The sequence below is a fragment of the Furipterus horrens genome, unplaced genomic scaffold (genome assembly GCF_987537825.1).
Source record: "Furipterus horrens unplaced genomic scaffold, mFurHor1.1.pri manual_scaffold_1, whole genome shotgun sequence".
Lineage (NCBI taxonomy): Eukaryota > Metazoa > Chordata > Mammalia > Chiroptera > Furipteridae > Furipterus > Furipterus horrens.
Genome location: NW_028327171.1, coordinates 194,962,407 through 195,208,263, shown reverse-complemented (window position 1 = coordinate 195,208,263; position 245,857 = coordinate 194,962,407). Strand labels below are relative to the sequence as shown.

The 245,857-nt window shown below is 39.0% G+C and overlaps 2 protein-coding genes and 3 pseudogenes across 2 annotated transcripts; all 5 read right to left on the bottom strand.

The window, feature by feature from the left end:
- Positions 1 to 21,934: 21,934 nt before the first annotated feature.
- Positions 21,935 to 163,026, bottom strand: ADAM23 (ADAM metallopeptidase domain 23). Its single transcript, XM_090282916.1, has 26 exons — positions 162,791 to 163,026; positions 161,408 to 161,625; positions 130,478 to 130,554; positions 83,022 to 83,085; positions 77,255 to 77,337; positions 76,145 to 76,208; positions 72,020 to 72,092; positions 71,159 to 71,235; positions 69,141 to 69,206; positions 64,531 to 64,602; positions 62,283 to 62,446; positions 61,226 to 61,310; positions 60,186 to 60,276; positions 59,364 to 59,412; positions 57,016 to 57,115; positions 53,307 to 53,378; positions 52,652 to 52,741; positions 51,381 to 51,461; positions 46,913 to 46,963; positions 46,276 to 46,339; positions 44,890 to 44,995; positions 43,116 to 43,235; positions 41,452 to 41,620; positions 39,354 to 39,465; positions 29,133 to 29,223; positions 21,935 to 22,277 (listed from the first exon to the last, which is right to left on the bottom strand). Exons 1-26 carry the CDS (start codon positions 163,002 to 163,004, stop codon positions 22,229 to 22,231), a joined length of 2,502 nt encoding a protein of 833 aa, XP_090139042.1. The 5' UTR covers positions 163,005 to 163,026; the 3' UTR covers positions 21,935 to 22,228.
- Positions 163,027 to 163,840: 814 nt separating this feature from the next.
- LOC150022566 (striatin-4-like) lies at positions 163,841 to 197,064 on the bottom strand (annotated as a pseudogene).
- Positions 197,065 to 197,690: 626 nt separating this feature from the next.
- LOC150022565 (mediator of RNA polymerase II transcription subunit 6-like) lies at positions 197,691 to 203,338 on the bottom strand (annotated as a pseudogene).
- Positions 203,339 to 228,544: 25,206 nt separating this feature from the next.
- LOC150022564 (protein SPATA31F1 pseudogene) lies at positions 228,545 to 230,977 on the bottom strand (annotated as a pseudogene).
- Positions 230,978 to 231,675: 698 nt separating this feature from the next.
- Positions 231,676 to 233,753, bottom strand: LOC150022563 (protein SPATA31F1-like). Its single transcript, XM_090288126.1, has 3 exons — positions 233,654 to 233,753; positions 233,120 to 233,180; positions 231,676 to 232,309 (listed from the first exon to the last, which is right to left on the bottom strand). Exons 1-3 carry the CDS (start codon positions 233,751 to 233,753, stop codon positions 231,676 to 231,678), a joined length of 795 nt encoding a protein of 264 aa, XP_090144252.1.
- Between the last annotated feature and the right edge of the window lie 12,104 nt (positions 233,754 to 245,857).

Below are 245,857 nucleotides of genomic sequence, written 5' to 3'. Positions count from 1 at the left end.
CCAGATTCTCAGTGGGGCTCCCTGTTTTCCAAGAAGAGGAGCCGGTTGGGATTGCCTTTGATTCTGAGCTCAGAGCCAGTGAATATCCTAGCCTGGGCTAGAGTCCTGTCATGCCTTTGGGGTTCTGCTGACCATTAGCGTTCACCTTATCTGAAATAATCCCAGCCCAGAGACCTGAAGTAAAAGTCCTACCTTTACAAGTGTTTCCAGGGTTTGCCCCTTGCCTCAAAACCCTCTAAGTGTCCTGAAAACCACTTGTGGTATCCATTTAACTTGAAGGCTTTTATGTCAGCTCAGTAGTATCCATGGTTACCTTCCAGAGAGGGCACAAGGAGGAACCAGACTTATAACAAGGTTTACAAATGACACAGAGACCCCACCCCTACTCAAGTGATTGGAAGACAGCTCTGGAGACAATTCCTTAAGGGTTCTGGGCTTGTTCTCCTGCCCTGAAACTGAAACTGGATGAAGTGTACTTCTGTTTCTTAATCTGTGATTGGGCATCCTAAGGCCTGCTTTTAATTATATACTAAGGATGTGGGAAAAGATCATAGGTGAGGTCTTGGACTTGCTTCCTGAACTTCAAAAAGGTTGTTAGAGAAACACAGTGCATGTGTACAGGAACAGTTTGGCTTGGGAGAACCCCAAGAAAGAGAGAGGGAAAGGAGGGGACAATGAAGGCATCTTTGAGGAGGTGACTGGCACTGGCAAACATCTTGAAGAAGGAGTTATACAGATGTCCCCAGGCCAAAAGGGCAGGGATGGTCTCCAGGCAGAGAACTCAGCATGAGCAAAGGCATATAAGGACCACTCAAAAGAAAGAAGTATAGATAGAGAAGGGAGAAAGAGGTGAAGATGTGGGGATTTAGTTCTGGTTTGGGGCATGTCAAGAGTAACATTACCCTTGAAAACATGGGTCCATATATAAATACTCAGTGTTTATTTTTAAGTGCCTCTGTGTCGAGCACTATTCTAGATGTTGTATATACAGAAGAAATAAAACAACATGCCTGCATTCATGGAGCTCTCACTCTACTGGGGGTGGAGAAAAAAATTTTAATTTTAAAATTATATATGTATAACGATTTGTGTTTCTAGTTTCTATGTTGAACAGTGAGTTTACAGATATGCATCAAAAACAAACACATAACTAGCTAATTATCTAAGTAAATAGTGATGTGCATAAGTCAACATAAAAGTCTATCTATCATCCTGAAACACAAGGGAAAATGGATGTGTAATGTGGGAGGTGTAATAAGAAAAAGCAAGGGATCATCAATGAAAAATAAAGAAGGTTTAGAAAAGGATTATAGAGAAGAGTCACTTTATATGGAATAATGAGAAGCTTTTTCTGATGAGGAGATATTTGAGTAAAGACCTATTAAAGTGAATGAGTCATGCCTATACATGTGAAAAATGCTCCAGGTAGGACTTAAGGGAAGCATGGAACAATCATTTTTTTGTGAGAAGAGTGTTTTATGGGTATAATGATAAAAGATGAGGTCAGAAAGGTGGTAAAGAAAAAGTTCATTCTGGCTGCTCAGTAGAGAACAGGCTGGAGGGAAGCAAGGGCAGAGGCAAGGAGTCCACTTAGGAACTAGTACAATAACCTAGATAAAATATGATCATAAATTAGATAAAAGTGTTAGCATGGAGTCAGTGAAAGTGATCAGATTCTGAATGTATTTTTATGGTAGAAAGGACCGGATTTATTGATGGACTGGATGTGAGGTTCAAGAAAAAGAGAAATTGAAGATGACTCCAAGTTTAGGAGGCTAAGCAACTGAAAGTTTGGAATTACCACCAGCTAAGAGAGGAAAAATGTTTTGAGGAATAGTTTTGGGAAAGACAAATCAAGAATTTGTTTTTGGAGATATTAATTAAGTTTGAGATAACTGACATCCACGTGGAAAGGCTGTATAGACAGAGAAAAGGTGGGAACTAAAGATAAACTCTTGGGATACAGTGTGCAGGAATGAAGTCTAGATTTGGGGGTCAGATTTATCTGTAGGCAATAGTTCAAACCCTCATGGAAAGTATGTAAATTGGGTACAACAGTAGCCTGAGGATAGAAGCTGAGAAATGCCAACATTTACGCAATCAAGAAACAGAGAGTTAAGAGGAACCAGGAGAGCTTGGTGCCTTGGAAACCAATAAAACAGAGAGTTTCACAAAGAGACAAGATATCAACCACATCACACAGATTGAGGAAAGGGGGTCAGTAAAGTGAAGACAAAAGAATTCCCACAGAATCTAAAAGATAGGAGGCCGCCAAGTTGCTTATTAAGATCAATTTTCAACTGAGTGTTGGGAGAGAAATGGAGGACTAAGGCAGAAATGGAAAGTGAGGAAATTCAGACAGCCCCTGTAAAACACTTTCTATGGAGTTTAGAACAGGAAGTTAGTGGTTGAGCCTTTGTCATGTTTACAGGATGAGGGAAAGAAACTCTTAGAGAAGGAGGACTTGAAATTCAGGAGAGAAGGACAACTAACAGTCTTGGGCAAAACAAGAAGTAATAGGGATATGAGGATAAGATGGAGCCAGCATTTAACAGAAAGGGTGTAGTTTTCTCTCTGAAAAAGAAAGAAAGGAGGCCACCTCTGGATATGGATATGCCTGTAGATAGTATGGTGGGTTGGGGAGCAGGGATTCTTGGGGATGGTGAACAATGATCTCAATTTCCTCAAGGAAGTGAGATGCATAGTGATCCACAAAAAGTGAATGAGGCAGAGGTGTTAAGTAAGGAGTTTAAGAATAGTGAAAATGCTTTGAAAAAATCATTGAAGAGAAGAAATGAGAAAAAGAGAGAGGAGAGAGAGACTAAAGAAAGTACTAAAAGCCCAGACAAGGTTTGAGACCATAACTTGGTAACAAACCATTTTCATGCTTGTGTGATTTTTAGGAGGCAGAATAGCATAATGATGAAGACTGCCTGGGTTTGCACCATCTCTCTGTCACTTGTCATATTTCATTTTGTTTTTACACCTAACATCACTGAAATCAGGATGTATCTATCAATGATGGCACCTTGCAATTAGAATTGCAACACTTTCTTTTGCTTTGTTAAAATGGGATGTCTACAATAAATAATGTCTCTGATTTAATATAATGCTTTGAGCAAGTTACTCAGCCTCTGCAAAAGTTCTCTGGCCCATAAAATGGGCAAAAACTTCCCTTATGGCTAGTGAGGATAAAATGAGGTCATGTATATGAAAAATGCTTAGAATAGTGTTGCCTATAGCAAGTACTTGATAAATGCTTGCTGTTATTTTTCTCTTGCAGAGCTCATCTGACCTAATGTAGGAGAAAAGAATGGTCATTATTACATTGATTCAATATTATTGGAACTCTGTTGGGTAAATGTTTGATGAAGAAGAAAGAAGCAAAGGAATGAAGGCTAGATACAGGCTAGAAAAAGATAGGAGACTGGAGGTAGAAAGATGAAAGACTGGGAGGAAATGGAGGAAACTGGAGGTCTCATTAAAGGGAGAAAAATGTATAATAAGAGTAAAGAAAGAGGTACTAACAGGCAGAGATGTTGAAGTCAGGGAGAGATATTTAAGCTTCAGATTTTAGAGGTGGAGCAGCTCTGAATTCTGAGCAGAACCACTGATACAGAATGGAGGTAAAGGCCACTGCAGCTGGGCTCTACCTTTCCTGTGAGTCTGAAGTTAATGAACTGAAAGAGTTTCCCCTGCTTTATAAAAGAAGCTGAAGGTGTGTGATGCTGCTATCCCAACCAGATGGTCTAGAACAGTTCTTGCCAGTGGGAGTAAAGGATTTAAACTTGTTTTCAATATAATTACTCGGGACTAGAAGTTTTGACCTTCAGTAAAACTTCTGTAGTGCCACCCTGGAAAACAAAGCCTGCATTAAACATTTCACATACGTACAATTTACCAACTTGCACTTGAAAATTAAGCAGTCATCTTATTGAATATCTTTATTTGAAAGAAGATTTTAGTCACTATATACTTTATTATAACATATATTTAGTATTCCCTGGTTATTAGAGCAATTGGAGAGTTTCCTGGGAAGAATCGTGCACGTTTTATCTGAATATTACTATCAGCTTAGTAATTGCAAGAGGAAAGTGACCTGCTAATTCCTGCATTTTGATAAAAAGAAAGCTACCAGCAAATTATTTGAATGAAATATTTTATACACTACTAACCATATAAGAATGCTCAGTTTGACAGCCTATCCTATGGTTTTATTTCCACAGACTAGACTCTTTCTAATAATGATAAACATTTGGCCAGCACCTACATTTTATGAAACATCATTTTCATATACACGGTCTCATGTAATCCTAAGGAAAAGCATTTTATCCTCCTCTTTCTTCCATTTTGCTCTTAAAGGGTTTTACTTAGCTGGTAAGAGTTAGAGCATGGGTGTGGTTCCAGAGCTTATTTTTACTCATTGTCATCTATCTGTTCTAAATGGTGCACTTCCACAAACACACTATTCTCTTCACTATATAGTCTATCTTTATTCCCCCAACTTGCTCCTCAATACCAACTCAGAGGGAGCATATGGCAGGTTCACCTTACAGAGAGAATAATTTTACCACGTTACCTCTGGAATCAGTCTATCACATCATCTGACTTGTTTAAAAATATTCAGGACACCATGGGTCATTTAAAGTTGCATAATACTAAATAACTGGTTTGACTGGCATTTGTCATCCAAAGAGTTGTTTCAGTTTTATGCAGTTGCAACCTATGACGAAAGAATGACTAGTTGAGAAGTAAATTGCAATTAGCTGAATGTGACCCATGAATAGCTTTTCTGATTTTTGCCACTTGAAGCAATTCTCAAAGACATTAAAAAGAACTTCCGATTATTTTTAATGAAATTCAAGAGCAGTTATATAGGTAGTTTGCATCTTCAGCAGCGCGTTAATTTGCAAATGGTTGGGACAGCCTTTAAGAATACGATGCTTCTTTAACATTTGGGATCAGATAGCGAAAATAATTACTTTCTCTCATTCTATTATGCTTTTCCATCATTTGAAGATGGCAATAAACAAGGGCAATTTCCTGGAATGCTCATTGGGGTAAGTGGATGAGTCATTAAGTGTGATTAAATTCATAAGGACAAGTTGCAGTGAAGTAGTCAGATGATATTAGACATTGACTTCAAAATGTGCAAAAAAAGTTACTCAGAGATACAGGAATAGTTCATTCATATTTTTTCTGCTTGTATAAGTGAAGATATTGTAGCTGTGATCATAGGAATAGTGACAGTTTCTTTCCAGGGTACTTCTCAAGTTACATCCATCCCTGGCCCATTCTTTCCAGTAGGTTGCAAACCCCTTACAGATTTTTATGTTTTTTTCAGGAGTTGAGTTTATCTCTTGCAATAACCCCAACATTTCAAGAGTGACCATTATAAGTATTGACTTTCAGAACTGTCCTCTTTTGGGCTACTCATTTCCAAAGGAAACTATAATACAGTGGTGTGTTTTCAGTTTAGTCTACCTACCAAGGCAACAATGACAAAGGTCTAAGTTTTTAGCAACAGTAAATTTCTTTTCTTAAAGCTTCAATTATGATGAAGTACCATAAAACAACATAAAATCTCTACTTAACCCATATAAAAAGAGCAGAGGAATTCACAGCTCAGAAAATCAGAGTCCAGTAACAACCATGGACTTTTGCCAAGAAGAAAACATCTGTGAAGGAACAAATAAGGACATAGACTTATACATTGAAGGCACAAAATATCTTAGTGTAAGCACAGCTCCTGGGAAGATAAAGTGTTCCTTGACTTATGTGTGATGAAAGGAGTTAGCTCTGCTGTTCTCTGGACTCCTATATACTTTTCTTCATACTTTCACTGTATACTTACTATATTCTAATTGTTATAGTGCTTATCTGTCTCTCCTCACCTTCCCACTCCTACCCCCACATTCAGCTCTTCAGAGTAGGTATCATGTCTGACTATCCTTGGCTTTTAGAGCCCAATACATGTATAAGTTCTTAATCAATGTTGGTTGGACTATGTATGAGAATAGTCTCATTTTTGAACCTGAATTGGAGTAGTGAGTGCATTAATCAATTTTGCATTAATAAAATTTCTTTCTCATGTCTGGACAAAAAAATTTAAATATAGGTGAACCAATTTAGGTGGGTTTCTTTTTTTCCATTATCCAGTACCCAAACTCTTTATTATGCTTTTGCTAATAGAGATACTACTTTGTTCTGAGTATAAACACACAGTCTTTTGTTGAAAGACTATAATCTAAAAGTAGATGGTAACTATAAGAATATAAAATTATTTTTCCCTGAGGGAAAAAAAATTCCCATTCAATGACAAAATTCTCATTTTCAGTCATTGGAAAATATAAACATTCTAAATCTAGCTTGAGGTCATTTTTGCAAATGATATATTAGCTAGGAATGCATTAAGGTACAAGTTATAGGAAACTTGATCGTATTACCTAATAAAAAGTCAGGAGACAAGTGACTGTTGATGTTAGTTCTGTGGCTCAATGATATCAAGCCCTTAGCTTCTATGATTCCCTTAATCTTACTTTGGGCTCACAAGGTAGCTGCCACAGCTCTAGAATTCACATCTACATACAAAGCTAGAAGTAGATGGAAGGGTTGTTCTAGCCCAGATATACCTTATTTTTTAATCAAGAAAGTAAAAGCATTTCTATAAGCCTCACTAGTGGATTCAGGGGAAAATTCATGATCAGCAAGTAGGTCACATGGTCATCTATAGATACAAGCAAATCTGGAAAAAGTGTTGCAGTGAGAGTCAGTTAAAGTACTTTGTTCCAGAAGTTGGGAATGGTTCTAGAGAAACAATAAAAAAAGTCAATCCAGACTTCCAGCCAAGATGGAGGTGTAGACAGACATGCTGTCTCTCCTTCTGTAAATAAGAAGAAATACAACTACCTCAAAACTAGAGACAACCAGAAGTTCCAGAAAACTGAGCTGCGTGGAAGTCCAACAAAATATAAAGAAGAAGTACTCATCCAGACAGGTAGGAGGGGCGGAGCCAGAACAGACAGGATGCAGCGTGGTGTCAGCAGCAGTGGCAGCAGCAGCAGTGGCAAGCCAGCAGAAAGCACAGTCACATGTTTTAAAAAGTTGGGAGGGATGCCTGAGGAGCGTTCCCAGCACCACACCACACAGCACAGTTCACAGTCCCAGCGCTAAGGACAATAAAGCCTCATTGCTTCTGACTGTGTAAACAAGTGGGGGTTGGGGCGGAGAAATTGCTGGTCCCTACAGTCCTAGAATGTCTGCAGACCCACCCACTCTGAGAACAATGGCCAGGGCAGCAGCTAGAGAGGTGCCAGGCCCATACAGAAGTGGGAGAAGTGCCTAGAAAAAGGGTGAGTACTGAACAAGTGGCATTGTTCCCTCTCAGACCCCCGCCCCCACCAGACAGCACCACATTGTGGTGAAACGGGTCACCCTATATGATGCATACCTAAGACTCCACCCTTACAACATAAGAGGTGCAACAGCTCTACCTAAGACACAGAGGCAAACAAACACAGGAGCCTGTCAAGATGAGGAGACAGAAAGGTATGGCTCAAAAGAGGGAACAGATCAAGGTTCCAGTGGGAGAACTAAGTGATGAGGAGATAGCCAACCTAACAGATGAAGAGTTCAAAACACTGGTGATAAAGATGATCACAGACTTGACAGATATGCTTAAGTATGGCAGATGCATAAGGAAAGACGTGAAGGTTATGCTGAATGAAATGAAGAAAAATCCACACAAAACCGATGGTGAAGAAAAGGAAACTGGAGTTCAAATCAATGATTTGGAATATAAGAAAGATAAAAACAGTCAATCAGTAAAGGAGAAGGAAGCAAGAATTGAAAAAAATGAGGAGAGGCTTAGGAACCTCTGGGACAACTTTGAATTTGCCAACATCGGAATCATAGGGGTGCCAGAAGGAGAAGAGGAAGAGCAAGAAATGGAAAGCTTATGTGAAAAAATAATGAAGGAAAACTATCCAAATTTGGCAAAGGAAATAGACATACAAGTCCAGGAAGTACAGAGTCCCAAACAAGCTAGATCCAAGGAGGACCACACCAAGACACACCATAATTAAAATGGCAAAGGTTCAAGATAAAGAGAGAATCTTAAAAGCAGCAAGAAAAAAGCAGACAGTGGCCTACAGAGGGGTGCCTATAAGACTATCAGCTGATTTCACAAAAGAGACTTTGCAGGCAAGAAGAGACTGGCAAGAAATATTCAAAGTGATGAAACACAAGGACCTACCACCAAGGCTACTCTATCCAGCAAAGCTATCATTTAGAATGGGAGGGCAGATGAAGTGTTTCCCAGACAAGATGAAGCTAAAGGAGTTCATCATCACCAAGCCATTATTATATGAAATATTAAAGGGACTTATTTAAGAAAAAGATCAACACCATGAACATTAAAATGACAATAAACTCACAACTATCAACAACTGAATCTAAAAAATTAAAAACAAAAACAAATTAAGCAAACAACAAGAACAGGAACAGAATCATAGGTATGGGAATCATTTGAAGGGTTATCAGCTGGGAGGGTGAAGGGGGAGAAATGGGAAAATGATGCAGGAACTAAGAAGCATAATTGCTTGATACAAAATACAGGGGGAAGTTAAGAATAATGTAGGAAAGGCTGAAGTCAAAGAAAGAACTTATATGTACAACCCATGCACATGAACTAAGGGGGTGGGATTGCTAGAGAGAATGGGGATACTGGGAAGAGGGGAGCTAAGGGAAAAGAAATTGGGACTACTGTAACAACATAATCAATAAAATATACTTTAAAAAAAGTCAGTCCCACAAGGCAGTGTGAGATAATGGAAAAAACTATGCAATGAATAAATTCAACTTTAATGCTAAACCAGGATAACTCCTTTGCTGCTTGTTCTTTAAAATTTTTCTTAGGTCTTAATGTCTTTATCTTAACAACAAAAGTTTTATTATTATTCACCAAACACTACATATTTGAGAAATAGAAGATGTTACTTGGGGATGCATCTGAAAACCTCTTGTTTCTAGGGCTTTGAGCAAGTCATTTTATTTCTCCTGTGTATCAATGTTCTCTGTAAATTAAAAGGGTTCTATTAGATCATTTTACAACTCTTTTCTGCCTTACAATTTATTATTATATGATTTGTGGCAATAATCTATTAATTAAATAAATTTCTAGAAATGCTGGAGTTAAGCAAACTACTGAAATCAAGAATTAGAAGTGGTTCAATCACTGTAGAAAGGAGTTAAACATTGGTGTACCCCATGAATAAGCAATTACACTCCTCTATATAAACACAAAGAAATCTTGCATTTGTACACTGATAAATATGTACAAGAATGTTTACAGAGAGAGTATACATATAACAAATATCTAGAAACAACTCAAATGCATGGAGCAGGAGATAAATAAATAAATTATAGTAGGTTCACACAACAGAATATTTCACAGCAGTTAAAATGCTGAAATGTCATGGATGGTTTTATAAATATAATATTGAGAAGGAAAACATGAGTCCCAAAAGATTACATACAAAATGTCAATACCTTTTTTATAAAGTTAGAACAACTAAAACCAAATCATGTATTTATTAGGAACATGTAAAAAATAACTATGTATGTTTCCAAATGGCAATGAAATGATTATTATAATAATCCAGGTAGTAATTACATTAGGAGACAGGGTCTCAGCTGACAACCTGTGGAGGGGTTTCACATAGACAATGTCAGTTACCATCAATGTCCTATTTATCACACTGAGTAGAAAATTTATAAATACTATAGGATTTTAAATAAGGAGGTAAGTAAGTAAATATATGAATGCATACAAAAAGCCAGTGGACTGATAATATCAAGAATGATGGATTATGATTAATCCCATTCTGTTTACTTAAACTTTAAGTGAAAAAAGTTAAAAGTCCAACAGCATAGGGAACATCCCAAAAAATATTGCAATAACTATATATGGTACCAAGTGGGCACTGGAAATATCAGGGAGAATACTTTGTGAAGCTCTTGTGATTGTCTAATCACAATGCTGTACACCTGAAACTAATACAAAATAATACTTAAAATAAACAGGCAACAGGAATAAGTGAGAGAATTGTCTAGGAGATCTATTATATACACATTGTAGAGATCTAGTTCAAGACCAATAGATGTCAGGGAACAACCAACTCACTAGAAGCAGAATGTAACCTATTTCTGGTTCACCCCCTTGTTTTATTAGTTAAATGACTAGATGCTCTAATAGAAGACATCTTAAATAATGAAGAAATCCTACTATTTCTGGTGAACGAATTTTTTCTTTCTTTGTTTTACATGAGGAATGAAGAACATTAGCTTAAGAAGGTGGAGGAATTCTCAGGCCCTCATAAAATATGGGGTGGGGGGAGTATTGTTACCAGGGGTTGGAATTATGCTGTTAGGGATGCTTCCAGGGTTAATTTTTAAAATCAAGATGTCAACATTATTTCTACAGGTCATTCCTCACTTTCCTCCTCTCCCCCTTATACACTCTGGGCTGCTCAGCAACGGTTCCAGAGGAGGTTTCTGGGGACGCAAACTCTGAGGCCGAGATGAGTGGGAGTGCTTTCCTGCAGCCATGGAAGGGGAGGGAAGGAGGCAGGAGTGGGAGGAGGGAGATGAGCTTCCAGGCCGCCTCAACAAAGATGGAGCTTGGAGCTAGTCTGGTCCTGAGAGCTATAATGGGGGGGGGGGGGGGGGCACTGGGCTTTGCTAACCCCACATTGATCCAGCATGGGATGTAGGCTACTTTGAGGAGGTCAGTTTTCTTCACTAGGGGCAGTCCCCAAAAGGGCCAATAGCTGACGTTCATCTTCTGACAGCACTCCTAATCAGAGAGAAATAAACCCTTTATAATTCCTTTAATCCTCAAAGTGTATCTAAGCCCGCCTGCCCTCACAATTCCCTATGAGCACTTTATACTAGTTCAGTGGCAGATCGCTGTCTCTAAATGCCCCATCTAACCTTTCTCTTTAGTAATAATATGCTCTAGTCCCCTTTGCAAGTAGGTGTGGCTTTGTGACTAAATTCTAATGAATGCCTGTGCTCCATGATACATGCAATTTCTAGACTGGTATCCAAAGGAACTAGTAGGCCCTCCACATCTTCTCCTTTTGTCCTGTTTCCTTAAAACTGGAGCAGAAAATTCATTCCATGAGATCGAAGCTGTGTGCTAAGGATGGCAGAGCAAAAAGACGGTGGGTATGATGAGCCACCACACCAGCTCTGGATGGCTCATGAAAGAGAGGAAAAGTTTTGACCTTGTTTAAGGCACTGGGATTTTGGACTTTGCTATTTCAGCTGAACTGGTACATCCTACCCAGTTCAAGCTGCAGCACTTTTGTTCCCAGTTTTGTATGTCCATAGTTCACCAATTGTGCAGATGCCAGTTCAAATGCTGCCTCATCCAGAGAACTTTGTTGATCTCCTTCCCACACCCCTAAATCAGGAAGTAGTGTTTTCCTCTGCTGATCTTCCATAGTAGATTATTGTATCTGTATTTTTGTGTGTGTGTGCCTAGTATGATACTTTTATAATAAATGATCATGCTTTCTCTATTTCTCAGTTTCTCAACTAAACTCTAAATAGCCTGTATAGCAGCATCCAGGCCTCATATTCTCTGACCCACCATATCTAAAAAAGACCTTTTATTTAATAGATGTTTGTATTACTTGTTGACTCAATGAAATTCTTTTTAATATGGAATTGAAAATGGCATTTTTGTATTTTTCGCTCATCAGTTTTGTAACAGAAAACTGTTTCACTCGTCAGAGATAACAGGAAAATCCGATTTCTTCTCACACTCAATGTCCTGCAGATACTTCAAATTGGTTGACATGCTCCTAACATACTTCCTCTCAGGAGGAGTGTCGTAGGAATAAATTTCAGTCTTTTCCTCTGGTCTTCCTATCATCTCTCTCACTAGTTCTAACGAAAGCTTAGATATTACATTCAGAGAGTAAAGTAAACTCATTCAGATCCTCGGTCTGTATTATAAACTTGGACACTCCCTTGGTCTCCTGGTGCTGCTGGCCATGAGCAGTGGTCCCAGCAGTGTTCCTAGCAGATGCAGCCCACAAAGGTAAGCTGGCAGCAAGTGGCTCTCTGCAAGGATCTATAGCTTTCACCCTCCTGCTCATCTTTTCATGTCAAATACCCTGTTTCATGTTCTCCTAGCTTCATAAAAGGATCCTGAATTGGACTATCTGAGTCCTAAATCTGGCCCTTGCACTTTAACTAGAGTGGTGATCTCAAGGAAGGTGTAAACTCTTCAAATTTGATTGTTTTCAGCTGGGATATAAGAGGGGCAATAAAGTGGGGAGGTTACAACATGGAATCTAGGGCCCCAAATACCTGGAATTTTTTAAAAGTATATTTTATTGATTATGTTGTTACAGTAGTCCCAATTTTTCCCCCTTTGCTCCCCTCTGCCCATTACCTTCTTTCACCAGGCAATCCCACCCCTCTTAGTTCATGTCCATGGGTCATGCATATAAGTTCTTTGGCTTCACCCTTTCCTATATTATTCTTAACTTCTCTGTTCTATTTTGTACCAACCAATTATGCATCTTAGTCTCTGCACCATTTCCCCATTTCTCCCTCTTTCCCCTCCCAGCTGATAGCCCTCCAAATGATGCCCATATATATGATTCTGTTCCTATTCTGGTTTGCTTAATTTTTTTTTTTTTAGAGTAAGTTATTGATAGTTGTGAGTTTGTTGTCATTTTAGTGTTCATAGTTTTGATCTTCTTTTTTTTAAATAAGTCCCTTTAATATTTCATATAATAATGGCTTGGTGATAATGAACTCTTTTAGCTATACCTTGTCTTGGAGGCACTTCATCTACCCTTCCATTCTAAATGATAGCTTTGCTGGATAGAGTAGTCTTGGTGGTAGGTCCTTGTGTTTCATCACTTTGAATACTTCTTACCAGTCCCTTCTTGCCTGCAAAGTCTCTTTTGTGAAATCAGCTGATAGTCTTATAGACACCCCTTTGTAGTTAACTGTCTGCTTTTTTCTTGCTGCTTTTAAGATTCTCTCTTTATCTTGAACCTTTGCCATTTTAATTATGGTGTGTCTTGGTGTGGTCCTCCTTGGGTCTAGCTTGTTTGGGACTCTCTGTACTTCATGGACTTGTATGTCTATTTCCTTTGCCAAATTTGGATAGTTTTCCTTCATTATTTTTTCACATAAGCTTTCCATTTCTTGCTCTTCCTCTTCTCCTTCTGGCACCCCTATGATTCCAATGTTGGCAAGTTCAAAGTTGTCCCAGAGGTTCCTAAGCCTCTCCTCATTTTTTTCAATTCTTGCTTCCTCCTCCTTTACTGATTGACTGTTTTTATCTTTCTTATATTCCAAATCATTGATTTGAACTCCAGTTTCCTTTTCTTCACCATCGGTTTTGTGTGGATTTTTCTTCACTTCATTTAGCATAACCTTCACATCTTCCTTATGCATCTGCCATACTTAAGCATATCTGTCAAGTCTGTGATCATCTTTATCACCAGTGTTTTGAACTCTTCATCTGTTAGGTTGGCTATCTCCTCATCACTTAGTTCTCCCACTAGAACCTTGATCCGTCCCCTCTTTTGGGCCATACTTCTCTGTCTCCTCATCTTGACAGGCTCCTGTGTTTGTTTGCCTCTTTGTCTTAGGTGGATCCTTAGGTATTCGTCAGTACAGGGCAACACATTTCACCATGTTGTGGTGCTGTATGTGGGGGAGGGGTCAGAGAGAGAACAATGCTGCTTGGTCAGCACTCACCCCTTTTCCAGGCACTTCTCCCACTTCCATATGGGCCTGGTACCTCTCTAGCTGTTGCCCTGGCCATCGTTACCAGAGTGGGTGGGTCTGCAGATGTTCTAGGACCATGGAGGCTCTTTAAGCAAGTGGACTCTGCTGAGAAACCAGCAGTTTCTTCCTCCACCCCTGCCCCCACTGGTTTGTACAGTCAGAAGCAATGAGGCTTGATTTTCCCTGGCACTGGGACCGTGAGCTGCATGATCTGGTCAGGAGCTGGGAGCACTTCCCAGGTGTCCTTCCCCACTTTTTAAAATGTGTGACTGCAGTTTCCCCCAGCCTGTCGCTGCCACTGCTGCTGCCACCACCACATCATGTCCTCTCTGCCCCCTCTTTCCTGTCCAGATGAGTATTTCTTCTTTATATCTTTGTTTGTTGGACTTTGATGCAGTTTGATTTTCTAGAACTTCTGGTTGTTCCTAGTTTTGTGGTAGTTGTATTCCTTCTTAGTTGTGGAGGGAGACCCAGCATGTCTGTCTAGGCCTCTATCTTGGCTGGAAGTCCTGAATACCTGGAATTTCATACCAGTTCCACCACTAATGGAGCTCCCACTCCCTGTCCACATGTAGAAATCCATAGAAGAACCAGGAAAGACTTTGTGAACGGGGTAATAATCTGAGGTGGCAGGTAGGGATGCATAGGAATTTGGGGCACTGGGAAAGGGAAAAAGACTTACCAGCAGAGGAAACAGACTGAGCCAAGACCAAGAGGATAAAAAGTACTTCTTTGCCTTACTGATTTGACTGTCTCTTTCATATCTACATTTCTGGAGCCAGGAGAACATAGAACATGGTACATAGGACACACACACACACGCGCGCGCACGTGCGCATGCGCATGCACACACACACACACACACACACACACACACAAATAAGGAAATGAAAACACAGATCCCCAGAGAGACTCACTTGCTGCCTACCTTTGTGGGCTGATTCTGTGGTGGTGGGAAAAAACAAAATAAAGGTTCAAGAAATTAACAAAGCATTAATGGAAGTTCTATCTTGGTGATTAGATTGCAATAGTTTTAATTTTCCTTAAATTTGTGTTTATTTTCCAAATTTTCTGCAATAAATATGTAAAATTTCATAATTAACCAGAAAAAAAACCAAAAAATTAAAAATTAAGCTGTTTTTTCCTAATGGATTTTTCAGCTTCTGCTTTGCTTTGTTCAAGAATCTTTTTCATATTTCCCCAGATTCATAAAATTACATGGGGACCTCTGGATTAGCTGGATTGGTTGGTTAATCCCTATATACAGTTGGCCTTGAGAATCAAAGACTAAAAGAAAGACCGTGTTAAGACTTGTGCGGTAGTCCAATACCTCTGGTTGCCAGGTAGAGACATCCATAATCAATCATAGCACTCTTTGTAAGTGATGGCAGGCATGGCTTAGGATCCAGGCAGCCACTAAACCAGCTGCCTCAGTGAGCATTGAGGAATGAGCATTGTGATAAAGCCTATTTGCCAATACAGGCTTTGTTCTCTCACAATTGAGCACCTCTGAATAAGTTTAGCACACAAAACACCACCAAAAGGAAATACTCTCATGCAGAGTTCTTCAAGACTGCAGCTTTCAGAGTCTGCTCTGCATCCATGCAAAATAACAGTAAGTCAACATTATAAGTGGCAACTCGCAAGAAGGCCTTTTTACATGGCAACCAGACTGGGAGCAAGTCAATGTCTTTGTACTCATTGGAGCTATCAGATAATTCCGGGGGCTACACATGAAAATGTATCAGTAATTTATGCAGAAGTTAAATATTAGGGGCCAATAGGCTTAATTCTACACACAGACAGGTTCTGTTTGCACCTCCTTGGTCCACACAGTGTTCTTAAAATATGAATTGGCTGCATAATTTTAAAAATAAAAAATTTTATGTACAAATATGGATTTCTGGCTTCTCTAGAAAAATAAATAGAAAGGGCAATGAAGGACCCAATTTTCCACAAGGTGACAATTGACCAGGGCTTAGTAGAGACAGAGTGTGCGCTCTCCTGCTCAGCTCCGTCTCCCTTACCCCTCTGTCTCCTATACTGGACTGTTCTGTTCATTTCAGTAATTGGCTTCCGTAGACTTTAGACTTGGTTTATCATCGTGCTTTATAGCTATTTCACCTACACCTGAAAAGCAGTTTAAGCCTGCTGCATACAATCCATTCACTATTTCCATGGGAGTTACAATGACTCTGCAAAGCTGAGTCTGTTGCTGCAGAACAGAGGCCACCCCTGATCTCACTTACCATCCAAGTTACCTTTTTCTGTCTTCACCCTGAGACCTGATGTAGCCAAGAGCTCTGCTGCAAGCTCATTTACCTCCTGAGGCTGGAAGCTATTTAAAGCTCCAAAGAGTTCTGAAGAACTCTTAATATACTCTGATCATTCAGGAAGGAGACTTTTTTGTTTTGCTTTGTTTTGCCTTGTTTTTGCAGACCAAATCAGTTTACTCAGCTTATCTGGCTTTCAGCGATCATCAAATCAAATCAATGTTCTCACAGGGTGGGCTCGGTGGGGTCCCAAGTGCAGTCTTCGCAGCCCCACCAGGTCAAGTGCAGTGCACACAGGCAATTAGCTGGCAAAGGAGCATTACCAGATCCCAGCAGGACAATCGTTTTCAGGTAATAAGGAATAATGGTATTTCCTTTCTCTCCAGAAGTCATGTACGTGGCCTAGAACTTGTTCTAGTCAAAGAGCCAGACCTTCTGATAGGTTTCTGAAAAGACTGAGAAAGGGTAGATAAACTTCTCTCCAAGGCCTAAGACAGAGAAACACTAACTTCAGTGGACCGGAAGTGCAGCTGCACTTGGAAAGATGATTTTGACCCTTCATTAATTGAAGCACTTACTAAATGATGCTTTAAAAGCATTTATAGTTCTTACCCACCCTCCTCATTCCAGACTGAAATTAGCCAGGGGTTTTTATGTTAAGAAAATATTACAGTTTACAGGTCAGGTCAAAAAGCCCTCTTTGTCATCACTGAGAGCACCAACCATTTAAGACTGATCCACGATGAGCACACAATATCTAAAAATAGAAGCTTCTGATAGACAACCTGGTAATAATTTTCATACAAGCAAAAGGAATCCAGATATCTGAAGTAGAAAGTTAGACTGAATGTCATAGGTTGTTCTTCCTCCAAGGCATCTATGGACTTCCATCAACCAAAATGAGCCCAGTTTAAACAATAAGTGATCATGTCCAATGGCACAGCTTGTTGCTCAAATACCCCCACCTCTGTGAGACCCTCCTTGAGCTCAAGGGCAGGGATAGAGCCTCCCTTCTCTCTTCTCCTTAAGCACCTAATACTTATGTTCTAGGGCACTGATCACATTGTATTTACATGTTGCATCTTGCTCACAAGATTTGAGAGCTCATCACTGTGTCCTTGAGACATGGCACAGCTCTGCAGGATTTTTATAGACCAAGTGTTTGTGAAAGGTAGGAAGGCAAGAAGAAAGGAGGGAGTGTAGGGAGGAGGGTGGAAGGAAATAGAGGCATTACTTACCCCAGAGGTCTGAGCTCCTCTTCCTGGCACTTGGCATATGTTGCTTTCCATGCCTTGAGTGTGTTTCCCACTGTATTAGATTGGTGAACTCTTGTCATCCCTCAAGATTGTTCAAAACTCACTTCTTTCAGAGAGCCTTCCTACATCCCTCTCCCACCTGCCCCTCATAGGTGTTTACTCTCGTTCATGATTTCATTTATCACATGTATCTCCCAGCTAAACTGTGAGCACTTTAGTCCAAGAATTGTCTTTTGTTCCTTTAATTCCCAGTTGTTCCTGGCATACAGGCTATTTTAATAAAGATTGGTTGATTTAATAAATTACTAAATAGCCGTTCTTAACCCATGCACATTAACCTAATGGGTACCTCTCTTAAATTTCAAAAGTTACTTAGGAATTCCATCGTTTGGATATGAATTATCTACTTAATTTTTCACATCAAAGTTTTACTTCTAGGGCTGCTGTTCTATTATCTAGGGAGTTCTGGTTTCTGGGTGACCTTTCTCAGTCAGTTACCAAGGAACCATGGAGTAGAAACTCATTTCAATGTCAAGCTCAAAAGCAGAATGACTTAAAGGAAAACCTATCAAAAACTGGATAACTTTTCAAACTCAAGCATAAAATGACAGTCTAATATGCTTTCTTATTTAAAGTATAATATTCATGTCACTTTAAGTATTTCTATATTTTTTATTACATGAACTGACAAATAGGTTATGGCAAGTAGGCATAAAATTTACCTAAGATTATTCAGACCCAGGTAGAAGAGGCTCTTGGAGGGGAACTTTAAGTAGGGTGATTCTTAGAGAATAAGAGCCAATCAAGGCTGAATACACAAGGCTGAGGTCATAAAAGGCAGGAAGAAGTTTGTCACATTATTAGGTTTGGACTTGATCCTATAGGAAATAAAAAGCCCTGGCAAACATTCATCAGGGGAACAATGTGGTCAGATTAGCCCCTCTCTCTGTCAGGGCAGTAGATATGTATCTGTGGCTCCTGATGCCAGACCAAGACATGGCAGCAGGGGTGGAAAGGAGACAAACTGAAAGACATTCATGAAGAAATATCATATGATGAACAATTCCATGAGAGGTGTGAGGAAATACCCTCCTTACAGTGTTTTTTGATAACACAATTTATATAACCAATGCTTCTATTTTCTTTATAGCCTGATTGTAAATTTGGTACGAAGTCAAAAGTGTGGATGTTATTACTAACCACCCCTTTAAACTGAGCAGAGAGGCACTAAAGAAAAAAAAATTGATCGTGGTATGACTCTGTTTTTTTTTTTTTTTTTTTTTTTTCCTGATTTATAAGAAGCAAAGCATTTCCATTAAATCCAATGAAACTGAGTCCTAAACAGGAATATATTTATCATTAATCAGAGATTTTATTTTGCTCCATTGACTGCTTAAATCTTCAGGGAGTCTTTGATTAAGAGACCTGTGCTAAAACTCTTGATGATATCAGGCACATGGCCATTTATTCAACAATACAAGAGAACACAGAAAAGGAAGGTATGAAAAATGATCAAAGTATAAAGCTACAACATTTATGTTAACAAAAGTTTTAATACAGACTTGACTAAAAGATGCATACAATGAGTACTGAATCTCCACTCATAGGTAGCCAACAAGATTATGAACAAAAGTTCAGGTTATGCACTTAAAAAATTACAAACCATTTAAAAATGAAAATCAACAATGGAAGCAATGATAATCAAATATGATGGGATATGACTTTAAAGAAAGAGTTCAAGTATTGTTTGTAAAGTTCTTCAGACACTAGTCTTCGAAAAGTTTGTGCATTTCCCATCTTTGCATAGTAAAACAAAAACACAAAACACACATACCACTTGGTAAAACTCCACAGCTCTATGTGATTCATGTTTCATGACATGCACCTATGTGTACTGCTCATTTACCTAATAGGAGTAGCTGTAATTCAGTGGGCTCATGCAGTATCCCAGGTGAGCAATGAAGTTAACATACATCTCCTCATCCACGTGTCGTTCATTAATGCAGCAAAAGTGTAGCGGGTGAAATGGGAACCCGTCACTACTTAACACTAACTCTTGTTGGGTAACATTAAACGGTGATGCGCTTGTGCTTTGAGCTCAAATTAATAAAAAGGACAATTCAACCACAAAAATCAGCAAATGAATGGCATGTGCAAGAGAAAATACAGCCAAGATTGAAACTACATAACCTAATACCACCAAAAAGAATTATAACCCATTGCTTACAATTGGTATGGTTGCATAATCTTTCATATTCATACACACACAGCTTAAAGCTTGTGTATTTTACATATACACACAAACAATTTAACATTGGAGCATAGGTTTGGTTACCTATGAAACTGCCAGTGTAACAAAAAGTTACACTGACATTTGCCATATGTACATAATATTTGGGGACCACTGTGGTCTGATTTAAAACATAACATCGCACATTTACAATGTCGTTTGTGAAATGCTCAGAAGTTAATAATAAAGATTTAACTTGTTTTGTAACCAGCATGATTTTGTTTCTGTTAAGTCATCTGGTGTATCTGGAAGAGCAGTGAAATGTACAGGGTACACTCAGCAGTGGCTTAGAATCCACTAGTGAGTAGGATCCAGCAAAAGAGAGACATATATAATGCAGTGATAGGAAGAGATGCCGAGTAATCTGAGTTTCCTCGGAGGTGAAAGAGCCATTGCCACTAGGGAAGGGATACATACAACCTGTGTCCTGTGAAGCCAAGAATAAGGCTGGTACACCTTGCAGAGAACCCTGTTATCACAATATAAACATGTAGCTACTTCTAGAGAAAGACTGCATACCTGTGTAGCACCTAGTACTCAGAAAGCAATTAACAGGATTAAGATGTTAGGTTATGGTCTATTGTAGCCAATAGAAATTAAGGTTTCTGCTCTATGACAGTGATACATCCACAATTAAAAATACGTGGGAAAAAACGTACTGTTTTAAGCAGCACATTTTTAGGACATGATCCTTTCCAAAGTCAAAGCCAGAGTTGTGGGACTAGTGTCATGAATCATGCTGAAAAGGAACTGAAAGCCATCTGATTTGGTTGTCATGAAGTGAACAGTGTAATTGATGTACTTTTCATAAAAAGAGGACATTACAGAACTATGGGTATTGGGGGCATAGGGGGCTTCGGGAAAGCTCGTCTCTAGGACACTCACTGAAGGGATCATGTACAAGGTTTACATTCAAAACAAAGCTGGAACCAAATTTCTTTATCAAATTGATCAAAAGTGATCCTGACCATATTTATGGAAGAGGAAACCTCAGTGAAAGTGACCTAAACCCAGAGGGACTTGGGAACCCAGATTACATCTGCAAATCTGCCTGGAGGGAAAAGAAGGTGAAGGTGTATACAGTACAACCCCACTGTAATCCAGTGCAACAATCCACAGACCAGCGGCACACTGTGGGCATTATAACTGCTCACGAGACGGGAACTGCTATTTCTGTCTCCACTTCCAGTTTTACAGTGGGGTGCTACCATATATATTTCGTATGATGAAGCATGAAAGAAATATTGACAGTAATAGATATAAACAAGATGGAAAGCTTTTTTTCCCCAAGCTTTCAACATTGAAATATATATATATTTTTTAATTTAAGGCTTTAAGTTTATCCTCCTTTCACATTAAAGACAGGGGAAAAAATTGTCAAAACCAAAAACTAAAATCATGAGCTTGGCACTTTTGTGATTAATTTGAGAGGGTGTCTACTTTCTTACATTATATACATATGTTTATAATGACATCAAAAAATTTTAGAGACTTGTCAGTACATATATTTCCATTTACATAATTTTTGTGTTTTTAATATGGGTTATTTTGTTGTTTTGTATCTTCCCACCTTTTTAAAAATGTTTGATTTCAAAGCATTTCATTTCATTCCTAAATTGCACCTGTTTTGTGCCAAAACTCCCTGCATCTGTGACTACATGTCTTTTTTTTAAGCAAGCTCAACAATCACTGTACAACATGTCACAAAAGAGAAGGACAGAGACAAATATATAAAGAAAAGGAACAAAAAAGATGGGGAGCAAACAAGAGACTCAAATTTACAGAGAACCTTTACAAGGAAAATATTTCAATACAGACAAGTGTACACTGATGTGTCAAAATCTCTTATTTCCATATTTACATTTATAAAAGAACTATACAACAGCATCAACGCTCAAATTCCAGCTCCCATTTCGAAAGGCTGCTCAGTCCAGGAGACAAGACAATGGGATAGTGAATCAACAAGAGCAGGGGGGTCTCTGGGGTTCATGGTCTGGTCTAGACTAGGGGCTGGGGGCCAGGCAACTTCCTCACATTCATCTGTCATCTCCACCTTAGGAAGTCAGTTGCAGGTTTTGCTGCGGATTGGCTTGCTAGCTGCTTGTTGTAGATGTGCCATGCAGATTTTACCCTTTCCAAAATTAGATCTTCATGCCACTGGAGTGTGTGATTGGTAGGAAAAGAAAAGAAAATCATGCCAGATCATTTAGAAGATATTAAGTGCCAGCAGGCTGAGGAAGAAAAAAAAAAACATTTGCTATTTTTAATGGTTCTTTTATTGCACTTAATTTTTGTTGTTGTTCCTTCTTCCTTTAGTTAGAAAAAAAAAAAGGATTCTGAAATACTTCTTTTTATAACATTGTCTTTTGCTCCCCTTTTATTGACAGGTGGTGGGAGGAGTTCTTTGAAATGATTTTCAAAAAAGGACAGTTTTCTTTCACCTCATCCTTGTCACCCCAACTTGAGTTCTGTAGTCATGACCAGCCAAAGTTCTTGTTTACAGGCTTAAGAGTTCCGGCAATGTCACTGAAAGTATGTCATACTCAGAATCCAACAGTGCGAGGCACTGTTTGCCCAGCGCAGCTGACTCAGATGGGGCCTTGCTGACTAGGATCGAACCTCCTCTTCTTGACATTTCTTCCCAAGTGCGTCAAAAGAAGATGCAGGCAGAGAGGGGGAAATCCACAATATTAATCAGATCATGATGAGAGAAGGGTGATAATAATGACAATGCTAGCTCCAGAGCAAAGTAATCAACTCACACCAAGGCAGATTTTCCAAAATGACTTGAAATTGAAACACAGAACACCTCACACTTTTGAATGTCTTGACATCTCTACTAGAAGATACCCATCTGCGAAGACCAAAAGAAGCTTCAAGCTGTTTTATGTTAAATCATTGGAAGTCTCAGGAGCCCAATTTGTCTATTTCTGAAGTAATCGATATAGCTAATTGTAACTAGATAAAAATTATTATAAGGAGGGCTCTTCCATTTAGGGGGCTATTAGAATTAAGAAAAATTCTGAAGGTCTTATGGCTGATTCTTTCCAGGACCTGAGAGTCCAGGATCAGTGGATCGGCCTTTGCCAAGATGGCAAAAAGCCTTGTTCTACTCAGTTATCTTGCTGCCTTGGCTGTGTGAGCTCTTACCACATCGTGGAACCAGCATTTCTCATCTCTAGAAAGCTGAAAGTCAGAGTGCACAGGAAGACAGCACACTCAGAGGAGAATGGACACGAGCCGGGTTAGTTAAGCAAATGCGGCAGATTAGCTTAGTTGAAAGAAGCAAGTTGAAATGTCTTGCTCACAGTGTCCAGTCTCCTAAAAAGTGGTCCCTATGTTTCAAAATAGAAAAGAAAGAACCAGCAAGACACTTGTACAAGGCAACAACAAAAGTTGGCTGCAACCTCCCCTTGGTCTGGCTTCATGTGGGGCATCAAGCAAGGGGGCTCATGCATTTAATCTGCGCACTGGGTGGGTGCAACGCTGCTGCCACCGCGGCATCATGCAACACTGGAGACCGAGGAGTCCCCAGGAGCCCTCGCTCCCCTGCCCACTCACTCAGGGCCAGCTGGATGCCCTTCCAGCCCTAAGTACCAAAAGGATTACAGTATATTCCTCTCCCCCCGCTAGGTAATTCAAAATAAAAACAATAGCAAAGCTCAAAATAGGTATTAAGGCATCCTGCAAAGTTCTTAGATTTTTCCCCAAGATGACCACTTTGATGCTTCTCTTAAAATATCAAATACAAAAATCTTCAAAGAAAAATCTCCCTTTTCTTTTTGAACGTTTTATTAAAACATCTTTATTAAAACATCTCTATTAACGGCCTTAAGCACATGGTTCACTGACTGACATAGCATGTATTTCATTGCAGCAAACACTATTTGCAACAGTACGACTTCCCTTTCTTCCCTATCCCCACCACCCCCAGCCCTCTCTTGACTCAATATTCTTGAAAGCAGGCATTGCTGATGCTGCCCCATAAATAGAGCTGAAACCAAAAGGGGCATCTCCCATAATGCATCTGTCACTGAGTGCTTCAGAGCACACGATGTGCATCTGTGACCCATGCTCACAGCCCTTGAAGGCAGATATAGAATGAACCACACTTCCAGTGAGTCAGGAGGGGAAAGCCAGGGACCGCTTGACCTTGTGAAATAACCCTGAAGGACTGCTAGTAAGCTATGCATTACCGGAGCTCAAGAGAAATGTTAAACTAATGTCTCAATTAAAATGAATGTAGAGGAAACGCCAAGCCAGCTAGCACAATGCATGTAAATGACTGTATTGCTCACATCCAAATGCCTTTATTCAAATGCAAGGAATGTCAGGTAAAGAGCCACATCCAAGGTCATAACTGCATTGCCCTTCATTTTTAAATGGAGATATGAAATCCCATTTCAGCCTGGCATACAGGCAACCTCCAGTGTTCAAAAGTTGGTGCTCCTTTTGAAAGTCAGTTATTGAAGTTTAGATTGCATTTTTTTAAAAAATAAATAGAAACAATGTTCAATAGGGTGACTGACTAGTTTCCAAGGCCAAACCATGCTGTAGAACCATGGATTGGTGAGAAAATAGAATCTGAATACCAATGGGGGATTCCAGGACCATACTTCCTTCTCAGGTGAGGATGAGGGGGACAATCTCACAGCAGACTCACTGTGAGGGTCCCCCACATATAACCTGTAACCACTGTGGGCCACTGTATGCTGACAACTGCCTGCCCTGAATTGTCTATATGAACAAAGTCTTTTGGTTCAACTGTAATGTGAAAGCACAGCTATCGTGGGTATGTGCTTGCTGTCGGCCTTCCACGAGAGCCTTCCACAACTGTTTTATCTGAATATTCTCTGTTCACTAGGATAGTGATGGCAATTATCTTCTTCACCATAACCTGGAAGGTATTTATGTATCAAAATAGCACCATAAACCTTACATTGACCCAATTTTCATTAACTTTTACTACTCCTGAAAAAGCTACTTTTCCCCACAGTATATATTACACACACATACATCCACACAAAATTAAAACAATGCTTTTTAGGTAATAACCATCTCAGATTGTAAAGCCTTTAGATCTTTCAAGGATGGATATTTACCCACCGCTACCACCTACTTATCTCTTCACAAGTGCTTGCCTGCCACCAGTAACCCCTCACCCAACCCTTGCTAGGTGACCTTAGCCTGTGCTCCCTCTCCCTGGGATTGAATCGAGGAGCTGAACTGGGTCTTCCTGGTCAGCCTTGTCCCACCACCACCTGCTAGATCTGAATGAGAAAGTGGCAGGCATCTGGGGCATTTGGCACTGGGATATGGTCATGGAGTTCAGATAAGCAGCAGTCTGGTTATCCTCTCATGGAAAGACTAGGTAACACTGATCCTATTTCTTAACTCTATAAAACCCAAAAGCAAAAACAAACAAACAAAAAAAGACATTTTTCTTTTCAAAAAATATCATTAGCAATATTAAATTCCTTTGAAATTTCATCCAACTTGACATTTAAAGAATTCAGGTAACTTTCCTTGTGAGAACCCAGATAGGGTCCTTTAAATGTTCATGTATGTGAGAACCAAAACAGTCTTTCCTGTAGCATGGCCAACGAAGTGGAATGTGGGCCAAACAGAACTGCTTACAAAGTCAGGCTCAGTAAGAATTTGTAACCCAAGTAACTTCTCATAGAGGAGAAATCACATATGATAATGACACTCTTATTACATGAACTCTTTTAATGTCTAGAGCAGCTCTGCCAGGCCAGTATGGCTACCATGGCCACTGAGCCCCATGGAGAGAGCATGCAGTGGGGGAGTGGGACAGAGGGGCGGGGCTCCACAGACCAAGACATTAAAATGTAGCTGGAAGAGCTCAATACCCATCCTAAAGTCTTATGATTTGAATTGCCAACAAACGATGTCACTGTTACCTTCAAGCCATTTTCCTACTATCACTTATCATTTCTCTTTCCTACTACCATCAACTATAATGACGTTCATATACTTCATGTGCATGTGAAAGACCATATTGCTCACATCAATTTTCCTGTATTCAAACTTAGGGAATGTCAAATAAAAAGCTACATCCACGGTAATGACAGCAATTCTGTTCATTTTTAAAAGGAGATATGAAATTCTCTTTTCTTTTTTTTTTTTTTTGTCACCTCCTCTAAGCTTTAGAAAAGGTGCTACTAAAATGACCCTTCATCTACATGATTTTCTCCAAAATCTAGTAAAAGCAACAGCTCTAACAATCTAATCAAGTAATTATCACTCAATAATAGAGGCTATGAGTCTACCAGGACAGAGGTTTGTGATCCTCTGCACATGGCTTTAGTCTGTGCATATCGGTGGGGGGGGGGGGGGGTGAGGGAGAAGCAGAGGTGAGGGTACATAAAAGCAGATATGGAGGGAATGTTGGACAAACTGGTGTGCCAAGAGCTTTCTCAGAGAAAAATTCTAAGACCCTAAAGGCTGGGAATCCCTAGATTAAATCATTCCTTAGAAAACTCAGACTTTTGGAGTACAAAATTACCTGCAGTTACTATGGTATATCTACTACATTACCCAATATATCAGAATATGTTAAATAAAATAACCTACCAAATAAAGCATTTTTTTTCTTTTCAGGAATTCTACAACCTTGCTTGTGAACTTTTTATTAAGCAAAGCTTTCAGACTCTACTATTCTGCTAAGAAGAAATAATCTAAATTTATATTATTTTTGATCACAATAATCTTGACATACTTCATCCTCACCTTATACATCCAGAGGTATACTCATTCACACATGCTTGCACACTCACATATACTCTTGCTTTTTACCACCTATTTCAGAAGAAATACAGTTTAAAAGGAAAAAATTATGAAGAATGGCAGACAGCATCAGGGTCAAAGCAGAGCTGTATTTCTCATTTATACTTGAACAGGCCAGGTATGGTATGACACTCCTTCCACATCTGCATCCCTCACAGTGTTATACCTGAAAAATACGCGACACAAGGAAAGAGCAACCTTTCCCTTGAGCAGTTACTACATTGTCCTTTAATCTGAAAGTTTATGTGCCCTCAAATTCTTCAGGTTTCTTTGTTAACGTCTCTTAAGTCATAAAAACCTGATAGCAGGAGAGATTTCCAATAAAGGTAATTAGAACAATCTTTATCTTCAAAACTAATTTTTCAACTCTGTTATTCTTCTGTTATTTACATTGAGCTCAATTAAAAAAACTCAAAGGCTTTCAGTTCAAATAGCAACTACTTCTCCTTCCAAAGCAGGCCTACACTGATCATCTCCCAGATTGCCCAAGTGGTGAGAAAACCTAAACTTTACCACGCATTACCAAAGTCTTTTATTGCAAAGTTGAAGCAGTTCTTTAATGCTGAACATAAACCACGTAGCTACTATTAAAATTGAAAGCAAATTCAGAGCCTCATTGTAGCAACCAACAGTCAACACAAAAAAGCAGCAGCTTCTCCACATTTAAACTCCTAAAGTTATTTCATTTCTGCACTTCTTTTTTTCAGGATAGAAAAATATTTACTTCACACACTTCTGTCCCTTTCTACAATGTTTTTCTCTATTAGGACCACAGGGCGTGGGAAGGGGCAATGACCTCGCATAGCAGTCCGCGCCTGCACAGCAATCCCACACCTCACTAAGTGTCCACCCCCCCCACCCGCCCTTTTTCTGTTCTTCTGATGATTTAGACATCTGTCTCAGATGTAAATAATCTGGACAGGGCCTAATCCACTTATATACACAGTGATAAAAGGCTTTTCCGGTTTTCCCCAAAGAAACATGCAATTCAAGCTGTGAGCTAGGCCAGGCCGCTGTTTTGAGGTCCTGCTACAGAATAGTGTTATCTCCAAATGTTGAAATGGAAAACTGGGAGTTGTGTGTGGCTGGATGACGAAGATGCACAAAGATGCACAGTAGACTGTTTTTCCAAGCCTTTGAAACTGAGGTTTCCAATGCCAGAGGCATAAGCCTGAGCATGAGCCAAATTTATTTTTCTTGAGGCATATTTATGAAAAAGCTCAAGGGGGCATTATAAAATAACAGATCATGGAACAACTGTAATGTACAGTGACCTGTTTACAGTAATGAGACACTAAGGATATTTTCACTTGAAGTAGGCTAGTCCAAACAAAAATATGTTATTTTGTTATGTGCCACATGAGTGACTCAGTATCTAGGCTATGTCTTGTTAATATTATGATGAGAAATTGAAACATGAGTTGCCCATTTGGAGTGTGCCTTTGAAAACATACTGATGCCAAGACTACTGTTCCATCAAGCAAGTTCAATTTTATAAATATCTCTGTAAAACAGAGGTCCAATTTGATAATAGCTTTCCAAGTTGAAACCACTCAAAAATTTGTAGGCCTGAATTTAATTAAATCATCTTTTGGGCTTTTTTTTTCATAATCAGTTTCTAATAATATTTTAGCTGGTTTAAATATACTGAATTCAGGATTCCAAATATAAAACCAACTAAACTTCCTAATTAAGGCATTTGTTTGGACAATTCAGGTCAAAAACTTCCTATAATGAGTAATCAGATGAAGGCAAGGTGAGTTTTGAATTTGAGTAATGGTCTTCCCACTTAAATTTGTTTCTATAGATCTGGTTGAAATTTAACTTATCACAAGGAATATTTGGCATAGGAAGTCTTATTTACAAATCATAAGTCACCGCAGCATGAAAAGCTATAAAAAGCAATTATCTGATGAACCTAAACTATGGAAACATCCAAACTAAATTTGTATCATAATTAAGGATTACTTGTGATTATCTGGCACATCTATTGAAATAAACTTACTTCCATGATCAATGTACAATCCACACGAAAGGGTACTGTGGAAACACACCAGGCCTATGAGTCATGTCCATATTAGCAGTTAATTAGAAAATATTAAGTATGACAAACCCACAGATTTTAAATTCCAATGTGAAACCAATTCAGCTGGCTAGGGAATTAATGAAAATATTTTTGAAAATCTGTTTTATAAAATACTTAAGCTTTTCAAATCACAAAGCTACATATAATACGTTACATGTAAAAAAGAAGGAACAAATGGTTACTTAGATTGTGAAAAATTTCAAAATGTCAATGGACTATAAACTAGTTTTAAACAGATACAAGGAATTTCTATCCACTGTTTTCAACTACCCAGTTTCCTCAGTTATCTTTGTATAAATAAATGTATCTCAGAATGTTGCTCCTAAAAGCGGGAATGTCTTCTATTAAAGAACTCCTATTTTGTTCTCCTTAAACCAGTGCAAGGGAATTCCTTCTACATTCCATGGTTTCCCACTTCCCTGAAGATGACATCTGAGTTTCCAGGTTTCTTCTTTTCTGATCCACTTGTGAATAAAACATATTTACTTTAATCAATTTTACGGTTAAAACTTGTAGCAGGAACTCAAAACGTGGTTATGTAAGCAGAAAAGAGAAGTGCCAGAGCCACTGAGAAGAAGGCATGCGGCGTTGCTTACTTAAATCCCCATCCTGTGCCCCCAAGGACAATAGCTGCTACCAGGATGGCACCAGCGATGGAGCCTATTATGAGATTGGTGGCACTAGGACCTGTGACAAAGGATCATGGGAAGAAAGTCATATGAGCCAACCACTTTCATGATCACAAGGGAAAGGCAGTTCAGCGGTTTCAGGAAGTCAATACCCTGCATGAAAGATTGCTAAACACATAAACCACCTTTATTTTTACTTAGCTTCGTTTCACTTTCAATGCTATGGATAGCTATTGCTTGGATTTGAATGCCTTTCATCTACAGCTTCTGCACCATTGACAATTAGGTTCCATTAAAGTCACCTTTCACAGAATTTGAAGCAAATATGCCTCCATTGCTGTCATTGCACGTCTTCCTTCAAGATCATGAATCAAGTAAGAGAGCGCATCAAGAACCCGACTGCGTTAGAATTAGCTCAACCTGCTGACAAACGAGGGCATGAAAAGAAGGAAAAATATTCTACCAAAATATTCTTTCAAGCAGCACAAAGAGTTGTCTGAATGCTAAATTTCTTATCCCCCACTGGGAGACAGGTAAAATGCAGAAGTCAGAAGGAGGTAACCAATAAAGACCTGATTCTGAAGCCTTGTTCTCAAAGATATATTTCTTCACGGCACGGATTCGTGCAGTGTTTAAACAGCAACATGGGTTCCAAAGGCAAGACGTAATGGCAGCATGAAACGTGGGTAATTTCAAGGAAATAAAAATAAGGAAGTGGAGTTTCTAGCAATACTCTGATGAAGAGTTGACATATATTACAATGCATCCTCTCCACTGACATGGAAAACACCATGGCTCACTACTTTTAAGTGTAAGCAACATTAACTTTAGTACAAGAATTATTTTAAATAACATGTTACAGGATGTTAATAGGCATGCACTGCACCCCCTAACAGCAAAATACTTCTTTCCTAATTTTAGATCCCTGTTCTCTAAGTCACAAGGCCAGTTTTGGTAGTTCTCCTAAAATCCTCGGGTTTGTGTATACATTCATTGCTGTGTAAAACATTCTCTTTTCTGCTCACATCAGTGCCACTGACTGTGTACATAAATGGATACCACTTTTAGCAGCACTAAAATTGTGTGCGGCATTATGTTTTTACGCAGAGACCACCCAGTGCTCGTGGGCGCAATGGGAAGGTGGGGAACCGTTACAACCGAAGTCTAAGGGATGTGGTCTCTTCAGGCTCCTGGGTTTGGACACACTCATAAGACGAACCACTGAGGTTCTACAGAATAGAAATCTCAGTGGCCTTTAGAGATACTACTGATAATAAACAATAATGAGAGCAGTAAAGGCAGGTTAACTACTGTATACTATTTCCTTACTAAGTGGGTGCTCTGCTAACCACTTGACATTATCTCATTTGAGCCTCCCCAAACCATAAGAGACAGGGACTGTGCCTCTCCCTATGTCATAGATGGAAAAATAGAGGCTTCTAGAAGTCAATACATGATGGAGGCAAGATTTGAACCCAGATTTGTTTGACTCTTAAGTTTATAGTATACACTGAGCATCAGCAAAGTATATCCTGCAGGCCCAATGTGGCCCTGCTGACTGTTTTCTCAGAGACTTTATTGGAACACAGCCATGCTCACTCACGTGGCTTATGACTGCTTTTAGGCTAAGACAGCAGAGCTGCATGGCTGTGACAAACATCCTGCCACCTGCAAAGCCAGAACTATTTACCATCAGGCCTTGTACAGAGAAGTTGCTGACCCCTGCACTAATGAAACATTCTTCCATTTATATGTGTTTTCCCCACAAAGTTTAATGGGGCATCAAATTTTAAAACAAACATTTAAAACTATTTATATCACCATGTGCATAATCTGTGCTTCAGACATGATTTGCACATTCCTAGCTCAGAAAACAGGCTGGAATTAGAATCAATACACAACCCATGAGAAATTATTCCTGATGTACAAACTTAGGAGTAGAAACAAAGTAAAACAAAACAAAACTTCTGTCCATGGAATCTGTAGTAACTAAATGAACATTATACTACCAGTTAAACTAGTACGTGTCAAAACTACATTGTACTGTGTGGATTTTATTTATTTTTTATACTGTAATTACTTTTTTAGGAGTTATAGCAAAATTTAGAAATTGAAGGAAATAAAAACAGTAAACTAATACATAAAAACAGTGTACAAACTAAGAAAAATATCTCTTTTTAGAAAAAATATATACACTTATACAGACTTACCTGTCACAACCAGAAATAGTCACAAACCAACAACACTGGAAGGGTGGGTGACAACGACTAGGCTTCACAACAAAGGTCCTGGGTTTTGCCTAGCTCTAAGACTCAAAGGGACAATTATTAAAATTCATCCCTTCCATTAGTACAGTCAATATATTACATAACAAATGGAATTGGAATGATTTTTTTTTAAAAACTACCTTTCTTTCAAGGAGGAATTTCACATAAATGTATGTGTAGAATTCTCCCGGGAAAAGGAATTACTTTTGTATATAATCCAGTCAACAGACCCAAGGTAAAATTTTACAGGACAAAGTTTGTTTTCTTTACCTGTTTTACTTCTTACATATTTTATTTTTTAACAGGTACAGAGAAACAAACTCCCTTTTCCAGTATTCCTAGCTTCCCCAAGGTTAACTAGCTTCACAGTCCATAGTGATGGGATGTGAGTTAGAAGATACAGGTCGAGTCAAAGCCCTTTGATCTGGGAGAGAAGGCTTAGGTAATCAACACAACGAGTAATCTATGCACCTGCTTCCTCTTAATGCTATTTTGGTCCCTGGGTCTCCCAGACCCAGTACGGAAGTATCTTTTCATTCTTAACGCTGCCTGCTCCCAGATATTTATATAAATTTTGAGTGTGAATTATTAACCTATTTTATAAGGAAAAAAAGTCAATGTCCTGAATATCTTCTTTTCAAAAACAAATGAAGCGGACCCTCCTCTACCACTCTCAATCAATGGAGAAAATATTAGTGGCTACCATTCAGATTATCTTTAAAAAGAGCTACAACTATTGATAACTCCTATTTGACTAGTGATGATTAAATTCGTTATAAGAATCTTAATAAAACACTCATACAAAAATCATTTTTGCTAATAAATAGTAAAAAAGAGAGAAAAGTCTGTGTCTTAAAATTCCTTTTAGAAGTGGAGGAGCAATGGAAGCTTTTGGCCCATTGGCTCCATTGTGAAGACACCCTAAGCACCCCGATATTATCTTATGCCCCACATTGTTCCAGACAGGAGAAGGTTCTCCACTGCACGAGAAACGACACGACACAAACACATCCAAGTCACACCACAGGTAGCACTACCACGGGAAACACATCAACGAGACGACATGGGGGGGGTCAGCTCACACACCAGGAACCAAACGGAAACACTCTGAAACTCATAAAGATGCTTACTCTATTCCCCACCCTGTGCCTCCAAAAATCACCCCCAGGGCCAGAATGGTGCCTGCCACAGCACCTATTAGCCTGCTTGTGGCCATGTTCACTGTGTGGAGGGAAAAACGGAGATTTTTTTAACAAAGGAAATTAATTGCACACTGATTTCACTAACATACAAAATAATCTCTTCAGGGCATGCTTTGAAAGTTCGTTATATATTAAAACCTTGGCTTGACAACTTGACATTAAACTCTACATACACACTGAAAATATCCAAGGATAATTTTGAATTTACCTTCAAACTGCCAGAACCCTAGTTAAAAACATAATCTCTTATACTTTTGGACACACAAATAATCTGATTATGGTTCCTATAAGTAATGAGGTGAAATTAAAATGTAATTGACACTGCATAACAGCAAATCTATATTTTAGTTACAGAGGTTATAAATCATTAGTATATATTTTTTAAAATTCTCAAACTATAAAATATGCCTAAGATGCTCCACCTTTTAAAAATCCAGAATTTATTCAGTTCTGTGAAAATCCTTACAAATTTGAAAACGAGTATTTTTAAAATTAAATAGTTAACCGGAAAATTATTTTACCTGGAAAAGTATATTTCAAATAACCCTGTAATGCTTGTGTTTCTGCCATAGTATTTGACATTTAGTCTTTTGTTTATAGTCTGCAGTGTATAAACTTTGCACTAAGAAAAGTAAGTGTCTCTGGGAAACAGTATTAATTGCTTTGGACCATGGAGTGGTAGGTTACTGAGGAGACACTCAATGCCTGCACATCATGGCTTCTGTGTATGCCTTCCGATGCAAAATGAGACTGGAATGAGCCCAGGTCTCCAAGGCAAGATGCACAGGCAATATAAAGTTTAGTGTCGAAGTAGGAAGGCAAAGTATTTACGGTTGAGTGTGTCTGTGTTTCTGTGCATGTGTGTGCAAATATGCAGACATAGAAGAACTTTGTCTCACATTCCAAATGAATCAAAAGTACTGGCTTCCCATCATGTCACCAATGAAAAGAGATTGGTCTTCACAAGGCTACAGTCAAACAGATTGTGTGCCATGGGACATGGTGAAACAAAACAAAGAACCACAACTGGAAGATGCAGTTTCTTAAGGCTTAATATTGGAATCAGTGACCTTTTTAGCTAAATATTCCCTCAAAGGAGAGTGAACCTTAGATCTCTAACCCAGGCGAGCACCTGTACAATTACCTTATTTTACCACAGGGCAAATCACATGGGTGAGATTCTGGTTTCATCATTAACTAAGCACAACTGGAGCTGTTCTAAAAAACAGAAGATAGATGGGGACACAACAAAAACAGAGAAAGGCTACTAAGAGCGCTGAAGGGAAAGGAAAAAAGACCAGCATGTAAGGCGGTGGTGGTGTTTTCCAAAGATGGCAATACATGATAATACTAAGTAACCTAGACTATAGCTCAGATTTCCAAATTGGAGAGGCAAATACAGAATGAAAGCTATGCTAGATATAATGCTTCCCTTTTTAAAGACCTTAGAAAATCATTGCTTTCAGAATAAATTAATTAGGATATATCATGTTAAAATTTTTTTTTTTTTTTTTTTTTGCTTAAGCTTTAGGCATTGGCTCTCAGAGCCAAAATACACAAGAGTCCTATTACCTCTTCAATTTTTATATAAGCCGCATATGCTAAATTATAGGAAACACATGCTTTCCTGTAAAATGTGATGCTGAATGATATTTGTTAATATGTTTAAAATTATGAATGATGAATAAAAATAACTATTTAATAAGGCTTTTGTATTTGCTGAGGCTGTGATTTATTAGCACAGAATCAAGGGAATTAGGCAGTCTGCCATGTAGGCAGTCTGCCATGTAAGTGTTAGATACCCAACCCGAGGGAATAAGACATCTCTACAGATGCTTCAAATATGTATTCAGAAAAACAGAGACAGTCTGTAATCACTGCTGACAAATAATTATCTCCAAATTCTTAACTGATAAGTAGGTATTTTTAGCAGCAAAGCAAGATAAAAGTGGGAACATAGTTTTTTCAAAAGTATCCTCTCCCTTCCTTGTTCTCCCTCTCCCCGGTGACTTTAAATTCTGGTAGACTGAAAATATATGTGAAATCCATTTGATTTTTTATCAGGATATTTAGCAGGGTTATCTCTTCCACTAGGTAGTTTTTCAATCTGTTTTCAGACATGAATTAACACAGTGGCTCATAGGTGGGTAGATTTTGACAGGGGCCATACTTGGGAACAAAGGTCTCAGCTGTTCTTCACACCTACAAAGAATTTATCATCTCATTGGAAAGAAATTCCTTGGACTTTTGAGGGTCTATGCTCTGGTTTTACTTCTGTACTAATTTATTTATCATGTAACTGTATTTGTTCACTCATTCCCTCACTCATTATCGACTAACTGCCTTTTTCTTCCAGGAACTATGCTAGGCACATGATGGTATACCTTTTTTCTCTTTTCATCCCACCAAAGCTGAAGATGAAATTCTTAAAGATTCTAGCAATAACACAATCATCATATCATGAACTTAACCTTGCTCACTAACTCTTTGATATACTCACCTTTCATTGTGACTTGACGGATTCGTGGAAATAAATTGTCTATTACCTAGCAGTATGTTTTCATTTTTGTTTCCTTATTTATTTCTGTTGCTTGTTGGTTTATTAATATTACTTTTAGTCTTGGCCTCTGCTATCTAGGTTCATATGTGCTAAAAGGTAGAATTTTTGTAAAGTATATGATGTCAAGAATAAAACTATGGATTTTCTCCTTTTAAGAATTTCTGTTTGATATGTACAATTCTACCACAGACATCATGCTTCAGACATTTTGAAATTGTGTTTTAGAAACTGAATGGTTGGTTTGTTTTTTCTTTTCCCTTCTTACTTTTAGAGAGTTTCTGAAACATAAAGGTGCATTATTTAATCCATATAATTACAATGAACCAAAAGGGGCTATGATCCTATATCCCTAAATATTAATACTTCAAAGACAGGAGGCACCAAAGCCATCATTTGTACTCTATGAACCAAAATTCTTTCTGTGGGGATTTATTATTTCTGCTAAAATTTAAGATTAGAAATAAATACTAAATGTACTCTTTATGCTTTAGGGGATCATATTAGCATGATAGATATTTTATCCAGCTCCATATTTCAATATGTCAGACAAACACTCAGATCTCCTCACTCTTTTCCAGAAATAAGTTTTTAAAAGTTCATTTGGGGACATAAAGGGACAAATATCTAAAGAAATGAAAAATAAACAAACTAAAATAATTTATTTCAATGAGATCAGTGGGAGAAGAGAGACCAGAAGAGTCCTTGTAGGAAAAAGAAATGACTATGTGGGAGAAGGGGGTGGGCCGGGTTGGGGGGAGCAATGGGGGAAAAATGGGACAACTGTAATTGAAAAACCGAAAAAATAAAATTTAAATAAATAAATAAAAATAAAAAAGCAAATATAACCAAAAGGATGTAGAATAAAGAAAAAAAAGAGATGACAATGTGAAAAATAAAGTAATATGTAATGGAAAATATATTTTTTAAAATCCTTATATTGTTTTTTGCTTTAAGAGTCTCTTTCTTGCTCTTTAATATTTTTAATTTGAGAAGTAGGAACAAATAATCTAGCATGCTTTAAACAGTGGGTCCAAAGTGGACAAACTTAGCTAGTGCAAAGTGACTACAACAGCAATACTTTCATGTATGTTTTCAGTTTCCACCCAGATGAAGAGGGGGAATTTTTAATTCTTCCAGAAATTTATAATTAAAATGAAAGAAATATCCAAAATACACTGGTTTATTTCTGACATCCTCAAATCAATAGAAACAGAGTTACAGGATTCACCCTTATTTTTACTGATTTGGTCTCGATCCAAAGGTCTATAGAAGGGTATAATCTATCATTCATGATAAAAAAAGGCAATAGTTTCATTTTGCTTCTTGAATTTTTTTCTCTAAAACAAGGAAGTATAATAAAATTAAATGAAACTAAGTATTTTTAAAAATACCTTCTCATTGCATCTATACAGAAAAACCTTCATCTAATGGATAGGACAGGCCAGATTTTTGTGGGTATTGCTAAGTATGGTTAAATATGGCAAGCATCTGGAGAGGGCCCAGACACAGGGTTCAAAAAGGCAAGTGCTGGTCAAACCAATTCAACCATGAGAAAAAATATGCAGCGTTCAGGTATAGAGAAAACCTTAACTCCTCACACAGCTGCTGAAGCCACAGTTAAGAAAGTACAGGTTGGGGGGACCACTCAAGAACTTGGTCCCTAGGATATGTCATTCATTTGGCTAAAATAAACTCTTATTAAAAATCTTTTTTTAAAAAGAAAGTACTGACTGTTTAAATATCTTGAGTTCACTACCTGTTCCTCTTCCTCAAGGCAATACTACAAATGGATACTGCTAAACTGAAAATCAGCACAGTAATATGCAGCATTTCCTTTCCTTTACATATTCCCAAAGGGAAGGAATGTAGTATTTATTGAGTGCCTGCTATGCAATAAGGTTGTGCTGTCTTTTAAATAGTAGACAGTCAACAAATAGTTGCTATCTGGATAAAAATAGAAATATATAATTTCTTTCTCATCATCTTCTCTTAGCCAGAATATCAAACATAAAATCATAAAACCTGAAACAGTGTTATAATTTAGATTTCTGTTATTTCCTATTTTACTAGCAGCATATTAACAGATTTTTCTATAAAGGCTAAAAAGATATAAATAAAAATAAAGCTATTATTTAGTTGAACTCTAATTGCTTGACTTTTCTGGAAATCTAATAATTTATAATAATAATTATTCTTCATGTATATCAATTAATGGCTTTTTTCAGTTTAATCAGGATTATTAGAGATCAAGAGGATTTTAACAATTTTAGAACCAATGGTTACATTACTCTTACTCTAATGACTTCATTGTCTTCATTAAAATGGAAAATAATACAACAGGAACAAATATACCAGAATGCTTATATTGATCCCCTCTGGGCTGTGGAATAAAGGGTGGCTTTTACTTCCTTTTAAATCTTCTCTGTATTTTAAAATTTTTCTAAAATAAACATGTATTATTTGAATGGTCAAAAAGGTTATCTTTAAAGATAATGTAGAATTGCACCATATTAAATAGAGAGAAAACAAAGATGCTGTGAATGTATTCTTCTCTAGAATGTAGCTGTTCACATTATGCCTCGAATTAAGTTTTCTTGGCCTAGGTGGGTGCAGGAATAAGGAATACATATAGTCAGGAGATTAATTACCCCCAACCTAATGAAAAAAAGCAGAGTCTAAGCCAACTGAGCTCTGATCATTTGTTCAGGCATCAGTATGCATTCTTGGGGGAAATAGCTTCTAATCTTTAAGAGAATCACAGACATGCTATGAAGAGAAAATCTGGAAAAAAACGAACTTCTGTATCTCTTGTCAGAGTGTAAATCTTCTCTAAATCTAACTTCTGCTGGTGAATCCAAGAATTTTTTGTTCTAGTTTTAAAGTAACAAAAGACTACCTGTAAAAGTGGAATTTGTTCCTTTTTAGTAATAGAAGAATAAAAACAGGCCATGCAGGCGTGTTTCTGATTCTTACAGAATTTTAATATCACAGACATATCAAGCAAATGTATGAAAAGTGTTTTGAAACACCCACTATCAATGAACGTTAAACGTCTACTTAAATCATCCTAAATCTTCAGCAATTGAGGGCTATCGAGTTTCATATGCTTTCAAAGTCATATTTCTCTGTATAAACAATGCTGAAGTTCAGACAGTTTAAATAAGTTTTTATCCAAAACTAAGCCGAGCAAAATGGCCATTTCTATATGTGTTTTTCCTACCTGCAGGGGAAAAAAGCATGATCATTATTTATAGGATACTGTTAGCAGTACCATGAGAAAGAATCTGATGGCCAATGTCACTGGGATACACCATTCATTCTAGTACCTCCTTGGTTTGTCAGGTATGTTCAGGGCAACTGATGACTTTTCTTGATCTTTGAAAATTGTAGATGGTTTGTGATTAGTGATAATAATGAGAAAGTGATTACCCTATTCAGATGACACAGACTACATTATAGCATTATGTAAGAGAAGAGAATGGGCCTGATTTGGGGCATGTGGGTCCTGGCCCCAGCCCTGCCTCTTGCTACCTGGATAGGTATAGCATGTCACCTGGCCTCAGGGCCTTGGGATCCTCATCTGCAGAATGAGGGTGGTGTAGTTATTTGGTCACTGAGACTCCTTCTAATCTTAAATTTTAAGTTCTCTCCTTTTTTAATGGCTGATTAAAACAAAGGCCCAGATCTTTCAGGTTTTCTTTAAAGAATTCAAGTTCTATAAAAAAATTCCAACTTCTTCCTAAATTAAAAGTGTCTTTAAAACAGAGCACGAAAGACAACAACTTCCATGTTCACTTTTCAAGTATCAAGGACTGTCATCCAAAAAGATTTATCTGTAAGAAAGCTGACCGAGCTGAGACAAACTATGAAATGATCAACATTTGTGACTATGACAAAAGAATGATGTTTAAAGGAAAGAAAGGGGACTGGAAGAAAGGAAATTTTCTTCCTAATCTCAGCTCTAAAATAAGGGATAATTCAAATATTTTTTTCAGTACTAGAATCCTAAATTCTGTAGTAACATGAACTGTACATTTTAATGGCGGAAGAGATATTCTTATGTGCCTCCTTTCCAATCTATTGAATTGTTCTATTGGCACCATTGGAAGAGTACTAATGAATTCAGTATGCTGGGAAATGAAACTGAAATCACACAAACCCTTGGGTCCTTCATCCTTGGGGGGATGAGGGTTCCTAACTGGATCTCGGATACTGCAGTCTGTTCCTGCCCAGGTGAAATCACAGATGCATGTGGCTTCGTTACTACACACCTGTAAAGAAGAAAGAATAGAGATGGAACAATTTCCTGTGCTTTGCAGGATACTGGAGATAAATATAAGAGACATGGGGCCAGGCAGCCACTTTAAAAACCATTTGGAATTTTTAAGTCTCCCACAGTGTTAGATATTAGACAAGGGCAAACCATGTATGGGTCAAATAGCTGAATGGTGGTTTTTCAGTTAATTAACAACAAGATGAAAAGGAAGAAATTTTAAATTAAAGGTTAATTATTCATGTTGATATTATCTCCGTACACAAATGTCTGACAATGCATTGATAGTTTTTTTCATAATTAGTTTTAGAAACATATTTTAGAAACTATATTTTAGAAACATGTATGCTTAATTCAAGGAATTAATAGATACTGGTCTCAAGAGGCACTGCCAGAGATAAAGACCAGGAGACATAAATCACCAATGTATTGCATTACCTCACCACGTTCAACGCCAAATTCATTTGGTGACACTTTCCCAGCCAAATGTGCACTCCTCCCACTTTCCCTGCCTGCCCTTAGTAGCTCTTCTCTCAGTGAGCCAAGCTAAGGTCCTCCCAAAACAATCCTTGTCTCCTCTCTCGTCCTCTAGGGACCAAGCAGCATGCTGGAATGGACTTGGAACTTGGATGAAATAAATAACTGTCTGCAACCTAGAGACAGAGTAGGTAAACCCCTATCTGCCTGGGAAATACATTCAGAAACAGACTATTAGAGATAATAAAAATCAACCTTAAGCCTAATGGTCTAAGAATCATTTTAGTCTGAAATGTTATAACACTGTGATTATGATTAACAAGATCAAATTTGACCTTTCTAATTAACCAGATGAAAAAGTGGGAAGTATAGTTGAGAGTCAAGGGCCCTTTTAATGCATTAAGTTTTATACCGCTTACAAAGCAATAACTGAATAATGAAAGGTTCTGCTCAGTGCTTTGATTTTAATGCAACAAGTACTGAGAATTTACTATGTGCCAGGTACCAGTGCTAGGTGTTTTATGCCCAGCACCTCATTTATCTTCACACTAGCACCATGATGAATGAGGAAGCTCAAGTGACTTGCCAAAAGTCACTAGGATAGCAAGAAGCAGAGCCAGGATTCAAACCCAGGATTCTTTCTAGCCCTCAGTCCATGCTCTTGGTCATTAGGCTATTCAGCCTTCCTTGGGAGCCTATGATTCAGCTATACATAGTTGTTGGGCATATGCTTTTTGGGCCTTTCTACCTTGTTCCATTCTATAGCACCTGCTTGGCTCTCTATATTTTGGGTACTTTTTACCTTCATCCCAGCATCTTCCTTTTATATTACAGCTCTCAGTTTCTTCATGTTTCTTTTATCCATTTCTGAGGTATGCATAAATTTTGAAATATCTTTCTTTTACTAAGCCAAATCTAAATAATTATTAAGATTTGTTTTTAGCTATTAAGCCTAGGTTTGCCAGGTGTATCTGCCCAAGCACTTTGTTCATAGAATTAAAGACATGTGCGGGTAGAGGGAGTATCTCTTTGACTGACAAAGATACAAATATAGCCATAGGACTTTAAAGATGTGAATTATATCAGAGATCCAGCCTTTAGTCTGATGTGACCTTGCACCATAGATACCCAATATCCATGCTAACTAGCTAAAAGGGAACTACTGAGAGGGTTTAACTTATTTTAATGGTATAAGTAATCACATTGGATCTTCACAGTTCCTTTAAAGATTGTATTAATTTACTTCCAACTCCTTAGATGTAGAGCTATATCTAGAGAATGTGTGAATAAAAATAGCCAGTGATAAAAGAAAGCATAAAATACACCATATCAATACATATGTGTGTTATTGTTAGCAGGTAAGGGTACTAAGAAAATAAAATCATAGTCAATGCATAGATACTGACAACAGCCACAGAGGGAGAGCAGCTGAACTGGAAGTCCAGTCACTGTGAACTCTGAGGACGCCAGATTAAAGGTCCGAGGCGAAACAATGATACCTACTTACCCCATGGCCTGAACAGACTTTACCCTTGGAATCGAGTGGGCAGCTACTCATATTTAGGGCCTGAATCTGTAGGCACTTTCGATCTAAACACATCATAGATGGGCCACATGGCGTTCCATCTTCCACATAGCCCACATCTGTATCATCATCTAAAACCACATGAGCACCACTAAAAGGAGAAAGATATTCATACAGTCATTAGCACCACACTTAGAAATATGTCAACATGAACGAGACTTGCTGTTCATGACACTGAAGAGGCTGCCATTGGACATGGGTTTCTCCTAGACTTTCCCCACTTTTCTCTTCCTTCCCCACTTTCCTCACCTCCCCTTAATAAAAGAGCATGATAAAAGAAACTACCTGTCTTTATCATTATTGTACCACCTGTCATCGGGAAACAATATGTAATCCGTACAAGTGTATTCTAAATATTCACTTACAAGGCCACCAGGGGAATAGATAAAAGATAAAAGAACCAATCTCATCATTAGCTTTCCAAGGCTTTCAGATGTGTCATGGTACAAAAAGGCAGATGTTAAGCAAAAATAGCAAATAAAAAATATTTTGAAAATTATTATTAGATGATTGAATTATTTATGATTGAAAAAGTAAAGAGCTTCTTCTCCACTGATACTTACTTCTAAAATTCAAGAAAAAACTTGAATTTGAATAATCAATATGCTATAACTATTGACAGAGTACCTTGCTGATTAGTTTACAAATACACCAATTTAGAATACAACAATATAATTTAATAAGGCTGGTATAGCTAGAGACATGTGAAAACTTACGTAGACACAGGAAGTCTGTTAGAATTGCCTTCAGAACCATTTGAAAAACAGAAAAACAGCAGTCATTTGACCAAGACAGCATTATCCATCTGGTTGCCCAATCAGTTTACTAAATTTTGTTCAAAATCACTTTTGGATGGTTTCAGATCTTACATTCACTTACATAAGATGAAGGCTTGCTACTCTGAAGATACTAAGGATAAAAATTTGCAGATGATGAAGGCAATTCTGTAGGGGAAATCTCAAGTGTTTCCAGTGACAATACCATTTGATTAAAAGCACAGTATCTTAGAATTATGGCTACTTTGAAGGGAACAATAATTACTTGGCATATATAATATGATTCCCTGGCTTAAAAAATAAGCCTCATATTTTCTGTGCCTTGTACTCATAGGTAATTGGATAGCAAATATTTGCCTACACCTATATTATTTATTATTTATAACAATATTTTAATAAATATTTTCTATGTGTGATTAAGTATTTATTAAACCACCTTCTAAACCAGACACATCTACATGAAATAAAGCTTAAACTTTTTTGTCATAAATAATAAAACACAAACAGTATTCGAATAGTGACATATTCCGATGCTTAAAGTTTTAATTGTGGGTTAAAAGAGATAATATAATTCTACTCTTAAGATTATAATTACAAAGAATGCCTCCCTACTAATAACTAGTTCAATTTTGAACACATGTAATTTGTAAATCTAGATACAACTTGGTTTTTTAGATAACTCTTAGCATGAAAGATAATAATAAAATCTCAGTCAACATTCTTCTCCTGAGAAGTAGAAATATTTCCCTCGATTTTTCTACATTTGTATTTCTCATGATTCATTAGGTTTTCCCATATTTAATATGTTACCTGCAATCAATCACCCGGCCTTGATGGTAGAAGGATGTTGGGATGATCTCTCCCTGAAGTTGACCAATACGTGGAGCTCGCGTAAGATTGGTGCAGAGTAAAAATCCACAGAATACATCACTAAACATGTTTTTAAAAAAAAAGAATAAGACAGGAGGAATTATGCTCAAAATATCAAAACAATTCAGTCCATGTATATTCAAAATATGAAAACATTTTCCTTCCTTCCAAACAAAAACATTTGTTCTGATGTTGTTGGTTGGCTGTGACTCCCTCCCACCTCCTAACAAGATCATAATTTTGTTTAGAGGTAGCAAAGTGCTCAGCTCTGGAAGACAGCCATGACTGGTGTTAAAGCCAGTCATGCACTTCTGTTTCCTCTACCCTCTGTCTTAGCCAGCCTCCCTTCTTATTTGTCTAGAGCTAAAAGAAGTGAGAAAAATCTGGCTAAGAAGTTTCTTGGGAGAATTTTGCTTTTTGGATAGAAGGTCAGAGCCTAACAGGAAGATTTTTGGTTCCTATCTCAGCTTCCTGCTTTTGAATGTAGATTCTTTACATCTAACTTGAAAATGTTAAATTCACAAGCATAAAGATACAAACTCAACATGCAACGGATTACAGAGCAGAGGGGCAGAAATCACCTGAGTGCTAAGTGACATTATTCAATGACTTACCCACCATGAGGACACCTACCTCCAGTCTATTTAAGTAAACAATGAATTTCTTTTTAAAAATGGGCAAACAATTAAAGTGGCACATCACACACAAAAGGAAATCCATTGTCCAAAAAATGTACGAAAATGTACTAAATTCCAGTTGTAATCGGGGAAATGCAAATTAAAACCACAATAATATAGCAGTTCACACCCACCAGAATAGATAAAAGTAAAAAGTCTGATAATACCAAGCACACTGGTGAGAATGTAGCCCAAAATTCTCATATACATATTATTATTGGTAGGGCACACTAGCACAAGCATTTTACAAAGCATACAGTGCGACACCATTTTGGTGGCACTGAAAATATACGTCTCTATTATGTATAATGACAGTAATTTTTCTTCTAGGTACAGGCCTTAGAAAAATGTGTCCAAATGCGCACTAAGTTAAGTGTACAGAATGCTCACAGCAGCATGGTTCCTAATACCCAAAACGTGGGGACAATCTAAATGTCCACCAACACAGAATGGAGAAATAAACTGTGGTATGTTGCTATGAATGTGAATGAAAGTGAACCAAATGCACAACAAAAGATGATCAGTTAAAACACTGAATTTAAGCAAAAGACAACATAATACAGAAAGTATAACTGCTTTTATATAAAGATACCAAAACTTTTAGCAAAAAGTTTTGCCAAATGTTTGTGAAATAAACAAAAATCCGTCATTTGACTTTGAATGGCCCCCAAAGTATACATGGTCTACATATGTTGCTTATAGAACTCATTATATACTAGACCGTTCATAGGGCCTGTCTTACAGCAACAGTACAAAATTAAAACCTAACATTAATTTGTAAAAGCATGGCAAAGTATCTTCAAAACAGGCATCTAGTAAAATACAGCATGTGAGAAATTCCCTGAGTTTTACAGAAAAGCAGTTTAGTCTGTGGCCATTTGCCTCTCAATATATCAACGCGTTTTTTAAATGCATACTTTAAAATTTGACATAGTTGAACACTTATTTAAAAATCAGTCATATTTCTTCTGTGCCCATTTCACATTTGAATCAGGGCTTCCCCGCCCACCTGACAGGCCCCAAAGCTGAACACTCACTGTTTGCTGCACTGAATCCATCGGTCTCCATCCTTCCCACAGTTCCCCTTCTCTGTGCCTTCTGTGTTCAGCTTCTCATAACAGAACTTGTCAGACCCTGAAGCTTCTTTTGGAGATGAGCAAGAGAAGAAAATGTATTTTAGCTGTCTTTATTCTTTATAACCAGTGGCATGCCAGTAAATGTTTGACAACTGATTATCCAGAAAAAAAAAAAAATCCTAATTTGCAGCATTTACCAATTTCCATGGTATAAAAAGCATTATGTAAATTTTCATGGTGTGATACATGGCTAATTTCAAGGTATCAGTGTGCTGTCAATTGGCTTCTAAAATTCCTGAAATTTTAACAGCTGGCTCTTCTAAGCGAATGTAAGATAGCTCCAATACACCACTACTTTTAACCTGAGAAACAAATTCATTCCCAATTCTTGCTGGTGGTTTTGAGGGTAGAAAGTAGCAATGACAGTCCGCAGAAATTAGTGAAGTGACACATAGAAAACTAATAAGCATTCTTAGTCCTGTTTTATATTAATGTTAGGAAATACTATAATGTCTTAGCCAATTGAAATTTTATGTTGGCACCTGGGTTTCGATATTTAAACCTTTTAAAATAAATATGTCTCTAATATCTTTCCTCTGTCAAAACTGAAGCACCAAAAGTAAATCTTTTAGTTAAATGATATTTGCCAAACGCTGAAATCACTTATGTATGGACTCTATTCTCCTTTCGTGTACTTTGTTTTTCGGGGGGTGACCCAGCCTCAAGCACATAGCAGACCCATCTCTCTCTCTTCCGGCCTGGCCCTCATGAACTGCGGCGCACTATAGAGGCACTGCCAATGTCAGGAAGATAACGTGCATTAACATTCCAGGAAATACTGAGAATCATGACCATGTACCCAGATCTCTGTCTGCACTTTGGGCAGCACCTGCATTTCTTCACTTCAAACTGAGGCTAATAGAGCACAAAATTGTCAAAAAAAGGGTGGGGGGGCTAGGACTTTACTGGGGTAAAAGAACAGAAAGCTACCTTTGAAGGGTAACTGTTAAATCCAAGATGCAAAATAAATTATGCAAATGGCTGGATAATGAATGTGACTGTTGCACTCAACCCAATTTTTGCAAGTGGATGTACTATCCCTTCTCTTACAGACGCAAGCCCTGAATGACACTGTTTGGTTCTGATGACAAGTCGCCAGCTTCAGCAGTTGTTATCTGTGGTTCTGTGACTAAGCTTCACAGTTCTCTTTATTTCATTCATCCTCTTCTAGTTTTTTAAAAAGAAAACATCACTCCAGGCTATACATCTCTTTCAGCAAGGCTGGCAGAGAAGGACAATATGAAGAAGAAACCTGTGCGTGACCATCAACAGGAAAATGTGACCTACTTGTTCCCCAGATGTACTGACACTGGTTATCCCGGGTCTTGCACTCCCCACTGTAGCAGCGGCCCTGGGGACAGGAACACACACATTATGTTAGGAGGCACATGGAGTCACACAGTGAAAATGAGAATCACAAACATCCTAAGACAAACATAAGAATAACAGTTAAAAATCTAAAACTCAAAACAGACCTCATAGTACAGCTCTTTAAAACTAATCATCTAAAATTTTAAATTTTATGGTAAACACAAATTGGTATATTTTTTCAGATGATACCAAAATGCTGTTTAGCCTCTTTTGTTTGTGACTAGTTAGGTTATCACATGGCTTTAATGAAAAAACATGTTATAACAGATTGTCATATGTTTTCATAATAGACTGGTGTTCCTGAAAGATAGTCACAACTCAATAAATTAGATTCCTAATTCTTACCCTTAATCTGGACAATTTATCATCAGAGTTAAATATAATACAGTTAGTATTTGGTATGATACAAAGCAACTATGTATTAGAAGACCACTCTAATAATTTACTATTGTTTAAATTGCAATTTTCTTTCAAAATTACACTTATTTTTTTTTAAAAACCCTTACAAACAAATCCTTTTAAAATTACATTTAAAACTTATAGCCCAGCATACCTGATTTTGATTGCATGCATATCCATCTTGCTTGTGAAGATTTGGTGGGCACTGAAAAATATAACCTTTTTAGTTAATGTTCATCATGTTAAACACCTTCAGGTTATATGCACAATATATAAAAATGCAAAAACATTCAAGCATGGTGAGTATATAATTGGAAATGTTTAGAAAAATATGAATAACTCCTTAAGTAGATTATCCAAATTAATTTTCCCATTATAGGTAAAAATTAATAAACTAGGTCCATGCAGTGGATCCTTTTTTATGTTTCTCCATTTTCTATGAAGAAGACCAGAATAATAACTTACATTCACTTGCCTAGAGAGTTAAAAGCAGAAGGGATTAAAGAGATAATGAAGGGATATGAATCAGCTTGTTAGGTCGTAGTGGACACATTCAGGAACTAATTTACAGACTGGCTTAGCTCTGTGAAAGATGTCAAATCTATATTTGACACCCACGATGCTCACCTATAGGCCACGTTACTAAAAAAAAAGAGAGAGAGAGAGAGAGAAAAGAAACACCCTGCCTTTCAAGTCAATATAAGTGCTGTATCTCCATTACATTTCTGACCTCTTTAACCACAGACCTGCTATTAGAACAATCCTGATGTGATGGATGTTTCTTTTTCCGGGTCTATTTATCAAATAATTATTTAAAAGTACACTTCATTTTCGCCCCAAATTACCCTGAATACATTAAGTTAAAGTGTTTATTCTCTGTGCATTTCATTTGCCACATTTAAGACAGCTAAACAAAAAAAAGTTCAATCCAAAGTCTCTGCTACAGCGTCCAAAGCAAATATGAAAAGGGGAAAAAAATACACAGGTGTGGCCAGTGAGTGAGAAACACAACAACTGGCACTGAGGTCCTCCCTCAGTTTCCTGTCACTGCCTCTGGTAAAGGACAGCTGCACTCTCAATTATTCAGGTCCTCACTAATGGGAGTCATCCTTTATTTCTCTCTTTCCAGTCACTGTAGAAAGCTAACAGAACTAATTTAGAATTGGTAAGAGGTAGTACCTACTAAGGAACACTTTGAGATAAAGGACTGGGCTTCTACATCTTTCTACAGAATATCTGACTCTCACAGAAGCCGTCATTCACTACAGTTTCTCATTCAGCCTGATGGTGACTATTCAAAGGATATAATTATCAGCACTAAAACCTGGTATACTGGGCCAACTACACAAAAAGAGAGATTCCTGTGGTCTCTTTCAACCATCCAAATCCACTCAAAACACAGTCATTATCTTATTAATCAACTAACATTAATTATTCACGCACTCCAAGACAAATACAACCACACTGAACAAAAATGAAAAAGAAATGCTGCTACCGCAAGAGGCACACCAGGGTCTAAAATTAATTTGTCGTATTTGATTTGTTTTGTGCGATGTTTCAGTAAGAAAGTACTCATAGAATTCTTTGCCAGTGGAAAAATTCTTTACCTTATTATAAGCTGTCACAGCTACATGCAAGATTTCTAATCAATTTATTTTTACTTTAGGCTAATAAAAGCCAGTGGGTTATCATTGAAATGTTTAACAAGGGAAATTATGGAATGTTATAAGGTCTCTGGAGACATTTAAAACAGGAGAACCATAAATCTGTGTACTTTATTCTGCTTATGCAGTAATAGGCCTATGAGTACATTTCTGGATTCAGTCTCTAAATGCCACCCCAGCCCCACTTCTATGTTGTACAAGGAGCTGACCTTGAGATATACTTCAGTGTGGCAGCAGTTAAATGGGCTTATTTTAAATTGTGTTATAGTGCCCATTTAGATGACACATTTCACAGTGCTAACAAAAAGACATTTCCCACATCTTTCTAAAATACCTTCATTATACCATCCAGTATTGTTTGACAAGGAGTTCTCTCAATTGCACAAGTAGTGCTTATTCCATCATAAATGATGAATTTTAAAAGAACCTTAAAGGCATTAGATAATACTAATACCAAAATTAAGCAGAAATTACTATAAGATAAAAGAGATAAAGTCATAATGTTGTCAATCATACTGATTCTCAGAGATGCAGAAATTCTCAGAGATCACATTTTTTAATCATGATTAATATCGACTAAATTCAGAGTTCGCTGCCCCTTAACAAAGCTTAAGAATTTGACGGTGCTTCATTCCCTCTCTGCCAATTACCCATTTCAGGTTCTTTCTCATCATATAAGGAAACTATTATTAGAAGAACATGCTATTCTAACAGGCCACTGAGAAATGAATTTAACAATACAGTTTTTACCTTAGACACATGAGATAAAAAAAGAACATTTTAAAAAATCTAGACAATAGAATATTCAGTTGAACACAGAGCTCTCACTATAAAAGGCTTATTTCCGGGGAATTCTGTGGCAATTCAGGATTTAAAGGTTGAAATGGAAAAACTATACTTCTAAAAGCTGAATAGACAGAACCAAAACAATATATGATGGGTATAAAAATAGTATTACTCTGTAAAACTAAAATTGTAACTCAGTAAAGCAGTATATCAGGAATGTCAGCATACTTGTCATAAAACACAGAATCCACAATTCTTACACTTTGCCACTATATTATAACAAATTATAAAGAAACCTATTTACATATTGAAATATAAGAAATAGATATGCATAAAATTCACAAAAAAACAGCCTGAACACATTTCAACTGTACCATATCCTCACAAGGGCCCATTAGGATTGAACCTCAGACGATGTATATCAAAGAACATTCAAAGAAGTCAGTTGGAACCATTCTTTCCCTTTCCTCTTGTCCTTTCAGTGATGGAAACTCAGTGTAACTCAGCTACTCTCAGCTCCTTTACTCATTTCTTCCCCAGGTAGGTAGAGCAGTTCATTGGTTGATAAACTAGGGAAGAACAACTGGGCATTGTGGCACCCGTCTGCCATTCTTCTCTTGCCTACTTTGATCAGTCATACTGTCTCTACAGTTCCTCCATGACAGACAAGGCAAGGGCCCGGCTCTGCAGGCAGAGGTCACTCCAAACCAATTCTGTCAATACCCTGTTGCTACAGCCTAAATCTGGGATCCATAAAGAGGCCCATTTAGCCCTCACACTAAGCCATGGCTTTCAACTTGGACACTTTCAATAATAAAAATGATATTCTGGCCTCCATCTATACTCTATTTACTGGTAGCCCCTTAGAAACAACAAAATCTGGCAATAGGTAACTCCACTCCAGGGAACTTATTCTAATTAGCTAACCAAGAACAGGAAATACTATTAAAAATGCATAACAGTGTCACTGCTATATTAATTATAATAATAAAAAGTTGCCAACAATCTAAATATCCATCAGTGGATACAAAAGTCAACTAATACACATGATAGACTCATGCAATTATAAAAAGGATATTTATGCAAAAAAATGTGTAATGGTATGGGAAATGCTTTTTAAGTAATATCAGAATGAATAGGAAGGTAGAATAAAATCCAGAATTCTTACCAAGTTCATACCTGCCCTGATTCCTGACTTCCTCTCTGAGTTGTTCCTGCTATTCTTCAGCTAGCCCTGCTTTCATTGCATTTCTTGAAGAGGCCAACCTTCTACACCTGCTCTTTTCTGCAAAGCTCCTTCTTATCTGTGTTCCTACTTACATGCCAACTCCTTCAAGAAAATATACATAATCACCCCACCTAAAGCTCCCACTCCATCATTGTTTTCACATCACCTTATTTTATGTGTAGCCCTTAGCCCCATCTGATATTTTGTTCATTCATTTTTTCTCCACCCAGTGGAATGGAAGTGCCAGAAGAGCAAGGATTTGTCCATCTTGATCCCTACTACATCCCAACTCTTACAGCAGTGCATGACATATAGAGCAGGTGCTCAAGAAATGTTCATTTCAATGACAAATAAAGACTTTAAATAACATGACATTAATTTTTAAAACCATAAACATTACATAAAGAAGGAAAATTAGGAGTCAACATTAATTATAGTGTTATAATAATTTTAATGTGAAGAAGATCATGGCAAAGCCTATGAAGCATGAAGCCGGGCTTTGTAAGTAGGAGCTGAGAAAGGAGAATTCTGCTCCCAATTCCTCTTCAGCCAGAGCAGTGCTGGTTTCCTCCTTCTTATATTGGGCTTCCATCCAAAGTCTTTAAAAAGGATTTTGTGCTTGAAAATGTTTGGAAACAATACATTAGTGCTTCACTAGCGTTTTAGATGAGGGACCAGAAAAGAAAAATGAATTAGTTGGGTATAAACTATATAAAGGGAACTAATTATGAAAAGAAAACTTGGAAGAACAAGAGATTTAGATCCAAAAAAATCGCAACAAATGTTCTTAAAATAAAGGCAGGGTGGAGAACTAGAAATTACTAGAAAACAAAGCAAAATAAAATGGAAAAACCAAAAGCTATTCACAAATGTAATCCAAATAGAAAGCTTTAAAATGTGTATTTACAAATAAAATGTTTTACCTAGATCTCAGATTGCCATACCTGGCCAGAGTCCCCAGTGCAATACTCGGTGATATCACAGCCATTCACAGCATCCCGACATTCATATCCTCTTGGCTGAAACTGCAAATCGAAACTCAACATTATGAGCTAGTACTAATTAATATTTCAAAGAGTTGGCATTCTGATGTTCACCAATAATTTTGATATTCTCTCATAACTATCACCAAACTCTTTGTATGAATTAGCAAGATAGTTGCAGAATAGAGGCAAGGCCTCACTACCACTCTCTGTAGTAAATATAAATCATCAACCAAGGCAGTAAATGTCTGGATTTCAAAACCCACTGTCTCAGAGTATTATTTGTAAAACACAATGTGATGGCAACTATGCAAAGATGAATCTCTGGTGCTCCTTAAGACAAAAAAACAACAAATACTAAAATACAAATATTTAAGATTTGTGTACGTGCTCAGTGTTCACTAATTAACTATGAACTTGGATATTAATCTTGCTTTAGCTAAATATACACAATCAAATTTCAGTGGTTCCCTTCAGTAACACCAGTGAATGCCTACTGTATACAGGACATTTGGGTTGTCTGAGAGGCGGTAAGTAAAAGGTGAAGGAAAAAGCCTATTACCTTCAAGCAATTTATAATCTGGTAGGGGATATAAGGTGAGTATAATCTAAGCTGGAATCTTTTAGAATACCCACTAATACTGAATAAAATAATCAAAATTGTATAATTTTATAGGTAAATTAATATTAAAGGTTTTTATAGATGATAAATGAGAAGATTTAAAAAATGACTTTTCAAAAATTAACTGGCTTCTATAGATGGAAGTAACTATGTGTCTACATAAATATAAATACACATTCATATATTACTTCCTTATGTAGTGTTTTTGCCTTTATAAGGAATTTAAAAAGCCAAATGTATGAAATATGAGCACTAGCTTTTATGCTCGGGGTCTAAAACAAAAAGACCACAGGAACTGTCCCTCTTCTAATTCAACCATTTAACGGGCTTTCCATCTGCGTTAATAGGGCAACTCTCGATGTTTGTTTTGGAAGGAGAATACACGTATTTTTTTAAGAAGGCACTGGAGGATAGGATGGTTGATAGTGAATCACAGTAAAGGCAAATGTTGTGACCCACAGAATTTGGGTAGATTTATTGATTTTACAAAATTGCCATGCACCCTGTCAACCAACAAATTTGTGGCAACTATACACATGCTCGATGTATACAGTGAAATATTTGGCTATTAGGTCAATGAAGAGAAAGGTGAAACTGTCCGGAAACTCACCAGGCATGAGGTATTGTTACAGCAGGGTCCATCGCTGCAGTGGGCCCCATTGGAGAGAGAGCATTTCTTACAGCACAATCCGTAGCATTCCTAGGAAAAACATTTCACATGAGTAAGTGAGGAAGCTTACCTACTGATCATTCAACATTCTCTCCACATGTGACTTATGCATAATCCAGTCAAGGAGATTATACAACACTAAAAAAATACTTTAGGAAAGAATCAGTTAAAAATGATAGATTCCTTCCTGCCACATTTCTCAACAAAGCATGATCGTCTATGAAGGGACTTCTCTAGCAAAAAGTCGGCTTATTTCATGCAGGCACCCCGCCCTTGGTTAGTGCTATTACATTCTTTATACTCAATCTAGTTTTATAAAGACAGAAAAAATGCACAATACACAAAGATAAATGTGAGCTACTAATTTTTAAGAGGTAGGGAATTTGATTAGAAGGACCTATTAGGCTTTTTTCAGATAGAGCCTTAAGGACATGATTAATTTGAACGTGTCTGAGCTGGGATTATGCACTGATTAGCCAAATCAGAAAAAAAGGCAGTAAGACCACATGAATGACAGTGCAGGCTTCTCACTCGTGCTGTTTGTCTTTGCTCTGGGTAGGAGCTATGCTGCAGGCAGAAAAGAACTCACACCTACCACATGAAAACCACAGTCACATTCCTCCCCAGCTTCTACATATCCATTGCCACATTCTGTGGGCTCAAATAGCTGAAAGAGATTAGAGAAAGAAAGGGAAAACATTTTAATTTATCACAGAAAATCAACACACCAATTGGGCCCTTTAATCATCTGTCATATTCTGTGATCTGTTGTAATGGCATCTTATAAATGTGTTTGTGTGGGAAATACTGTTCACTTACGAATAACACTTTTAAGAAACACATTTTAAATAGGGTAGTATCTCTTGGTGGTTCCCTGGTGACAGGCTCCAGAGATGATCTCCACCATTACTGCTACTTTTTATGGAGATAGGTTGTCAAGAAAAATAGATCACTTCTCATATTTGCTAATAGAGCTAAGATGCATTGTTAATAAAACTCATATATCTAATTTGCTGACTTATCTCAAGGCAGCTGAGAAGACATCAAGATTGTCAAAAATATAAAAATGCTTGAGGTACAGCTAAATGTAAAACATACAATCAAGTAAATGCACATAAGCTTAGAAAAAAGTGTGGCTGTAAATCCACATCTAACATTCTCATTGAAACTAAATCCATACTACCTGAAGCCTATTAAATACATGTGCAGACATGTGCATGAATGTATAGAAATCTCTCATTCTTGGAGCAATGGAAGAGTCAAATGTCTAGAATAATCCACCCTCTGGTGCTATGAATTTGTTTTCCAGATGAACTCTGTTACAACCAATTGTGGAGACAGTTGATTGTTTCTGGGAACCATTCATATTTCCTTTAACTTGGGAAAAGATTTCTCTGTGCATGTCCAACACACTTGGGTGAGGACTAGAACAGCACATCCCAAACCAAATGCTCAGAGGCACGAGTATGAGAAGGAGAAAGAGACTCCTTCCTCAGCACCATCACATAACGAAGGAAGGGGTGGCTTCCACTGAGAACCTGAGAAAGATCTGACCCTCCTTCCACTCCCAGGAAGGGACACTATTATTAAGAAACAAAGGAAGATAGAGGAATAGGTAAACATGGCTCACCTCCTCACACAACCACAGCCAAAAATTGCAACTAAACTACAAAACAATTATCACCCAGAATCATCAGAAAATTGAGCTGTATGGATGTCCAATAACCACGAAATTAAAGAAGTCAGATTCATCCAGATGAGTAGGACCATAGGAGGGGTGGATATGCATGGAGAAGCATGGAGGATGAGGGAAAAGGTGTAGGGATTAAGCAGTACAAATTGATAGGTACAGAATAAACAGGGGGGTGTTAAGAACAGTATAGGAAATGGAGTAGCCGAAGAACTTATATGCATGACCTATGGACATGAACTAAGGGTGGAGGAGGGTGCTGCTAGAGGGAATTGGGGGGTACCAGGTGAAAGGAGCAAAGACAGAAAAATTGGGACAACTGTAACAACATAATCTATAAAATATATTTTTAAAAAAGAAAGAAACAAGGAAGGTTTCCTGGGAAACTTCCTCTGTGGGAAAGTCCAATAAATAAAATCAACAGTCCTAATGCCTACCATATTCTGATCAGCAGGCAGGAGAAAATGGAAAACGGAAGGGCAGACTAGTGCTTTATATCAGGCAAACCACATGGGAAACACAGTAGTTAGGAAGGTTCCCACAGCATAGAGAAGAGGCACACAGGTAATGTAAAGACACATAGAACATGCAATACTTGAAAAATATCAGTTCTTTGTTACATATAAACTCTTTCACTGGAATCCAAAGGGGCTTTTTAAAAACCATTCTAATATGCAGTATTATATTTATTAACTTTTAAAATTGAAGGCGTATAGTTACTTTTATTAGTTTCCAAATTACTGGAATCATTTTCTTTCCACTTACAGGAAATGTCAGAAATCTTACAATGGATCCCTATATACACACTCAAAATCTTAACCTTTCCAAATAACTCAGTGTTGTTTCCTTACATGTGATGCTTATACCTAGCTGGTAAGCTGCCAGGCAGGTAAAATTAACCATGTACACAGCAACTCAAAAATACCAGTCACTCACATTAATTCATCATTACTCGCTTCATCCATTTTGAATCCTCTGAAGTTTTCAGATTTCTGTTGCATTGAGATGAATGCCATAAAGGCAGGCAGCCAAGTTTAATGATGCAGGTTCACTTTAAAATTCCTGTTTCTTTTTCCGCAGCCTTACTGAGATTTTATGCAAATGTCAGGCATCAAACTACCATCCCCTGACTACAGCAGTATCACTCAGTTATGAGGCAGGAATAAATTATTCTGTCAGTTATCAACATTAGTCACAGATTTGTTTAAAAAAGGCTAACATGATCACACTGCTCTCTCAATTTGCAGAGTATTAAACATTTTGTATAGCAATGAACTATTTTTGATTTATAAAGCAGTATTTTAAAAGGAAATATGAAATGTGCAATGTTAGAATTGCTATACCATCTGCTAATTAGCATCAACCCTGCCTTTTTGCCTGTTGGGCAACTTCCGCCAAACATCTCACTATAGGCCTGTAGTGGCTTATCCAAAAGCTGTCTAGCTGGGATATTTGAGAATTCTGGCTTTTCTCAATTGTAGAAAAGTATGATTCAATTGCCATGTTCCATGTAATAGTCTTGAGGGGACTGGCACATGCCCTATAATCAAACACATTAACGATCCTAATGTGTCTTCTTCAAACTCATAAAAAACACGTCTGATGTTCAGAGGTTTTTGAATTAAGGAATTCATGGATAAAGGACTGTGACACTGTATATGTGAACTTGGATGAAACGTCAGTGGACAATGTGGACCTTCCCAAGTAGAAGCTATAATATAAATACGTATGTGTATTTATGGACCCAAAATACCTTGGGCCATTTTTTGGCTAGCTAATATTAGAAATGCTTTCTTTTTGGGAGAATAGACTACTCAAAAAAAAAAGAAAGAAAGAAAGAAAGAGAGAGAGAGAGAGAGGAAGGAAGGAAGGAAGGGAGGGAGGGAGGGAGGAAAAGAAAAAAAAGAAGGGAAAGAAAGAAAGAAAGAAAGAAGAAAGAAAGAAAGAAAGAAAGAAAGAAAGAAAGAAAGAAAGAAAGAAAGAAAGAAAGAAAGAAAGAAAGAAAGAAAGAAAGAAAGAAAGAAAGAAAGGAAGAAAGAAAGAAAGGAAGGAAGGAAGAAAGAAAGAAAGAAAGGAAGGAAGGAAGAAAGAAAGAAAGAAAGAAAGAAAGGAAGAAAGAAGAAAGAGAGAAAGGAAGAAAGAAGAAAGAGAGAAAGGAAGAAAGAAGAAAGAGAGAAAGGAAGAAAGAAGAAAGAGAGAAAGGAAGAAAGAGAGAAAGAGAAAGGTAGGAGGGAAAGAAGGTCAAGACATTAGTTATACCCCTAGGGAGAATGTTAAGGGCAAATGGAATTTTTGTCAGAGAATATATCTTAAAATAATATATCTTAATCCAACCCACTATTTCTTAGCAGCAGCATGAAAACCCTAATATAAAAATTTCAAAGATATTTTTAAAAGATTATTTGTTTTGGTGGGGGATTCCAAACAGTAAAGCTACAGTTTTGTTATTCATTTCAACAGGTCTCTCAGTCTTCAGCATGATGAAGCCTTTGGTAACTAAATATTCATCTGCTTGATAATAAACCTGCTTTCCAAGACAAGTATCTGATACTTGACATTGTTCTGTTGTAAAAAAAAAAGAAAGAGAAATAATTACACTTTCTAAGTTACTAACCTTTGTTGGCCTATTGAAAAGACAGGCTCCACCCCCTCTCTGTAAAAAGTCTCTGTACTCCAAAATGCTGCACTTGGAGAATTTTCGGGAATGGGATACCCTGAGGAAATAAAGAATCAATTAGGTAAATAACTTCCCAAAAGCAGTCACCAGAGAAGAAAATTAAAACCCTGGAATTAGAGCAATATATTCACTCTGGACCCAGATAATTTTACACAAATTTTGACAAGGCACTTAGGTTCAAATCACCAAACACTATGTATGCTAGAGTTTATAAAAATAGAAATTCAAAGAAAATCAAAGATTTGGGGACTGGGTTACAACCTCCTCAGCTTTCAAACTCTTTGTGCCCGGGCTCGAAAGGGTGTTTGAAAAGCTCATCACATAACTTCTTAATCTAGGCTGTATTTTAAACTGAGGCCATTTTTATTTGCTGTCTCTCAGTAAAGGCAAGCACTATTTTTGCCTCCATCCTGAGTAAAAAGAGCTTGGGAACCCACTAGATTCTATTTTGAGGGAGGTGTTATAATGGTCAATTTATTAAAGATTATATAATACAATGTTCAGCAAAACATTTGGGTAAATGAGGACACCCTAAAAAGATGTGTTAGAATACACAGAGACACACACACACACTATGTTTTTAGTATATATATTACACACAACAGAATTAGGGTAAGCTCCCATCAATAATAGCTTCTTATTCTAAATCACACATACTACTTTTGGGTGACATTCATGATTTAGTAGGACTATACCATGAGCCCCTCTATGACTTAATTAATCAAATTATTATCTGTCAGTCAGCATATGTGGAAATGTTATACACAGAGACAAGGTTAAACTAAATCACAGAACCTGATTCCTTGAGCATATTCATAATCGTACTTAATTTGAGATTTGAAAGGCCACTTATGCTAGGCTCTCGTCCAATAGTTTATGTATCCTGATATGTGAGGGCAGTGTATGGAAGTAGGTAAAATCTGCCAATGTTGACCGTGATTTCTTATGAGAACTACACAGCAATACATATCAACTATACAGAAAATACATATCAACTATACAGTTTTATCACAGTCTATTTTTAGTCAGTCCAAAAAGTCATTGAATATATGGTGAGAGAAAATGACTTGACTTTGGATGGTGGGCACGCAATGTAATATGAAGATTATGTATTATAAAAATTTACACTTGAACCCTATATAATTGTATTAACCAATGTCACCCCAATAAATTTAATAAAAATTTCATTTAGAAATTAAGAGTTTAGAGGACATCCCTCTATAGAACCAACATTGAAAATGGCATTATGTTCCTATAGTAACTCTCAAAAAAACCTTTTTAAGACAAAATGTTACTGAACTATGGTACAAAAGCAAGGGGACTGTGGAATCTAACAGTCTCAAGTTTAAACTACATTTCTAAAAACATGTGTCCGAAAGTAGCAGGCAGAGTGGTTGACTCTCTCTGCAAACCCTCACGCTCACCCTCCTGTCATCCCGTGAGCTGAACTCCTGGAGGAAGAATGAGGGAGAGACTCAGTATAGCAGGTTAGGGTTTCTGGCCACCCAGGCTCCTGGAGGTGGGGGCAGCACCAGAACTGGCCCATGTGTTGAGCAGATGTCAGGCATGGGCAAAGGAAGTGGAAGAGGCACATGGGTAAGGAACCTTTCCCGTCTACAAGAAGAGGGCTCTAGCTTAGGGGGCCTTGAGGCAGTGGTTGCCACAGGCAGGGGTCCCTGGGGAAGAGGACAATGTTTCCGGGCCTTGATTCACAGAAGCAATGGCAGCTCCAGGGCAGCTGCTCTGGTGCCCATCGTATCCTCAAATAAGAGAGGAGAGAGGTGAAGAAATGTTCAAATATCTATCAGTAGAGGACTACCTAATTTAGACACAATAAATCTGTCTGTAAAAAAAAATTATTGATTATATAAGAGTATAGTACAATTTTTATTACAGCAATGTGTCTATTTGTGAGTTTCTTAAAAAATAAATTGACAACTAAATTGATTTTCACTGACTGCTGTAAGTAGACCACCAGCTTTTATTCTAAGTGTACTAAAAAATTAATGCCTCTATTAAACTTAGAAGCATTTAATACTGTGCTATTTTTAAGGGTTCATACAAGTAGACATAGTTAGTATATTTTACACGTACCGTCAACTTTAAATAAAAAATTAAAATATAAAGTAAATTAGTCCTTTCATTTTTAAAATATCAGATAATTAATTATTGAATTTATACTAAGTGCTTAGCCTGAAAGACCAGTACCTGAGAGACTGTATCTAATTATATGCAGCAATTTCAGTGAAAGACATTTATCAAATGGGTGTATAATGAAAATTTACCCTGTTTCTTCCATTATGCAGCCACCCCAGGACTCTGTGCAGTCACATTCTAATCCAAGGAAAGAATTAAAGCAATAGAAGAAAAGAGAAACAACAAAGTCACATCTTTAATTTTCATTACCGCTCTTAGATAATTTCTTATTACTAATTCCATGTCATAGCTACAGAAGGTGAAGTCCCACTGAATAAAATAGACTTCCTTTAAATCAGCATTTCTTTATTCTTTGCAGAAATACAAATTGCTTTCTCTGACAACAGCTGGCAAGAAATACAATTGTGTCCCTCTCCTCATTTTTGTAATTCAGAGAACTCAGTTAAGTTCTTGGGTCAGAACCTGCCTGTCCGGGAGGCTTCTTCTCTAACGCTTCTAGTAGGGCTAGTGGATGAGTTTAATTGGAGGGAGGTAGGTGGGCAAGTTGCGTTTAAGCTCCTTTTTGACTCTAGAGCTGAGCCATGTCCTGATCCAATTGTGCTCTTACTAGGTTTTTGAAGGAGCCTCCCTGGCATCTCGTGTCTATACCCAGGTGGTAGAACCCAGAGTGTGAGCGCTCACCACTCCAACACTGCATGGTATGAGAGAGCTGATCACACTCTGAGAAAGCATGATTTTAGGGATTCTAAAAAAAAACGACATTTCTACAACCCAAACATACTAAGAATTACCTTAAGTTGCTCATCTTAGAATTTTTTTCTTAGAGAAAGGAGATATATTGCAGCAAAACAACAATGACTTAGAAATAAAAACAATGTATTAAGTGGCTGGACATGCATTACACAGACAGAATGGCACATGAAAGTGAGTAAGAAGGTCAGTGTACATACTTGGCTTTCTGCTAGAAGGTTCCCATTGGATTCCAAGGTTTTGAGCCAGGCTCTGCGATAATACTTGTGCCACTGCCATTGGAAGACCATACTGTTTTTCAGAGTTGAAAGTGTGTGGGAAACATTTGAGAGAGTGCACAAAGCTAGTTATTATTTCTTGATCATTACCACATCGCATCTCAGTTCCCTAAGTAGAGCCTCACAGCATCGAAAAGCAGCACATGCTCCTTTCTCACTTCTCCCTTGCAACGGGGCCCAGGAAGCAGAAAGCCTCTGTGACTACATGGCATCTCTCAGAACTCGATGCTCTCACACGGAATCATATCACACAAGTCGTGAAAGGCTGCGCCCCGACACAACCCATATCAAACCAAGAATCAATTCAACTTACTACAAATATGTCAAGAGAGGTCTCTACTGAAGGATGGCTATGGGGATAACCTGGTATATTCTGGTATTGATCAGGGTGTACATATAGTTGGTTTGGTTTTTTAGGTGCTGTTGCCAACTGTTATAAGAATTTTCTTATTATAAATAAAGGTATTGAAATCCAAACAATGATATTAAGAAAATAATTGTTTCAATTAACTCTTAGATAGGTAGGTAGAAGGTATAAAGTTAAAAAAATTTATATAGGGAAAAAAACAAAAATACTGATTAGATACAATCACAGGCTCTTTGATATAAGTGAGTTAAACCTAACATGGGCAAAGGAGCATTATAACTTCCCAAAAATGTTATAAGGGAAGGATTAATAAGCTTGTACAAATTTATCTATCAATGCCAAAAATTCTCTTTGGCTTGCATGTGCCTGATAAATGTGAAAACGATCATTGTGAAGAAAAACAATATTTATTTTCTAACAACAAAGACCACTTTGGGTTCAATTTACAATTATAAACCACTCATACTATCTTCTTGATGTCATTATCATTCTAAACAAGCCTAAGAAAAGATGTAAACTGGACCAAAGGGGAAAAAAAGAGATCACATCAGGTGCAAAGACAAAACTTCACTTTAAGAATATTGACAGAATTTACCTCATTCACACCAACTCCCCTTATGCGAGAACAGACACCTCCAAAGTAACTCAGACTGCTTCTTTTATAGTGGAAAGTCACGCGCCTTAAGAAAAGAAATCGATATTAGGCAATCAATGTGGTGACCATCACATATGCTCTCCCATAATTCCCCTACCCTGCATACCCAAGACCATCCCCCTTCAAAAAAAAATCAAAAACTGCATTTCAAATACATTTAAATTTATGTTGTCCTAAAAAAAAAAACCTTGAATTTATATTATGTTAATAATCTCAGTTGAGCAAATATTAACTGAGCCCCTACAAAGCATCATGTATTAGATGAGAAATTGAGGACATAAAGAGAGGCCACAACTCTTGACTTTTTTCTAATAGAGAAGATACTGGTAGTTATACAAAATATTGCTGATTATTATAAAATGTTGATTAAAGACCGAAAGAAAAGCAAGAGGAAAGTGAGAGGAAAGGGAGGAACCTTTGATTGGTTTGTTTCCAGGACAGAACGTCAGAGAACTGTCTGAAAATAGCTTTACCGTAAGTGGAAAAGGGAACTCCTAACACACACAGGAAAATATGGTACCTCTTTTCCTTAGTGATAGAAGTTCAATTTTAGTCAATAATTTACCTCAAAGGTCTGTATTTCCTAGCCTCCCTCCCAGCTCAATGTGGCCATATGAGTAAGATTTAGCAAGTGATTTCTTGGTGCAATCAATGTGTGCAAGCTTTCAGGACATGTGCTGTAAAGGTGCTAACTCGGCTGGGAGGAATGCCATCTTGCTGTCCTCCTGGACTGTCATTCTTGCCTCCTGAAATGAGGGCTAGCGCACCAGCAGCCATTCTGAATCATGAGTTGACCTTGTGGAGGGAACGTCTGAAGGGAGAGATATCTTCTGAAGGTGGATCCAATGATTGCAAAACCACCCTCCCAGCCCGGGCAGCCTACCTCCATTCTTCTTATATAAGAGAGAGCGGAATCAACATCACCCTTGTTCAAAATCGACATATTGACATATAACCGATAAAGATAAGGGGCAAGCCAAAGACTACAGGTACATACGAGATGAGATGCACAGCATCAGCGTGTTGCTTGATACGCTGCCGGTATTTGGAGAATTCATGAAGCATCTGCACAGGGTTGGTGGTGATGTCAATGTGATCCTTCTCAGTCCAGGTCTCCACAGCCACCAGGACAACTCTAGTATTGAGCTGTTCCTTGTAAATCTGAGGGTGTAAAACAGGACAGGTGCAGGAGGAAAATGCTGGGTCAAACATGCAGTCAATGATTCAGAGTTAGCGGAAAAACAGGAGGGGAAGTGAGAGGGGAACAAGAAGTCAAAATTAGCTCATCAGAGAGTATCTTCTTTTCCTTTCTCACTTCCGAGAGCAAAAATAAAGAGAGAATGCACAATCCCACAATGCGGCCTCTCCTACAAGGTTATTTCAATCTCGGATCAGCACATTAAGTGGCCAGGCATCTCACTTCAGGAGAGATAGCAGGGACGTCAAGAGTCTAAAGTTTGGATATAAATTTAACTCAGGGTTTAGAAAAGACATCCTCTCAAACCTCATAGGAGGTAACAAGTTGGAGCCAAATATACCAGCTCTGGGGAGTGCAGTACGGCCGATTATCCCTGCAGGATTGGAACAGATCACTAAATCCTTGGACCAGCACCAGCACCATGGCTGGCTTGCCCTAGGAATCTTTGTTAGATGAAAAGTAAAATCACACTGGGAGAGAGCCACAGACCTGAGGCCCAAAGAGAAAAGAGCAGATTTATATCACGGGTTCACCTTCACCACAGGGCGGCATTGCTCACAGCTTTCACGTTGCGTCTTTCTGCTCTTTCTCTCCCTTTGGCCCAGTAGCTAAATAATTCACACAATTAAGCAATTTCAATGAATGTTGTCATTTTGTCCTATTTTCAAGCTAATTAAGAAAATAATGGATGACCTTTGAACACAATGAAGAAAGGGAATATCAGCATGCCTAAATCAATGAAGTGAAAATGATTTTTACAAGGAGCAAGTTAAATGTAATGTCTTTTAAAAATCAATTGTTCAGCTTCAGAACCTTGTATGGTAACACAAAATAAAAATTACACTTTTCAAGATGTAATTCTGTTCAATCATGCTGAAGTGACTGGCACAGGGATGCTGCCAAGTAAACAGCTTTGGCAGGGGGAAAGGTGTGTTTAATACTCTCATTTCCATATTCACTTATAATTTTCCTCTCAGAAGACTGACAGGAGCTAAAATTAAAGAAAACCAGGTATAAATTGGCTTTCAGAATTTCAATCCTAACTCCATATGACACTGTGCCCATCCAGCTGTGCCTACCAGGCATTGTATGAGTCTTTATATGATTGGAGATTTTGGACTTCTTAAAAGGCAGAAAAGAAGGCAGTTCTTTGAAGAAAATAAGTACCATTTAAGTATTTAACAATTTATATAAAGGATTTTTTCCCTAGTTAAGAGGAAACATACAATAAATATCAGATAAAAATATATTTAGCTGAACAAAATAGCACTTTACATTAGAATACACGGAGTAGAATGCTGTATTTAATTTATGACTAGTCTAATGAACAATTTATTGGAACATAATGAATAATGTTCACATTTATGGATTTCCTACCTAGAACAAGAAAAAGCAGGAAAGTCTTAACCATAGTTCCCTGTAACTTACAAAAGAAGGAAAACATTATCAATATAAAAGATTTTTAGAGTTAGAGGCCTTTGTAAGAGATGTGTATTTTACTCTTCTGAATTAGTTTTATTTGGGGATGCAGCACTTAATTCTGTCACCTAGAAATGAAGTCTAAAGCATTCCACTAAAGGAAAACGTAAGAAGATAAATTTGGGCTTAAAAAAATATATTTGTTTTTCCTATACCCTTCAAACATAATCCACCTCAATCTATTAGTTCTTCCACTGTATATTTAAGTCAATAAGCTCAAGCAATTACTGCTAACCAAGTCTCCTTTGTCAAGTTTAGTTTGTACTCTTCTCGGTAGCTAGTTTTCCCCAGTATTTTTGTCCTCCTTAAGCTCTGTTGACAAGGAGATGCAGACATCACTCAGAAGTGACCTGAATGCGTTTTTGGAGTTCCATGAATAACTCGACAGTCCCCTGAAACTCTGATAATACCACTCTTTGTGAAGGAGGCCACTCCACAACTGCTTAGCCAGATGAGCTTAAGGGTGACATTTTTACTTTTGCCCAAGAACTAAAGTAACAAGTAAGCACATAGAGATATAAACCATTCTGTCTTGGGAAAACAGGTCTGAGAAAACTGGGATACTTACAGAATCCACAAGGTTGACCACAGATTTTGCAAAGTTGTTTGTGTGTGCATGAGAAGAGCGATACTTCTTATACTGGAGAGGAAAAAAGATATATCAGTTACTGCCAAATCATAATGGTAACTTTCAAAATTCTGCAAAAGCAGAAATCCCATAGCAACAGCAGAAATTGGGGATTAGAATACAGAATTTAGTGTGTGCCATGTTGGATATGGTGGTGTTCTTATTTTATTTCTGTGTTAGGCGGCAAAACTCTGAAGATCTAAAACACCCACAATGTTCCAGGTAACAGAGAGGGTTTATACTCCTCTCTGTGTGAGGAGCCTGACTCCTGAGAAGTAAGTTATTTCAGTCTCCATGTCGGTGAATGTAATCCTTTCATCGTCAATGGAACAAACTTCCCAGCTTTTAAAGGACTTACACCAAGAAACTGAGTCCCAACTGGACATCCTCCTCACTTTAAACTCAAGGCCATACACAGATCAAGAAAATTTCTTAGGCAGCACTTCAAATACTATCCATGATATGGAATGTATCGGCCGTATATTCTAGTATATTCTTTCAGATGAATGCCTCCTCCAAATGAACTTTTACTTTTGACTGCTCAAAGTTAGAACAAAGAAGACACATAAAGGAAAAGTGAAGTGTGCCATTAATTTATGATTATTTAAGAAAATAAAGACAATTAAATCAATAGGATAAATATGAAGGAACATCTGAAGGGCTACAGTTTTAGCAATGAGTACTTTGCTTAATATGCCTTTGAGAGGATATTTGAAAACAAAAGTCTACCACCAGGGATAATTCCCTTTACTGAGAAAAAAAGAAGAACATTCCCAAACTACCAAATTAGACTTGCACCTCAAGTTTTTACAATGTGTCTTCAATTATAACTATTAAAAGAATGCATCTTTCATAAAGATTATAAATATTTCTACATTAAAAACTATGATTTCTTTTTTTTCTCCTTTTCCACTTTCACACTGTAAATTTTCACTCTCCCCATTCATTCTCTCTCTAACCCTGTTACTATGTTTTTTAAACAAGGACTATATCTTAATGCTTACATATCTGATAGTTATTTTTGATAATACTGAGCCCACTTTCTCAGCCCATGATAGATGTTCAATAAAAGAGTACTGTGTTATTAGTAGCGTTCATTAACTTGTAACTATTTATATTTATAACATTTGCTATGGTATGAGTGTTTGTGTCTGCCCCAAAATTCACGTGCTGAAATCCTAACCTTCAAAATGATGGTATTAGGAGGTGGGACCTTTGAGAGGTAGTTAGGTCATGAGGGTGGAGCCCTCATGAATAAGATTACTGCTTATATAAAAGAGGCTCCAGAGAGATCTCTAGCCTCTTCCACTATGTGGAGACACAGAAAGATATTTTAACTGGGTTTTTAAACTGAGAATAAAGAAGTTGCTATAAATAACCCAACATTTTAAGTTGCCTATTTTAAAAAGTAAAAGCAAAAGTCTCTCTAGGGTGATGAAAATGTTTTGTAACTAGGTAGAGGTAATGGTTCACCACATAGTGAAGGTACAAAATACCACTGACTTGTACACTTAAAGTCTTGACATTAAGAAGCACACATCACAAAAAGAAAGGAAGAATACTTTAAAAGAATATGCCTTTAAGCAGTGGTGTTACACATCTACTAAGATAAATTTTATTTTCCTTCTGAATATTAATTGGTCCTTTTTAGAAACCTCTTTCTATAGTATAATGAGCAGGAAAAATATGACATGCAAGTTTCAAAAACTGAGGTCTTTTTCAAGTCTATCAAAATATGATAAGATTTTCATTTATTTCATGTTTTGTAATTTCCAAGTCTCTGATTTTCTTTTTAGAAATATCCCTCTTCCTGCTCTCAGGTGCGTGAACTAGAAGAGGTTCAGAAATGGAAACAGAGACTTGTTGGGAAATTATTACAACAGTCCAGGTAAAAGACAGCAAAGGCTGGACATCTGTATAGGCTGTGGAAGGTAATATAGAGAAGAATGAAAGATGTCTCCTAGGTTTTGAACTTGAATAACTAGAGGGATGGTGGTGCCATCTAAAATAAAATAACAAGAGAGACTAAGGAAAAAGAAGTTGAGGACCCAGAAACCAAGAGCTCTGATATGGAAATGTTAAATGTGAGGTGCCTATTCAATATGGAAGTATGGATGTCAAATAAGCAGTTGAATATGTAACTATGGAACTCAGAAGGCTAAAAAGTATAAAGAGTGATAAATTTAAAGCCATGTTATTACTCGAAGACTTGAGACTGGAAAGGGTCACTTTGGAGATGAGTTATAAAAAGAAAAGACAGCCCCAAACCAAGCTGCAGGGCACTCCTATAATTCTGGAGGTTAGATATAAAAGACTAAGAAATGGCCAGTAAGGTGGAAGAACTCTTGTGTCATAGAAGCCGAGGAGGGAAGAAAATGTTTCAAATTGGAGAGGATAATCAACTGTGTCCAATGCTGCTGAGAGAGTGGGCAAGTAAGATAAGGACGAACCATGACACCTAGATTTGTGCACTGGAACTTCCATTTAATTGAACACCTAGGAATTACTAGGACCTAAGATAAGTCTCCTAAAAGAAATACTTGCTCCTCACAACTCTAGTAGGTGGGTTTTATTATCCCTATTTTATAAATGTAGAAAGTGAGGCTAGGAGAGAGCAAATAAAAACAGCTGGAATTCAATGTCCACTCTGGGTTGAGATAGGAGATAAACTTGTTCAGTTAACAATTTTTATAAAAGAGTTCATGTATATTCCTAATAAATCATGATCATTAATAAGAACTCTTAATTTCTTACGTACTTATAAAAAACAGTGGATTTTCACTATGCTGTACATCTGAAACTAATAGAGAATAATATTGAATGTAAACTATAATTGAAAAATAAAAATAAATAAAATATGTTTTAAAATAAGAAAAACCAAATGAATTTTAAATAGAAAAATACTGAGCTACATTTTCACTTCCTAATTTACACATAAGGATAGAGCAAAAATGTAAGCAACGCATTTGTATTTCATGCACTTTAAAATATTTCAACCATTTTTCTATTAGAATAAGGTTTTCAATATTTATATTTAGATTAATGGCTCAAAGAAATGTTTGCAGACCCTTATCAAGGCTATAACTGGCTCACGAATTAGGTTTCGCCAGCCGGCTACTACAATGCTTTCTACAAAATTGAGGGATTTCTGTGTGTGTGTGTGTGTGTGTGTGTGTGTGTGTGTGTGTGTGTGTGTGTGTGTGTGTGTGTGTGTGTGTGTGTGTGTGTGTGTGTGTGTGTGTGTGTGTGTGTGTGTGTGTGTGTGTGTGTGTGTGTGTGTGTGTGTGTGTGTGCCTAATGAAATCCACTGATAATATAATGCTTGTTCAAAAGAAGATATCTGCATTTTCTTCAGGAAGCCAATATTAGGTTACTCTGAATTAAAGAGGTAAGCATGAATGTAAATGTAGGGAAATATTTCTATTTCCTGCATGAATGAGAACTAATTTTGTATACAAAGAAAAATGTCCAATCTCCATTTATAATAAAACTTACTTTCACATGTTCAGAATGTTGAAAATAATTTACATTTAAAGTGCCAAATTTGTCTTTTGTTCCTAAACAAATGTAATCCTTAAGAAATCCGTTTTCTGAGAAAATAAAATTAGAGCTTGATTTTCAACCCAAGGACAACAGTTATCAAAATAACTGTGTGGCCTCATCTAGCACAAAGATTGTAAGACAAATACTCTCAGTGGGATGATTATTCTAAAACCCAAGAGCAAATCTCCTGATATTGAAAAACAGATGTAAATTATTCTAGTTCAGTTTTTCAAATCAGGACTTTTTTTTCAAAGAGCCAGGTGTTAAACATCTCCTAGCAAATGGATACACTAGCAAATAGCTTACTGACCAAAATTCTTTAGAATGCTCTAGGCTTCAGCCAAGACATTTTATAAGAGAAATGGTTAAGTGGAGTATGGTTAAGGAAGTTTCTTACTTTATCTTAAAGAGAAGCCTATGTGGGGGTGAGGGGGGCGCAATAACTATTTTTCATTCATCTTTTAATTGTTACTAAAATGACACTTTGGATCACATTTTATATTGACAGAAGAAACAAAAAGTTATTAATTTTTTCAGTAATTCAAACATTAATTAAGGATGGTCTCTTTCGGCATACCTTTATTATAATACATATGCTTATTTCTTATAATTATATCTGCCACAAATCATAATAATTTGTAAGAAAAATAACATGCTAGCTAGCAAAGACATAAAATAAAATTAGAAAGCAATGACCACATACATAGATGGAGAAAAGTAGCGAATAAGAATTTTAAGTAAAGACGAGTGAAAGAAGCGACACAAAGTTCAATCCATCAATTACAATCATTACTAAACAGGGGGAAAGTTTAGAGTTCTGAAATTTCTATAAAACCCAGTGTACCAAAACACCATGAAATAAATGAAGTCATTTAATATTTCCAAAAAATAAAGCATCTAAGTATCTTGGCTTTAATAAGTAATACATAATAACTGAATAAAAAGTGAAGTGTATTCATTCTCAAGTAAGCTGTTGGGTCCAAAACCCATTGATTCCATGCTCTTACCATTTTGTGATCATTGACAATCATAAGTTCCAGGTATTTCATTTCTTCAAACACACCACGAGATGGCTGTGGAAAATAAAAATATATGGTCAGAGATAACAGAGATAACATCATCAGAGATAACATCATCTCTGATGATGACTATTCAATTATAGATTGACTTTGAATTTCAGAAGAACTCTTTGCTGCCTAATTAATAAACACCCTTGAAGAAACTACTCAGAGAAATAGAAAAAAGTGACCCTAAGGTATGAGTAAACATTCAAGTATTCAGAAAAGAACTGTATTTAAGTATTATTAAAGTAGTCATCAAAATAGAGAATAGCTTATGTTGTTTTTATATGATTTTTATATATAAAAATATTCCAGAGAAAAAATGTACAGTATAAATCTGTTAAAACAAATAATCTCAATTTCTTTGGCTCTGAGATGTGATAAAATATTCGTATCTACTTAAAACTTCAAGGAAAACCTATGTAAAAGTCATTTAACAAGAATGGCAGAGTACATCTAGAAAAGGTACCAGTTGTACTAAAATAGAAGTCTTAACTCAGTGGAGTGAAATCTTAATAATAGTGTACTAGTTCTTAAACACACAACTTCTTACAGTAACAAACATTAACAATTACAATATTCTAAATTCTTCCAAGTTTTCATTATTACCAGGTAATCCATAAGAGCAGGATCTAAATATTTTAGCCGTTATTTGAACTTCTATTTCTTTTTCATAGTTAGAAAATTACACGGCCATTGATCAGTTTATATTTCATGGTGGTGGACTTTAGTGAAATGTCATTAGCCTATATAAAACTTAGTATTAACAAGCACATTTTTAAGAGTAAGTAAAAAGATATCTCTACTTTAAAAAGAAAAAGAAACCTGTATCAATTATCACCATAATACAAAGAGAGCATCATAAAAAGAAGATGATTTAACCTGAAACTAAGTTTTTGATGGCTGGAAGTCTAATTTTTTCACACAAAAAAATACATTCGCCAAAACATTATCTAAAAAGTGCAATTTCCAGTATAATTACTCATTAAGTTATCTAGTAAATTATCATGTAATCTATACGCTATGGAATTAATTCTTGGTTACATAGCATTCACCATGTAATTACTAGACAGTCCCCATCATTACAGCTTTCTAATCTATTATGAGAAAGACTAGGAACATAATTTCAGTTACAAAGCCCCTATACATTTATCAATACATGGGAGCCAAAAGACAATTGCTGATTACATAATCATATGATTCTTATTTAGTAACTATCATGATACTTATGGTCAAATAGATTCATTCTGTTCAGAAAAACAAACAGTTTCAAAGTTTGGTATAACAGTGTTTTTAAATAGAAAGAAATTTAAAAATAAGTGTGATTAGCCAACATCTAAAAACCTCTTTTCCCTGTTTCTCTTGTTAACAGAAATGTTTTTATGATGTTATATAAACCATAATTTATTTTTTTAATTATTTTCTTTTATAGATTCTGGGGGTGTGGGCATTGAAGAAAGGAGAAAGAGAGAGAGAAACATCAATCAGTTGTCTCTTGCATGTGCCCTAAACCAGGGATGGAACCCACAACCCAGGCATGTGTCCTGACTGGGAATCGAACTGGAGACCTTTCAGTTTGCAGGATTATGCCCAACCAACTGAGCCACGTCAGCCAGGGCAAGCTATATTTTTAAAAAGTGCTTTATTTTCAATAGAAAAAAAAAAGCACTGCAGTTTTCATAAGGAAACGCTTTGAAAATAGAGCTCAAATAATACATTCCTTATATGACATCAGGGTTCAGAGGACACCATAATCAATTTATTATCACTTATAGGGAAAGCCAAATAAAAAGTAATATGCCTACAAAACTCAAATTTTAGGGGTCTTTTGGTTTGTTGTTCTTGTGTGTAAGAGGGAGTTGCCCAAATCTTAACTGTCTTAGGTACACTTAGCTGCTGTGTAATGACAGGCAACAACTGAATGAAGTGAAATGGCCCCACCTGTGGCCCAAGGCCACACTCACATTCACTGCTCTCTTCCTTCTCCTTTTCAACCACTGTAATTCAGATAGAAAGGGCCACTCATCACGGCTTGCCACACCTGAGTCAAAGAAAAAGGAATAATGAAATTTATGTTCAACTGTATTTCAATGGGAGTATGTTTTTCAAATATTACATGAAAAAATAGCAGCCTGGATAGCATAGTTAATCTCAAATGAAAATGAAGGTGAAAAATGTACATTGGTCATTAAACATTTCACATTCTCACAGTCACAAATATAATTCATTTGTAATTAAATTAGAATATAATTCAAACATAATTTTCTTCCAAGCGCCACCAAAGTCATAACGAGTTGTTCAAGACTCATTAGAATATGTATATTTGACCTACAATCGCCTGATCTTCAATATGTAAAAATTTAAGAGAATTCTACTATGCTTAATTCATTTTAGAATTAAAAATAATGTATGCCATAAGTTTTTGCATAAATTATTAAAGACTTTTTGGCATCAATATACAAGAGCAGTAACATCACACATAGCAATGCCCAAAAGAAGCTTCTGCAAATCAGCATGCTTAAGATGTCTCAAAGTGAGAGCATACAAGAGAAATAATACAAGCTGGCTACAGAACAATAAATTTGGCCATACTCTGGTTCCTAACGCAACTTTATTCCTGGGCTTCATATTTCAGTCTCTCCATTTGAAACAACTATCCATATCTCATTACATGAAAGCCACCGTTCACTCCACCACCCACCCACACTGTTCACTCCAAATCTCAAGTCAATTTTGCTTCCCAACAAGCCTACATGTCTACCAGCTTCCACCAAGTCATAGCTCCAATTACATAAAATAGAATGGCTATCTGAATTAAAACTTACTGAGATTCTTCATTTGCTTAGAATATTGTCCCGCCAAGGTTTTCTGGATTATGTGTGGGCGACCTGTACTTTCCTGAAACAAAAAACAATTGTAGACAATGAAAAAGCAAGATGTCATTATGCCTCTAAGGAATTGTGTTAGAACTTTCTGTAATATCTTTCCTAAAATGGAGACATTTATATGCTAATGTTTCAGCCATCAAAAATGAAAAGTACATGTTGTATTGAAACTTTAATTTTAAATAAAATAGAGCATCACCCAACTGGTCTTATTAGCGGCTCTTAAGTCTTAGCTTTCTCCAAAGCCATGAATAGGAAATTCACAAGAAAAAAACACAAATGGTCAATGCATATATAAAAAAATGATGAATACTTTAATATTCTTTCAAAATATGAATTTGTGCCTTCAAGATTGCAAAGGTTTAAAAATTATGATAACTGAAGTTAATTATAAAGAGGCGAAAAGCACTCTTATTATACATTGCTGGCAGGAGAAAATTGGTAGCATAGTTCAAAAAGAAATTTAGCAATTCTATCAATAGCCCTGAAAACATTAATATCCTTTGCCCTAGAAATTGCATTTTTAGAAATGTCTTATTTCCACTACTATTATTACTATTAGCTCCCATTACTGAGTGCATGTTATGTGCCACCCACTCTTAATGAACACATTATGCAATTTAATCTTCACAGGAACTCCATACAGTTCATATTTTATCCCCATTTAACAAATAAAAATACAGACTCTCAGAGATATTATACATTACTGAATTAAAATTATATTAAAAAATAATAATCCAATGTATTTTTTAAATATGTGGAAATATATCATTAGAAAACTGGTAGAATATACACTGAAAAGTGAAGAGAAGTTATTTCTGGGGGATAGGATAATGTGTAATTACTATTTAGTTAAGTTCTGTTCATTTTGCTTTTCCAAATTTCCTACAATATGTCAGTTTAATAATCAGAAAAAACAGTTTTTAAGAAGCAGTGTTCTTAATAGATTACATAGGCCTGGCCCGGTAGCTCAGTTGGTTAGAGCATCGTCCAGATACACCAAGGTGCAGGTTTGATCCCAGTCAAGGTACATACAAGAATCAACCAATAAAGGCATAAATAAGTGGAACAACAAATCAATGTTTCTCTCTCCCTCTTTATCTTTCCTTTCCTCTTTCTCTCTATAATCAATAAGTTTAAGAATTTTTAAATATCTTACATAAAAGACTTACAATAATTAAGATTTTACTATTCATTTACTACCTAAGAGATAATGAATTCTCATTAGAAACATCCCATCCTTATTACTTGACTTATTGTAAAGCATACTAAACATAATAAAAATAAACAAAATATCAAAAAAAAATCTAAATTCAAGTACATTAAACTCTTAATTCTGGTTATAGGTGAAAAGATGCCTAGAGTAATGAGACTCACAATTGGATTAGCAGTACAATTTTAAAACAGTGACTAATTTAAAGTTTCAAGTACTGTGCCTTTCTTCTACTGGTGGTGAAGAGAAGGACAAATTGCTAAATGATGTGAAGACAGAAAAAGACAAATACCACATGATTCCACTTATATGTGGAAACTAAAAAACAAAATAAACAAGCAAACAAAACAGAAACAGACTCATAGATGCAGAGAACAGACTGATGATAGCCAGATGGTAGAGGGGTTGGGAGGATGTGTAAAAACGGTGACAGGACTAATTGGTAGTTACGAAATAATCACAGCATAGGGAATACGTATAGTCAGTAATACTGCAGTAACTATGTATATGATTCCAGGTGGGTACTAGACTTATCAAGGGAATCACTTTGTAAGTTATATAAATGTCTAAACACTATGCACCTGAAACTAATATAATGTTGAATGTCAACCATAATTGAAAGAAATAAAAATAAAAATTGAAAAATAAAAGGAAGAAGGCAGAAAGAAGGCAGAAAAGGAAAGGCATTACGCATGTAACAATCTACTCTGGAAGAATATGATCATGGGTTTAACAATGTAAAACCAATGCTTTACACATTAGGATAATAGCAGCTTATGTTTAGAAATCTCTTCAACAACATTTTATTAGATACAGTCACATACATTTATTAATTCATCAAATCTATAAAATTGCCCTATTAGGGATATAATGAAAAATTATCTGATTTTCCATATTTAAATTCTCTAAGGCTTAGGGAGTTGTGACTTTTTGTTTTGTTTTGTTCTTTAAATTTTACTTTATTTTGTTTTCTTAGAATAACAGGGCTATTAATTAATGCCAGAAATCAAAGTTAATTTTTTGCTGAATGAGTTAAATAATTTTGCTCTATGGAGGTTATCTACCTACCACTGGAGTACAGGAAAAACATTTTACTTAATCAAAATGTCTTTATCTAGGTGGGGTTGTCTCCTTATCTGTTAATTTTTATAGTCAGTAGTTGAAAAAACGACAAAGGATTATTCAAACATTTATCATGTAAAATTTAATGACTTTTCTATCTCATATTTGAAATTGACTCCATATTCATGCATATATTGCCACAACAAAGAAAATAAATGTTCAACTATTATCAATAGCCTGCATGACCATTACCTGTTTCAAATTTTTTTTATCTATGTTTGAAATCTCCAAAGATAAAAAACTTTTTTTGCTCCCTATCACATCATTGCAATATTCTGGCTCTATGACCCTCAAAATATTTTCCCAGTCGCACTTCTTTTCACTGACCTGACTTCCCTACTGCCACATCTCAGTGCCTTTATCTCCTGCCAGGCTCCCCCCACCCCTTTTCCACTCTTCTCCAACAGGCTTCCTCCAAGTTCCTACAACATTCTTGGAATAGTCCTGCCTCAGGGCCTTTGTATTTGCTCTTCTCCTGAAATGTTCTTCCAGCTCCCTAATTTCTTGAAGGTCTTCATTCAAACTACTCTGTCATTGTGCCCTTCCCTGGATAGTTAATGTGAAGGTTTAACTCTGCCTGGCATCATTTTTAATCCTTAGCATATATCACTGTCTAACATACCATATGTAATTACTTATTCATCCTGTTTATTCCCGTCTGCTCATGCAGACTGTAAGATTCATTAGGCTCAGTTTCTATGTCTATTTTGTTCACCATTTTATCCCCAACACCTGAAATAGTACCAGAATGTAGTACACTCTCATTACAGTATTTGATGAACATACACCAAATTTTAAATTGTTACATTCTATTAGTGAGCAACATGATTAGTGTATTGAGATATAATTGACATATAACATAGTATAAGTTTAAGGTATGCAACATGATTTGATAAATGTATCGATTACAAAATGATCTCCACAATAAGTTTAGTGAACACCCATCACCTCACAAGAGACAATTCTTTTTCTTCTGATGAGAATCTTTAAGATCTACTTCCTTAGCAATTTTCAAATATACAATATAGTATTACACTCCCAGAAATTAATTGCCTTATAACTGGAAGAATGTACCTTTAGATCAACTTCACCCATTTCATTTTTCCCATTGGCCTCTGCTAACCACTAATCTGTTTTCTATTTCTACGTATTAGCATTTTTTTTAGATCCTACATATAAGTGAGATCACAAGGATTTGTCTGTCTGACTTACTTCACTTAGCATAATGCCGCGTTAATTTTTGTCTAGGTTGTCAGCCTATGCATGACTAAACATTAATTTCGTCCCTACCTCTAAAGAAACCTAACTATTATATAATGTAATCATAGATCAGCCACAGATTTCCCCACTGAAGATTCTTAGGCTCATAAAAGTTAAGTACATGCTTACAGTTGTACAGTTACCTAAAGAACTGGTGACAATAAAAGCTAGTTTAAAGGAAAAGAAGTTGGTCTGTACTAAACATAATGTCCTCCTTCCTCTTCCTATGGACTGGAAAGAACTATCTTTCACTTCAGAAAACTTCGTTCTGCTGCATCTTATCATCCCTGACCAGTAGCCTGGGAAGTACAATTTAAGCTTCAAAATTCATAGTGTCATTCTAAGTCTGAAATAGGTACTATATATAAATGCACGTTGAAATCTATAACATAATTCTTTTTATTGCTCCAAGGCAAAGATGCTGAAAGACTAAAACACGATAAGGGAACTGATGTCACAGCCAGACTTACCTCATCATGAACCAGCTCCAGGGGTTCAATCATATACGCAAAGATATTATCTTCAAACATACCACTGCCAACATAAGAAACCACGCAAGAAGAGAATTAACAATTTTAGCAAACAGCAAGAAACAGTAGGTGAGCTTCACATTGTATCTTTAAACATAAAAAGTATAACTAAATAAATATCTTTGCATTACCTCAAATATAACTCACATATCTGTATAGAATCCTACTGTGGTTCCCACACTACACTCAGACAGCATATGGGCTACACAGGGTGTAAAAAGTGCACACCAAGAGCAATTATACCCAATATAATTAATTTTTTGAAATTAGATGAACAGATTAGAAGATTAATCTGGGATTGGACTGTTCATGCAATTCCAGTACTGTGAGTTATTCCAGAATAATGCAAGATTAGTCTCAACTTCTTGTTATGCAATCCAATATCATCTATAAGAAAAGTAGGTTCTTCATGTATAACAATAATCTAAAATCACCTGATTCTGAAAAGGCAAACAGAAGTATCTTTATGCTTGCAAACTGTGAGTTTCCATTAATTAAATCAAAAAGATACAGCATATTTTACTGTGTGTAAAGATAAGATTTTCAAGATCTTTTTTGCTCACATGAATACAAATAGATCTTTACATGATGTGTTCTGTGTTTGGGTCTAAAGGTGCCTACAGACGCCTTTTAAAGCCTGCCTCAAGCCCATGCATAAGCTCCAAGCTCCTCTCTTCCACCCCGAGTCTTACCTGGCTAATTCCTAGTTACCTTCCGTCTAACCCAACTGACATGTCCTCTAGCATCCACCTCTGGGAAACCTTTCTGGATCTAAGGAAGGTCACCCTATTGTCTTGTCCTTTCACAGTACCTACCAAAGAGGCAAATTAAATATTGATCTGTGTAACCACTTGTTTAATCTGAGAATCTCCTGCAAGCTCTGAGTGTTAAGAGAGCAGAGACTAGGCCCTCCTTATTTACCCCTCCATATCCAGTCCCTGACATGGGGCTGGCACAAGAGAGTCAGTACAATACATATCTGTGAAAGAAAAGGCAGAAAGGATGAATGGATGAAAGCAAGTTCATCCTCCCAATGAGAGACCCACGTACTGAAGTCCATTGCAGGTTGACAGAGCCGCCCTGGAGCCCTTGACACCACGGAGGCTTCCATGGTAGTAACAGTGCTCTCCGCCCTGCAATGCAGAAGAAGGCTGACTTGAGAAATTACGCATCACGATTCACTCTTTGGGACACGTCTATGCAGAACTGGGAGGATGGTCCTGGATACTGCTCCTGGTTAATGTGAAATCTCAAAGGGCAATAGGCAATTTTTCCACTTTCCTATAACAAGCATGTGTTATAAAATTTAATGAAGGATGAAAGGCTTTATGGAAATAAGACACCAATGCAACTGGTACAACTTATACACCTTCCTTTAGCATGTAAGGGAGTAGATGCTTAACACATAGTTTTGGAATAAAGTCTTCTGCCTGAGGAGAGACTCCAGTGTTGTTATTTACAATCATTTCTTACAGAAAATTACATAAAACCTTATTATTTCCTTTCCTACTATTTAAAATTAAATTATTTTAAAACATTTTGTAAGTAATATACAACTTAGTTTTCAAAATCACATAGTAACTACAAAGCCTGTTTTTAAAAATGTAGCAGTTTCCTTTCTCCCTGTCTCCCCATGTCCATAGCAATAATTTTTAATTCCTTTAGCTGCTGCTTCTGTTGTTTACCTATGTATTTCCAAATGGAATATTTATGCTCCTACGTCCTGATTTACTGCACTTTAGAAATTATCTCCCTAATATAGAATCTTAACAACCTCTTTTGCCCCCCAATACATTCTAATACACATAATCAATTTTGGGTTAAATTATCATTTAGTGTTTATATTAAAACTATGCAAATACTGTGCATAGTTGTGTCACTGTGATTACATTTTCTTTCTTGCCCCATTTTAATTTTTAGAGAATTTTTTCTTCATTTTCTTGTTTGCTGATTTTCCCATGTATTTAATAGCCCCATTATCTGAAACAGTATCTAAAACTCTTCTCCTATGGTCAAACACATCAGAACATTTATCATATCTATTTTGTTCTTGGAGATACCCTTATGGTTTCCCTGCAACCTCCTGCTAGGCCTGATGCTTCTCTGTAGCATCCCCCTGGGAACTCCCTGCATTGATCCCTAGACCCCACCCGTGTCTTGTCCACTCAGCCTCACTCTACTCATTTCTGGAGGCACACACCCTCTGATACTTCCTTGAAAAAGTGTTCATGGGAGATAAATTTGGCGAGACATGTGCAAATGAAAATTTCTTTTTCCATCTTTATACTTGAGTGATCATTCGGGTGGGTAGAGAATCCTAGATTGGAAATTATTTTCTCTTGGCATTTGGACAGCATTTTGCATAGTCCTACAGCTTCTAACATTGTTGTTGTGAGTTGGATGTAACTCTAATGCTAGATATTTTCTCTCAAATCTATTTTCCCCTTTCATGAAGACTTTGGGAAATTTTATTTATTCCCATTTGTATAAAATCTCACGACATGTTGCTGTGGGTGAGTCTTTGCTTATTCATTGTGCTGGGCACTCTGTTACACCCTTTCATCAAGAAAATGCATACACTCCCGTTCTGGGAAACTTATTATTTCTCTGATAATTCCCTCCCTTCGATTTTTCTCTAAAAACTAAGCCCTTCCACCAGAGCACAGAAGATATGGCCACCTGGCTATATGAGGTCTGGAGTAGATCAGGGATTTACTTTGAACCAACCTTTCTGTTTTCATGTGCTTTCAAATCCTGAGCCTTTCTGGGAGACGTGACATGAGCTGGCTGGCTTCTTCTGGTTTTGCCCAGAAGAACTTAGCAAAGCAGGAAAAGCTCAAATCTCAGACAGCTACTCCTCATCCATCTGCTTTCTATCTCCTACAATTTTATGGACATCTCTCTTCTGTTGTCTTTTCTTCTCTTGTCTTACGCTTTTTAAAATTTCTTAAGCACTATTTGAGTGTGTTATAGAAGGAAATAAATATCAGCATTGAATCCACAATGTTTAACCAGAAGCTTCCTATTTGTTTTCCTAAATAGAGTGTATTGGACACACTTTGACATTTTATTGGTGATTTACGGTCATTCCAATCACTGTTTATTATACTGTATTACAATAGCCTCAGAGGCTATTTAAAGTGACTAATGGTGTCCACCCACACAGCAAATGACCATTCCCCAACCAATTCAATTTGTTTCCTCTTAGTAAGTATAATACAAATTTTCCATGTTGGTTGTCTAAATTCGGTATTATAACCTTGTTAATATTTTATAAAGGGTTGCTTTTCAGGTCTCATAAAACAAACTTGTATGTAAGTATTGACTTGTACATAATATGTCAAGTTCTGTTTGCATATGCAACTCTGGAACTTATAAGGACAAATGGTATTGCACATCTCAGTAATTTGAGAATCCAGATCGATACTATGCAATTAAACTTCAGACTCCTCATGTGATTCTATAAAAAGTCATAGATAACTGTAAATTCCATCAAACTGGTTTAGTGCTTTGTGTCATACCAAAAGGCCATCTTAAATCAGGTGATTATTAGAAGTGCATAGCAAATACTGTCATATTTACTTGACCTTTCTAAGAAAAACTGCACTTTTCCAGATACTCCTAAAAATATTCATTTTTCCCCAGAAAATATTTCCAAGTCCTTTCTTAGATTTTAGTTTCATTCATTTGCACTGGAAACTGAAGGTTGATGTTCTCTCTCTCAGTATAAAGGTCATTATTATCTGTTTTAATTAAGGAGGATATTATCTGAAGGGAACTGTTTGAGTTCCCTATATATTTGAATGTAGAGCATCATATTTTCTGGACCTCAAACGGGACTTGAAGTAACATCCAATCCCTGATGTTTATCATCATTAAAAAGTGTTAATCTCTTAATGGTGTAATTATATTAAGCACTGTAAGTAATCTGTTGGGTTCTAATTCAGTTTTGTATTAGCAGTATTAGAGGATCTTCTGCATTACTAATGATTAAGTTTATACCAAGTTTTTAAAGAAAGCATTACCAGAAAAATACTATTTGGCAACTCTTCAGATCTATGCAGCATTTTATAAGCACAACTGCAAAGTAACATATTGAAGTAATTCATATTAAATAACTCCCAAGTGAAAAGAGGCATTCCCACTTGGGTAACAGGATAACAGTAGTGGACCAGGGCAAAGAGGCCACTTCTAGAGGGCTTCATTAACAGTGACATTGGTCAGTCAGCATCAGGGGTGCCTTCCACATAAGGACTAACTGTCTTGAACACTCAATATCTTGCAGTAACTACTATCTCCATGTACAAATAGGGAGACAGTCACAAAGTGTTAAAAGGCTCTGCCAATGACAGCAAAAGCCAAAATGAAATCTATATCTTCAGACTCCCATATTGGTGTTTCTCCAGTCAGAAAGGCCTCAGTTCAAGAGTGCCGGCCAGTGAATTCGAGATCACCGGCTACGAGCGAGACACAGATCTGTGACTAAGCATCAGCAGGCAGGAGATACATATCTAGGTTTAGAATTGCTGGGTCATATGCTTAACATTTTGAGGAACTGCCGAACTATTTTCCCAAGCAGCTCTACCATTTTACATTTCTACCAGCAGTGCATGAGGGTTCCAGTTCTCCACATTCTTGTCAACACTTGTTCTTGTTCATCTTTTTTATTATAGCCAGTCTAGATGGGTTGAAGTGGTACCCACTTAAATTTAAAACCAAATGAGACAATGATTAAAAAAAAAATCACCTTCATTTTTGACAGCACTATACTGGAGGAGAGGATTAGCTGAGAATCCAACGCTGCAGCCCCAAGTTAGCCCGATTTGCCTACCCAGACACAGACACTATTGGGCAACCAACACCCCCCACCTCACACACACACAGGCTGCCACTTACAACTGAGAGCAAGGAAAAGTGGGCAGAAGGTGCTCTTCCTGTAGGGAGGGGGATCTCACAAAAGAAAGAGTGGAAGGGAATACATGGACATGCCCAGCCCCTTTCCACCAGTTAAGTTGCTCTTCTGTCCCCTGGGTGGGAGTGAATAAGGGAACAGGAAGAGGCCACCACGGTGAGAAAATAGAACTAGGAAAGGACAGTCTTCCTACCCAATAATGATAAAGAGGAATAAAACAAACTGCAAGGGACACTTCTTTTGCCAGAGTTGAACTACCTTTTGTTTTAAATTTTAGTTTCAACTGGCAAGATTTGATGTGTCTTATTATTAATGATAAGGCTTCCTTTGGGCACCTCAAATGATCTATGGAAGCCAATTAGTTATTCTGCTTCTTAAAAAATGTATATATATATATATATAAACTTCTTAGTGAGAAGTTTGTATTCAGTTCCTGTGGCCTGCAAGGCGGCTCATTTGCTGAGTCTATAAAGTTCTTGTGCAATCTCCTCTCCTCCAGACTCATGACTCAGCGTCCGCAGTGCCCCCAGCACTGGCACAGGGACAGAAGCTACGGCCTGTACAGATGCCAGGAAGCACCATCCCCATGCTTGATTTAGCATTTCTGCTCACTTTCCACAGCATTAACTTTTAGGGAAATTCAAACCACCCGCAAGATGCAGCCTAAGGGAAGAATGGACAGACTGGTAAAAATAATATACAGAAGTTCTTAATCTGTGGCCGAACATTCAAAGGGTTAGAATACACATCAAATTACAATTGTGCCCACTGTTCATTGGACAGTTACAAATCCTGAGCAATTTCATGTCCCCCTTGGCAGTATTTACAGTTAAACATCTGTCATGAGGCCATCAGACTGACAAACCCAGTTCTCTATGCTACACAACTCAGCAAGCCCACACATGAAAGGTCCACTTTTCTGTTGATGCTTTTCGGCAATTTAAAAACATGAATCCAGTGATTTCCCCTACTGTGGTTTGCTTCCATATGTGACCTCTCCCATGCCTGGGGTATCTGTGGACACTGCTTTGGCTCAATGGCCCTCTGTGGATTTCCCCTACAGATCCAAGTCTGCATGTAGTTATTCCCAGGACTTTTACCCTAACTGGTAGAGATCACTGCTTTCCTTACATACAAATAATCTCATTCTCATTTTAATCTAAACCCACTTGCTCCTTATAAAAGTTAATCTCCAGCTGAAGGAAATCAAGTACCCAATTACCTTTATATTCCAATGCTTGCTGGCAGGTTTATTTTACCCTCTCTCTGCCTTCATTTCTTCCTTCGTACAACAGGAATAACAATATCCACCTCAGAGAACTATTGTGAAGATTAAGAGGGAAAGTGTTCCCTAAATCTTCCTTCCCCCACCTTCTCGGGCACTGAAGTCACTCGGATTAAATATTCATTTGAATAACCCATCCAGTCTTATCATTCATTTTCTATGACCATAGCCTGGTCATCTATAAATTTAAGATGCTGATATGAAACTGTATAGCTCTTTCCACCATTCACTTACATAAGACACTGTATGTCAAACAATAAACATTTCTTGGTTAAATGGGTCACTGTTACCATCTTGAAATTCTTAATTCTTTAAATAAATAGCCTTGTTTTCATTTGTTACTGGATCCCCACACAAAAAAAGAAACAAACAACAACAACAAAAACACATTTCTTTATTGGCCAGAATACACAGAACCTCAACTGTTACTTTAACATTTGTAAATTTTAATAAATTTCTCCTAAATATATGTTAAAATTTTAAATGTAAAAATTTCCTACCATTGTATAAGAGGGCAGATGATTTTATTAAGATAGACATGAAAACCATGCAGTATGCATTGAACAGTTGATGATTAAGTGTACTTATACTACAGGATTTCCATACGCTGTCAACCATACCTTAGAGTACTGTGGTTTTCCATTTTCGTAGTGAATCTCCACATAATCAGAAGACAGCAAATCACTACGAAGGAAAGAAGATAAAGTGATTTCTGCATCTAAGATACTTGGAGGTTTAAAAATAATAAGCTCAATAAATGACTGTGAGGGGTATGTGCACCACGAACAAATAGCTACAGTCCAGAGTACAAAAAGGGCATCATCAAGTTCCAGATGTTACCCAGCAAGAATTCATTCCTCAGCCTGTTCAAAAACATAAGATACAGATAACTTAAGGGTGAACATCTTTTATATACACTTCACCATTTGACGGATATGTCAATGAACACAGAACAAACAAAAAAGGAGGGTTAACAAGAGGAGAAAGGCCCTATAAAATCCCACCACAATGATCTAAATAATTAGAACCTCACAAAACATAATCACCGAGAAAGAGTATAGAATAAAAGCCAGCTCCCTATCACAACTATTCAACTCTGCTGTTGTATCACAAACCAGCCCCAGGCAACATAGAAACAAGGGCGCCGATGTGTTCCAATAAAATTTCATTTATGGTCATTGAAATTTAAATTTCACAAAATTTTCACACATCATGAAATAGAATTCATCTTTATTTTATTTTAGCTATATAAAAATGAAAAAAAAAAAAAAAAGCATTCTTAGCTCAAGGACTGTACAAAAACAACTATGGCTGGATTTGGCCCAAGGACCATCATTTGCTTACTACTGATAAAATAACAGTTAAGTAGGTAGATCCTGATGTCAGACAAAGGAGGATTTAAAGTCTAGCCTGGCCCCTTAACAGTGGTTGTGGCCATGGACAAGTTACTCGACACAGCCACAGCCTTTATGTGAGTCAAATGGAAACAAGGAAGAGTGTGAGGATTACGTAAATGAAAATGCATGTGCAGTACTTAGCCCAGAACTCAGCCCTGAGCACGTGCTCAGTGATGGCATTGAAGCTGTCACTCTTGATTTTAACTCAACTTCTTCACACACATTTCTCCCTATAGAATGTGGGACATACAAAATATGAGCATCTAAAAGAACATGGGATGTTTTAGGGTATGTGCATTCTCATTTGAACTCCACCACTAGAAATAATAAGTGACAACTCACATTAACTGAACACTTGCTATGTCCTAGGTACTGTTCTAAGGACTGTAATGGTATCAACTCATATAATCAGAAGGGTAACTGAAGGACAACAGTAGGTTCTAGTATGAGCCAGATGTGTGCCCTAAATTTCCTCATCTGCAAAAGGAAGGGCTGGAGCCAATGATTCCTCAGGTCCCATCTAGCTCTGACAGTCTGTTCTCTATAATTCTACCTAATTGTAAGTTTTCTTGTTAGGAACTCTTGGCACTACTTCTCTAATCGACATCTGAGAGGACTCAAAGATTTTGCATCATTTTGAGAGCTGTACCTGATACAGTTCTGAAATGAGCCAATGAGGAGGGCAGGAGGAGGCCCAGAGCCGGTCAGCAGGGAACCGGGAAGTGGCTCGTGTAGGTGCGTGTTTCCTGAAGGAGCTAAAGGACAACCTTTACAATACAGAAATAAAGTCATGCCTGTGCCTTGGACAGGTGTTTATAATGAAATTAACAATCAAATGTGCCTCTACTGATGATTCTACATTCCAAACTAAATTATGGTACATACTCATTTCCTTTTAAAAATCTAAATAACAGCCCTAAGTAGCTCAGTGAACTAAGTGCTGGCCTGAAAGCCAAAAGATCACTGGTTCGATTCCCAGTCAGGGCACATGCCTGGGTTGTGGGCCACGTCCCCAGTTGGGGGCGTGCCAGAGGCAACCGATTGATGTTTCTCTCCCTTTCTTTCTCCCTCCTTTCCCCTCTCTCTGAAAATAAATAAATAAAATCTTTTTAAAAATTATAAATAACAGTAAAAAAATAACAAGAATTCTTAACTCTATATTCTTGAGAATACCTGACAGGGTACAGAAACTTCTTTCATATCTAGCTAATGAAGTCAGCTACCAGCACCGTGGGTGTACATAAACAGGGCCTTTGGTAGTAACACTTCTCTGAGGAATGCTTCCACAACACCAAGAGACAGAGAGTTTTCACTAACTGCATTCTAATCACCCCTCTCTACAGGTAATTCATTATTTTTAAAATTCTCAACCACATAATCACTGGAGCATGTCTAAGAGTTGCAAATATGTTATTTTAGACTATTGCTTTTGCTTGTAATTACAAAGGCAGATAATTTTCTAACCATTAATTGCCAGATCTGATAAAGGTCACTTTAATTATCCTATTTCTCCTTTATAAAGGGCCTCTCCCCACCCCACCCCCCAACTTACAAAGCTATTTCTAAAATCGACTGCATTTGGGAATACTAAAGAAGAAAAAGAGCTCCTTTTCTAGGCGCCTGTGACAGACACTGAGAGACATAAAATAACAGCGTATTCTCTGCATCACTTCCCCACCTCCTAGAAACAGCACACATCCCCGTTTGTTCTGTCCTCTCCCCCTGGCTGACCACAGCAATCCCCCCCTTTAAACTGTTTCTTTCACTCATTGCAGCGTCCCTGGCACTCACATGATGCCTAACGCACAGTAAGCCTAGTCATCATTTGCAGTGTGAGCAAACATCTACCAGCATGGACTGGATGCCAGGCCCACCCCATGAAGGGTGAAAGACTTCTAGTGTTTTGGAGAATAACCTGAATCCCTTACTTTAAAGAAAGAACCACATGCTTTCTTTTAGGGAACCTTGTTGTGAAAGGTTGTAAGTGGGATAACCAAGCATGTGATTCAGAATGAGACAGCAGAGGTAACAGGGCCTGGGGCTACAAGGAAGGCTGCTGGGAAAGACATACACTGGACCGCAAGGAAACCCTCTGTTCTACATGAGGGAAAAATCATTCGCTTCCGTGGAAAAAGCAGTCCAACTACCAGTCTCTAAAACTTCCAGTTCTGAAATTAACTGCTGAACCCTCAGGCTGTACCTCTGATCTGGACATTGAATGGAAGGGGTGGGGTGGGGAGCAGAACAAGCTGTTCTGAAGGGAGCTAGAGGCCCACAGGGCATTTCTGCACCAGCAGAGCTAGAGAACAATCCAGAAGAAGAGTAGCGAGCACAAAGGCATAACAACTGGGTAGCCATGTAATTTATCATCCAAATCAGGCCATTTATGGGAGAAAAAAGAGGCACATTAATAATTATGCCAGGACAACAGCCCCACATCAGAAGGAACCGTCCTGGGGAAAGTGGGACGCATGGTTAGCCTACATAAAGCTCAAAGTTAAGGCACACACACTCAGGTTCTGCATGGAAGGTCAGGCTAGTTGATGGGTAAAAAATACCCCAAAGCTGAGACGCTACTAAATAAGCAGTCTGTGAGCATGTCTCCTTTACCAGTTGTTTTGGGGTTCTGTGGCTGTTTAAATGCCACTGTTTTAAGATAACCTTGAGGAGGCACTTTAGGTTCTCTCTTTCAGTGCATAATATCAAGACATGACACCGAGAGAAGAGCCAACAGTCCAAGATTAGAAGGTAGGAAGCGGTGCGTCCATGATCACTCTAATACCGTGGTCTTCTCAGGTCTAGACCAGCCATTCTCCTTGCCACACAATGCCTTTGTTCTTATGTAAACAGCAGCACAAGTATCCTAATTCAATCCTCAGTGGTAAAACACATAAATTAGTTTCCTTATGTGTTCATATTGGAATTGGAACAGAACACAATATGTATGTGAACAAAGAATGAAAAACTCTATAAGAGAAAGGATTGCCACTAATATCCATTTTCATAATTCATTCATCTGATTATCTTTTGTTGGACAGTTTTTAACTTCTCAACATTGGGAACCCTGATCATCCCAAATGGTCCTTAACAGATCCACCCAAGAAGCCTCCTGTCACCCTCCCCACCAGGTCTCACATAACAACGAAAGCTGGTCACCGTGGGCACTCTCAACTTCATGGAGCATCATGCATTGTCCAGTGAAGCACCATGCCCACTCCCTCTTTACATTGCAAGCTTCTCTTCTTTCCTTTCATTGACATAAATATTTTTAATTTATTAAATACTCACTATAAGTTGTAATGAAAAGAGACAGAATTTAAACTCAGTACATTCATACAAGCATAAGCCTGCAATCTTATGATAATCCTCCTGCCCTTACATTACCTTCCTTTTGAAAACAATAGACTTAAAAAGTAAAATGATTTTCAATCACCAGTTTTCTCAAGTTTTAAGAAAAAATTAGACTTGTCCCACCTAAAAACATTTTTATACCAAAAGTTGTTTCAACTAGAAAATATATACTCCTTTGAGTGTAAACAATACAGTAAGAATTTAAGCTGAGTTAAAATACTGTAGACATGGAGAGGTTGAGATTTAAGAGTATAGAAACAATATGTTAAGTGGATGCAAGAAATGAGAAGTTGAATTGAGGCTTTGTGTTAGATCAAACAAAGATGGCATGCTAGTCCAGGGCCAGGCAATATGCCATAGGAACAGAGCTGCAGGTGGAGAGCACTCCTAGCCACAAACAGGATGAAAGGCTGTCGGCTCCTTTAAGGGTCACAATGGGAATTTCATGAGTTCCTAAACCACATAAGAGCTGCAGCAGAAATTTTAATGTGTAGGCACTCCTGTATCTCATAGGTGATGGCCCCATGTCCCATCGTACGGTTAAGAACACTCTAGTATAATAAGAACCGGAAACATAGTCAGGCTGCAAATTAACAGATAGGGAAGTAGAGAAAGGAGATGTTAGGAGGGAAATAAGGAATAAACTTAAGGTGATATAAAAGCTAAGCACCCCCACTCAAGCTGGCTCAATTGGCCAACAAGAATAGTCAGTTAAGAGTTCCCTTCTGATACAGAGAACAGACTGACAGCTGTCGGAGGGGAGGGGATAGGGGGGCTGGGTGAAAAAGGTGATGGGATTAAGAAAAATAAACCTTATAGACAGACAACAGTATGGTGATTACCTGAGGGAAAGGGGTGTAGGGGGAGGTAGGAGACAGTAAAGGGGCGATAAATGGTGATAGAAGGAAACTTGACTTGGGATGGTGAACACACAGTACAAATAAACCTATAAAATTTTATTAATCTATGCCACCCCAATAAATAAAGAAACAAATAAATGCATACATACATGAGAGTTCCCTTCAAAGAAAGTGGAATCAATAGAAACACCTTTAATTATGCAAAACTGAAAGATGTTTAATTCCTCCTCTCCAACTTTTAAACCAGACCATATGAAGTAGCTACCACATTCCTAGTGTGGCTGCCAGTATCCTCTATGATAGAATTGTAGTTACTCTCACATATGTGGTTTGAGCCACATATGTCATGAAACAAAAAAAAAAAAAATTAAACACAAAGAAAACTGCATCCAAATAAAGATGGAATATCTTTTGAACACAGTCACACATAACAAATGTTTTAATACACAATTTTCAAATAATAAATATTATTTAGTCAAATATTGCTAATCCAGGTTTTTTTCTGATCTGCCCAATATTTATTTGTACAATTATTAAACCAGGTTTCACACATAGTAAAATTATAGGGAATAGTCATGGATCCATTATGAGCAACCCTGACTTATGATAAACTTGTCCAGAAGAAATGACTCTCCTCCAAATCCACTTCTTGCCACATCCTAGAACAAGAACTCCTTACTTCTTTCATTTTTAGTATATATAGAAAAACTGCACACTTTTATACAGTGTCTTTTCTTCTTCAGTATGCATGAAATGGTTAAAAGGATATAAAGGAAACCAATTGGGCAATTATCAGAAATAATAAAAGTTAAGTAAGGTGGCTGGTTATAAGATAAATATGCAAAAATAAAATACAATTCCATGTGCACCAGCAAAACAACCTTGAAATAATCTGGAAGAGAGTTTCTGCTAACAGTGAGAACAATGGCAACAGATTTTATATATTTATGGTGTATGTGAATATTTATATGTATATGTACGTATGTATAGATATACATATACTCTATAACTTTAATGTAATCCCAAACAAAATCTCAGAAAGTTTTAAACTTGACAAAATTATTATAAAGTTCATCTTAAAGAATAAATGTTGATAACTACCCAAACATTTTTTTAAAGAGAAATAACAATATGACCCTATGTACTACTATAGTAAGGACAATACAGAAGGCTCTGGGCTGATGAGAAAGATAGCCCAAAGGGCAGAAGAGAAAGTTGAGAAGAGATTCAAGTTCACATCAAAAATGTAAAATGTGAAAATAATGGCATTTTAAATTGATAGAAAAGAAAATAAATAGAGAATAAATACGTTCGGAATAAGTGACTAAACATTTTGGGAAAGTTAGATCCCTTCATCAAGTCTTACACCAAACTAATAATATATTCATTAAAGGCATGTATGTTTAAAAGTAAAGCTATAAATTGACCATAAAAATACAGCTGAAGATTAAGGAGACACTGTCTTAAGCATTACATTAAATCTAGGAGTCATTGAAAAAAAAAAAGATGACTATAAAAATGTCTTAAATTTTCATAAGTTAAAAAAATACCATAAACAAAATTTCAACACAGAGACAAAACATTTATAAAACATATGAAAAACAAAGTTGCTATCTTTAACATAAGGAGCCAAAAATAAGCAAAAATAAACAACCCAACAGAAAGTGGGCAAAAGGCATGGGCAGGCAATTCACAAAATACAATGTACAAAATGCTATTCACAGAAAACACTAAAAGTGATCAATCACATACAACTCTACAATTGTATTAGTAATAAAAGACCTGTACATTAAAATAGCCATGAGGGACCACTTTCACCCGTCAGTTTTGAGAATAAAAAAGAATGATAGTAGCCAGAGCTGGCAAGAATGGAGAAAAACTGGCACTCCACACATTACTATTAGGAACATGAATTAATATGTCTTTCTAGAGGGCAATTTAGCAATAACCATCAAAAGTCCTGAAAGCATGTCCACCCTTCAAATACGTAAGTTTTTATAATCTTTTTTTTAATGTGTTTTATTGATTATAATGTTACATTTGTCCCAATTTCCCTTCCCTCTTCTCCCCTCCACCGGTGCCCCCCCTCCCTCCAGTTGTCCCCCCCCTTTTAGACCATGTCCATTAGTTGTGCATATAGTTCTTCTCAACCTTTCTCTGTCTATTCCATTCCCTCCTACCATGATCCTTAATTCCTATATCATCTCCCTCCCTCTCCCCGTTCCCCCTCCCTGCTGACCTCCCCCCAATATGCTCTCCATACCTATAGTTCTTTTTCCACTCTCGTTGCCTGTTTAGTTTGCCTTTGTTTCAGTTCCCCAGCTTCTGTTGTTGTTTCTTGTGATGCAGTTTTCATTTTAGATTTCATAGCTTTGATCCTCCTTCTTCTAAACCAGTCCCTTTAACATCTCATATAACAGTGGTTTGGATCTAATGAACTCTTTCAGAAAGTTTTATTTTGTCCTGGAAACACTTTCTCTGCCCTTCTATTCTGAATGACAATTTCGCTGGATAGAGTGTTCGTGGTTGTAGGTTTTTGCTTTTCATTACTTTGAGTATTTCTTGCCAGTCCCTTCTTGCCTGCAGGGTCTCCCTTGAGAAGTCAGCTGATAGTCTAATTGGGACCCCTTTGTACATGATTCTTTTCTTCTCTCTTGCTGCTTTTAAGATTCTCTTTATCTTTAACTTTCGACATTTTGATTATAATGTGTCTTGGAGTGGTTCTCCCTGGGTCCAGCTTTTTTGGAATTCTCTGTGCTTCCTGGGCCTGTAAGTCTATTTCCTTCCCCAAGTTTGGGAAGTTCTGCTTTATTATATTTTCACTTAATTTTTCAATTTCTAGCTCTTCTTCTTCACCCTCTGGCAATCCTATGATCCATATATTCAATCTATTATAGGTGTCCCAGAGGTTTCTGATCCTCTCATCATTTTCCTTGCTTCCCGTTTCCTCTCTCCACACTGGTTGACTGTTTGTTCCTTCTCTTTGTTCTGGTTTGTTGATTTGAACTCTGGATTTTATTTCCTCACCATCTGTCTCATATGAGGTTTTGTTCCTTTCAGTATGAGTGTTTTTCAATTCTTTCTCATCTTTTTCCAGATCTTTTGTTAATTCTGTAAGCCACCTGATAACAATGGTCCTGAACTGAGCCTCTGACAGGTTTCTTATCTGTTCATCTGTCAGGTTCTTCATCTGCTGCCTGGTGAGCTGCGCCACTGGGATTTCTATAGTTGTCTGCCTCATTTTGACAGATGCGTTTTGTTTTCTTGGGCCGGCTATAGGGGGCAGTGCCTGTGTACTCGTAACAACCCAGCGACCGGCGCCGATCCGCAACCTATTTTGCAGCGCTGTGGCACTTTGTGTGGGGGCGGGGGTCCAAGACGGATTCACACGGTTATTCCGCTAGGAGACCGGGATCCGTCCTCCCGCCCCCTGGGCCTCACTGTTCGAGGTGATGTGGTGGCTGCTTCTCCCAGCGTTGGGGTCGCGAGTCGCCAGGGTTTGACTGCAGCCGGGATTGTCCTCCCTGCCGCTGGGATTGTTCTCCCTGCCGCTGTCCCTGGTGCGACCGCAAACAGCACCGCAGGATTTCGCTCTTCCTACCTGCCCAGAGAGCGCCGCTGGTTTATAACTTCATACGTTGGGCTTCCATGTAGTTTTATTTTCTGGAATTTCTAGTTATCTTTTGTTTTGAAGTAGCTGTATTCCTCTCTAGTTGTAGAGGGAGGCCGAGCATGTCCATCTAAGCCTCCATTTTGGCCGGAAGTCCAGTTTTTATAATCTTATAAGTGCTACTTACAAAGTTCTCCTAAGGAAATAATTTGACAAGAACAAATACAGGCACACGAATGGTTTTTCTGTGCAAATGATGTAGATGTGAGTAGGCTTATATGTTTTTACAGACACTTAGAAAGACAAAAATCATGTTTATAACATCATATAGTGAGAAAAACGAATAAGAAAATATTATGATAAATGTCTAACTTTTTAGAAATATATATTTATGTTCACATATAATAAAATATCTGCAGACATATACACACAAATTAATAATGGGCTATTGCTTCCTGTAAAAGTTACAATGGTTTTTTTTCCTAAAATGTTTACAATGAATATATTGTGCCTATTAAAATACGAAACTATTGTACAAGTTATGATTTTTAAAGGAAGAGAAACATAGCTCTTTTAGGAAGGGAATTGATTAATGACTAATTTCAGGCCCAGGAAAGGAAATGAGCCACAGACATGGACAATCCCACCACCAGCCACACAAGGAGCAGTGGCCGGCCCGGTTGCCTCTGCCCTTCAACGCAATTCGACCAACATTTCCTGAACACCCAAAGGAGGTTGGAGTGAGGACAGAAAGGGAAACAAGGTGATTATAATCTCATAATTAAAATAAGACAAAGCAGCATATACCCTACTATCATAACAAAGCATCAAGCTGCTCCTAAGAGGAAATTAATTTCCACTCAGGTGATCAGGAACTTTTCAAAAAGAAAGCAGGGCCAGGGCAAGTTCATTACAAAATATGGACCAGAAAAAAATAGATAGGAAAGAGCAGGCCATATATATTGGGACCAGGGTGTGCAAACCCATGAGTCAGGAAAAGGAGTCATGTTCAAGGAGTAAATGGACATCCAGCATGGCCACAGCATCATTCAAAGGGGTGACGGTGTTAAAGAGGCACATTTAGGTTTAAGCAAGGAGTTGGAACTTTGAAAGCAAAGGGCACTCATTCTAGGACTAGGACTCGGAACTTGGAAGGCCAAACATGGCTCTCCTCTTTCTAAAGCTGAGAGCAAGTACTACATTTATGTTCTCAGAAACAGCAAAGACTTTAGGGCCAGGGAAGGGCTGAACACAGACAAGGCTCTTTTAGTGGGTCAGTTAGAGCCATCTGCAAAGTAATTAACGCTGGCAGTGGGAGAGAATGGCAAGAGACCAAAAACACTAAGGAAAGGCCTTTCCACATGTAAACGCCTGTAGCTTTAACCTTCCTTCACTCATTCCATTAATGACTGAAGATTGAATGAGAGAAAAAAATGATGCAAATGAGGGTCAAAGAAAAGATTAAAGATTGCTTAGTTTTTATGTCAGCATTTCCATTTTTAGAAATACTTGTATTGTACAGATTATTTGTGCTAAAACTTGTTATGCAAGTGCTTGTATGAACTTTCCAGTTTTATGCTGTTTTAATAAAGAGTAAGATTTTTATAAATCAACCACAGTTGTCTTCTGTGTGCTCTTTCCCTCCCTTTTTACCCTACCAGAGTATCTAACCCTTTATTTCTCCTGTGTTGCTACAATCTGAGCATGCATAGTATCTGCTGGCTTAACTTAGACCCAAATCTTCCATAGAGCAAGTCCCATGAGACAGACTAAAGACAAGCCTGCACACAGCCCTATACAGGAAGAGGCATTTGAAGTTGTCATCCTAGAGTTCTCTGTGCTAGGCAAAATCATCACTACACAATTATGGTAACCTTCATACATATAACTACCCCTGGCTGGTTTGGCTCAGTGGATTGAGCGTCGGCCTGCGAGCTAAGTGTCGCTGGTTCGATCTTCCAGTCAGGGCACATCAGAGAAGGAAAACTCTGACTCCAAAAAACCTCCGCTGCCTTGCGGCATACCTCTTCAGGGGAAAGGCTAAGGGAGTAAACCCCGACAGAAAATCCGGAGCCGGAGTCCCTAAGGCGGTTTGACGTTGTAGTCAACACCGGCAACTCCTGCGGCGCACCTGAAGCCAAGCTGTATTGACTCCGTCTTTCCCTTGGATCCTTCAGCTGTGAAGAGAGGGGGGGGTCTGCTGCATGGGCAACAGCAGACCCTCCATGTCACCCTGCCCAGGCTCTGTAGCTTCAGCTTCACTGGAGAGGACACTCCAGCGACATCGCAAGATGTCGATTCAACACGGGAGGAGACAGATACCGTGTCACTCCCGAGTCAGACTGCACAGCCATTCTCGGCGGTGCAGATAGACTCTTAAGAAGCTACACCATCGTCTCTTGAGACGGACGGCTGCCGCCGCTGCCATACATATAACACGGGGATGTTTAGAGATGATAACCATAGTCCTTCCTAAATATTAGATATGTTTAAGAAATTAACCCAAAGCAGCAATTAAAAACAGTACTGCAGTAATATCAAACCAATATGGCAGACAAGAGCACAATGTACTAAAAAAAGAAGAGAAGGAGGAAGAAAAAGAATTTTCTAATGATTTTTTTCAAGTACGAAATGATTATCATACAAAAATAATACCTATTTTTTAAATTACTATTTAGAAAAATGATCTTCAAACTTACCCCATCTTCTGAGCACATTTCAAAGCATCAGAAAAGTATTCACTGAGCCTTTGATTGTTTAAAAAAAGTCAAAATTTGCCTGATGGCCAACTAATTTCTCAACCAAAGAGAATGTTTCATTCTTCCAAATTATGTACCATTTCAAAATAATAACAAGATAACAGACCTTTGAAAATTATAGAATTTATTGGAAAAAATACCATTCATCTGAGGTTTCTCTGGAAAGGGGATTTCTCCCGATCCATGTACACTTTCAGGTTCAATGTAATTTATCAGCGTGCTAACTGGACCTTTTTTGTTTTGCTCAGTGTTATAGCCTAAGTCATAGAAGAAGAATGCCTGGGGTAAACAGGAACCCAGAGCTATTTGTTTGTTGAACAAATTAACATAAATTGATAAACAAATGGGTAAACAGGAATCAAGAGATTCAATTCCTAGCGTGCCTCTGACACACCGTCTCTGAGATCTTGGAGAAGTCCTTAATATTGTGGAGCAAGATTTCTTCCTTACAAAAATTAAAATGTTGGCTATAGGATCTCTAGCGAAACTTCCAACTCTAAAGCAATGAATGTGAGTGTGACTGCCATCATCTCCTACCCTAAAAATACACCTGTGGTAAGGTGGAACCTGGGGACTGTTCATGCACACATCTTATCCATTTTGGTGCATGCTTTGTCAAATAATCAACTGTCCTTGTACTGGGCCAGGATACTGGGATTTCCAGAATGGTGCTGAAAGAACAGTTCCATCAGAGCTCTATGTATACTGTAAAGAGTTGCTTATAATTTTTTTCTAATTATACATATTTCTCTGTTCCACAACCAAAAAAGAACACCTCAATTCCTAAGGTGTAAAGTGATAAAATCTTTCTACACATGAGGTAAAAATGAATATGAAAATTTTGTCATAGAAACTAATCTGAGAGCTAACGATCAAGGTTTGCTAGAGCTACATTTGTATTAACACTAACCTATTTAAGTGGTATATTGAATATCAGACAACACACTTACAAAACCACTTGATTGTAACTAAAAATATATCAAAAACTTAAAGTCATATTAACATGCTTTATCATAAAGATACTAAAAACCAAGGATAACAGAGAAAAATAAGTACCTACGATAAGTAGCTTATGATAAGAAAATTTCATAAGATTTGATGTCACTTTGAAAAACATGTATAAAATAGTGATTACAGGTGACCAATTTAATCTACTCAAGACTAATTATGCATTCTGTACATTTTGTGTAATATCACAACTGAATTTTTATCTCTTAAAAGCTACTCAGGGGGACTTACGGACAAGATGGTGGTGCAGGCAGACATGGCTCACCTCTCCACACAACCACATCAAAATTACAAATAAAATATAGAAACACCATCACTCAGAACCATCAGAAATCAAGTTGAATGGAAGTCTGACAACTACAGAATTAAAGAAACCACATCCATCCAGACTGGTAGGAGGCGCACAGACACAAAACAGACTGGTCCCTCACCCACGTGTGGTGGATAAAAATTCGGTAGGGATATCTCAGGAGCAAAGAGTCCCAAACCCACACCAGGCCCCCCAGCCCAGGGTTCCAGTGCCAGGAAGATAGTCTCCACAACTTCTGGCTGCAAAAGCCAATGGGGATTGAGTCAGGAGAAGAAACTGTTGGAGCCCCAAGCAGTTTATCTTAAAGAACCCATATATGGACTCACCTACTCAGACTCACTCCCTCTGAGTTCCAGCACTGGGGTAGCAGCTTGGAGCACCAGAGGTATATAGGGAGACACTGAAATGTCTGGTATCAAAGCAAGTAGAGGCTATTGTCCTTTTTCTAAACCCTCTCAGCACAGAGCCAGCAAGCTGGTGTCATATCTGAGTCTCCGTCAACCTGGTTAATACTGTATGACCTGCATTGGAGATCCCCAGCGACTCAGGCCCACCCAAGCTGCTTTTCCATATGAATAGCTGTTCCTGGCTCATGCTTCACAACTTCCTAAATCTTATCAAAGAAGCAATAGATGGCCTCAGTGAGGCCCAGGCCTGGCACTAACAACAGCCAGCCTAGATTCACAGCTTGGCTTCACCTGGGAATCTCCAAGCCCAGCACAAGTAGCAGCCATCTCAGATTGTTTTATAGCTCAGGCATGGTGGCCCCAGGCAAAACACAGGTAGGGGCTGACCTTGGCCTCTGGGAAACCCCAGGGTCAGTACACCCAGTGGACAGCTACAGACCATGTAGGAGCACCACCATGCTGCCCCTGCACAGCTGATCCTCCACAGAGGAAGGAGGTTGGTGGTAAGTGCTCATAGCCAGTCCTTACAGCTGACTGGCCTGGGTAAATCCCTCCCATTGATCTGCCAACAGCAACCAAGGCTCAACTATAAGAGGAGGGTATACTCAGCCCACATGAAGGGTGCTCCTCAAGTACCTAGCTTGGGTGATAGGGGAAGCTGTGCCACTGGACCCTACAGGACACCTACTACATGAGGCCACACTACCAAAACACGAAATCAAAGTAGCTCTACCTAATACACAGAAACAAACATAGAGAGGCTGCTAAAATGAGGAGACAAAGAAAGATGGCCCAAATAAAAGGACAGACCAAAACTCCAGAAAAAGAGCTAAACAAAATGGAGATAAGCAATCTATCAGATGCAGAGTTCAAAACACTGGTTATAAAAATGCTCAAGAAACTTAGTGAGGGCCTTAGCAGCATAAAAAGACCCAGTCAAATACAAAGGATACACTAATTGAAATGAAGAACAATTTACAGGAAAACAAGTTGATTGAATGAAGCTGAGAGTAAAATCAACGATTTGGAACATAAGGAAGCAAAAATCAACCAATCAGAACAAGAAGAAGAAAAAAGAATCCTAAAAAATGAGGATAGCATAAACAGCCTCTGGGACAACGTCAAGAGGTCCAACATTTACATCATATGGGTGCCAGAAGGAGAAAAGAAGGAGCAAGAAATTGGAAATCTATTTGAAAAAAATAATGAAAGAAAGCTTCCCTAATTTGGTAAAGAAAATAGACATGCAGTTCCAAGAATCACAGAGAGTCCCAGACAAGATGGATGCAAAGAGGCCCACTCCAAGACACATCATAATCAAAATACCAAAGGTTAAAGATAAAGAGAAAATCTTAAAAGTAGCAAGAGAAAAGAAGTTAGTTACCTACAGGGAAATTCCCATAAGGCTGTTAGCTGATTTCTCTAAAGGAATTTTGCAGGCTAGAAGAGATTGGTAAAAAAATATTCAAAGTCATGAAAAGCAGGGACCTACAGGCAAGATTGCTCTAGCCAGCAAAGATTTCGTTTAGAATTGAATGGCAGATAAAGAGTTTCCCAGACAAGAAAAAACTAAAGGAGATTCATCATCATCAAACCATTATGAAATGAAATGTTAAAGGAACTTATTTAAGAAAAAGAAGATCAAAACTATGAACAATAAAATGGCAAAAAATATACAAATCTATCAACAATTGAATCTAACAAACAAACTAAGCAAACAAGAGGAACAGAGACAGAATCATGGATACAGAAAGCATTTTGATGGCTGCCAGAAGGGAGGGGATTGTGGGAAAATGGGTGAAAAGGTGAAGGGATTCAGAAGTACAAAAAGGTAGTTACAGAATAGCCATGGAGATGTATAGTACAGTATAGGAAATGGCACAGCCAAAGAACTTACACACATGACCCATGGACATGAACATTGGTGAGGGGATTACCTGAGGAAGTGGGGGTGCTAAATAGAGGAGTACAAGGGGGTGATAATCAGAACAACTGTAATAGCATAATCAATAAAATGTAATAAAATAAATAAATAAAAGCTACTCAGATCATTAAGTTTTTGCATTTGATTTTCTAAATATATCTTATGTCATTTAAAATAATTTATAGGCAGATATCTTCCATCTATTTTAACATATATGGCAGCAATAAAATCAAATCCATGGTGGTCTAAAAAAGCAAATAAATATATATATATATATTTATAAATCAAAATTTTAGGACTTTCTATAAATGAGCTTTTCCTTCAGCCAGACAACTTTCATTAAATTGTCTTAAAATTGTAAGTCCATGTAGACAATCTCACCCATTCACCATTAAAATGCTTCTCAATATTTGGACTAAAAGCAAAACTTCCATAAGATTCTAAAGCAGCCAAATCCCAGGGAGACTGACACAGAAAAAAGGAGAAACTACTCTATTTAGGTTCTTTCAGAGAAACTATTTTTAGTTTAATCTTAAAACCAGATATTTTTAAAACCCTGGTGGAGAGTCTAACAACTAAATGTGGTCCATATTGGCCAATTCAGAGTATCAATAATAAGTTCCAGGATGATTAGCAGATAAGATTGGAGATGCTGGGGAAGAATGATCTTTCATATGTGAATTAATTTATATCCAAGAAAGCCATACATACCAAGGTTGGTAACTCGAAACAAGGGTAGAAAATGGAGTGGACTATATTCACAGAAAAATCTAGAACCTAGCAATCTGGTAGAGTCTAAGGTCTAGGTCAAGAGAATTATTAAGAGTTGAAATACATACATATGGAGGCTAGAGATCATACCAGCATATGAACATCAGATAAACAAATGAGATTCCACAAACTAACATCCCATAGAAAGGACAGGTACTGTGTTGTATCCACAGTTCTCAGTATTGTTGCATACACAGAAAAGGCATTCTAATAAAGTTTTGTTGATGATGAGTCAACAATCCAGGAAACTCAGAAGAAACAAAAGACAAGACACAACGACACATCCTACTCCAGACTGGGGAATCCACGGGATGCTGAGGGTCCTACTAGCAGAGCTTAGCCCCAAGGTGAGTATGGTGGGGCCTGAGAAAAGACGTGGCACAAGCAGGAAGAAAACTTTGAGATACAGATTAGTTTCTGTCTCTGTCTTATAGACAAGTACCCATGAAGTCAAAAGCCAACCCCAAAAAGTCAGCCGGTGAACAGTGGGAATGTGTGGCTGAGAGAAGCATGAAGGATGAAGGATTGAAATTACTTCTCATTATAATCTCAACACCTACATAGAACGTATGAAAGGAGTGTGTGCATGTGTGTGTAATTTCTTAAGGGACTACATATAACAAACAGTAAGACATGGAAATGCTGCTAGTATATATCCTCAAGGATCAGGAGTCAATGAGGCAAAGAGAAACGGTGCACCCTCAAAGTGGCAGACTAAAATAGGACACTTGTAATGGATTCTTAGAACATCAAACAAGGGTATGTCAGGTGACAGTGCACTGAGCACTTTCATTATATATTTGAACCTTTCATTTCACCCTAATTCCAATTTCAGTGCAACTGCATGAACAGCTGAACCCTTTTAAGGACTGTTAATTCTTCTCATAATCCCGAACAAACTTTCCTTCTATAGAATGCAAGGAATAAACATGCTTCCATATCTTTATTTTCTTCTAAAAATTGTCATTATTTGTTATTACTATTTTTATTTTTCCTTTCTTTTTTTATTTTTATTTTTTTAAAAAAGCTAAATCTCCTACACAAGGTTTAGAATGAGCAGTTACTTGTGTGGGGGTGGGGGTGAGGGAAATATGCCTGGAGGACACATGAAGAACTCCTAAGACAACAGTAATATTCTATTTCTCAAATTGAGTGGTGGGTATATATGAATGTCCATTTATTATTCTTTAAACTGGAAAAATATATTTCTACTCCTTTATGTGTATATTTCATAACTTTAATGAATTAGAGGAAAAGGAATCCAAGATATTTGCAAGTAACAGAAACCGAAAAGCCCAGTACAATTCTGTCGGTAAAACTTTTGAGACAAATGAAGCCAGAAATGGACCAAGGAAAAGGATTCTAGAATGCGAAAGCTATCACTACTAACTGGGGGGTGGAAATCTCTAAAGGATGTGTGGGAGGTGAAAGGCACAGAGAGAACAAAAGGCGAAGAACTTTCTCCTCCTCTAAAAATAGCAGGCTTCTTAGGCCATTTTTAGACTACAGTGTTCATGCAGGAGTCCATTTCTATTAAAAGAATAAAACTTAGAAAGGGAAAAGTTCTTGAAAGATACCAAAGTATGAAAAAGAGAAGTACAGAAATGTAACAAAATGTAGTAGACCTGATAGGAGTTGAACTATATATGACTTTATTACCAAATTATTTAACTCTCAAACAAGAAAGCTAACATAACAAAAGATTAAACAGGTGAGACAAACAGAATCCTGCCACGCACTGATTTCCCGTGGGATTCTATTAAAACACGTAAGAATGTGGGTGGTGCAAGTCTACCTAAACTGCAAAGAGAGCATTGTTGTGGCAAATAACTGCTTTCAGAACAGAATGGCAGGGAATACCAACCCATACCCTTCACTGGAACAGTCCACAAACTTCAATTTAATTATTTTAAAGAAATCCTGGTTTTCTTTTCTTTCTTTTTTTAAAGTACATTTTATTGATTATGTTGTTACAGTAGTTTCAATTTTTTTCCCCTTTGCTCCCCTCTGCCCAGTACCCCTCTTCACTCCAGCAATCCCACCCCCCTTAGTTTATGTCCATGGGTTGTGCATATAAGTTCTTTGGCTTCACCCTTTCCTATATTATTCTTAACTTCCCCCTGTTTATTTTGTACCAACAGATTATGCTTCTTAGTCCCTGCATCATTTCCCCACTTCTCCCCCTTCCCCCTCCTAGCTGATAACCCTCCAAATGATCCCCACACCTATGATTCTGTTCCTATTCTGGTTTGCTTACTTGGATTTTGTTTTTATTTTTTAGATTCAGTTGTTGATAGTTGTGGTTTGTTGTCATTTTAGTGTTCATAGTTTTGAGCTTCTTTTTCTTAAGTAAGTCCCTCTGAGATTTCATATAATAATGGCTTGGTGATGGTGAACTCTTTTAGCTTGACCTTGTCTGGGAAGCACTTCATCTGCCCTTCCATTCTAAATTATAGCTTTGCTGCGTAGAGTAATCTTGGTTGTAGGTTGCTTTGCATCACACTGAATACTTGCCCACCCTTCTTGTCTGCAAAGTGTCTTTTGAGAAATCAGTTGATAGTCTTATAGACACCCCTTTGTAGGCAACTCTCCGCTTCTCTCTTACCGCTTTTAGGATTCTCTCTTTATCTTTCACCTTTGGCATTTTAATTATGATGTGTCTTGGTGTGGTTCCCTCTGGGTCCAGCTCTCCCAGGACTCTCCGTGCTTCCTGGACTCATATGTCTATTTCCTTCGCCAAATTTGGGAAGTTTTCCTCCATTATTTTTCACATAAGTTTTCAATTTCTTGCTCTTCCCCTTCTCCTTCTGGCACCCCCATGATTCGGATATTGGCACGTTTAAATTTGTCCCAGAGGTTCCCAAGCCACTCCTCCTTTTTTTCAATTCTTGTTTCCTCATTCTGTACTGCCTGACCTTTTTTCTTTCTTATGTTCCAAATCATTAATTTGAACCCCAGTCTCCTTCCCTTCACCACTGGTTTTGTGTGGATTTTCCTTCATTTCATTTAGCACAGCCTTCACTTCTCCCATGGGCCTGCCGAACTCAAGCATATCTGTCAAGCCTGTGAGCATCTTTATCACCAGTGTTTAGAACTCTGCGTGTTAGGTTGGCTATCTCATCATCTGTTAGTATGGCTATCTCTTTACCTGTTAGTTTGGCTATCTCCTCATCACTTAGTTTTCCCACTGAAACCTTGATCCATTCCCTCTTTTGGGCCATAATTTTCTCTCTCCTCATCTTGACAGGCTCCTGTTTGTTTGTTTGCCTTTGTGTCTTAGGTAGAGCTGACACTCCTGTTACATTGTAAGGGGCAGAGCCTTAGGGATTCGTCAGTACAGGGCGACCCATTACACCACGTTGTGACGCTGTATGTATTGGAGGGGTCTCAGATGGAACAATGCCACCCGCTCAGCACTCGCCCCTTTTCCAGGCACTTCTCCCACTTCCATATGGGACTGGCGCCCCTCTAGCTGTTGCCCTGGCTGTTGCTCCCAGAGTGGGTGGGTCTGTGGATGTTCTAGGACTATGGGAGCCCTTTAAACAAGCAGACTCTGCTGAGAAAATGGTAGTTTCTGCCTCCACCCTAACCCCCACTGGTTTGCACAGTCAGAAGCAACGAGGCTTGATTTTCCCCGGTGCTGGGACGGTGAGCTGTGCAGTCTGGTGAGGAGCTGGGAACACTCCCCAGGTGTCCCTCTTGACTTTTTTAAAACATGTGATTGTGCTTTCTGCCAGCCCACCGCTGCTGCTGCTGCTGCTGCTGCTGCTGCCGCCGCCGCCACCACACTGCGTCCTTGCTGCACCAGCTCTGCTCCTCCTACCTGTCTGGATGAGTATTTCTTCTTTATATATTTGTTGCTGGACTTCCATGAAGTTTTATTTCCTGGAACTTCTGGTTGTTTCTAGTTTTGAGGTAGCTGTATTCCTTCTTAGTTGTGCAGGGAGATGCAGTGTGTCTATCTATGCCTCCATCTTGGCCAGAAGTCCTAAGAAATCCTGGTTTTCAATAACCAAAACGGCCATGGCTGAAAAATATCCATCTCGGTTGTTTTGATAATCCCTTACAAATATTTATGAATTCATAATGCACGCAAATGTCTTCCCTATCTCACTCCCACATTCTCCCCTTTGTTTAAAAGATTTATTTGTACACAGGAAGGTGGAATGCATGGATGACACCACCAACAGTGGATTTAAGGACAAGAGCTGTGTCACAACTATACTAAAGGACACTCATGGTATACAATACAAGCCACTTCTAGACGTTTTATGCTCAACGAGATAAACCCTTTCTCAGAGTTCCTATTTTTTCATCAAAGACAATGTATTACATTCTTAGATATTTAGAACATCCAATAATTCTGAAAATGATTGTTCTAGGGGAGTTTTCACAAACATGCTCAGAGTGTCAGATCAGTATTATAAATTGCTCTATTTTTATACACAATTTTTAAAATCCTGGGGTCACGTAATGGCACTTAATGGCCTATTTGGATGACTAATAATGTCTGAAACCAGAGGATAATTTTGAGATGACTAGTAATTTAAATATTCACACTAAACTGCAATCCGAAATCAGAAAGGACTGAGTGAAGTAACAGCACAATGAGGCTTTTTCTCTTTCATTCTGTGCCTCCTGCCCAATCGTTCCTATAATTCTTAACTAGAAAAGAATTTTAGTTAGTTTATCCTTTTCAAGAATAATAAACAGGTTGTTTTTTAAACATTGAAAGTTGAATTTAATTTTTTATCCCATAACCTCAGAAAACAAGCATGTGGATATTAGTTCTCTTTAGCTCTTTTATCTAGATTCTAAACACTGCACCATTCTCTAGAGCTGCCTAAATTTCATCACAGGTGTCATTGAAAGAATGATCCAAATACCCCAAATCCCTGTCATCTCTCCCTAGCACTAGATAACTCAGTGGGCGTTCTTAGTTACTAGACCCTCATGATTACCAAGTCATCCCTTTGTTAAGTCCCAGGCTGCTGCCACTATAACGTACTGAAGAGAAATACTGCACAACTGTCCAAATACTTCCAAAGACTGGAAATGTTTCCTTCGCTCTCATTTTCCATCTTTGACAATCACTGAGTTTTTTTATGTTCACATTCCTTATTCAGACTATGAACTCTTCATATTGGCCCTGGCTGGTTTGGCTCAGTGGATTGAGCATCGGCCTGCGAGCTAAGTGTCGCTGGTTCGATCTTCCAGTCAGGGCACATCAGAGAAGGAAAACTCTGACTCCAAAAAACCTCCGCTGCCTTGCGGCATACCTCTTCAGGGGAAAGGCTAAGGGAGTAAACCCCGACAGAAAATCCGGAGCCGGAGTCCCTAAGGCGGTTTGACGTTGTAGTCAACACTGGCAACTCCTGCGGCGCACCTGAAGCCAAGCTGTATTGACTTCGTCTTTCCCTTGGACCCTTCAGCTGTGAAGAGAGGGGGGGTCTGCTGCATGGGCAACAGCAGACCCTCCATATCACCCTGCCCAGGCTCTGTAGCTTCAGCTTCACTGGAGAGGACACTCCAGCGTCATCACAAGATGTCGATTCAACACGGGAGGAGACAGATACCGTGTCACTCCCGAGTCGGACTGCACAACCATTCTCGGCGGTGCAGATAGACTCTTAAGAAGCTACACCATTGTCTCTCAAGACGGACGGCTGCCGACGACGACGACGACGACGAACTCTTCATAAATAACAACAGAAGGACAAAAAGTAGACTAATAAACAAAACTACTACACATTCCCTATGAAAAGAAGTGATCCTAATTTCAGGCTACTAAAAACTATGAAGCTAAATACTGGGAAATCTGAGCCAACCCTGATGTCCCCAGAATTTGAACAGGTCAGAGGATCTTTCCAAGGTGATGTGAAGGAGAGGAAGGGGTAAGGTGAATGTGCCAACACCTTCTTACCACACAGAGCTCAAAGGAATTTCTGCAGTCATTTCCACGGACCCTTTCATGACCCCACTGAGAGCTGTGCCTCCTCTCCAAGGAGAGTTATAGATTAATGAGGAATAATAAAAGAAACAAACCCAAACAAGCTGTGGGGCCCTGGCTCATCCCTCCCTGCCAGTCACCGTGCCCTCTTCTCCCCACACAATGCTTCAGCCAACAGTCAGCTCCATGCATAGAGCCATCATGACTACAAAGAAATGAACTGGGAACTTGAGCACAGATACTGAGGAAGGAAAGAAGGAAGTACCAAAGCCGGGAGATGAAGGATTTATATATCAGATCACAAGGAATGGAAGAAATGTTCAGATAAATACTTCTCTATGGCTTCAAAAATATTATAGAAAGAACCTCTTTTTTAAAAGGAGCTCAAAGAAATATCACAGTAGAACAGAATAAGATGAAAAGGAAGCTGGCAAAGCTCCAGAGAAAAAATGAAAAAATAAACGTTGCAGGGATATAAAAGCAGTTGGAAACCTACAATGAAAAAAACAGGAATCAATGATAAAGTGACAGAGATGATAGATACAGAGGACAGCATATACATGTTGCTGATATCCCTGAAGAACAGAATAAAACACATGGAAGAGAAAAACAGGCACAAAGACAACATAAAGACAACATAAATTTCCTAAAATCAAGGAAGACTTGAATTTGCAGCTCAAAAAGACAAATCACATTCTTGGAAAACTCTATAAAGCACCGTTAGCACTGAATAGTGTTATTAATCCTGGGGAAGTTACTGACAAGGAAAAATCATATAATTATGTAAGGCAGAAAAAAAGAAAGCTCTCTAAAGAGGGAAAACTAGGTCACTTCAGACTCATTCACAGCAATTCTCAAAGCCCAGAGACAAGGAGCCATCCCCATAGAGTCCTGAGCAAAGAATGATTTAAAAACTTCATATCCAGCCAACTATATAGTCTTCAAATATAAGAGAAATAAACACACCTTTTCAAGCATTCGAGAACTCATGAAATACAATACCCTAAAATCTATCTTGAACAATATACTTTTCAGTTAATTCCAGTCAAGCAAAATACAGATCAGACAGGAAGAACAAAGAAAACATGGTAAAAGGACTAATAGTGGGTGCTAAGTCCCTTACGTAAAGAACTAATTGTGAGATTTGTAGTTACTGAACAAATATTATAGACCTTGACAATGTTAAAAGAGAATTATAACACAGGTGAGGAGGAAGTAGAAGTATAAGTGTGTTAATTTTTCTTCACTCAAATATACAATCTAGTTAATTATTCCAAACAATGTTCTTCATAACCTTATTGGGTCTTTTTCTTAGCAAGTCATATATCTCTTGTTGTGAAGAAATATTCCCCTGACCTTCATCAATTCCTTTAATTTCACTTGTTTCATTCTTTTTGTTAAACTTAATATTTGTTAAATTTAATATGTGCTAAATTTAATAATTTATATTTAAAATATAATTAGAGAATAATCCTACTTTTGTAAACCATCTATCAAACTTTCCATCTGTAGGCATAGAGATCCCTCAATTAATTTTTCAAATAATAGTAATGGTTACTTCTGAACTATAATTTTGAACTTTTTCTTTCCACTTTTCTTGGTATTGACTTTAAATTTCATGATGAACACTATAATTTTTATAAAACCAAGTATTTCTTTGGGGAAATTGCTTTTGATTTATCTCTTCTGTGTCAGAAGTTCAAAGATTTCTGGCAATGAAAAGGAAACTAATCTAAACATGCACCATTGGCTGCTTTTTATAAAATGGTCCAGTAACAACAGATCTGTAGCTTTAGTACTGAGAATAACATAACTTGGGATATCCACTACTTCATCATGGCAAGCTGCCACTTTAATGAAATCCTGCTTTTGGATGGAAATCTATAAGACCAATCTTTGCGAGTGATCTCAGAGAGAAAAGTTGAGAGAATTATCGGTATCTATAAGTTGCTTTTGTTACAAGTCTTATGGCGTTGCTGACTTCTCAAAACAAGACAAGGTCTTTATCACTCAAACACAAAATGCTCATTTCAGCACGTAGAACTAGGTAAGCGCTCGGTGCACGCTAACATCTACTTTAATGAAGTGATATTGAAAAGCAGAGGGCTTTACCAAGTCCTTTACTTTTCTAAGTACGGTTGGGAAAGTAATTTAAAATGAACTAGGCAATTTTTTTTTTTTAAGGAGAAAAGCTCCCTTCATGTCTCTTTTCCCCCATTCCCCTCATACCCTTATTTCCACTGGAAAACAGACTTAGAAGTAAAGGAAATCCAAGCAGACTGCATGGTGGTCACTGCCATACTGATCTGTCTGTTCTCAGCTCATAAATATACAGGCTGGCATAAAGTCTACCAGGAAGGAAGGACACTCCTACAAAGCTTAAAGACACTTACACACTAAAAAGCATGTTTGCATGTTTTTATACCAATGATACTAAACACAAGCATAAAGCTGTGACTTGAAAATACACAACATTGAATATTCAGGCAAAATCTCACTGAGAACAGTAAGATAAAAAGGAGGAAGGGGAGGGGGAAGTAGGAGAGAGTAAAGGGAGAATAAATGGTGATGAAAAGGGATTTGGGGTGGTGAACACACAGTACAATATACAGATGATGTATTATAGAATTGTACACCAGAAGCCTAGATAATTTTATTAATTAATGTTAACCCAATACATTCAATAAAGAGAAAAAAAGAGAACAGTAAACTTTCCAATGAACCACCTGGGCAAACTCCATTCAGTAAATGCTATTTGGCAAGGCTCTGATTGCAACTTGTCATCTACAATGCCATGGCTTTATCAACTGTCAAAACTATACTTTCTTCTTGGAAAAAAACCCAAAAACCTGCATTTATTTCTAACTATGTCAATGTTGAAAAGAAGCTCCTCTTATTGCAAGGTAATGTATGATCCCATAACATTTTTCAGAGTCTCTGAACACCTTACATTAAAAAAAAAAAAAAAATTACCCATCCCACCTTCTTCCACTGATACTTCTAAGTTTAGACCAACATTAACTTTCACAAATACCTACTGTTCAGTGTCAAAATACAAGTATGATTAACTAAAAAACAAAATTTTTCTCATTCTGCTCAGACAAAGCTAATGGGTATAACTACACACCTGTTAAGGAATTAGCCTGTTTTGTCAGCAACAGAGAAGAGAAAAATCATTTTTCCCACTTGATATAAAGCATGGGAGCCTTTTTTCTTCAGAGAGCAAACATCCATAAAAACAATAAGACTAGATCTGCAACACTAGAAAGTAAAATCCAAGTGAAGGTACCCTGTTTACCTCACCATGAAAATATAGATTTCAAGCTGTAACTGAGAAAGAGTTTGAATAGTTAAAGGCCAGAGGGTGGGAACATAGGAATGTTAAGGCTCTTGATAGCTTATATAGTTAGGAGATGGAGTAGCCCTGGGGAAAGACTCCTAAACTGAGCTTCTCTTCTGCCTAGCAATAACACGAGCCACTTAGTAAACTTTGGGAACAGGGACTAAGACCACCACATTTCACTTTTCATCTGAAGTCACTACTGTTTTTGTCCCCACCCTGCTCCCTCTTTATTCCCAACTCCAGGGTCAGCACATGGTAACTAATCCCTTCCCATAAGCCTTTTTTTCTGCACACTTGTTCAAATATGACAATGAACAACCATGCAGATAAAGACTGTCTTTTTTCTGGAGAGACTAGAGTGGTGGAATATAATGCATGGCTTGTCCAGAGTCTTGGCAAGAAATCCCAAGGGACTTGGTGGTCTTCGAGGCATATATTAATTTAGGGGAAAGAAATGATGCTGGGATGTATGAGGTCTCTGAATTTTAAATCTAACCCTTCTTAACATGATGATCCATTTTATAAAATGTCAACATACAACTGCATTGAGGGCAGGCCCTCCCATGAATCCATGTGAATCAGAGTTGCCCCGCCAAGACACCAAACCCTCTCTCACAGAGAGAAAGAACCTGGGTGAAAATCTGTATTCTCTTCACACTTACAGCTAGATGAGACTGCCTCTTTAGAGAAACAATGGAACTCTAGAGCCACAATGCTGATTAAATCCCAGAACTATCACTAACCAGAAGTGTGATCTTAACATGCAAGACCTGACTTCTCTGGGCCTCAGTTTCATCATCTCTAAAGAATGGGTAACAATGTGCAGGGGTGGTTGTGAGAATTCAATGAGTCAGTTCACAAAAGGCACTTTGAACTGCAGCTCACACTGGAAGTGATTGATAAGTGAATGATTATTATCATTGTTTGCCTGTATTCCAAGTCCTGCTAACTTTGAGCCAAATTTCGTATGCTTTTGCTGATCATTCTGAAAGTGAAAACCAGATCTAAACCATTATTGTTAGAAGCTTCGGTGTGCAAATATATTCCACTTGCAAGTTCAGTAACTGGAAGGTCTGATAGTCCATTCTTGCTCTGCAAGCCACTTGGCTCTACCAACATCTGGCGAGGAAACCTTAGGGAAATCAGGTTTGGTACTTAATACCTCGACACCTACATTCTCAGTCTCAGAATACTCATCAAATTTCTGATACACTCAATCTTCTTTCTACTTAGTCTTTACTATTTAAATTACAAAGTGTACAGTTTAATAATCCTATGTACATAATCTAGAGTCATATACATAAAAGCCCAATAGGCAATGTGCTCCATACAAAGAAAAGATAATGGCAACGGCTATGGACTGGAAATTCTAAATTCTAGGGTCCAGGGCTCAGTGCAAACCCAGTGACCTTGGGCAAAAGAGTCTATGACTGAATTTTAGGGTCTTCATCTGTCAGTGGTGGAATTGGTGCAAACTCAGAGACTCTACAAATTACCAAGTATGTACCAAATTGATAGCCACCCTTCTCAAGTTATTCTCTTATAAAGTAAAATAATACCTCTTTTTTCCCAGGCTTCAGATTCCTGAGACTCTTAACCACCTGGATCATGGCCAGCAACAGGGACAAAAAGTAAATCAATATTTTAAAGCCAGGACATCTTTTATACTTGGCTAGAGAAGACCTCAAGTCTTTATTCAAGGTCACTAAATCTTGATTTGCATAAAATGCTAATAATTTTGCTTATTTCTTTTTTTTACTGTAACATTGAAAAGCAACAAATTAGAGCCAGGCTAAAAGGACAGGTTCATTGATAATAAAAGTTATAGCTTACAGCAAGAAAACAGATGTGATATATACTATATAGCTGGTCAACCAGATGAAACAATGACCTTGCATACTTTTTAAAAGTTAAATTACATCTAATATATATTCTATCAAAGAAACAGGAAAATATTTAACTCATTTTAGAATGATCCTTTAAAAAATGACTCTTTTAAGTTTACTATATCAAGGAATAAGCTTTAGTTATCTGGAAAACCCACTGAATACAAAACAATCCATTCCCCAGCAACCTTATATAAATGAAGATTCACAATATAAGACCTTTAAAAATAGCCCTTTATAGGTTTTAGGTGATGGGGGGAAAATAGGTCAAAATTTACATAGTTTCAGCAAACATAAATGTGTGAGTGGAGCTGTGATAATTTCAAGTGGTTTTTAAATAGAACCTTACTATAGTTTTCAATCAACTGCTGCCATGAATAGAAAAATAGAAAATAAGAGACTGCTTAGAAACCTTTACCCTAGCCATCAAAAAGGCTGGGGCCAGAATCAATTTATGACAGGATATTTGCAAAAGATTATCAATGGGCAGGAAATAGATAGTGCACTTTGTTGTAGGAACTAAACACCTGTTAAGCGTCTGTTATACATGCCCATCTCTTTCACATACTGCACCTCGGTTAGGCCTCCCATCAATCTCAGTTTACAGTTTAATAAACTGAGTCTCAGAGTAGCTCCAGGATTTTCCCAGGTGGCAGAATCAAAATGCTATAAACCTGAATCATATTTTCCTCCACAGCACAAGATTAATTTATTTCTTACACAAATAATGACTCACCCTCTACCTAGTGTCAGGCACTTGAGTCATATATTCCTTCATCTTCCTTCCTTTTCTCACCTTTACCTCCTCTCAAATAACCTTCAGACAATGCCTTTTTATCCCTGCTACTATAAGAAATCATCCGCACATACTTTTCTTCTTACCCCACAGGTACCAGTCTCTCTCTCGGCACATGGTATGACCCCTGGCTTTAAAGAAGTATAAATACAATTCTGCAAAGTGAATATGCTTCTCCTTTATAATTATGTTAACTTTTCAAACTAGCACCATTGACAACATCCGACAACACAGTGCACTGGAAGAGTAAAACGCCATTTCCCTAAGGACCACAGTAGCTTGACCAAATTAATGCAATCCCAAGGGAACTAATTTATACTGCTTCATCTCATAAAGTTTACTCTTACATTTCTGAAATCATTATCCAATAAAAATAAGTAATTAGCTTCCCAACATACAGAGAATAACTATGCCTAGAGGAAAATTAGTCCCTAAGTCCATCCCACAAATTAACAGGATCTGAACACTCTACTGAGCATTGTGCTTTGCTCAAGAGTAGACCAGTGAGTTTTTCCACAGGGCAAGTCTGCAGTACTTCATCAGATTAAGTATACTCCTGCCCTACCAGCCCAGCTCTTAATAATTTGTTGCTTTCTCATGTTATAGCAAAAAAAAACAAGAAAGAAGGGAAAGAACCAAAATTAATGGCATTTTATATAAGTCAATATTTAGTAATCTTCAATAAAGACTTGAGGTCTTCTCTAGCCAAGTGTAAGAGATGTCCTGCCTTTAAAATAGTGATTTCACGGACTCCATGAGACTCTCTGTCTTGTGTCCTGGACGCAACTCCTGAATATATACACCAGAGAAATTCTTACACAGGTTCATGGGTGACAGGTCCACAGGTCCTTTACAGTCTGGATAGTGGTTGTAAAGAACCAAAAGCAATCTAGATGTCTCTCGTGGGGGGAAAGAGATGAGTGCTAGACACACTCCAGAGGAGCCTCTCCATAGTTAGATATAATGGACTAGATGTTTACAGTTAAAGGCATAGATCTTTAAATGTTGTGTTGAATAGAGATTTGTAACAGAACATTTATTACCTAAAATAAAATTATATGCCGCAAGCTATAATATTTATAAGAACACATACAAATAAAAGATCATGTAAGACACTTTGGGATGGTTGCCTCATTAGGACAGGGGAGGGGAGAATAAAAAGGAGACTGCAAATGACAAAAATGAAAATATTATATAATACTGGGGCCTTGCCCAGACCAGTGATATAACATGCCATGAATGAGAAAGATGATTAATGGCCTGAAAGTTTATGTTACAGCAACTCCGAAAGTTCATGTGAAAATTAAAGGGCTATCGGTCATAATCACCAAAATATGGTATAATATTTATGAGTGCTTGACTTCCTTCCTACTATTCTTCAAAGTCAATGGAAAATACTGATTCTTACCAGACTTGTTTTACATAGTAAAGATTTAGTAAATAACATGGTATTGAGAAAAATACATGTTTTTTTTAAAGAAAAAAAGTTTTAATCTAGAAAACACAGAGGAAATGTTTTTCTGGGTCACAGGTAATACAGAAGAAAATATCTGCAGCTATTCATGAAATGTTTTTAAATAAATTCGTCAGAAGGTGACCCATTTTGAACAAAGACAATAGCCAAATAACTTAGCCAACTTAAAGGGCACAGCCTCTTATACATGTGCCTGCTGTGTGTACACAAAAAGAGAATTTTCAACCAGATTTAAATGGTGGATGTGTTAATAACAATAAATATAATAAATAATAAATACAAAAGTATGGAATTTAACACTGATGGTTTTTAGATTATTTTTCTATATACCACCATCACTCTCCAAACTAAGGAAAGTTAGTGTGTTTTTTTATATTAGTCTTCTCAAAATAATCATACCAGATACAGATTTTTGACATCAAATTTAATTTTTAAATAGTTTAAATATTTTCTCCAAAAAAACATTAAAACTATAATTAAGTTACCGCATTTCAATTCTAGCAAGAATGTTAAAATATTTTTTATATTTCAATGCAATTTTAGAAATAAAACTAAATTACATTTAACATGTTGGGTTTTATACCTATTAATGGGTAGTTAGTTATTAATTGTTCTCTTAATAGACTATATTAAGTTCATCTATAATGATGTATATTATAAAACTGTATAAGGTCATCGATAAAATACAAGACAGCAAAAATCTAGCAGAATTTAACCTGAGATTGCTTTCACCTTGCAGACAGTTCTTACAGACTTCAAAACACCATTTTTTTAGGCTGCAAAAACCTCCTACTGTTTGATACTACTGAACACTGGCAGGAAGGAACTATAAATAACTTCTTACATGCTTAAAAAAATAGCACTTTTTCAAGTATTAGAAAAGCTCTTTTTATAACTTTATAGTCTTTTTTTACTTAGAACATAATCTATAATCTTATTTCATATTCTAGGTGAACACCTATGAACAGAATCTTGGCTCTTTAAGGGGAGTGGGGAACAATAGCAATCTCGAGATAGGAAGTGCTAATAATTGAATTAAGTAGACTAATATTCAGTTTCCAAAACTGAGTCACTTTAAGTACAAAACAGAGACTGGGAGGTTAAAAAATTACAAAAAGATAGAAAAAAAGGAGTTGATAAGTGAGCGCAGTCTAAGAATCAGCTGCCTCAGGTCTGGAGGTGCTCTGGAACACAGTAGAATCCCACTCAGTGGGGCTAAGAGGAGATTTAAGGGTCAGCTAGGAAGGTGCGCTGCATGACGTTTAAGAATTTATCTAACCCCACTCCTCATGATTCAAAGGAAGCTCATGAAAGAAGCTGCAAGTTGTTCTTGGAGACAGCAAACAAATACACAAACATAAATGTAATAGTTTTCACTGAGGTGTCTAAATGAAAGAGCTCTTTTACGAAATTGAAGCTCTTTTAATCAAATCAGAAGCTGTTATAAACTCTTCCAAATTCAAAGCAGAGATTTAAAAGTTACACACTTCAACCAGGTCAAAAAGGGTGGGAAGCTCACCTAACGCAGCCTCCTTTAATACAAGAAACACGTGCTTTATGAAGGAAGTTTATAACTTGACTTTTCACTCAGAAAACACCATAATAAGAAATATTCTGTGATTGCGTCCAACTCTCAAAGATGATTTGGATCATGCTTTCTTCAAATAGTAAGAAAACATCCTTTATTAAAAAAAATAAAAAAGCCCTGCCTGGTCTGGCTCAGTGGATTGAGCACTGGCCCGCGAACCAAAGGGTCACCGGTTGGATTCCCAGTCAGGGCACACGCCTGGGTTGCGGGCCAGGTCCCCAGTTGGGGGCGTGAGAGAGTCAACCACACAGTGATGTTTCTCTTCCTCTCTTCCTCCCTCCCTTCCCTTCTCTCTAAAAATAAGTAAATAAATAAACCTGAAAAAAATGTGAAGTGCGAGATTGCTACATTCAAAGCCCTAAATCAAAAGTGGGAGATGACAGAGGGACCCTCTGGATTTCACACAGAAAGGACAGGGACTCTACGCTACTCTGCAAAAAGCACTGCTGCAGCGCTGTTAGTCATATTGTACTAAGAAAAACACTCTGATTTGATTCCAGAGTCTGAATCATCTGCTGCTGTGGCAGAGATAAGTCAGTCACACAGGAAGATTTTATTTCCTTCCTAAAGACCATTTTTCATGAAAGCAGTAATATCCTCAGCTGTCATGGATAACCACCCACACACCTGTGCGACATACGCACACTGAGTTACAACTAAGGACCTGTGGGTTTTGTACTTTGAGAGTCACATAATTTAATTATTACTTAGCAGGAAGTGGCCTTCAAAGAAAGAGCCAAAAAGATTGGTTTTCTTTTGGCTTCTGATAGAGCTTTGCTACAGGACTTTGGGTTCAAGATGCTACTCTACACTGACATTAGTATCTGATCAAGGCACTGAGCAAGTCTTACATACTGGGTCTTACAGGAAGAGAGAAGAATTCCCTGCATATAAAACAGAAAAAAATGATTTTTCTAACAAGTTTTGTAATATTTTAATTACAGAAGATACCTCCAAACAGCCTATCTTGAAGACAGCTGTGAAATCAAAATAAGAAAATGTAGGATGGGTGTTTTGTTGATGATACCAGGAACTGATACAGTTTTACTGCCTTTAATGTACAGACTTGGAAACCTTGCCTCAAACTGTGTTCATGAGAAAAGATAGTTAACAGTATCTTTTAGTTTGCTCATTTTTAAATAGTTCACTAAATCAAAAGCACAAAAAGAGCCAAGGTGTTCAAAGCTGGATGGAAAGGCAGATGTATTACTTACTTCTGAAAGCACACACCACTGTCACTCAGTGTTGACACATTAGGTCATGAGTACATTAATGACTTCAAACAAATAGAGTTAAGTAAACCTTCCAAAGGAAAAAGGGCACATATGCATTTTTTAACCTCAGGAAAATCAGTACTTTGTTTTTCAGCTCATAAAGTGATTCCTGGCTATTAGAGATCAGTGAGAAAAACAATGCAAAATAAGTACCTTGCATCAACAACCATCACTCGTACATATCCAGTGAGTATTCCGTAGGAGATATTGACTTATCAGTAAAAATAAGTGAGTGCTCAAGCGATATTGCCCTCCATCCCATCTAAAAGTATTAAAAGTAATTCATCCTTGAATCATTCATCCTTCAAAATTTAGCTCAACCATCCCCAACTCTGTGTAGCTTTCCCTGATCCCACCCTAAATTGTGAGCTCCTTAAAGAAACTACATCTCATTACTAGTCACAGAAAACATCTTTATCATTGTCCAAACAGCTTTAAAGAGCAAAGCATCTCCTTAAGGTCAGGTACCAGCACGGTCTGCGCTTAATGAATAAACACTAACAGTAATGAGAAAGAGCCTCAGATGCAAGTAAGTGTCTAAGGAACTCTAGGGGTTTATAAAAGACATAGTCTTGTCCTTATGCTGTGAGATCCTTCTTGTCCCATAGTTTAATCTGTTATTTATTGCATTCATGAAGTCATCTGGGCAAAAAATAAAGGAGGAAGCAATGAATTGTACATTCTACAGTGTGTTAAGACTTTCAGTTTGTTATTTGAAAAATATTCCTGTAAGAAAGATAAATATATTTTTAATTTTAAAATTATTTTAATTGAAATGAGGAACTGAAACTTTTGGTAGAAATAGTCTTGTGGAAGCCTATATAGATTGTTCTGTTTTTTAGACACAAGCAAAATGCTAAAGCACATGGATATCATGGAAGGTAAATTAAAACTAATCACTTAAAGAGAGGACTTTTATAACTACATCACAGTATAAGATAGTTAACATCCTAATATTATAATTAATTTTTAATATTAGGGGAAATGACTCTATATGATGAGTCTCATCTATAAATCATCATAAAATGGTTCTAGAGGTACCACAGTTCCTATTGACAGCAGAATTTAATGAATTATTGTTTGGGCTAGATTTATGCAAGGTATAGGAGTAGTGAAAGTTTAGCAAAATATAAAAAAGGTAACTGAACCCTGGCTGGTGTGACTCAGTGAATTAAGCGCCAGTCTATGAACCAAAAGGTCACAGGTTTGATTCCTAGTCAGGACACATTCCTGGGTTGCAGGCCAGGTCCCTAGTAGGGGGTGTGCAAGAGGCAACCAGTCCATGCACCTCTCCCACATCAATACTTCTCTCACTCTCTTCCTCCTTCCCTTCCCCTCTCTCTAAAAATAAGTAAAATATTTAAAATATAGATATATAATTTTTAAAAAGGTAAATGATATAAAATGTATTTCTCTAAGATCCATCTTTGTAGTGCTTTTCAAACATAACTTCAGTGGGATTACTTCATCACCAAAAAACGTCTCAACTCCCAAAGGCTTTAACAGTGAGCAATCCTGAGTTCTGATCCCAGCTCTGTCACTTACTGGCTGTGTGGTTTTATTAATTTCTCCAAGCCTGCATTTTCTCTCACTCCATGCCTCACCTCTCTTGCTTACCTTCAGTCCCTCACAATCTTTAATCCTCAAACCTTTGTCTGGCCAAATCTTAAACTTTATGTCTGAGCTTAGACATTTAGCTCCATAAACATTTAGCTCCCTATCGACTACCACCTTCCCATGAGGGATAAAAGCCCACCACGCACTTCTCGTTCTATGATTTAAATGCCTCTATAGGCCTGTCTTTCTTCTCCCTAGTTCTGTAAGCTCCAGGAGGGAAGCGTTTCTCTCTGACAGCTTCAGGAGTGTCTGGTACTTAGCAGGTACTCAAAAAACGTTTCTGAAATTAAAAAGTGCTTGGAATAGTTCATTAAAGGCTTCAATCAATGGAAATCTATTGATCAATCCACTGAGATTAGAAAGAACTTGATGCATTTGGCTTTCACAGAAGGTCAATATGAGAAGTCCATTTAAGTAACATTTCTGGGTCATTCACAAACCACGGTTGCAGACATTAACCATTATGCTATGCCCTGATACATCAAGCTAAAGAGATAAATTTCTCCTGGACAGGAAAACATTTACATCCCTAGACAAACAGATAAACTTTCATCAGATAATGGGAATTATATACCCCAGTATGTGGCCTTTCTCATCTATCAGAAAAATAAGATCTAAGTTTAGTAACTACTGTAAATTTAGTAACTACCAGATGCCTAGTTAACATTGAATCCTATGCCATGATAAACTTCTGCTCCAATTTTCATACCTTAATTTGTCTTCAAAAGACCAAGAGTTTTGAAGAATGAATCAAGTTCAAGTTTTATTTGCCTACATTCTGCATTGGGGTGGACAACTGCAAAGGGTCTCTATTTAATCCATCAGCCAAGAAATAGTCTTTTAATTCAATAGATATGTTTTTTATATCCTAAATTAAATAAACAGTGCAATGTGATCCTACTGACAATTAGATATCTTTGATTTTGCTACAAATTCTTACATGCCATATTTTTTTCTCCTTGGTGCTAGAGGCTATAACCATAGAATCACTCTTTCTGGGCAATCGCAGTCTTCTCATGTCTTGAAACTTAAGAATCTAAATCCAGCTACTAGGCCCTCCTGATTTCCCCAGCCAGGTGTCTAATCTCCCTGGGTCCCCTTCATTCACAATAATTATCAACAGACAAGAGGGCATGGGGGTAAGGACGTCACTTACCACAGGCAGAGACAAACATCTACTGCCCCTTACCACCCAAGAGTTATATTAGATCTTGTCCACCTATGGAAGTCAAGACTCAATACATAAATACCAATGGTTTAATTGTAATTTTATTTTTACTGCTTCTGCTATTATAGTTTTATAATTATATAATTACATATAATTATTTTATGTTTTATAATTTTGAAGGGCATTTGCAAAACCCTATGAAAGTAGGTCAGATATAGCATCCTTAAAAAAACAGAACTAGAACCTACTTAGGAAATCCTTAATTTATTACACACTTTTTCAAGAGTTTCTGGACCTGATCTACCAGCACAGAGATGGGTCATCATCCAAAACAAATGATAATGATAACATCCAAAGCATTCAATAGGGGGTTAACTCTTTAATCAGAAATGTCCAAGGGAAACCTGATAGGTAAAGCATTTAATCAGAGAAAAGGCATCAAAATGTTTAGAACTAGACAGGAAAGGATGCCTTAAGGAGAGAAAAGCACACAGCAACTCCTCCCTGCCAGCACAGGAAACTGTAGATGACTACTGGACCACTAGGAGAAATAAAAAGCAATGTTCATCTATATCACGTTGCACGTCACAGTCAATACTTATGGCAACTTTGGGGGTCTTTGTCTCTTAAGATACCTTATTATCACAGATAATACCAAAACTACGAAAACAGGTCCACTCTTCCTAAAGTACATAAAGGTAAAAAAGAACATAATCTCTCAAAATGTACTAGTATTAATTATGAGAGATAAAAAGACTTACCCATTACCAAGAAGCAGCTTAATGCTGAATGTCTCAAGGCAATAAGTAAGCAAATAAATGAAAATTAGTATGTGTGTAAATTTGCTAGGGCTGCCTTAACAAAGTACCACTGGTGGTTTAAACAACAGAAACTCACTTCCTCACAGTTCCAGAACCTAGAAATCCCAGATCAAGGTGTGGGCTGGGTTGGTTTCATTCTGAGGCCTCTCTCCTTGGTTTGCAGTTGGCCTCCTTCCTCTTGCTGTGTTCTCACATGGTATTTCCTCTGTGCACATATGTCTGTGTCCAAATTTCCTACTCTTATAAGGACACCAGTCATATGGGATTAGGACCCACCCCAAAGACTTCATTTTAACTTAATTACCTCTTTAAAGGCTTTATTTCCAAATACAGCTACTCTCGGAGGTACTGGGTGTTAGGACTACAACATATGAATTTTGGGGAGACACGATTCAACAGATACCAGATGGTCTGTTCAACAAAGAGGATTATTTTAAATCCTGTTGGGCCCTCATTGTCTTTATATTGTCAAAAATTAACTAAAACTGTTCAATTATTTTTCTCTCACTTAATCTGAACAGATAAGCAATCATTAGAATTATGGTCGGCTCACTGGTAAATTGATAGTCCAGTGCTGTGATCAAAGCAGCCACATGAGAAGACTCCAGATGGACAGCCCATGCTGAAGCCCAGCACGTGACTGCCTCTCTCCAAGCCTTAGGTTACTCAGCTGTAAACAGACTCTTCCATCCTCCTCACAGGGGATTAAAGAAATTTAAATTGAAGAACATGGGTAAAGGGCTTAGCACATGGTCTAGCACCATCATTACTATTGCACTAGACAGCCTTCCTTATACAGATCCCTGAAATTAGGGAATAAAGCATTTAGACTGTGAGTTGGCAGCATCTTAAAGACGCAGAATCCTGAGCTGGAGAGCGATGTTACTCATGATCCCTAACTCCTTCAAACTAAAACCCAGAGAGCATGCCTTAGCTGGCAACCACAGCAACAAGACTGACTGCGAGTGGAACCTAGGCTCTGAAAGGCCAGCACTTCCCCCGCTTCCCTGGCCCAGGTGTGTAAGAGGGATTTATGCAGTGGGACAGATGGGCGGCAGATAGTAGGAAAGAAGCGCAGGGTCAGCAGTGACATGCATGGCCAGCCAGTCTCGGTTCAGGAGTCACGCAAACTCATGACAGCGGCACCACAGTGTCAGGCCAGGGGGCAGGCTAGTGTGCTCCTCACTCATCTCCAACCGCAGCTCCCGCTCCTCGTCCTAGCCCCTCACAAAAGGCAGCAGGCCTGTTTCTTCTCCGCATGTTCCTTCTTCCAGACCAAATTTAAGGTCAGATCTCCAAATTCGCAGAGCTGAATGAGCCTGAAACTCCCTCTTCAAATCTGGTGAGACACCAGACAGGCAGTTTTGCCTTCCAGCTGCTGCTGGAAAGCTCAAGCTGATTTGAGTGAAGGGTTCACCAAGCTTCCCACATGTGGGGAGCGGGAGTCTGATGCTTTCCTGCCACCACCCCTCTGCTTGGCCATTTCCTCTCTCCCTCCCACATCTTCCCGAATGGAGAGCATGGGGAGCGTCTGAGGCAGACTCTGACACTCCCCTCCATACACTGAAGGCAGCAGACTGGAATGATCCCGACTGCTGGCCTCAGGGCCTCTGTTCTACCAGGAGGGAAGCAGGGGGGAGGTACCAAAGAGTTACCACTCTAAGAAGCAGCCCTCCACCAACAACAGACTGGCAGTTAGTGGGCAAAACTCCAGCTTTTTGGCCCCTCCATTGACAAAGATTCTGGCATGTTCTAGAGAATGAACCCACAGACTCCCAGATATCTTTGGGATGAGCCCCAGTGGGGCAGGTGGGAACTCACCCTTTTTAGTTCCCTCCTCTTCCACATTTCACTTCCCCAATCCCTAAAGTTATTTCCAAGACTCCGTGCCTCAGGATCTGGTACCAGGTATATCAAAACCAAGACAGCATCCTTGAAAAGGAACATCAAATCCCACCTGACTCATGAGAACGTACCTCTGCACCAAGGCCTCACAAGCCACTTCCTATTGTGTTTTAATCCTGTTTGCATATGTTTTCATCCCACTATCTACTGTGGGCTCTTGGAGGGGAGGGATCCTTTTATGCAGCTCCAAATTCCCTGCGTTGCTCAGTACAGTGTCTGACCCACACTGGACACTCAATAAATGCTTGCTGACTGAATGAAGAATGAATTAACCACACCAACCAGCACCAAAAATCAGCTTCATTTAACCTAGCCAAAACTACATTAATGTGGCTCTTTTCTTCTTTTCAAAGCACTGCATGAACTGCTTTTAATGAGCGAATTACTGCGTGCACGTATTTCTTTACAACAGCGTTTTCTTAATTAATATTCATCTTAAATCAAACATCCCCGATTCCCAAACAAATCAGAACAAAGATCCTTTGCTAAATCCAGAACTACCTCACTGGACGCATTACTTCAAGCCTTTTCATTCTGCCTTTGTTCTTGCTCAGCGCTTCTTTAAGGCCATTCCTTCCAGATGAAACCGCTGGACGGCTCCAATCATCTGAATCCCGCACTACCCCACCTTTTCCTGCACATGCTCAGCAGCACCCCTGGGTGAAGGGAAACATCACCCCAGGTCAGTGCAAACATCTCGGCACAGAAGAGCTTTGTAGTTTAGGTCTGTGCACTTCTCGGAGCTGGGGTTTGTCAGAGGTTACAGAAGGTTTAATATTTATTGGGATGCCAGTCATCCCTCTATGTTCTAGCCAAAAGAGTATGTACACAAAATGATGGAGCTGAGGAGGATAAGGTGCAGCCTCCCAACCCAACTTTCCCAGCAAGTGAGACTGGAGAAGGGGACTGGCACCTCGGACTCAAGAGGCTTTCCAGGGAGCCTGCGCAGGTAGACTCATTCAGCCTCACTACCCTATTGCAAGCAGAAGAACTAGAATAAGGTCAGTGAGCACCTGAATATTTGTTGGGATCGCTGAAGAGACTGTAAGGGCACCAAGGGATTCCCACCTCACCCAGGAGCAGATATTTTAGTGTGAGAAGGCATCAAAGCGTAATTCCGTCATTTTAGATATAAAATAATCCCTTCGATTCCTCCCCCTTTGGAGGAACAAGCCATGGTATAGAAAAGGGGGGGAGTCCTTCACTTAGAACTTCCCTAAGAAAGCAGAAAGGTTCCCAGGGGTCCTCTTCTTCAGGGTGGTGAGAAGAGAGTGCAGGGAGTATCTCCATGACACGGTTACACATCTCCAGGGGTGCCCACGTTATCCAAGGTGCTGCTTGGGCATTATTCCTCAGCCATTACCTCTCAGGGAAGTGGACAGATAGAGAAGAGCAACTTCAAAAGACACACTAGTTTATCCAAAACCTTCTCTGCATTTCTCCCAGAGCAGCCCATTCACAACAGAACCCTCTGCTCACACTGCAATGTGGAATGCAGACCATATACAGCTGATAACTACACATGCACAATTGTTTAAGCTTGGCACAGGCTTGACAATGATAACAATACAACTTGTAGCATTTCCTCCAGCCCCTCATCCAACATCAGAATTGTTTCTCTCCACTAGGTCCCAGATGAAGCAAAGTCCTTACTCTCCATGTTTCAGGTTCACTTCTCAGTTTTAGGCTATAGCCATGCAATACTCATGTCTTATATTGACTTCCCCCGGTCAGAGCTCTCCTGTACACTGTTCAACACAAATGCACAGGAGGGGCTTCTAAGACCCCTACATTCTCTCACTAGAGTGCTGTTCTCTTAGGAGCACACTGCTGCTTTATTAACAAGGCCTTACATTTGATGCATCCTTAGACTGCTTCCCCTTCTGCACTGGGCAGAGGTAAGAAGAATTACAAGGATTCATTTTGCAATAAGCAGGAGAGCATGCTGAGGGCCCAAGCAATCACATCGGACACAACCAGATGGCCTAGAAAGTTGAAGAGCCAAATATTCAATGACTTCTTTAATGGATGTCTAGTAGAGAGCTCATAGGACAAGTGGAGAAGTAGCAAAAGCATTACAAATGTGTTTTGTGTTTTTAACTCAAAAGAAGTATGTTGTCTAAATTCTTAGTGATCATTACCTCGAATGCACTTCAATCATGGGCCTGTCAAACTGTCTCTCATTTTTTCTTAGTCCACTTTCAGTAGGGGAAAGATCACATAATACACCACTGTCTTCTCATTTCCAAAACCAGGAAAAAAGTACTGACTGAAACCAAAGCAAAGACTTGCTGTGCGACACTTCTTAGATCATAAGCTCCATGAGGTCAGCGACTCTTCAATGCTGAATCCCCCAACACCCAGCCCAGTGGCTGCCTTACTGTGGTAATAATAATGAATCATAAATACAAATACTTGTTGAATGTATTAATCAGCTCTGGCTGCCATTAACAAAATATCATAGGCTTGGTGACTTAAACAACAGAAATGTATTTTTCGACATCCAAGATGGCGGAGGAGTAAATGGAAGCTACACTAACCTCCTCCCAGGACCAGTCTGGGTTTACAACTTAATTTTGGAGAAATCATCTGGAACAACCGACGAACACTAGCTGGAAAGAAGTCTTATAACCACGGAGAGACAGAAAAGGCCGCTACATCACAACGTGACCGGTAGGGAGTGCGGAGACGCGGAAGGGCTGGCTGGGCTCACATGGGTGGCAGCTGAAGGGACTGAGAAACAGCTCAGCAGCCGGGGATTCCCCCTGAGAAGGGCAGGGTCTAAACCCCCAGCTGGGCTTCCCAGCCTACAGCGACAGAGTGGAAAGTAAAACAGTATCAGCTGTGAAAAGCGAAAAGCCACAGGGTTTCTTGCTAGCCGGAGAGAAACAGCAGGAGAAAAAGAGCTCTTAAGTGGATCACATACGAAAATATTTTGGCCACCACTTACCCTGGGCTCGAGCGGAGGGAGGGCGGAGAGGACTGGAGACACTTGGGGAGAGTTTGGCACGGTGGCTTTGGGGGAAGAACTGGAGGAGCAGCCGACTGGGTCCCAGTGCTGACTCATCCCCAGTGCTGCGGGTAGACCATTCCCCTCCAAGTGGCGTCAGCCTGAGGGGAAGCAAAAGCCCTGCCGACGGGAATTAAGCTGCCACACCCACAGTCCTTAAGCCTGACAGCTAATCACAGATTGAGCAGATTAACAATCAAAGAAGACAGACAACAGCAGTAGATCCCTGGAAGTCTCCAACAGGCTGCCTAGGGCCAGACTGGTACATGATCTGACGCCACCAGAGGCAGATCCAGGAAGTGCAGATCATTCTAGGAAGCACCAACAAACAATAGGAGTCAAAAAAATGGGGAGACAGAGAAACAACCTCCCATCAAAAGGAAAGGTAGAATCCCCAGAAAGAGTGCTAAATGAAATAGAGGGGAGCGAACTATCAGATATGGAATTCAAAACATGGATTATGGAGAAGCTGAATGAGCTCAGCGGAAACTTCAAAGAACTCCAGAAAAACTACAAGGAACTCACAGAAAATTACGTGAGCATGAAAAAGGACATAGAAGCTATCAATAAGAGCCAGGAGGAAATGAAGAATACGATCTCTGAATTGAAGAACACAGTAGAAGGAATTAAAAGCAGGCTAGAGGAAGCAGAAGATCGGATCAGCGAGCTGGAGGACAACCTACACAAAAACTCCCAGACAATGCAACAAAATGAAAAAAGACTGAACAAGACTGAAGAGGTTCTAAGACAGCTGCAGGACAACATGAAACGTAATAATATCCGTATCATAGGAATTCCAGAAGGAGAAGAAGAAGAGCAAGGGATAGAAAACCTCTTTGAAAAACTAATGACAGAAAACTTCCCTAACATGACGAGAGAAAGAGTCACGCAAGTCCAGGAAGCACAGAGGGTCCCAATGAAGATGAACCCCAACAGGCCCACCTCAAGACACATCATAATTAAAATGGCAACATTCAAAGACAAAGAGAGGATCCTAAAAGCAGCAAGAGAAAAACAACTAATAACATACAAGGGTACTCCAATAAGGCTATCATCAGATTTCTCAGCAGAAACACTACAAGCCAGAAGGGAATGGCAAAAAATATTCCAAGCAATGAAAAACAAAGGTCTACAACCTAGAATACTATACCCAGCAAAACTCTCATTCAAAATGGAGGGTGAAATAAGGAGCTTCCAAGACAAAAGAAGGCTAAAAGAATACATCTCCACCAAACCAGCAATGCAAGAGATGCTAAAGGGTCTGCTCTAAGAAGATAAAGAAACAGAGAGAGACAGAGAAGAACACAAGTACAAAGGGGAAAAATGACAGTGAATAAGTACTTATCGGTAATAACCTTAAATGTAAATGCATTAAATGCTCCAATTAAAAGACATAGGGTAGCTGAATGGATTAGAAAGAATGACCCACATATATGCTGTCTACAAGAGATCCACCTTAGAACAAAAGATCTACACAGACTGAAAGTAAAGGGATGGAAAAAAGTATTTCAAGCAAATGGGCATGGGAATGACTGGGAATGACTTTCAAAGGTAATAAAAGCCCGCGAAATAAAAGGCCTGCTGCCATGGTTGGTTGTGCGGTCCACAGCAATCTCTCCAGGGAAAGAATGAAGGTTGTTTTCCTGAAAGATGGCTAGAAGGGACCTTAAGGCACAATGGAAAACCAGAAAGACTTGGAAAGGACAGGTGTGTACAGGCAAGGATGAATGCCAGGTATGTGGCCCAGCTTCTGTGCCCTGAAGAGCAGACTGAGGGCCACCCTAAATGTTCCTTGGGTAAGTTCCAGCAAAACAGAACTAAAGATCATAAGTGATCATTTGCTGCTCTTATGTTTATGCAAACGAACAGGATAAATTAAAAATGGACTTAATGTAGCCCCTTTAAAGACAAGGAGAGTAATCTTAGGGAGAAAAATCATTATTCAAGGAAAATCACAATGATCAGTGGCAGACTGTAAAGTAGGGCAGCTAACCGTCTTAAAAGTTTCTTCTCACTTAAAAAATGGTTTCACTTGAAAATTAAACCATATCTGTGATATCACCAAAGAGATTCAAGTTGCAGGCAAGTAGAATGTCAAGTGCCTTGCAACTGGATGTCTTCCCAATAAGACAGTCTTACAGATTTAGAGACTTGTTTGTTGGCTATGTTACATAAATTAACATGTGTTTTCTGTTTTCAAAGGGCATAAGCCTATGACCGCATTACCTCAGTGATTGTCTGTACGCAAAAGGCTCACTTAATCCTCTCTGCAGCGCTGCCTCCTGAGACTCAACGGTTTGGCTGAACTAAATGGCTGGGTTGATGAAGAATAGGGTGGTCTGTGGGCTTCACTTTAAAACTGAATTCTCTTTTCTATCCTAATGGCTTGGACAGAAAGGGCCCAGAGGTCTGAGAAGGGGGAAACATAAACTATTTCCCTCAGCCCAAACTAAATATAATGGGCAAAAGGGTTTTGGACAGGCGAGATGTGCCTAGCACACCTTCCTCCAAAGAAGCCCCCCCCCCTTTTTTTTTTCTCCTAATGTGGAACATTGAAAAATTAATCCCTGCCTTTTGTCACCTAGTAGTTATGGATTGAATGATGCTTTTTAACCCTTTTTGCCAAATCTGTTCCCCCCAGAACACAACAAGGATGCCAACCTGCTAAACCAAGTACGCCGTAGTCCGGAGACAGCCAACTGACCTGGAGTCTGCACAATCCTTCCCCATGTGGGAAGGCCACCCTCCCCTCCACACCCCCACTATTATTAGGGATTTCTGGACCCAAGGGTAGGTAGGACGACGACCATGTCCAGCTTGAAGCAGCTAGAGGAGCTTGAGACCTTCGCCCATTGTCCTTTACAAGATTACAAAGGGTCTTAATATCTGAGAGGGAGGGATAGTTATTTTTTACGAACCATGGGTACGGACTTGGGGGGGGATGCTGGGGGAGGGAGATACTGGGTGGAGGGGAGTAAAGGGGAAAAAATTGGAACTACTGTAACAACATAATCAATAAAATATACTTTAAAAAAAAAAAAAAAAAAGAAAGCAATGACAAAATTTAAAAAAAAAAAAAGAAATGTATTTTTCACACTTCTGGAGGCCAAATCCAAGAACAAGATGCTGGCTGATTCAATTCCTGATGAGGACCCTCTTCCTCGCTTGCAGACACCTGTCTTCTTGCTGTGGTCTCACATAGCAGAGAGAGAGAGTACACAGGAGCAAACTCTTTGGTGTCTCTTCTAATAAGAACACTACTAACCCTAGCAGATCATGGCTCTACCCTATGACCTCACTGAAACTTCATTACCTCCTTATAGGCCTTATCTCCAAATACAGTTATGTTGGGGGTTAAGGTTTCAACATAGGAATTTTAGAAGGCCATATTCAGTCCACAGCATCGAACATGTCCTTCCAATTAGAAGATGTGTAACTATCACACATTATCCCATTTAATCCTTACAACAACCTACAGCTTAGGAAGGAAATCAAAGTTTAAGAAGAACACAGGGTGGGGCAAAAGTGGGTTTACAGTTGTGAGTACAAAAAACACAAAGTTTATTCTTATATTATTTTCCATATGCACAACTGTGAACCTACTTTTGTTCCACTCTGTATATCCATATAATGGCATACTATTCAGCCACAACAGAGATGAATCTTGGAAACATTATGCTAATAAAACAAGTCGGTCACAAAAGACCACAAGTTGTACAAATCCATTTATATAAAATGTCCGGAATAGGGAAATTATTAGAGACAAAAAAGCAGATGAGTGGTTGCCAGAGGCCCGGGGAAGAGGAGAGCAGGCAGTGATGACTACAGGTTGGTACACGTTTTCTTTCTGGGGCAATAAAAATGTTCTGGAATTAGATGATGGGAATTTTAGGGCATGTGAATTATATCTCATGCTGTTATTAAGAAAAAAGTTGAGAAACTGCCCAAGTTCACACAATGAGTAAATGGCAGTCCAGGTTCAAACTTAGGTCAGACTCCAGAATCTGTGCTTTCAACTATTACACAGCTCTGATCACAGTTATTCCCAATAAACATTTGCTGAGACACACAAGCAAATTTAATTACAGGTAATAGAAGCCTTGGCATAATTCCAATCACACATGCAGGGAGGACAATCCTCAGATACCCCGCCCCCCACCCAGGGACTTCAAAGGATCAATACACATTAAGAATTATTAATCTACTAATCCTTTTTAAACCCTCTGTAACTTGCAACAATGGTTATTTTTGAGGAAAAACAAAACAAAATTGAAAAGGAGGGCATACTGAAAGGAATACGACTAAAGGTCCTCTAAGGCCACAATCAATTAGGAATTTTTGGGCCAAATAAAATGTAAACACGGTGGTATGACGTCCATGCTCACTGCCCACTGTGTCTTCCCACCCAAGCACCTCGCCATGGGCAATGCTCTGGCCACCTGGTTCCTCTCTGATCCTGTCTCCTCAGTCTCCCACCGTACCCCTCTCCCCCATTGCACTGCAGTCACACCTGCCTCTCTCCTTCTTGAACATTCTACGTTCTCCTCCACACTGGCTGCCTTACTGCCCCAGCTGTGAGGGATCCTCAGCCTTCCAGCCTCATGGGGTGGCTCATCTTTGACAATCTCAGCTCAATGTCCCTCCACAGACCGACCTTCTGGCTTCTGTGACATCTCAATAACACTGGCCACTCCCACCTGCAGTCACTCCCCATCACACAGCCCAGGTATGTGTCCTTCAATGTACTTGTTTTTATTCAGTGCTCACCGTCTGCCTTTTCCCCTGGAACAAAGCTCCATCGGGGAGGCAGGGACCTTATCTATCTTACTCCAGCTGCATCAGCACCTACACCAGCCGCTGGCATATGGCAGATGCTCACTTGACGTTTGCTGAACAAATAAAACACACACCTCTGCATGAGATGCCTCAGCAAGCCAAGGACTCACTTGTTCAGTCCAGGAGAGCACAGACTCAAAAAGGCTGTCCTTGCAAAAACTCACATCAAGCTACTCTTTAGTAACCTGGATAGCTGGCAGTCCAGGCCTGGGAAGGTCATTAACCATTCAGATGCTATGGCCACCACTTCTATTAGTTTATGTTCCCATCTTTATGCTTTCACTCCTTCAGTGGGCCCACATAGTCATATATCTTTTGCCTCTTCCGTCCTTTAACAATTTTAATGGGAATGACATTCCTCTTTCTTCAGGAGCTCTTTTGGTTCCTCTGTGATTGATTCAAAAATTCTCTTGACTGTTTAAGTTTATTCTAACATGGATCAAGATTACTTAATTAAGTAATCAAGATTTAGCTCAAGCATCACCTTTCCAAGATACCTTGTCATATTCCTCCTGCCTGGAAAGCTGCCTCTATTTGGTGCATGTTTATCTCTAGCAAAACAAATTTCACTCTTCAAAAATTACATATTAATCTGATGACCTCTCCCAACTAAACTATAAGCTCTTAAAGGCAATGATTGCTCATAGCAGGTGCTTAACTTAATTCCTTTGCACATTAAATATTGGTGGCAAATAATTTTCTGATGTGTTTCCAGACCTCTAACTACCCTGGACGTCCCATATGACCCACTGTCAGTCATCTGATTGGGACACTCTGTTGTGGCCATCAGCCTCGAACAAAACATAGCAATGTTGGTTGCTATCACACTACAGTCTGGAATGACAGTCACTACTGCAGTAAGAGTTAAAGGAATAGAAAACCGAAACACTAAATTTAGCCACAGCTAGCTTCTCAACATAGTCTAAGATTTGGCAAGACAAATCCCTTAGACGGGCACAGTGCTGACACAGCCTGGTGAAAAGGAACTCAACCAGTGCTCAGCAGACTCAAAAAGGAAAAGCTGCAGTACCTTTAACAAAGGAAGTTCTGAGTTCTGCTGATTCATTCTGACTTAAAGCTGCAATAACACTTGAGTAAGGAGCACCCAAGCTGACTCTGCATTTTTTTCCTGCAGAGTTCACAGAATTTGGCATACAAGAAATTTAATAGTTCTCCTTTAGAATCTTTTGCAACTTCTCAGATATTGATTGTGGTCATCTACATTATAGTGTCTGATAGCATTACATGGTATTTTTCTGGCAAAGATGCAGTCCTGGTCAAAATACTGATGAGAGTGTAAAACACTGATGGGAGCCTCTTGCGCTCAAGAAGGCCATACAGGAAATCCTCTCACCAAAGAAAGTTCATTACTAACCTAATTAGAGACTAAAGAGCCCTGCTTTTGACATCAGCTCTTGCCCATGCTTTGCACAAAAACATCTGTACAATGGGTTCCAACTTAGAAAACAGCACTTACATGTCTACATAAACACATGCTCAGAAAAAATCAGGTAAATTTTTATCAGGACCAAAATTTCTAAAAGACCTGTATGAGAGCAAATTATAAAGCCAAGGACCTTCTCAAAATATTTACAGATCATCGTTTTCTTTGTTCACTCAGAATTGCAATACAGTATGTGAATTGCATAAAACAAGGTAAAAGGGAAGAAATGTTTAGACTGAAGTTAAATTATACTTAAGTCAGTAAATGTTCATGCCTCCAATATACAACACAGTAATGATTATAGCTAACATTTAATTAACTAGCATTACCTCAAATATTTATTTCATTTAAAATCACAATACAAACACTGTATCTGAGATAGTTCACAAGTTAAATGTTTGTTTTTTTCTTTCAGAAAAAGAAAAAATTTAACTTCAGACTTCTATGTTTTTCTTTAGGTGCTATATGGCATAGAATCAACTTCAACAGACATTATTTTGACTAAATCCTTATCATGAAGTGAAGTTTTATTACACTTGCTTAACAGGATTATGACTAAATACTTACTTGTTCAGTGTGAGGTCAAGAATAAATCTGGAGCCAAAGGCTTCAATCTGGAAGCTTGCCTGGGCCAGATGGACAGCCTATGGATCCAAAAAGACAGAAAAAGTCCTTAGCTTACTTTCTTATCTTTAAAGCTGATATATCAATATCAAGAATAATATTTATGAGAACTTTTTTATGGATTGATTCACTTCCTTATGGATCCTTATGTAACAATTCATTCTTCTTTAAAAGGAGACTAGTGCATTGTCATGGTTGCACTGAATATCTGTGCAGCAAGAAACTCATAGAAAGACGGTGAGTCCTTTAAAATGAACACATCATTATGAAAATCCAGAGTACATTCAGCTGCACTTACAAAATGACCATGATGAATTGTGCAAAAGTCTGGCTAATTAAAGCTTGGCTTCAGCCTATTTTGTGCACAAAGCTGACCAATTCTTTCTGCACACCTAAGTGAAAAATCATGTCAGCTTTCTGCTCTTCATCAGGAATTGGAACTTTCTCTAAATAGTGTATCAGCAGAATGTGACAATAAAATAGGATAGCACAAAGGCCCTTTGTGGAGACTGAGAGTTTCTGTCCCCCTTTAAAAGTCATACATTTATATCACTTTTTGCTTTTCAGCCTTTTGGTTAAGATCAGGTGTAAAAATCACACATTTGCAAATGTTGTCCTTATTGTGCCTTAATTCAAAATACAAAGATAATCTCATCTAAACACAAATTATGTGTATTAGGTATTAAAGATAAGTATAGTTCGTAGACCCATCTTGAATAATGTAAATTAACAAATCAATTAATTTTTTTTATCATCATCCAAGGACATGTTTATTGATTTCAGAGAGGGGGAAGGGAGGGCGTAAGGGAGAGAGAGAGAAATATCAATGTGAGAGAGAAACACCAATCAGTTGCCTTTCACATGTGCCCCAATTGGGAATCAAATCCGTGACCTCTAGGTTCGTGGACAACACTCCAACCAACTGAGCCACACCACCCAGGGAAAATCAATGAAGTTTTACAAAAGTATTATCCAAGATAAAACTCTTCTTTGTCCATCTATGGGGGGAGGGGGTAAATGCAACATTCACACCCTCTCCCCCTCCCTTGCTCACAAACATCCTTCCTCCAGACTTCATTCCTAAAACACAGTGGGTGTTCACACATCATCGGGGAAGTGCTACATGCGCATAGTAAGCAGGCTTTTTCCACTCCCACATCTGCTCTAATACCCCACCCAGGCTCCTCATGGCCCTCCTCCTCCACTGATGATTATTGAAACCCTACTCAGCCTTCAAGGGCAACCCTGCCGCATTACTTCTTGGAAACTCTCCTTCACAAGCTTAAATGAAAATGAATTCTTCGTCCCCAGGGCTTTGGGGAAAACTATTTGTTCCTCCCTCCACCGGCAGGTGTGCTTCCAATCCACCCTTGGACAGTGAGCTCCACAACTCACATCACAAGCGTCTTGCCAGTAGTTGTAGATTTAGTGACCCTTCCCCTAAATATATGAACTTTCAATTAATGAAGCAAATATTTATTGGGAAGACTTCTGTCATGCCAAACCCATAAAATACTGTAAATCATGACTTCTTGTCAGGCCCAACTGCTGATGAGATACTCACTCCAAAATAGGTCGATTAATAAAATTAAAAGGAAATTAACAAATTCTAAATTTTAAATACAAAACTATGATAAGGCGCCGGAATCCCTAACACCAAGGTGATAGTATGCCAAACCCCAAACAGCCATGTAGAACGGTGTTCAGTGACATGTCTGATCACATATACATACATGTGGCCAAGGTGGCCACCTTTCCTCTAAATGTCCCCCCCACTTCCTCAGCACAGTGTCGGGCACATGCCATTATCGTCACTGTTATCATCTTCATCAATAACAACAACATTATGATCCAAACCTATTGACAGATTACTCTCCACAATTGAAACTATTTCAATGTTATCGACCACCTTCCTGGTTCTCCATGAGGGAAAAAAAAAATCTGATTTTATCATATTTATCAGTAAGAATGTTATAACTCTTTAAGAGGCAGCACATTTTCCTATAACATGATTTCATATTTCCACAAGCATTCATTTTCCTTGCACATTCAGCAAATGGTGTTAGTATATTCATCTAATATATCCGTATCCATTTTAAGTAATTTTTGTATAGTGGTATGTGTTATTTTCCCTACATTCTGTTTCTCTCCCCCTTGTGATACGTTCCGAATTTGTATGTAAAGTACAGATTCTTCTCTATACCAAAAGAAATACCTGACAAATGTTACTTTTCCATGTCATTCTGTGATGTCAGCTCTATCATAGACATGAGAGAAATAGCTTTTAACTTCTGGAATCTCTGTTATTTCAGATCAATTGATCACTTTTTCTTTAATAAAATATTATACAGTTTTGATAATTGTCCATTTTAAATATGTTTCAAATCAGGTAAAATGAGTCCTCATCATTGTTTTTACACATTACATTTTTTGGATATTATTTGTTATTACTTCTTATTAGAAGTAAAATTAGAAGGATAGCTTAGAGGAGCAGAAAATTGTATAATATACAGCCATAACACTAACAGTTTGTTAAATACCATGGAGTTGACTAACTGACCAGCATCATTGACACTCATGAAATACAAAACCTACCTTAAGTACTGCTTTTCTTTGACAAAGAAGGAACTAGGCAACAAGGTTTAGAAATGTGTTCAGTAGTACAAAATCAGAACACAGGAATACTTGAGAGATGAGTTCATAAACACACGTAAAGTCATAATGAGTTATTTTTCTCCTTTGAGAGATCTGTTAAACACACTTGATGATTAACACGTGGTTTTACAAGGACAGTCACTGTAACAGCGCTGTGTAAGAATGCAGGGTTTTATAGTCAAAGAGTCATTTCACGATAAGAATAAGCACAGCCCTGGGCTCAGAATTACCACCCTGAAAGCCTGAGAACAGCTGTTGCCTAAGCACTTCGATATTTTCCCTTTGACTCAGAATCTGGCACAGGGAAATTACAGGAGCGCTATAAACAAAAACAACTACACTCGATTATATACACAAACCTCCTTCACTGCAATAACAATTTACACATCTTAACAATGTGCTTTTGTTGTTTTTTCCTTCGAATAGACAGCACCTAATAATATCGTATTAAATAAGTTTAGAAGATGGTTAGGTCCCCCAGCTAAGAATGGTTTTGCATTTTACAAAGCTATGCTATGATATGAAGCAATCGTTTATGCTCAGCTTTGTGTAAGGTATATTACATAAGCTCAACAGACACAGTTATATTTTCTTAAGACTTATGTCCTAGAATAGCTAACATTAATATGGAGATGGAAACAAGAGAAAAACGTGACTATCTACTTATAAAAATAAAAAGCAGCCATTTCCAGGGTATATATGTTTTCATGCAAAAATATTTCGCACATAATGAATGTTCAATCAGCCTTCTTTACTACTTGGCAAGGATTTGTGAATTTTATGAAGTGGGAATATAACTGGAACTAAATATGGGAGATGAAAAGTTAACACTTTCCCAGATTTCATAAAATGTTATGAGACTGTATTTCATAATTCAGTAGAAAGTGAGCAACCTGACTTGAGGTATCTACACTCTCAATCCCAGCATCCTCTGAGCACATATTTTACTTCAGTATGCTCTGTAAAGTACATGGTTTGGGAAATAGGAAAATGTGGGAGGAGTTTCCTTGCTCTTAAGGTACATTCTGTTTATTTAGGGAAACATTCATAAAGTAATGAAGGAAACATATAGAAGGCCATATCCATAAGATGAGGAAATGCTTTCAAATGGAGGCAGAAGCCCAGCAGACTACCCAGCAGCCCTCAGTAGACATGGGCAGGATGCTTCACACTCTGCTTCCTAAAGAAGAGGACTATGGACTTCTAAGAAAGGAGGTGCTAGAGAGCAAAGACGATGCAATGTAAGAAGCCAGGATTAATAAAACTGTCTTCCCCACAGAAAGGAATCATGGAAAAAGTAAAACACTAAATAGTTGATTAGTAGTGAGACTGTAGACAATTTTTTTCTTGTTTTGAATTTCCTTATTGCTTTAATAATATTGCTTATTCTATGTTCATTAAAGTATCAGTATATAGATCTTGACTACTGTAAATAGCCTAAGTGCCCATCAGTAGATGAGTGGATAAAAAAACCTGTGGTACATTTACACAATGGAATATTATGCAGCAATAAAAAAGAAGGAACTCTTGCCTTTTGCAACAGGAAGGATGGACCTAAAGACTACTACGCTAAGTGAAATAAGCCAGTCAGTGAAAGAGAAATACCATATGATCTCACTTATATATGGAATCTAATCAACAAAATAAACTAATGAGAAAAACAGAATCAGAGGCATAGAAACATGGAACAGACTGACAGCTGTCAGAGGGGAGGGGGTGGGGGGAAGGGATGAAAGAAGGTGAAAAGATTAGCCAAAGTATATATATGCCTGACCCATGGACACAGACAAGAGTGTGGTAATTGCCTGAGGGAGTAGGGGGGGAAATTGGGACAACTGTAATAGCATAAATAGTAAAATATAATTTAAAATACATCAAATATATATATATTGTGATTTTGTGTGTATGGCTGTGGATGTGTATGCATACTATAAATTTTTTAGGAAGAATTTTTCCCTCTTTTCATCTTTTTGCTTATGGTTTTTCTTCGACTCTTAATGATTTTTCATTTTTTAAAACTTATTTGTTTGTTCGTTTATTTATTTATTTTATTTTTAGAGAGAGGGGAAAGGAGAAAGAGAGGGAGAGAAACATCACTGTGTGGTTGCCTCTCACTCGTGCCCCCAACTGGGGACCTGACATGCAACTTAGTAATGTGCCCTGACTGGGAATCGAACCAGCAACACTTGGCTCGCAGGCCGATGCTCAATCCACTGAGCCACAGCAGCCAGTGTCTTAATGATTTTTCACTAGAAGCTTCAAGAATTCCTACTCCCTTTTTTCCAAATACAGTGGAAAAAGTTCCCAGAATCTCAAGCACCGCCTTCTTTTGAGATTCAGGACATTTTATGGTGTTGCAGAGAAGAGAGATTTGGAAATTCACCAACTAAGAGGGAAGAAAATGAGCTAATCAGACAATAGGAGGAGCCTGCTTTGTTTTCAAGGGTAGAGTTGTTGAAGAAAGAGGCTTCAGGAGGGAGCCTTGCACCAACTTGGTTGCACAGTATGTTTTCCTCTTCATATGAAAACAGGAGGAATAGAATCCAGTGACCCAAATAGTTACATTCCAATATGAAATAAATTGTCAAGTTTAAATTGAAGTAAATTTGAGGAAAATATGTCACTGTCCTTAAATCACACAGACTTTTCTCTAAATAACTAATCTGTGTCTACCCCAATAAGCTGGAAAAAACATAAAAGCTCAAATTGTGGATCTTCTTTCTGTATAATGTGTAACCTCAAATACGTGAATATATCCTAGGAGTTTTAAGGTCCAAAAGAAAATGTGAATAGACTGTTTTAATTACCATCTGGCTCTCATCCCTTATTCTAAATTTGCATATTGGTAATCACCAATGTGATCAAGACTCCCATATGATAAAAATTATAATGCTTATATTGTGTTTTAACTATCTCAATTATCCAGAATAATACAGCATCCCGTGAGGTAAGTTGGATAAATATTATTATTAACCTTTTACTTAAGAAAAAATTTTTTTCAAGGCACAGAGAGGTTTAACAGTGTTTTTGTCCAAGGTCACATATCAAAGGAAGAAAGATGAGGTGTTTGCTTCAGTTCAGTGAGAAAAAATGTCAAGTTCATGCCAGAAATCCTTAAACCTCAATGTTTCCTGGCCATTGAAATACAAATAATAGCAGCTTACCAACAGGATGTGTGGGGGATTAAATTATATAATAATAAAACAGAAAATTCCTAGAAAAGATTGGCCACATAGAAAGAGCTCAATAACTTAGGAAGGGGGGTTGGGAGTAAAGTAGAAGAAAACAGGAAAAAAAGAAAAAAAAATTACAGTAATGTTTTGGAAAGGTTATCAGCCACTTCCACCTTCAAAATTCTTTTCCAATATTGCTGTTCACGTACTAGAAAATCCAATGTGCATGTATCCTCTGTAAAATTTGCAAATTCTATATTTTTTATTGCTAATTACCATCAGGTATTATGCTCTGACCTTGTTCAAGTCATCGTGTCTTTAAAATAATATGAATCATTTTCCTGAGAAGTGGAACAGCTGCAAATGTTAGATGAAGGCAATTTTGCAAATTAAGGTAATTTGCTGAACATTCTTCCTGAGACATATTTAAATAGGGAGCTTGTGAGAGACAATACCAACATCACTGTTTCCTTCTAGCATGCTCCAGTCGACAGGATATTGGTTAACCAAAACTGGCATTGAATCCCTACCTTGTGTAGAGATAAAGAAGAATCAGTATCAATATCAAAAACTGTATAATCTGATTAGGGAAAGGAGATGAGAAACCACAAAGAGTAGGAAATGCAATACTTCAATTTAATAATAATAATAAATATTATTTGTGCCCTGGTCAGTGTGGCTCAGTGGATTGACTACCGTCTCGTAAACCAAAGGTCATGAATTCGATTCCCAGTCAGGGTATATGCCTGGGTTGCATGTTCATTCCCCAGTCGCAGCTCATGTGAGAGGCAAGTGACTGATGTTTCTCTCTCACATCAATGTTTTTCTTCCTCTCTCTCTCCCTCCTTCCCCCTCTCTATAAAATCAATGAGTGTGTTCTCTGGTGAAGATTTAAAAATACAAAATATAAAATAAAATAATAAATATTATTTGTAAAGATGCCACATACAATTTACACAGGATTTAATGTTAACCAGTGTATGGTCTGGGTAACAAGTGCATTTAAACCAGAGCAGTGAGAATGCTGAGGGCTGGCGAGAGCTAGGGAGAGCTTGCTGGAGAAGTCTCAGCATTTAGGGATAGATTCAGATACCTCTGGGATTGATTGAATAGGATGAAATTTCAAAGTGTTTCTAAGTGTTAGCTAATAAAAAGAGACTTAAGAAACATGCTTTTAAAGGAAAACACCAGATGCCTTCAATTCCAGAGCACTAACTATGTTTTGGATTGTGGTGGGAATTAAAACATGGCAGTTTATTACAAAGTAAAGCATTTCATGAGATCAAGAAGTTATATGAACAAAAGCCCAAAAAATACTAGTATATTTAGTTAATGAATCTATCTTTAGCCTTAAACCAGGAAGCTGAAGTCCTAGCTTAGACAGATATTGCAGACACAACATCAAAACATCAGTGGAGCACAGTCTTCTCACGGGCCGCAGACAGATCAGCATCTCCGTGAATGAAGCAGGTCATTGTTTGACCTTGTTCTCTGTGCCAACCTAGCCAAGAAAGGTAGAACTGCTACTCTGAAAGAAATCTGGCCAGCATTCAATTGTCCAATCTGATGATACAGAAAAAAAGGGATAGCATGTAGAATTTTCGCTTCTGACCAAATCTTTTACAAGAGCTCTTTTCTAAAAAAAAAAAAAAAAAAGACAATTTTAAAAAGAAACCAGTTTCATCTTCTTCCTTTTTGTTAACTACCCTCGGTTTGAAGTGCTCTCAAAGTTTGATACAGACAAGAGATAGACTCTGCAGAAAAAGAATAATGGCACTGATAATCCAAGCAGATATTTCAATGAATAAATCAAAAGTTATCTGTACTAAAAATTCATTTTTTAGAATTCCTCATAGTCAGACAAAGAAGAAAAGTTGTATCTAATATTATTTGGGAAGAGGTCTTTATAGCCTTAAAGGATCACACTAATATCTTCCATTGTGATCACTTCAACCCAGGAGAACTCTGTAACAATACACTTCCACTGACAAAGCACCTTTGGCCATTTGCGTGAGCCATCTTCTATAAATTTACCCCTGGTGATTGTGTGCTGGATATTAAACTGACCACGCCAACTCAAAAGAGAAATGAAATCATAAGCCTTCAGAGCTCCTGCCATTTGAAAATGGGCAACGCACTACAAGTATTACTATGGCTCTATTATTCAGCTTTCATATATTTTCCGACGGATGAATAAAAATACAACTATGACAACAGTTACCATGGAAGCGGTTCCTTTCTGCTGCCTTCCTGAATAGTAACATTTAATTTGACGCATTAATCTAGTGGCTGAGGTGTGATTCACTTTGTTCTTTTTCCCCATCGATTCCCACATCACCAAACTGCATAACTCCAAGGAGTGCCTCTCTCTCTGCTGCCACTTGTATCATAAAGCGAGAACCTATTTTTTCTTTTTAGTCAGAATCATTGAACATCCACTAAATAATTTAAATAAAAGAAGAGAAATAAGGTATTAGTTTTGGAAGGCAAAGGACACCAAGCTCCATGAATAATGTCTATGACTCATTACAAGACAGCTTTTTTTAATGTGCTTATATAATGTCAGTACTAGCTTGAAAGAAGCAAGCAGCGGTCCCAGAGACTTTCCTGATCTGCCCGCTCTGGTCCCTGGAATGCTGGCTACAACAGCCCAGTGGATGCAACTCAAATATCGATCTAGGGCAAAGAAGATTCCTTCCCTTGGATCTTTATGATGACCACATAAGGGTTAGTCAAGAAGAAATGAGTTTGAAATAGGAAATGAGATTTATGATGCAGAAATTACACAAGTCACCTGAACCCTGTTATATCCAGCAAACCATATGTGCTATAGAGTAAATTGCAACATAATTTCCATTTCTCCCTCACTGAGAAACTACTTAAAATGGACAACCAAGGAAGGCTAAGCAGACCTATTTATGCCAGATCTCTCTTTTCTTGAGATATCTTGATATTACTGATCCTGATGGGTGGATCTTACACCGCTCTTGCCCAGGATGGTTTGTGTTGGGATCTCTATACCAGTGCTGTGATTTCTATTTGAAGAAAACTTTCAGGTTCTGTTTATCTGTCCATCATAACTACACAGCTATTTGACAACAGTATTCCTAAGAGGTTTTTGCTTCCCTTAATTTCCCTTTGCAAGATGTATGCCACAAGTTGAGTGCTACTAGGGTTAAGCCTCCTTTTGTCTACAGGGACCCAGCTCTGTCTGCAGCTATGGATTAGAGAGACTTTTGGGTTTTCTGGTTCTCAGCTGTGCCTGGATCTGTCCTTTGCTCTGAATTCTGACACCTTAGCCATGACCATGGATGGGTTGCACTCTGCCTTGTGGAATGGAAAAAGTAACTTTCAAATTGGGGGCCAAGACAAAAATGGATTTCCCCATTATACAAACATGCAGTTGCTGACAGATGTCCTAAGAAACACTATTAAATCTATTCCTGGACATAGGGGTTCACAGTTGTCATGTATCATAATTTTACTCAAAATAAATATCGCATGTGCCATACATGCTTTACTTAAAGCTAGATGTGGAAAAGCTAATATTGATGTGACCTCATTTTCTCTAACATTCAGCTTCCGTTGAACTCTGCCAAATAGCAATCACTCAGCCTATAGTCACCAATTTAAAAACTAACATTTAGAACACTGACTGTTACACAGAATATCCTGCCTATTTTGGTAAGCAAATGATAGCCTCACTGTGTCTACAGAATGTTGAAGGTTCATTAAAACTCCATTTTTATTTCCAAATGAGAACCCAAAATTGCACGGAACATTGAAGATAAATAAAAATAAATACAGTACTTTGGAATACATTTATTTCCTCAGATTATACACTACCTCATTGCTTTCTACATTGGATATAAAATCATTTACTCATTCAACAAATAATTATTCTGCCTACCATGTTTCAAGCAGCAGAGGGGAGTAATATGATCAACAAATAAATTTAAAGCCAGTTTGATGGTGATAAATGCTATAGGTAGAAAAGAATAAAGTAGGTAAGAGGCAAGGTAGTTAGGGAGTGTATCATACAGAGAAATGACAATATTAAATAGGGTGGACAGAGAAAGACTCTGAAAAGGTGACATTTGAGCAAAGATTAGGAGGAGAAGGAATAAGCCACAGGGATATCTTGAGAAAGAGAACTCCAGGCAAAAGGAAGGGCTAGTTTGCAAACACCCTGAAGCAGGAGCATGCTTGTATGTTAAAGAATAGCAGTAAGGCCAGTTTGGATCAGGTGGAGTGAGTCCAAAGCAGTGTCCTAGGCAATACATTAGAAGCAATGAGAGCTCAATTGTGTAAGGCCTTGTAGGCCACTGCAAAGAAATTTTAACCGTTTTTACTCTTACTGAAATAAAGTTGCTGAGGACTCTGAGCTGAGAAGTGATATCATCAGCCTTCCATTTATGAAAGTTCACTCAGGCTATTGTGATGACAACAGAGTAAAGGCGGGAGGTGGGGGGAGGGTGGCAAGAGAAAAAGCAGCGGGTCCAGTGAAGATGCTGTTGCAATAATCCAGGTAGGAGTTAATGGTGAGTTGGACCTAGGTAACAACAGTGGAGTTGATGAGGAATAGTCAGATTCTGGGCAAATAATAAAAGCAGAGTGAACAGGAGTTGCTCACAGATCAGATATGGATTATGAATAAAGTAGAGGAGACAAGGAAAACTCTAGAATTTTGGGCCTGAATTCACCAGAAGATGCAAGCAATGGGATGAGGAACACTGGAGGAGGAGGTAGTAATAAGAATACAGGACTTCTTTTGGGGATCTATGAAGGTTGATATGTACATTATATATCCAGGTGGAGATGTGGAATAGGCAGTCAGACAGAAGACATATATAGACATATCTTTTAATTAACATTTACTAAGTGAATTAAGAAATACTGAGCCAGTAAGTGAATGATTAAGCATATGAATGAATGAGTGAATACACGAATGACTATTGAAGATACAAAAAAATTCTAGTAAAAGAAGAGAATATCATTCAAATCCAGCAGACAACATACTGTCTGAAATAGCTATAGCTTAAAAGAGAAAACTAACATAATTAGGGAGAAAAAACTGTAAAGTCAGTATAAAATAACCCACTCACTGAGTTTTAAAATAACATTTTTAATTAAAACAGTGTCACTTTGGAACCCAAGAGGTATATTATGCACTACAAACTCCCCCAAATGAATTCAAGTCCAATGCATCATTTTCATATGTCTTGTGTTTGTGTTCAAATTACAAAGGAATGCTCAGCAAATGAAGATGTCAGTTCTCCAACAAACCACATGGGTTATATGCATGAATACACCACACACACACACACACACACACACACACACACACACACACACCCCACAATGCAATGTTGTCTTTCATTTCCCTAAAGTCCATATCCATATTCTGAAAGCCATACTATCAAAATTGCTTTTGATATTTCAAATTATCACTGTTTTTAGACATACATTGTCATATACATCATTTTAGGAATTTTTAAAAGTATACACTTACTGATTTTAATTTACTAACTGTATCTACCATCTCAGAGATCTGATCTTAAGGCACAGAAACTAAGGTACATCCCACATCCAATTAAATAATGTAGGTTTCTCAAAAATCTATGAATGAAAACATTTGAGAAAATAATACAAATATCTTCATTCCTACAGCTGTTCCTTGGGCTCCTACGTAAATTAGCAAGTGACAGAAAAGGGGACTTCTCTTCAATATTTTTTTAAAATCACAATACATTTCAAAAGTGCCAAAAAGTAAGAATTTTAGTAATGACTAGAGAGGACATGATGTTAGTAACACTTGATAAATCATCCAAAATAAAAACTGCTTATAGAACATAAAATTTTTTCCAAAAATATAGAACTATAATAAATTTAACATTGTTTTATCTTAGTCCCCATAAAGAAAATGCCATTTAAATTAAGACCTCAAGCAAATTCCTCTTTCTCCCCTCCATTCCAGTTAACATTAAATTCGCCAGTGTCTCACAAAATAAAAAATAGGGCACCTGTGAGAATATTGTAGTATTTAAGTCAGGGCAGCAAAAGACTAAGTCTGCTGGCTCAGTGCTCAATTAGATTTATGTAGTAAAGAGTTTCTATGCTATGGGACAGAAAGGTAATAGTTCCCACTTTCTTAACCTATAGGTTTACAGGCCCTATTACAGGCTCTGTCAATCTCAGCACTACTGACATGTTAGGCTGCATCCATCTTGGGGGGGGGGGCAGTCATGTGCACTGTGGTATGTTTGGCAGCATCCCTGGTCTCTACCCACTAGATGCCAGCAGCATGCAGTCCCCAGCATGACAGCCAAAAATATCTCCAGACATTGCCAAATGTCCCCTGGGGAGGCAAAACTGCCCCTGGTTAAGAACCCTTGACCTATATATTCAGGAGATACATAAATTGATATAGATTCCTCTAGATATTCTGCCTTTACAAAAAATAAACCTTCACTTCACAGCTCACTTTCAGGTGCCACCAAAGCCCTTGAAACAAAACAGCAGGAAGTCACTGATACCCACAAGAAAGAGGAGTTTGGTTCTTTCAAAAGTTAAATGTTTTCCACCAGTTAAAAAGCAAATTCTTACAAATTTATACCCATAGAAATCTCCCCAAATTAAACTATTGCTTTAAATCTGTTAAATAACTCACACATATTCTTCAAAAGATATTAAAATGCTGCAACTATCTACACAGTCCAGAAACTTGTTTTTTTAAGGGTGCTTAATGTTGGTTTTTCTTTACTCCCCATAGTGGCAGCTTCTTATTACCTTTTGAAATGTCATTTGGTGACTCAAAAGAGAATACCTGTAATTTAAACAGCAAGAAATGAAGGGGAATAACTGTATAGGGCCTCAGTTTGGAAGTTAATAAGCTGTCCTTCCATGATTAATGTAATATGCCTTCTCTGTGGGTATAAACCCCAGATCTCTAAATACCATTTATATGCTGGTGGCTCCCACATTGCCATCTCATTCCAACCTATCCTTGAGACCACAGCCAACTCACTCACCAACGAGAGGTGGTGTAGTCCACCTAACGAGATCAAGTTCCGTTTTCTCTTAGGCTTCTTCTAAACTTTCCTCCCCAGCCTTTCCCATGCTGGGAAATAGAGTACTATTGCCCAGGGAAAAGCCTATAGTCACTCTTGATGCTATATTAATTTCCAACTACTACTGTTAACAAATTCCAATAATTTTGTGACTTTAAACAGCATAAATAATTATCTGACAGTTCTGAAGTTCAAAAGCCAAAAATCAAAATCTAGAGTCTAATATTAAGGTGTCAGGAGGGCCATTTCTTCTAGACGCTCTAGCAGCAGTCCCCCACCTTTCTGGCACCAAGGACCCGTTTCATGGAAGACAATTTTTCCACGGACCTAAGTCAGGGGACAGGAGGTGGAGCTCAGGCGATAATGCTTTGCTCACCAAGGATTTTTCGCTGATAAATCAGAAGGCACTATGATCCCACCAGCTGCTTTTCTGTGGAAAATTGTTCCTTAGGCCCTTCTCTGTCTCTATGTTTCAAAACTCTTTTCTCCCTGAATTATCTCACACCAACCATTTCTGGAACCAGCTACTCTTCTCACTTTTAAATAATAAGTTCTACACTTCATAATTCCTACTCTTCTTCCAACATGCCAGAATCTCAGGAAAGCAGCTACTCCACATATACAGCTACCACATGAAATAATGAACAACCCCTAACCCAACCACTTATATCTGCATTTCTTCATTTCTGAGGAACACCCAGTCAACCCTTATTAGAGGATATTTCACAGAATTGTAAGGCCATAGGAATTCTAGAGGACAAATTCACCCACATCAAAGTCATCTAAGATATAAAAATGCAAACTACTGAACCTCATACAGATCTGCCCACTCAAATTATTTTCAACAACTTCTCAAGGTGGTTCCAATGTACACACAAATTTGTGAGTACCCAAATTTAACCCAATCTCCTTATTTTTTAAATGAGGAATGTCAAATCTAGAGAGGTAAGTGGTTTGCCAAAAACTGCCCACCTAATATACAGCCAATTAATTATCCTACTTGTATATTTCCAGAATCCCTTTTAAAGGACCCTGTGAGATAAAACATGCAAAAAGTATTAGAAAGAAACTATGTCAACATAATAAAGGCCATATATGAAAAAAAACCCACATCTAACATTATCGACAATGATGAAAAAAGAAAGCTTTTCTTCTAAGATCAGGAACAAAACAAGTATGCCCACTTTCGCTACTTCTATTCAATACAGCATTTGAGGTCCTAGACAGAGTAATTAGGCAAGAAGAGAAAATAACAGGCATGAAAACTGAAAAGACATAAATTATCACTGTTTGTAGAAACCCTAAAGATCACACACGCGCGCGCACACACACACACACACATACACACACAAAAACAACAACAGCAACCTATTAAAACTAATAAGTGAAGTCATCAAAGTTGCAGGATACAAAATCAACACACAAAAATCAGTTCTATTTGTATACAGTAACAATGCAAAATCCTAAAATAAAGAAAGAAAACAATTCCATTTACCACAGCACCAAAAAGTAATATGCTTAGGAATAAATTTAGCCAAGGAGGTAAGAATTTGGAAACTGAAAACTGTGAAACACTGATGAAAGAAATTAAATCAACACAAAAAAACGGAATGACATCCTGTGCTCAAAGATTGAAAAATTTGATATTGTTAAGATGTCAATACTATCCAAAGCAACTTACAGATTCAGTGCAATCCTTATCAAAATCCTAATGACATTTTTTTTTTTGCAGATATGTAAAAGTCTATTCTAATTTTTTTACTTTAATTTTTTGGAAATTTAAGAAATCCATCCCAGAGGACCCTGAATAGCCAGAACAATCTTTAAAAAAAAAAAAGCTGAAGGTCTCACACTTCATGATTTTAATATTTACTACCAAGCTACTATAATCGAGACAGACATAAAAATAGACATATAAATTAATGCATTAAAGAGCCTAAAAATAAACCCTCACATATAGAGTCAATGAATTTTGAGGAGAGTGCCAAGACCATTCAGTGGAGCAAGGACAGTCTTTTCAACAAATAGTGACAGAAAAACTTGATATCTACATACAAAAAAATGAAATTGGAGCTTTACCTTAACCATAAATAAAAATTAACTAAAATGAATCAAGGACCTACACATAATAGCTATAACTAAAACTCTTGGAAGAAAATACAGGTGAAAATGACATTAGATTCTGCAATGGTTTCTTGTCTATAAGACCAAAAGCACAGGCAACAAAAGAAAAATAGGTAAGTTGACCTTCATCAAAATTAAAAACTTTTGTGCAAAGTGCACTCTCAGCGCAGCAAAAAAAAATCTAACAACCCAATTAAAAATGATCAAAGGATTGAATTGACATTTCTCCAAAGAAGATGTATAAATGGCCAATAAGTAAGTGAAAAAGGTGTTCAATATAACTAATCATCAGAAAAACAGTAATCAAAACACTCTGGCACTGGCATAAGAACAGACATATAGATCAATGAGACAGAATAGAGAGTCCAGAAATAAACCCAGGTCTCTCTGGTCAATTAATATTTGACAAAGAGGGAAGGAGCTTAAAATGGAGCGAAAATAGCCTCTTCAACAAATGGTGCTGGGAGAACTGGACAGGGACATGCAAAAAAAAAAAAAAAAAAGAAACTAGACCCACCAACTTATACCATACACCAGAATAAACTCAAGATGAATCAAGGACTTAAATGTAAGCCGTGGCACCATATAAGTCCTAGAGGAAAACATAGGCAGTAAAATTTCAGCTATCCCACAAAGCAATATTTTCACCAATATATCTCCTAAGGCAAGGGAACTAAAGGAAAGAATAAACAAATGGGACTACATCAGACTAAAGAGTTCCTGCTCAGAGAAAGAAAACATCAGCAAGATGAAAAGGGAACCAACCATATGGGAAAATATATTTGCCATGATTCGTCAGACAAGGGCTTGATTTCCAAAATACATAAAGAACTCATACAACTCAACACCAAGCAGACAGACAACCCAATTAAAAAATGGGCAAAGGACATGAACAGACATTTCTCCAAGGAGGACACACAGAGGGCTCACAGGCATATGAAGGAATGCTCAATATCACCAGCAATCAGAGAGATGCAAATAAAAACCACAATGAGACACCACTCCACACCAGTCAGAATGATCATCATCAACAAATCAACAAACAACATGTGCTGGGGAGGATGTAGAGAAAAGGGAATCCTAGTGCACTGTTGGTGGGAATGCAGACTGGTGCAGCCACTGTGGAAAACAGTATGGAATTTCCTCAAAAAACTAAAAATGGAACTGCCTTTTGATCCAGCAATCCCACTGCTGGGATTATACCCGAAGAATCCTGAAACACCAATTTAATAGAACCTATGCACCCCTATGTTCACAGTACCACTATTTACAATAGCCAAGTGCTGGAAACAGCCTGAGTGCCCATCTGTAGATGAGTGGATCAAAAAACTGTGGTACATCTACACAATGGAATACTATGCAGCAGAAAGAAAGAAGGAACTTCTACCTTTTATGACAATGTGGATAGAACTGGAGAGTATTATGCTTGGTGAAATAAGCCAGGCAGCAAAAGACAAATACCATATCATCTCACCTAATACAAGAACTAATGAACAACACAAAGGAGCAAAATAGAACCAGAGACATGGAAACAAGGAACAGACTGTCAGTGACCAGAGGAGAGGGGGCAGGGGGTAAATGCGGGAAAGAAGGGGAAGGATCTAGTCAAGGAACTGGTATAAATGACCCATGGACATGGACAACGGGGTGTGGATTGACTGGGAGAGGGGGGACGTGGGTGGGGCAGCAGAGAGCAATGAGGGGAAAAACTGGGACAACTGTAATAGAAAAAACAAATTTTATGTAAAAAAAAAACACAATGAGATACCATTTCACATCTATTAGGATGGCTGTTGAAAAGAAAAGAAAAAAAGAGAGAGAGAAAGTAAAGAAGGAGGGAAGGAAGGTAAGGAAAAGAAACAAGTGTTGACAAGAATGTAGAGAAATTGGAAACTTTGTGCGCTGCTGGTGGGCATGTAAAATAATGCAACAGCAATGGAAAATGTTTTGGTGACTCCTCAAAACATTAAAAACAGAATTACCACATGATCCAGCAATTCCACTTCTGGATATACTGTATACCCAAGAGAATTGTTAGTAGGGCCTTAAACAGATATATTTGCACATTCGTGTTCATAGAAGCATTACTGACAATAGCCAAAATATGGGACCACCCACGTACCCATCAAGGGAGGAATGGCTAAACAAAATGTGATACATACATACAATGGAATATTATTCAGCCTTAAAAAGGAAGGAAATGTTGATCCATCCTACAACATGAATGAACCTTGAGGACATTATGCTAAGTAAAATAAGCCAGTCACAAAAGCCCAATATTATATAATTCTACTTGCATGAGGTACCTAGCTAGTCAAATTCACAGAGACAAGAAGTAGAATGGTAGTTGCCAGAGGCCGCAGAGCAGGGGAGTGTGGAATTGGTATTTAATGAGAACAGTTTCAGTTGGAAAAGATGAAAACTCTCTGGATGGATGGTGGTGATGGTTACACAATAATGTGAATATACTTAATACCACAAGAAGGTATACTTGAATGGTTAAAATGGTAAATTTTATGAGATATATCTATTTTACCACAAAAAATGTACACATGCAAAAACTGAACTGTTCTTCCTTTTTTCTCTTAAACATTATTCTCTGTTTTGTTCATCTAACCACTGGTAAATCTCAGCTTCCAGCAAAATTTGTCCAGTTACTCCTTTTGAGAATTTTCTTTTCTGAACCTCAGCTTATACCCACCTTTCTGTGACCACCCTCTCCCCATGAGGCCCAATAGTTGTAGTACAATTTGTTTCTTTCAGCTCTGACATTAAGAACCCCCTTTCAAAAATTCTGTGAAGACCCATCACCACTATGAAGCATCTCTTCTTTGGCCTCAAGCAATATCCCCAGCTTCCAAGGGGTAAGAAAGCACTGCTCTTCATGGAAATAAAAACTGTGATATGGTTTAATTTTCATCAGTGACCACATGGTGACTAAGAGGGAAAAAGTCATTGAGTGTGATATGGGGTATTGAGCTGAGGAGTGACATGATCCAAATTAGCACATAAATAGATCACTCTGCCTGGTGTGTGTATAAAGGACTGGAGCCAGAGTGACAGGGGCAGGACAGAAGCAGGGACAAGAGATGGGAAGATATAATAATATCAGGGAGAAGTAATGGTGGATTACACGGGTTGGCAGCAATGGAGACAGTGAGAAATAGTTGGATTCCAGGTAGCACTGAAGCAAAAACCCACAAGATTTGAAGTAGCATTTAAAATAAAGAAAAGGGTAAAGATTCTTGGCCCATGATCTCCCATTTACTCAGAGGCGGAAGAATGTGGGAGGGGCAGGTTGGGAATAAGAGATGTTAGAGAAAAGAGTTCTGTTTTGGGCCTAATAGGTTTGGGTTGCCTTTTAGATATCCAAGTGGAGATACAAGATAAATAATTGGATATGGAGTCTGGGTATCAAGGAAGAGATTATGCTCTCGGTGAAGAAACTAAGTTCCTCAAATGTTACATCACAAACAAGTGTTTCTTAAAAAAAAATAACAAGTTCAGAACTTTTAACACATTAGGGTGTTAAAACATGTCAGGGACATTCAAGAACTCTAGAAAACAAAAATGGAAAAGTGACTTAAGATCTGACAGGTAACCAGGATAGTTTATAAATATACTGTTTGGATACTAATCCCAAAATGAATCAGTAGGTCTTAAAAGGATTAATGCCCCAAATAAAAGGATAAAGGGAAAATATAGTTATTGTTCATCAAAAGAGAATAATAGTTATTTTCACAAAAACAAAATGTTTTACTCAACATTGCAAAGCCAAAAATAACAAGGCAGCAGCATCCCAACGTCCCACTGGTTCTGCAGGGCATGAGCAATTGTGTTTATGCTGCCCAACAGGGATAAATCCCTGTAACTGCCGTCTGAACATTCTACCGAGATAAAGGTTCATTGCATGGCACAGGGCAGACCCCAGTAATTAACAAGGTAATGAACTGAGTTCACTCATAGAGTTCGCTGTTTTTAGCCATAATTTACAAAAGAAAGGGAATCAGTGTACATAGAAACTCTTCTCGGTTAGGGCAGTGAAGATGCAATGCCCAAAAGTTTCCTTTCCCGTCATGGCATGTTCAATAATACCCCAGTGTGTAAATAAAAATAGACTTTTATTTCTGATATTTTCACCCTCCCAGGTCAGGAGTTCTATATACTATTCTAATTGTCACAGTTTTATAACTGTTACATTACATTCCAAAGCCAGAAAACTATCAACAGGCAGATGAAAGTGTCTCTTAGGTTTGGTTATTTTGGGGGAATTGTCCTGGAGAAAGAAGAGAGGTGGGACATTTCTTAAGGAAATTATATGAATATATGCTGTTTACAGTATTTGGTGACACACTGTGCCCACCATAGCAATTAGCTCCACAAAGAACACAGTTTACCTTACAACTCCCCAAGATGCCCCATTCCAAGTCTGCCCTGGAGAGCCCTGATTACTGGCAAAGGTTTAGGGAAAACTCCAATAATCCCCTGGAGTACAAATACCAGGTTTACAGACTACTGCCCCCACTTGGTTTACAGGACTGCAGCCCCTAAAACATCTCACGACATCCTCAAGCGTTTACTCCGCTCCCATCAGAGGTGAAGCGATCCATTCATCTGCAGCCATGAAATCAGGAAGACCTGAGAGTTCCCACCTCCCCACAACATCCTCACAATTGCTTCCAAACCCACCTTTTTTTCATATAGAAGTTTCCCTTTTATTATCTCTCCCCCCCCACCTTCCTTTTTAATAAAACAATCCTTTATTCCTAAAAGAGCAATTCACAACTTACATTCCCCAGGCTTCTAGTCAGTAATAAATAGGTAATATTCCTGAGTACTTCCTATATGCCAAGTTCCGTGCCAAGCACTTTACAAGTCAGGCACAGCCCTGGGGCGGGCACTATTATTATGTCCACATTATCGATGAGAAAGCTGGAGCTTAGAAAGGCTCGGTAGCTTGCCCACGTCTAAACAGCTGGTATTAGATCTGTCAAGTCCCAACCCAACTCCTCCACCACTCTTCCCCACTATGTGGCAAATGGTTAGCAAGAGAAGCCAAAGAATATCTGACATTTGAAACAGCTTAGTACAAATCATATTTATCCCACAAGTAAATGCCTATATGGCATCATTAAAATGCCAATGTCTCTGCTTCACACTGAAATAATAGCATGTCTGTGTAGGAACACTGGTTATTGCATGCTGACAAAAAGTTGAAATTGGGTGTTAGTAAAAAACAGAGGGTAAGTTAACCAGTTCCTTCTTATTAAATGCAGCTTGTTTTGAAGACCTATTTCTTCAGGCTGCAGAAGCCTATATTAGAGAATATTTTTATAAAGAAAAAAAAAGAAAAGAAAATTAGACTAGTCAAATGTCTGACTAAGAATTTGATAACACAAAGTGTGAACTCCCTTCTTCAGTAAAAAAGGAAGATGGGGAATCTGATAGAAGAAAAGAAAGTTAAGGAAGATTAACAAGATAAGGTAAGCAAGTATGCAAAGTATTGTAAAAATGTCAGCATTTTAGACAAGATTATTTATCTGGAGTACTCCTTTAGAAAAAAAGAAAACAAAACCAACCAACCAGTTGCAGAGGAAGGCAAGGGGTGGTGTGTACTCATGGTGTAATTAGTTCCTAGGTCCTTATCATTGAGAGAAAAGATGTCTAAAGGGACATAAACTTTCACTAGATGTGGCATGTTAAAAGAACAAGAAACTGGAAGTCTACAGACCAAGGTTCTGGTCGTTCTGGTCATGCCAATAATTCACGGGACTCAGGCCAACGGACCTGACCTCTTTGGACTTAGTTTTCTCATCTAGAACATGTTAATAATAATCATCTAATAACTAAACTTGTTTTATTGCTTTGAGGATGTTGCATGATTATAGATATGAAAATTTCTTGATAAAACAGTTTAGGTTCACTGCAAAAGCAATATGTTATATTTGTTATTACCAGCATATTGCAGAGGGAATTACAAGTTGATGTAATGCATTCAACCTAGCTGAAAAAGTCAAGAACAAGGAAACAGGAGGACGGGCACGCCCTTAAGTGTTGATTGGTTTGGTTTACATCATTAATGGAGCCCATCTGCAATACAACTATTAACTTTGAGATTATATGATATTAGCAGGCCTGTTTACAATTAAAAGATGGTACAAAGTATCCAATTAAGTGATCCAGAGTACAGCCAGATACAACAAATTACTGAATGTCCACACTAAGGAAAAGGAGGCACTAAAACAGATATTAGACATCAGCAGATACTCAAAAATCTATTTCTTCATGGCTCTGGAATGTTTATGACATGTCTCTCGGCATGTTTAGATTGGACTTCTACAATAAATCTTCAGTCCCATTGAGGGCAGAAGAATGATTATCTTGTTCCCACTCCCATCCTAGGATTAAAAATGTGCCAGGATGACCCTGACCAGTGTGGCTCTGGTCGTTGGGGTGAAGGTTGCAGGTTCAATTCCCAGTCAGGGCACATGCCTAGGTTGCAGGCTAGGTCCCCAGTCGGGGAGCAGGTAAGAGAGGCAACCAATCAATGTTTCTCTCTCACATCAATGTTTCTCTCCCTCTCTTTCTCCCTCCCTTCCCCTCTCTCTAAAAATAAATAAAGTAATATTTTTAATGTGCCAGGATGACTCCTGCAAGTAGACAGTGCCATGTAGATAAGAAGAAGGTGGATGTCCCCAACTATATGATGATAGCTCAAAGCTAAAGAGCAATAGTCATTTACTATAGGGCCCTATTTACAATTCTGTTCACTGGTTTGTTTGGACTTAACTCTCTGTAATTGGTATCTATCAATAGAGGATATTATTTTAATTTCCATCCTTTTCATGTCTAAATAGAAAGCTTAGAGAGCATTTTACATTAAGGTAGACCTTGTTAACAGATAAATATATTTCATAATAAAACAGAAGGTTCTCTAATTCATTAATTTGTAATTCTCCAAATGAAAAGTAGCCTCTGTCTACTCTGCAGCCAGAGAGAACACCTACATAACAAAACCTTATCTGGAGCATCAAACCAATTCACAGGTTTGGCTCTGTCCCAGACCAGTGCCCGGAGAATGCACCTCTCACATTCCTCTAGAAAAAGCAAGCACTTTACCCTGTGAATGAACATGATTTTTTTCACTCACTATTCTGAGTAAAACATAACTGGATCTATTCTTTTCTAATAGAATTCCTATCATTAGATTTAAAATTATTCTGAATTTATATAAATTCTAAACACAAAGACTCCTTTGAAAAACTGCAAAAATTACATGCTTGGTGGATTCTTAATGAGTGAATTATATGAATGAATGAGTCTTTTATAAGGTTAAAGGGCACCCACGTCACTTGTGAATTAAATACTTTGTGTGAATAAAGCCTTATGATTATGTACATTTTTGAGAGGAATAAAATATTATCACTCAGCAAACATATTCTAGGAGCAATTAATTACTCAGGTCTTAAAGATGGAGATGACAGGATCTTCTGAAGCAGGCATTTACCAGTATTTGAACCTAAAACAAAAGCCTAAGCACATATTACTGACAGACTAGGTTGTTACCACTGATCACAAGGGATTTCATAACTGGTCCCAGAGTTTGGACAGAAATGAATGGAATCACCAGACAAAATTATCTCCTGCCATGAACTGACCTTTGGGTAAACAGGCCTGGGAAAATGCTCAAAGGAGAACAAAACAGCAAATATGTGATATACAAAGGGGAGCGACCGCTCTCCCAGAGTGTTTCACAGTCTCTCTCCTTTGCTTCACAAGTAAAATTCACCCAGCTCAAATTATGCTTGTTGCATGAGGATAAAGGCAGCCACGTGAGAAATAAGTGTTCCGTGAACATTAATCTGTCAGCAGTGGGACTGATGGGTTGACAGAGGGAGAGGCAAGAGGCAATGACAAGAACACAATACAGAGAGAAGGAGGGATGGATACAAGGGAGAAACGTCAAGACGTCATAAGTGACTATTTATAGACAGAAGATGAAGGAGAGAAAAGAACCAAAGATGACCCCAAAGGTTCACTCTTCGATGGCTAGGAAAACAGCGGTACACTGGGAAAAAGGAGCAGGGCAGAAAGGGCAGCTCTCTCCCTGCCTGACTACCCTCTGAGCACTCATGCCACCCGCCCTGGGCACCGCCATCAGGCAAGTAAATGCTCCTGGATCTTTTTTTTTTGACTGACTGTCAAGAAGACAGTGGCCTAATCTGTTAACAAAACCAGAGCATAAGTGAAGTCAGAATGACACTAGTAGTCACGAAGTTAGCAGGAAGGAGTCAACCCATGAGCAGAAAATGGAAAACATTATGAAGGATTACACACTGAAGCAAGACTTTTTTTTTAATCCTCACCTAAGGATATGTTTTATTGATATTAGAGAGAAAAGAAGAGAGAGACAGAGAGAGTCAGAGAGAGACATTGATCAGTTTCCTCCTGATCGAACCCTCAACATAGGTCTGTGCCTGACCGGGGATTGAACCCTTGATCTTTTGGTGTAGAGGATGACACTCCAACCAACTGAACCACTTGGCCAGGGCTGAAGCAAAACTTTCAATAGCACAGCTCAGCTTGGGACTGCTGGAAAGCACAATGGGAGTCAAATCAGTCCAGGGTGAGATGGTCAAAAATGGCCCAGACTCTTGGGAAAGAAGAATCAGACTAAGGTCCAAATTCAAATGCCTAGAGAACTAAGCAAGTAACAAAAATGAAGAATGGTGAGTGTTAGGCAACAAGGGGTGGAGGGGACTGAGGTAAAGTGCTCATGTCCACCCCATTTAAAAAGGAAGGGCAGTAGAGGGGTTACTTCCACCCAAGATCATCTTCAAAAGAAATCATCCCACCCACCATTCTCTACCATATTGCTCTTTTATCTTCTTCCAGCACTTGTCAATACCCGAAATCTTTGTGTTGTTGTTGTTCTTGTTGTGTTTATGGTCTGTCTCCTCCCACTATAAGATAAACTCCCTGAGGAGCCTCAGAATTGCCAATCAATCAATGCTCAATCAACAATGTGCTTACCTCCTGACTTCACAGGACCAGGACTTAACAATTTGATGGGGAATAAATCCAAACCCCTTATCTCTTCACAGCCTTTCATATTCACTATATGCCACTCTCAACACACCCAATTCTCTCTGTAGCATGAGTTTTGGCCAAGATAAGACCTGGGTTCAAATCTCTGATTCTGTCTGCCACTTACTAGCTGTTTGTCCTTTTAGAAGACACTAACTATGAATCTCAACTGCTACATCTATAAACATGTATGCTATTGGATTTCCAGAGGAGTTTTTTTTTTTAATTGACTACAAATGAAACACTAATGTCCAATTCTTTTAAATTTCCCACACTTGAGCTTCTTTTTCACTCTCACCTTCCGAACTCCCTACTGCCTCCCTGTGGGTAGCCCTCTCCCAAAAACTTACCTCCTAATTGCTCATGAGAGCCAGCTCAATTGTTTTTTCCTCTAAGAGGTTTTCTTTGACTTTCCTGGGTCCCCACAGGCTTTTAGTCTTACAGCTAGCAACTGCACTGCCATGAACTGCATACAACCAGCTCCCTTGTTTCTTCTAACGCCCATCAAGCTATGAGCAAAAATAGGGACTGAGTGTTACTTTTCATTCACTTTTATCAGAGTCCAGCATGTAGCCTGATTCAGAACACGTATTCCATAAATGTTTGCTGAACCAAACAGAACTTAACCATTAACAGCTATAAATCTGATTTACTAGATACTATATGAGTGGACATCTCTTGCTCTACCGTTGAGCATTAACCCATAGCAATGACAAAAACTACTACCTGGTCAGCTCTTGGTTAGCCATATTCATGGTGGGTGTCAGTTATAGGAATAATCTAATAGGTAAGGTTCACATACAGTAGGTGTGATACATGCAGTGCTAAAAACTCAACCAAAGTTATCTCTTCTACTGATCTGTCACAGTGCCAAAAATGCTTAAGAGCAACTTGAATGTTACTCTTTTGAATGTCAATTTGATTTTTTAAAATTATTTGTTTATTTATTTATTTATTTTTAGAGAGAGGGGAAAGGAGAAAGAGGGGGAGAGAAACATCACTGTGTGGTTGCCTCTCACTCACACCCCCAACTGGGGACCTGACATGCAACCTAGTCATGTGCCCTGACCAGGAATCGAACCAGCGACACTTGGATCGCAGGCCGACGCTCAATCCACTGAGCCACAGCAGCCAGGCATTCAATTTGATTTTAACATAAAATTGCACAGAAAGCAATGCACTCTCACATATGAGTGTTTAATCTTTGGGTCACTCAACAGATAGACATTACTAGTAAACCATTGCAAGCTCAAATTCTATATACTGAATGTTTAGAAAGACCTCAAAAATTTCATAAGGCTATTGAAGCCACTACAAAAACTTGTATTGTCACATAACCTAATAGTCATCACTGCCAATGCTGAGAAAGGACCCTGTATCTCTCTCTGCTGTCCCAGACCAAGAACAATGGAGAAGTTGGTTTCTGGATGGTCAGGAAATGTGGAACTGGCCTTGTTCTGAAGTAGAGTAAGAAGTAATAATAATCATCATGATCTAAATTCACTTAAACATCTCTCTTCCTTCTCTTCAGCCTGGAGTGTTGGGGACTAGGAGTGATGAGGAAAAAAACTTACTTTTGTTTTTCTGAGTTGCTGCATAGACATTTTACAGTATAACTTTGCTCACATCCACGGTCTGAACATTTAGATAAGGACTAGGATTCTTTCCATAAATTCTCACTTTGCTTTTACATCTTTTAAAATCGTCCCTTAGAATTAAACCTGAGAACAGGTAGTGACCTCGGCCCAACCACTGCATTAGTTATAGGGGCTTACTACCCTGCCCTCTGTCTTCTAATCACTCGTGACCTGGGACAGAGGACTTCCCTTCTCCCACCTACTTTGGGGATCTGTAATACATCTTTGAATATTGTGTGAGTGTACTAAAACTGAGCCTTCAATCAAAAGACCCCACAAGTTTCACTTCCCCAAAGTGGGAGTTCAGATGCTGAGGGAACTACCTGCCTACCAGGGGCTTGTGGTCCCTCATTCAGTTGTCCATAGTCTGCATATTCTTAACTCAAACACCAGCTCCACCTCAGATAGGTAACAAAAGACTGAGCATAAGCAGGCTGACTAAAGTCAAGTTCATCTTCCCAGCCCTTGTGCTATGCACAATGTGCCTCATCTATCTCTTCTCACCTGGAAGAGAAAAGAATCCTAAGACAGTGGGATACAAAGAAAGTAATTTTAACTCAAGGGAAGTTTCAGGAAAAGGTCTGAACTGGAGCAGAATATATCATCCCAAACCATGCCTCTTTGGCATGAGGATTATTTTTGACCAATTACTTTTAAGAATCAGCAAACACAAGAGAAGCTCTGAAAAACCAAGTAGAAGTTACCCTTTTGTAAGAGAAATTTACATTTACATTTATAAGAAATCTCCATGGGTAAGGGTGCCTCGAAAGAGGACTGAATTTTCTAGAAACTTTTATCAAAGGAGAAGGCAGATACTGAAATCTGCATTACAACCTTAATCTTGTTTACTGTGTTGTCCCTACACAATGCAGAATTGGCTCCCTACCAGCAACACCTTTTGTCTTTAGCTGAAGGTATTATTTAAAGTGATGACATGGACCATTTCAAAGAGTCACTCGTCTTTTTGGGGCATCTCTTATGCACACAGGAGGTCTACATGTTATTAAATTTGTTTGTTTTTCTCCTATTAACCTGTTTTTTAACACAGGATGTGTCTCAGCCAAGAACCTAGTAAGAGAGAGAAAAATTTATTTTTCTTCCCCCACAGATACGTTAACTTTCTTAGGAACAGACCTCAAAGAATCACCTCGGATTGACTAAATGAACGAATAAATGGATCTAAATAGTTTTTCTCTCTTTTTAAATGTATGGTCCATTTTATTAATATATTGCATTAGTGGTTAATAAAATGCTTATGTTTAGTAATCACAAAATTCCATTATACTTGTTAAAGTATCTACAAATGAACAAGATATGTCTTAGTAACAAAGCAAACTAAATTTTTCCATTTCAGACCCTAATACTTCTACATAGTGGTAAACTGATATCCTAGCTAGTAAGAAAAGGTTTATAATAAATCATCATAAAATAAAATAAACTACGAAGAAACTTGAATTTGAATAAGCACCAAAAACTGTTTATTTCTGAAGTGACCATATTTCCCATCTGCTCTGAACCATCTTGGTTTATGCCTATTGTCCTGGCATAATAATTAAGTGTGCCCTCTTTCACTCTTAAACAATGGCATAGTTTGGGCAACAAGTCATCCATCATTCTATATGGAGATAAAAAGATTCTGGTAGAGTGGGTAGTTAGACAGGCATGAGCAGAGCAGGAACAATAGGCCAAGCATAAATATCACCGGGTCCAAAAGTCCTAGGTGCCTAGCAATGGGCAAAACTAGAGAAAACAACTATTATTGGCTAGAACCTTGCCCCGCGGGTGACCATTCCTCCTCTAGCATATTGATGGTCATGCGGTTTACAGCCCCTTAGAGGAGGAACAAAGGACAAAGGGATCAGAGGATAACCTCAAAGGACTCCTCTGCAAGCCCTTGCAAGACCACTTCCTTAAGCACTAAGCCCTCAGGACAATGAGGTGCTAATCAACATCAAATGATCTTAAGAACAAAACCTTGGGTCTGTTGACCACAATGACAGAACTGTGGTCAAATGACAGATAACACCTAGGCCTGAGTTGTGTTTCAGCTCCAGGCCCAGAAGAGCAGCAAAACCAGATGAAGCAACACTGTGGCTGACATCAAGACCAACAGTATCCTAGCGCTGAGCCATCAGTAGAGACCATGACCCTGAAAAAGCAAACCTGGGAAGCTGATGGATATTCTAATAAGACCCTCTCCTAAAATCCCTACCTTTGGAAAATAGATTAAAAAAAAAACAAAAAAAAAACATTAAGACAAAGGGCCCAGACTGGGCACTAGCATGCGTGTGATCTCTCTCTGCCTCTAGAGCATGCCCATGCCTTCTTTCTCAGGTATGTACCTTTGTTTTCTTTCTCCTAAGCTCCAAGGGCCTTTCTTCTGCCTCTATAACTTGTTTCCTGAGTCCACACAGCCCAGTTGGCTCACTCCTTCAACCTTTGTGACTTCCTAAATAAACTTTCTCTTGCATTAGAGTTCCTGGTACTGAATTCTTTCTTAGCCGACTCAAGAACCAAGGTGTAACTGTAACATTCACTGTTAACAATTCCACAAGGAAAACTTCAAGGTTTTCAAAAAGTACTGGTATTAGAGATGCTTTGTACCATCTGCTCTTGAACCCACCAATTTTGAAAGAGTTAAACATTTTAACTTTCACCTATGTAAAGTAATAAGGCCTAATCAACACTGACTATTTTATGAAATAAATATGAAAATCTGCCTTGCAAACTATATCTGGGACTTTCCCTCTCCACCTCTACCCCCAAACTTGGAGAATCCAGGAGACTAGCACAGTGATTCAGCATTTCTCAGCATTCATTAAAATGTGCTTGAGTGCAATGAAATCAGGGAGGAAAAGAGGTACAAACTACACAGGTATTAAAACCAAAAATCATGAAATTCTACACTTTCTCTTACTGAAGTAGTTGTAAAGCAGCTAAACTAACAACAATCTCCCATCACTGTTATTATGCAAGTCATCCTAAGATATAAGCAGAACTCTTTTTGTCCACTAGTTCAAGAGGTTCTTAAAAACAGGAGTAAAAGTGAAATCCCAGAACACAAAGGGAAATCTCAGGGAGCGCACCATGTAAGAACACCGCTTAGCTTATTTTTGTGTCTGCTGGAAAATAGACCATGTCCTGTTCCTCCTGGTACCCATTATCTCTTATCTGAATTTGTAGCATCCTATGTACATAGAAATGTGCAACAAATGTTTGTTGAATTAAACGAATAAGAAAAGAAGAAAAGTGCTCTCAAATATAATTTCTTTGTAAATACTTTTTGAAGATAAAAGAAGCCCAGCCAGCCACCCTACGGAGTGAAAAGTGGAGAATCACTCCACAGCAGGTATGAGTTCCATAGAGAAATCTATTCCTCTACATGAGTGGTGGATAAAGTTTTAACAAACTTATTATCATAGAAACTCAGAGATATTGTAGTCAAACTATGTCCCACCAACAAAGCAACCACATAAGGTTAGACTGTATGACAGGTGTTATTCATAGCCTCCAACACCTGAGTTATAAAAAAATTCCACTGAAATTTCTTTCAAATCTCAGCTTAGGGGCACTTGAACATTCTTTAAAATAGACTTTGAGGCAGTTTTTATTTCTTCTTCCAGTACATTATGCAAAGGCTCTGGAGTCTGAGAACTTGCCACTTAACCATAGGCAGTCTCATTGATTAAGAAAGTCATAAAATGGGCCTCAAAGCATCCATGAAGAGGGCCTTGGACTCTTCTTCCTTAATAACACAACCAACTCTTCCTATCAACAAGACAAATGGGTAGACATAATCCAGAAGTCAATCTGTTAAGTTACATAGGAGCAGATGGGAAAAGGGCTGGAAGAACAGAGACCCTTTCACCTCAGCCAAGGTGGGTAGCTGCCACTTCATAATACTGTGAAACAAAATTAACTGCCCCAATAATAATCAATACAAAGGAAGCATTTTCTTGGAAAACTGACTGGTTTAAAAAAAAAAAAAGTAAAAATCAATATTCACACCCTTTGAATTTTATATTAGCTGTTTCACAATTTGGGCAAAGTTCCCTAAAAGCCTTAAATTTCTAACTCCCCATTTATAAAATGGAAATAGATAGTTACCACTTACCTTCATTTCAGAAAACTAATCAAACAATAACGCAAACCACAGATACTTTTCTAAAGTTCTAGATGTTTATATAGTTACTGTTGTTTTTCTCAATTAAACAAGGATAGTCCAAACTAGAATATTTACTGTAAAGACTTGATTTTCTGCTCCTGATAGTCCAAAGTAAAATATTTGACATACAGACTCAATTTTCTGCTCCTGTGTTAATCTGCTTGGGATCCAAAGTATTATTAACTCAAATTAAGAATAGTAAGCAGGACAAAAGGTCCTGTAAACTCTTTGGATATTAAGCACCTTCACCCTCCACTGAATGCCTTTTTAAAAACAGCGCCACTTCCTGAACCAACCTGAAAGTAAAGTGACCACGCACAATGAATGCAGGTAGAGCCTGAAGTCTTTAGCTGACCAAAAGACTTCAGATTCTATTATATAACTGGTTTCTTGATATTCCCCATAATCTTTTAAAATGTCAAATTGTTTACCTACTGAATATATAACAGAAAGTACTTTTTTCTTATTGATCAATTAAAGAAAGAAAGAGGTTGTTTAAATTTAAACATTCAATTTCTAAGTGAAAGACTGATAGAGGAATCTGCAGCCAAAGAGCCTCATCTAGCAATCTTCTTTGTCCAGACTGAAAGCAGTTTTCATCACGGGAGGGAGAATACTGCACCCTTATATGAAACTCACAGATATAAGTCAGGACCATAGACACAGTCACTTGACTATTGTTCAGTGTCCAATGCACCTGAAAGATACAGGGACCAGATTTCAGCTATTAAATTTATAAGGCCATGAAGAAAATTTCAATTCCAGTTTAAAGTCAGAGAAGAGAAAGAGCAATCCTGTTCCAGTGGATCCCAGGTTAATTCCCTCCAGTTTCTCCCCTATCATGATATTGATTTCCTAATAAAATGCTGCAGTAAAATTTGTGAAGTCAAATTCTGGCAGAAGACCAAATGAAAAGTAACTCTTTGTGGCAGCTACTTTCCCATACCCTGCTCCCTGCCTACCTGGTTATGTTTTTGCTGGTGCCTTGCCTTTGTGTCAAGAATATGGTAAGAGCTTTCAGAGTCTTGGTTGACATAATATACCAGTCTTGAAGGCAGTGTGATTTCTTTCTGCATTGCATTGCTGGAACTGGTATTACTGCTGCTATTCAGTTGCAATGTGTTGTCTTCATCTGCCAGGACTCCCAATTTTTTTTCTGCAGTTTCATTCCAATGCGGAGCTGGTTGGGGAGAAGGGGGCAGGGGGCAGAAACATACACAAACACACACATATATACCCTATAAATACATACGTACTAAAATGCATTTTTTTTCCATTAGTGGCAAAAACAAGTTTCTTATTTGTAAGCAGGTAAAAAGTGGACACACAGGCAAGCAAGTTACTGCCACAGAGAAGTGGCCTGGATAAGTTAACAGCCAATAAGGCTTACACAATAATGTACTGTTTATTTGGATTTATGTTTTGTATGCATATTTCTAATCAATGTCAAATCTATACTTCTAAGTATGGGTTGGGGGGTAGAATGGACTTGAAGAAAGAGTCATTAAATGAACATGCTCAGGGGTTGTGATCCTCATCTGAGCCTACAGAGGCTCAAAGGTATTGATTAGGAGTACCCCATCTGAGAGCTCAAAACGCTCCTAAAATAACTTGAGTGCTCAATTCAGATTAACTGTGCTCAATTCAGATTAACTGATTCACTTAACAAAATAGACAGTTCCCTTTTCGTCTAACTTTGAGATGAGCAGAACTCCTTTGCCTTACAGGGATGCAGATGCTGGCAGCCTTCCAGTTCCTTTCTCTGTTCCTGCCAAGGCCAGCTTTCTGTGTTCACTGATTTCCAATTGTATTGAACATTATATTATCTGAATTGTTCATTGTAATGACAGGCATTTTGAGAAATTACAAACCAAAGGTTTATATCCCGGAAGTTTCTCTTCCCCACTTTAATTACAACAGCAGGGAAAAAAAACCCAGAAGGTAATTTGAGGAAACAACACATTACCACTATTATCATTACATCCTTCCGCATTCACATTCAGGCTCCACCACCCAAGGAGCAACTTGCTATCTCGCTCCATTTCCCGTCCACCGGGTTTCCCCTCCGCCAAGTTGCACAGAGGGGCCCCGCATCCACTAAATACCTTCCAGTGGAACCGACAATAGTTAGAATGGGTTTTTAGTGAATGCAACAGAAATGGACTTCAAAAAGTGAACTGGAATAAATGGGGGTTTGGGAACGAGAAAGGTGGAGAGGCAGGCAGGAAGGCGCGGAAAGGCCGTGCCCGGGACGTGTCCGGAGCGCACGGACCCGCATGCCCTTCGTTTTCTTTCGCAGGGCCCAGCAGGCAAGGCAAGGCAAAGGGCACCGGGGCCATACCCACCGCTGGGTGCAGCAGCCCCCCAGGCGCGGGGCCAGGACGAGGCGGAGAGAGGAGGCAGCAGGAGAAGGACGAGGAGCAGGCGGCCGGGAGGCGCGCGGGCCAGGGCGCAGGCAGGCGCCGGGCCGGCGGGGCCGCTGCGGGGGTCGCTGGAGGTTCGCGGGAGGCTGCAACCCGCTACGGGAGGCCGCCGCGAGCTGCTGCCGGGCGGCTTCATGGCTCATAACTCCCGGGCGCCGCTCGTTGTGGCCGGGGAGAGCGCCGGACTAGGCTGCGGGGAGGCTGCGGGCGGAGCCGGTCACGCCGGCTCGGCACGCATGGTGCCGCCGCGGGCAGGGGGGTCAGGGCTCAGAACTAGGGACTGGGCGGCACCCTCTCCCCTTCTCGCGTCTTAGGCCCTCCGGGGGCGGATGCTGAAGAGTCCGGGGGTCCCAGTCGCTCCGACAACTTGGAACCTCCCCAGATGCTCCTCCCTCCCTGCGGCGGGTGCGGCCGCTCCAGCGACTGCGGGGGCTGCTGCTGGGGCTGAGGATGCTGAGCCGGCGCACGGAAACGACCAGCGCGGGGGCGCGCGGCGCGGGCGTGCTCCCTGCCCTCGAGAGCGCGCCGCGCGCGGCCTCAGATCCTGAGGTTGAAGCTGATGCTGATGCTGATGCTGGTGCTGTTCCCTGGCACGGGACGCATTGCGCATGCTTTACTGGGAGGGGGGCAGCTGGGGAGACGCTCAGAGTGATGCAGCAACCCAGGCAGCTCCAGAGGTGACGGTGGCACCTCCAGAGGTGGGGGAAGGGGACCTGTCAGTTGGGGATTAGCCTGAAGGGAAGAGGGGAGCAGGAGTGCTGGGGCTTCCAGACCAGAGACAAGGATGCTGTGCAGAGAAATCGACCTGCCCTCTCCACTACCCCGTACCTCACATACCCCTGTCTATTCCAACCCCCTCCTTATCCGGGAAAGAAATCAAGGCCAAGCATTTTCCTCTTAATACTTTTATTTCCTTCCTGCAAATAAACATATGAAGGGTGGCAGCGGGGGAGGTAAAAATAGCGCGGCTCCTCATTCAGCTCGCGGGCAGCGGGTGGGCTGGGAAACACGTTCACGCCTCACAGGCTGGCGGGCGCTGTCGCAGAGCGGCCTCGCCACGAGCCAGACCCCCTCGCAGGGATCCCCAGCGCGGGGGCGCTCCGCCCGACCTCCGTTCCTGGGGGGCTTTACGGAAAACAGAAGCCGATAACGTTTACTCAAAAGTTCAGAAAGTATGACTCGGCGTATTCGGGAAGGATTTAGAAATTCTGGCGGGGAAGAAATACGGAGATTAGAAACCGAGTGTATAGCACCTCTCTTAGCAAAAATGCATCGTTTTTTAACCAGGTGGGCATGCATGGGGGAGGACACAGTTCCAATTTTGAGATCCAATCCTGACTTCTGAAGAGAAAAGAGGAGACTTTTCTCTCGCTGCTGTAAACAAACAAACAAACAAACAAAAAGTAAATCCAGAGTCCCTGATTTAGGTAGATTAGCAGCCATTAAGTCTGATGGTTTCACATTTGGGACTGTGGCATATTTCTGACCCAAAACTCCCATAATTGCAAACATTCGTTTATTCGCCCTTCCAATGACAGTATGAGTAATAGCAATGGTATTTAAAATGGAGATAATAACATCTACTTTGCAGGATCAAGAGTTCCACAGTTAAAATAAAAAATGTGGGTATAAAGCACTATAGCAACGACGGGACTGGCGATGTTGTAAGCCATTTTCTCCACCCCCACTCAACAAAGAGGAAAAGGAAGAGAGAGGGAGAGGGGAGGGAAAGAAATAAGGACAGACAGGGATCAGAGATCACAGAGCTGTTAGGGAGTTAGAAACTAATATTGGCTCTTCTTCTCTATATCAGAGCTAGGACATTATTTTATTACACATTTATTAATGTAAGCTTGTAATTGATGCTACCTCCCCCCAATGTAGGCAGCAACGTTTTCCTTTTGGCTCAATACTGCTTCCCCAGAACCAAGCATGGTGTTTGTAGCACAAAGAAGCGTGTCAGAAAGTATGTCCTGAATGAATAAGTGAGTGGATGGTGCACACAGCAGTCACACTGGGGCAGGCTGGTGAACAGTCCAGTCCCCTGTAGTTCCCACTAATAGGTGTGTGTTCTTGGTGGTGCCTGCCTCAAGGCAAGTGTGTTCTGGCTAGGTTTTCCTAATTCATATGTAATGTAATGATACTGTTTTGAAAAGGGGCTTGGGAGATAGGTGTTCAAGGGATGAGAATGGAAAAAGAAATGAAAGGCAAAAGATGCCCAGATACAAAGTCATCTGAAAGGCATCTGTTGCAGTTGAGTGACAACCTCTCAAAGCCCATTCCCAAAATTAGAGCTATGAGTCATCCTGGACCAGCTGACCACCCACCAGTTATAAGCTACATTTCCATGCAGGCATGTTTACAAAGAAGGATGTTATCTTCCGCATTATAATCAAAAGACTGCATTTATTTACAGAATTTTAATGGCTGAAGGCAAGATAATGTGTCAGTAAATGAGATAGTGAGTCAGAAAGGGAGTAATCACTCGGAAAAATTTACCAGAAGTTTGGTCCTCAAACAATATATTTACTGGAAAGTTAAAAACAGAATTAAATATCCATTAAGTGGTATATTTCTTAGGTTTAGTAATACTGTCATTAAGTAGTTTGGAATGGACTTACCATTGGATAAGTGTTGTTGAGTAGGGGGAATGCTCACAGGTAGGCGAGGGAGGGACTCAGCAAGCTGGAATGGAATGGAAAAAGGAATGTACCAGATGTTAGAGAGCTATATAGCTCTGGTTAAATATGTGTGCTGGATCTCAAGGGCATCGGGGACAACTGGAGTGGCCTGGTCATAGTGGTGGACGTGGAAAACTGCTGCAGCCATAGGTGAGGGCAAGAAGCCAGAAGGTTCATGGAAAGGATGTCACACCAAGTGGTATGGTAAACACAATAACGGCTGTATGCTTTCTGACCCAGCAATTCCACTTCTGGATATGTATCTGAAGAAACTCAAAACACTCATTTGAAAGAATGTATGTACCCCTATGTTTATTGCAGCATTGTTTACAACAGCCAAGCTATGGGAGCCACCCAAGTGCCCATCAATAGTAGTTTAAAAAGCTGTGGTTCATATACACAATGGAATATTACTCGGTCATAAAAACACAACAAGAATAAAATCTTACTATTTGCAACAGCATGGATGTACCTAGAGGGTGTTATGCTAGGTGAAATAAGGCAGTCAGAAAAAGACAAATACCATATAATTTTACTTATATGTGGAATCTAAAGAAAAGTATAAATGAACAAACAAAACAGGACCAGACTCATAGATACAAAGAACAGACTGACAGTTGCCAGAGGGAAGGGGCATTTGGGGGACTGGGTGAAATATATGAAGGGATTGAGAAATACAAATTGACAGTTACAGAATAGTATGGGGATGTAAACTACAGCAGATGAAATATAATTAAAATATTATAATAACTATGTATAGTGTCAGATGGGTACCAGAAATATCAGAGGGGAGCACTTTGTAAAGTATATGATTATCTAACCACCATGTTTTACACCTGAAACTAATACAAAATAATAATCAATGTAAACTGAAATTTAAAAATTAAAAGAAATTAAGGAACTAAATAGAACAAAGAGCAGAATAGCAGTCAATAGGGGGGAGGGGAGAGGGAGAGAAGGGGGATAAGTAAGGGAAGGGATTAGTCAAAGAACCCGTATAAAAGACTCATGGACAACGGGGAGGGATATGATTGTGGGAGAGGGGGTGGGTTGGGTGGGGGAGAGAAATTAGGGGAAAAGGGGACAACTGTAATTGAAAAACCAAAAGAAAAAAAAATTAAAAAAATTAAAGGAAGGGTGTGTGCAAGCAGTGTCCTGAGTGTCGATAGTGCCAACAAAAATGCTTCATTTGGTCTGGTGAGGGAAGCCATCAGAAATCCTCTCTGCTCTAGTCTGTTGCAGGGGACAGAACTGGACCCACTTGAAACCATCAAGAAAATGGCCTGGACAGGAGCGAGTGAGGGTCAGGGCAGAGATATTAGACTTAGAAGGCATCTGCGTCAACAGAGCTGAGATTCTGGGAGACAAGGTAGAGTATGGGATACAGAAGAGGGGCCCTCAAGGATGAAAGCAAATGAAAATTAGGTCAATGCAGCAAAGCATATTCCCAAGAGCAATTAGAATGGAATCATCATTTGACCAAAAAACCAAGGTCAAAGAAGGGGTGCAGCAAATTGGTGGCTGGCCATGATCCTGGGGAGCAGCCTAGGGGGAGTGAGAGCAGCAGCACCAACAGGGGCCAAGGGCAGCAGCTCCCATACAAGAGCAACTACAGCAGAGCTGGCTGGGGGCAGAGAGTTCTGTTACAGATTCAGCTATTCGAGGTCTCTCTCTCTCTCTCTCTCTCTCTCTCTCTCTCTCTCTCTCTCTGTCTCAGAAAGGCTGCGAAGACTGATTTTACAAGTAGAAATTAATACCTCCAAGGAAAGAAGACAATGTACTACTTCCTGGTGAAAATAAAAAATGAGTGAGCTCTGTTATTGGCATTTTCCACATTGTTCAGGGATCACAGCAGACATTTTCTATAAAGGGTCAGATAGTAAGTATTTTAGTCCTCATGTGCCCTATGGTATCTGATACATATTCTTTGGTGTTTTTTCAACTTTTTAAAAAATGTTAAAATTAGGCTGTCGTTTGTGAACCTACCATTTTAACTATATATATATACATACATATATATGTATATATATGTATGTATGTATATATATAAATGTAACTATATATGTATGTGTATATATACATATATTTAAAATCTTTCATCAACTGCATTATCTCCCATGCTTGTGAGCAGAAAAGCATGTGCAACAGTCTACATGGTTCTAATTCCAAAACAGCTAGCTCTTCATTGAAATGTAACTATTTGGTTAGTGAATAAGTAGTTGCTTAATTCTTAATAGATGTTCATCACTTGAAGGGCTTCCTAAGGAAAGAAGCATTTTTTTGTTTAGAGATCCTTCCCAGACTTTGACCATGGAGAGAAATGTCAGAAGTCATTTGTCAAAAAAATACAAATACTGAAAAGATTACAGAGTCTTCTTTTGCTAAGACATATTTTCTGGTGAGCTTGGAGATACCGTGAGAGTTCAGAGGATGGAGTAGCACCTGCAGTGACAGCCCTTCCTGGAGCCTGTCACCATCGGTAATCTGCCTGTGGTCCTCTAACTCAACACTGCAGAGCAGCTTTGAGGTGCAAGTTCACTCTCCAGACACAGAGATGTCTCAGGCAACTTGATTCAAGTTCATTAAACATAAGTCTACAAGTCTATGTTAAATACACCTCTGCTCATTCTGAAGGATAGATCACAGTTGGTCAATTTCAGCAGTCAAGATGTGACATTTGAACACTACTGGGAAAATAACAAGTATTTATTACCCAAACTGCAATGTTCACGGACATTTCTAGTGTAATAGTTGAACAGATAAAAATATATCAAAGTGTCAAATTGTGAAAATATCTGAAGAAAGATAACCACTGGAGAAACCTAACATTAAGTTCTTTCTTAAATTTTTTTTATTTTTCAATTACAGTTGACATTCAATATTATATTAGTTTCAGGTGTACAGCATAGTGGTTAGACATATATGTAACTTGCAAAGTCATCTTCCACATAAGTCTAGTACCCATCTGAAACCATACATAGTTATTACAATATTATTGACTATATTCTCTATACTGTACTTTACAACCTGTGACCATTTTATAACTGCCAGTTTGTACTTCTTAATCCCTTCACCTTTTTCACCCAGCCTCCAATCCCCCTCCCATCTGGCGACCATCAGATTGTTCTTTGTATCTATGAATCTGTTTCTGTTTTGTTTGTTCATTTATTTATTCTTTGATTCCACATATAAGTAAAACCATATGACGCACCAATATCACTTCTGGGTATTTATCCAAAGAAATCCAAAACACTACTCCAAAAAGATATAGGCAACCTTATGTCCATCACATCATTATTTACAACAGTCAAGATATGAAAACAACCCAATGTCCTGTGATAGAAGATTGGATAAAGAGTATGTGGTACATATATACAATGGAATATAACCCAGCCATAAGAAAGAATGCAATCTTATCATTTGTGACAATATGGATGGACCTAGAAGGCATTATGCTAAGTGAAATAAGTCAGACAGAGAAAGAAGATAAATTGAGTTCTTAAAGATATTACATTAGATGAAGGTTAATTAGGAATTTCTCGTGGTACAGTATATGTTTGAGAAACAGTTGATATTGTTCCCACTATATAAACTTTAGGACAGTTTATCCCACAGTTTCATGTGTTTACAAGCTGTGGCACATAGAGATAAACAGGTATGTCAAGATGATTGGTGGTGATGATATGTGCTCTGAAAAACTTGAAAGAATCATGTTTACTAAGAAGAATCTCTGAGTCAACATGTAATGATTAAGCTCTGACTGGGTCACAGAGCAGCATTAGGATATTCTGCAGAATTAAATTGCCATGTACTGACTGAGGGGGGTTACCTCAGTACCTCAACTGCTTTTAAAGACAGCAGTGAATTTTATCTGAAAAGGTTAGGACTCCAGCCACAGAATTAATATACTAATGTTAATCCCTACCATTTTTATGATAATAACAGCTAAGCCCTTCAGTAATGTATACTTTAAAAATTACTGTGCATTTACAGATTGTAGAGTACTTTTATCTATTTTATTATGTTTAATCCTCAATTCAGTGACATAGAGAGGGCAGTTATTACTATCCTTTTTAGGAGCTCCATATAGGATGCCAGGACACTAAAGCCACTGCTTTTTGTTTTTGTTTCATTTATTGATTTTTTAAAAATCCTCACCCAAGAATATGTTCATTGATGAGAGGGAAAGAGAGAGAGAGAGGAAACATGGATCAATTGCCTCCCATATGCACCTCGACTGGGGATCAATCCCACTACCTAGGCATGTGCCCTGACCAGAACTGAACCCACGACATTTTGGTGATGGAACGACACTCCAACCAACTGAACCACCCAGCCATGGCTATTTTTTTAAAGCATATTTTATTGGTTATATTGTTATAGTAGTCCCAATGTTTTCCCTTTTCTCCTCTATGCCCAGTATCCCTCTTCCCCCAGCAATCCCACCCCCCTAATTCATGTCCATGGGTCATGCATATAAGTTTTTTGGTTTCACCTTTTCCTATATTATTCTTAACTTTTTCCTGTCTATTTTGTACCAACCAATTATGCAGCATTTCCCCATTTCTCCCCTTTCCCCCTCCCAGCTGATAACCCTCCAAATGATCCCCATACCTATGATTCTGTTCCTATTCTGGTTTGCTTAGTTAGATTTTGTTTTTATTTTTTAGATTCAGTTGGTGATAGTTGTGAGTTTACTGTCATTTTAATGTTCATAATTTTGATTTTTTTTTTCTTAAGTAAGTCCCTTTGACATTTCATATAATAATGGTTTGGTGATGGTGAACTCCTTTAGCTATACCTTGTCTGGAAAGCACTTCATCTGTCCTTCCATTCTAAATGATAGCTTTGCTGGATAGAGTAATCTTGGTTGTAAGTCCTTGCTTTTCATCACATTGGATACTTCTTGCCAGTCCCTTCTTGCCTGCAAAGTTTCTTCTGAGAAATCAGCTGATAGTCTTATAGGCACCCCTTTGTAGGTAACTGTCTGCTTTTTTCTTGCTGCTTTTAAAATTCTCTCTTTATCTTTCATCTTTGGCATTTTAATTATGATGTGCCTTGGTGTGGTTCTTTTTGGGCCTAGCTTGTTTGGGACTCTCTGTGCTTCCTGGACTTGTAGGTCTATTTCCTTCACCAAACTTGGTGAGTTTTTCTTCATTATTTTCTTACATAAGCTTTCAATTTTCTGCTCTTCCTCTTCTCCTCTGGCACCCCTATCATTTGGATGTTGGCACATTTAAAGTTGTCCCAGAGGTTCCCAAGCCTCTCCTCATTTTTTTCAATTCTTGTTTCCTCATTCTATACTGGTTGACTGTTTATTTCTTCCTTATATTCCAAATCATTGATTTGAACCCTGGTTTTCTTCCACTCACCATAGGTTTTGTGTGGATTTTTCTTTGTTTCATTTAGCATAGCCTTGACTTCTTCCCTTATGCATTTGCCATACTTAAGCATATCTGTCAAGTCCGTGAGCATCTTTATCATCAGTGTTTTGAACTCTTCATCTGTTAGGTTCACTATCTCCTCGTCTGTGAGGTTGGCTATCTCCTTGTCACTTAGTTCTTCCACTGTAACCTTGATCCATTCCCCCTTTTGGGCCATACTTCTCTGTGTCCTCATCTTGACAGGCTCCTGTGTTTCTTTGCCTCTGTGTCTTAGGTAGAACTGTTGTACCTGTTAGGTTGTAAGGGGCGGAGCCTTGGGTACTTGTCAGTACAGGGCAACCTGTTTCACCATGTTGTGGCACTGTATGTGGAGGAGGGGTCTGAGAGGGAACAATGCCACTTGCTCAGCATTTGCTCCTTTTCCAGGCACTTCTCCCACTTCCGTATGGGACTGGTGCCCCTCTAGCTGTTTCCCTGGCCATCGTTCCCAGAATAGGTGGGTCTGTGGACATTCTAGGACTGCGGGGGCCCTTTAAACAAGTGGACTCTGCTGAGAGACCAGCAGTTTCTTCCTCTGCCCCAACCTCCACTGGTTTGCATAGTCAGAAGCAATGAGGCTTTATTTTCCCTGGTGCTGGGACCGTGAGCTGTGTGGTCTGGTCTGGTGCTGGGAATGCTCCCCAGGTGTAGCCTCCCTAGTTTTTAAAACATGTGACTGCACTTTCTGCTGGCCTGCCACTGCCACCACTGCTGCCGCCACCATACCATGGTCTCTCTGCCCTGGCTCCATCCCTCTTACCTGTCTGAATGAGTATTTCTTCTTTATATCTTTGTTTGTTGGACTTCCATGCAGCTTTATTTTCTGGAACTTCTGCTTATCTCTAGTTTGAAGTAGTTGTATTCCTTCTTAGTTTTGGAGGGAGACACAGCATGTCTGTCTAGGCCTTCATCTTGGCTGGAAGTCAGAGAGAGAGAAACATCAGTTTGTTATTCCGCTTATTTATGTATTCATTGGTTGATTATTGTATGTGCCCCAGCCCACTATCAAACCCACAACCTTGGCATATTGGAACAATGCACTAGCCAACTGAACTATCCAGCCAGGGCCTCACTGGTGTTTGTACATTTCTGGATGCACATTCAAATCACTTGGAGAACATTAGCAACCCACTGATATGTATTTAGAATCTTTAAGAATGGGATTCATCATCAGTGTTTTAAAAACCCTCCAAATTAATTAAAATGTATAGCCAGGGTTAAGATACAGTGGGTAAAGGAAGCTTCCCAGATCACACAGCTGCTCGACATCAGAACTTGAATTGGAATCCTGAATTCAAGTCCTGTGCTGTTCCCAAGGTTTTCTTCTTTATTTCTGTTCTCACAACAAGTCAACCTTGAACTAGGAAAGAATTACAAATTTGTTTAGCATAATTGCTTCAGGATATAAGAAAATACAGAATTAGAAATCATTTGAGCCAGAATTTATCTTTTAGGTCATCTGAGTTCAAGCCCATTGCTGTACAATTGTAGAAATGAAGACACATCACTTAAGCTTGTTGCAATGGATTCAGGTTTCTCTTTTCTAGCTTTCCAGTACTTTCCATTGTGCTTTGTACATGGCTGTTTTTTTGCTTTTTAATTGACTTTTTAAAATTCTGGTCAGTCTACAATTCCATTTCTGACCTCACATATGACATTGATTTATAAAGATATAGAAGATTATAGCTGAGGTCTGTGTCTCAACATCATTGGTTCCTCTAAGCCCAGTTCCATAGTTTGGCAGCATAAACAGTCTCACAGCAGCATAAGCCTAATAGTAAAGAAAAATACTGTACTATGAGGGACGTCCCACACATCTTTGGAGGTAATCTGTCCCAAGACAATACCTCTTGTTCTCCTACTTGTCTTTTGTGCCTCAAATGTTTCCAAGGGATAATTTTCTCATGCAATGAGTTTCTTGTAATATCCTTAGACTATCTTAATAACTCAACAACTGTAGCTTCTTAAATCCATAATACTTGTTTTAAGTAGTGCCAAATTTGGTGAGAAGCAAAAAAAAGAACACAGGATATAATGAAAATAAAATAATAGCAATAATGATAAGGAGGAGGAGGAAGAGAAGTTATTTATGCAGTACATACTGTGTACCAGATATTGTGTTAAGCACTTCATCGGCATGATCTCATTTAATCCTCACACAACTCTATGAAAGTAATAATTCTATTATTACCTCCATTTCAACTGATGAAGGAACTGAGGCTTGGAGAAGTTCAATAACTTAGCAAAGGTCATATGACTACGATGAAGCAGGGCTCTACCAGGAACCATATTTGCCTGACTCCAAAGCAAAATCTCCCAACCACATCATAATGACTCACAAACACCATAAATCTATCAAGTGTAATAATAAAACTCAACAAAAAATTACTGAAATTTAATCTTCTGCCCATTTCACATTTAATTAGCAATTAATTTACTTAAACGGAGATTTAAAAAAATACTGATGCCATATAATCTATGGTCCCAAAACAACTCACCTGACACAGTCTCTTCAAAGGACCTATAAATATTACACAGTCTCTTCAGAGGACCTGTAATATTCTGGTACCATGGCACTCGGTTATAAATACAATTTTAAATTTTATTTTTGTCTGTTTAAAACCACTGACACATCAATCCATATGCAGGACTGTTCTGAATTATGTTTCCAACTTCATATTAGAGATTTGATACAATTATTTTGTAATTTCCAAAACAAAACCTAATTATGATCCAGACATTTGTTTCTTTCATTGAAGTACTTACTACACCGCAGGAGAAGCCAAGATCCTCTCTTACGAGATAACTGGATTTTTTTCTAAAGGTTAAATGAACCACTATAGCCACCCATTGAATTGAATTGAATTGTCATTGTAATTAACAACATTGATTAATTTACCCCATTGAATACTGTAATATTAGCTTTTGCCAACATATTGATATGTTCAGATTTCTAACCATGTAACTATGAAAGCTTAAACTTTGATCAACTGTCATTATTTTTATTCTGTTGTTCTAAGGCAAAAAAGAACAACTAACATTTATATAGTTCCTTAAATAACATGACATGTTTTCACACTTTTTACCATTTACTATACATATCAAAGCATGTAAGTTAAAGCTGAACTAGCTATATTATTTCTGTTAAATTATCATGGGACCGGACTATTCATGTCACGCACATAGACATGGCTTAGAAATAGAAAACAAATAGAGACAGACAATCACTTCTTCAGAAGGAAAAGATAAACACTAGGCTTCTTCAGAGTCCAGTTCTAAGAAGTTTTATATGCTGTTCTGATAAATTATCTGAGGGATAAATTGCATGCTAAAATTCCCTGTCTTGCAGAAAACATTAAGTCTTCATGTAATAAAATGTTTGGGTCAACTGAGATAAACTATAAACAAATTTTCTGGGGCTGTGTTACATGGCCTGAAAACTAATAACAGAATTTCAGTATCAAAAGTTAAGTTCTGGCAAAAATAACCTAAACTGTTTATATACCAAAATAGCTATACATCCCACCACCTTCAAACATCACTATACACATAGATATTATCCAAATTACAGCTGGCAATAACATACACACACATACACACACACACACAACAATCCTTCAACACCAATATGGCAAACAGACTATGGAGTTGACTGTTGCTTGAATAAAAAAACTTCATCTAAAAATGACAACAAAACAATATGCATGACCAGATAGAAAATATGATCAAAATTACAACCAAACTATTATATACAAGCCCTATAAAAGAATTGGATGTGGTCCAGGAAAAATGCATTTTAAATGACCAAGCTGCTCCCAGATGAGGACAACCTAAAAAGATAAAGAACCACATCAACTGGTAAGATAAGGAATGAAAGAAGGATATTTTCTAAGAATTTAAAATCAGGAACAGTGTAGATAAGTAGACATAACCATCCAGATCCTAAAATATTTTAATGAAGGGGTAGCATATAAAATTTGAGAGAAATTTTGGGCAGATAACAAGTAATACCACATATTGTGTTAAATTTCATTTGTAGTAGACCCCTTTTGGGGAACTGTCCCTGCTCAGAGATCTCCCCACTTTTGAAAATATTCTGAGAAGGAGGTCCTTGTGACTATGTCTGTACTTCATGGTCTTGCTCCCCCAAAACACTTCCCAAACTCAGCATCACTTATTCATTTAGAATCAGGAACCTGCCTCTGGATGGACCACTCAGAGCATCTCATCTTCCAGGTACACTTGATTGGCTCAGTGTGGTTAATCAAGTCTTCACTTGAGACTTTTTCTGAAGGCAATTTTTTTAGAGAAGTTTAAGGTTCACATCAAAATTGAGGGCAAGGTACAGAGCTTTCCCTACACCTCCACTCCCACACATGCATAGTCACTCCCATTTTCAACATCCCCCATCAGAGTGATACATTTGTTACAACTGGTGAACCTATATTGACACATAATCATACGAAGTTTATAGTTCACATAACAATCACTTTTTGTGTTATACATTCTAGATGTTTGGACAAATGTATAATGACATATATCCAGCATCATAGTATTATAAAAAGTATTTCTCCTAAATATCTGTGCTCCACCTATTCACCCCCTTTCCCAACTTTGGCAACCACTGAACTTTCTACTGTCTTCTTAGTTTTGCTTTTTCCAGAATGTCATATAGTTGGAGTCATATAGTATGCAGCTTTATCAGATTGGCTTCTCTCACTTAGTAATATGCATTTTCTGGTTCCTTCATGTTTTTTCATGGTTTGATAGCTCATTTCTTTTTACTGTTGTATAATAGTCCATTGTCTGGCAGTACCACAGTCTATTCACTCACCTACTAAAGGGCATTTTGGTTATTTCCAAGCTTTGGAAGTTATGAATAAAGCTTCTATAAATATCTATTTGCAAGTTTTGTGTGAACTTAAGTTTTTCACACCTTTGGTAAATATCAAGGATCATAACTACTGGATTTTAGTTTTGTAAGAAACCATCAGACTGTTTTCCAAAGTGGTTGTTCCATTTCACACTTCCATGAGTAATGTATTAGTTCCTATTGCTCCACACCCTCACCAGCATTTGGTGTTGTAGGTTTGACCGTTTTAATAGATGTGCAGTGGTATCTCTTTGTTGTTTTAATTTACATTTTCCTTATGACATATGATTTGGAGCATCTTTTCATATGCTTATTTGTCAGCTGTATATCTTCTTTGGTGAGATGTTTAGTTAGGTCTTTGGCCCATCTTTAATTGAATTTTTTATTTTCTTATTGTTGAGTTTTGAGAGTTCCTTATATATTTTGGATAATAGTCCTTTCTCAGATATGCCTTTTACAGACATTTTCTCCAAGTTTGTACTTGTCTTTTCATTCTCTTGACACTGTCTTTTGCAGAGTATAAGTTTTTTATTTTAATGGGATAAAGTCCAGCTTGTCAATTTTCTCTCTCATGAATTGTACATTTGCGGTTGTATCTAAAAAGTCACCACCATATGCAAGGTTGCCTAGGTTTTATCCTATGTTATCTTCTAGGAGTTTTGTAATTTTGCATTTTGCATTTAGGTCTATGATTCTTTTTGTGTTAATTTTTTGAAGAGTGTTAGGCCTATGTCTAGATTCACTTTTTTGAATGTCAATGTCCAGTTTTTCCACCACTTTTTGTTGAAAAGACTATTGCCTTTGCTCCTTTAGCAAAGATCAGTTGACTATATCGATGTGGGTCTATTTCTGGGTTCTACGTTCTGTTCTATTGATCTATTTTTCTATTCATTCATTGATAACACACTGTCTTGCTTTATATATGACTTTACAGTAAGTCTTAAAGTTGGGTAGTATCAGACCTCCAACTTTGTTCATCTTCTTCAATATTATGTTGTCTATATAAACTTTAGAATCAGTTTATTGATATTTACAAAAAAGCTTGCTAAAACTGTGAAAGAGATAGCACTAAATCTATAGATCAAGTGGGGAAGAACTAATGTCTTGACAATAATGAGTCTTATTACTCTTGAACATAGAATATCTCTCTTTTTATTTTGTCCAGAGTTTTGTAGTTTTCCTCATATAGATTATATAAATATTTTGTTAAATTTATACCTAAGTATTTTATTGAGGCAGTGTGCCAATATAAATGATATTCCTTCATGCACAAGCCAAATAGAAGAGTTGAATGGAAATGTGGGGGGAATCACCACACTTCCATCTTTTTTAGTCCTTGATGGCATCACTAATCTCTACATTCCCTTCAGAAATGTAATACTACTTATGGTTTACTATTTTTCTAGATAAAAGCAGATCTAGTGCCTTCATCTTAGCGTTTTCCACAATAATATGCCACAGTTGAATGCATAAGAATGGGGTTCAAGAAGAAAGATTAAATTGAGGGTCATAGTGTAGGTGGTGTTCAAAGCCATGACATCACATTACTATATGAAACCACCAAGGAAATGAGTAGAGGTAGAAGAACTGAGGACTGACCCCTGGGCACACCAAATGTAACAGGAGGGAGATAGGCAAGGGCACTGGAAAGAATCAGCCTGTGAGCTATAGGAGCAACAAGAGCAGTGCCTAGAAGCGAAGTAAAGGATGTATTTCAAGAAGGAAAGAGTGATCAACTGAGCCAGAGCTCAACAGGAAAAAGAAAATGAAAACTGAAAATTCCCCATTGAATTTAGCAACATGAGGCCTCAAAACTAAACTATACATATCTTCTTTTTTCTCCAAAGCATTCATTGAGACAAGTTTCATGTACAAGTCCAAGATGGAGAGGACAGAGCTTATAAACAAGAATATGGAAGGGAGTTCAAGGACTCAGGGTGGAACCCCAAAAAGAGAGTAAAATAAACAGGGGGAAAGAGTAGAGGGCCAAGGAGAGGAGACTGACAGACTATCACAGGGTGATAATGACATGGTGGGGAAGGAGGCCTCCATTAAAATCTCATTTATTTATACAGATATACAGGAAGTTATGGGGGACCCTGGGGACCCCACTCCACCCTCCATGCCCCAGGAAAGGGGAAGAGAAGGCCATCTTTCCCCAAGGTTGACCCCATCAAGATTAAGGGGCTGCCTGCCCTTGGAGGAGTGTTGGGAGAGGTAGGAGCGGGCACCTCCCCAAAGGGCATCACCTGCTCCCCAGGCAGTTACTGGCCCTGGAGGAACTGGGTAGTGTCTGGAAAGTGTGTTGAGGAACCTAGAGGGCAGGGTGGTGGACTGACTGTTCTTCTGGGGTAGGCCAGGCCCAGCATTCCCATTGAAGACAGCCTGGGTTTAGCTGGCTCCATGACTCCTGGGGTGGACCCAGAGCAGGGATGTCTGGAGCTCCTCCCAGCATAGCTCCCACCCCAGTCTGGAAGGATGGAAAGAAGAGATAGGGGTTCAAAGAAAGAACCTGGCACCTTCTCGTGTCTTGGAAAAGTTGATCCTGGTGCAAGGGCCTTTAGCACCACCAGACTGAGGTAAGTGGGAAGAGGCAGGGCCTCCAGGCCTTCAGAGTGAGGCTGAGTCTCCTCAGTTACACCTGCCGAGCCCCACTCGCAGGCCAGGGCAGGGCCAACTGGGAGTCATGCAAAGACCTTGGCCAGGGCCTTGGCGCTGGTACTGACAGTGAGGGCCTTGCTGGGGTGACAGGCAACAGCATGGATGACCTCCTGGTGCTACTTCCAGTGGGCCATGATCTCCTGCATTCACATTTTATTGTCTAAGCTCGACAGATGCAGGGAGCAGCAGTGGCTTTTCAACATCAGGAATACAACATGAGATTTATGGCCAGGAAGGTGAGTGTCCAGGTGGGCAATGCATTTCCCTGTCCAGTTGTCCCGGAAGTAAACGCCTCTGTTGTCGTGGGCAGTGATGACGTGGGGCTGGTTTAGATGACTCACCACCTGGTTGGTCTGGGTTGGGCCCTGAGACTCCAGAGTGAGGAGGGCACTGACAGCCTCCAGGTCATATAGGACGGTGCCGCCAGATGGAAGGAGGCCACATTGTGGGCGGGCTCAGTGCTGGTGAAGGCCACTGAGGTGGGGGCTCCATGATCACTGGCCATTGAGAATGTACAGAGGCAAGTCCAGATGCTGCTACTGAGGTCCCAGATTCCAACAGAAGGAAGGAGCTGGGAGGTGGGACTGAAGGCCAGGCCCCACATGGTGCCCCCATGGGTCTCCAGGCGGTGGCTCAGCATGCTCAGTCATAACCATCTTGGGGGTCCATGTGGAGGTGTGGAATCTTCCAGCTGTGGAAAAGGGCATCTGCCCCCACCACTGTAACAGCATTCACTGTTACTGCCACGGCTACTGCCAACACGGGCCCCTGTGAGCCCAGAGGCACGGATAGTGCAGTATTCTTCTTGGCTATGACGGCCTTCTGCAGGTTCCAGAGTGTGAGCAGGCCATCAGAAGCAGTGAGCAAAGCTGACTGGCTGTGATGGAAAGCCAGGGAGCAGATGCCATTCTAGTGTGAGTGGAAGGTGAATTTGGGTTCCACATCTTCTTAAAGACATCTTTGCCATCAGATAGGTCTCAGCTGAGGTCATTGTCATTACTGACGGTCCTATCTGTCAAGTCCCCCAGGCTCACCTCCCTGCCCCCAATAGCATCCATGATGAAAACGTCTGAGGAAGAGCCAAAGGAACCTTCATGGGGCAAGGGCTGGGGTGTGTCAGGAGGCAGACCCATCACTTTGGGGGTCAACCCATCCACAGCCTGAAGGTCAGCTAAAATTATCTGTTATTTCACATACACACACACACACACACACACACACCAGCTTTCCAGCTCATGGTGGGTCCCTTCTCCAGCATATCACCAAGTGCCCAAGGGTCTGGAGAGCCTTTCCTGTCCTCTTCTGAGCCCAGGATGTCAAACTTGTTGATGGCATCCTCTGCATCACCCTCCTTGTCCTCATTCTCCATTTCAGTCACCAAGTCTCAGATGGCAGCTTCACATGCTGCTTCTTGTGCTGCTCACTGTCCTGTCCAGCTGGTTGTCCTTGTCGCTGTCTTCGTCCTCAGTTCTGCTGCAGGGAGATCTGCTCCAGCACCAAGCCCCAAGGTGCTCTCTGCCATCTCTGCCTGCTGCACTCCTCTTGATTTGTTCCTCTACCTGTTTCACCATCAGTGACTCCCCACCGCTGAGGCCCTAAGGCTCCCTTCACTGGGCTCCCTGGCCCCATTAAGCTCTTACTGGCATCCCAGGAGGGACCACACACACATGGACTGTATGTCCAAGGTAGTGTCATTGCAGCCCACCTCTTCCAGGTACTATCAGAGGAGCTTCCACCCCTCCTTCCACACCAGTGGGCTCTTCTCCAGGGTAACTGACCCCGCAGGGCCATTGGAGGCCTTTTCTGACAGTTCTGGTATCTTCTCCCTTTGATTGGGGTCTGTCCCAAACTTCAATTTATGATATTTGGCCCTCTCTTGTTTTGATGAAGATTCTAACATCTTTTTTTTTAGTATACTTTATTGATTATGTGGTTACAGTAGTCCCAATTTTTTCCCCTTTGCTCCCCTCTGCCCAGTACCCTCCTTTCCCCAGCAATCCCACCTCCTTTAGTTCATGTCCATGGGTTGTGCATACAAGTTCTTTGGCTTCACCCTTTCCTATATTATTCTTAACTTTTCTCTGTCTACTTTGTACCAACCAATTATGCTTCTTAATCCCTGTACCATTTCCCCATTTCTCCCCATCCCTGCTGATAACCCTCCAAATGATCCCCATACCTATGATTCTGTTCCTATTCTTGCTTGCTTAACTGAATTTTGTTTCTATTTTTTAGATTCAGTTGGTGATAGTTGTGAGATTTTTGTCATTTTAGAGTTCATAGTTTTGACCTTCTTTTTCTTAAGTAAGTCCCTTTAACATTTCATATAATAATGGCTTGGTGATAATGAACTCTTTTAGCTTTACCTTGTCTGGGAAGCACTTCATCTGCCCTTCCATTCTAAATGATAGCTTTGTTAAATAGAGTAGTTTTGGTTGTAGGTTCTTGCTTTTCATCACCTTGAATACTTTTGCTAGTCATTTCTTGCTTGCAAAGTGTCTTTTGAGAAATCAGCTGATAGTCTTATACACACCCCTTTGTAGGTAACTATCTGCTTTTCTCTTACTGATTTTATGATTCTCTCTTTATCTTTAGCCTTTGACATCTTAATTATGATGTGTCTTGGTGTGGTTCTTTTTGGGTCTAGCTTGTTTGGGACTCTCTGTGCTTCCTTGACTTGTATGTCTATTTCCTTCACCAAATTTGGCAAGTTTTTCTTCTTCTTTTTTTTTTACATAAGCTTTCAATTTCTTGCTCTTCCTGAAGAGGCACCCCTATGATTTGGATGTTGGCATGTTGAAAGTTGTCCCAGAGGTTCCTAAGCCTCTCCTCGTTTTTTTCAATTCTTGCTTCCTCATTCTATACTGGTTGACTGTTTTTTTCTTCTTTATTTTCCAAATCATTGATTTGAATCCAGGTTTCCTTTTCTTTACCATTGGTTTTGTGTGGATTTTCCTTCGTTCCACTTAGCATAGCCTTCACTTCTTCTCTTATGCATCTGCTGTACTCAGGCATATCTGTTAAGCCTGTGAGCATCTTTATCACCAGCATTTTGACTCTGTCTGTTAGGTTGGCTATCTCCTTGTCTGTTAGGTTAGCTATCTCCTGGTCACTTAGTTCTCCCACTGGAACCTTGATCCATTCCCCTTTTGGGGCCATACTTCTCTGTCTCCTCATCTTGACAGGCTCCTGTGTTTGTTAGTCTCTGTGTCTTAGGTACAGCTGTCACCGGTTTCACCATGTTGTGGCACTGTATATGGGGGAGTGGTCAGAGAGGGAACAATGCTGCTTGCTCAACACTTGTCCCTTTTCCAGGCACTTCTTTCACTTTCGTATGGGACTGGGGTCTCTCTAGCTGTTGACCTGGCCATCATTCCCAGAGTGGGTGGGTCTGTGGACATTCTAGGACTGTGGGGGCCCTTTAAACAAGCAGACTTTGCTGAGAGACCCGCAGTTTCTGCCTCCACCCCAACCCCCACTGGTCTGCACAGTCAGAAGCAATGAGGCTTGATTTTCCCTGGTGCTGAGACCGTGAGCTGCACAATCTGGTCAGATGCTAGGTGTGCTCCCCAAGTGTCCCTCCCCACTCTTCAAAATGTGTGAGTGTGCCCTCTGCTGGCCTGCCGCTGCCGCTAACGCCACCGCCACCACCACCGCCACTGCCATCACCACACCGCGTCCTCTCTGCTTGGGCTCCACGCCTCCTACCTGTCTGGATGAATATTTCTTCTTTATATCTTTGTTGGTTGGACTTCCATGCAGCTTGATTTTCTGGAACTTCTGGTTGTCTCTGGGTTTGAGGTAGTTGTATTCTTTCTTAGTTTTGGAGGGAGACCCAGCATGTCTGTCTAAGCCACCATCTTGGCCAGAAGACTGCGTGTATCTTTTGATCTCAAGATTCTAACATCTTGATCAGCCGCACCAGGTCTGTCTTGAGATGCTCCTGCCCTTTCATTTATCCTTGGAGGAAGACCACCTGAGCCTGCAACTCAGCCTCCCAGCCAGTCCTCTCTGCTTCAAAGGTGTGCACTCGTGCCAGATAAAGTACAGGATCCGGGGCAGGCTCAGAGCCTCTGCCCATGTCCCCCCACCCCACCGTGGGCCTGAAGCTGCCCTCACCGCTGCCTCCCTTAGCAGCCGGGCCAGGCCTTCGATAGGGGACAGAGACTGTGATCATCTAGTCCAGCTGGGGCAGCGCCCAAGTACAGGGGGCGGCAGGAGGTTCCCAGGTGGCACCTGTATTATACATATCTTAAATATAATTGTTTGTTCCCTTAGTTTGTCCTGTGTCTGCTAAATCTGGGAGCACCTGGGGACTATGAAGCTGCTTCTACCCAGATGTTTTGTCTACACGTTGTAGTGACCTATTAGAAAATATTTACTGCTAATACACTCGTTTATCAGAACAATGTGTAATTAAAGTTTTTCTATGTGATCTTTTCCATTGTAATGCAGTGTCTTGCTTAAACAATTTTTAACCTTTCAGAAAGGGAGATTTTGTTTGTCCAAGGTCATCCTGCAGCCTTGAAAGAGCTTTCTTCAGCCTATAATAGGAAATACTGAGTTTTACCAAGTTACATTTTAGGTCACAGAGAATATGACCCCACCACCAGGAGCAGCATGGGGTGTGTGTATGATGAGGGCAGTGAACTAACACTACTTGGATCACAAATGTTTGTTCTTGCCCACAACTCTGTAGTTCTGAGGAAGACAAAGACCTAGAAGAACATTAAGATGACTGGAAGGTAGCATTCCCCAACATTAATCACATTAGGACCTACATAAAAAATGATAATGTTTAGCCCTGGCTGGTGTGGCTCAGTGGATTGAGTGCTGACCTGAGAACCAAAAGGTCGCTGGATGGATTCCCAGTCAGGGCACATGCCTGGGTTGCGGGCACACAAGAGGCAACCACACATTGATGTTTCTCTCCCTCTTTTTCTCCCTCCCTTCCCCTCTCCCTAAAAATAAATAAATAAAATCTTTTTAAAAAATGATAATGTTTAATAATATCTATATGACACACTGGGGTAAACATAGAGGTCTTCTGTCTGCCAGAGGTGACTATCCCAGTGATTCTGATCACCTCAGATCCCATCTGGGTACCCCAAAGACCAAGAGGCTCAATATCTTAGCACACTATATGCCTAGGAATATCAGTTGGAAAATCCTGCCTTAAGTTCACAGTCTATGAATTATTTATCTCTACATTCTGAGAATCTAGCAGAGGGTTGCAGCACTCAAAAATATTATTGAATGATAGACATGAACATGCAGTTTCCTTTTGACCCTAGGGAATGGAACATGCAGGATTCAAATAGCTGAAGTCCTCAGGCTGGACTGACAATTCAGAATCAGTGTAATCAGAGGATCCTGATAGTTGTCCTCATCTAACACAGGTTTAAATACATATATGTATAATATAAAAATGCAACCAGCAGCATGAGGCAAACATGCAGTCATTACTGATAGAAATGCAAGTGGGTGCCACCACTCTGGAAGTGCAAGCAATATGCCTTAACATTTTTATATGCTTGGACTTTTAGGAATCTCTCTCGATTAAAATTTCAAAACTGCAAACAAAATGTATATACAAAGATATTTACATAGCATTATTTTGCACAACACGGGCCTTGATTAAGTAAATTACATATGAATTTTATGAAACTTTTTAAATTTCAGTTACAAAAAGTTTTGATGACACAGAAAAATGCTTATATTGTAATATTAGGTGAAAGAAACAATACAAAATGATATATGAATTATAATTTTAATCATTTTAAATATATATATACACACACGCAACATATCAATATTCAAGAAATGACCAAATGACCACTAGGGATAAGAATTTGGGGAATTTTTGTTTTCTTCTCTTTGCCATTCCATATTTTCTTAATTTTTACAGTAATATTGATGTATTTTTATATTTTAGTAAAATTATTTTTTTAGAATTTATAGTGAGATGTAAAGTGCTTATAATAATAAGTAAGGAAAGGGTTTAGTCAAAGAACCTGCGTGAAGGACTCATGGACATGGACAGCGGGGAGGGATATGATTGCGGGAGGGGGAGTGGGGGAGAGAAATTAGGGGAAGAGGGGACAACTGTAATTGAAAAATGAAAATTAAAAAAAACATGCTTATAATAGTAAGTAAAAATAAATAAATATGCATAGTATAATTACAACTATTTAATTTTTATAAAAAGTATAGTTTTAGAAAAGAAAACTTCAAAATGATAAATGTGATTGTGTCTGGGTAATTAGATTGAGCGAATTATTATTCTTCTCTTTATTTTTCTATATTTTTTCAATTTCACACAATAAAAATATTTTAATTTTATGTAGATAACAACAATAAAATTCTTTACTTTTTATTCTAAATTCAAACATTAAGTGATACTTGGTAGAATGTGTTCAAAGTAGAAGACTAAGTAAGGCTAAGTTGGAGGAGGATCTAACTGGAATGCAAGGAAAAATAATCTTTTGCAAAAACATCAGTGAGTCTAAAACAGACTCATTGTAAGCATGAAAAGACTTTGTTCAATTCCATTTTCGTAATCTAGTCTGCAGTCACTGTTAGACTTGAGAACAGCAGTTCAACTTTGACATTTTCTGTACTATTACAAAGAGTGACTTCTCTCTCTGTCCAAAACAACTCCAGCCAAGTCAATTTTTTAATTTAATGCGTTTCTAGAAACAAGATACTGTTGAACATACATAAGGACAATAAAAATACGATGTCTCTTTGTCGTCTTTTTTATCTTCAATATGTTTTATTAAGATCCAGAGATGCCTGAATGACAATGGTCCCAGATAGAGGGACATAACTGATCCAGATCAGAGAAGGTCAGAGGGCTGGTGGGCGGTTTGGTGGTAGATTTTTGTCAAGAAGATGAATTGATAAAAAAGACCTAATACATCTAAATATACTAAAAAGAGACTTAGACAGCTGGAGGAATTTAGCCTTGAAGTGGCAAACATGAAGAACAAGATTATTATTAAGTCCAAGAAAAGTAAAAGGCAAGAAAGGAAAAGTCATCATGTAATATCAGCTAATGATAGCATTTTGTAGGAATAATAATATAACCTATAAATATTAATCTAATCAAAATTATGAGATGACTATATTGAGGGGTTGGATATATACATGGATGTGTTCTCGTTCACCATCGCAAATTCCATAGCAGGGGATCAGTAGATTATGTATAACATCCACTAAAAAAAAAGTAGTAATATAGGCATGTTATTTAGGTATATGAAAGTAAATACCAAAAACAATGAGCTAGTAGTGGTCATGGAAATGGTGAGGCTTGCTGCTGGAATATGAGCATATCTAGGATGGAAAGACACACCAGGCCAGGCTGCTATAACTAACCCTCTTTCTCTCACCAAACCTGAAACAAGTTCCCTTAGGGGATTTCTTCGTGAGTAGATGCTTAATTACACCGTGCTCGCCACTCTATTTCAGTGTTTGCTTTTTAATGCAAAAAAATTAGAAACATCTGCTCTACAGTCATTTCTGTATTGGGAAAATTGAAACGTTATTTCAATAAATGAGCATTTCATTCTTCTGCACAGTTTTTGTTTTGCAGAAACCATCTTTTCATAAGCAAAGGGTAGCTGAGTATTTCAGTCGTTCCTTACTTCCTCGCCCCTCCCCTTGCCCATGGGACTGAACACATTTGGAAAACAGCTTGATGCATTTAGCCCACATATACACAAGAGCCATTAACCATAATGGGGCTAATGAGTCTAAATTTAGACCTACTACTTTTGAAAGTCTCATTTTCTCTTTCATTGATAATACTTTTTATTCTCTGTAACAGGGGGAGGTCCAGTTTTTCTGTGTGTGAAGCAAGGAGTTTTATCTTTTTTTCTTAGTGGTACTTAAAATGTTTTCATTGCATGAAATTTGAGTTTTGGCTTTAGGTGCTCTTTTTACTTTTTTTTCAACATGATATTATTGATTATTTTAGTCAAAGGTCTTATTAGTATTTCTGTATATTCCAACTATTTGCAGAATCTATATGTTTCTCTGTGGTTTTTTGTTTGTTTGTTTGTTTTATTTTTGAGGCACGCATACACAGGTACACTTCGTGGAGTTGGCAGCCAGCCAAATGACTATATTCTGGTAAGGAAGCAGGGAAGATCACCTCTCCCAAGGATTTCTACCTCCAGCCAAGGGAAATGTGTCTTGAAGAGATGTATGCAGATAGGAAGCAACTTATTTGCTTGTTCTGTTGCTAGAACATTAACTAGAAGACAGGCTGTGGGTGGTCATATGAGAACAAAGAAGCAACAAACAGAGCCCAGGTAGCCTGGAACAGTAAAAGTTACACTTTTTAAAACACTTTTTTGAATACTGATACTGATTCTCATCTTTAGTACTAAGGGTATATCTGTTCTTTATCTAAGACCCTAGAAATTAAAATGCACTCTATCACAAAGTACCTGCTCAATAGAAAACCAGTGGGTTTTTTTTCCCTTTTAATTATTTTAGAATAAAAAGAAAACTAAATCAATTATTGCATTCTAGATTACTTTTACATGCATTAAAACTGCATTGTATTAGTTTTTTACCAAGTCAAAATGCTTAAATACAGAGCATGTTACACTTTACTTTGTACTGTTGGCAACATGAAAAACTTTTCACCCTTTTCTAGCCATTTCTTCATGGCCTCTGTGGACTTGATTAGACATTTTCACCTTGGCTGAATCCGGTAGAGGATAGGTCCAAGTCCAGACTTAGCAGTTCCTGAAGAGCATGTAGTTTTGTATATGAGCCTGTATTTAGCTCTGGAGTTACTACATTTTGGAATTCAGTTTTGAGCTACTTAAAGCCACATTTGGTAATTTGGTGGATTTGATGGTAATCCTGTATTTTGACTATGTGGAAGAAATCTAGACTTTTGGATTGAATGTAAAATGCTTCCTTTTCCTATATTAATAGATATACAAGTTTATTAGACCTTGGATTTATAGTGCTGTGACCAGTGTGTGTGTGTGTGTGTGTGTGTGTTGGGATCTATACCATTAGGGGCATCGGTTTTATGATCTGATATCTACTGGGTTGTTTTTGCTTGCTTGTTTTGTTTTGTTTTGTTTTGTAATGAAGGAGCTAGGTTAAGAAGATTTTTCTATGTTCAGCAAAATTATATGCTGATATTCTGAAGATCGATCTAAAAGACTGCCTTTTGATTTTAAGTTTTTGTCCATCTCTCTTACCCAGGCCTTTATTCAGAATCTGGAAAGAAATGAGAAAGTTAAGTTATGTAATTTTTAGGAATCTCACCAAGATCATAACCTAAACCCTGCTTCAAAGCAGAACAAAACATTTCTTAATTGTTTTCATTCATTCTGGTCATCATCTCATTTTTATGTGGGTATCAGGCTTTATCTATGAAGTGTTAGAATAATGAAGGATTGCATATCACTATAGCAGAGCAAATAGCTTAAAATTGAATCCTAATCATCCCATGGGACAAGAGTTCTTTGGCCATTCCCATTGCCAGAGAGTTTTTCCTGGCAGTCCCTCTCACAGGTCCAGCCTCCTGCATGGTGTGTACACTTCCTGACAGTGCCCGATGTAAACATCTGTAATACAGGGCATTGGCGTTGAATATTTATTAGGTTTCTCAAAAAACTCAGAGTGAGAAACTTATTTATATTTTCCTTTTGGGGGCTATGTGCAGATGTTAACATTTTAAAGTGGATTAGTTTTACAGATCTAGAACAAATAGTCCAAAAATGTATATAGAACCAAAATAGACCCCAAATAGCCACAGCAATCTTGAGAAAGAAGAACGAAATTGGAGGGATCAAAATACTTGATATTAAACTATACTACAAGGCCACTGTAATCAAGACAATCTGGTACTGGCATAAGAACAGATACATAGATCAATGGAACAGAATAGAGAACCCAAAAATAAACTCATGTTTCTGTGGTTAATTAATATTTGACAAAGGGGGCATGAGCATTCAATGGAGTAAAAATAGCTTCTTCAATAAATGGTGTTGGGAGAACTGGACCAGTGCATGCAATAAAATGAAACCAGACCACCAACTTACACCATATACCAAAATAAACTCAAAATGGATAAATTACTTAAATATAAGTCATGACACCATAAAAGTCCTAGCAGAAAACATAGGCAGTAAAATTTCAGACATCCCATGTAGCAATATTTTTGCCAATATATCTCTTAGGGCAAAGAAAATAAAGAAAAGAAAAAAACAACAAATGGGATTACATCAATTTAAAAAGTTTCTGCTCAACTAAAGAAATCATCCTCACAATGAAAAGGGAACTGACTGTATGGGAGGACATATTTGCCAAAGATACCTCAAACAAGGGTTTGAGCTCCAAAATAGATGAAGAATTCATATGATTCAACACCAGGAAGACAAACAACCCAATTTAAAAATGGGCAGAGGGAGACTTCTGGCCAAGATGGAGGCCTAGACTGACACGCTCCATCTCCCTCCACAACTAAGAAGGAATACAACTACTGCAAAACCAGAAATAACCAGAAGTTCCAGAAACTAAAGCTACATGGCAGCCCAATGTATGAGATTATAAACAAGTGGTGCTTGTCCAGACAGGTAGGAGGGGCGAAGTCGGGGCTGAGAGGTTAAGCTGTGTTGGCAGCGGCAGCTGGGGCGAAGGCGGTGGGACTGCGGTAAGCACAGACACCCATATTTAAGGGAAGGCGAGAAGCACCTGGGGAACAGCCCCAGCTGCAGACAAAACCTGTCAGCTCACAATTCCAACACCGGGGAAGGCAGACCCCCATTGCCTTGGACTGTGAGGGCAGGAGGGTGTGGGGATGGCTCCCAGTCTCCCAGACGAGAGCGAATGGCAGAAATCCATCTTGGACCCCAGCCCCCACACAAAGTACCACAGCATGGTGAGAAGGGTCACCTGGTAGTGATGAGTGCACGGGGCTCCACCACCTATAGCGTAGGAAGTGTGACAGCCCCACCCAGGAAACAAAGGTAAACACAAACTGTCAGGATGGCAGGGGTCATGATAGAGATCCCAATCATGCAGCTGACCAGACAGGAAATATATGACCTATCAGACCAGCAGATAGGAAATCTTTCTGAGGCTCAGTTTAGAGCTCTGGTTATAAGAAAACTTACAGATCTAACAGCGGATCTTAAACAAGACGGGGAAGAAATGAAGGCTAGCCCTGCTGAAATGAACAAAAATACATATGAAACAAGTGGTGAAGGAAGGAAAACCAGGGATCAAATCAACAAATCGGTATATAAGGAAGGAACAAACAGTCAACCAGTGCAGAAAGAGGAAATGAAAAGTGAGGAAAATGAGGAGAGGCTCAGAAACCTATGCAACAGCTATAAGCAAGCCAACATCCAAATCATAGGGTTGCCAGAAGGTAAAGAAGAAGAACTAGAAATTGAAAAATTATGTGAAAAAATAATGAAGCAGAACTTCCCTAACTTAGGGAAGGAAATAGACCTATAGGTCCAGGAAGCACAGAGAGTTCAAAAAAAACTGGACCCAGGGAGAACCATACCAAGACACATTATAATCAAAATGTCAAAAATTAAGGATAAAGAGAGAATCTTAAAAGCAGCAAGAGAGAAGAAGAAAACTATGTACAAAGGGGCCCCAATAAGACTATAAGCTGATTTTTCAAAAGAAACTCTGCAAGCAAGAAGGGACTGGCAAGAAATATTCAAAGTAATGAAAAGCAAAAACCTACAGCCATGATTACTCTATCCAGCGAAATTGTCATTCAGAATAGAAGGGCAGAGGAAGTGCTTCCAGGACAAAGTAAAACTGAAGGAATTCATCAGATCCAAACCATTGTTATATGAAATGTTAAAGGGACTTGTTTAGGAGAAAGAAGATCAAAACTATGAACATTAAAATGAAAACTGTATCACAACAACCAACAACAGAAGCTAGGGAACTGAAACAAAGGCAAACTAAGTAGGCAACGAGAGTGGAAAAAGAATTATAGATGTGGGGAACATATTGGGAGGAAGTCAGTGGGGAGGAGGAAAAGGGGAAAGGGAGGGAGGTGGTACAGGAAGTAAGAAGCATAGTAGGAGGGAGTGGAGTAGACAGGAAGATACTGTGAAGAACTATATGCACAACCAATGGGCATGGACTAAGGTGGGGGGACAACTGGAGGGAGGGATGTCACTGGGTGGAGGGGAACAAAGGGAAAAGAAATTGGGACAACTGTAACAGCATAATAAATAAAGCATTTTTTTTTAATGGGCAAAGGGCCTGAATAGACACTTCTCTAAGGAGGACATACAGAGGGCCCATAGTTATATGAAAGAATGCTCAACACCACTAGCCATCAGAGAGATGTAAATTAAAACCACAATGAGATACCACCTCACATTGGTCAGAATGGCCATAATTAATAAATCAACAAACAACAAGTGCTGGCAAGGATGTGGAGAAAAGGGAACTCTCATGCACTGTTGGTGGGAATGCAGACTGGTGCAGTCACTGTGGAAAACAGTATGGAATTTCGTCAAAAAATTAAAAATAGAACTGCCTCACAATCCCATGATTCCACTGCTAGGAATATATCCTAAGAATCCTGAAACACCAATTCAAAAGAACTTATGCACCCCTATGTTCATAGTGGTGCTATTTACAATAACCAAGCATTGGAAACAGCTCAAGTGACCATAAGTAGATGAGTGTATTAAAAAAAACTGTGGTACATTTACACAATGGGATACTACATAGCAGAAAAAAAAGAAGGAAATTTTACCTTTTGCGACAGCATGGATGGAAAGGGAGACTACTGTGCTAAGTGAAATAAGCCAGTCAGCAGAAGACAAGTACCATATGACCTCACTTATAACTGAAACCTAATGAGCAAAATTTGAAAATGAGAAAAATAGAACCAGAGACAATGGAAACATGGAACAGACTGATAGCTGTAGAAAGGGAGGCAGAAGGGAAGAATGGTGGAAGAAAGGGGAGGGGACTAGTCAAAGAACATGTACGAATATCTCACAGACGTGGACAAGGAGAAGAGATTGTGCATTAGAGGATGGGTTCGGTGGAGCAGGGCAAAAGGGGAAAAAATGCGACAACTGTGATAGAATAAACAACAAAAGATAAAGTAGAAGAAGTTAAGTGGGTTGGAACTCTTTTCAATCAAATGAAGCATAGTTTTAAGTAACTGCTTATAAGTTAGTATTACTCCCCCCTCCTCCCCATTTCTGATCATGTCTTCACCTCACATTTGATAAACGGATGCTTTAAGTTATTATAAGTGCATGATATGTTAAGGGTGTTTTTTTGAGTGATATTTACATATTATTGTCAACATGGTTGAAAGGTGTAATTATTTAAGTTGAGGGGAAGTGTAAGTAGATGCCAAATTTGGCTTTACTGGAGAAACAGCTGCATTTGTCTTTTCTACTGCAGTTCATGTGGAAAAGACAATTTCAGGTACTGTATGTGCTAACCTCTTGCTGGACATCATAAAGAACCCAACTAAAACAAAGTTTTAAACTATTTCATATGTGCAAATCTATTGAAGCCAATATTATATTTTAGAGATTTGTGTCTTTGTACTGCAATTCTGTGACTGTTAATTTAAAAAAACATGAAATTAAACTACTATGATGTCATTTTTCTGCTTAACCCTTTATATGTTTATTTGCAAATTAGGAAGATTGACAGAAAAAAAGGTAAGGACAGATGTGCAGTGCTATTTTTATTTAAAATTTTTAATAAGAAATTAGAGAAAATATGGTTCCATTTGTTGACAGACTATTGCATGCCAGATCAACAAATGCTCTCATGAACAAATATCAACATTTGCGGCATTTATTCTGACCTTTCCAGAAGAGCTTGGATGCTTCAAGATCATAAAAGTCTTAGTTCCTAATACGGATGCTGTTGTGTGTGAGGGTTTGTTTTTTAACATAAAATATGTTGTTTTTTGTGTGATGGAACAGTTTTAAAAAATGAACTCTCACAGATACTAAAGCTGGGCATTCAACATACTATACTTGACTCAAGTTCTCACAGATGTGATGCAAACAAATGTTCTCTCAACTTACATCCAGGATAGCTAAAATATTACTTTAACACATGTGAAAAGTAGAGCACTATAACTATTTGGCTAGATATAATTCCAGGCTGTCTAAGTTGAGTAATTTCCTCAGGCATTCCAACTTTGATCAACCACAGCAAGAAATCATAGCACATCTGTAAAGCAGCCAATGCATCTGTACTTATATCCTGAGGTAGAGAGAAAAGAGAGAATGCCAAGGAAGAAAGAACACTTTCTGCCATTAAGGAGCACTTGAAATGGAAAATATTTTTGTTCCCCTAGGAACTCTTTTTAGATCATTGAGCCTCAGATGTCTAACTATGCCCTGTGATTCTGTATTAATAAATGAAAGATACTCCATTTGGCCTAGCACATATGTCTTCTAGTTAATTCTGCTGAAATATACTGGCTAAAGTCCATTACTTCTTAAATGTTTCATTCTTTTTTAATGTTTATTTATTTTTAGAGAGAGGGGAAAGGAAGGAGAAAGAGAGGGAGAGAAACATTGATGTGAGAGAGAAAACTCAATCGGTTACCAAGGACCAAACCCGCAACCCAGACATGTGTCCTGACCAGAAATGAAACAGGCGACTTTCACTTTGTGGGACCACGCCCAACCAATTGAGCTACACCAGTCAGAGCAATATTTCATTCTTTAATAATTTAATATTAATTGGCTAAAAACATAAATAATAGTGTACATGTTAGCAAAAAAAGAACAGAAGAAAGAAGAGAAAACAATCAACTAAAGTAGTTAATATTTGCTTCTGAGAAAGGAGAAATGGAGAAGATAAAAAAGTTGAGATAGAGATTACTGTTTAAATAAGAAACGTGTGGAATTATTTGACTCTTTAAACAAATGAGTTTAAACTTCAGTGCAAATTTGAAATTTATATTAAGGACAATATCCACACTCTTACAAATCATCTCCTTCAATTTCCAACATAGTGAGCTGGACAGTGGATATGACTCAATGTGGCATTTATTGTCTAGTTATCCATAGTCACCTAAGAAAATAAGCACATGACATATTTTTAATTATAAAATTAGCAGGTTCATGACAACTAAATACAAAATGTCATCCTGAATTGATCTTGGACCAAAAGTCTATCACATTTTGGAATAACTGCCAAAATGAAAATAAGCTCTATAGATTTAAATAGTAATATTCTTTTAATATTATTTCCTGATTTTGATAACTGCATCATAGTTATGTAAAAGAAGTTCCACCTTCTTTAGAAACATAAACTGGACGATTTAGGGGAAAGAAACCATCAGGTCTAGTGTTTTTTTCAAATAATTTGGAAAAATATTTACATTTATATCTATCTTTCTGCATAGAAAGAATGATAAAGCAAATATAGAAAAATGTTAACAATTAGTGAAACTAGATAAAGGGCATATGGGAGTTCTTTGTACTAACCTTGCAACATTCTGTAAACTTGATTACTTGAAAATTATAATAATAAGCAAGCCAAAAGCCAACAATAATAAGTGTCTGGGAAGACAGACCAAGACATTGACATTCAGCTCAATATTCTAATTATTATATGCATCTCCCATTCTGAAGGACAGTTTTCTGTAAAATGTAGTGGTTTGAACATTTAAGAAACTCACTTAATTTAATCTAGACATCATCCTCATTGGCGTTCAAATGTTTAGGTTGGTTGGCATGTCCAGTCAAAATTCTTCTAGCAATAGTCCCAAGGGAATAGTTTCCTACTCTTTTTTCTTTGAACATATGTTCTTCTCTAGTGTGAGTCAATTAACATGTACTTCTTTTATTCCAGCCTAGACTTGATCTAGTCATTTTAGTCTTTCAAAATACAGATTAAAAAACCAACTGTTTTATTTACATACTAATTAGAACTGTGTATGGTTATTAGTATGTTGATAAAAGCTTATTTTTCTCACTTAGCAAGATGTCAAGTGGTGGGCTTCTGCCAGCGTTTGCCCAACTCAATGATATCAGGGCTGGTATTTCTATTATTCTCTTGGTCTTTGTCTCATGGTCACGAGATGGCTGCCACATTTTTAAATGTCAAATTCAAGGCAGGAGGAAACAGGTAGGAGTAGCACTAACCACATCTACCCTTTTCTTAGCAGACTTCTGTTTACATGTTATTTACTACAGCTGTGTCTCATAGGCACCCCTAAGGAAGAGCAGGAGAGGCTGGGAAAGCAGAGAACAAGATTATTATAATTGACTTCTTAGATCATGGGTATTACTTGGGAATCCTTCTTGCTTAAGCACATTGACATTTCAAACAAAATCAGGGTTCTGTTAGAAAAGGAGGAGGGCATAGGGATATTGGGAAGACACCAGAAGCATCTTCCATAGATTCCCAGTTCTTGTTATCAAACAATTTATTTACAGTCCAGAGAATAGCTATTCATTTGATATGAAGCTCTACCTGCTAACCAAATTCCTTTTTATTAGTCAGCTCCAAGTGAATATGTGGTCAAGTACATTGTTAAGGCCTGTTCTACTGGCACTTAAAGTTGTTTTCTGGGTTGTTCAACAACTTCAACTCTTCAAAGTTGGGTCTATCTTCTCAATTGAACTCTGAGGATGAAGTGTCCTCAAAGTAGGTGTGTAGGAGTTAAAGTTAGAGTTTTATAGGCAATTTTCAAACTTCACAATCAATTTTATTAAGGGAACACATTGCTGAAAAGAAGTGAGCTTGTCAGAATAATTCTATAAGCAAAATTTATATGTCATATAACTACTTGGAGCCTCTTCAGCTTATTCATCATAGTGCTTGTTGCAGAAAGTCAGGAGAGACTTTGGAAGCCAATTTGTACCAAGTGTAATGCATTAATATTGGCTGAAAACAGCTTTAGTATTCTAGCAAACTACCCAATGATAAATGCTACAGTGGTCCATGTATCATCTACTGCAGTGCGGTTATATATAATTGCACAATTATTCTTGTGACTAATATTTTCATGTCTTCAGTCTATAGGAAGAAACTGAAGCACAGGAAACAGTTTGTGTAGGAAGAACACGGAGTAACAAAGGGAGAGAGGTGAGAAACAGGGATTGATTTAAAGAGCACCTTCATGATCAAGATTGTCAAAATAAGAGGAAAAAGTGTAATTTTTTAGTTCCAGTTCACTAACATGTTTTTACTGGGTCCAATATATTGTTTATACTATTAAGCTTTTTATTTCATTTACTTTATTTTAATTCTCACAATGTCTTTTTTTTTTTTTCATGGTCTATCAGATCCGTCTACTTCTATTTTGTAATTTCTTGTTCTCTATCTCTTTGAAGATCTGGAACATAACATTTTAAAATCATTGGATATGTTCCTATTTTTTTGTGTTCATTATGAGTGAATCCATCTGATTGATAATTTTGTTACAAAATGTGTTTAGTGGTAGTTTTCTTAAAGGTGAATTTATATTCAGGTTGTTAGGCTGATATTGGGTGGTATTAGTCTTTGTTGTGTTGTCTTAGCTTGTTTTCTCTCTCTGTGATTCCCCCTCACTATGTCTAAGTCTTGCAGCTGCCTCCACTAGGCCTCTGGGGAGACCCACCACCCAAGGCCATAATCTGGTCCTGCCCTGGAAAGAGTGCTCCAAGCAGAGTGATGGGGCTATTTTAGATCTAGTTACTGAACCAAACAGGTCCTATTGCTGGGCTTGCTCCACTTCCTCCTGTCTTCTGCAGGGACTCGGCTGTATAAAGTCACAGTTTCAAGCAAAGATCAGAGCTATTTCAACTGGTTTCATTGTCAATGCTGGCCCCACTAGCCTTTGGTCTTACAGTGTGATGCGGGCCCTGCTGCCCCGCCACATGTGGGGCACTTCAGTTGTCATCCCCTTGAAGGAGTCGCACTCTTCCACCTGCCTATTTCTGGAACTGGAACCCAGCAGGCCTATGCTGCAGTCCCCACTGACTGTTGAGTGCTTCCACTTCTGGCCCACAAAAATGTTTAGCTATTGTTTGTCTTGGATTTGTTTTTTTGTTTGTTTGTTTGTTTTTCCATAGCTGTCTTTCAAATTTGGAGCAGAGAGGAAATTTTTGAGGACACACTCACAGTACCACTTGATGGGGAAGTCTGGAAAGAAAAATAGAGTGTGACTGCAGACAACTCTGTAGATCAGGAGTCAGAGTTGAAGAATGTTAGAGTTTTGCTTAAGCATGGCCCTGCTTCCAAAGACACAGAAACAATCTAACCGAAGGCAGCAGGAGTATCAGCTGAGGAATGAATAATGCTCAAATGCATATTTACTGTAAGACTAACAAAGACATATTCTAAAGAGGATGAAGGAGAAGAGGAAACATTGCCAGGATAATCCATATGGTTTACAGAGGCCATCCATCTCATCAATCCCCATGACCTCAGTTTCAGAAGTAATGCAATCAATATGTCTTCTCCCTTGTTTTTTAGCATTCTTTAGGCCAAAAGAAATACTGCTTTCTCTACATCTTTTTCTGCAGCAGCACAACCTAATGCCTTACTGTCGTGCTCCATTTCCATACCCCCCTAAGGAATCCCTATTTCTTTCAGGTAGAGTCAAATGTTTCTTTCCAAACTTCCACCAGCTCCTAAACTAGTCCCACTCCTTCCCTACAATATGTAAGCTTATGCTATTTGTCTGATTGATGCTATCCTTCCCAATACGTTTGCTTTCCCCCCAATCTCAAAACAAAAAAGCGTTTTGAAAGCTAGTCCTGTTCCTCTCCATGTTCCAGACTTGCCACTTCCAGAGCCCAGGCAATACTTTTCTGATTCCACATAGGCTTTTGAATCCTCCTTTTTCTTCTTTGTCTTATAGTTTTTCCTCTGCCCCTGAGCAAACCTGTAGGGTGAGAATAACAACTTTTGTTTTCTGAGTTGCTGCTAAGCATTTTAGAGTATCATAGCCCTGCTCATATTCAGAGTGTAGACATTTAGATAAAGACTTGAGTTTAGGATTCCCACCATAAGTCTCTGCTTTGTTTTTCCTTGGACACTTTTTTAAGACAACCACTGAGAGTGAAGACCCTGAAAAGTTAGTGACCACTACCCCAACCACTGTGGAAGTAATAGTTGCCTGATCCCTGCTCTCTCTCTCTCTCATAGGATGGAGGCTGCCTTTCCCATCTCATTGCACAGGGTTGGGGTTACCCTGCTTCTAAAAGTCTGTAAGTAACAAATCTTGTCACTACGTCCTTTGTGGGGTATGTTGAAACTGCACCTTTAATCAAAATGACCCACGGTTTCAATTCCCCAAAGCAGGAGCTCTGAGGAGCTAAAGGAGCTGCCAGCTCTGTGTGGGTGGCTTGGGCCCCCTCACTCAGGGGTTCAGAATCTGCATATTCGTAATTCAATTCACCAGCTCCAGCTTCTCAACACAACATGGTGTCTAGAATCAGAGTGTTCTGGCACCATAGGCCTTCATATTTTCCAAGAAGATGACACATCACTGTATAGAAAGGGTCCATTAGGAAAAATAGTTATAGATATAGATATATGTACATGTGTATCAGTATATATATATATAGATACCTTTAACAACTTGTTGTAAAAAGGCTTTCTTAAATAAGGCGCTAAATGCAAAATGGCAAACAAACAAAAATTATGAAAAAAGGTTTATCAACTTGGTCACATCCCAATTTAGGCCTGTGTTATCCAAGACTCCAAAGACAAAGCTAAAAGATAAGCAAAACTGATTAAGAGAAAGTATTTACCACAAATCTGACAAAAGTTTATTTTACAGAGTTATAAGAAAAAGGCTAACAATATAAATGAAATGAGAACAGAGGCTATGAACAGATGATTTCCAGAAAACAAAATGCAAAGAGCCAATAAACATATGAAAAGATGCTCAATCTCACTAGAAACCATGGCAATACAAATTAAAATAATAATGACATAATGTCTCTCCATTAGACTGGCAAAGCTGTTTAATTTTATTAATGAACGTTTGCAAAGTTTTGAGAACGTGAGTACACTCAGATACCGCCAGTGGAAACATAGGTTGGTTCCAGCAATTTGAACGTTCCCTACCACGCAGCGGCCGCACATACAGGTTTCTATCTGAAACCCTGGTGCATAGGCACAACATAGCACAGATGCATGTGTGAAGGTTCCTTTGACAGACAAAGATGAGTAACATTTTAACTGTCCATCAGTAAGGAAATAGCTAAAGAAATTATAGCTGAAGAAATTTATAGCGGTTAAAAGGAATAAGCTAGATCCAAATCTCAGACATCGTTGCTCATTGAAATAGGCAAGCTGAAGAATAATATGCATAATATGACAGCATTTTGTCAAACACATACCCACACTCACACACAAATGATACTAAAACGACATTCTCAAAACTCGTAATAGTGGTTAGCTCTGGGAACTGGGGAGGAGTGTGTGTCACAAGTGAGAAAGTGGGTAGGTAATAGTAGCTAACATTTATTAAGTGCTTACTAAGTGTGATATGGTGTTTAAGTTGTTTTACATATATTATTACATTTAATCCTTAAAGCTGTCCTTTGAGGTGGGTATTAATAACATTTTCATTTTCCAGATAAGGCTATTTAGGCACAGACCAGTTAAGTAACTTGCTTGAAGTTGCACAGGCAGTTAAGTGGTAGAGTTAAATTTGAGCCTAGGCAATAATGCTTGTAATATAGCATTGGGATAGGGGGTAGGGGGATGATGCTGCAAGAGGACTTGATGGCAGCTTTAACTATAGGTGTCTGGTGTTTTGGAAGGAGAATGTATTCAGGAATCACTTATATAGTTAAAAATTAATTTAAAATAAGAAAAGTAATTATTGATATATCATACACGGAACCACCTCCAAAAGGAAAAGAAGAATAAATGAACAAAAGGAGGGAAGGAAGGACAGAAGAAAGGAAGGAAAAAAGGGAAGGAGGGAGGGAGGAAGGAAGGAGGAAGGAAGGAAGAAGGAAGGAAGGAAGGAAGGAAGGAAGGAAGGAAGGAAGGAAGGAAGGAAGGAAGGCTTTTCCCATGTGTTTTCTAGCTTGAAGGAATGAAGGAAGAGAGAGAGGGAGGTAACAAGGAGAGAGGCCTCTCACCCCTCTTCCTCTGCTTAGTGATGAATTTCATGGCTGTGGTTTGTTGGACGCTTCTACTGCTCCAAGATCCATACTATTATCAGGATTTATCTCAGCCAGGTGGACAAACGGGGGATAAAAAGAAAAATGAAACCCTTGGATTGTGAATACACTCTCCTGTCCACAAAGCCAGCACCACCAGTCCAAAATTCTCTCCAGAGATGCTCTGTTTTGGGACAAGCCTTTCTTTGCCCTTGGAACTAATTCCTAACCCATTAGAATCAGTTCTGTCTCATTACCCAAAGGATGTTGCCTGGCCTGCAGTTAGCCTCGTGGTTTGGCTCTGATGGACAGAAGAGACAATTCCAATCAAATTGCAATTAAAGTGAGGAAGGAAAGAAAAGCTTTTCTTAGTTTCTAGAAAATTATCCATTGCCCCCCAAGACCTTCTGGGTGGCAGCAGGCGCCTCCATCTAAGCAGAGCCCTCTCTTGTCAATCCAAATGTATGGGAGGACAGATTTCCTAAAGAGAAAACCCTACAAAATGATGAGCCAAAAATAAATTTTGGTTCCAAGTTTAAACTTTTCTTCAACACAGAGAACGTTCCAGGCCCCTAGCACTGTGCCCGAAACTGTGTTCTTGGACTTGACCAATCCCAAGTGTCTGCCGTCAGCCTCTTTGGGGTGGAGTAACAATTAAGGCAAGTGAGATTTGAGCTCCCCCACGTGGCTGAAGCCTTCTACTAACCTGGACAGGGTGAATAGGTAGGTCTTTCCTGGCTATCCCAGATTTTTTAGGTCTGTGAGCAATACTGATTTTCTTCTAACATGTTTTTATAGCATTTTCTGAAATAACATTATTATTTGATGGGTTCTTGTCCTGAGACACTGAATACTGCAGTGATTATGACTGGGGTTAGCCCAGAATATCTTTCTCAATAACAGACAGTACAATCTGCTTATTCCTACGTTTTAGCCAACCCACACAGCGCTTCGTATGGGAATTCATTTTTTGAGCAACTTTTTATTTTCAGGACTATGTTGAAATTAATTTAGGAACTTATTTTTTTCTATGATCAAGGAGAAAAATAGCTCTAGTGTGTCATTTATTCTACTACAGTCCTCAAAGCAGAGTTAATCTCGTCCCATAATTAAAAACAAAGTAAACCATAATGGGTTTGATACATGTTCCTCACCCCAAAAGTACCTCAAAAACACAAAACACAGAAGCCCTTAGCTCAAGCTTGCAGTATTTTCTTCCTCCTCTGTCTTAGGAACTCCTTCCAGATATAGAAGAAGCCTTGAGTTTGGCAAGTCTTCTTGCTGCAGCAGCATATTTTCTGATTCCCAAGAAAATGTTCTTTCTCTTAAAGAGTAAAATTACCAAAATTGAAAGGCAAACCACAAACTGGGGAAATACTGCAACTACAATGATAAAGCACTGATATAAAACTATCAGAGAAAGACTGGCACTCCAATACATAAGGCTATAAAGATTATTTTCAAAAAAGGAAACACTAATGGGCAACAAAAACTGGAAACACTTCAGCTTCTAAAAAATCAGAGAAATAAAAATTAAAACAAGATCATATCCTTTATGTATCACGTTAACGAAGATGTTTAAAATGTCAAAAGGATGTATTTGCATACAGTGGGAGAGACACTGGACAATTTGTTTTTGAAAATGATTCTTAAAATATCAGTAGGACCCTTAAAAATACTCATATCCTTTGGCTTCTGGGATTGATGCTAAGAGCATAATACAAAATAAGGGGAAAGTTTTATGTACAAAGATTCTTTTTTTTTTAATTTAGACAAACACCTTTATTTGGTTTTAAACACATATAAGCAGTACACATGTGAGTGAGGAGGCTGATCAAGTCCTGTAGGGGAAAGGTTACAAAAGATACAAACAAATATCCATATCGAAAGCCGAAGGATCCTGATGTCCTTTCATAAAGAATAAGCACGTTCTATATAAATGAGAGGGTTGTGACAAAGAACTTTTCAAGTTCAAGGGCCTGTCACAGTCGTCGTCGTCGGCAGCCGTCCGTCTCGAGAGACGATGGTGTAGCTTCTTAAGAGTCCATCTGCACCGCCGAGAATGGCTGTGCAGTCCGACTCGGGAGTGACACGGTATCTGTCTCCCCCCGTGTCGAATCGACATCTTACGATGACGCTGGAGTGTCCTCTCCAGTGGAGCTGAAGCTACAGAGCCTGGGCAGGGTGATATGGAGGGTCTGCTGTTGCCCATGCAGCAGACCCCCCTCTCTTCGCAGCTGAAGGGTCCAAGGGAAAGACGGAGTCAATACAGCTTGGCTTCAGGTGCGCCGCAGGAGTTGCCGGTGTTGACTACAACGTCAAACCGCCTTAGGGACTCCGGCTCCGGATTTTCTGTCGGGGTTTACTCCCTTAGCCTTTCCCCTGAAGAGGTATGCCGCAAGGCAGCGGAGGCTGTCACAGTAATGAAATACAATTATGTGTCGACAAGAAGTCTTGCAAGCTTCTTCTCTCTTGTCAAATACTCCCTGAAGTCTCATTTGTTTTTCAGGGGGGCCTTTAGTGCTCTCTGTCTGTTGGATGTTCTTTGTGGTCTTCTCCTCCTCAGATTTTACAGTTTCTGGTGTAGGTTCTGCCTCTTTCTTTGTCCGATCCACTGGGACAGGCATTTCTCCAGACTTTTGCTGCACAAATCTGGGTGGGAATTTTTGTCCGAGGTCTAGGAGTAAAGCATCCACACGTTGCCTCTGGAAAATAGAGCTTGGTTCTTCTTTCCTTTTGGTTTTAAGGTGGACTTTATCTTGCTCTTTATGGTCTTTGAAGTGCCACCAATACCTGTTGGAAGGGTGGTATCGACAGTATAATATAGCTCCATCAAAAACGGACTGAATGCCATGCACTGCGGTAAGCACTCTAGAGTTTATAACTGATGCTAAGTCTGGTGCCTGATAGATCACGCCAGCAATGATACAGGAATCAGTCAGTGGGATAACTCTGAGCCCTAGTCCTGGGTCGCGAGGACTAAAACAGCTGCCAGTGAGACTGATGCCGCATATAGCTTCTATGCCTTCAACGCTCACATCATGGAAATCCCATCCCTGGTCTTGGCTTTGTTCTAAGGTTCTCTTTTTCTCTGGAAAAAAAACTCTAGCCTTTACGCTAAATTTAAATTCTTGATTCTGAAACCACAACTTCTTTAACAAGCCATTCTCTGGAATCAATACCAGGGTTGTTACGAAATGTCTTGATAACATTATATACTTAGGAGATGTAGCTGGTCATCTCTGGAAACAGGTGACGTAATCCTTTGCTTCAAAATCAAATTTGGCCCTGGACGGGTGGTCCCGTTGGTTGGAGTGTTGTGCTGTACGCCAAGAGGTCGTGGGCTCGACCCCCACTCAGGGCAGGTACAGGAGGCAACCAACTGATGTTTCTCTCTCACATCAATGTTTCTCTCTCTCTCTCTCAAATCAATAAGCATCTTGGGTAGGGGACTGCAGCTGTTGTTTCCAAATAACAAAAAGAATGGGCTCTTGAGCATGTAAAAGGATGTATTCCACTCCAACCATCTGATTTAAGTGTTCTAATGTTAATCTCTGCATTTTGACCACTTCATTATTACATGTTCTGTCATAAAAAGGATTACTTCTTTCTGAAAAGTAATCCAGGACACTTTCACTGTTTAAAATGGGGATCTATGAACTGTCAACCCAAGAAATTCCCAGTAGATTATCTCAGATATCCACAGCTGCCATAATTCCAGAAGTCCAAAGATTCTTATTAAAATTTTATGGATAGAACAACCTAAATAGTCAATATTAAGGGACTGGTTACTGCCATAGATTTCCTAGCCTACTGTTTCTCATTTCTGGTTCTATATTAGAACAATGAATCAAAATCTCTGGTTGGGGGCGGGGGAAATCTGGGCATATATATATTTCTTAAAACTATTCAAGTGCTTCTCATATTACTGATTGTGACCCACTAGGTAAGGAAACTATGGAAGAGTCATCAAGTAGAATATCATGCAGCCAATTAAGATATGTTTTCAGAATGTTTTAAAAGATATTTTATTTTGAAACAGTTCTGAACTTAACAAAAAATTACAAGGTTGGCACAAAGAACTCCTATAGATCCATCACTCAGAAGCGCCATCAGAGTTTGGCCACTTATGGATATACAAGTTCACTGTATATCTATTTCTGTATCTCAAAAATACCCTTTGCAGTGAAGGATCCAGGCCAGGACCTTACATTGTTCCCTGCTGGTATGACATTTTTTTTTTTATCTCTATCACTCTGACATTTGTTTAAGATTATAGACCAATCATTTGATAGAATGTCTATCCATGTGGATGTGTCAGGGGCCCCCAAGGTCACCCCCAGTTTCAATGACTTGATAGGAGAAATCATAGGGATGAGCATATTATCATACTTACAGCTCTGATTTATTATAGCCAAAGGACACAAAGCAAAAAACAAAAGGCACAATAGACCGAGTCCAAAAAAAATCACGTGCAAGTTCCTGGAGGCCTTTCCCAGCTGCGTCCCACAGGAAACCCTTAACTCTTCAACAATGAATTGTGATAACACATGTGAAATAGTGTCTACCGGGGAAGCTTATTACAGACTCAAGGCTCTTTGTGGGGATTGGTCACAGTAAGCACCTTCTGCCTGGCAGGTATCAAAATTCCAGAGTCCAAGAAGAAAAGCAGGTATTCAGCATGAACCACATTCCCAGTACAAACAGTTTAGGCACAATGAGCCACTCTTATCAGTTAGAGAGGTGGGAACGCTCCCAAAATCCAAGTTTCTAAATCCCAACAGGGGCCAGTCTCACAAACAGGGCTTTCTAAGGAAAAGGTGTTTCCTAAGGCTTGCTATGCTGACTCTTCTCTATGCAGTAAATTTTCCTGATGTGCCTAATGATTAGGCCCAAGTAATGTATTTTGGGCTTGAATATCACAGACATGTTCTTCTCATTGCACTTATTGGGTGGAACACGGCATCAGTTGGCCGTGGAATAAAGAATGAGATTCCATTTTGATGTTTGATTGCTGACAACTTTCAAATCATTCCTCTCTCTTCCCCTGCCCCACATCTGGGCAAGCTGATAAGAAAGCCCAGATAATCACTCCTTTGGTGCAGGTGAGAAGTTCAAACCATCCAAGCCCTGGCCCTTGCTTGGCAACCATCGCCAGAGGCCCCAGCCCTTAAACATGATAAAAGCCCAGACCAGTCATCCTCCTCACTCTCTCAAACCATGCTTGTGAGCTTGCCCTGCTTAACTCCAAAATGTGAGTAATAAACTTTTTTCTGTCCTTTTAGTGTGTGTGTGTGTGTGTGTGTGTGTGTGTGTGTGTGTGTGTGATCATTAGTCTCAACACCTGAACCAACTTCGGTAGGTGATCTATCTCACCTTTTAAAAAGTCCTGTTACCAGTGGTATTTTTTCTTTTTGCCTTTTTTATTGTTGTTCTTTCACAGTTGTCCTGATTTTCCTCCTGTGTTACCAGTGGTGTTAACTTTATATGGTTAAGACAGTGTTTGCCAGGTCGCTAAAAGTGTAAAGCTAAGTTTTTCCCCTTTTTAATCAATATATGTTTTGTGGAGAGGTCATTTAACTATGTAAAATCTCATTCTTCACCTCACTTTCACCCATAGTTGTGACGTCCATTAATGTTAATTATTACTCTGATTTTTGCCAAATGGATATATTTCTATTATCATCTGTTCTACATTTAATAAATGGCTTTCTACTCCAAGGAAGACTTCTCTAGTTTATTTATTTATTTATTTATTTATTTACATATTTTTTCAACTTTATTGTGATTTAATTGACATATAACCTATAAAATTTAGGGTATACAAAGCGATGATATGATACACACACATATTGTGATGTGATTACCACAATAAGATTAGCTAACACCTTCATTGTCTCACATAATTACAGTTTTGTGTCCGTGGGTAGTAAGAACACTTAAGAGCCACTCTCTTAGCAACTTTCAGGTATACAATACAGTACTAACAATAGCTACCATGCGGAATATTGGATCCCCAAATCTTATTTATCTTGTAACTGGAAGTCTATATCAACATCTCTCCATTTCCCCATGAACTCTAACTGTTGTGGCTCCTTGGCTGTCATCTCATAGGCCACAGAGAAAATCCAGTCCCTATTCTGTCTTGTCCAAGAGCAAACTTCTCCTTAATGGCATCTTGAAAAGAAAGAAAGAAAAATAAAGTAACAACAAATACTTTTTAAAGAAGAGAATAGAAGGAAAATGTAGTGGTGGATCCAAGGATCTGAGAGACTTTGTAGTTCCAAATAAGATGCTGCACATACTAAATAAGATGGCCTTCTCATTTACACTGACCTGAAGACTATCTGAAGATAGCCAGTGGCCTAAGACTCTGGCATCTGCACTTCAAATCCTTGACTTAATGTTATGATGCTACAACTGAGTTTTCAGAGTGGGTGTTGAACTTGATGGTAATATTTAAACTCCACAGAATCAAAGAAAAAGGTAAAGTTATTTTAAAGAGCCCAAAGAACAAACAAACCTGTAAGGTTACTGCACATAAAAACCTAACTCCCTCTGCTAGACTTGTATGCAGCATGCCCTCCACTATGCTTCCTCTGCCATCTTCTCTTGATAAAATCAGTATTTGTAAGATCTAAAGAGATCTTGTCAAAATAGTTTATTTAAATAAACATAAACAAAATAAAAATAGTGTTTCCTCCAAAAAAGCAAACATTTTGCTTCTTTTGTTTGCTGATTCCCCAGTAAAATTCAGTGTTTCTTCTTCTATATAAACCTTGTATTTGCCATGGCTAACTCAGTTTTCTGCTATTTTGTTCATACATATTGAAGAACTCAATGACATAATTGGCTTTGCTTTTCACTCAGTTGCTTAGGGCTTATAAAAATAAAACACAAATACCCACAGCTGTTCTAGGCAATCACTCAGCTCTTTGAGAAAAAAATACAGATATAGGGACAGGTGGCCTCACTCTCAGCACAATATTAAGAATCAAGGGTTCAGGGACTGCAGCTGTGTTTCCAGGAGAACACTAGCAAACTCTCATGTTTTCTAGGTTAAGTATAGTTACCTATGGATACACAGGGTCAAGGGAGTGGTCTTTCTTGGGTCTTGCTTTTCCTGGAAGTTGACCAAATGCTCTCCAAAGTCTTTATGTTAATACTTCAGGATTTCTGATTACCTGGTAAAGATACTTCAGCCAGCTAGGAAATGCAGAGTCAGCCAGCAGCCTGACTGTCAGGTAGTGAAGTTGGTAAACGATACACCAGGAGCTCTACCAGCCCTTCCTACAGCTAGCCTGATTGCAACAACTTGGCTTTCTAAGTGCAACTGAGCAAAGGTATGGAGACAGAGAAAAAGAAGATGACAGCTCAGATGGTTTCGAAGGAGACTAACTGGGTGATACTATCTAATTCTACTCTTACTATACTCCCAGCACCCAGCCTAGTCAAAGATTCTGACTGCTACCCAGAAGAAGTGAGATCACAGAAGTCATGCTTCCAGCTCTTTTTGTCTGTGGCTGTCCTCAGAGCTTGCCTTACAATCCCTTGAATCTCAGAACTACACCACTGTTTTCAGTTTTATTTACATCTCTGACTTTAGATTCACAACAGATTTAAGTTGGGAGTCCCCACTGCAACTCTCAGCCTTATGGGCCAGAGCCCTGGCCAGGTCACGACTCTCCCAAGTGGTGAATGAATCAAATAGCAGCTTAAATCTCTATAATATCTTCTACCTAAATTACCATAAATATTTTCCAAACCAATTCAGCCATTGATTCATGAGCTGTATTGGCACATCCCAAACATCTTTTATGTCAGTCCGTTTGCTCCATTTATTTTTCATTCCCTGTGGAAAAAGAATTGAGAAAACTAATCAAGATGATGATACAAGAAAAAAAAATCTGACAAAAAACCCCTAATGATAATGTTTCATATATGTTAATAAGTACTTATTAAATGAATAAACATAACAATAGAAAGCCATTGCCAACTCAAGTAAACACTGATGGTCAGTTCTTCCAAACAGTATGGGCATTACAATCATTTCCTTCTATGAGTCCCAAATTTTAGTAATTCTTAAGCGGGTAGAGGATTCTGGAAATATGATAGAGTAAGAAGCACCAGGAATCCGTTTCCTCACCTAGACAATTGCACTTGCAGGATCTGTCTGATGTAATATTTTTGGAACTCTGGAGTCTACTAAAGGTTTGCCACTTCCAGGGGGAAACTTGGACAGTAAATTGTGGTCAATTTCAGTCAACTCTTGGTGCAGTAACAGCTCCCCATCCCCCATAGCAGGAAGCTGTACTTGCATGAAAGTCTTGGAAGCCAGGATGAGTAAAAAGGACCCCCTACACCAAATATTGGGGACCTGTGCTCTGATAATTAATTGACCAGGGATAAAAGCTAAAAAGCCAATGACCAAAGAGACAATTTAAATAATTAAATTGAGCTAAATTTGTTTTTTCTTCTTTCTCCTACTTTGCAGGAATTTGTAAAGGAGACCACTTCAGCTTTGAAGAACTAAGGAATCTACATTTTCTTAACATACTCAAGTGATAGGGTAAGAAAATGGAATGATTTCACAGCAAATGAGTGAAAAAACTCTGATTGGAAACATGCATCTATATGCCTTATTTGAATACTACTTATTTCTGTCTTTTGTCTGGTCCTAGAATGATTGATTTATAGACCACCAGAGCTGAGAAATACTTCAGTGCTCGTGTTTCAACCTTCCTCATTTTACAAATAATGAAACATCTTATTAGTTCTTCATATTAGTTTGGTTCCTTTAAGACCCATCCCCACCTCAGGAAGACATGCCAGAATCCATGTGAGAGAAGTTCTCCACTAGATTACATAATTCCCACACCTTTACTTGCCCTGTGCCCCAGTCCTTGCCCCAGGCTCTCAGTCTCTGTTAATGCTTCATCCAGACTCTCTAACTGATGCATAACTCAGTGCGGTATCTCCCCCTTCAGTGGTTCTGACTGTGAAGCCAGCTTCATTGCTAAGCAGTAGCTCATGCTTTGACTCTATGGTAAAAATGATCTTATGAGCAGTTTTCTAGGTAATCTTACTCCTGATTTGACCTGGCCCTGAAGACCTCATATATTGACTAGCAGGCAACATTCTCACATCTATTTTGACCTTGGTAACTCTCTTTTTCATTTTTCTACATCTTGATCTCTTCAACGAGATTATAAATTTCTTGAAACAAGAATTATTCATCTTTATATTCTTGCCCACATTACCTAATATAGTTCCTGGCATCTAACAAGTGACAAAAATATTGGTTAATTGATTTAAATCACTCCCTGATCACCAATACAACCCCCACATCACATTCTGAGTGAGCAATGTAGGCAGCTGCTGGCTTGATATAAAATTAGAGCTTAGGAGAGCTCTCCCAGCTCAAGGACTGTTTCTCTGCCAGGATACCTAAAATAACCACATTACTCACTCCTTCGAGTCAAGGCCTTGAAGATTCTTGTTAAAATGCAAATGTCATCTGAGAAGGATAACATGAAGTTATCAATGCCTATTAATAACATGCAATATGATTAGTTTAGCAGGGAATAAGAAAGATCCAGAAAATGGAAGGGCAGACTTAAATCAGCCCCGAATTTTAGAACCTGGTGCAATCAGGAAAAGCATCTTGGTGATTGGTGGATGCATACTGAAAGGAAAAGAATCTTAGAAAACTCAAACGAGATGATAAAAAGAAAAAAAACCCACCTGGTACAGTGCAAAAAATGATTAATAATAATAGCTATTTTAGGTATATATTCTGTGCCACATACGTTCCAAGTGCTTTATATATATTAGCTCATTTTTCTTTCCTCATCTATAAGATAGGCCACAGTTTCAGTTGAAGAAACCAAGGCAAGTTTTGGTGACGATGAACTCCTTTAGTTTTTTCTTGTCTGGGAAGCTCTTTATTTGCCCTTTGATTCTAAAAATAGCTTTTCTGGGTAAAGTAGACTTGGCTATAGGTCCTTATTTTTCATCACTTTGAATATTTCTTGCCAATCCTTTCTAGCCTGCAAAGTTTCTTTTGAGAAATCAGCCAACAGCCTTATGGGGGCTCCCTTGTAGGTACCTAATGACCTTTCTCTTGCTGCTTTTAAGAGTCTCTCTTTGTCTTTAACCTTTGGCATTTTAATTATAATGTGTCTTGGTGTGGTGCTCTTTGAGTTCATCTTGTTTGAGACTCTGTGCTTCCTGGACCGTGGTTCCTTCACCAAGGTAAGAAACTTTTCTGTCACTTTTTTCAAGTTGGTTTCCAATTTCTTGTTCTCTCTCTTCTCCTTTCTGGCACTCCCATGATGAGAATGTTGGTACACTTGAAATTGTCCCAGAAGCTTCTTCCATTATCCTCACTTTTTTTGGTTTTTTTCCTTCTTGCTGTTCTCATTGGGTGTTTTTTACTTTCTTATATTCCAAATTGCTGATTTGATTCTTGGCTTCATCCACTCTACTGTTGATTCCCTGTAAATTGTTCTTCATTTCAGTTAGTGTACACTTAATTTCTGACAGGTTCTTTTTTATGGTTTCCATGTCTTTTTTTTATGCTGTTGAAGTTCTCTCTGAGTTCATCTGCTCTTTCTGTATGTCCATTGAACATCCTTATAACCAGTATTTTGAACTCTGCATCTAGTAGATTGCTTGTCTCCATTTTGTTCAGTTCTTTTTCTGGCGTTTTCTTCTGTTCTTTTATTTGGGCTATCTTCCTTTGTATCCTTATTTTGCCACCCTTCCTGTGTTTGTTTTTATGTATTAGGTAGAGCTGCTTTGACTTTGTGTCTTGGTAGTGTGGCCTAACGTAGTAGGTGTCCTGTAGGGTCCAGTGCACAGCCTCTACTATCACCCAAACTTGTTACTCAAGGTGTGCCCACTGTGTGGGCTGTGTACACCTTCCTTTTGTGGTTGAGCCTTGATTATTATTGGCATGTCAATGGGAGGGATTTACCCAGGATGATCAGCTTCAAGGACCGGCTGTGACCTCTAACCACCAACCTCCAACCACTGTGGAGGATCAGCTGTGCAGGAGCACACAGAGCAGGACTTACTTCAGCAGGGCTCTGATGCCAACTGAGTGTCCACATCCCTCGGGTATGTCACCTGTGGAGATGGTTGGGTAGTGCTACTACAGCACGGTCTGTAGCTGTCTGCTGAGTATGCTGGCCCTGGAGCTCCCCAGGAGGTGCAGGTCAAGGTCAGCCACTGCATGTGTTCTGTCTGAGGCCACCTGGCATAAGAGATCTGTGAATTGCTGCTACTTGTGCTGGGCTTGGAGGTGCCCAAGAGAGTCCCAGCTGTGAACCAAGGCTGGCTGCTCCTGGTGCCAGGCCTGGAGCCACTTAGCAAAGGGTACTGGGTTTGATGAGACCAGATGCTGCTCGTTTCAGATGATTTACAAAAATCTGAAGCATGAGCCAAGACTGGCCACTTGGATGAAAAAGCCACCGGAAACAGCTTGGGTGGGCGCGAAAGTTGGGTGAGGTGGAGCCTCAGGGAATCACCAGAGTGGGGCTCTGCTAGCACTTCTGTCTGGGAAAAGGCTGTCCCCCAGTCCTCACCCTGATGCCAGATACTTCAGTTTCTCCTCATATGACTCTGGTGCCCTTCAAGCTGCTGCCCGAAGGCTGGAGCTCAGAGGGAGTGAGTCTAAGTACGTCTATGTGTGGGCCCTATAAGAGGAACTGCCTGGGAATCCAGTAGTTTCTGTCTTCCACAGCCTTAATCCCTATTGGTTTTTACAGCCAAAAGTTATAAAAACTTATCTTTCTATCACTGGAACCCTGGCTGGGGAGACTGTTATGGAGCTGCGAGCCCTCTCTCCCAAGATATCTCTTCCAATTTTTATCTACCACACATGGGTGTGGTATCAGCCTATTTCAAGTCTCTGCTCCTTCTATCTGTCTTGATGTGGTTTCTTCTTTAATTCCATGGCTGTAACACTTCCATTCAGCTCAATTTTTGGTGGTTCTGAACAATGGTTGTTCTGTAGTTTAGTTGTAATTTTGATGTGGTTGTGTGAGAAGACAAGCCGTGTTTACCTAGGCCACCGTCTTAGCTTTCTTTACTCCATATAATTTGACTATGTATTTTTTATTTTTATTATTTTTTACTTTTTGACTATGTATTTTTTAAAAGTTAAACATTTCTGCATGGCCACAAACAATTCAAAAAACAAAGAGCAACCCAAGAAAATTTTTATAGCATATGTGACAAAAGGCTAATTTTCTTAATTTACACAGAACTTTTAGACTTATGTCCTCCCCAAAGAAACAGGAAAAATTGACATGGGATAGAAATTGGATTTAAGCCATTCAGAGACTTGAATCTAATTCTAAATGTTTGAACTTAATCATAATTAAAGAAGTGCTATTGATACCACAATAAATTATTTCTCACCTATTAGACTGGACAAAATTTTAAAGTTTGATACCTAGCTTTGCAGAAAGTTTAGAAAAAGACTTTTATAGACTATCATTTGAAATGGGAATTGGTGCAGCTTTTTTTGTAGGGCAATTTGAGAGTATTTGCCAAATTGTAAACTGCACATACCATTTGACTAAACATTACTACTACAAACATAGTCAAACAATTAAGCAAAGATATCTGTCCAAGGATGTTCACTGCAACATTTTTTTTTTTGGTAAGTAGATCATAGAAAATAAATTATGATGTCATGAGTACACTTTCAAAGATAGCTATGCTGAACTCCAATGGCCTCCCATTGAGTTCTATACACCAGGGTCCATAAAATAATCTAGTGCAATATGGGAAGAAAATATTAGAATTAATATTAAATATATATTTGTGTAGTTTACCTCATTCCTCTTAAATCAATTCTCATGTATGTTTTAAAGTGAACATAATAAATGAATGTAGTTGTTGGAGGGGTTCAGAGTATGGCACCCCCAAATACACTACTCCAGCATAAGGATTATTTTGAACTGAAAACAATTAAGAAACAGGCATAAGAAAGACTCTCTATCCTCCACCTCTCTACCAAGAAGGGCAGGGTGATTCTTAATCATTAGAGACAACTCTAGATTCTTAGCCCAGAAATGGCACCAGAGAAGCCTACATAACAAACCTTGCTGAAACCACCTTTATGTTCCATTAGCTTCCACCATATATTTACATTTTCACAATTTGCCACCTCCTAGAAGCTCAAAGTCCTTTTCCTTTGTCTTGTTACTTCTCTTAAAATGTGTTTCTTCTTTATTAAGATGCTATATAAACCCTGCTGGAACCTTGATATTGGACTTCCCAGCCTTCAGAACTATGAGAAGTAAATGTTTCAGCCACCAAGTCTATATATTTTTGTTATAATATACCTAATGGCCATACAAGGTCCTTAGCAATGGGGCTTTAAATTACTTCTTCCTACTCCTTTCCTACCTCCTTTTCTACTCCCCAAACCAATGTACCATACGGACCAGCAAACCAATGCACTCACAGACTCTCACTTACGTGTGTTGGGAGATAATCCTCCGTGGATCTCTTGTGCTTCTACATATCATGCTGGGTGTGCCAAGAATGCAAGGCCCTGACTGGTAGTTACCAAGACTATTTCTTAGGGTTATGTCTGCAGCAAGCAACTTTTGGAAATGAGGTGATTTCTCTCTCAATGGGACAAAGAACAGGCTTACTTACTGCTTGCTATAAAATAACAGGTTCCCAAGCTAGTGTTCCTAACACAACTCTTCTGCATGTTTGAACATCAATCTCTGCTCTCTGTGTCTGTCATGAGTTTTAGAAAACAAGGGAGCTGACACAAATATGCTGATTGATGCTTATGCTACTTACCAGGCTGTGAGTATTACAGTTCTTTGTATCTTACATAAAAATCTTGTGCCTTCTGCCAACATCCATGAAACCATAACAGGCTAAGTTATCAGCATGTGAGTAGAGTAAAATCAAATTTCGGAGCTGACAATGGAGCCTCTTTTCCACTCCTGTTCTATTGCCCACATATTTTCTTTGCTTGAACTATTATTTTCTCCTGTTTTTGCATGTTTCTTCTCTTTTCCTTTCTTTTGTTCTCTTACTGATCTCATAATTATACCTTATATTTTTATTCACTTAGTAGTTTTCCTTAGAGTCATGCTTGTGACCTCTCTGCAAAAGTTTAACCATTATGCCCTTTCTTCTCCCAAAATCTATGAAGATTTCAGAATGCTTTAATCATGCATCCTCTTTCTCCACGCTATGGTTGTCTTTTATGTTAATTTAATTCCACTTTATTTTAATTTCCTTTCCCTTTGTTTTGTTTACTATAGGCAATTATTCAGACTTACCATATGCTTACTAATTGTTTTGTTCACCATTGCCTCTTGCATCCCATTCATTTCTTCTAGGTTTAATTCCTTTTTATAGTAAAGTATATCCTTCGATAGTTTTTTTTCAGCAATGGTTTTTGAATGGTAAATTCTTTCAGCCACTTTATCTTAAATACCTTTATTTCATTCTAAATCTTTAGAGACTGCAAGAGCAAACATTTTTAAAACATTTTAATGTTCTTAGCATGTATTAGAACTATCTGGGAAAATTTGTCAATTGCACATTTTTGGGTTCCTTAGAGATTCTTTTTAGTGGTTTTGGAAGGGGCAAAACAGGAACATATCTTTTCAATTACCACTTAAACTGATTCTGATGTAAATATGTTAAGGCCATATTTGAAAGAAATCAGGCTATAGACAGAGGGAGTTATGGAAAAGATTTTTACTTTGTTTTTCACATTTTTTCCTTATGAAAGTAACATATACTTATTAAAGGAATTTTAGGAGAATAGAGAAATGGGGGAAGAATGGGTCGTTTAATTCTATCCAAATACAACTACTGGCAATTATATATGGTTGATCTTCATTATTAGTGGATTCCATATTTACAAATTCACCTACTCCCTAAAATTTCTTTGTGACTCCACAATTAATACTTCTGGACATGCACAGGGTGGAGAAAAATTTTGAGTGGCCCATCACACCTGTGCTTGTTTCCAGCTCTCCTGTGTCAGTTCAGACCACAGGTGGCCAGAAGTTGGAGTCAGTAGGGGGCAGCGCACTTTAGTGCAAGAAATACCTCAGGGGTCAGCTGGATGGGGTTTCAAACTCAACCCTGGCACCTGTTACTGCGATAGTCATAGGCAAATCACTTAACACCGCTGAACCTCATTTCTTCTCTTTTGTAAAATAAAGATAGAATATATGTAAGGTTAAAGATTATAATCTATGCAAGATATGTATATATAGTACATATTTCCCTTGGGAGCAATGAATCAGTATTAGCTAAGTCAGTGGCTCCCAGACTTTATGGAACATAACCACCATTATGAGAATTGACTGTTTTCTTCCAGACTTTTTAATATGAAGAAAAATTTTGCAATGTTTCTGTTGAGGTTTATACACTATGTTTACTGCCCAAGGCCAGCTTCTCCCACTCCCTATAACCTGCTCAAAGGCAGTGGTTTCAAGCTGGCTGCACATCAGAATCATCTGGGAGACTCATACAAAATACCAACACCATCCCCCACCCCCAAGGATCCTGATTCGATTGTGATGCAGTGGGACCCAGGTATCAGTAGCTTTGAAGAGCTTCCACGTGGTTCCTGTGGAACCTCTGTTTACTCTATCTGCAGAAAAAGCTGATGGTCTCAGCGCCCCTTGGAGTCACCCATTTGGCAGCCCGTCTCACTACGGAGGACTAATCTCCCTCCATTCCCAGCTCTGCACTGGCCATGGCTCATTTCTCCACCCGCCAGTGCCTGGAACTCAGGCCTGGTGTCCTTCCCAGTGCTGCTCTTTGTGCCGCTGGCCTCAGGGGAGGGGTGAGGCGCAAAGGGCCCCATAGCGCCTTTACTGACCGGCCCCTTCATCTCCCCTCAAAGGTACCACACAGGTTGGAAGAGAAGAATGGGCTTTCTGGAAGGTTGGAGGTAATGAAAAGGAATTGCAGAGCAAAAGAAAAAATGCAAACCATGCACCTGATGTGACTGCTCTAACATTCCGTAAAAAGAGCCATCACTTCCAAAGGATTCTGAGTGCAGACCCAGAGCCTTGCCTTCTACCTCCTCCCTCCCCCAGGCAGCCTGTAGGACACCCCTCAGGAGGCGTTTCCCAAAGTCTGAGTTCCTCAGTCTAGAATAACGTTCCACGAAAGATGGAAAGAGGTCTAGTTATCATTGTGAGGTAAAAATATGCCTCTTCTTTATTCCTGGTAGATTGAGCAGGTAACCACTGAATCAAATGCGCTCGCACGCGCGCGCACGCGCGCGCGCACACACACACACACACACCTCAGATAGGGAACAGTCTCCATTCATACCAAGGCTTCAGAGAACATATTTTCCTAAGAGGAACGAACATAGTCCCCACATAAATTGAAGGTAACGTTTTATCCTAATTATGCAAAGCAACACCAAGCTCACCACCCAACAACCATTTCTTACATACTTGCCTACAGACCCTTCCCAGAGGCCTGCTGGAACTAACTGGACCGTTTCTGTGCATTTGTCGAGCATCAGGGCCACCTGTGTCTGAAAGCCACACCTTGGTTCCACAAAGAATTAGCAAAGCCTTGAAAATCCCTCTTTCTTTCCTATTATACTAAATTGTTTTCTTAGGCAGGGCATTTTCAAGACTAACTTTTGTCCGTGGGGGAAGGCAATATGAGCTTTATTATTCTTCCATGGATACCACTTCCTATCTCATCTTAGGGTGCAGTGGTAGAGATGGGAGGAGAAAAGGAAATTTGTGTATTTTATGTTTTTGGATATTTAATACAGTTCTGCATTTTAATATGATTTCTGAACATTATTGCACAAGCCCTTTGCATACTATAAAAGAGTGTACTTAAGTATTTTAGTTGCTAAACAAATATTTCATTGGGTGTGCCAGGGTATACATGTATGTACATTAAGTCTGTTTCCAGCTCTTTATGCAAAATAACGTTGCATTAAACATGTCTGTATATAAAGCACCTTGCTTAGGACTATATGCTGAGAAATTGAACTGCTGAACCACAAGACGTATATTTTTTAATTCTTGATAAATATTGGCAAACATTCTTCAAAGGACATGTGCAAACTGGCTTCTTCACCAGGAGATGGGACGTGAGTGTTTTTTAAAGAAGTGACATGATCAAACCTGCAGTTCAGAAAGCTAAGTCTGGCTTCATAGTTAGGCCTGATTAGGTAGGATTATGGCAGGTGAAGCTGGTAGGGGCCTGGTGCAAGTTAGAGAGAACGAAGATTTCACTAAGTAATGTGGGGGCCACCAGGCAACCAGGAAAGAAGCAAGGCCCCTATTGGCCTTGAACTCGCCATGAGTAAATCACAAAGTGGAAGGGCACCTGGAGCCGTGTCTCCCCCTCTGTCACCATTGAGAGAGGCATCATGTTGTGTCTGCTCTAACTGGGTGGAGATGGCTGAAGCACTGAGGACTCCAGGATGTTTTCTGTCCACATAAAGTTACCTGATGCAGACGTGTGCTGTAGGTGAATGTGAGAGTAGCAAGAAGTGGACAAATGCTCTGCTATATTTTATAGTCAAGCTTTTGTTTTTTAAAAAAGAAAACAATTTCTTCACTTTGTTTCTGATTGTGCAAATAAGCCATGCTCACTTTCCTACTTCTAATTGGCATGCTGCTGATTGTCCCACATTCTGAAGAGCTTTCATGTCTTTTTGATTGTCCATACAACCTCAAGATAAAGTTCCCTCAAGGCCATTTTAGAGCCTAAAATAGTAGTTAAAGCACTAGAGTCCCCTTTCACTTGAGTAAGAAATGTAATTTTTATCAATCACTTTAAATTGTTAATTTACAACTAACCGGAACTTATTTCTCTATTTAAAGTCATTAAAACTTGCTAAATTTTAAATTCAAATACACAGTGTATACTGATCCAAACCCTGATTCTTGGATATATTACCTATACAGCAACAATTTCAACCAGAAAGTATAGTAAACATCATCAAAAAAATCATCAAACGCTCTGGCTACTGTGGCTCAGTGGATTGAGCATTGGCCTGTGAGCCAAGTGTCACTGGTTCGATTCCCAGTCAGAGCACATGACTAGTTGCACATCAGGTCCGCAGTTGGGGGTGCAAGTGAGAGGCAACCACACAGTGATGTTTCTCTCCCTCTCTTTCTCCTTTCCCCTCTCTCTACAAATAAATAAATAAATAGATAGATAGATAGTTAAATAAACAAAACAAATAAATAAATAAATTATTTTTTAAAAATCATCAAAATGATAATAATCTGCTCTGACCGGTGTCACTCAATTGGTTGGGTGTTGTCCCAGAAAACAAAAGGTCACAAGTTCAATTCCCAGTCAGGGCACATGCGTGGGTTGTGGGTTCATTCCCCAGTCAGGGAAAGCCAGTCAGTCAATGATTCTCTCTCACATCGATGTTTCGCTCCCTCTTTTTCTCCAGCCCTCCCTCTTTCTCTAAAAATAAATAAGTATTTTTCAATGATAATCTCAAAAAAAGAATGCTTATTTTATGTAGTTTTGCCTAATTTGGTGTATCATTCAAATCTATGAAAATTTGCTTAAAGATTTCTTTTTAAATAAAAGATGTCTATCAGGGAAAACATGCAACAACATTCTTCAGTATAAACCTTAGATATTACTATATCTATCCATCTGTTATGTACCTGTCTATATTGATTCCCTTTTTTAATGTTTATTTATTGATTTTTTTTTTAGAGAGAGAGAGGAAGGGAGTGAGAAACATCGAGTTGTGGCCCCATTTATTATATGTATTCTTTGGTCAATTCTTGTGTGTGCCCTGACGGGAGATCAAACCCACAACCCTGGTGTACCAGCACAATGCTCCAACCAAATGAACCACCTGGCCAGAGCTGTCTCCTTTGATTCTTGCATATGTGATGGTCTTTGTAAAAATTGGAAATAATTTATTTACAATTATCTCCGTCATGTTTACTTTGTCTTCACTGCAACAGAATCTACTCCACACCTTTGAGATGTTCAGTCTCATTTCAGGATACACTAAAAGCTATGGAGTGTTGGGCATCTTCAAGACACAAAACAATTTCTTCAGCTAATTTTCCAAAGACTGTAACTGGCTTGCTTCTAACAACAATTCCAGTATGTATTACATTGAAAAATACAGTTTTTAGTTTTTTACCATTCTTTTCACAATCAAGTAGCAAGGAGGTAATGACCAATATAGTGTGAAAGTTGTGAAATACAAAAATTGCTTTTCTTGACGAACATACTAAGGGTTACATTTTATCAGATAATAGTGAATAATTGCCCAGTAGATTGTGGGGAAAACATCACTTAAAAAAAAAAGTTTTTGCCAAGATAAGAATAGAAGCAGAAATAATCAGCTACTTTGAAAACTCTACCTACAGTTCTAGAAGCATAATTAGTCTGCTTCCTTTTCTGGACCCCATCCAACCTTGCTGTTCTTGCAGAAAACCGCTGATGCATGATCCATGTGTCCAACAAGCTGTAGCTGTCCAATGCTGCTCTAGTATCCCATTTGCTTCCCACTGGGACCCAGAAGCGCCATTCCCAAATGAAAACCACTTCCTAATTTAGAATAAAAGGAGAATTATTGAGCAAAAAAAAAAATGTAGTTTCTTTTTAGCAATTTTCAAGATTGGAGCAGCTGGTGGTGGCCAATGGGTGCCTTTGGGGATTGAGAGGAAGAGAGGGTGGTGGTGGGGGATGAGTTAATGTACACATGAAGCCCTTAGAACAGTGACTGCACACAGGAAGCACAGTGTGTTAGCTACTCTCATCATCAGGATTACTACTGTTGGCTTTCTTCTCATTAGAAAGTCTTATTCCTTCTCAATACCCCTGGGACATTCTGGGCCAGTGGAAGAGACCCCCAAGTGTCTCATCTCAAGTAGATGTACATTTGTAGGTGCCCCTCATATTCCTCATAGACGAAGCAGAGTCTCTGGTGGTTTTCTCATGAGTAGTCATCACCACTTTCTTTTCTTTTTTAAAGGAGTTTATTTATTTTTAGAGAGAGGGGAAGGAAGGGAGAAAGAGAAGGAGAGAAACACCAATGTGTGGTTTCCTTTCATGCACCCCCACCTGGGGACCCAGTCTGCAACCCAGGCATGTGCCCTCACTGAGAATCGAACCAGCAACCCTTTGGTTCACAGACCAACACTCAATCCACTGAGCCACACCAGCCAAGACAATTACCACTTTCTTGCTGCTCCTGTAGCACTGGCACCACCAGGTCTCTGCTCTACCGCAGTGCAGTTACAACTAGCAGGTGCTGCTTCCACAGCGGCTGAGCCTCTCCTCCCCTACTGCCAATATTGCCTTTGCCCTGTCTATCAAGATGGCTGAAGGTGATCTCATTGCCAAGATTACAAGTCTTCTACATGGCTCGTAGTAGTCTGATTCTTTTTTTAAAGGTTATATTCTCAAAGATAGAGAGACATATGTCTTCAAGGTTGGATCAAAAGATTTTTATATAATATCAAATCTTAACCATCTCAAAACCCCTAATGAGTCTTCATGAAAATAGAAGTGCTGGGGGCTTTTTACAGGACTGTGGCCATTTCTTCCATCATTATGCAGATTACATTTTTCCCATTTATCCTCTGGACTTTTGTCACTGTATTCACACCCTGCTTATAGTCGAAGTGCCGAAGATGACCAAGAAGAAACCTCAATGGTTGTCCTAAATCATGAGCAGGAACAAAGTGACATGATATGACAAGTGAAAGAATAGTTTTGAGATACAGCAGCTGAGATCCATTTGGCATTTTTAGAATAGCAGCCTTGTGGAGATAAGTGTAAAAGAAATGTAAAACAAAGAGAGTGATGCATATTTCTTAAGAATCCAGGAACATTTTGAGGAGTCAATAATTTATAAAAATCCTTTGGATGGAGGGGTGTTCAATAAAAGTCTTGTAATCCAACTTCTTTGATTATCACTCTCTACTAGGTAATTCCTCATTCTTCCACTCTCACTGAAACATTCTGAACTCTCTACGAGCATTCTATGATGGAAAAGTGAGACTTTGTGACTGACTTTTTATTTCCAAACAATGGAAATTCTGGAGTATTCAGAAACATGATAGAGGCAATCCTGATGTGGGTGTGGGGGTGAAGGGGTGGAACAATATTTTCATTTAAGATTTGATAGTTGTACATCTTAAAACCCATTTAGAAATATCAAGGGGCACACCTTGTAAAGTATATGATTGTCTAACCACTATGATATACACCTGAAACTAATATAAAGTAATATTGAATGTTAACTATAATTGAAAAAAAGATTAAGATCCGATGACTGACTTCTCAAATAAAAATAAAATCCATCAGAAAAAACCCATTTAAATTATCTCAAGAAAATCATAGTCTGGAAATATTGGATGTTTTATGAGAAAGTATGCCTCACAGTCTTTACCTTTCTGATCAGATATCAAAAGCTAGTAGGAGCCTTCTTCTCAAAGCCTGTGAATCCCTTTTTTAATTTCTCAATCTGCTTTATGAAATCTTAAATAAAATCCCTTATCTATATGGAGTAGATATTTCTTGGGGAAATGTGAAGAACAACTAATTTCTACTTCAAGGTTGATAGAGGCCATACCAAAAGCAGAGATAACCACCATCTGGTTAAATGTGCAATGTGCTACAGAAGTTTTGAGGAAGGAGATATGAAAGGTTTGAATGGGTAAAGTGTCAAACTGGAATGGCGAAAATTTGGGAACAAATGAACCTTTCAGCATTTCTTAAATCACACAATGTACATAGGTAACTGATAAATGAAGGGAGATAAATAAGAGAAACTTCTTTAAGTCAACCATATTTAGCAAATACATACATCAAAAATAAATAAACATAAGTTCCAGTTTGAAGAACATTGTATTATATATCCATCATGTTTTCATTTTGTTTTATTACCATTGAGGAGTATAGGTGCTAAATAGCTACTAAAAACTCTCTAATGTGACCAAATTACCATGCTCTAGAACAGGCTGGTCTCTTAACTAAATTATAACTAAGCTCCTTTGAGCTCCAAAGACCTATGACCCAATCATGATGTGAACAGTTTATATGCCCAAAAGATAATTATAATAATTGTGTTTACTGTAAAATAGGTACATCTTACAGAAACTACATTATTTAATTTTAAATCCTATTCCAACCATTTTATATCTCTTCAAAATAGAGAAAATAACAATTCAACTCCAATTAGCTCAGCAATAAAGATATCGAATTAAGCCAGAATGGTGAGCAAGACAGGAAAGACAGTTTCAGGAACCTCTCATTTAAAATGGAAATGAGATGTTAAGTTGAAGACAAGGGGAAGAAAATTTGTTCAAAAGACATTTGAGTTATGATAGTTTTAATGTGGTACTATAATGACAGACGTCTAACCGGTGATTAACTTACTTAGTCACATGAATCATCAACGTGCCAGTTATGTCAAAATGAGTTGGCCTGAACAATGAATTCTGAAAATAGTTCCAGCAGATGTGAAAGCAAGTGGGAAGGCAGGTAAGAGAAAGAGGAGGGGAGAGGAGATTAGCTGGGGACAAGGTGGGCCCTGAATGTGAAGCAGCATTCTGTTCACATGCCAATTCACTGTCTTTAATTCAGCATAATGAATGCAACATAGATGGGCTCAATTCAGTGTTCCTCATAAAGTAAGAAGCATCCTAACACCCAGTAACACATTGCGTTTTCAGATTCAAAACCAATTATTCATAAATTCAAAACTAGCAGTCACCTCTATATTATATGATTTGAAAGATACAGAAAGGTCCATTTGCCCCCAAATTTTTGCACATCTGGCTTGACATCGGACCTGAGACCCTTACTATTATAACCCTTCCATTAAATTATGTCATTCTCTGGAATATCTCCAGGAAAATGTTAAAATTCATTTTTGTGCCTGGTACCTACTGCCAGACTACCTTGTTATCTTCCTGCCTAGATAGCCTTCTGTTGAGTGTGGCTGAAGCTTTCCCAGTTGCCTGGGATAATTCTGTGAATATATCAGGCTTACAGATTCTGGCTGATCTGCAAATGACTAAGCCAAGAGAGTACACATATTGATAAACATGTGGGTCTTTAAGAGATATAAGAAAATACAGTCTCAGCCCTTTTGAAAATTAGAGAAAACACTGCTTTAAGTAAGCAAGCCTAGCAGCAATGAAAATAAAGGGACTACAACTACCTGTGAAAACATAGACGACTCCCACAGACAAATGTTGAACGAAAGAAATCAGACATAGAAAGAGTACAGACTGAGCAATTCCACTAGTAAAACAGAGGAAAAGCCTCATGACATTGGACTGAGAAATGATTTTGTGGTTATGACAACAAAAGCACAGGCAACAAAAGAAAAAAATAGACAAGCTGGACTTGATCAAAATTCAAAGTTTTTCTGCATCCAGGACTTTATCAAAAGAGAAAAAGACCAGACGACAACAACAAAAGGCAAACTGGACAAGAGGTGCTTAAGAAATTAATAATTTAATCTTGATTAAGAGTAAAATGAAAACATTAAGTGGGAGAGATACATGGCAGGCCACATAAAGGAAGAGAAGTGTTTTCCAGCCTCAATTTTATATTATCTCCTTTATCTATTATACAGAGATCATTAGCATTATGTAAAATGTCAAATTTAGCAGATTAGAAAAAACTTACAAAAAAATGGAAAGGCAACTCACAGAATAAGAGAAAATATTTGCAAATTATATATCAGATAAGGAATTGATATCGAGAATGTATATGGAACTCCTACGGCTCAACAACAAAAATCCAAACGACTTCATTTTTTAAATGGGCAAAGGATCAAGTGACATCAACAACATAATGGAATAGTTTTCCACCACCATTCCCCCCACAGAACATTGATTTTGATAACCACCCACATATGGAAGTACTTTTATAAGGGTTCAGAAGTCCAGCAAAGAAGTTCCAGCATACCACTGGAACAAAACAATCCAAAAATAAGTGCATTGAGGAGTTAGGTAAGAGGAATAGTTCCACTTTGTCCCTGTCATGTCTCCCCCAAGGAAGCACAGCTCAGTGCCAAGAGAGACCCCTTCAGTCTGCAATTTCTTCCAAACGGAGAAAGTGAAGGGGTACTGTGTGAGCACCCGGGTTCCCTAGCTGTTCAGGACACTGTCCAAGATTCCCACTTCTTTCTTGCTCCACCCAGAATAGCGAGATAATTGGTGCAACTGAAAATTTGGAAGAAGCTGGGAGCACAGCAAGCAGGGTTCATAATTCATCAAAGGAACATGGATTCCATCAAGAAGCCTGCCCATAAGCCACTTGGGATACTTTGCCTGTAGGCACCCTCAAATGGCCCATGCGTATCGCCAGTGCTCCAAGTGCCTCACCCATACACCCTGACATGATTGGCTCCCCACGTGCACTCTGGGGATGGCAAGAGTGAGCCTTTACAGATAGCATGCAAGCCTGTGTGGAGAGCCAGCCCAAATCTGTGGATTTAGGAGAAGGCACACAAACTTGAGCAATTCAGTGCACTGTCCCAAGGAAAACAAATGAGAGGCTCTCAGCACTCAGCTCGGTTTTGTGGAATTGAGAAAAAGAATATGATCTTAAAAATTCCCCTCCCATCCCTCCTCCCAAGAGGAAACAAGAGGTGTGGAGTTGGCACGTTCATAGAAAAAATCTAAGCCCTGGCTGGTGTGGCTTGGTGGATTGCACGCTGGCCTGCAAACCAAGGGTCACTGGTTCGATTCCCAGTCAGGGCACATGCTTGGGTTTTAGGCCAGGTCCCCAATTGGGGGTGCACAAGAGGCAACCACACATTGATGTTTCTCTCCCTCTCTTCTTCCCTCCCTCCCCTCTCTCTAAAAATAAATACTATACAATACAATACAATGAAAAGAAAATGTCTGAGAGAGTCTCAGAATCCCTTACATGGCTGACTAATGAAGGAATTTCTCTCCCAAAACCAGTGAGTAATACTGGAGGAGATGATTGCTTCTTCAAACATGAAGACAGCAATGCACAATCTCAGGGAACATGAAATGTCAAGGACACATGACACCACCAAAGGAATACAATAATTCTCCCGATACCACTTCCAAAAAAATGGAGATCTACCAATTGCTTGCCAAGTAACTCCAAATTCTTTTTTTTTTAATATGCTTTATTGATTATGCTGTTACAGTTGTCCCAATTTCTTTTCCCTTTGTTCCCCTCCACCCAGTGACATCCCTCCCTCCAGTTGTCTGCTCCCCCTTAGTCCATGCCCATTGGTTGTGCATATAGTTCCTCTCAACATCTTCCTATCTACTCCACTCCCTCCTACTATGCTTCCTAATTCCTGCACCATCTCCCTCCCTTTTCCCCCTTCCCACTCCCTGCTGACCTCCTCCCATAATGTTCCTCATACCTATAATTCTTTTCACACTCTAGTTGCCTACTTAGTTTGCCTTTGTTTCGGTTCCCTAGCTTCTGTTGTTTGTTGGAATACAGTTTTCATTTTAATGTTCATAGTTTTGATCCTTTCTCCTAAACAAGTCCCTTTAACATTTCATATGACAGTGGTTTGGATCTGATGAATTCCTTCAGTTTTACTTTGTCCTGGAAGCACTTTCTCTGCCCTTCTATTCTGAATGACAGCTTCGCTGGATAGAGTATTTGTGGTTATAGGTTTTTGCTTTGCATTACTTTGAATATTTCTTGCCAGTTCCTTCTTGCCTGCAGAGTTTCTTTTGAGAAATCAGCTGACAGTCTTATTGGGATGCCTTTGTATGTAATTCGAAATAATTCTTTTAAGAAAGCTCAATGAACTACAAGAAAACACAGGTAGACAACTCAATAGAATCAGGAAACAATGCTTGAACAAAATAAGTTCAACAAAGACAGAAATCATCTTTAAAAGTATGAAATAGAAATTCTGGAGGTGAAGAATGCAATAAATTAAATGAAAAATGCAGTCCTAAAGATGGTGACAGAGGTCGTTCCTGACTTAAACCTTCCTTATAAAAACATTTAAAAACAAAAACAAAAAACTAACAGCTATCCATAGACAAGACACCTTTGTGAAAATCCCATGGGTGAGGCTTAAACACCCACTGGACCACAAAGACTAGAAGGACCGTATTGGAAAAGAAGAGGAGGGGCTTCACTCTAACCACATTGCCCCCCAACTAGGCTGGCACAGTGCCACACAAAGAGGGCCCTCCAGGCCTATAGTTTCCCCAGTGGAAAAAAGAGACCCCCAAGTGGTAATCTAGCTCCCCCTGCATTGTGGGTCACTTCCTGGGAGGCCCACTTGCATTTCGCTTCACAGGGATATCAAGGGAATTTGTGGTGCTTGAGTGCCGGGGATCAGATTGTGACAGAGAAGGGATCAGGGCTTACAGCAAACATCACTTGGGCCTTTGCAGATTGAGTTTCTACTTGAAGATACACCCAAGTAGAAATTCCAACCCTCAGCTTTGTCCATCTGCAGGGGCAAGACAATGGTGCTGTCTGGCTAGGGAACTTCATGAGTAGTTCTGCCTGATTTGAGCCCCCAAACAAAGAGCCTTGCTGGCCTCGAAGCATGTTCTTCTGCCCCACCAAGAAAGAGAAGCTAATTCATAACCCTGCCTACTGGCGAAGGTACACCCCGACACACACACTCCCATCCCCCCAATCAGTAAGCATGACCAGGGAATCCAGGCCACTGCAGAGCCTACTCTATAGCTATACTTGGACAGGAAACCAAGCCAGCAGTCCTATTCAACTGTTCCCAGCCAGTGACACACCCCCACACTTTAGAACATGGGCAATGGCCTTGCCCCAAAATAGACTCCATAGCAAGCCCCATTTGGCTGTAGATGATACCAGCTGACCAGTCCAAAACCTCAGGATGTACTGTCAAAGACATTTCTGCCCAAGCAAACCTATAATAGTCTGGAAGAGGGGACTACTTAATGCATAGATAGGAAATCAAAGATCATAAAAAATAAGGTAAACATGACACCACCAAAGGAAACTAATAAACGAAGAACTCAGAATTATCCTCTTAAAGAAGTTTAGTGAAGTTCTACAGCAACTCGACCAAGAAGGAGGAAGAATCTTGGTATTTGCTACACATGGATGAAACTGGAGGACATTGTGCTAAGTGAAATAAGCCAGACACAGAAAGACAAATACTGTATGATCATACTTACATAAAAATCTAAAATAACCAAACTCAAAGTAACAGAAAGAATGGTGGTTGCCAGGGGCTTAGGGGTGAGGGCAATGGAGAGGTGTTTGTCAAAGGATACAAAGTTTTAATTATAAGATGACTATGTTCTGTGAGACTTGGTTGGTTGGTTAAAGAAGCCCTGTTCATCCAGACGAGTAGGAGGGGCAGAGTCGAGGATATTGGGCAGAGGGGTGGTATGGCTCGGACAAGTGGCAGCAGGTCAGATGATCCCACATTCATGTGTGGTGGATAAGAATTGGGAAGGATACTCTGGGAGCGAGAAATCCCACCCCCAGGCCAGACCGCACAGTCCAGGTTTCTAGCACTGGGAAGATAAACCTCCACTACCTCTGGCTGTAAAAACCAGTGGGGTTGGGGCAGTGGAAGAAACTGCTAGATTTTCACCACTTAAGGGGCCTGCATGGTCTTAAAGAGTATGCAAAGCCCAGGGCAGCAACTGGAAGGGCACCAGTTGCATACGGGACATGGGTAAAGTGACTGGAAACCAGGCAAGTGCTGGGCAAATCGCCAGAAGCCAGGCAGTGGCACTGTTCCCACTCCGAGCCCCCAGCACAAACAGAGCCACAAAGTGGTGAAGTGGATAGCCCTGCCCCATACAATTTACAGGCCATGCTACTAAGACAGGCAGTAAAAGCAACTCTATCTAATACACAGAAGCAAACACAGGGAGGCTGCCTAATATAAGAGGCAAAGAAATACGGCTCAAATGAAAGAACAGAACAAAACTCCAGAAAAAGAACTAAACGAAATGGAGATAGCCAACCTATCAGATGCAGAGTTTAAAACACTGGTTATAAGGATGCTCAGAGAACTAAGAGTATGGCAAAAAAATAAAGGAAGAAATGGTTACACAAAGTGAAATAAAGAAAAATCCATAGGGAACCAAGAGTGAAGGGAAGGAAGATGGGATTCCAATCAATGATTTGGAACAAAAGGGAGAAATAAACATTCAACCAAAAGAGAAAGAAGAAACAAACTGCAAAAAAACAAGGAGAGTAAGCTTAGAAACTCCTAGGACAACTTTGAATGTACCAATATCTGAATTGTAGGGGTGCCAGAAGGAGAAGAGGAAAAACAAGAAATTGAAAACTTATATGAAAAAATAATGAAAGGAAACTTCCCTAATTTGGTGATGGGAATAGATATACAAGTTCAAGAAACACAGAGAGTCCCAAACTAGTTGGACCCAAAGAGAACCACACCAAAACATATCATACTTAAAATGCCAAAAGTTAAAGATAAAGAATCTTAGAAGCAGCAAGAGAAAAGAAGAGAGTTAAATACAAATGCATTTCCATAGGACTATCAACTGATTTCTCAAAGAAACTTTGCAGGCAAGAAGGGGCTGGCAAGAAGTATTCAAAGTGATGAAAAGCAAGGACCTATAATCAAGATTGCAGCAAAACTGTCATTTAGAATGGAAGGACAGATAAAGTGCTTCCCAGACAAGGTAAAGCTAAAGGAGTTCATCATCACGAAGCCATTATTATACAAAATGTTAAAGAGACTTATTTAGCCTCTTTTTTTTAGCCTCCCTCCTGCCTTCCCTTAACACACCAGAGCGGAGAGAAGGAGCAGACCGACAAGTCTTTGCTTAGAGATTTAGACTGTATTTTGGGTGGCCCCTGCCCCACCTGCACATAATCAAAGTGACAGGAGCAGTCCATTTCAAGGGATGCACATGCTGGGGAGCCTACATCTTTTAATTGTGCTGGGTGTTCCTGAGCGGGCCAGCATTTCCCTGACGGGAGAATTGAGAGTTGAGTGGGTTCCCAGACTGGGTAGCACAAGCCACTCGAGGACAGTGCCGAGGGCAGTGGCGGGGGTGGCGCAAGCCTGAGGCAGAGTCCAGTTTATTGGAGCAGGAGAGGTGACGGAGCTTGCTGTCTGGGGAATGGGAGACATCCAAGAATAGGCCCACCTGCTTCTCGGTAGGGGGAGGTTGGGCCATGGGGTCCCCTCTTGTCTTCTTCTCTGTCTTTGTTCTCTCTATGGGACTTCTGGTTGGAGCTAGCCTCTTTTCTACATTTTCTTTTCTGGTGTTGGCCATTTTCTCAGCTGTTGAAAACGTGGGTTCCCTTTGCCCTTTGCCTTTTGCCTGAAGGTTTATATATTGCAGAAAGCATTTCATCTTATTTCTCCAGCCCGATTCTGGAAAGCTGGGCCTGTTGTGACAATGGGCTGGCATCTCCTGCCTCTGCAAAGTTTGGTGCTGTAATGGCTTATGCTGAATAAGAGGGCCCAGGGAAGCATGGCTCCGTGACACCTGGATCCCCACACGCTGGACACTCTCAGGAATCCTTGCTGGTCTGAGGCTGACATTGAGCCTGGTTTGACTGTCTTGCAGGTCATTCTTTAGATTCCCCCCCATAGGGGCTCCTGGGCGTGGCTCTGGGGGTTTAAGCTGAGCATGGTGCTGGGACCTGTGTGGACAGGGAGCATCAAGGTGAAAGCCATGTTTCTGTCGCCAGGGGCTTTGGGGAGTCCTGTTCAGAAGCGTCCCTTCTGGCCTCTGGGCTTCAGCAGGGTGGCTTTTTTCTCTTGCTGGGGAGAGCACAAACCCTGCATCTCCTTCTCCTTGGTCTCCTGCCAACTTTGGTTTCCCTGAATCCCTTTCCTTTTTAGCCAGCATGGAGACTTGGGTTGAATATTTGCTCTTGCCAGGGCTTTGGGACTCAGGGCTCCAGGGCTCCTCCAGGCTGGGCCTGTTCACACTGGCCTCCAACTGAACACAAAACACCTCGCCCTCTGTCACATCCCCACTGGGTTGTGACATCTCGGAGGACCCATGGACAGAGCCAAAGGGTGCTGCTCTGGGACTAGGTTGCTTCTGGTTCTGCCGCACCGCCTTTAACTCAAGGCCCAGCTGTTCTTTAAGGCAGAGCCATTTTGGATCTGGGGCATGGGGAGTGTTTGGTGGGGTGGGGAGTTTCTGGAGCAGTGATTTTCCTTGGTTGTTTAGACTCCCAAGAGGCGCCTGTGGGGGGGTGTTCGCTGAGCATCCAGTTTGTTCCCTGGACTCCCGGGCCTTTGTGTGAATTCCCCATTGTATCTCTAGGATTTTCTTTCTCAGATGGAAATTTAGTTTGGCCAAGAGGGATTCCTTGAGTAGACAGGGCCTAGCAGACTCTGTCTGGCTTTCTCGAGGCTCCATCTCAATCATTCCTTCCACTGGCACTTCAGGTTGAAAATCATCTGCGGTGTCTGCACAGGTCTCATTGGCACCTTGAAAGCATGGCCCAGGCCTTAGACACTGCTCTTCGGGTAAGATCACCTGAGTCGGAGGTTCTGTTAAGATTTTGACAGGTTCAGGTACCACCTCTATGGTTGTAGTTCGAGTAGGTTTTGCTGAGGTCATGGCCTCGGAGGGAGCCACAGGATAAACAGGAGGCAGCCCTGACCAGAAGGCCAGATACTTCTGCCGTAAAGTTGTCTTCAGGCTCTCCATGGCTTCCTTGGACAGGGCTTCGGCTGGCTGAGGATGTTCAGTGACAGCTTCTGGGGAGGTCTGCTGATCAAGGGACGCTGGCATCTGGGGCATAACTTTCTGCTGTTGGTCAGGGTCTGTTGCTGCCTGTACCTCCAGTGGTTTGCTTTCTGGGATGCAGGTGAAGGCAGCCACTTCGGGGCCTCCAGGAATAATGCACTCACGAGACCTATACACACGGGCAGGGACCTTGCCCTCGTGAATCTGCCCACATTTGGAGTCGATGTGGCTCTGCAGTATTGCCTTGACTTGGTCAAATAAGTGTGGTATGCAGACTGGGTCCTCAAACGGAGAGCAAGGGTCACCAGCACCAGTGGCTTCTAGGGCCGAGGGTTGGGGGACACTCACACTGGCTAGGGCTGTGCTGCTCCAGGATGGAGTCTGCTGGTGAGTGGGGGACAGGAGCAACTGGAAGGACTGCTGGACCTTTGGGGGCAGACCCCAGCAATGGTGACTCAGCTGCCTCTGGAGGTGGAATTTCAGCAGCTTCCGGGAGTCCACGGTTGGGCAGACAGAGTTGGGCTTTCCTGGAGTTTCTGGAGACTGGGCTGTGTCACAAGGCTTATACGGCGCAGGGGTCTGGGTGTGCTGAACTCCCTGGAAAACAGCTGGCAAACTCCACTGGTGCTGGAGCTGCCTCTGAAGCATGTGCCACTCTAAGGCTTCACACTGGGCCAGAGTCAGGAATGGGACATTGACCTAAGCTGATGGATGGTCACATGGCATGACACAATTTGGGGATGATGATGGGGGACAGGGTGGGTCTGACTCGGGTGGAGTCTTAGACAACAGAGGGAGAAAGGAGAGCTCCTTGAGGAAAAGGGGATCCTTCAAGGGGAGCTTGGACAGACTCCCGTTTGTGGAGTGAACTTGAGAGCCCAAGGTGTCATCCAGGGACTCACTGTGCAGAGAAGGGAGGCCACAGAACAGCTGGCTGTATTTCTGCTGCAGATGGCCCACTGGGTCATTAGCTTTTTTCCGAGGAAGTAGATAGAGGCCACTTAAGTCTTTAAGAGCTGCAGAGGGCAGAGCCAGAGCCATGTGGTTTGGGTTTTGGTGGTAGCGGTGTCTTTGTATTGGGTCTATAAGGGACCATTCAGAAACCCAGAATGCCTGGGTTGCCTGGCCAGCCATACATGAACCCCAGGTCTGGTAGGAAATTATGGCAACTTTCTCAGCAGAGAACCCAGAAGTATCATTTTGGATGAAAGAAGCTGGTTGGTTATTCACTGGTTGGTAAAACAGTGGCAGGTTTGACATGAGCTGCCTCAGGGACTTCTCTACACGTCTGGGCAGCCCCCACCTCTGGAAATGCATCCATTTTTTAACATGTACCTCAAGGAGACTCAGACTTCAGGACTGGGGAATGGCTGGTGGACAGGCAGGACAGTGACCATAGGCAAGTCTATAGAATGTGTCAGGGTAGTGCTATCTTGGTTCAGAGTCAGCAGCGAGACCCGGGGATGCAAGGGCTGCTGACCTTGGTTCCCGCACATAGGGCTGAGGTTTTGCTGTATCATCTCCTGTGGGTTTACTGGAATCCTAAGCCCCTCAAAGCATGAAGAAGACATAGTGTCTTGGAGCTGGGGCATATCTGACACTTGAAATTCTTGGACATTTTCAGCCCAGTAATGTTGCATACTAACTGTACCAGGTGATTGGGCAGCTGACCAGGTAACTGAGTGGTCTAAATATTCCTGATCCATTAATTGTGATGCTGAAGGGGTTGCAGATGGAAGTGAAAGTTCTTGAGAGCATGTGGAAGGATGCTCCAGACTATGCTCAAAGGACACGTCAGACTGGGACAAAATCTCTAGGCAAGAGGAGCCCTGTGATGGCCCCGGTGAAGTGGGAGAGATCAGGGCGTTCTCACCCACCAGCAACGGCTCGATCTCCAGAGCCATTGCATTGCAGATTTGGCAGGAGGTGTCTGCACACAGTACTCGCCGCACACTTCCGTCATGAGGAAGCCAGCTCTGGCTAGAAGAGAAAACATGACTACTGTTAATGATGGTCTCAGGCAACCCATAGCAGTACGGGGCCATGACTGACTGGGAGGTGGGTGAGTTGTCTGCTGTCCTACATTGTGAAGCTCAACCAGAAGATGGGAACAAATGATGGAGAAGCCAATGGTTAGCTGATAGGGAATCACCAGGGTCATCACCAGGTAGAACTTGCACTCAGTCTCATTTGGGTCTGTGAAGGCCACTGCATGGTATTTCATATTCCCCAGTTGTGTAGAATGAGGTTCTTGTTGGAACTCTGCTTCCTGGGGACTGTGAGGTGTATACAACATGTCTGAGGAGCCAGTCTCATTCTCTAGAGTTTTTAAGAACAGGATGAGACGACAAGAAACTGGGCTTCCTCAAGACAGAAGGCGAAGCAATGTCAGCAGTTTTTAGGGGTCTGCCCTAGATAGAGGGGAGCTGTAAGGAGAATATGACAATGATGCCTTACTTATGCACTTAGTCACCCATTCTCTTAGCCGGCTAAGTTGTCTTGTGGCTGAGTACAATCCCATGCAGGGTCTTTTATGAATTAAGCGCTCGTCAGATTCTGAATTCTAGAACCATTGTGAGCCTAGCCTAGAGAAGAACTGGGAGACTCCTCCCTCATAGATGTCTGAACCCCCTTTTCCCCAGGAACCCTCTCAGCTGGTGCTGCAGCCTCCACTGTGTGTGACTCCCTCCCAGCCATTCTCCCTCTTCTCCTTATCCCTGTCCCAGGCCAAGCAGAGAAGTCATCACAGTCCAGGCTGGAGCTGGGACACTACAAAGAGCGAGTGATCACCTTTTCATGATAGACAGCAGCTCCCATGGCTTCTCAGCTTCTTTCCAGGAAGGTCTCCTAGCTGAGAAACCATGAGACAGTGTTATATGAAACAAGAGAGCATTCAGGGACATCCTGTAGGAAGCTAAAGGCCTTTGAATGAGAAGAGACTGAACATCCCAACAGTCCATGCTCTAAGGCACATCTGCGTACAGCTTAGCCAGTTACGATGTGCTGTCCTGGACCTAATCTCATTAGATCTCCACAGCCATGCTGTGCATGAGGCTGGGTCTTCAGATGCCCATTTCATGGGTAAAAGACTGAGATCTGAAGTGGCTTTCACAGGGTTATATAAATACTAAATGGCACCGTTAAGGACATCTGTCCTTCTTCCTTATTCTTCACTCCCTGGGCAGAGGTGTTGAATTTTGGAACAATCCCAGGCTCTGATTCTCCACCCAAGAAATTCTGCTAGGAGAATGTCAACTTGAGGGACCAAATCTACAGAACCTTGCTCATAGTGGAGGGGAGTGAGAGAAGACACTGGGACTTTACCTCTTAATGCTGCATCTCTAGCCTTTTGCCTGATTTTTCGGTGATGCTTAAAGACAAAAAAGTTAAGAGTGTGAAGCTGGGACACCGTGTTCTCTTTCATGGTCATAATAAGACAAAACTAATATAAATTTCCAAATCCCTTTCTGTGTACGTCTCTGTTTAATACACTCATGTACATTTCCTTCCTCTACTCCGTGCTTTTTACCCCAACGTCTTATTTTCTAGTTATTTCTCATTTACTTCAAGGCTCTCCTTATTCCTTACTTCCTGTCCCCTTTCCCAGGACTAGTTCTCTAGGGGGCTAACCACGACACAGGAGGAATAGTGGAATAGATTAAATGGTGATGGTAATTAGTTCTTACAGCCCTAGGACTTTTGCTTACTAAGTCTACCAACCAGAAGAAGCCCGCATATTGGGATGTCCTCTGAGATCCAGTGAGGTAGATTCCATTTCATCCAGGTCTCAACCCAAGGTAGAGACTTGAGAAAGGTAGGCTCTAAGAAAAGTACCACATTAGAATAACTGAATGTATGGTATAAAAATTGGGGAAGAATGTAGAAAGAGACTCTGAGATTTTAAAAGCTTTCTATCTGAGACTTAATTAGTTCAACAGTGGTGTTAATGTTTCCCTACCAGGCAGCAGCTTGTTTTAGGTTCGAGCCTTAATCCATGGTATATCCTTTTCACTTGCCAGATAATTAGGAAAATAATGAAGAATGTGCCGTATATACATAAGAAATATCCAACATTCCAAAGAACAAAAGTAAAGTTTAGCATGACCTAAACCTTATTAGTTTGAGGAGGCTAGCCATCCCTATATATAGGCGGTCAGGATCCTAGGGCCTAAAGACCTCACAGAGGATGGAACCAGGTCAGCCGACTGCATCACAAAGCCCTTCTGTTTCACATGGCAGGTGTAGTGTCAAAGACTTTTACCTGTTTTAGGGAAGCTTATGTGGTGATTCAGTTTGTAGATTACAGTGTCTGGTTTTCCGTAAAGATTGCAGAGCCAGAGACTAAAAATGCCCGCTCACAGGCAGTGTCTGTGCTCCCCTTTGCCTTCACTCTCCACACCCTGCAACAGCCTGACGGCTTGGCTCTCTCCTTCATGACAAGGGTCTGGTCATCCATCCCCAGAAAACTGAGTGTCTAGGGACACAGGGCACCTTGAAAGCATGGCCCAGGCCTTAGACACTGCTGTTCAGATAAGATCACCCGAGTCAGAGGTTCTGTTAAGATAACCATACCTTTCTGAATTCCAAAAGGAAAAATCATGGAGGAAACTTAAATGCATATTACTAACTGAAAGAAGTCAGCCTGAAAAGACTACATACTGTATGATTCCAGCTACATTCTAGAAAAGATAAAAGCATGGAAACAATAAACAGATCAGTGGTTGTTAGGGTTTTTTTGGGGGGTAGCAATCAATAGACACAGCAAGGAGGATTGGAGGTACAAAGGAAACTCCACCAACTCCCCCGCTGGTACTAGAAATGTAACTGAGAAACACTCACAAGCTTAGGGAAGGCAGGGTCTGGTTATTGCTCAGCAATGAAGAGTTTTGATGTGACAGGCAATGGTGATTGGAAATCAGAGGTGCATAAAGGGGACCATAGCTGATGTGTCAGGAAAAGGCCACAGTGGTAGTACCTCTAAATTTATATCTGTGGGGGAAGGGAAGCCTTCATTGTGGTGGGAAGAATTTTTAAACACTGCTTTTAATGAGGCAAGTAAATTTGGCTCACTTCTGGAGCACTGTCTAGTTGTCGTAGTTATTATTATTGTTGTTGTTGTTGTTGTTATCATCCTAGATCTGCCTCTACTGATGTGACAGCATTCTGCTTGATCAGGAAGATGATTTTCTATAGAGATAAGTAACCAGTTCCAAATAAGGGTCACAACATAATTGCTGCTTGTGGACCTACATATCTTCTCTGCATGTGTGCTGTTTACCTGAGCAGTTTTGTTTTGTTTTTAACCTGATTTTGGTCTCTTTTTGGCAGGACTTTTTTTTTCCCAACCAGCTCCAGGACCTATCACTTCTATACCTTGACTATTAATTCATTGATTAATTAATTAATTTTAAAGATTTTATTTACTTTTATTTTTTATTTTAATTTATTTTTTATTGTTTTTCTATTACAGTTGTTCCATTTTTCCCCCCTTGCTCTCCCCTGCTCCACCTACCTCCCCCATCTCGCACAGTCCATCCCCATTTAGTTGTCCATGTTTATGGGTTCTTTATACATGTTCCTTTACCCTGGCTGGTTTGGCACAGTGGATTGAGCGTCGGCCTGCGAGCTAAGTGTCGCTGGTTCGATCTTCCAGTCAGGGCACATCAGAGAAGGAAAACTCTGACTCCAACAAACCTCCGCTGCCTTGCGGCATACCTCTTCAGGGGAAAGGCTAAGGGAGTAAACCCCGACAGAAAATCCGGAGCCGGAGTCCCTAAGGCGGTTTGACGTTGTAGTCAACACCGGCAACTCCTGCGGCACACCTGAAGCCAAGCTGTATCGACTCCGTCTTTCCCTTGGACCCTTCAGCTGCGAAGAGAGGGGGGGTCTGCTGCATGGGCAACAGCAGACCCTCCATATCACCCTGCCCAGGCTCTGTAGCTTCAGCTTCACTGGAGAGGACACTCCAGCGTCATCACAAGATGTCGATTCAACACGGGAGGAGACAGATACCGTGTCACTCCCGAGTCGGACTGCACAGCCATTCTCGGCGGTGCAGATGGACTCTTAAGAAGCTACACCATCGTCTCTCGAGACGGACGGCTGCCGACGACGACGACGATGTTCTGTGAATCTGAAGTACAGCCTTGTGACTATAGTTAATAATAATGTATTATATAATTAAAATTTGTTAAGAGATTACTCTCAAATGTTCTCAATACACACAAAATATACCTATCACGTCACAATGGGTATGTTAATTAGATTGATTGTGATGATCACTTCATAATGTATACATAATTCAAAACATCATACTTCAACAAAGCTGGTAAAAACAAACAATGGACTTGAACAGTCATTTCTCCAAAGAAGATAATATAAATGGCTAATAAGCACATGAAAAGATGCTCTCCATCACAAATATTAAGGAAATGAAAATCAAATCGACAATGAGATGCCACTTCACACCATTTGTATGGCTATTATTAAAAAAAGAACAACTGTCAGTGAGAATGTGGAAAAATTTGAACCCTTGCCCACTGATGGTGTGAAAGTAAAATAATGCAAATGCTATGGAAAATGTCATAATGATTCTTCAAACAATTAAAAATACAATCACTGTATGATCAAGCAATTCCACTTCTGGGTATATAACCAAAAGAATGGAAAGCAGGGACTCAAACAGATACTTACACACCCATTTTCAAGCAGCATTACTCACAAAGCCAAAAGGTGGAAGCAACTCCAAGTATCCATCTATGAGGTGGTACATACATACAATGGAGTATGATTTAGTCTTAAAAAGAAAGGAAACTCTGGCACTGTGCTACAACATGGATGAACCTTGGAATCATCATGCCAAGTGAAATAAGGCAGTCATAAAAAGACAAATACTGTATGATTCCAGTTATATGAGGTACCTAGACTAGTCAAATTCACAGAAACAGAAAATGGAATTGTGGTTGCCAAGGGCTGGGGATAGGAGAGAATGGGGAGTTATTGTTTAAGGGGTGCAAGTGTCACATGGGGAAGACGATAATATTCTGGAGATGAATGGTGATGATGTCCACCCTACAGTGTAACTGCACTTAAGGCTTCTGAGCCACACATCTAGCATTAGTTCAAGTGGTACATTTTATGTTATATACTTAACCATAATAAAAAAATAATCATCCATAACAAAGCATGGCCTGCAGCTGAAGCTGTCTCTGCCAGCACTTCCTAAAAGTCTATCAGGATGCTAGACTAGTGCCTCGCTAACTGAAGAGCAATTATTACTTGAAGAGTTTAGATCAAGTACAGACTATAGGACCCACATCAAGACTCTAATTTATAATGTGAAGAGTGAGGCTTGAACATTTTTTTATGTCCCCCACGTGATTCTAGGGTGCAGCCGTGTGTGAAGGTAGCTATTTCTGCCACTTCACCGTATCATATTTACAGACAAAAGGAAAAAAAAAGTGATTCTTCTTTTTACAACAAACTCAACTCTAAATGCACTAATTTTATATAAAAAAACACAGATTTTTGTTTATTACATAGTGCTATATTGATAGTCAAGAAAAGACCAAATTGAATAAATCAAAGTTTGAAACCTTGACTTCACAGGCATTTATTACACACAAAAAATTGACTGACGTTAATCTTCTAAAATCAAGTTTTTAGACACGTTCTCAACTCCCTGTTAATTTTGTGTTGAAATTTCTTAAAAGACCACAAAATACTTCACAAGCAGCAGGGAAATGTCATCTCATATTGTGTCTTGGCAAATGCTGGCATTATAAAATGTCTGGTTCTTTGCTCGTGGGCACATCATCCTTTATATTTTAAATGTCAGCTTCCACCTGAAATAATCAACAGATTTCTCAGTGAAAGCACTACACAGTAATTATATCCCATTTGCACCTACAGATTCATTCATTATTAACAACTTTATGATTTTACATCACTGATCAGCATTTTTCTGCAGGCAGAAAAATTATTTAATTGCATGCTAAATCAAAAGCATAAAGATGTCTACAGGCCATTCTTGATAAGTGATGACACCAGTGTCTTGGAAACATTGAACTGAAACCCAAAGACCTGATACTCTAGACCGTGTGCCACCCTGATCCCCTCTTCAGAACTAAGCACTCATTGCCTCAGTTGAGTGAAGGAGAGGGCCCTTGGCCAAAAGGTTATGCTTCCTCCCAGAGTCAGACTAGATATAATGACTGGAGGACCCAATCTCTTGCCTCGATCCACGCATCTCTGAAGATTCATCCCCACTTTAGTTTCCTGGCTAAGGCTTGCCTGTGCTACAGCTGCATCACAGTTCCGCCTCTCTGCCCAACCCTGCATCCCTTGCTCCAAAGAGCTAGCTCTAATAAATTCTCAGCAAGAGAATCTTCTTTGCAGTCTGTTTCCATGGTAACCAGACCTGCATCAGCTATTCTCTCAACTAGCTCTGTAACCATAGCAAAGTCACTTAATCATACCACTGCCTGTAATTGAAAAAGTCTAACTGAGCTTAGGGCCACTGAAAATTCCCAGTGCCACACCAAACAATGTCCCACATGTGGTAGCAGAGACCTGCTCTCAGGTCTGCTGTGATGAAGTTCATACATTTTACAACCCATCCTTTTGTATTCCATCCCCTTTAGATGACAAGGAAGGGAAATTATGTATTACTACCAGGTGCCTATTTGAGGTTCACCAATTCTGAAGGAGCCAATGACCTTTTTCTGGACAAAAAATGTCCTGGGATGAGGGTCACTTACAATGATCAACTCATCTGCATTTACCCAAAATTTCCCCAGCTTTAGGACAAAGAGTCCCACAGCCCAAGTAGTCCATCAGTCCCAGGCAAACCTCAATAGCTAGTCACCCTACTGTGGTTTCACATGCCCTGGTCCTTGGGCTTGTACAATTAGTCATCATCTTGGTGACTCTGGCTGCCTGACTTGTACACAAGGCAGAATATATGTCCCAACCTACAGGGCCCTTTTTTATTTCCTTTGTAAGACTTACCAGAATTGTAATTAGTCATGCAGTTATTTGTCTAATTTTTATCTCCTCAGCTAGACAGCAAGAGCCAAATGGACCTATTTGCCTTGTTTGTGATTGTATCCTTAGTGCCTAGCAGAGACCTAGCACCCAGGCAAAGCAATCAATATTTGTGGAATAAATGAATGGAGTGGGAAGGAAGGAGATGGGTAAGAGGGTGAAAGACTACAAAGAGGATAAAGTGCAGGTTAATCAGAGTGAAAGTAAGTAATCGAGGAGGGCTCTGTGTGCCATCAGCCTTGTGCCATGTGTCCATTTTCCTGTGTCATATCATTACATTGCTGAACTATTATTAAGTGGTAAATTTCTGACACATGTATTTGTAATTTTCTATCAAATCAAGTACATTGTGCCTGGAATACAGCAGATCCTCAAGTTTTGAAAAAATGCTGTCTGAATGAATCAACTGCATTGCCATTTTCGGGGTCCCTGTTTCAGATCAGTTCCCTGACAAGATTTTTAATTCTTAAGCTCAGAGCACTTTCTCTAGAAGAAGCCCTAGCAGGCATTTGTTCAAACCTTCCAATTTCCCTAAAGGAAACTGCATATCACATCTTTGTTCCCTTAAAGTAGTATTTTCAGTGAGTTTCTATTCCCCCCCCCCCCCCCGCCACTGGTTACTACTGGAATAAAGCAAGTCCTTTTATGTCACTTGAAAACACTGAAATTTTTTTTTGTATATCCTCAGAACCATATTAAGAATTGTTATAGTATAACTCCCCACCCACATAACAGTTTTTTGATCTTGATGCTTAAACTGAAACTGGCCTAAATTGATAAATATGCTTTAAAAAAAAGGAACTTCTGTGTCCTGTGAAATTACTCATCAATACTAAATGTTACCCATTTTGAACAGCAATTCCTAGAAACAGAATTCATGTGGAAAATGCCATCCTATTACATTCTGGTATAATGATAATTATTTTTGGAACACAAACACGGATTTTTGTCAGTATGAGACACCAGAATTGATTTCTGCCCCTGTTCTTTGCTTTTATAAGTGACTTATATCCGGTGGTCCAAGGGCGAACAGCTTCATTTGTCAAGCTGAAAGATTATCTTTATCTCATCAATTTATTTCATACCAACTATAAAATATTTATAAAATTTTATTTATGAGTTCACTGCTATACCTTATAATATAAATCATGTGAACCAAGTGATATAAATAGCAAATAAGGCAGATGATAAATAGATAATTGGTAGATTAAACAGGTCAAAGCTTTTTTCTCTCATGCCTAACTTCAATGCAAAATTGTGAAGTTTGCAACCCCCTACCTGCACTATCAAGGTTCCTTGGCCAACATGATGAGGGCTTAAAGCTCCTAAGAGTATTGCATTTGGGGAGAAAAAGATACTCTAAGCTAGCAGTTCTCAGACCCCATGGACCACTGGGGGATCTTGGAGACTCTTTAGTGGGGTCCATGAGATAAAAAAGCAATTTCATAACATTATTGTGATATTGAGTTTTTTGCCCCACTCTGTTAACATTTTTATTTATAACACAAAACAATGGTGAATGGAACTACTGGATGCTGGGTACCTATCAAGACAGTGCCACCAAACTGTGCTAGGAGTCATTATATTTTTTACCAAAATGCACTTACTAAAAGGAAATAGGTTTCACTTAAGAATGCTCTTGATGAATCAGTAAAAATTATTAGTTTTATTAAATGTGGACAGTTGAGTACATGTATGTTAAATATTCTGTAAGATGAAACAGGAAGCACACATAAAGAACTACCGTATACTAACGTAAAATAGTTGTCTCCAGGCAGAATGATTGTGCATTGATTTACAAACTGAACTAGCTGCTTTTTTGTGTAATACCATTTTACTTGAAGGAACAGCTGGCAGGCAACGAATGCATGCTTATTCATATTGGGATCTCTGGCAAACATTTTATTGAAAATAAAGTGAGCCTTTAGCTTCAAGGAAAACAACTGACAATATTGTTGCCAAGGATAAAATGCAATCTTTCAAGTGAAAATTAGGATTTTAGAAATCTGTATTTAATACCGTGAGTTTAACAGGTTACCAATACTTAGAGATTTTTCTGACAAAACTGGTAGTGATTTTCGGATATTGCATAATGATACATTTGGAAGACCTATGTAACTACAAATGACCAATGCATAATGTAACAAAATCATCGGCAGCCGTCCGTCTCGAGAGACGATGGTGTAGCTTCTTAAGAGTCTATCTGCACCGCCGAGAATGGTTGTGCAGTCCGACTCGGGAGTGACACGGTATCTGTCTCCTCCCGTGTTAAATGTAACAAAATAATGCATGGGTAAAAGACCCATTCGATGTGCAAAACAAACGAATAGATTTTATTTTTCAGACCAATGGATTTTAATATAACAAAGTATAAAAAGGTTGTTGGTGTGGCTTGAGAGTCTACATCATAACTGTCCTTTAAGAAACCACCACTTGTCCAGTTCTCGGTGTCATTTTTCAAAGACAAATATCCACAACCACCTGCCAAGCCTTATAAAATACTCCTCTTCTGCTCCAATTTACATCTCTGTGAGGCCAAACTTTCTTCATAATTCAATAACAGCCACAGATTGAATGCAGGAGGAGATATGAAAATCCAACTGTCTTTTATTAAACACTAAAGGGATTTGAGAATTTGTAAAACAATGTCACTCTTCTCACTAATGTTTTTGTTTTGTAAAATATAGTTATATTTTGTTAAAGGTGTATTATTTATGTGAGCATGTAGTAGTATTATTATTGCTATTTTTGACCAAATTAATAAATATTTAAACTCTTCTTATTTTTATCTCAGTAGATGTAACCCATATAAACAAAAACTCTTTGGGATCCTCCATCATTTTAAGAGTATAAAGAGGCTCTGGGTCCACAAAGTTTGAGAACCACTGCTCAAGATGCTAAAATATTTGCCAGTCTTAGCTCTTTTATTGTTACTTGTAACAAAAGTTGGAAATAAAATAGAGAAAAAAGAAGGGAGTTGAGTTTCAGGTTTGGCATCACATCAATACAGAGATAAAGAATCAGCCCTAATATTTAGACAAAGAACAATAATTCAGCCAATGCAGGAGAGAGGAGCCAGAGGTGACTGAAAATTTAAGCCTTCCTTACTCCCCTTACTTAAGGATCTCTACAAATATTGAGAATACGTATATTTGGAATTTATTCAAAATATTAAGAGGAAGGGTGACTCAAACTGACATCTGGATAACATATGGTTATAATAAAAAAATTACCCCTATAGAAATTGATTTTAAGAAATTATATTTCAATGCCCATCACTGATGAATAAATAAACAAAAAGTGGAGTATCCATACAATGGAATGTTATTTGGCCATAAAGAGAATGAAGTGCTGCCTTGACTAGTGTGGCTCAGTTGGTTTCGCGTCACCCCATAGAGCAAAAGGTGATTCCTGATCGGGGTACATGATAGATTGTGGTTGATTCCCAGTCTAGGCATGTTCCAAAGGTAACCAATTGATATTTCTCTCTCACATCAGTGTTCCTCTCTCATGCCAGTGTTTCTCTCCCTCTTTCTCCTTCTCTTCCTCTCTGTCTAAAAATAAATAAATAAATAAATAAATAAATAAATAAATAAAGGAAATTTTTATAAAGAAATGAAGTGCTGATTCATGCTAAAACCTGGATGAACCCTGAAAAATGTTTAGTGGAAGAAGCCATAACAAAAAGCCACAATTGTATGATTCCTTTCACATGAAAGGTTCAGAACAGATAAATCTATAGAGACACAAAGCAGATTAGTGGTTGCTGGGGACTGGGGTAAGGAGAAATGGGGAGTTGCCGATAATAGGTATGGGGGTTATGAACATGTTCTGGAATTAGGTGGTGGTAAAGGTAGTACATCTTTGTGACTCTGCTGGAAAATCACTTAATTATATATTTTAAAGGGTAAATTTTCATGGTATATGAATTACATCTCAATAAAAGTTACATAGAATAGGATATTATAAACCTGGTATATTAATATCATATGGCTGCTAATAATAAAAAATCACAAATTTGTGGCTTAAAGCAACAGAATTTTATGCTCCCACCATTCTGGAGACCAAGCATCTGAAATCAAAGTGTCAGCAGGGCTGCACCTCTCTGGAGATTCAGGGGGGAATTCGTTCCTTGTCTCTTCCAGCGTTGAGAGTTGATAGTTGCTGGCACTCCTTGGACACATTATTCCAATCTCTGCCTCTGTCTTCACAATGCTGTGTGTGTGTGTGTGTGTGTGTGTGTGTGTGTGTGTGTGCCTTCCTATTTCTGATACGGACACTTGTGATGGCATTTAGGGTACTCCTGAATAATATTACCTCAAGATCCTTAACTTAATCATATCTACAGAGACTCTTTACAAAACAGGTATCTAACAAGTTCCAGGGATTGGGAGGTGAATGTATCTTTGAGAGCCATTATCTGTAAATAACTGATGTGCTATGGCAGCCATAGATGTATGCCAATTGAATCTGCCTTTGAGGAAGAACTTGCCAATCAGCATATGGCATGCAGTTAGCTGACATTCTTTAGCTATTGCAACTTCAGGATGAGCCACACTCTTCCTTGCAGCCCAAGCCAATACCTGAGCATGGCAGGTGTACAAGGGACTGGTCATCTGCACAGCATGGGACTGCTCTACCAGCAATCTTTATGCCAGAGCTCTCCACTGAGTTGAATGAGCTTTGGCTCTTCCTACCTGACTCATCTTCCTTTTCCCTCTCCTTATCTACCCATTTCTATCCCTCTCCCTTTTATATTTCACAGGGTCACTCCTGTAAATTCCATTCTGCTAATTTGGACTTGACATCTTCTCCTCAGAGGATCTAAGCTCAGTCAGTTGATACTGAGTAGTTCAAGACAGCAAATAGCAAGATGAACTTTCAGAACTATGTTACCCACTGTCCAGCTGCAAATGATGACCCTTTGCCCCAGATGCATTGATGGTCACTGGTGCAAGGTAGCAAGCTATTCATTGAACTTTACAGTGGTGACTCAGGAGAGGGTTCTGGGGGAGGAGACTTCTCTGGCCAGTGCAATAATTCAGGCTCCTGAGAGTGAATAATGCATACAAGGACAATGGAGTTGGCTGGTTATTACTATGGGATAAGAAGGGATAATTAGAAACTGAAGGCAGTTAACATTTCAAAACTAAGCATGAGAGCCAAAGGACCTCTCTGACAACTTACAAAGAGACTTATCTCCTGCAGCAAGAAAACAGACACAGCTGTGAAACAAATTCAGGGTATCCAAACTTCGAAGACAATTGAATACGCAGCCAAGGCAAGTCTGTTATGCCAAGATCAGGACCCTGACTAGAAAATACAGGCTCTGAAACATGAGATAGAAATGGATTCCTAAAAGACTTTGGCTCTGTAGAATACCCTGAACCCTCAGAGACTTCAGAGACTACCAATGCCTCCCTATTAAGAGGTAGCATTTCACCGTGGCTGGTGTTGCGCAATGGGTTGGGCATTGTCCTGAAAACCAAAGGGTCACCAGTTCAATTCCAGACCAGGGCTCATGCTTGTGTTGCTGGCCAAGCCCCCAGTTGAGGGCACGCGAGAGAAAACTGATCTGATGTTGTTATTGTTTTTTCTCTCCCTCTCTTTAAAAATAAATAAATAAAATATTTTTTAAAAAGAGTTAGCCTCTCCCCCATGGGACCCTATAGTGAATTGAGACTTTTCCTGTGCAGAAAAACACTGCAGAGATCTCTCCCCATGCAAGACAACTGGTCCCCCCTCAGAAGCTGACTTCATTTCCTCACCTGGCTGCCAGACCACTGGAATGAATTCCCAGCATAACACAACTGAGCACGTACTGGAAATGATAAGGAAAGGGAAGACTACACCTTAAAGGAGCTCCAAGGATTGACCAGGATGTACTAGCAGAAGCCATAGATTGAATTTTGAGTGTGCTTCATCAACTGTTGTACAAGCAAGAGCTTATTGACTTAGGGTCATTCTCTCAGAACACAAGATTTAACACCTCACAAGGAAGGACCCAAAGGAATGGGGCAAATTCACTGGTAGGGTGGCTCTAAATATCTGGAGAAAGCAATAGCCCATGCTAAGTGAAACTGAAATGCATGAGTTGCTATGGCAGGAGGACAAAGTAATTGAAAGGCTCAAGGAATCAGACATGCTGGGATGCATATATTATGTGGGTTCAGAAGACCAATCAGAGGACTGAGTTCTACAGGAGAACCTGAAGGACACACTGTTCACAAAGACTATCAGAATTGTAGTGGGGGGAGGGGGACTCAAAATCACTGAGAAATTCAGCAGTGGTTCTCTTCTGCAGATAAGGGCTAATTGTAGAAGAGGCAGTCACAGAGACTGGCTCATTAATAGCAATGGTGATAATGGGTCCTTGAAATATAGTAGACACCAGGTAGTGGCACATAACTGCCCGGCAGAAGCCCATTATAAGATAGAAAGGGTATGCTTGGGATCAAGTTCAAGCAGGAACAGAGAGCATGT

Excerpts from the sequence above, each read along its gene's own strand:
- ADAM23 (XM_090282916.1), bottom strand. The coding sequence starts at position 163,004 with ATGAAGCCGCCCGGCAGCAGCTCGCGGCGGCCTCCCGTAGCGGGTTGC. Across the intron at positions 60,277-61,225 it reads GGGGAGTTGGTGTGAATGAG|TATGGTCTTCCAATGGCAGT; the intron begins GTAAATTCTGTC and ends TCTGAAAAACAG. Across the intron at positions 52,742-53,306 it reads GTGACTGTGGTTTTCATGTG|GAATGCTACGGATTGTGCTG; the intron begins GTAGGTGTGAGT and ends TGTTTTTCCTAG.
- LOC150022563 (XM_090288126.1), bottom strand. The coding sequence starts at position 233,753 with ATGAAAGAGAACACGGTGTCCCAGCTTCACACTCTTAACTTTTTTGTC. Across the intron at positions 233,181-233,653 it reads TAGAGATGCAGCATTAAGAG|CTAGGAGACCTTCCTGGAAA; the intron begins GTAAAGTCCCAG and ends ATGGTTTCTCAG. Across the intron at positions 232,310-233,119 it reads CTGCTGTCTATCATGAAAAG|CCAGAGCTGGCTTCCTCATG; the intron begins GTGATCACTCGC and ends TTTCTCTTCTAG.